The sequence below is a fragment of the Ochlerotatus camptorhynchus genome, unplaced genomic scaffold (assembly GCF_037179485.1).
Source record: "Ochlerotatus camptorhynchus isolate MF236.1 unplaced genomic scaffold, CSIRO-AGI_Acam_v1.1 ptg000361l, whole genome shotgun sequence".
NCBI lineage: Eukaryota > Metazoa > Arthropoda > Insecta > Diptera > Culicidae > Ochlerotatus > Ochlerotatus camptorhynchus.
The window spans coordinates 9,844,113-10,076,457 of NW_027040849.1; the positions used below are offsets into that span (position 1 = coordinate 9,844,113).

Sequence of the window (232,345 nt, forward strand, 5' to 3'; positions counted from 1 at the left end):
GAAGAAGCACTCTACCCTATATAGTGTAGGTTTTCTTGGCAATGTTGCATAAAATATAATTTCAAGCAACTTTGCTGAAGACATCAGTTGCCATGACTTCAGTTTATGGAGATAATGGAGGTAGTTTGACAGTTGCACCCTGAAAACAGATTTTAATCATGTTATATCTTTTATATTTTAAATTTTGAGTTTCCCCTTTAGAGGGATTAATCAACCAAAGGGTACCGTCAAAAGATAGGATTTTGCATACCTAGAATCTTCTCTGAAGACATTATGTACCTAAAGTTAACGGTTTTGGAGTAATCATCACGTTTTTCACCGTTTGGACCCCTGTGCCATGGAATGAAGCGGTTGTCCTTAGGTTGGCTGGAGGATCCTGTAAGACCAACCATTGAAAAAGCCTCAACTCCATTTTGTAAACAAACCTTGTAAGGCTATTTTCTCGTGAACCGAAACCTACATTCGCAAAGCTAAAACACAATCGGGTTGAGGAGAATTTCCTCTTGAGGCCTTTTCAATTGTTGGTCTTGAAACGTTTTCACTTCGTTTTACCTTCGCATTTAAAATGCTTCAATTTTCTACGGTTCGATATCACGAACTTTCATCGCTCTAATTCTTTTTGTTGAGGCCTATTCTGCGCTGCGAGGGAGGTTACGTGACATGCTATCACTAGTTAGTAACATGACAATAGTCACCATGAGTGAGTTGACCCCCCCTTTTTACACGAAGATTCACCTCACTCGCGGTGACTTTTGCCACCTCACTTGTGATACACACTTAGTTTTTTCTACCGAGCTCGGCTGTGCAAATTTCGGCAAAAAAGTTTTACTGAGATTTCAGCAAACATTTCATTTGTTTTCTGAGATTCAACTAAGCATTATCCGAGACTCAGCAATCAAATGTCACTTTTGCTGAGATCTCAGTGAAACTTATTTTGCCGAGATTTGCACAGCCGAACTCGGTAGAAAAAAGTAAGTGTGTAGCGAATCACCTCATCTCACTCGCGGCGCAGAATAAGGGAGATTTTATTTTAAGCGATGTCCTACGTCATTTAAATATATATATACAAAAGGAAAGGGAGGGTCCAACAGGGCACCCGATTGAAGCGATTTGGACGGGGAGGGTGGGAATACCAACTCCCTGTTGATAACATTTCGTGGATAAAGGGCGGGCTCTTCTCCCCATTCATTGTGACATCTTCCTGTTTGTGAACTCGCCTTTTTGACCAATTGTGCGATCATGTTGCTTTTTGTAAAACATGTTCAAACTTGTTCAATAGATTGATTTTTAAGCGGTTGGCCACATTGCCCCATTGGCGAAAGTGCTCCACTTTCCCCGATGTTGATTTTTTTGATTGACTCGTTATTTGTGAGAAATCGACGATTGAAATCGAAAATTACAGCTACGTTATTTTAAGGTACATCTTTTTTAGCACAGACAAACAGACATAACGCATTGGATATTTCTCACTGTAAAACATAGTCACTAAAACACTATCACCATCTGTTGAATACACAGTGATACGCTCAACAGATATGGTGTAAACGTCAAACCAATTTACTATGCGTGCCACAGGTGATGGCACTACCAACTAATAAACATACTAATTGTCCATTTTACTGATGCTTGATTGATGGTCAACTTGCGAGAGTTATGTCTGTTTGTCTGTGTCTTTAGTATAAGTTTTGAACTCACAGACAGATTTTTTTTCAAAGTTTTTTAGCTGAACGGCATCGGTGGTGTAGTGGTAAGCGTGATTACCTCTCACCCCAGCAGGCCTGGGTTCAATCCTAGTCGGCGTTGCCGGGATATTCTGAGGCATAACATCTCTGATCACTATGGAGGCGAACCAGCCCAAGGCTGAAAGCCTCCCTAATAAAGTTAAATAATAATAATCTCTGATCAGGGAAGTAAAGCCGTTGGTCACCGGTTCATGAGTTGATGGGTCGATACGAGAGTCGATAGGTAGGGTCCAGGTATAGGATCTGCCTCCCTGGCGGGGTCGGTAGCATTGGTGCTCAGCACGGAAAAAAGAATCGACGGAAAACAAACCAAGGGCAAAAAAAAAATTAAAGGGTTGTGTCCTAGACACGACCGCAGTATGACGTAGAACCTATCTATCTATCTCTATCTATGATACATGATATATGCATTTAGGTTACAACCAAGCAACACGGGGTGTTGTTGAAAATACATCTTCAATACAAACTATAGGTATTATTTCCAAAAGGAATAACTTCAATACAAACTATAGGTATTATTTCCAAAAGGAATAACTTAAATACTTACATCTACACAACCAAAAAAGCGCAAGGGATTAAGTCATATAAAACAAGTTTTGGTAATATAAGATGTTATTTCAAAATATCTATAGCACCACTGGATAAGTTCTGTAAACATTATTAGCTACATCGTTAAGACTAATGAGCTTCAACTATCTCCATTTATTACTTATTAAAGGTTTAAAAACCTGTCAGAAACACATTTATAAAACTGAATGTATGTTGGCTATAGCTGAAAAATCATACCCTCAATATTTTTAACAGCAAAACAAAAAATCTGTTTTCTTGTTTTTTTTTCAACTGATCATAAATTAGTGCTGATAAGTTCTTAAATTTCTGGATCGTTAAGAACTGTTTTCTACGTGATAATTACATTTTAAATAATTAAATGGTTTTTATCTTGTCATTTATGCCCGAATCTTAGGTGCACTTTGAAATTCATCGTGAAATGTGTTGTTTTGCTTCCTAAACTAAAGTGGGCCTGCTGAATTTTACAATATTTGAGAAATTATCTATGTGATTCATCTGGAAATAACGCTCAATATGAAAAATGACACATGGCGTCATGAAAATAAAAAAAAAAAACTGCCAATTGAAAATATTGATCATACCCCAAACACGACAGTCTTTCACATTAAAAAGTTTTAATTTAAATGACAAACTTGTCGAAGACAATATATTATTGTTTTACCGTTCATTATTGAGCTATTCACATGATTTACTGAGGAATTTATACACACAATTTGATAATTTGAAGCTGATGAAGTTTGTTTTCAATAGAATAGGATCAAATTTCTTAGTATACATTCAAAGACTATGAATAGCTAATTGAGTTATTTCCCTTTAATTTCGATATAATTAATTATATTTGACAGATAGGCGTATTTCGTCTACTACTTGCAGACTTCCTCAGTTCCAAGTATTCAAATAGTACAATGAGCAATGCTTGAGTACTTGGCACTGAGGAAGTGGACGAAATACGCGTATCTGACAAAAAATAAACAATTATAACGGAATTAAAAGAAAACAACTCAACCCACTCAAAAGCTCCTCATCGTTTCATTAATCATGTTACGCATCATACGAAAGATTGATTAAGACTCTTTGACATCTTTTTGGGGCACCCAAATACTGAGACAAAGCGTCTACTACAGGGTGCGTGACGAATTTTTGCAGTAAATGGCATATTTGAGAAAAAATACACCAGTTAGTTATTCTAGCAATGAATTTTGTGCGATTTATTTTCTTTCGCAACATATGGAAGTTGTAAGTAAATTTATTAAAAAAAAATTGCCTTCCCTTTCGACGACTGTAGTTAGACGCTTCCGGAAACTGCAGTATGCACGTTTTAAAATGTTTCGATCCATAGATGTCATCACTGCCTTGATTTTAGCTTTTAGCGACTTATGTGTGGTGTGAGGGGTTCTATTGGTATCCCGTTGGACGACGCCCTATACAAAATAATCCAACGGATTGATATCGGGACTGCTTGGGGGCCAAATTTCTTCCTCCCAAATTTACGAAATATTTTCCGTAAGCCATTATCACTTTCCCAAGCCTTTTTTTAATATTATACACTGTTCTTTCAGACACATTTAACGACCGAATTATTTCTTTCATGCATACTCCGGCGCGCAACAAAGCGACAACGGCTGACAGATTGCTCTCTTGTTTCAACATCTTTACGTTTACTCAACATTGTTTGTTTAAATCTTACACCTAACAGTATAAGCTATCCAGTGCTGCCAAATATATCTAAATCATGATGCACAAGCATGAGAAATTACTATTTGAAATTTACTGTAAAAATTCGTCACGCACCCTGTATTTCTTTGACCGAAGCAGAAAGAAACAATGACTAATCCAATAAATTGTTCACCTTCCCTTGGAATTGTTTAGTGCGATACAATTTTACATTAATCAGAACGGTACATTGTAGAGCGTGAAAACACTTAAATAAATCCCGCTCTCTACTGTATAATCATACGGCATGATAGCGTATACATCGCTCCATTTTATGTTAAAAAAATTATGAATACGTTGGATTTCTTAAAAGTATTAAAAATTGTTTAGCCAGCAATGTGAATGGCTGTTCTGACATCCTTCAAGCGAAACTTTTCAATCCGACGTAACTGCTTGTAAACAATGGCTTCGCATATCGATTTTTAGTAACTCGTAACACACCCATGCAAACTAACATCACGATCTTTTAGGGGAAATTTTTATAGAACTGTTGGTGGTGTTAGTTGGGCGTTTGCGTGAGAAGTAACGACAAATAGACGTTCGAAACCAATGTTAGCAAAAGCAGTTGCGTCTATTTGAAATGTTGCACTTGAAATACTGTATGAGTAGGAAGTTCTGATTTGGTACTATGCCATTGAAAAAACATTTGGATTGGACAACACCGAATGGAAAAACAAAATCCACTAATAGGAACAGTTCTGTCAGCATGAAGTATTAAGGGTGTGAAATAAACATGTATAATACTTCCATACAACTTACAATAGAAAACATCTATGAGTAGTTATGGTGTGGTATTTACGACATCATTATAACCTTTAAAGAACGTTCGAATCAGACAGTACTAAATCATAAATGAACAATTTGACCAAACAAGGAAAACAAAAAAAATCGTATCCTATTCTCACAATTGCCCCGTCAAGATGGGTAAAAGATGGCCATGTTCTGTGGCCACCAAACAATTTTATTTCCCTTTCAACGGATGCGAATAGTGCTCGAAATGTGGTTACGTGGAAAAATCAGAACTGTAAAGTTGTCGGTCGAGCCGGAAGCTATCGTAGAGCAGAAGACGTGGTATCCAGACTCGAAACAATAACGGATTCCAAAGATTCTGTTCACCTACAACTAGGAACTCGCGGACGGCCTTAAAAAAGAAAGCGAAATTTGAAGTAAAGACGTACAGTTTAAAATCTCCTCAAAAACAGTTAATCGTGGTAAGTTGAGTAAACAAAAACTTCAATCGCCTATTTCTTGCGAATAAAGGCCCTACACTGAGGAAATATTACGAATGAGCTCCATAAGATATGCTTATGAAATTTCGACAAAAGAATAAACTTTGAAATTCATAAGAAGTTCTTATGAAATGACGTCAGTGGCGTTGATGTTCTTTTTCATACTATGGTCTTGAATTTTTCATAAGATAATCTTATGAGCGGACCTCTACTCTATTTTATGGATTTCATAAGACACTCTAATGGAATTTAGTGTATGTATTATGGAGCATGTTTAACATTCATAATACCGAACCTGCAATACATTTTGCTGGCTCGGTGTAATAAATGTTAATTTATTATTAAAGTTCATATAAAAGCCAACATATTCTATTTAAAAATACATTTATTTCTATATAAGAACTTATTACTTATCTCGTGTACTCTGAAAGGGGGCCCATCTATGGTTTCAATATTTATAACACTCAGTTCATTTAATCTTTCTATTGCTTCTGTGGCAAGATAATGCTCATCGAATGATCCTACAGTCCAGTGCCTAACAATGGCTAGAAAATATTCTAGGTGTTTTATAAATTCTTCGATTTCAAATAAATTCGTTTGAGCTTCAGTACTTTGAGTTACGAACTGCCCTGAAGAAAATTGGTAACCATTAAAAGATAATACTGAGGTAAACTCAACGGATTCATGTTTATCGAAAGGCAAATCTGTTACCAGTTTATAATATGGCCTAGAGGAAATATTACTTCTTTTGAAATTACCTTGGGGAGGTGTTGCTTGGAAGCTGTTATTATATATATCGTAACTAAATTGTAAGCATGATTTCATGCATAATGTGTATGCTACGTTTGTACGAGAAGTTATAATATGAGCATATTCTTTGATAGCTTGATGTTTCGCTTCATTTCTGAAGCACATCATCCGTGAAATAGGACCACAGTCTAAAACAACCTTAGGATAGTGTAATAGAAAGTGATGTTTTGGCTTGAGAGACGCTTTAAATAGTGTTTGATACAATGAATGATGCTTACTAATCATTTTTTCTAGATTTTCTACATCTTGCAGAGTAAATTTTTTGGAGAGAATTTGATCAACCATTCTCAACAAACTCTTACAATACTCCCAAACGAGATCGTCAGATGGTACATAAGGTCCAACAATAAAAGTAAAATTATGGCAGAAGGCCCTCATCTCATCAGCACTCATCCGCATTTTAATAGTTTTATTTTTAGTTTTGCTATCGTAACTGTAATCAAGATCTGGCATTCTTCGAAGACCGGCATCTAATGATACTTGGCTGACTATATTTTTACGAGTATTAACATTAGCAAGAGCTAGAAATTTCTTATCATAAAGAAAATAATTCAAAGCTTCTATGAGTCCATATTTACAAACACCATTGCTGAAAATGTCATGCATGGCATCAACACTTGGGTTTTGAATGACGTGGAATGAAGGAAGCTGGTTGAATATTGATGGTCCTGCTAAGCCTGTTAGTGAATGATCTTCTATTAATATATCTTCATTATAATTCTCTATGGTTCGAAGATCAGTTGTGCATACAGCACAATCCGTTTGAAGTTGTTTTTTGTGTCTTCGACAAAAACGGCAGTAAAAGGTAGCATTAAATCCTTTCGATAGTGACAAAAGGGAATGAACCCCTAGGTTGTCACCTTGAAACAAACTCAAAATAAATCTCACTTTTACATTTTCCCCTTCGAGCTGAACTATAAGACCTTCTTCTTCTAATTTCTGGAACGGTACGACTAACTTTTTGACCAAGGCTTCGACACCTGCTTGTTGAATAACAACCTTCCTTACAGTTCCTGCTACTAATATATTACTCAGCTTAGATATCATATTGTCTGGAAGACAAGGACAGTGGAAATAAATTCCGCACACTGAGTCCACTTTATTGTGTGATCCTTGGGCATCATTAACCTCAAATTCGTCCGCGTATATCCATAAAGGGATAATGTATCTGGTAGATTCATCTGACTTGTATTTGTTTTTTATATCTTTGCACACCCTGCCATTGACAAAATTATTAATACTTTCAGAGTTTTCAAGCCTTTCAATCCGATCTAAGACCTTCCTCAAATTGTTTCCTGTTTCAAAGTACTTTTTTAATTGGAATTGTATTGGGTTTAGTACCAGACAACTTTTTCTACATCCTTTGGCAACAATATCATTGTCAACTGTTGGTTTATCATTTTCCAGGGTATAAATTACAGGTGGTTCGAAAATTCCAGTGTCTTTCAAATGGTTGAGAAACTTATGCTCTGTGTTAATTTGTTCGAATGCAGTTTTGCTAGTTTTTAATAATGTTTCAAACCGGTATTGTAAGTCCTGATCGTTATTTTTTAGGTTTAGAGCTTCGATGTTGTTTAATATTCCTACACAAAATTTTTCGGTGGCTTGTTGAACTTCCTGCACGTCATTTCTACTGAAATTATTTTTCTTATGCAAACTTAAAGTGAATTCCAATGCCAATTTTTGTTGCATGTTGCATGTATCAAATGTCTCTGGACCTCGCTCTGGATATTCGTTGCTTATTTGATATTCTAACTTCTGCAACTTGTTTGGTATTACATTCTCATTGCTATAACTTTTCTTTTCTTGTTCTGACTCATTGGATTTTTCATTGAAACGGTGATTCAACATATGCTTCTTAAAATTATTAAAAGTACTAAAAATTTGGGGACATACAGGAAATGTGCACTTCAGATCGAAACTGGATGGAGTCTTGTGATAATCGGAAATATGACTTACTAAGCTAACAGCAGTTGAAAACTGCTCCCTGCAATCTTTTATGGGACAGTTGATGAGCGTTGTTCAAAAATTCGTGTAGCTTTTCAATGTTCCTATATGTATTTTTGCTGTAGATACCGTAAAGATGGTGACGGATGAAAATCCAGACCAGTTTTGAAATTTTGGAAACAGGTATTCTCAGTACAGTTGTTAGCTTGAGGAATACATCAACTCCTCTTGATATGTTGGTTAACTTGTATTCAAGATTTTTGTAAATAACCAGGCATCCGTTGTTCGGCGACGAAAAGCTATAGCAAACAAACTATACCAACAGGTAGATGCAAGTCAATAAGGAATGAAATCAAACATTTATACTACATTTATAGAACATGATCTGTCCAGTAATTTCAGAAAATTAGATGCAGAAATATTGTTTTTTAAAAAACATCGTTATAGCTTTTAAAATACCAAAGAAGTTTTTTGTTAATTCTATATAACTTTTATACAACAATAGTTTTTTTTCGAAAACATGTTTTCTGTGTTACTTGGGTAACAACCGACGTCCCTCCTTTTTTACATATTTTGCTAAACACATACTTTCTAGGCCCCGCAACTGAAGCAGAATGATGTGCAACCAAGTGGTATTCGTTTATGATGACTGGATTTGGGAAAATGGCTTATTTCATGAAAACAGTGATACAATTCTAGATAGAGCTGGAATTAGGGCGTAACAGCTTTTGTAAACAATGACTTCTCTCGTTGATTTATGAGAATTCAAGGCACGCCTACACTGCCGCTCTTCGCATGTCGGTCCCATAGCAGTTTTTGTCAAAACTGAGTTTTACAATGCAAATGGTAGCTGACCACTCATATTTTCTTAATACTGGATGAACTCAATAACTTTGTTCTGAAAAAGTTTGGAAAGACAGCCAAATTGGTTGTCTCATCACATAAGAAGCAATGGTACGAATCAAGCTAAAAATGCGATTTTCTCGGCTTGCTGATTTTTGCCATGGGACCGACATGCGAAGAGCGGCAGTACACAAACCAACATATCCATCGGGTAGGGGAAGTCTTCCTCTACTCAATGGTGATATCGATTTGCCACGGCGAGTCATGACTTTCGAGAAATTATCGAGAGAAGTCATTGTTTACAAATGCTGTTACGCCCTAATTCCAGCTCTATCTAGAATTATCATTTGTACATTTTCAAAAGTTCAATTACAGAAAAATTGGAAAAGTATTTATTTCAGCAGGTTCGTAATGTAATATCCTATCGATTGGCGTATTTGGATTTAAATTTCATCTATAAATGACAAAGTTACAAGCGTTCAAAACCTAACACTCTTTCACCACACATATTTTTTGATTTGCACCCCAGTATAGTCGACAAAGACGTAGTTCTACGTCAAAATATTTTTAGTTCATTGGCGAGTTCATCTCGTAAACTCACTGACAGAAGCTTTACAAGTAACGACGGTCAGAGATGAAATTTAGTTACAGCGATACCTGGTAGCTGTAACGACGGATTTCTCAACCATTTCTATACAACAAGAACACCCCTCTGCACAACGATGATTATTTTTGAAGATTTTCACATTTATTCTTAAATGACAACTTGAATCGCAAATAGCGGTACAACGTGCATTTAGCTTCTTACAGGTTATCGCTCACTTGTTTTACTGCGGTGCTCATTGTTGACAATTTGTCGATTTTCCTTCCGATTCTTGCGCGTTTCAACTTTTCCGATTTCAGGATAAACTTTTTCAACAAAACATATAATAAAATAGAACTCTTTTCACGTTTCCCACGCTAATCTATTGCCAGGTTCGTCTCTGGAACAGACTCCTCTCATCGTTCTAAACTAACAGCAATATGTAACGCAAAATATAAAACAATCAATGATCAACAGTACCATAGTTGCAGTTTTCCAGTTCCGATCTACGTACTTTTTTCAACTTTTGTATGTCATCTGTCTTCGCTTCACGGCAGCACTTCCTCTAACACTTAAGGCTTTTCCAGGTGGCGGGGGGCCTCCCTTTGTTTTGTATTCATTTTGTTCTACGCATACATGTATGCATGTTTGTTTGTATGTTATTAAAAAGAGATTTTTTTTGGCACAAATTCCATCACAAACGAATCACATTTTTTCTATAATAGGTTTGTTTTCATCGATTCACTCGTCTTCTTCGTCTACTTCTCTAGAAACGACATTTTTCTTAAGATCTTCATATTTTCATCATTTTTTTTTGTCGATATTTGATTGTGTATAAAAGCTTATCAGTATTTATAGTATGTGTGTATCTGTGTACCTTATAATGTCCGGCGTTAGTTTGACTAAAAAGTATCACCGAAAATTGATAAGAACATTGTTAGAAAAAGAAAAACCTTGTCCGATCGAATTCGATTCGGAGTAATCTAAATCTTTCCAAAAGATTCCAAAATTACGATTTCATGGACAAATTTATCGCTTTTTGTATGGTTGAACACATTCATTTTCCTAGAAAAAATGTCTTGTAATACAGGTTTTTCCATTTTTTTTTTGATGTTTTTCGCGAAACAATATAAAACTGTTTGGCGGTCGCATTTAATAAAAACATGGACTAGGTTCGACAGGATCGATATAATATCAATCGTTGTTATATGCTTTCGCGTCAAAGAAGTGTATTGATAGAATGTTGGGATTGGATGTTTAGTTGAAATTATACAGTAATGTGTTATCAAATTATGACTTTCCAAATGGCATTATCCGGTGGTATTCAATGAACGTTCACGCGATAGTTAAAAATATGAAGAAAAAACTAGGGGGTATCAGCAAATCTTGAATAATCTAGACTTCGTACCGGAGTTGAGATCAATTCGGAACGTGAAGCACCACCAAATAATCCATCCGGCTATCCCATTTTTTGTCTTCTACGCTACAGGGAATCGATTTGTGCGACTTTCGTGTGGGTTAATCATCGACCGATATTTCATATTCTTTGTTTCCTAGCTACAAATTAAAACAAACAACTAATTATCTCATCCTGTTACGGGACGTGTTAAAATTACTTCAATGCCCTGATCGTATTCCGTCCTTGCTGGACTCCCTCCTACAAGTTGGTTAGTTACATCATTTGCTTTTTTGCTTGCTCTACAAGTATATCACCAGATGAATATTCCTTCTCTTATCAGCTTTCAGCTTCTTTTGCGTATTGTTTCCCAACTGAAAAGCAATACCCTACAAATTATTAGAACATATACCTACGATTAGACTTGTTTGTGTGTATAAATTCTCTGTTACCTGACAACAGTTTAAAAAAAAAAACTACATAATTATTCACTTACAAAAACTACACATTACAAAAAAGGGGGGCTGCTAGCAACAACAATCTCGTCTCGGCTGGGCGTTGGTCCGCACAAATGTTCTTCCTTACTCCAATCATGTCATGTAACGCATAATTTCACGGAGGGCGTAGAGCAGTTCTGCTTGGTTGCGTGCTTCCAAGATCATCAGATTCACGTGAACCTATTTATCCAGACGAAAAAAAAAACGGAAAATTTCAATAAACTTCTCCTAGGCTTCTGCCACATCCAAAGTGAGGACTTACCTTCTCGCTGTGCTGCAGCTCGACTAGCACGCTATCGTAGTCGGTTTTGGTGATCCGCTCCGGGAAGCAGCAGGCCGTCTTGATGAACATCTTCAGGGCCCGATCGAGCAGCTGGTTCACTTCGCCGTAGTCGTAATCGTCGTACCGGATGCCATACATGCACTGGATGTAGTTCCAGATGGCTCGGCGAAACTTGGACGTGTCCACGTTGGTCCGACCCGCAATGGTGTAGTACGTCAGGTTGTACGCCAACCGAAACTTGTCGTCCAGATAGAACCCAACGTCGTTGTAGAGTCTGGAATTGGATACAAAACGAAAACGTTGCAGAAATAAAACAGAAGCCACACTACTAGATTACACCCAATTCACACGGAACCAATTCTTAACTAGCCAAAGCGTAAGTGAAGCTGCTTACCGATTAACGAGCGAGTACCCATGGTCATCCCACGAGTAGTCCTGTATCCGGAAGGTCTGCGGAATGTTCTCCGCACCGCGCCGGGCAAAGTCCTGATATGTGAAGTTGGGATCGTCCACGTAGTGCCCGATCTGCTGCGGCTGTTCCAGCGAAGGTTCCCGCTGGACCACGGCCGGCAGTTCGGCCGCCTGCATTTCAACGTGCTTGAACCGATTGCTCAGCTCCATCTCGGTGCACTCCGTGTTGTTCTCCGATAGCTTCTTCATGCGTTGCATCAGTGCGTCGACGGACACCTCGACGATGGTTTGCGGCGGTGGTTTGATTGCTGCAATTCAATGCGAAATACGTCTACGTTGAACAATATTTCCACCAGCGGAATCGCGGCAAAGAGACAGAATATAATTACCTTCCTGCCCGTTTTGGTAGAGATGATGATGATGATGATGATTATGTTCGGTTTCAGTCTTTTGAGGTACAACATTGTTGTTTTCGATCCGTTGACTAGATGTGTCCAGTTCCTGCGTGAGGCCACAGGAGAATACGAAAGACGACAGGGAATGGAAGTGGGCAAGCAGGACGATCGCGTGCACCACTTCGGAAAGTGACCAACTGTTTTGACCCTTGGTCAAGCGCTGCAAATGGACGGATGAAATTGAGTCAGTCACGATTGTTAACGGTGGGAGGTAAGGAAGGATTCCCACTTACCTCTATATGCTCCTTATTGAGGAGCCACGGACGGTGGGCTAGGATTTTGTTGATATCCGATATGGCACGTAGTTTGGCGGGAATGTAATCCAGCCCGTTTAGCCAGTTGCGGTCGCCGCCGTGCATGAGGAACTCCTTCTCGTACAAGTTGACCAGGTAGGTGCACTTATGCCTGGCGGCAGCCTGGAAAAGGGGAAATTAGTTATTTATACAATGCAGTAGTTTTTTTTTTAATTTATGTAAAGCTACCAAACAGTAGTTACGACTCCGCAAAACGGCTCCGCGATGGAGCCTTACAATCAAATGAATTGAAAAATAGTTTTCTTTTTGAAAAAAAGTGCTCCCCGGCCAATGAATATAACTCAACGAGAGAGTCGCTTCTACTCAGATGTATGGAGAAATTTCTAAAAACTGTACTGCCGTTCTACGCATAACTGTCCCATGTTCTATGCAATCCTTATGCACCGTGGGACTCTTATGCGTATAACGGCAGTGTAGGATCGCGCAGTTTTTAGAAATTTCTCATACAACTGACTAGAAGTGAGTTTTTCTAATTGGCCGTGTAGAACAAAAGATGTGCCATATAAAAGGTACATTCGATAAAATTCTACCATATCCATTGGACCTCCGTCACATAATCGCAGTACTCGTCTAAATATTTTAAATGTGACTTTTACCGATTTGCACGCAATTTGAAAATGATTCTTTGCTCGACTGTCGAGCTGTTCAGTCCGTATTTTCACTCGAGTTCTCGATTCGATTTTGTTTCGTTTTGTGCTGTCGCGTTGCGCCGTGTAAGTGTCGCCACCTTCTCGCGTTCTGGCAAGTTTAATTGAACTTGCAAACACGAAACAAATGGTGCGTAAACGTGCCAATGAGCCAGCAGCGGGCCCTTCAAAGAAGGTGCTAATCAAGCCCAGCGCGTCGCAGGATGACGCCGGAAAACGAGTACTGCAAGCCAACCAGTATGCAGTACTCCCGGAAGAAAATGGCGATGGTGACGCCGTTCCCATTGCAAGACGAGAGCGGATTCCCCCGCTTTTCACGCCGGTGAAGGATGTTGCCAAGCTGGGTGCCGAACTGGCAAAACACAAGCTGCTGCCTCGCTTCAAGCTTTGCAGCATCGGTACCAAAATCATGTGCTCCAGCCTGGAGGAGTACAAACAAATAGGAAGTTTCCTGAAGAACAACAACGTGGACTTCTTCACGCATGATCTGCCATCGAGCAAGCCACTGAAGGTGGTTTTGCGTGGATTACCGTCGTTCGAGGCTACTGCGGTGAAGTCCGAGCTGGAGCGGCTTGGGCTCCAACCTGAGGCCGTGTTCCAGATTAACCGGCGTCCCAACCAAAACACCAGCTTCCGTGATCAGTTGTTCCTTATGCATTTCTTGCAGTCTTGCGGCTCTGAGATCCAAAATCCGGGACCTGTTTCAGGTCATCATCAGTTGGGTGCATTACAAACCCCAACATCGTGATGTTACGCAGTGTATGAACTGCCTCTCATATGGCCATGGCACCAAAAACTGCCACATGAAGACAAACTGCGGCAAGTGTGCTGTAACTCACTCAACTGCGTCCTGTGAGCAAGTCGATGACATCGAGCCAACGTGTGTCAACTGCGGTGGAAACCACCAAGCCTCCAATCGCGGATGTCCCAAGCGAGTGGAGTTCATTAATATCCGTCGGAAGGCCACAATCAACAACCAGGTCGGTCGCCTTCGTAATCATCGTTCGCCTCCTGTACTAACGGAAGTCCAGTACCCAGCTCTCCAGCCCCGTCGACATGTTCCGAACCTAGCCCCGCTTCCGCTCAACAACCAACAAGCCAATCCCGCGAGTATCCAAATGGTTCCCAACATTCGAACAGTTCAGCATCGTCTCGCTGTTGCTGCGGCCCAGCCAATTCCAGGTTCATCCACCGCCCCTGGTTTATCATACGCTGGTGAATCTGTCTCAGGTGAATCTGTCGACGATTCTCCGTTCACCTCGGAGGAACTTGTGACGCTCGTGGCCGAGGTCATCATCATCATGCGTACCTGCAAGACTCGATCTGAACAGCTTCATGCTGCATTGTCACTCGTCACCAAGTGTGGACCGTGAAGCTATAAAAATTGCAAATTGGAACGCTTGCTCACTGACGAACAAGCATAGAGAGCTACTCGATTTCCTCAACACCAAGGAGGTCGACATTGCTATCATCACCGAGATGCATCTGAAGCCCGAACTGAACGTATTCCTTCCCGACTTCCGGCTCGTCAGACTTGATCGCACCTGCTCTGGAGGTGGAGGAGTGGCCATCGCTGCAAGACGGAACATCAGTTGCCGGCTGCTACAAAACTTCCAGCTGAAAACAATTGAAACTATCGGAGTGGAGGTGAGCACATCACTTGGCCCATTCACCATCATCGCGGCCTACTGCCCCAAGCAAACCAACATCAGGGACGGGTCGTCAGTGGCCTTCCGAAAAGACATCATCAAACTCACCCGGAGGAGCGGGAACTTTATCATCGCTGGCGATCTGAACGCAAAACATCAAGCTTGGGGCAACGGTCGGAGCATTAGAAACGGCATCATCCTCAATGAAGACCTGCAAGAGGGCCACTATACCATCTTGGCCCCGGACTCTCCCACCCGGTTGAGTCGGTCTGGGGTTAATGCGACCATCGACATCTTCGTAAGCAACATGGGACACAACGTCTCGCAACCTGTGGCATTCCAGGAGCTGAGCTCGGACCACTACCCAGTGGTGGCCGAAGTTGGATCCTCGGTAAACCGATTCGAAGCTTCCCGGCGCAACTACCATCGAGTCAACTGGGCGCAATATCAACACTGCGTCGACACAACAATCGACTACGATGTCTAACCGGAGACGTCGGAAGATGTTGACCGGTGTCTACAAACTATCGAGGAGGCGATTTCCCGGGCCAGGGAACAACACGTGCCAGTATCCAGACAGGTGAGTAACACTCTGAACCTTGACAGCCCTACCAAAGATCTTATTAGACTCCGTAACACCATTCGTAGGCAGTACCAGCGTACTGGCCTGCCTAACTTGAAGACCAATTGTAATCGATTAACAAAGATCATTCAGGCCAGGTTGGTGGATCTCAGGAATAACGATTTTGCTAGTAAGATCCGCTCTCTCCCAGATTGTGCTAAGCCCTTCTGGAAACTTACAAAAATTCTTAAAAACAAGCCTAGGCCTATTCCCCCACTGACCCCACTGGATCGTCCCGGCGACCCAGTGGTTCATCTGATAACTCCTGAAGAGAAGGCTGTGGCGATAGGTCAACACTTCGTCAGCTCCCATAATCTCGGACAAAACATCGTCAGCCCTTATGAATCTGAGGTTGCTGAAAATGCAACCAATCTTCTTCAGATTCCTAACATTTTTCCAGAGGAATCCGAGATTACGACTGACGAACTGTTGGCCTATATCAAATCATCTAAAAACATGAAGGCCCCAGGTTTCGACAACATCCTGAATCTGGAACTCAAACACTTGAGTTCCAGATTCTACAACCATCTGGCACTGATTTTAAATCAGTGCCTCAGACTTGGCTATTTCCTCTCGTGTTGGAAGTCAGCTAAAGTCATACCCATCCGGAAACCAATCAGCCTTCTCTCAGGGTTATCAAAACTGTTCGAAAGAGCACTGTACCACCGGCTCCTAACATCTGCCGATGAAAACAACTTGTTACTCGAGGAACAGTTTGGTTTTCGGAAAGGTCGTTCGACTGTCCACCAGCTGACTCGAGTAACAAACATTCTCAGACGGAACAAGTCTGTTTCGAAAACATCTGCCATGGCGTTGTTGGACGTTGAAAAAGCATTCGACAATGTCTGGCATGATGGCCTGGTGTTCAAATTGCAGCAGTACGGTCTTCCAATCTTCCTAGTGAAGATCATAAACAACTATCTATCAGACAGGACGTTCCGAGTCTCTCTGAATGGCATCTCATCGGATGCTTTCAACATCGGTGCCGGGGTTCCACAAGGAAGCATTCTTGGCCCCATCCTATTCAACCTGTTCACCTCCGATATGCCGGCTCTCCCTGATGGTGGATCATTGTCGCTGGGCGTCACAGTTGAGTTTAAACTCAGCATGTTCGGCACCAAGGTGATGCTCCGTACGAAAGCGGAGTATGCGGTGGCCGTGAACTACTTGAAGGATTCCAAGGCGAAATCTTCACGCATGACATCCCCGGTGAGAAGCCCTTCAAAGTAGTCATCAGGGGTCTACCAAACTTTGGCCCCAAGACGATCGGCCTTCCGGAGACGGAAATGTGAAGACGTACCCGGTTTGTCTTTTCCTGGTACACTTCCAGAAAGGGATGGTGACGCTCAATGCGCTGCAAGCCATCCACTTGATCCCTTCCATCATCGTACGGTGGGATCCATACCGTGGCGGCCATCGTGACGTGACGCAGTGGCTCAATTTTAGACACGGTACCCGCAACTGCAGCAACTGCACTCAAGAACACGCCACTTGTTACTGCCCTGCGGATGGAGCCGTGGCGTTAAAATGCGCCAACTGTGGTGCTCATCAAGGTTCCGACCGACAGTGCTCAAAACGCGAGGACTTCAAACGCACACCCGAAAGCAGGCGGCAACCAACAGTCAACCAGGACGAAAGAAGGACAAAACCCCGGCATTCAGGACGGAGGATCTCCCGTCTCTTCGTGCTCATCAGCAAATAAAATCGAATTCGCGGGTGCATAACGTGGGCCTTCTAACCGAGACCCACCTGAAGTCTGGCGACAGCTTCTGGTTGCCTGACCACAACATTATGCGGCTTGATCGTATCAGTTTCAGGGGGGTGCTGCGGTTGTCATCAAGAAAGGAATCAAGTTCTGCACTCTGCCTCACATCCACACACAGTCTCCGATCGCTCCTGCCCCAGTTACGCCAAGGAATCCGAAATTCAAAGAATCAAGATCGACCAAGTTCGTGACAAGGACAGAACGATTTTGCAACTACAAGCCGCCTTACAACTCAAAAACGATAATCCCAGCCCTGTACTGATCGACACACCCCATGTTGAACCTGTCATGGCCAACCTTGTTGCCATGATCTAGCAACAAATTGAACAAACCAGTCTACAAATGGAGCGCATGAGCAGCAATTTCCAATCAGCCATCGAAGCCCTGACAGCCACCCAAATCGAGACCCAACGCAAACTGCAGCTGATCGAAAGTATCATCCAGACACCCGGCAGATCATCCTCGAGTCCAATCCTAGTGCAACCCATAACGATACCACCACCGCCTAAACTAAACACCATTGTTAACTCGCCGATCATTATCCCAGCATCGTCTCAAGGAACCCCCATCGTGCCTTGCAGTGACTTATCGTTCACCACAGAAGAGAACTCGGATGCATCCATCACCCCAGTAAACCGTCCGAACGCCGCTACCTGCCAAACGTCAACACGCCGAAAACTGCCAAACGTCCTATCAGCGACCTCGACCCACCAAATTGCCCACCACGTATAGCTCAAGCTCCCAAAATTCCACGACCGCATCGCATTTCACCAGAGCCGCCCGACAAAGTCAAACCTTCCAAAAGAAAATGGAAGTAATTGTTTCGCAATCACCTCCAACCACCGGTTATCAGACCCTTGCCATCCTCTCTGAAATCTGAAATCTCCAATGTCCAACTCACCACCACCAAGTACTTCGAACACACGCAATAACCATCGCCAAGCATACCTGTGTATGGCCTCGGGTAGCCGGGGCCCTGTTGAACCGGAAGCTATATCCCACCGGGAATCCTCGGACACCCCCCGACACTCGAACCAACCAAGCGAAGATATTTGTGCCTTGGGCACGCAGGGCACCAGCAGTGCGGACGCCACTCCCACACCGGTACTGCAGGACCACCTCTGCGGTCCTCGGACGGAGAATAAACAGAAGAGCCCAGCGGTAGCCCCTGGTAGCCGGGGCCCCGTCAGTGCGGACGCCACTCCCACACCGGAACTGACGGCAACCCCCCGGCGTCGGGGGAAGTCTGGAAGAGGGACGCACAAGGGCGGAAACGCTCATCCCCCTACGGACAACGAGGGAGTCAAGTCTGCTCGTGATATCGGAACGGATAAGGGCTCATCAACCCATTCCCCGAAGGACTCCGAGGGAATCGAAACCGCCGCCACAACAACCGAAGTCACTAGAACGTCACCGGGTAACACATCCTCCGCCTTTGGTGGGGCTCTGTCTCATTCGGCATACGAAATCGACCTTTCGTCCGTTTCGCAGCACTACGATGCATCGAGTATGTTCGATATTAGCCTACCCGACGACCAGAGTAGCAGCCATCACCGTGATGAAACTGGGTCCCCTGGTTCGTACAGCTCGTACCCCCTACCGGCCTTGCCAAATCCGATAAAGTTCCTGTTGCATCATCTAGCGCATTTGGAGCTGCTATGTCAAGTCAATTCTCCCTGGGTGATAGCGCTCCAGGAAGTCAACAAGGTAACAGTTGAGCAGATGAACCGTTCGTTGGGCGGTAGATACTGCTGGACAGTTAAACGTGGGAACAATTTCCGACACTCCGTCGCCATCGGGGTTCTGAAACACGTCCCGTTTCGGTTTATCGACCTTGGCTCAGAGCTTCCCATTTTGGAAGTTTGCTTGAAGGAACCAGCCAACATCGCAATAGCATGCGCATACCTGCCTTGTGGGAGATTATCAAACCTCAACGGTCAAATAGACAGCATCTTCGATAACCTACCTGAACCGCGTATATTTTTGGGTGACTTGAACGCGCACCACTCTAGCTGGGGCTGCCCCCGGTTCGACTCGAGGGGTTCCACACTGGTAGACAAGTTCGAAAGGGAGGATATGATCATCCTTAATGACGGATCGCCGACCTTTTTCAATGGACGGCACACCACGGCGATCGATGTCACTGCTGTTAGTCGTTCCCTCGCTGGAAGAATGCAGTGGAGCGTCAATCCGGACCTCTACGGTAGCGATCATTACCCGGTTCAGGTGCAACTCTTTGCCGTCGCTATACCGGCAGAAACGCGGAGACCTCGGTGGCGCTATGACGAAGCCAATTGGGAGAGTTACGGTGAAACCTTCCAGTCGCTCCTTCTACAACGTTACACTGACAGCATCGAGAGTCTCACTGAAGCAATAAACGCAGCTGCGTCAGCAACCATCCCGAAAACCAGCAGCATTCCGGGCGTAAAGCGCTTAGATGGTGGAACGAGGAAACGAAGAAGGCAGTTAAGGCTCGGCGAAAAGCCCTTCGACGAGTCAAACGGCTTCCCATAGATGATCCGGATAGGGAAAACACGCTCTGTATCTATCGAGAACGGCATAACCAGTGTCGCCAATTGGTCAGAGATGCCAAACGATCCAGCTGGACGGACTTCCTCGAAAGCATAAATGCCTCACTGGGGTAAGGTCAACGCCCTCAGTGGCAAGCGGCGTACAGCCACACTGCATATACAGGTAGACGGCGCTGCAGTCTCCGACCCCGGAATCGTTGCAGATAAGCTTGGCGACTATTTCGCTGACCTCTCTGCGATTTCCAAGTACGAGGCGACCTTTCAACGGCTAGCAAACCCATCGACATCGTCCGTAAGCAAATTTCGAGTTTCTCCGGACACGAACAACCACGTTACAACCTGGCAGGAGCTGCAGTTCGCGCTTAGTAGAAGCAACGGGAAATCAGCCGGCCCAGACGAGATCGGCTACCCGCTGCTCAAGAACCTGCCTATCCCGGGTAAAGTAAAAATGCTGGAACTCTTCAACCAGCTTTGGCAGACAGACTCGTATCCAGAGCATTGGAGGGAGAGCTTGGTTGTCCCCATCCCCAAAGAAAACGAGCCGACACGGGATGTGGCGAAGTTCCAACCCATTGCGCTCACCTGTTGCATGGCAAAGGTGTTCGAGCGGATGGTCAACCGACGACTGAAGCAGTTTCTCGAGTCTGGCGGCTTTCTAGACCATCGCCAACACGCATTCCGGCAAGGCCACGGTACATCCACGTATTTTGCGACGCTAGGAGAGCTCCTCGAGGATGCCAAGGATTATGGTCTCCATACGGAGTTGGTTTTCCTGGACATTGCGAAAGCCTTCAACCGTACATGAACGCCCGCGGTACTGAAGCAACTCGTCAGCTGGGGCCTTAGCGGCCATATCATCCATTTCGTCCAAAATTTCCTGACTGGCAGATCCTTCCGAGTCTCGGTAGGTAATACCAAATCCCGCACTTTCTGCCGGAAACCAGGAAACCGGCGTTCTCCAAGGTTTAGTGATCGCTGTCACTTTGTTCCTGGTAGCCATGAACAGCGGTTACCAGCGAACATCTACATTTTCGTGTACGCAGACGACGTGCCAATCGTAGCCACAGGTCAAACTCCGGGACGAACGAGGATTAGAGCCCAAGCAGGGGTTTCCGCCGTAGCCAGATGGGCCGCTTCGAAAGGTTTTCAACTGTCTGCTGGAAAGAGCGCTAGGTGCCACGTTTGCCAGTACCGACATCGGGTATGCGGACCTTCCATAAAGATCGGTAATCAAGCTATCCCATTGAAGAAAACTGTGAAACTGCTGGGGGTTGTCATTGACCGGTCGCTGAGTATTGGCCAGCACCTTCAAGGGGTCAAGGCCAGCTGTCGCAGCAGGACAACAACAGAGAAGTACGTTTTCGTGTTGCCCGGGCCATCGTAGACAGCCGGCTGATGTATGGACTGGAGCTGACCTGCATCGCTACCGAAAAGGCAATACAAATACTCGCTCCGGTGTACAATAGCTACACGCGCATCATCTCCGGTCTCCTACCCTTGACGCCAGCCGATGCCAGCTGTGTCGAAGCCGGCACTCTCTCTTTCCGATACCGCATCTACGCAGCCATTGCCAACAAAGCCGCTGCATTTTCAGCAAATACCGCCGAAAACGACAGAATCTGCCTCCTCAGCGAGGGGGACATAGTTCTCCGTACAATCGCCAACGCAGAGCTCGCCCCAGTGGCCAAGATTCACTGATACGGAGATAAGAGTTGGCAATCTCCCGCACCAAACATCGACAGCCGGATAAAGGAGAAGTTCAGAGCCGTATGCTGTTTACTGTGTTATTGTACTAGCTATTTATATGTTTAGCTAAGTAGACTATAAAAGGTTGAAGTAGCATGATACTCAAGCAATGTGGCTGGGGGACCTCTCTCTAAGGCTTCCCACCCTTTACGGAGATGAACTACACGCTAACTTCAGCTTACTCACCGGGTGAGTCGAACGTAATCACTTTCGTCCGATGTATCGAGTTGTCAAAAACTGAGTAAACGAGAAATGTCAAACTGAGTTGAAGTCACTCAGTCAGCAAAATCCTGGACTTAGAAACAATGTCAACCATGTTGGAGGAAACTTCATAGGAAAAGTTACTCAAAACCGGCTGAAATGCCTTCAGGTAAGAAGGAATTGCTTAGGGAAACGGTGTTGAACATTTACTGCTCCGGTAGAATGAATCCGGAGCAGGAAATTTCCATTTCCTTAAATAAAAATCAAAACAAAAACACTCCCCGCAACTGAAAATATCGCTGAGTGGATTTGACTCTGTCTACGTGAGAACGTAGTTTACTCAAAAGTGAGTCAACATAAGGCTACTCAATTTTGAGTAGCCCTACTTGCCGCTGAGAAAATCCACACTTCTATCACCGAGGCTCTTAGTGTGGACGTGGAATCGCCAACTAGAAATGTCCGGTTCATCGCTGTTTACTGCCCTCGGCAGTGTGCCGCCAACAACGGATTAGCAAGCAAATTCAAGAACGACCTGACCGCCACTGTGGTGTAGTGGTAAGCGTGATTACCTCTCACCCCAGCAGGCCTGGGTTCAATCCCAGTCGGCGCCGCCGGGATGTTCTGAGCAGGGGTTGAAACAGTTGACGTTTTTTACTACACTCGCTCCGTTGTCGTGCGCGACAGTCTGTTTGTATTCGAACACTCATGCTCTACCGTCGTCTCTCTCACACAACACGAGCGGTAGAATAACATACGAGCTAAAAGAAAATTATCAAAATATCTATCATATGACATGTGTGATTTCGTTGTAATTCCTCAATTTGGTGTAAATCAAACCATTTCTGATCAGAAATATTATTACTAGGACATCATTGCTTGCTATTTTCAGAATCACACAAGCACACCATCAGCAGCTCTTATTATGAGAAAAACTAAAATACATACATTCGTGACGGTCTTCGGCGACGGTGTCGTATGACAGAGCCTTTCATACGACATTTTAGTTTGGTACACGGCGAATGACAACGACCCAAATTTGAGTTTAGTTCACTCATAATCGCCAAAAGTGCAGGAACTCAGCGATGAGTTAATTTGTCTCATGTTTTCCCAGGATTTTCCAGGGAAAAATTCCCGAATTTGAGAAAAGTAAAGATTGGATTCTCTCAGTCTATTGGTACTACTCCGAGACTGAATAAAATTTTCGTCAATTTCCTCATTTTCCGGCAGATTTTTTAGGTTTTCCACAGGAAACCATGAGACAAATTTTGCTCATCGCTGAGTTCCTGCACTTTTGGCGATTATGAGTGAACTAAACTCAAATTTGAGTCGTTCTCATTCGCCGTGTACTGTACTATGATAGCTTGTTTTGCAAGTGTCGGAGGCAAAGGCAGTCAATTATCACAGAAAATGTGTCGACTACCGTGACCGCTTACAAGACTGGTTCTGAGGCATAACATCCCTGATCACGCCTTCCTTCGGAAGGGAAGTAAACCCGAGTTGGAGGGTCGATAGGGGTAGGGTCCAGGTGTGGGAACTGCCTCCCTGGCGTCGGTAGCATTGGTGCTCAGCACGGAAAACAAGATCGACGGAAAACAAATTTAGGAAAAAAGTATCAAACATTTCAGGAAAATTTGCGTAGCTCCAAGAACATCATTAGAAAAATAGCCCCAGAGAATTACTAGAGAAACTATGGAACTATGCAAACCTCAATTAAATTACTGTTAATAAATCGGTGACTCATTCGTGCTGGGCTGTTGAACCTCTGGTCAGCCTCGTGCATGAGATCAACAAAAACCCCAGCACCGGTGCAAGTGCCACACCAATAATGACAAAACCGACTGCTATTTTCATACAAAAGCCGGCGAATAAACAAGATAAAAAAATACGTTGTTTACCAATTGTCTGCTTCACAAGAAGAGGAGAATCGCCTCGCAACAAGTAGAAAAGATAGGATACACTTGTTCATGGTAAATAATAACGATGATAATAACGAAATCTCAGTTATGGGGGGTGGGCGGTCGGTAGAGAAAGGCATTTACTGGGTTGGGTGATTAGACTTTCCCGTCGCCGTATCGGTGTAATATGCAACGTCTGGTTCGGGCAGCCAGACGTCGAAACATCATTACACATTTCCAAGTACCTACTCCTCATTTTGCATTGTTTTCTAATTTGAGCAAACTCACCATAATGGCTATGTAGGATCGATACTCGAACGGCAGCGGTCCATCGCAGTGCATCACAAAGTTCTGCGTGTTGAGATAGTGCTCCAAGTAGCGCGGATGATACGCTATCACCTTTGTGACATGGTCCAGTTCGGTGTTGTCCATCAGTGAGTTTTTTGACCCGTACTGCAAATGGAAAGAAACAAGAAAAGAGTGGGATTGTTACTGATTTGTGTGTTTATTATTATCAGCCCGTTCGCAAGTCGTCCGTGTGTGTCGGTTTCGGTGTCGATGGGTGATAATTCTAGAACAATAAAACTGCACAAGAAACGTGAACCGGGCACTGAGCCCGAGAGTACAAGAATGATTAGCCGCACTGACCGTCGTCGCCAGAGCGGTGATTAGCGATTGTGGCGGTAGAATGGCCAATTTGTGCTATAATTTCATACAATAAAGATTCTTATTGACCTCATTCATATGCCTTGCGGAATCGACAGATTGGTTCATTTGATTCTGACATATTACAAATATTGCAGTAAGGGTCCATCTTGATAACAAACTTGTAGGCAATATTTGACTAAAATGACTGGTGTGTGAGGTGATTCCAATCACATTATCCGTTTCAAGCTATAGGTAATCGAATGACATACTTTAAAAAAATCACAATTTTTTGTGTAAATACAGAAATTTTTAAAATATGTCTATATGGACCATAGCATGTTATAATTACAAATGGCATCAGGAGTCCACATCGTGCTCTCTTGCCGTGCGGATCTATTTGCTTTTTGCTGAAGGAAGTGTTACTACTACCTAAAGCTACAACAAATTTAAACAGCACTTTTCAGTGCTCAACCTGAAAAAACTTCTACCTTGTTCAACTTTTATTCCTCATCGATCTTTGTTTGGACCCTACCCGAGGTAATCCTTCTTGGATATGGATTTGGAAAATTCCTCTTCGATCCTTCAGATTCTTATAGTAATCTGCTTGGAAGTCGATTTGGATAAAAATTTCTGCCGCCATGGCGACAAATCGCAAAAGAAAAGGGCAAGCTCTTGATCCCTCTTCTGATGGAATTAATTTGAGCAATCAATTTGATTGATTCACGGATGATGAGAATGATCCATCATCCAAGAAAAATTCTAGTAAACTTTCCCGGCTTAATGCCAAGAAGGAAAAGATTCCCCCTATTGTGATAACCACTTCCGATTTCCATGCTCTTCGCATGGAACTTTTGAACTTCGTGAAAGTTATGTTTTCACTACAAATTGGACGTCGGGGTGAATGCCGTGTATTGGCTGAAACCTTGGACGGATTTAAATGTCTTCTCAAGTATCTTACTGAGAAGCAGCACAATTTTTTTACTTACGACACCAAAACTGAACGTGTGTTCAAGGTTGTCATGAAAGGACTGCCCAGTGGTGAATTCCTGGATCAGATCAAAGATGAACTGGCAAAATTAGTTGGAGTTGTGCCCAGCGTTGCCAGATATACCGATTTATCGGTATTTATACCGATTTCCGAACTAGATACCGATATACAGATAAGGTTCCTCAGAATACCGATTTTTGAGGTTTTATACCGCTTTATACCGATTTATTTAAATAATCAAAATGATTATTGCCTGCCTGCTCTCGAATTTCGGAGAAAATTATTGAGAAAGACTTGTATGTTTTCAAGTATCTCAAATTTTTTGAACCTTTAAAATAAAAAAAAAATCATTTTCAAAAATGTATTATGGATACTCTTTCGATTAATGTTTCAATTTCCTCACCGCTGTTGGCTACCCATGAATCGATAAACAGTCGATGGATCTTTCTGGTAATTCCTGGGGAGTCGGGAAATACTTTTTAAACATTACGTCTTGGATTTTCTTCCAAATTTCCTTACATCGTAAATTATTTTACGATTCCTCTTGAAAACTTATTTTGACTTCCCTTGGAAGCTTCTTCAGCCTTCGCTCGAATGATTCTTCCATCTTCTCCCGCCAGTTTTTCAACTTTCCCGGAACTTCAGAGATGCTTCCAGATTTTGATTGCGGATCCACACTAGCTGAAGGAACTTTTAAAAAGTTCTGAAACTCCGGAAAAGTCCAGACTTTTGAGTAAGTTTCGATAAATTGAAGAATGTTTCAATAACTTCTGTTAAAATTCTAAATCCCGGTCCAGCGAACTCCAGGAAACATCATAAATATTTTGGATACTGCACAAGTCCATAGAAATTCTGGAAAATTTAAGGTTTTCAGGACAGTTCCATTAGTTTCAAGAGAATTGAGAGAACTTTAGGAAGCTCCGAGAACATCAGGACAGATCAATAAATTTAAATGAAATCGCTGAAATTTTAAAGGAGTTCAGAGAAACTCAGGCAATTTCCGAAAACTTCAGCAATGTTCCGAGGGGTTCATGCAAATTTAAGAAACGTTAGGGAAGTAACATGAACATTAGTGCATTGTGAGAACATTTTATGGGAAGTTCAGTGCTTATTAATGACAGTGTCGATAACTTTTAAAAATTAGGAAAATCGGGAAGATCAGAGAACTTCAATGCTGATGTCAAAATAAATTCAAGAAAATTTTGCGCTTTAGAAATTTCGTAATCTTCAAGAAAGTCTAGAGACCTTCAAAGTTGATTAGATACATTCCGGTAGTCTCATTATAATTAGGGAAGTTCCAAGTATTTCAAAAATGATCAGAGTACTCCAAAACAGCCTAAAATCCCTAAGTACATTTCAGGAATGTTCCAATAACTTCGGGGTCTTCAGGGATGTTTATGACCATTTGGAACACTTTCTGGATCATTAGAACAGGAGCTATTTCTTCCGGAATTATCTCCTTGTTTCTTTCGACTGCTCCGTAAGCGCTCTGGCTTCCGACTTCTCCAGATTTTTTTTCCAATCTACCTTAGGAAGTTTCTGCCAGCGTCTCCAGGAAGTTTGTTCCATCTTCCCCTGGAAGTTCAATTAAATTCTCCCAGAAATTTCTTTCGTCTAGTTCTGGAATTTTGTCCAGTTGGTTTTTTTGACCTCTATTCGAAGGTTTTTCCAAGCTTCTTCTGGCTTCCCCTGGAAATGACTACTTCTGGAATTTACTTCCGATTTCCGAAACTTTTCTGCCTTCCTGTAAATCACATCTGATTTTTTTCTGAAAGTTTCTTTAAATTTTCGACAGAAGTTTCTCAATTTATGTCTTGGAAGTTCCGCGGATGTTTTTTCCGACTTCTCTCAGAACTTTCCTCAAATTTCTTCCAGGAGAGCTTCTTTCTTCTTTCGCTGGATGTTGTTTTCAGCTTCCTCTAATTCAAACATTCCCCGGAGTTTTCTTCCGAAATTTTCCGATCATAGTCCAAAAGTTAAAATTTTCACTTTCAAAAACGGCGAAAATATAAAATTAATTGAAATAGTAAATACCGATAAATACCGATTTTTTAAAACCTTTGATACCGATAAGCTTGAAAACATTCTGGCAACGCTGGTTGTGCCACTCCAAGTAATCAAAATTAAAATGAAATCCCGTCCTGGCGATTCGCGCAACGGGATTTCTAATGATTTTTATTTAGTTCACTTCAAATCTAGTGAACTAAACAACCTTAAGGCCTTAGAAAAAGCTAGCCTTATGCTCCATGTCCGAGTGAAGTGGGAACACTTCAGGAAGACTGGAGGAAATTTCCAAAACCTCACTCAGTGCCGGAAGTGCCAGGGATGGGGTCACGGAACTAAAAATTGCTACATGCCAGCTAAATGCATGAATTGTGGTGATTCCTCTCACGCAAAGGACGACTGTCCTGTGAAGGAACATCCTAAGAAATTTAAATGTTCAAATTGTGGTGAAAACCACAAATCCAATTTTTGGGAATGTAAGACTCGCAAAGCGATCCTACAATCTCGTTCTAAGCGACAGGTAGGAAACGCTCCACGTTTCCGACCAGGTACAAATTCCTCTGCTGTTAACAACAGTCAGCGAGGAACAAATTCTAAATTCGTACCCGTAGGTACATATATCATACCTGCTTCAAATTTTTCATCTATACCTACTCCCCTCGCTGCTAACAATGTTCAGCGAGTAGATGGAGCTACCTTTGCTGCTATTGCAGCGGGTATAAATCAAAATACTAACCAACGCAATTCTAACGGAAATTTTGACAATTTTGACTAAGGAAGCATTACTGCCCCTAAAATGGAATTTTTACAAAAATCATTATTTGACATGATTTCTGATATGCTTAAATCTAACTCCATGTTTGATGCTATTCAAACTGGAGTAAAATTTGCAAACAACATTGTCATGACTTTAAAATTCAGTAATGGATTTTAAAGCATTAAATATTGTAAATTGGAATGCTCGATCTCTTAAAGATAATGAAGACGACCTATTTAACTTTTTGAGAGTTCTTAACGTGCATATTGCCGTTATAACTGAAACGTTCCTTAAACCTGACCATAAGGTTAAGAAGGACGCAAATTATTTCATTTATAGAAATGATCGTCTTGATGGACTCTGTGGTGGCGTTGCCATCATTGTTCATAGACGAATCAAACATAAAATTCTTTCTTCATTTGAAACCAAAGTTTTTGAAACTTTGGGAGTTTCTGTTGAAACAAAATTTGGACAACTTACGTTTATAGCTGCCTATTTGCCATTCCAATGCGTAGGCCAGAAAAAGAATTTTCTCAAGGGTGACCTTCAGAAACTTACCCGTCATAGGTTTAAATTCTTCATTATTGGTGATTTTAATGCAAAACACCGCTCATGGAATAATGCTCAAAGCAATTCCAATGGTAATATTCTGTTTGATGATTGTTCTGCAGGTTATTACACTATTCAATATCCAAACAGCCCAACATGCTTTTCTTCAGCAAGAAATCCCTCAACTATTGATTTGGTCTTAACTGATTTATGTCAACTTTGTAGCCAATTGGTTACCCATGCTGACTTCGGTTCTGATCACCTTCCAGTAACTTTTGAAATATCCCAAGAAATAATTTGTAATCCCAACAGCTCTACTTTCAATTATCATAGAGCTGATTGGGAGCAGTATCGAACATTTATGGAATATAACTTCGATCCAAACATTCCTTTGCAAACCAAAGATGAAATTAATTATGCTCTTGAATCTCTGACTACTTCTATAGTTGAAGCAAGAGCTGCCTCAGTACCAAAATGCGAGGTTAAATTCGATTCAATTCTAATAGATGACGATCTTCAGCTCTTGATCCGCCTGAAAAATGTCCGTAGGAGACAATATCAAAGAACACGCGATCCTGCCATGAAAGTTATCTGGCGGGATTTGCAAACACAAATTAAAAAGCGATTCTCTGCCCGGAGGAACAAAACTTTTGAAAATAATGTTTCTAAACTAGACCCGAGTTCCAAACCCTTTTGGCAACTCACAAAAATTTTGAAAAAACCTCAAAAGCCTATTCCAGCGCTTAAGGAAGGTGGTAAAATTTAAACCACAAATTTGGAAAAAAGCTTGCTAAGCAATTCGAGAGTTCCCATAATTTCAGTTTAGGTCTTACTAGTCCTATTGAGAATCAGGTAGCTGGGGATTATCTCAATATTTTCTCTCGGGAAAATATTTTTGATTATTCCTGAGGGACTGTTTTGGACGAAATAAGGTCTATAACTAAAAAGTTTCATAATATGAAAGCTCCAGGTGATGATGGAATTTTCTATATCCTCATCAAAAAACTCCCAGAGAGTACCTTGTCTTTCTTGGTAGAATTATTTAACAGATGTTTCCATTTGGCATACTTTCCTGATAAGTGGAAAAATGCAAAAGTTTTTCCAATTTTGAAGCCGGATAAATATCCAGCTGAAGCTTCTAGCTACCGTCCAATAAGTTTGCTTTCTTCAATAAGTAAACTTTTTGAAGAGATAATTTTAAATAGAATGGTGCTTCACATCAATACGAACTCAATTTTTGCAGATGAGCAGTTTGGATTTCGCCATGGGCATTCAACTACGCGTCAACTCTTAAGAGTTACCAATTTAATTCGTTCAAACAAATCAGAAGGCCACTCAACTGGAATTGCTCTTCTAGACATAGAAAAAGTGTTTGGCATGAAGGTTTGATTGCTAAATTGAAAAAGTTTAATTTTCCACTTTACATTATGAAATTAGTTCAAAATTATTTAACTGACAGAACTCTGCAGGTAAATTATCAAAATTCCAAATCTAATCGACTACCTGTTAGAGCAGGAGTTCCTAAGGGTAGCATTCTTGCGCCTATATTGTATAACATTTTCACTTCGGACCACCCTGATTTGCCTCAGGGTCGCCACATATCTTTGTTCGCCGATGACACAGGCATTTTCGCTAAAGGAAGAAGTCTTCGTGTTATTTGCAGCAGGCTGCAGAAAAGTTTAGATATTTTTTCTTCTTATTTACAAAAATAGAAGATTTCTCCAAACGCTTCCAAAACTCAACTTATAATATTTCCACATAAGCCTAGAGCTTCGTTTTTGAAACCTAGTAGTAGTCACATAGTCACTATGAACGGAGTTCCAATTTCCTGGTCAAACCAAGTGAAATATCTTGGATTAATACTTGAACAAAAATTAACTTTTAAAGATCACATTGAGGGAATTCAAGCCAAATGTAACAAATATATAAAATGTTTGTATCCTCGTATAAACAGGAAATTCAAACTTTGCCTGACGAATAAACTTCTAATATTTAAACAAGTTTTTAGATCGGCCATGCTTTACGCTGTGCCAATATGGTCTAGTTGTTGCACTACCAGGAAAAAAGCACTTCAAAGGATTCAGAACAAAGATCTGAAGATAATTTTGAAGGTGCCTCCCTGGTACAGTACTACCGAAGTACATAGAATTTCGAATGTTGATACTTTAGAACAAATGTCCAACAAAATAATTAGTAATTTCAGGCAAAAATCGTTGCAATCCTCAATTGCCAAAAACCTGATATACTGAATTGCCAAGGCAGGAACAATGTAAAAACACTTAGATATATATCATAACAATTAAGGCTGGTAAGTTACTGTAGTAACTGGAGCACCTAGGTTAAAATGAAATGTAATTTATTTTGAATTTGAAACAAATAAAGAGTTAAAAAAAAAATTACAAATGGCATCAAAATCCGATTTTTTAATAACATGTGAAAAATCAAAATCTTGTAGGTTTTTTTACACGGTTTTTTTTACACAGTACATATCCCCCGTGTAAAAAACTGTACTTTGAATTCCGGTATGTTATATGAAATGCATTTTAATTAGTGAATTGTCACTCCGGTTACTAAAAGTAAACATTATTCAATGAGTACACAGAAACAAAATCTATTGGCAAAATTTCTATATTGATGGTTTAAATTAAATACTCCCACCAATAGATTTGTGCAGAAACGAAATTCATTTAATTTTACTATTTTTTCTATCAAAACTACTATGCCGTTTGAGTAAGCATAGTAGTTTTGACAGAATGGTATTAACTTTGTTTATATTTATAGTCAACTATACTGAAATCATGGTAGATTTAACGGTTTTAAGCGTAGTTATACTGAAAATAAGTGTTTTCTGCAAAATAGTATTTCTAACTATGGTCTTTGTTTCAGTGTACCTGAAAATTGGATTGTACATGTTTGGAACTTAATTTTTAATGAAATAGAAACTGAATTTTGAAATATGTAAAATGAATTCAATTGAATGTCGCCTAGTTTCGAAACTTTGAATTGAATAATTGTTTTTTTTTTTTAATAAAATTTATATAGGGGAAAAGTTGGCTTCGGCAATACCTTAACCTATTATCGTCAGGAGGGTAAACAACGTCCTTGAGAGCTCAATTTTGGCATGTGGATACATTGTGTTTCAGAGCAACTATTGGCCAAATTTGAGTGCTCTAGGACTTTGTTTACCCCCTGACGATAATAGGTTAAGGTATTACCGAAGCCAACATTTCCCCTATCAATAATTTTGTAAGTGTTATTAAATAAGCAAAAAAAAAACCAATCTCGTAGTTCTACGTCAGCACAAACGCATTGCTTGGGACAAAATCCTTAACTTTTTTTTCATGCGAAATTAATGGAAGTAACTCTAAATTGATTATAAAAATATTATTTGGATTGAACGCAGCAAGTGTCAATTTCTCCAATTTTATCGACTTTCTCCTACGTAAAATCTGGTTTCATTCATCGCATCTAAATCCATCTAAGATGGACCACGATGCGGGTCCATCTTTTTGCAGGAAATTTCCAAAATTGTTATAAATCATATTTCTATTTACTCAGGGACTCCCAAGTATGCGACAAGACAAATTTGCTATATTGGGGTTAATATATGCTAGTTGATTACTGCGATCGTTCAGCTGAAATTGAGCCCTCAGGAGCATACTTTACCCTCTGAAGATAAAAGGAAAAGGCACAGACGAAGGCGCACAACACCCTACTTAGATTACACAATAGCAAGGTGCTCATTGTCAGTAATCACCACTTAAAGTTGGCACCTTCATGATAACACCATTGCCAAAAATACGTAAACCACGAGCAATTTACTCATCACACCCTTCGGTGCACAGATCACCCCGTAGTCGGTCGGTCGGTCGTATCGTAACTCACATCAGTCAGCATGGCGAGCAAGGCAACAACAACAACACCAACATTTCCCAACCAACATTAGCCGCTACTTCTCGTTTCCTTTCCTTCCGACAGATATAGCCTATGTAGTCCACGCGATAGGTAGATAGATGCTTACATTCATACGTAAGATGTTGACGTTTCGCCTTCTTGACCTAGGCTCAGTTGGTTTGGTCGTTCGTTCGTTGATGAAATGTGTTGGCATGACAATCTATATGTGTAAGAATACTCCACATGCGAGCTAGCGAGGTGAGAATGGTGACTTTCAACATATGTACCCCCCCCCCCCCCCCCATACACTGCCTAGCACACCTAGCTCTCCTACCTACCTATGTGAGAAATAATAAGTGAGAGGGCTTAGTTTAGTTTACACACTCGAAATCAGTCTAATTTTAAACTGTCACTTGCTTGTTTTTGAGATTCTTGCACAATACCAATCGTTCCGTTAGATGTGATTGAGGAAGTTACCCGAAATGGATACCTGAACTCCACCAAATCCGAATGAGAGCTGGTACACCTAATTATAATCTACGAGCCAATTATGCTAATCGTGATTATCATAATAAATTCATTACCGTACGTTACGTCAACATGACAGAGTCTAATCAACCTGATAAACATCCGATACATTGTAACAGCATCATTGATCACATCCACCCGAATCGTTTGTATGTGCAATAGGGTGGGTCCAGTTTGTATGGCGGCTATCAACAACCGTGCACCCCACTGCTATATCGATCTGTATTAAGGTTATCAACAACTTTACCAACAATTTGAACGAATTTGGTCATGATCTGGACTTATATAAGAACTTTAAAGCTTGCATGAGAAACGGAACCAAACTATTCAGACGCTTGAAAAAAATCAAAAAATGCTCAATTTTTACCAAATTTGGAACTTAGATTGGGAAAACTATGCAAACAACTTTGACCGCAAATTTATTCAACGTCTGTACAAAAAGTTATGATTTTTTACTTTAGGCCTAGTGTTCCGTGCATACCTATAAGCTTATATGTATGCGTGGAGCACTTGGCCCAAAATAAAAAGATAGCATTTTTACATAGAAGTTGAATCAATTTGCGATCTTCTACAAAGTTGTTCTGCATATTTTTCCAATCAATATCTCAGGTTTGGTAAAAAATGAGCAATTTTTGAATTTTTGACAAGCAACTGCATAGTTTAGGTTCCCATACAAGGCCGTTCAATCTTACCCAGAGGTAAGGACTCTGTGTAACGCCAGTTTTTATGATAATTGAGTAATGCTTTAATGAGATAAAAGAGATAGCAATACAATTTTACTCAGTCTCTGATTAAGATCGAACGACCGTGTACAAATTTTAAAGTTCTCCCGCAAATACACATCCTAACCAAATTCGTTCAAATTTGGTACAGTTGTTGAGGACCCTAATACATATCGATATAGCAGTCGGGGTTGTTAGCCGCCATACAAACTTGACGCACCCTATTGTACATATAATTGCTTCGGGTGGATGTTTATCAGGTTGATTAGACTTGCATGTTGACGTAACGTACGGTAATGAATTTAACAGTTGTTGGGCGGACCTCAATACAGATCGGGGTAGTGGGAAATAGGGGGTTGTAAAGGTGACCCACCTTAAAATACATAGTCAGATTCCGGTTGCGCTTTCTACTCTTGCAAACGCGACACGATTAAATTATATCTAACACAAGTGTGTCAGTTTATTTTATCAACACTCCAGCAACCGGTCTAAACGATTTTGGTTAGCTCCAAGCCAGCATGACTGCCGCATTGGACGAGACCTAAATATAACGTGTTATCATGAGCCAGCAACATATGCGATAACGATTATCGTTCCCGTCCAAGAGCTCTTTAAATAAATTGTTGTTTGTTTTCCTGCAAAAAAAAAAGAAAAGAAAAAACAAGCAAGCCGGCTGATATCTTATGTCAACAGGTTTTGCGTAGGGCGGTTGTTAGTTTAGGTAGTTGGTTCATGTGCATAGGTGGCTTCAGGAAAATATTGAAGGAGGGATCAATGTCCATATTTAACTAAATCAATGTTTAAAACCCGATTTGATCAGTTGGTTGGATTTGATAATTGCAATATTTTAACTTGATTTTATTGATAATGCAATGGTTTGAGACAAATTTTTATTTTATGAATTCCAGTTTAGATTAATAGAAAATCATGTTTTTTAAGAATCATTTTTACGTTCACATTCTTTAAGGAACTTACAACCAATTTTTTTGATTACACAGAACATTTCTCTTAGACAATTTCTTATTTCGGGAATTCGTGCAGATTTCCAAGGATTTGTCAAGTCAAAAAAGATTTTAGAATTTTCTTCTTGGTTCAGATGTTTTTTTCATGGACCATTCGACATCGCACAGTAAATCTTATTATTTTATAATCCAACTGATCTCCAGAAGATTGTGAGGAGATTTTATGTTCAGATCCTATAATTTTCAGAATAACGATTAATCGTTAAAGAAAAGTCTTTGAAATGCATTGGCGTATCATTCACATTCAGATCGGTAGCCCATTTAATGTACCAATAAAAATAATGTAAAATGTACCATAACAAAACGAAAATACTGCCATTAAATGAGCCAATGTACCAATAAGAAAAAGCACTTTTGCCCCTAGAATATAGAAAATGTACCCATAACATTTAAAAATTGCTCCAGTAAACGAAAATATAATCCCTTAAAAAATGACTATTGTACCATAAGTAAAGGAAGATGTGCCCATAAATAAAGGATAATGTACCCATAAACCTTGGAAAAAAGCTCCTTTACTGCGTAGCTACTGAGCAGTTCCACGCCAAATGACGTATCGACCAGACTCAACCTTCTCCGATTTGGCTGAAACTTTGCATAGTTGTTTGTTATGAGAAATTATTCACATTTTTGCAAAAATACAGCCATTTTGAGTTTGATTTTTTTTTGTGGCGACTGACATTTTTCAATATATTGTAGCACGGAAATGTCCCTTCTGATAGAAAAGTCGTCTAAGGCAAAGTTGTAGAGAAAAATGAAACTATGCACGATACATTTTTAGTAATGTTGAGAACGAATTTTAAAAAAAGTGTAAAAACTAAATATCTCAAAAAACATACACTCAGGCCTTGTGTACCGTATAAAAAAAATCGTTTAAAAATCTAGCAAGATATGGATTTTTAGCACACTAAAATATTTGTTTTTGAAGAGTTCGGATGTCACACTTTCGGCGCGTAGTTCTATTGAGAGATTCGTCACCGTGGACGAGTTTTAATCCGGTCCGTTTGGTGAATTAGCCCGGGAAAGTGCTGATAATGTGTCCGTCGCGAGTTTTGGTGGTGATTTGGTGGCAGACGTTGCCGTGAATCAGCAAGTTTTCCGTTTGCAAAAGTGTTCGGCTGCTGGTCACTTGACGGTGTCGGAGATTGCGACTAATCTGAAAAATGCCTCGCTCAAGACTTGACGGGTGCTAGTACGATTTTTTATATGATTTCTACACAGGAAACAATATTTGAGAAAGTTGATGTTCTACGTCAATTTTCAAGTGTCCATGGTTTTAAATACTCCAAAGGTTTACATTTTTCAGGAGCTTACATATCAATATTTAAGATACACTTTTTTAAATATTTAAATTTTTCACATTTTTTTGATTTTTTACTCAAAATTACAAAACAAAAAAATATCGTGTATATTTGTCATTTCGATCAGAAGTGACGGTTCTCGTGCTATAATAAGGGCTGGTAGCGATCAATGCTGTCAAAAATAGTGATTTTAGTGACCACGTTGAAGAAATAAGTGACCAAATAGTGACTTATAGTTGTAAAAAAGTGACTAAAAAGTGACTTAAGGGAAGAAAATTAGTCGTTCTGATGGCGAAATAAATGTTTGATGTTTTAGACTTATTTAATTAGATTCTCATCAACACTTAAATGTGTACGATAGGGACCTTTAAAACGAAAGATCAAATAAAAAGTTTATGACTAAACATCCAAGCTTCTACTACCTGAAAAAAACATGAAAAACCAGGAATTCACAGGGAATTTTATTTTTACTGGAAATACCTGCATGTATAAGGGAATCTTATCATTTCTCAGGAAATTTAATAATTTTCTTACTAACAATGCATTTTAAAATAAAAACATTTAATATTCCTAGTTATTTTCATTCTTACATTGAACTTTATAGATCCAGAATGGATTAACCTTCAGTAACAAATACATAAATTTATGAACTGAACAGTTATATTACTTCAAGAAATTTTCAAGAATCTGGAGTCAAATTCCTTACACGGTTTTAAGGCTCATGGAATTTTATTATAATTTCTAAGGACCTCATTCTACGGGAGTTCTGGGGAAAAAAATCTGTGAGCAAAACATCAACTGCAATCTGCTTTCATGGTACTTCTGAGGAATTTTAGACTTCTTATAAAGCCTAAGCTTAAGATAGTAAACTCCATCCGAATTTTGATGAGAAATTTTCCGTTGAATATGGAATGGACTAATCTGAGGTCTTCATACTTATTTGAAAGTTCTCAAAATATTCCTGAATTTGATTAAACTGTCTTGAAGTTCTTTTGTAGTTTGAGAAACTAGTTTGATGCTAGCAATACTTCTCATCATTTTATTAACTTCTTTAAACTTTTTCGGACTTCCTAAAGTTTCCACAATTTTCCTAACGATCCCCTAGTAGCACGCTTGTCACAAATTGGTTGTGGCAACTTCTATACAACTAATATTAGTCATAAACAAGTTGCTGCAACTTATTGTGACGGAAATGTGCTACTCGGGTCATGAAACTTCTCTAAAGTGTTAAAAATTCACTGAATTTCTCGAAACTTTTTTTTAGATTTATGTAATTCCCCTGCTCTGGAATATCTCTGCGCTGAGGATATCCGTTCTTTCTTGAAGTTTTGTTGTTGTTTAGAGCTATATTAGTGAGATCAATATCTTTCTCGAAGTTCTCGAAACTGCTCTAAAGTGTTCGCAGTTCTCATGAAGCTTGTTGTACTACCATGAATTTGATTGAACTGTTCTAAAAATGTTTAAGCTTGCGTGAACGTTTTTACACATGTGAAAACCTCAATAATTTTCTTAAAATCTCTAAAGTTCTCTGAAAATCTGGGAACTTCTTGAAATTTCCCGCTTATTTAGTGAAACTAATTAAGCAGAACTCCCTGAAATTCCCTTTGTTTTTGGAGCTTTACTAAGCTTATTTGAGATGCTCCCGAAATGTCCATAAAAGTTCCTGAAGTTCTCGGATCTTCCCTTAAGTTCCATAGACTTTTATGAAGTTCTCGAAATGTTTTTGAAGATCTCTGTACTTCTGTGAAATAATTAATATATGATATTCACTGAAGTTCTCAAGATTTGTCTGAAGTTTAAATTATCTAAACTAATTCATAACTTTTTCAATAATCTAGAGTTTCCTGATGCCTTTAAAACTACCCAAAATATTTCTCTATTTCCTTAAAATTCTCTAGACTGCCCTGCCTTAGTATTTTTTTTAAAAGAACCTACCATTTTACTGGAATTGATTTAATTGCCTCTGGAATTTCTTGAAAATATCGGTGCTTGCTAAAAGTTCTCGCTTTTTTTTTAATTAATAGAACTTCGTTGATGTTCTCTTATCAACTTAGGCTAAATTTTGAAAAATTTCTATAGATCTTGAGATTTCCATGATATAACACCCTTGAAATACTCTCACAAACCTGGAAAACTCAGGGCACTTTTTTTAGCCAAATGAGTGGACACCCTGTAGATAGAGAAGAACGATTAAACGTAAAAAAAAACACTATACCAGGTCGTCAACTTCAAATTGTTCAAAAATAGAACAAAATATAGGCCTATCCAGAAGAATGATCAATCTTGAAATAAATTCACGTTTAAAAAAGTTTGAAATAGTGACTTATTACAAGAAAAAGTGACTTTAGTGACTTGACCTTAAAAAAAGAGACTTTTTAGTGAATGGCTTGAAAAAAGTGACCAAGTCACTAAAAAGTGACTCGCTACCAGCCCTGTATAATTTATTGAAAAATGTCAAATATTCCATTTTGAGAAAAAGTATGAGGTTGTATCCAAGACACGACCGTAGATTTGACGTACACGCAAACCAAAAATTTATTGCAATGAATGTCAGTTCCATTTCCTATCATCCTCTGTTTATGAACATTGCAGCGAATGTTAGATGTTGACCTTGCAGACGATGCAATGATTTTTATTCTTTTTTTTTATTCAGTGTTCTGGATATGCTTTCACCTACACAAGTAAGCATTTCCCTTGATTTTTATGTATAACATGGTACAACGATGCACACACTTGCCTCGATTGTCTCCAGCAAAAAAAAGCAAACGAAGTCGAGGAAATGAGCGCTTCTTGTTTGCTTTTAGCCTATCTATATCCCGAAGCATGGAAAGAACATTGGAGAAAGCACAGATTTGAAAATCGCAACGTTCGTGGTTCGAGTCCCCCCAGTCGGCACTTTCTTTCGACATGACTAAATTTCACTCACTAATACACTCCACCTTTTCTTTCTCCATTTTCTTGCATTGGACTGTAGCTCGGTGCATCGCATCCTCGGTTCATGCGGTCTCCACTAACATCCTCTGATGATGAATCCCACATAATTGTAAGCGAATCTTACATCCCCCGGTGTAGGATTACGAAAGGTAGTTTTGATAAAGGGTGTCCACGATGAAATTGCCACACACAAAATTGATTCGCAAAATTCGAGTTTTCATCCGATTGCCATCAAATTTTCAGGGATTGAGAAATAACTATTAAACTTCATTTTACCATTTTACTCGTATTTTATTTACAGTCCATACGCAAATGCCCGCACCTTGGCCTTAACCCCGGCCATAAGATTCTGCACAACCTGTGAATCAACCGTTTTTTGCATGTAAACCCATACTTTCTTCAGTTCCTCGACTGTCTTCACTACCTTAGGTCGTTTAAGAAGGTGCTGCTTCATAATCGCCCAGTACTTCTCGATGGGGCGGAGCTCCGGAGTGTTGGGAGGGTTGAACATTTTCGGCACGAAATTGACCTTATTGTCCGCATACCACTTCAGCACGTCCTTGGAGTAGTGGCATGAGGCCAAATCCGGCCAGAAGATTGTTGAGACGTTGTGGGCCTTCAGGAGAGGAAGCAGCCGCTTCTGGAGGCACTCTTTTATGTACACCTGTCCGTTCATCGTGTCCTGGGTCACGAAAGGTGCACTCCGCTTCCCGCACGTGCAGATGGCTTGCCAAACCAGGAATTTCTTCGCAAATTTGGACATCTTCTGAGTGCGGACATGCTCCGGAACGCTGAACTTATCCTTGGCCGTAAAAAACAGGTTGCCGGGGATCTGTTTGAAGTCGGCCTTCACATATGTTTCGTCGTCCATGATGCAGCATTCAACTTTCGTCAGCATGTTGAGGTACAACTTCCTGGCACGGGTTTTGGCGGACTTGTTCTGCTTCTCGTCGCGATTAGGGGCCTTTTGTACCTTGAACGTTCGAAGCCCAGCCTTAGTTTTGGCCTTCTGGACAAAACTTCGGCTTAGGTGCAGCTTCTTAGCCACATCCCTAACGGAGGCGTTTGGATTTCGGTTGAAGGCCCCAACTACGCGGTTGTGATTTTTGGTGTTGTACGGAATACTTTTTCCTTCACTTCTGGGCTTCCGATCGGTGGTCAACCGTTCCTCGAACCGCTTAATCACTCGCGACACCGTGGAATTCGCGATTCCCAACGTTTTAGCGATGGAACGATGCGAGAGATCCTTGTTCTCGTGATGAATGCGCAAGATTTTATCACGCACGAGCTGTTCTTTCGACTCCATTTCCGCGAGTTTTGATCACAGGACTTTAAAACTTGCAGGATGTAAATAATGCACTATGAACTAAATCCACCCAAATTTTCATTAAATTCTACCCAACGGTTAAAATGTTAGAGCAATTTCATAATGTGGCAATTTCATCGTGGACACCCTTTATCACAGCAAAAGTACAGAAAATATTAAATTGATTTCTTAACTCATCATCAGTGAAAAAGTTCGACAGGTTGAAATTCGGAAGCAATTTGAGTGTTCTTGTTTTGAGCTTCTCTGTGGATGTCCATGTAGTACACGCCAATCCTGGAATATTTGTCTTGCAAACAAGCTCTTACTCTTCAGTTAACTCTTTTATCTATCATTTGTGGTCCTGAAAAGGACCGTTGGGTTGGAAGCTTGGAAGTCAGTTTAGAACAATGCTGTGGAAATTTTTCCTCGATGTTCTAGGAGATTATAGATCGCTATGAAAAATGAAATAGGGGAAAAGTTGGCTTCGGCAATACTTTAACCTATTATCGTCAGGGGGGTAAACAACGTCCTTGAGAGCTCAATTTTGGCAAGTGGATACATTGTGTTTCAGAGCAATTATTGACCAAATTTGAATGCTCTAGGACTTTGTTTACCCCCCTGACGATAATAGGTTAACGTATTGCCGAAGCCAACTTTTCCCCTATGTATTAGAAAAAAAACATCAATCACAGAATCTGAGCATACTGGACGGTACCTACGTTTATGATTTTAAGCCCCTTCTATTAAGAGAATTTTACAAGATTTTTTTGCCGTAATTCTCTTAATAGGAGCGACTTTAAATTTGCATCTTATGGCATAAAGATAGGTACCATCTGGCATGCTCAGTGCTTAGTATCAATATTCGGCGACTGTGTTAGGGAAACCACTTTTCCAATCATGGAAACGCTTCGTTTTCTGATGTCAAAATTACGCATTTTCGTAAACAAAACACGGAATTTCTGGCTTATTCAATTCAATAGATAATAAAAAAGCGAAAATTGATTGGAGGAATTTCTTGCTAATTTTTTTCCAATCGAAAGATATTCGCGATCAATCATATAAATTCGAGATTTTTTTTTTAAATTTCTTTGCTAAATGTTTACAATTGCTTGGCATAGATGGCTCACGACGACGAGTAACTGCAATCCGATCAGTAGCGGTGCAACTTCTTCCCCCTTCTTCGGTGAATGGACCGCTCAGTGGGCTGCAGCTCGCGCTTCCGGGCAGCCTTTCGTCGTGTACTGGAGAACAATCTACAGCCACGCGCCGAAAGCACTGCTACTGCTGCTGATAATGACCACTGGACACCACCACTCACCACACGCGGTGATTGAATAAACACCGTTCGGTGAACCCGAAGTATATTCGATTTTGAAATCTGTGCTAGGAAAAGCGCTTTTCTCAGTCAATCGGTGATAATTTTCATTATTCCAGCAACAGTTGCACATTCGTGCAATTTTTAATAGTGACCTTTTGAAAATTGATAAATTGATTGCAGATTCGTAGATGACATTCCAATCAATAGGCTTGTTTATAATCAATATCCATCCGCTATTGACAGGGGCTATAAGTGGTCAAATCCTGACGTAATCCTACGTCAAAAAAATTACAAGATTCAAAATGACCGAGTTTTCACAAAACCGTGAATGATTGCCCATAACACACAATTATGCAAAGTTTCATGTAAATCGGGAAAGGTCGAGCCAAATTTTTATTTTATTGTATCCGATTGACCTGGAACTGGTCTATTCAAATTCACTGTCCTATCCGTGTTTTTTTTTAGTAAGAGGAGTGGACCGACGGGCGAGAGTCTAGGATAAGCTCATAAAAGAAGATTATACAGAAAAAAGTTCTAAAAGAAGCTACCAAAGAAGCTCATTCTTGACGCTTGCTTGCTCAGGACAGAAAATCTGAGAAGCTACGCAGTAAAGGAGAATTTTTCCAAGACTTATGAGTACACGTTCCTTTATTTACGGGTTCAAATTCCTGTATTTATGGGTACTTTTTCCACCGATAGGTAAACCATGAACCTTTAAAATGTTCAAACACTAAATAAAATGAATACAGTATTTCGAAAGTCGACTGTCGAGAGGTTAAATGAGCAATACACAAACAACTTACGCTTTTGGTCATATCGTTAGCCCTACCTAATTCTCCAACTCCGTAGCACTTATGAGGGTGTCTTCTTTTTCTTCTTCTTTATTTATTAAAGAGACTTTTAGTCATATACCGAAGTAGTTCCCTACTGTTGAAATAACGAAATCAGTAAAATATTAGATATACTTGATCCTATTTACAAAGCTTCACGAACGATCATCATAATTGTTTTGTTTTTTTTTTTTCAGTTGAACGGAGCTCGACGGCCTAGTAACGACTGAATTTGCTTACTGAATAGAACATCATGGATTTGATTCCCGAGCAAAGTCGGTTAACAAATTGAAAGCAAATCGATATTAAAGTTTGCAGTAACTATCATAATGAAAACTCATTTTGATTTCAATTGTGGCGACATAAGTCTGATATCATATTGTGCTTTCGTTATGCAGTCAAAACTTTTTAAATGAAAGCAACTTAACTTGAAGTTTTGTCGTTGAACTAATGATTATTGTTTATTTGTTTTGTTTAACACATTTTAGGTCCTTCATGACTTGCCCGGGGTGAGATTTGAGCTCAACTCTTTCAGTGTGAGAAGCATGGATACTAACCATTTACGCCATGCCCGTATTCAGTTAAACATTATGAATGCAAAATCAGTAATCAAATTGATTTCATTGAAAGCAAGATTAGTTTTCCGTTTGATTCAACAGTGTAAAATTTTGCTCTCATTTTTGTTGTGTTAACCGTTAAGTCAACCAAAATGAGATCAAGTGGAGTATTCAAAATAATTTACATCATAACAGCAAATTTTGATTTCAATTTGATCTCCAGCTTTGCTCGGGTTCCAGGTTCCTCCGTTTTGCGGAAGTCTGAGCATCGTGTCGATAGTTCTAATTATTTTTGGAAGGAAATTTTTCGCACAGGTTGTATGAACGAAATTTTCCGGGAAAATTTTAGTTGATGATTATGATAAAAATCATTAGAACAATATTAATTACTCTGACAGTGGTTTTTCCTGATTTTCCTTGAAATTTTCCTCCACCGTGAAAATGTTTGAGGAAATATTTTTTCAGATTATATTCTTTATGGATAATTTTCTTATCATTTAACTAAACTACATTCATTCTACGATGCTTGGTTTATGAATTATGAATTTTCAATGTAATGTCCGGGAAAATAAAAAAAAAATTAAAACTAAAATTTTCCGGGAAATTAATCACTTTGAATTGTTTGAATTTTTTTCTTCGTTCAAATAACCATAAGCCAGGGTGACCAGAAAATTTTCATTTTGTAATTCCTGATTTTTCTCTCGGTTCAAATCTAAAAGAAAAATGTCGGTTTATAAAATGTGTTCAGTAAAAAACGAAGGTATTCAATGGTTTTTTGCAACGTGACCAAATTCAAATTTGGGTGAATTCAAAAGCAGATCTACAGGAATCATTTTCCGAAGTTGAAAGTATAATTCAACAAAATAGCTCGCTCAATATATTAAAAAATAAACCGTAGATCTTTAAGACGTTTTTATCCATTAAACATTCGTTTTACAGGCATCCCACAATTATGAGTCAGCTAGTAATAATTAAGAATCTGTCAGTTCAGCGTGTAAGACAACTGGAAGTGATACTCAAATTTGGAGTGTTAGTATGAAATATTTCGAGCGCTGTTGAGGTGAATGGGTCATTAGACCGAATTGTGAAGCGTCAGATTTTGAATTAAGAAATTGTTTAAGTAATCTTCAACTTGATATAAATGAGATCTAGGCAAAATTGTTGGAGATCTCGAAGTAAGAAAATATTTGAAAACAATCCGTAGTCTGTACGAACAGAAATAAAAAAAAAATGTATTAAACATATGTTATAAAATGATTCTAAAGCTGTGAGATTTGTTAAGAACATTAGATTAAGATTTATTTTTTAAATTTGTTGTGATACATTGGGATATAAGCATGCTTTACATTAAAAGATCGCATCACTTTTGCAGCAGAGGTGTGAGAAAACAGACAATTTAATGTTTTCATAACAATTATGTAGGTTATTTTGAATCTTAGATTGAAGTTAGATCTTCTTTTTACTATAGGCTTTTACGGTTCTGTAGCGAGCGTTTTGCCTGCTCGCAACTTAGTGTTCCAGATGCACTTTTACAAAAATGTACATCGAGCATTGAACAAAATCAGACACCATAAACTTGTTTACACGCATCTAAACTGATGGAGATGGCACGCGCCCTTCCGATTTCCCCTGGAAGCTGCCCATGTGCTGGCGATACATCTACTAACGATCCCAGCAGCGGCGTTGTGTCTATATAATAAACGCTTCTGTTTGCGTGTGTTCCCGTCGCGATCGAAGAACAGCTGGTTTTCCACTTGGAAACATATGATTCTCCTGCTGTTCTTCGCTTGGAACGACGACGATTGCGAGATAACCCCACCCTCTCCCGGCAGATAATGATATCAGCCTACTGAACTTTTCCCGCCCGCTGCCATACGGACGATGAGATCGACTCAAAATTGAGTTGAATTCGAGTCAATTTTGCAAACATTTTCTCAACTTTTCCAGGAAAATTTTACTCAGTCTAGGAGTATAATCCAATACTGAGTGAAAAACTTCTCGGTTTTCCTCATATTCGAGAAAAAAAATCCTGGAAAAGCGTGGAAAATTTTACTGCCATTGTGAGCAAATCCAATTTTTGCAAAATTGAAACAAATTCATCACAAATTTTGAGTTGATCTCAACGTCCGTATACGACTACATAGCGAAAACGACGATGATGATGATAATGATGACTGATTGCTTGTCTAACTCGTACCAACGTAGATAAGTACACAAACACAATTCGTGGGAAGCCGTTATTAATGAGATTGAATCGAATTTACGGCGGTGGGTTGAAATTTGCAACTGTTGATCTACGGGTTGACGTAAACAATTCCTCATCAATGTACATACTACACTTTCGGAAAGATCTGAAATTCCAACCGTCAACATTTAAATCAATATGAAATATGTTTTCCCTTCTTCCAGGTTTGCAGCAGGCCGGTTGGTAAATCAATCTTAATATCAATCAGCTGCAGAAACCGGCGGCTGCGGCCGCGATAAATCATACACCCTCTAGCGAGAACATTTCATAACATGCTCTCCATACATTGTAAGGTTGTGTTTACAGCACTGCCACAGTTGGGTTGGGCCGACAAATCACTTTTTTCGAGGAGGTAAACATCGAACGGCTCGGAAATTCGGTTGAAAATTTTGCCCGTGGAGTGCGATTCAGGAATAGCTATATATCTCTCTCTTTCTGTCTGTTTACCTATGGATGGCACCAGTCAAAAAATGTTGAATACTCAATTACTTACCCAGTGCACGACGGTAATTAGTGAACCAAGCAAGTTTAATTAACATGCCGTCACCTCACCTCAGACCTCAGCAGAGGGAGGCACAGTTCACAGTTTGGAGCTTGCGGAGTTTTCATCTCGATATGTGATGAACTGCCGGTGCCAGTTTGGATTGCGATTTGTTGCTGCCTGCCACAAGCGGTTGTTGTTGTTATTTGGACAGTGAGTAGATTGAAGCAACAATGTTGCGACATGCAGTGAAATTGTTTTTCGTTGGCACTGAGTAAAGTAGATCCTTCACTTTGGAGATAAACAAATAGATTGAAATAGAATTGGATTGTCAACCCATGCTTGGGTCATTGAAACATTTGTTTTCCCTTCTGAAATTACTTTTACATTTCCTACGTACTTGGATGCGATTTGACTTGCTGCCCAATCTAGGCAATGCCAATTAACTCAGTTCGTAGCTGCTTATCTCACATTATTCTTCTTGGTTCCTTTATTTAACGTCGGGCTCTGTTCCGCAATCGAGAACCAATTATTGACGGCAATCGAATGCCTGGTTTCCACACATGGTAGGAACCGCACCTATCAACGCATGGGCCGGGGACCAACGGCTTACTTCCGGAGAAAGACGTGACCAGAGATGTTTTTGCCTAGGAAAAATCCCAACGACCTCGGCTGGAATTGAACACAGACCCACTGGGATGGGAAAGCACGCAAACCACTGGAAGATTATTCCAAATTTCCCTAGATGATAAATTTAGAGGGAATTCTGAAACTCATTCTTAGAATGGAAAAGAAAAAAAGTTCTAATGATAATTCCAAGAAATTCCTGGCAAAACAAAAACCCTGGGCATCATGAAAAGAGTTCCAAAAGAATTCTGATATGAAATCCAAGCAAATCTCAACCTGATAATAATTTCAATGGAATTCTAATGAGAATTCTAATTCGGAGGATAGTTTCTTGTGAATCACGAAGAACATTGCAAAAGACTTTAAAGGAAAATATCAAAGAGCGTCTGGAAACATAGCAAGGATACTTTTGAAAAAGAGGCTCATTGAAATTATTAAAAAAAAAACTACAAGGGACAGCCCAATGATGACGTAGGACTACGTAGTATGATATAATAAATATTTTTGTTAACTGCAGCAGGAGCTTGTGTTTTGTGTAGGAATAGGAATTTTAGCGGGGTTCTCTTTGTTTATACTCTTTAGTATAACTATGATTGCCCTGAAAAGAACCTTTTGATATGAATTTTAGTTGGGACATGTTCAGAAAATTAAATCTTTTGGAAAATGTTGGTGACCCTGAAAAGGGCCGATGGTAGTACAGGCTTAAAGCCTTTGGAAGATGATGATGACGTGTAGGCAGCTGCGTATTCAGTGACGGCATCACGGATCACATTTTCTCGGCACACCTTCAGCACACCTTCAGCACACCTCGGGTTTCCTCTTACATCAGACCGGAGATGAGCTTGACACCACCACGTCGAGCCAGACGACGAATGGCAGGCTCTGGATGTTATCACACGCCGACACCGATGTTTACCGTTGAACGGTTGAATCGCAACTAATGCGAAGGCGTGTGTGTGTGTGTGTCTTTGTTTTAACGGGACTTTAACCGTAAACGGTCATTCGTCCCTATAATGCGAAGGCGCAGTTAGCTACCTGTTATATAGACAACCAGCTTTGTCGGTACCATAATTTCTTGCTTCCTATTAGCTATACACAGTAACCAATGAAAAAATCATACATGTAAACCACACAAACACAAGAAATAAAGATCATTTAAAGTCAAAGTCGCGTTCGCATTAGTTGCGATGCACCCGTTCAACGGCAAACAACGAGGAAACCCGAGGTGTGCTGAAGGTGTGCCGAGAAAATGTGACTGATCCGTGATGCCAAGTAACAAAACGGCCCTTTTCAGGGCCACCAAGTTCATTTAAGAAAAGAGTTAGAGTAGAATTTTTAAAGAACTACAAAAATAGTTTTCACTATTAAATCAAGGCATTTTTTTCTCATTGATTGCGCTGTTCCATTGATAGTAAGTTAGATATTTGGAAAAGTGGATGGAACGCTTTGGATACATATTATGGTCAAAATAATCTTTTTGACTTAATCATTCATTATCGTTCAGTTTTTTCCTAGAAATTTTTGATAAATAGTATTTTCTTGCAGGCTTTCTTGTTAAAAGGGAGGGAATTTTTATGTATTTTTTTTTATGCAGAATATGTTAAATGGGAGAGACTTCAAATGTTAATCCTCCCTCCCCACCAAATGTTACAGAGTGTCATCAAAATACATGGAATGTTGAGATATTGAGATCGTGAGAGTGAATTTTCTCTTTCAAATTTGAATGTTTTGGCTCTCTGGTGATAGTAAAGCGGTTAAAAATGTATGGGGAAAAACCTTTTTTATTTAATTCTAGCTTATTTAACAAAAAATCCAGGAAAAACTGAATGACGAAGTCCATAAACGATTTATTTAGGTTGTCGTCAACTTTTTTTGGAAAGCTATGGGAAATTCACATGGATTTCATGCATTACATATGTGATATATTTTTTGAGTGTATCCCCTGTTTCTAAGTTTGGTTACAAGATTACAACTCTGGAGAGCATTTTGTGTGGTCGTTGGGAGCGTGTGGTTCTAAATATGGCGATGAGTGTGCAAAATATTACGCAATTCCATCCTCCCTATTCGCACGCGCCCGAGGATCGAAGGCGAATGCCACTTCGACTTGTTTCGTCTACTTACTACTCTCTGACGACTGTGCTGGGAAGCAGCATATGCATGTATGTAATCGGTGGATTTGTTAGTTAATTCGACGCTTTTGGACAATGCTAGACATTTACCAGTTTTTCAATAGTTTCTTGTTGAAAATCAACATTCGGAAGCATTGTTATCGATGCGTAACCATATTTCTGATCGATTGGTGATAAAATTATTGAAATTAGACCAGGGGCAGCTGAGTTATTAACGTTCAAAATCTTTCTTAATTTGTTACATGTTCCATTTTCGGTTTTTACAAAGTGTACCCCCATATAGAAATCAAAGACGTAGTGTTACGTCAAAAAATTGGTGGGAGAATTTAATGGAGGGATTTCAAGCTAAATGTTCTGATCGCGAGATATTACGATCAATACCGAAATTTCGCATAAATGTCCAACCCGTTTTGTGTGTGTGCTGCTGATTTTCACTGTTGCCCAATGCTTAAGGAACTTTCATAAATAGCGTAGTAATTGAGGGGGGAGAGCGGTTTCAGAAGTTGTGACCGGCCATGTATTAGGCATTGCAAAACACGCTACTAGGGCGAAGGGGGATTAATTGGTCAAACATAATTCTACGTCATTTATGGATGGTCCCTAATTTTACTTCCAAGGCTGTGTCCCATTGGGTGAGTTAAATTTAACTCGTGGTTAAAAGTGACAGATGAGCTATCGAATAACCCTGCTATCCGATATTGGCTACCGTGGGTGAGTTCGGTTTGAAAACCGTTCAATTTACAGATTTGGCGTAACTGGTAGCTCACCCACGCATGCTAACGCTACCATCAGATAGGGGAAATTTTCCTCTACCTGTTATACTGGTGTTAGTATGTGTGGGCGAGCTATCAGTTACGCCAAACCGACGATAAAATGCGTTGTTTACAAAAGCTGATATGTCCTTTCGAAAAAGTAATCGAGATTTGTAGAACGCGGGATCGTTATCATTCAGGCAAGGAGGTTGATCACTTCGGAGCGCTTGCGCCAGCGAGGCGACGGCGCAACCAGCAGCCAGCTGCCTTCATAGTGCTGCTGCTCCTACTGCTCCTACTGCTGCTGCTACCTACTCACCCGCCGTCCGAAGCGAAAATGAGTTAAGTTTACTACTAACTACTAAAATGTTTGTTTATTTACTTATTGTCTTGTGGTTTACAATTATTGTACATTTTAATTGATTTAGCCCGAAAGCTATTATCTTTAGTGATTATGTCTGTAACAAGTTACTGTTTGATTTTAGTTTTACATTGTAATAGTTTACATTTTGCTTTTAAGGAAAGCATATTTTTTGATTTTAATTAGAAAATTTGATATTCTACCTACTTAACCTAGTTGCCTAATCTAACGTGCCAGATCCCTAATGATCTGTTGATCGGTTCGCATGCAGCAATCTATGAACCTTTTGATGGTAGCAGTTCTCCGTAACGCCAAGGTCTGAAGACCAGCCAGGCGGTGGACCTCAGAATTTCTAGTACGCGGTGAACTGTTGAGGATCATCCTCAGGATCTTGTTCTGGATCCTTTGTAGTTTGAGGTGATGAGAATGTGCGCAACTCTCCCAGATTGGCAACCCGTACTCTATGACGGGAAGGATTATTTGCTTGTAGACAGTAAGCTGGTTTTTCAGGGATAGGTTGAATAGCGGGTACAACGACCTCATCAAGATGTTGCATTTTGTTTATGTTTTGTCAACTCAGTTTGTTGTCGAGTGTTAGTCCGAGGTAGACTACCTCTTTGGACCACTTCACCACTGTGCCGTTTAGGCAGATTTTGTTATTCTCAGAAGGAACAAGTCTGGGAGATTTTAAGTGTGGAAAAATTATGTCATGGGTCTTCGCCACGTTGATACGGATCTTCCAGCTTCTGAAATACTCAGACAGGACATCCAAGCCTCTCTGGAGTTTGGTAGTCAGAGCTCCGATGACCCTACCCTTGTAGACGATGGAAGTGTCGTCTACGAACAAAGACAACGATCCACCATCAGGGAGAGCCGGAATATCGAAGGTGAATAGATTGAAAAGGATGGGCCCAAGGATACTTCCTTGGGGCACACCTGCACCGATGTTAAAGGCATCCGAAGTTATGCCATTCAGAGAGACCTGGAAAGTCCTGTCCGATAGATAATTTTGTATGATCTTCATGAGGAAGATCGGAAGACCGTATCGATGTAGCTTGTACACCAGGCCTTCATGCCAGACATTGTCAAACGCTTTTTCAACGTCTAACAATGCCATAGCAGATGTTTTTGAAACAGCCTTGTTCCGTCTAAGAATGTTTGTTACTCGGGTCAGTTGGTGGACGGTTGATCGACATTTTCGAAAACTAAACTGCTCCTCGAGTAAGATGTTGTTTTCTTCGGCAGATGTTAGAAACCGGCTGTAAACTGCCCTTTCGAAAAGCTTGGATATCCCTGAGAGAAGTCTGATGGTTCGGTAACTTGAAGGAGAGGAAGGATTCTTCCCAGGTTTCAGAATGGGGATGACTTTAGCTAACTTCCAGCACGAGAGGAAATAGCCAAGTCGGAGGCACTGATTGAAAGTGCTTGAGCGCCAGATTCAGGATGTTGTCGAAACCTGGGGCCTTCATGTTTTTGGAAGTTCGTCAGCCGTGATCTCGGATTCCTCGGGAAAGATGTTAGGAACCTGGTGGAGATTGGTTACATTTTCAGCAACCTCAGCTTCGTGAGGGCTGGTGATGTTTTGTCCGAGATTGTGGGAGCTGACGAAATGTTGACCTATTGCGGCAGCCTTCTCTTCAGGCGTTATCAGGTGAACCACTGAACCGACGGGACAATTCAGTGAAACCAGCGGTGGAATAGGCCTCGGTTTAGTTTTGAGGACTGTTGTTAGTTTCCAAAAGGGTTTTGCACAATCTGGGAGGGAACGGATGTTATTGGCAAAATTCTCATTTCTGAGTTCCACCATTTTGGCTTTGAGTTAAGTTTCAAAAGCAGCGCTTTTGACGTAGGACTACGTCTTTGTTTTCTATATAGGAGTACACTTTGAGAGTACGAAAAATGAACATGTAACGAAAGGGTCAGGTTTTGAACGCATATATCTCCAAAGGATTATAGTGTGATATATGTCATGCAATATGCCATTCGACGGAGGCTTACTCCAGCGATTTTGTGGCATATAGTACAAATAGTGCAAATAGTTAAACAACTAAGAAATTTAACTAAAATTTGAAGCATCAAAATTTCCCATACATTTGCTTACACCATAAGGTGATTTTCCTAACAAAGACATCACATAGGTGGTCTCAAACGAATCAAGCCGTTGCCGCATTTCCTTTCGAACTTCAGACGTGTTCGAAAGGCTCCACAAGCAGCTTGCTGCCAAGGCTGCCTGCCCTAGACAGAGTAGCAGTGATGAAGCCACACTGTCACTGTTTGGGTACAGTTGCTCATCGTGAGCAAGCATTGTGGGCCACCGTCATCAAGCACGTTATCGTCATGTCGAAGCTCACTCAAGCTCAAACTAGCTCACCGTATCCGTGGAGGTCTCAGAATGTTATTACTTACTACCAATGGAACAGCGCCATCTATGTGAAAAATAGCCTTGACTTAATGGTTAATTTTGTCAACATCCTAGCGAAGCACAACTCGCATGAACAAATCTAGAAGTTACCACCACGTGTTGCAACCTGATTGGATAATGCAACTAACCAATCACGTGTCAGCAGCCACTATATAAGCCGTCGAGCCGATCCTCATTCTTGTGCTTTTGTGATTACTTAGCGTTGGATAGTCCTTACTTCGTTTGAGGGCCATGCAACATTAAAACGGCTCTTTTCAGGGCCACCACAATTTTCAAAGAAAGAGTTAGTTTGGAATATTTTCTAACACAGGAATAATTACACATGAACTGAAAGCCGGGTAAAGCAGGTGCATAAGAACGCCTATCAATGGTTGTTGGGTTCTGCCCTGACCGGCGATTTGCGACCTCTGTGCACCTGAACTCCGATTCTTACCTCCACGCGGTGCCTGGTGGGGTTGCTGGCGGTGATATTTGCCGTCAGTAATGCGAACAAGAACGGGGGATCATCGTTGTCTCTAATGCACTATTGTTAATAAATCGGTAGTGTCAGTGATGACGATGACAGAGCAAAGAGGTTATAGCCAACTCTAAATAAGCCTGTGATTATCGCTACCTGTGGATGCTAACCGGCTGGGTGCTGGTTACGACTTGGCCGTCCTGAATGAACTTTTTCCACCTCTTCAAGGTGGTTCGTTTAAAAGGACGTTAATAAAAGAAAAAGAATCTTATTAGTATTAAACGGAAAATGAACACTGACCAATTATTACACTTCGGAAGAAATTCACGGATGCCATAATAACATCGGGAATTATAAATATCGTTCGTTCAAAATAGTTAACATATGTGAGGGTAGTCCTACGTCAACTGTTCGTACAACCCCATTGGGCTGTCCCTTTTAGTTTTTTATAAGTTTTCAGATTCAAGCAGCACGATGTGCAACCAAATGGTACTCGATTATGACCACTGGTTTTGAGGAGAACGTTTATTTCATGAAAATAGTGAGAAAATTATCACATTCTATTTGTATATTTTCCAGCTGTTTTTTTTTATGGAAAATAGGAAAAGGAAAAGCATTTATTGAAACAGACTTTGAGAGTTATTTCGAGTTATGTCGATTTGGATTTAAATTTCATCTATAATTGACAAAGCTATAAGCGTTCAAAACCTTACACCTTTTCGTGACGGTCGCGATTTTAGATTTTCGATTTACCCCCTGTACCTTCCCGTAAGACGTAGTCTACGTCAAATCCATGACGGGTTAGTGGCAATCAACTAGGAAAATTGAAACTTAATTCTGGGCATAATAACTATTATGAATTTACAAAACACATTAAGCATCTTTGAAATGTTTGGTCAGTCTGCGGGCATACATTCCACAGGCTGAAAGCATTCCGCGGAACGCACTCACTCGGTGCGTTGCATGTGACCCGCGGGCCTTTAGATGGGCACCACTGTCTAGCATGTCCTCTGCTCGCAATTCCCCGGGAACAATACAGTAGGTCGCTTAAGGTTCATGGTGACTGGAAACGATTGGACCGGAAAATAATTCTTAATTCGTAGATTCATCCAAGTGGATTGCAGTCCAACAAGTGAGGAAGTTTTGCTTAATAATTCATTCGTAATCAGACTTGAGCTGTCCATTTCTGAAACCCTTTAGCCCTTGAATATTTCCGATTGATCTGACACGTTGGTGAAAATAAATCGAGCAAATTATAGGATTTTATCAACATTTAGGTTGTTTACTTTAAACGATCACAGAAACAGATGCATCAATTAAACCCAACCAGAGCTGTGAGTCAAAGGGTGGGTTCCATCCATCCGACCGGCCAACCGACCAGTGTTAATTGGCATAAGCTGTTGAATTTTACGACCGCCATGCGCGTTCACCGTCGTCCGTCGTCGTGTCAGGGATTTTCTGAGTAAACATGGTTGAAATTTATGACTGCTTCCTCATTCCTATTGGCAGGCAGTGATTCCTATTCCACGAGTCAATTCTAAAATTCTCGACCAACAATAGAAAAGGACTTATCAGTTTTTGTAAATAAAACTAGTGTTGCCCATTTTTCGCAATCCGAAACTGAACCTACTCAAAAATGGGTAAACTATAGTATAGGTGCAGATTTGCCTCATTGCCTTGAACAATATTGAAAACGATTCAAAAATTTTATATCGAGAACCCAAAACTAGTTCAATTGATGTACCTCTGGCAGTACAGTAGATTACATGTTTTGTTTAGGGCCCTTTTCTACTGTTGGTCGAGGATTCCCTTTCCGAACGCTACTTCAAAGGTAGGTGGGTGGGTGTGGAATGATGATGGAAGGATTTAGGAAGCGGGCGGACGTGTCTATGAAAAGGCGTGCTCAATGTTCTCTCATAACAATGTGAAACGCGATTTACTTTTGCACACAACACATTATACAGTCTGCTGGCATCAGGTGGGATTGAGTTGGGGGATGTGATTGTAATTTCTAGACGTGACGAAGAGCCATAAATGTGTCTAATTGCATAGGCAAATGTTGTCTGCAGTTAGTGGCACGTGCGTGCTGTTCCCATTAGTTTAGCAGGGAAATGAAGGAAATCATGACTGCAGTGTCAATCGAGGGTGATACAATGTTGCGGGATGCATTTTGATGGGGTCGCACTGTATGTAGACACATGTACCTACATACCTACCAACAATCTATCCCAGTATTTATGATCCATGTGCGGCGGTGGTGTGCAAAGACCGTCTCGTGCTAATTTATTGCCCAGCTCGAGAGGCAGCAAAACAACTTAGGAAATTATTATTTATCGTTTTGTTTTGATTCCATTCGGGCACTGTTTACAACTGGAAGCTTTGGGTCCTTCAAAGTGGCCACTCTCGGTCAGTCGTTCGTTCATCCGGCGATGTGTGATATTTCGGTCTAGCATAAAACCGTTTGTAAGCCGCATGAAAAATGTACCCTATTTTCATCGGCATCTGCTGGCGAACGCTCGGTATGCGGCATGTTTCTTGCAGAGAAATCTATCGACAGATGGAAGATATTAAACTGACAAAAACAAAAACGCCAAAAAAACAGCACAGAAATGAGGTCACTTGGTAATCATCGGAAAACGAAGCACGGCTCGAAAGTCAACAACTCCGGGCAGTCGGCAGACACAGGCGATAAATTTTGTTTTTGATAATTTTTTTCACACATATTCTAGCCGAGACGTATCTAGTGACTGATGCGCCTCTCCGTTGAACAGCACCCCGCCATGAGTGTCTAATCCAGTCATCAACAATATCGTCATTGTGTATAGCGACGACTGCTGCTGCTGCTAGAGGCTAACCGGCTTTTCGCACATCAGAAATTCAATAACGTTTCTGTTTACACGGAACTGTAGAAGACCTTCACGATGTTTGTGTGTGAAAAAAGGAGTGTGTTTGCATTTGACCTACTTTAATTGTGTATGTAATATATCGTCGGTTGCATCTCTAATCGGTATATAATTAGAAAAATATCACAAGTGAAGGACATTCATAAGTAAATTATCAATTTTGAATGGCGTTAATGTTTTATATTATGATGGTATCTAATATAAATGCTTTTTGTGCTATTTACCTCAAAACGGGGAAGTAGTTAGCGAATCGAAGACTGCGCGTGACCAATTACATCTAACTAACTATTAACGCAAACCGTGCCTAAAAAAACCGTCGTGAACCGTACTGGTTCACGGAAACCACGCGAAATTCACCACGCTTTTTCAAATCACGGTTTGGGTTAAATGTTCTAATTTGTTTGTCACGTTAGATCTTGAGCATTTATCAGTCGAATAAACATCGGATTCACACATTTAAGTAACAGCAGAAATAAAAACTGTTCGGTGCAGCCTCGGTTCACTACCCAAGTGTGGGTTGCTGCAGAAATAATTCAAATCGCGATTTAATTTAAGGTCAAAACAACACACCTCTACGATTTAATTTGAAATCATTTTGATTTAGGAGCTGTGTATAAACTATAGTTAAACTACTCGCTACCGCTTCTTGTTTGGAATGCGCTTTCCTCACGGAATCTGAATACTACCGATGATGTAAACATCCATACATGTAAACTTGTATTTCTTTTCACGCAAACTATGGAAAATGGATGATTCTATGCAATATTTGACACATTTCATCAAGTGTACCATATAAAGCTATAATATATAATGTAAAGTTGTATGATAGATGGAAGGCCGCTTTCATATTTGGCTTAGTGTTTACAAAATTCCAGAACTGTTTAGGATTTCTTCGCAGATTGTCATGAACACGTCTTACGTATCTGCCGTACAAGTAACGGTTATAGTTCCGATAGTTGCGAGTAGCTCGTGCAAACGCCAGTTTGGTGATGCCATTTTTGCGTACCGAGCGTTTAAGCATCTTAGATCGAATACGTCGAAGGTACTGTAAGCGAGAATTGGACCAAGCAGGTTTTCTCCGAGGTCTTGACAACGGAACACAGAATGTGAAGCAAAGTGCAGGAACTCAGCTATGACCTCATGATTTTCCAGGTTTGTCCAGGAAAAAAAATCCCGAATATGAGAAAAGTAAAGATTGAATTCACTTAGTCTATTGGTACTACTCATAGCCTGAGTAAAATTTTCGTAAATTTTGCTCATTTTCCGGCAGATTTTTTAGTATAATGAGAGAGAGAAGGATTAGTATTTTCCATTTAATTCCACTACTTTATTTGCTTATCCTTGACAGATACGCGTATTTCGTCTACAATGTGCAGACTTCTTCAGTGTCTTGTACTAATACTCGACTACAAGACACTGAAGAAGTCTGCACATTGTAGACGAAATACGCGTATCTGTCAAGGATAAGCAAATAAAGTAGTGGAATTAAATGGAAAATATTAATCCTTCTCTCTCTCATTATACAGGTATTCCACTAAGACGCCCACATTCATCAGGAGATTTTTTAGATTTTCCACTGTAAAACATAAGGCAAATTTACTCATCGCTGAGGCGATTATGAGTGAACTAAACTTAAAGTTGGGTCATTCTTATTCGCCGTGTACGCACTCGCTCCGTATGTCAGCCAGTGTTGCCACATATACAGATTTTTCTGGAATAGTACAGATTTTTAAACAATTTGTGATACAGAAATTGCACAATACAAAATGTTTATTGGCCCGGGAAAAATTACCCTATGGAAAATTTGGGCTCAATCGGACATGGATTTAGGGGTGGAGAATTGAAATAAGCCGCACTGCGAAAATGACGTGTTTTTGATAAGCTGCGTCATTTTCGCTCTTGCTAAATTTAAAATAATTACAATTTTGATCTAGAAAAATTTAAATTTAAATCACAGAAGTGGTAAGAGTTTCAAGTGATAATTATCAAATCCCACGTGTCCCTAGTGTTTGTCGCAGTGATAAGTAATATAAGTTGAATGTAGAATGAAATCCTTCCTGTTCGGTATTATGCACGCTATTTTGAGGCTACTCATTTTTGAGTCGAAAATCACTCAGTCCAGCCCAAAGGGAAGATACCCAAAAATGGGTAAACATATTTTTACTCAAATTTGAGTAAACGTGCCTATGGAGGAAACAGAATAAGTTTTACTCAGATAGAGACATTTGTACACTGAGTAATCCTTACCCATTTCAATAGAAACGATTTATCGAACGATCGAATTATTTCGAAGAATATTATCAAAACAATATGAAAATGATAATTCTGTATTTGGCTGCTGATAGCTTTCGCTATCCAGGCTATTACGTAGCTGTTCCATTTTTACTGCTTCACTTCTAAAAACTGATTTTTGACTCGCTGCGCAAAAATTGTCTGTTCACAACTTCAAACTGCGCCATTTTGAGCTTAGGAAAAATTGATAACAGAATAATTTACCCAGAATCTGGATGGATTCCACCCATCGCTTTACTCATTTTTTGACATCTCCATAAAGCATGGAAGTTTGAATACACTTGATATGTGAATATGTTCATGTGGGGCTTATTGTAAATGAAGATGACCTCAGACTGTAGGTGTATGAATAGGCAGTCTTGGAATGGGTCATTGTATTTACAGTAGAGCTATCACCTTTCATCTCCAGGGCTAAACATGTTTGCATCTATCGGTAAAAACAGGAAATATATATACCATTTGGGTCCAACATAGAATATCTCCTGATTGTTGTTCAGGTGTCCAAGTCGTTTCGAAAGGTGGTCATACTAGTTCAGCACATGAACTGTATCTCGAGATCCTGCAGGATGGCCATTAGAGTGATGCAAAATTTGAAATTTTCGCTCCACAATACTTAAACGATTCCAAATTGGATCCTGACTAACCTCTTAAAATTTGCCATTTGGTGAGAAACTGAGATGGCACAAACCATTTGAAGTTTGTATGGGAATTACTATGGTAAAACCAAGATTTTTGTTCATGTCTATCTTATAATTCACCATATCGGTCTGCTTCAAAATCTTTCAAATTTTTCCAGCTACAACTTTGCTGAAGACCACTTTTTGATTAAATGCAAGGCTCGAAAGTTATCAATGGTTCAATGCGCTGATGTCTTATGATCATGCTCAATCAACTGCTCAGCAGGCAACATTGGTGTTTCTGGGGCGTTGAATAGGACACAAAAATCATGGCTACTATGTCACACTGCAAAATACAGTGTTGCCTATAGAGCAGCTGCTTGATCATGTCATAAGTTTACCAATCTCTTAAATAATTAATAACTTTTTCCTGTCTCGTTTTACATAGAAACGATGGTCATATCTTCAGCTAAGTAGATTAGATGACCAAGTCTTTTCGGATGGTGGTCATATTAGCTCAGAACTCTCTCACTAGATGTGCTAGCGTGCATACGAACTTCCTGAATATGCTATGTCTCGAAGCTTACCCTGGAACAGGGATGACGTGTAGAGGCCGAAAATCGATGCTGGACTCCAGAGAAAAACTGTCCAATACCCTTCAATATGGGCGGAGACGACGTGTAGAAGTCTAAAATCGATGTTGGATGCCATTGTGGAATCCAAGATGGCGGCAATTGGTTTTAAATATACTGTTAAATACCCAACAATATGGGCATTTTCGGAATGGGAACAAAATTCAAATCCACCATTATTTTGACATCCAAGATCGTGACCATCGGTTTAAAAAAAACTGTCAAATCCTACAATCGTATGTTCAGAACGGGAATGACGTGTAGAGGTAGACAATATTGCTGATTGCATCTGAAACTAGACTGTTCTAAGAATGCGCTTATTTGCCCAGTTTGGTGTGCAATGCGCAATATTTGTCCGTAGCGAAATTGGAACCCATCGGGATTAGAAAAAAACTGTCAAATTCCCTACATTATGGGTATTATCCGAACGGGGAAAACCTATAGAAGTCGAATATAAATGTCTGCCACCATTTTGGAATCCAAGGTGGAGGCCATCGATGTTAGAAAAAATGAAAAATACCCTGTAATATGAGTATTTTCAGAACGGACTTTATTAGTTAGTAGGGATTTTTTTATTCCAATATGACGGTGAAAACACCCATATTGTAGGGTATTGGACAGATTTTTTTTTCTAAAACCGATGGCTGCCATATTTGGTTCCTAATTGGCGGTGGACATAGATTGTTTACCTCTACACGTTATCCCCAATAAGCTGAATATATTATAGGATGTGACAGTTTTTTTTTTCAAAAACCGAAGGTAACGATCTTGGACTGCAAAATGGCGGTGGACATAGAATTTTTGCGATCTACACGTCGTCCTCGTTTCGAAAGTACCCATACTGTTGGATATTTGACAGTATTTCTGAAACCAATGGCCATCATCTTGAATTCCAAAACGGCATCCAGCACAGATTTTGCGATCTCTATACGTCGTCCCCCTTATTGTCGGGTGTTTGACAGTATTTATAAAACCGGTGGCCACCATCTTGGATTAAAAAATGACTTCCAACATCGATTTTGATCACTATACGTCGTCGTCGTTCCGGAAATACCCATATTAGGGTAAAATATAGTTTAAAGTACTATAACATTGTAATGTTGTCTTCAGCAAAAACATGTAGTTTAACGTTTTTCACATTTGTCTAAAACATTATTTGCATTACAAATTATTAAAAAAAAAAAAAAAAAAAATAAAAACTAAATTTAAAAGGATAACTAATGCAAACGGTTCATATCTCCAGTAAATATCTGCGATATGTAGCGCATGTTTTAAACGCTAGATTTAGCATAAATTTACAAGAAATTTCATGGAAATTTAAGCATGATTTCGCATAACCAGCAATGTTTATAGCATAACATTAAACAAAGGGAGATTTTACGCGATGGTTAAAATTCAGATTTTTTTCTGTGTAATGACTTTGACACAGTCGTGGGTGAACTAGCAGGGAGAATGATCAAAGCTCCAGGACGATTTGGAGAACCTAGAACATCTTTTATTCAAAGGCATTGGATCGAAATTAAGTCTATGAATTTGTCTGGAAGGGAATCTAGAGCATCGTGCAAGTGCTGGTTGATCTAGTAGATCATATAATCTGTATTCTTGGAAGATTTGGAGAACTTAAAGAAAACTAATCCATAACTTATTATGAATTCAGGTTTTTCGAACATGACTGCCGTACAGGTTGATCTAGTAGATGACTGTTATGAACTCCAGGACGATTTGTATTTGTATAATCGTTATGATTGTGGGCCAATTTGATGAATCGCTGGTAATGCCGAGCCTGCTTGAAAAAAGGGTATACAAAAAAAATATCGATTTTCTTTTTTAAATCCATTTATTTTTACAGGCTCAATTGTGTTAGCTTTACGGAGCCGTTCTATCGATCAACTTGTATTCATGGAAATCGATCAAAATTCCCAATCAGGGCTCTATATTTTCGAGGCTCCAAAATGAACTCGATTTTTATTTCTTTCATACAACGTGTTTAACGCATCATTTTTTATAAAGCCTAGCTAGCCTATCAGCACGATACAAAAATGAAAAAGTAGCACTCTTAGAACGAAAGACTGGCTGTGGATTATCTCTTCGTTCTTATGCTCACCCCTTTCAATGAAAGTACATATCGTCGATTTTCGAGTGTAACAAAACCATATTAAAGCTTTCAATTCCTTTCACCGACACTCTGTCACCGCTCTTTTAATTTGTTTAATATGCGTTATGTCTCGTTTTCTTTACTTTTTTGTAGATTAATATGGATAGAAGATAAATTAAACATATTACGTGCAATCTTCAAGTGTTTTCATGTGAAAAATGCGTTAAATATATATTTACATTTTCTGTCATGGATAACGTCAACCTCGGTTGATGTGTTTCTTGAAAGACGAAACTAGCGCTCTTTCACTCGTCCGCTTCACCGAAACTTAAAAGACTGACGAATGCAGTGACGGGAGAAAAAGAGACAAACGATTAAAAATTTGTTTGCAGACGATGACTGAGCTGCTACGAAGTTGATCGATTTCAAGAGAAAAAGAAAGCTAGCAGTCTCTTCGTCGCATCGATTTTGTCGATTGATGCTGATATTGTGACGCCTTGGTCCCAATCTTGGTTGATCTAGGTAAATAACAGATTTGAAATTTAAAACAAAAATGGGAGATGTCTGAATAATTCTTGGAGGGGAGGTCTGGCCCACTCTGGCAACGCTACTATGAATTACAAAAAAAGAGTGCAAATTCACCGAAACAAAACGTCACGCGCTTTACCTGAGGTATTAATATTTACGTCTCCATATCGGCTTTCATACGCCGTAACCTTTCCTGACTCGAATTCGCAACAATCTATCTACTTTCTAAAGTAGTTGTTAGAACCAAAAAAAAAACAACATCTATTTCCGAACATAACATCTCCCGCACCTCGTGAACGTGGATAAACCCGTCCAATTTTACACTATCAAACGACACAGCTCGGCGTGATTAATCGGTACATGCACCGCCACGAATAACTGACTGACGGATGCAATTCACAAGGACAGTTTCGTTCGCCCCTTCGCGAGGTAAGAAATAGGAAAGAGCATCGAACCTGACACAGCTGGGCAACTGCGCTCTGGTAGTAGGCAAGATACCTATACCGAGATGAATCACGGCAACATTCTGCGTGTCATCGGCATCATTTGCTTCTCTATACTATTTACACAGAGTGACGCGAGGTTCGGTAGTGGCGTGATTACGTTCAAGTAGTGAAACGGTGATATTTTTAGCAACCGCGATGACAATGAACGAAATTGCAGTCATTACATGCAGCTCAGATAATTTCATTGTTCAAATAAGGAGGCTGTTGGCCCCGATCGCGGACGATCCTCACGAGAGTAAACAACTTTCTACGATGGAGAATTGCTTTTATTTTCGGAATTTGTGAAATGTTTGGAATGGCAAGATGGACCAACCATGTTCTTAGTCGTCATCATTGAGATCTCTTATCTTGATGCTATTCTAATGATGGCAAACAACACCGTAGGGCACCGATGATGATGACGACAGCTGATATTATTTAGTACCGGCCGGCGATCTATCATAAGCTAGAGAGATCCTACCGGGATTATACACCTTACTAGCCTAGCTAGATAGAGAAAGAGAAAGGGGAAGCGTTAGAATGTTGTTTACTCGTCGGCCACAAAGATGAGAAAAGTAGTTAAAGTTTTAAATATAGCTTCTGTTACTCTCGGTTACGTATATATGCACTGTCATCGATGATCGTCACCGTGGTTCACCTTTTTCCCGCGATGTGTTCTTATTTTCTCGTGGTTGATCCTACATCACACCTATCTACTACATACAGCTCTCTAGTCAAATGACGTTAAACGCAAATAGTAGAATGTAGCAGATCAGTGGCCTTTCGCTGACGAAAGAAAATAAACTTATCGTAAATAAAAGTGATTCGCGCGTGTATCATTTAAGTATTTTCGTTCGTTTTTTTTTCAATTTTTGCATTCTTCAAAATAAAAACCCAAATTTATCCACCTATGAGGAGATCTGACCCATCTTATGAATAAAAGTTCCGGCAAAAGTGCTCATATGATGTGCGGTGATACATGAATTCTCATGTGATTTGAGGTGGATTTTGACCCTAGTAAAAATCTAAATTCACTGGCCAGTGAATTTTAATTTTAAAATTCCCGGTTTTCCCGGTTCAAATTTCAAATATTTAGGTTCTAAATATTCAGCAAGAAAATGAAGAACTTTTTTTTTAAACATGACAAAAATGCTAATTTTTGAAGTAATTTGTGGAACATTTATCTTCAGTAGCAACACAAACGAAGCATTTTTTTTTAAACAGAAAGTATAATTCAACTACATTATGTAATTTTGTTGAAATAACTATTTGATTATTTATAGTTTATGGTTTATGGAATTGACCTGAATTTATTGGAACTTACAAATCTTCAAATTTCCCTTAAAGTCTGGACTTTCTTAAATTTCCCGAAGATATGAAGTTATTTGAAGTGTCATTAATATCTCTGTAATTCCCTAAAGCTCTCTAGTCTAACTTCTTTGAGATACTTGGAAGTTCTTTAAAATGTCCATTTTGCTCAAGTCATCTCCACATCTCTCTGAAATTCTTTTGACTTCTCTAAAGTTCTCTGGACATCCCTGATCCTGCAGTTCCCTGAAGCTATTGGAAGAACGACTTTGAAATTCCCTTTTGTTCCCGCAGTTTGCTTATGAAACTTTCCTGAAATTCTCAGTATTTCTGTTCATTTCTCAGACTCTCCTGAAGATCTCTAATGTTTCCCGGTCTTCACAGAACTTTCCTAATGTTCTCGTTATTCTCCTGATTACGTCCCTAGAATTGTCCAGAAATTCATGGAACTGCCCAGAAGATCTTTAAACTTCCCTTTAAACTTGGAACTTCTGTGTAGCTTTTTTAATTTGTTTAAGTTGGACTATTCTTAAGTTTTCGAAGCTTCGTGATAGTTCCCTCTATTTGACTGAAATAAATGGAACAGTCATAAAGTTCTCGAAACTAACCGAAGTTCTAGGAACGTCCCTTAAATTCTCACAATTTTTCTGATATTCATGGAACAGCCCTAACATTTTTAGAACTTACCAATTTCACGTAACTTAACGTAACTTTAAGCTTAACTGAAGTTTTGGCCACTTCAGTAAATTTATTGTAATTTTCCTGAATTTAATGGATGAGCATTCACAAGCTAAAATATGTAATCTAATAATCCAGATGGGCATCCAAAAATGCCTTTTGCATTTTGGTGCGCAACTTTTATAAAATGAGCATATGAAGATCGATATTTCGATCATTTTTTACGAATTTTAACCACTTTTATGGATGTTTCGGATCTCCCAAAGGACAATCCCGGGACCACCAGTGTGCGTATGCTGGTCCCAGATTCAAATTCATTCATGTAGTATCACAACAAGTAATTTTAAAACAAATCGCTGAGCTATGAATCTGTTTTACGAATTGACAACCTTTACAGATGTTGCGGATCTTCCGGAGGACCGTTTTTTGAGTGCCTGGGTCTGTAGATGGCTCTTAACCTTCAATCTTCAGTCTTCATGGTTAGGTATATCAATATTGTCGAAAAAACAATCACGAAACTCTGTGATCAATTTCAGCTCGAAGATCGACGATAAGTTGAGCAACTATCGGTGCGAAAGTCGAAAACATAAATTTACAATCGTGATGGTGCGTAAACAAGTTGCTAACTAAAATAGCAATGACTAAAGTTGTCAAACTAGCAGCCCGAATAGCAACGCACCGGTGCGGGTGCTCTTAAGGTCACTAGGAACACTATCAGACTGAATGGATCACTAAACCAAATTAAAAAAAAGAAATTGTTTTAGAAATCTTTAATATAATATCAATGAGATCTAGGGAAAATTTATGGAGGTTTGTGAGCAAGAACTCCGTAGTCTGTATCAAGAAAGATCATCATTTTTTGGAATTTCTGTGAAAAAAAAATTACATGATTCTATAGCTTTAACGTTTATTTAACTGACATTTTTCAACTTAGATTTTTGATTTATAAAAAAAAAATCTTCATTTTGGATACAGAAGAGTAAAAAACTGGATCGATTTATTTCAAAAATCAAAAAAATGAGATAAAGACATAAAATAAGGGATTTAAAAAAAAAAGTTCCAAGATCCCAGATTTGTACAAAGCAAATGTAATTTTTAAAGGCCTTGGAAAATTTTCAAGGCTCTGGGAATTGAAAGAATTTTCAGGATTCATACGATTTAAAGAATATCATATATAATTATGACGAGAAAAGCTGTGAAACTATGAGGGCAAATTAAAAAAAAAATTAAAGTGATAATTTCAAAGAAAAACTGACGAGGATTCTTAAAAAATTCTGGGTAAAATCTAAAGAGTTCTGAAATTCTAAGATAATTTAGATGAAGTCATAAACAATGTTGAGGTGCATTCCAAGGGATTTCTTTAGAGATGAAAGTAAGCTCTGATTTGAATTACTAGACTATTCTCGAAAGAATTCTAAGGGAGTTGTGTTACAGGTGAACTTCAAAGTTAATTCCTTGACGATTTTGATGAGAATTGAATGGAGATCTTGAGGAGAATAGCAGGTTAATTTTAATGAGAATCCCAAGAGAAATTTGATAAGAGAGAGAATTAGGAAAGAATTATGAACCGAATTTAATGGGTTAAACAATGATTTCTAAGGAAAACTAGGTAAGATTCATAAGAGAATATCAGGAGAGTAAGTAAAACGTACGGAATGGTATTCTGAGGTTAATTCCAATGAAATTTGGAAGAACAGTGAAATAAAATTCTTCAAACATGTTTCAACTTTAAGTTTCAGAAGAAAATTTCATTTTTTTAGGAGGATTAAAAAAAAAGTTATAAGAAGAATTTATGGTAAGAATAACTCCATTGTATTTTTGAGCAAAATTCCAAGTTAAACCTGGGATTATTATAATATTCTGACAAGAATTGCATGGTAATTTTGATTTAAAATCATATAAAAAATCCCGATAATGATTTAGTTCTGTTTCATCTTTTACAAATGTTTATTCCAAAGTCCAGCATATTAAATATTGTTCTCTAAGTTCCAAGCACCAGACGAAAAATCAATTTCCGATATTTGTGAGTATCTAATTAAATCCTAAAAGAACACGAATATCTGCATTGTATGTATGTATGTATGTAAGGTAGCCACCATCCCTTCAAAGATCTTGTCTTGTATGCAGCTCCACTTAATAGCAAGATCAATTTGAGTTACCGATCTGAATTCACAATATCGCTGTATGAAGGGCCAAAACGGAGGTGCGGACCCGTAAGCAGAGACACTTACACGAAATCCACGGGAATTTAAGAATCTCCTTCCAACGTACGATCCAACAAATCGAATAACACAAGTCGCAATACTTATTAAGCTTCCTACAGGATGGTTTGTAAAGAAGGGCGCGTCAATCTCACTGAAACTGTTGGAGTAGAATTCACACCACCACAATCGAATCGGTAGGATAAAGAAAATGATAGTGTTTATTCCCTCCTAGACTCCGGTTGTCATACCACTCCATCGTCCAGTCCCAGGTCAAATGATACCCTGATGCTCCCTTACAACCCAGTATTTGTTTATATAATGAAAATATATGTAATGGAGAAATGAAATATATAAAAACATTAAATATGAAATAATGAATATAAATTTATATAGATAAAATAGTTGATATTCTGCAATGAACATAATAATTATTTTACATATAATAAGATGCAGCTCTAGGTTTCCTCAGCTCACAATATCAAGTGGATGTAGCACTGAAATTTCAAGGTTATATTAAGCAAATATATATTTTTATCTCTAATTACTAATAATGTAAGGATGTAAATGTAAAGTGTAAAGTGTGATGTATAACTAACATGACTAACAATAAAATGGGATTACGAGAAAAATAAAGGAAAGATCTCACCCGATATGTTGCAAAGGAATCCATGACATCACGATGATTTCGAAGAGCTCCAATAGATATGCTGCCGCTACTTCTTCAACCGGTGTTAAAAACAGCACTCTCGCCTTTCGGTTCTCACATATCAGAGCAAACCCCATCAACCACGAAATACACTCTAGATGGATTCAGCAGAGAAAAAATAGGGCTGCATCCGGATGGTCGGATGTGGCCAGCATGATTCTGGGAACTTCAAATGACTTCAATAGAACTTTTTTTTAATTCACATGTCATTTGATGCGTCACATGATGGGTTTTATTCATTTCAGGTCGGATTAAGTCACATGGCCCATACAAACCGGAACATATTTCGGTTATATCTTCGGATCCAGTTGACCGGTTCCAAAAATATTCAATAGCGTTATATTGAACCATAATACCTTTCATTAGGCCGTTGTTATACACTTAGATTTTTCTACCGAGATCTGCTGTGCAAATCTCGGCAAAAAAAAGTTTTACTGAGATATCAGCAAAAGTGACATTTGATTGCTCAGTCTCGGATAATGCTTAGCTGAATCTCAGCAAACAAACTTAGTGTGTACGATCAATTCGGTTGAGTGGTTGCCGAAAAACACAACTTAGTTCCAAAAGTCCGGTTTTTTTTTAGATCTCGTTCCATCCATATCTCCGGAATCAGTCATATGAGACCATTAAACCTTTCATTTGGTGGTTGTTGCGAACGGTTTGACACTGAGTCGATTGGTATAAGAAACTCGGCCCTCCGGACCTGGAATGGAAAATCGGTTTTCCAACCGATATGTATACCCTTCTTTGTAAGAAGTGTAAAAACATTAAAAAATACGAAAAACAGAAGAGTGGAGTGAGTGGCAGGCATTCAGGGTCACCGTGAGCGTCGTCGTTGCCGACGTCGACCGTCGGAATGCGCTCACTTCGCTTTGGTATAAATATTCTGGGCAAAACACGCGTAAACAACAGCTATCTCGGTTGCAAATGCAAGACAACGGAGGGTTGTTGATGTTTTGATGGGGTTTCATCTTTGTTGCAACGTTGTTGCCCGGAAGTTGGAAGAAGTGCGTTGTAAAACTCAGATTGGAATGTTCAAGATCGAAAAAATATGTTTCTGTAGAACTGTAAGCTACTTGTTCTTGAACAAATCAAATTTGCTAGGTTTATGTGCCTACAAAGTAAAATCCTAACAAGTATTTTAAAAACGATTTAAGATGTTTTCTAAAATTTGCTAGATGTTTTCTTCAGGGTAGACACATTTCACTGAATAAAATTCCCGGAGTTTTCTAGGTTTTTCCAGGCCTTTACCCAAAAATTTCCAGCATTTTATCGAAACTTTTTAATAAGAGGATTGGGTACAGGGAGAGAGAATTTTCATTGTAAAATTTTTTGATCTTTCGGAAAAAATATTTTTTTAAATGGCCAAAAACTACCAACATTTAAAAAAAAAATCTACTTTCAAACCGTAACATCTCAAAAACGGAGCGACAGAGCAAAATTTTACTTAAGTGCTTTTTTATTGTAATTTTGGTGTACTTGCATTACAAGTAAGTCGAAACAGTAATTGGGCCTAGTTTTTGATATTTTTCCAAAAACTTGAGTTTTTTTTTTAAATCATAACCTTTTTGTCCATAATTTCTCCATCTTGACCTTTAGTGAAATAAATGGCATTTTTTTTTCCCCTAAAACATATCAACAAATAAAAAAAAAATTGAGAAAAAAAATGTTAAGACTTTATTTGAAATTAAAAAAAAAAAAGTTGGGTAAATTTTTTTGCAGTGCATATTTTTTTTTTCAAATAGTCTCATCTATTACCTGCAATATTGCTCAAGACACCAAACCGATCGGACAGACAGTTTTCGAGTAAAAATTTTCAGGAGATTTGCTTGATATTTTTCTATATGCCCTTTTAAAAAATAAGGCTGCATTCAAAATGGCGATATGAAGGCATTGGCATTGTCGGTCATAAGGAGCCAAATCAAAAAATACAAAAATTAACCGATTTGCGAATTTGTAGGGAATTGCTCTATAGTGGCTTATCGAGTCTTCATAAGCTACTATAGAAACACATTGCACTAACGTACCTCCATTATTGGTGCGTTTACCCTATCATGATTTTACTTCTGTGATCTCGAAAAAAAATTCTACACACTTAGGTTTTTTATGCCGAATCAATCAATTCCACAGAGATCATAGCAAACAGGACGTAGTTTACTGAGATTCAGCAAAGCATTTTCCGATAATCAGCAACCACACGACACTTTTGCTGAGATCTCAATAAAACAGATTGCCGAGAACTCGGCTGTGCAAATCTAGGCAAAAATTTCCGAGATTCGGCAAAATAATTAAGTGCATCATCTTGATACCCTTGGAACTATTCACAGGATTTCTATTTTTTTTTTAATTTTTCTTTAGGATGCGTCTTAGAACTCTTTCTGGTATTCCCTTACAATTTGCTCACACCCTACAAATTCTCTATAGAAGGCTCTTTGATTTACTCTGAAATTCTCTTAACATTCTTAATTGGTAAAGCTGTATTACCTGCGAGTTCCTCAAAGAATTCTCCTGAAATAAACTTTCCCAAGCATTCACTAATTATTCTTCTAAAATCCACATGGAGTTATCATCGGAATCCCCTCTAAATACCTAAGATATCCCGTAAATTACTTGAAATACTCCTCAGAATTCTCTATAAACTCTTCTTTGAGTTCTCTAAAAACTATAATAGGAATAACCTTGAAACTGTTCCTTTCTAATTTACCTCAAAATATGGAATTCCTTTGGAATATTCCTTAAAATTTCTTTGGAATTAACCTCAGAATTTTGATTGGATTCGTTATAGATTCCCCTTTGATTCTCCTTATTCTTCAAGCATTCTACTCACAAGTACCTTGGAATTCTTATAAATTCATTAGAATTCTCATAAGCAAAACGATTTAGTGATCAGTGTTGGAAAATACCAAAATACAAATCTCACCAAAGCCCAAGATCACGCTTGATTTTCGTTGAGGTGTAACGGAATCATTTATATGTCAATTCAACTCTCAGCTTCAATCGAAGTTTCAACTTTACACATTGTGAATAGTCTCGCAATATCAAAGGAGCTTGAAAATCAATATCAATCATTTTATTTTGCTCCAATATCACGCGTGATATTGAGAGCTTATGAGAGTGGAAAAATATCAATTTGCTTATGACCATGCAATTACTGATAGTAGTTATCAGTAGTTAGCAAACTACCATATGTGTTTTGTTCCTTATCGCAAAATATTAGACCAGTATTTTTATATTTTGTCATTGGAGTGACCGTTTCCATGTTAAGGTGGTCCAAAAAATCGATTTTTTTTTTTCAAAAATGGCTTTTTCAAAAATCATAACTTTTGAACCACTGGGCCGATTTCAAAGATCAAAATATCGGATGAAAGTTTATTTATTATGTTATATTTTTTGGAAATGATTAAGTTTTGGGTTTTTTTTTTCAATACTCTTATGCGACTAGACTACCATGCGTCTCCATTGATACATAACATAGTCACCAGTCTTGTAAGCGGTCACGGTAGTCGACACATTTTCTGTGATAATTGACTGCCTTTGCCTCCGACACTTGCAAAACAAGCTTTCATAGTACAGTACCAAACTAAAATGTCATATGAAAGGGTCTGTCATACGAAACTGTCGCCGAAGACCGTCACGAATGTATGTATTTTAGTTTTTATCATAACAAGAGCTGCTGATGGTGTGCTTGTGTGAATTCTGAAAATAGCAAGCAATGATGTCCTAGTAATTATATTTCTGATCAGAAATGGTTTGATTTACACCAAATTGAGGAATTACAACGAAATCACACATGTCATATGATAGCTATTTTGATAATTTTCTTTTAGCTCGAATGTTATTTTACCGCTCGTGTTGTGTGAGAGAGACGACGGTAGAGCATGAGTGTTCGAATACAAACAGACTGTCGCGCACGACAACGAAGCGAGTGTAGTAAAAAACGTCGACTGTTTCAACCCCTGATAGTCACATAATATATACCAATATGATTTGATCAATATTTATTTAAGTGAAAACACAAAACTTGATAAAAATATATAAATATACAAATTTTTAAGGAAACATATAAAAAAGCATATTGTGCTCTCTGTCTACAAACCATGAAAATCATAAAAGACAAATACAATCAATATTTTTCAATACAAATTCCCAAATTTTTAATATTAAATTTCCTAAAAAATAATTTTTAATTACCTTTCATTTGATATTTTGATCTTTAAAATCTGCCCATTTTTGAAAGAAATCAATTTTTTCGACCACTTTAACAACTCTTAACAGGTCTTTTCTCGGTTTCCCGGTTCATTAATCTCACAGCTAATAGCAAAACAAGGTTTTATACCACAAGCATGCCAAAAGTATCATACCAAAATAAGATATTCATATGATATTTGAAATTTGTATATTGTGTGGAAAAGACAATGATCTATGATGATCTATGATCAGGGTGGTGGAGGCAATTTACAACCCGAAAGATTTTATAGACCGGATGGAAAATAAAACCGTTTCTTCAGGGTTGTTAACGCGATAACTTCATCGTTAACAAAATATAAAAGGCATGAGAAGGGCCATATATCCATGGATATGGTGGACTATTAGCTTCAGGAACTGAATGACATCCGCAAAGTGTACACTTTTTAATCCAGCAAATAGAGCAAGTCTTCAAAAATGGCAGACCGGAATCCAAAATGGCAAATTTCGGTATGCGAAAATGCCTCGAAGACCCTACAATATGAGTATGTACGGAACGAGCTTAATGAGTAAAAGTCAAAAATCGATATAAGGTGCAGTTTTGAGATCCAATATGGCACCTTCCGGTATGCAAAAATGCCTAAAAACAGCAACTTCCGGTTTGCAAAAATACCCTACACTATGAGTATCTGCGCAATGAGCTCGACGAGTAGAAGTCAATATCCGATGCAGATCTGAGATCCTATATGGTGGACCGAAATCCTATATGGCAAAAAATATAAATAGCGGAAATGGATGTAATGTCAGCCTAACGTTTTATTTGGGCCCATACATAAATTCAGCAATCGGCTAAATTTTCAATATCGACCAAAAATATCCATTAGTACGGTCCCAATGACGCGTTCATCTACGTAAAATTGATAAATAGCAGATTTTTAGCGATGGGCCCAATCTTAGATACATAGGCCAACATTAGAGCCATTTCCCCAATATATTATAAAAAAAAATCCAATATCGAAACTTCCGGTTTGTGATGTTATTGTTTACAAGAGGCCCGTAAATTCCGCGATTCAGGATTAGTTTAAACTCAGTGACAAGTAGTTTGAGGAGTCGAATCGCATCTGATTCGGCATTGGTAACAATTGAATTTGATTCTTTCCATGTCTATTCGACTCCTAAAACTATTTGTCGGTCTATAAACTCTTTCGCGCTGGAAATTATCTCAACTCGGACTCCGAACTCGTAACCATCACCACAAAAAAAAGAAGCATTAAAAAACATTTAAGAACCACACCCCACGTGACTGCACTTCGATCAGCTGCTCCCACCACAATTTGCAACTTTTATGCAACTTGATATGTGTCGCACGAAAACGAACACCCCATTCACGGAGCGCAACCAACTCGATTTGCATTAGAATCCCATTCAGTAGCTCACTGTTCGTAATAGCGACAATACATTTTCAAAGCAGATTTCCTCTACCGAACGAACCGAAATGAGACATAACTGCACCGAACGCGGCCTCTCGTAAACTCCAACTTTAATGCTCATGGAAAATTTCTGGGGTCTTCAAATCCATTGCTCAATCGGTTCAATAAACATCATCTACATACGAAAACAAACGACTCGGTACTCTTTGCACTTGACGGCAGACACTCACTCATTATGTGCATAATGTACATGGCACCCTTAATTGATTTTACACTCTATAAACCGGTGACTGTTCCCCTGGTTAAAGTTTTCAGTGCAGGCTATACAGTGCATCGACATAAGTGGTCTTTGCTGTTTTCTCACCGCAGCCACTCACCCGCGGAAAGTGAAAGTTAATGCTTCCATAATCGACAGGATTATTTTTGTTTTCATTATTATTATAATCACTTCGGTCATTCGTGATTCGTCCGGGGATGAGATTTGATCTCGAGACAGGATTCTCACTCACCAAAGGATACTGCATGCGGGCGAAAGGGTGTGATGTATATTCGCTGGAATGTTGACCTCTTAAATCCGATTTGCGCAATTCCAATAATCGTTCGCGAATCGTTCTGGAAAGTTGATATTCGGTTCGCTGGACTGGAATGAATGGAATTAATCGAAAACACTTCAGACGTCAGAGCGCAGATAGCGTTGGCTCGTCGAAGTTTGTTCAATTTGCATTCGTTCGCCCCACAATAGATAAGCAAGGAGGGGGGAGGTACTCGTGGATTGCGGATGGTGTGCTGAGTTGTTTGCCAACAAGAGAAGTAAAACATCCGAGCAGGAATGTTATCTGCTCCCGGCATGCGAGCAGCTGTATTGTGAATCGTGATGCTTTAATTGTTACGTACATGCGTAAAGAGAGAACAGTGATGAAGATTGTGATGATTTATAGTACATTGTATGCTGATAGTTTGCATAAGTTTAAACCGATCGATTTCATTAATTTAATACTGAATTGAACGCTTCCACAGTTGGTAATTGAGAGCTTTCTAAGCTACCAAGCTCTAAAATTTCTAGCTGTGACTTTACTGACAATTTAGGTCAGAAATTGTAGGCAACAGTACTTTGGATAGCAGTTTATCGCAATCAAACAAGGCAATAGTCATTCCCTCGTGCGGTTTGTTCTCAACCAGTTCCCAAACTTATTTTATAGATTCGTGCCCAATTCACCATTCTAGTACTACAAGTGAGTGCTATACTTACGTAGTAGTACTGCAAATCAGTAGGATAAAAATGAATTACGTTAGCAGTAGTAGTAGCAAATTAGGTTTAAAGTCAACTGAATTAGTAGTGATAAGTCATTCTAAATTGAGCAATCGAAAAATCCAGATCATACTTGTATCCCAACCCAAGTTAAAAGTGAATCCAAATTCCAGTTGCAAAGTGTTTCCTTTGAATAGAACAGGTGTGTTAAGCGAAAACCATACCAAGTTCTGTACAAGAAATCAACTGGAGTATTAGCCGATGCTCACACCCCCGTTCAACATAGCACATTGAATTTCCCACCGGTTAAAATTTGAACGGAAATAACGACCGGCTCCAACACGCGCCGCAGACACAAAACAGCGATCCTCATTAGCTAATACATTGCTGGACCAATAATGTAAGTAAGTGACCGGTGTATGCAGACTCGTAACCAAAGCAAGCAATAAGCTGATAAAAGTGAACAACTTTCTCTTCTTCTTCTAAGTATTTACGCTTCTATAGCGAGCGTTTTGGCGGCTCTCAACTTAGTGTTCTAGATCGAGGGGGGTCGACTATATCTAATATACAGGAAATAATATGCTTTACTGTTGTAAGATGCGCGCACGCCTAGTAGATATACATAAGATTGATGAATATTTTGATTCGCTAGCGTGAGATTGTGCGGCCATCTAAAATTGAGATTTAGGATGTGTCGCACTCATAGCTCTAGATGCTCTTCCACAGCTTTCTATGCCAACCAATGCATGAATTTGTATATTGTATGGCACAATGGAAGTCGAGAAAATGTCCAACCCGAAATATTTTCTCCACCGGACCGGGAACCGAACCCGCCTGCCTCCGGCTTGGTAATACCGAGTCTATGCTGACTAGGTTATCTTATCTGTGGCTTCTTTCTCTACCGAGTGCAAATGTGGGTGAGTGCGCAAAACTGAATAGTAACAATCTAGAATCAGCGAGAGGGTCGATTTTGGCTCAGTGATGGAATCAGAAAACGGCCGTTCAATCCAAATGATTGGAAGATTGGATTGAAGAAAATCGACAAACATTTTAATCAGTCTATGAATATAGTCGTAAACTGAGTAAGATTTTTTTTTCGATTTTACTAATAAGGGCACAGATTTTTCAGGAAAATCGAAGAAAATTATACTCACTCTATGAGTGACCAGCGTTTTGGCAAATTTGTGTATAAGAACTGAAATTTGAGTTGGTTGCAACGGCAGTGTAGGATTAAATTTTGCAGCCTTAGTTTATTAGTGGGTTGCAAATGAATTCACTCGAAAACGGCTGAGAACAGGCATTGAAAATCATTTGCATTCATTTCATACATTCATTTACATTCATTTGCCTCTAACTTTTTTCATCAACAGCATTCCGCAAAATGATGTATAGAGCTTTTGTAGTTTTTATTATTAGCTACATATTTTGCTCACAACTCAAATCTGTATCTCTTATGCATCACGAACTAGAGCGGGCAGAACTTGTTACTTTTTTCAGTGAATGTAAAATACATTCACTGAAAAACACTGGTGGTTTCTGTTCGCTCTGCTTCGTCATGCATAAGAGATACGGATTTGACTTTTTAACAAAAGTTGTAGTTAATAACAAAACCTACAAAAGCTCTATACATCATTTTGCGGAATGCTGTTGAAGAAAAAAGTTAGAGGCAAATGAATGTAAATGAATGCACGAAATGAATGCAAATGATTTTCCATGCCTGGCTGAGAATACAAAAAATTATAAAAATTATGAATCAGTCACCTCAGGCACTCAGGTGTTCTTTTTCGTTCGGCTAATTAGCTTTTATCATGTATTAAAATGCATGCCCTTTTAGCATAGAATGAAATGGGCGGCAATTGATTCCTTTGATATTTTTACAGAGTGTCTATTATTTAGCTAAATAAAATTCACTGATTTTTCCAGGATTTTTCACAACTTTTATAAACAGTTTCCATGTTTTTAAGAATGCGTTAAAAATCTGTAATTTGTGGTAAATCAACAACATAAGGGCAACGAATGATTTTAATACATTAAAATAGGTTTAAAGAGAACAGCTTTACAATCAAACCTATTAAAAGTCGGAATGTAGCATATACTACTTTAAGTCTAAGACCTAAAAAAATAAGGTCCTAATGCCTCAAATTTCAAGTCCAACCTTCAAGATATTTAAAATTTGCAAACCACCAAAATAAAAATAATAAAAACTTAGACAAATGTATGATTTCAAGTTCGCAATCTTAAAAAGTAAAAACATTTCAAAGTTAAACATTTCGAATATTTCAGTTAGTTTAAAGTCTTGAAAATTTCTAATGTTCCAGAATCCAGGAAATTTCTCTCCGGAGTGTTGAATTTAAAATAAAACTCTCCGAATCTTGAAGATTTTACTCCAGTCAGGATCATTAAATTTTTTATTCATGAAATCTAATAAAAACATGGAGTCGCAGAATTTTAGTTTTGTTTTTTCGATACCCTGGATGTTGATAGTTTTTGTAGGCCCAGGATCTTGAAATAAAAAGGGCTATATTTAAATTATCTTGCTAACTCTTGACAGGATTTCTTAGGTATTATATGATTATGTTCCTTAGAATCGTCTCAGAAAATCCTCAGAGTTCATCTTAGACCTCTCGCTGGTATTCCCCTATAATTTGCTCCATAATACTCTTGAAAATTTTCTGAAGAATACTCTTTCAATTATCTCTACAATTATCTTCAAATTAATAATCCTCAGCCTTCACGTAGTATTCTCCCGAAATTCTCATGGAAATATACTCGGAATTCTATTTAAGTTCTGCTCAGAATTCTCGTGGAGTGGTCCCACAAGTTGTTTGGAATGCTCCTATGAATTACAAAAATATCACCGAAATTTTCATGGAATACACCAAGGAATTCCATTGAAAATTTTAGTATTCCCTTGAAATTTTCCTCAAAAATTAGATGAACCTGTCTTAGGAATTCAATTTCCTAGGAATTTTCTTCTGAATTACATTAAAATTCACGTTCTTCTGAATTACATTCGCCCCAGAATTCTCGTAGAATTGTTCACTGAATTTTCATTGAGTTAATTTCCGAATTCCATACTAATTTTGATCCTTCCCTAAACTCACACCTTTGAAATTCTCTTAGGTTTTCAGAAAAATCCATCCGAATGGTCCTCAAAATGAGTTTGGCATTCAAGTCCAAATTTGGATTGCTTCTCCGATTTATATTGAGCCTCCTTTAATTATTCGTACATTTTAACGGGTGGCAACTAACATTTTGGAATTTTTTCGAGGCCTCTATGCTCAACAACAAACGAGCTCAGAGAGAAATAAGAGTGTGTATGTGTTAGCTCTCTCTCCTCTTTCTGCTAGTATTGTCTGTTTTGTTTATGTTTGTTCAGTTTTGCTCAAAATGCCGTCAAAACAAGAAGTATTTCGCAAGCTCGTTCTACAGTTCTACGAACTGCACAGAAATCTCGGCAAAAAGTATACGGTACAACATTTTAAAAGCGAAAATGTTGCGGCTTCGACTGTTTACCATATCCTAAGATCCCCAACAACTGCTCGCAAGTAAGGTAGTGGAAGACCCGCCAAAATTATGGACGCAAAAGGACAGAGAAAGGCATTTCTAAGCCATGGTTCAAGCCCTCTGGTTTGGCAATCAATCAATATGTGTACCAGAACGAATGTTTGAAGAAAATTTTGATCCCGTTTCTTCAAAAACATCATGCTGATGGACAATACGTGTTTTGGCTGGATAAAGCGTCATCGCATTACGCCAAAAAAACCAAAATCGTTCCTGAATACCCATTCGATCCCATTTGTACCCAAAAACCACAACCCGACAAATCTGCCTCAGTGTCGCCCAATCGAAGATTTCTTCGGGGTTTTGAGCTCCTTGGTGTACAAAAATAACTGGAGAGCCACGAATTGCAAACAGTTGATTGGTAGAATCAAGAGATGCATTCGCAAAGTTGACATGAAGGCCGTACAACGCTCCTGTTGACATCAAACGGAAGCTTCACCGAACATCCGATTACGGACCGTTTTCAAATGTTCACTAATTTTTTTTCAACAATGGACAATGTATCTTTAATTTCAATAAATCAGATCTTCTTCAAGTATGTTTGTCTTTTTTTGACAGCTTGAGAAAGAAATTCCAAAATTTTAGTTGCCACCCGTTATTGTGATCTTCCTTAGCATTACCCCTAAGTATTCCATGAAAACTCCCAGAGTCATATAGTCCCAGAGTTCTTTAAATTGTTCTCATAATTCCTCTGTATTTTCTTTTTGCTTTGCCTTGGAGTTCTCCTGGGAATTATCATGAAGTAATCCTCAGAAGTTTCTTCTAAAATTTCCTCAGAATCCTTTAGATGAGTTTACTTCAGAAATTCCTTTGAACTTTCATCAAAGTTTTCTTTGAATCCTTTGAATTTATTTGAATTGTACTCGGAACTAAAAAAAGTAGATTTCATTTGCTATTTTCCTTCAAATCTTCCCCAGAACTCCCATGGAATAAGTTCCTTAAAATTACCCAACATTTACTTTATTAAATTTATTAATTAAATTCCATGAGCCAAGGTTTTTAATCTTGATTTTTTTTTACAAATCTATGATTTTGGAAAAGATCAATGACCGACACCTTCAATATTTGTCTTCGTCTCAGGTTCTTGCAAATTTTCGCACGTATGATTATTTTTAAGACTAGAAGATACAAAAAAATTGAAGCCTAACAACTGTGAAAAATATCCAACCTGAAAGCACTGAATTTTTAAAATTTGTGTTGCTACTGAAGTGAAATATGCTCCGGCTCTATTATGAAAATAACAAGGAAAATATAATGATAGCATTAACAAAAGATTTTTTTTTTCTTATAAAAGTCCTGAGTAAGAGAATTTTAAAAGTCCAGATTCATCAAGGAAAAATAAAATTCCCTGAGGATTCTGGGTTTCCCTGGTTTTTCAGGTAGTAGACACCCTGTTTTACAATAGATAGGTGCTACTTGAGTTCATTTCCCGGATGCCAAATAAATAATATCTTATCATTCCATATTTCTAGATAGAACTGGAATAAGGGCGTAACAGTTTTTGTAAACAAAAACTTCTTTCGATGATTTCTAGAAAGTCAAGACTCGCCAACGTAAATCATCATCAGCATCGGGTAAGGGAAAACTTCCTCTACCCGACGATTATGTTGGTTTGGAAATCATCGAGAGAAGTCATTGTTTATAAAAGCTGTTACGCCCTAATTCCAGCTCTATCTAGATTTTTTTTAAATTGAAACCAGCATATCCTACGTGATTCGTCATATTTTTTACGTAGAATATACTGCTTTTCAATCAAACAATGCAGTGCCGATTGTTGCTCTATGAGTAAAATCATAAAAATAATAGATTTAGGGTGAAATAAGGCAAAATAGAACATCTTCCGGTCCCGGCACTGAATGAAACCAGCACCATTCGATTGACTTTAATTTTTCACGTAGGACATGCTGGTTTTAAATCCAAAAATACAGCGGCGATTGTAGTTATGTGAGCAGAATCATAAAAATCACAGATTTATGGTGGAATGAGGCAAAGTAGACTGCTTGCCGGGCCCGGCATTGAATGAAACCAGCACCATTCGTTTCCCTATTATTTTCGTAGGATATGCTAATTTTCAGTTAAAAAAATCAGCGGCGATTGTAGCTATATTAATACCAACTCTAGGAGTACACATACATATCGCCCACAAAATGCACGAAGATTGTGATTCAATCGTTTTTCTGAGGTATGGCCAAAATAGGAACCTATGGCCAATACTGGTGCACTTACCCTACAGGTAATACAAAATAGGAGCCCAAAGACTATATTTGAATAACCTCCTCTGCATCCCATTATCGCTCTGTATAAACAAGCTAAGGATTTTGTCCTTTCGGTCCTCTGCCAACTTCAGATCCTAACCTTAGTCCGAATGATCCTAACTGATGATGCCGCACACCACAACATTTCGCTTACGAGAACTCTACGCAGCCGAGCAGCAAGACAGGAAGTGCATTTAGCATTATCGAGGCCATACACAGAATACGGGAAGAAAAAAATCGCCTATATTGGTAGCAAATTGTAGCACAAATATGAAAGGCCCATTCAAGTTCAAAATCGTCCTGAGGAAACATTTACATGTAAAGGACCATCCCAAGTAACATTGAAGGTTTTATCGCGGTTTTATAGCATTCTACAAGTCTAAATCATGGTCTACAGAACCCTCATAAAACCAAAATTGTTACTTGGGATCTCTCCAGATATCTACCCTGAAGCTCTAATACTAAAGATACTCAAATGTCAGTGTATTCCCGGAAAATGATGTCTAACATTCCTTGCGCCTGTACCTTCGGTAACTGTCTATTCCTACGCTTCTGGGATCCTCATCTGTTCTTCGGTCTGGTGGAACACCAGCTCTTCATCAGGTAAGATGCTGGTATATGTCTGGTCGAAGCCGCCAGTGATACTGCGCCCCTAATAGATGTACAACAAACTGATCCAGTTCCAGTGGCTTCGTCAACAGTCAACTATAGCTTCGGCAACAGTCAAGTTCGATGCTTCTGGGATACTCATCTGTTATTTGGTTTGGCGGAAGACCAGCTCTTCCTCAACTTCGAAATGATTCTTCACAATCCCCGCTGTCTAACATTCGTTGCGCCTGTACTTTCGGTAACTGTCTATTCCGATGCTTCTGGGATCCTCATCTGATCTTCGGTCTGGTGGAACACTAGCTCTTCATCAGGTAAGATGCTGGTACCTGTCTGGCCGAAGCCGCCAGTGATACTGCGCCCCTAATAGATGAACAACAAACTGTTCCAGTTCCGACATGAACCCTCACAATCTCCGATGTCCGACCATCTTTGCGCTTGTGGCTTCAGCAACTGTCAATTGCGATGCTTCAGGGATCTTCATCTGTTCTTCGGTCTAGCGTAACACCAGATCTTCACCAGGTAGGATGCTGGTATATGTCTGGCCGAAGCTCCAGTGATACTGCGCCACTAATAGATGTACAACAAACAGTTCTAGTTCCGACATGAACCTTCGCAATCTTCGATGTCCGACTATCTTTGCGCCTATAGCTTCAGCAACTGTCAATTGTGATGCTTCCGGGATCTTCATCTGTTCTTCGGTCTCACGGAACACCAGATCTTCCGACAAGAATCTTCGCAATCTCCGATGTCCAACCATCTATGCGCCTGTAGCTTCGGCAACTGTCAAGTCATCTGTTATTTGGTCTGGCAGAACACCAACTCATCTGTTCTTCAGTCAAGCGGAACACTAGCTCTTCATCAGGTAAGATGCTGGTATATGTCTGGTCGAAACCCGCAGTGATACTGCGCCCCTAAAAGGAGTATAACATCTGTTTCAGTTTCGACATGAACCCTCACAGTATCCGATGTTCGACCATCTCTGCGCCTGCAGCTTCAGCAACTGTCTATTCCGAAGCTTCTGGGATCCTCATATGTTTATCGGTCTGGTGGAACACCAGCTCTTGCAGCCTGCTTCTATGAAACCTAATCTCTCCGATCCTTCTGGAATCCATACCTGATCAACAGACTGTCAATCTTCAGCCAAAATTCAACACGTTTTATAAAAATTAAACATTTATGTTGTCGGTTTAGCTTTAAGTTGTAAATATAAGTCAGCAAACGTATTCCCTTAAAAGAGTTCAACGCACTGGGAGTGCAATTATTTTGTATTGTTTATTTATGATAGGGATTCTGCACTCGTTTGAATTTCAGTGGAGTCTCAACTGTGGGAAGTCGGGTTCGTTTTTCCCACTGTGCACTGGCTTTAAAACCCAAAAAGGCTGTAAAATGCACAATGGTTTGAAGCCCTTAAAATATCGAAAAAGCTTAAAACAACAAAAAAACCGAAAGGTCTACAAAACGACAAAAATGGCCTTAAAAGCGCGAAAAGGAAAGTCTAAAAACACAAAGGAGCTATCAAAACGCATAGAACGATAAAACAGCTTTAAAAATTTCACTCAACTTGTTTTCCATTTTTTTTTAGTTCGAGAATATATTGGACAAACTGTTAAATATTTGATTAAAAATATTCGTTGTCGGAATTGATAACCGATTAATCGAATTAAAGTTGAACAGCACTATGAACAACTAACATTGTCTAGTTAATGAAAATCTGGACGCTCATGTCTTGAAAAGACGGATCTTGTGTTTGCATTTGAAGAATGATGACCCGTTAAATCATTCCCAGCTATAAGATTCGCAATTTCTAGAAACATGTTGTTTATTTTCTGTTGTCTTGACAGAAACCTTCCATCGCTCAAAACTGTCCATCATCAGACTATATGTATATCTACATTACCGTTGCTCGCGACCTTCGTCAAACTAGATTACAAAATAGCTGATAATCGAGTTTTTCGGTCTCGATTATTATTGTTTGCTGATTGCAAACGACGGCCCCTGGTCCGACGGATGAGTTTTGTCGTTGAAGAACTTACCTAAAGCGCCAACTGTGAGAACGCGACCGGGGGCCACACCTCAGCACGTGCTTGTTTACACTTCAATCCATCCGGCAATCAGGGAGACAACAACAACATCACGAATCAAAAACGGCCAGAGTAAACACACATGTTGCCGAGTCCCCATACACAAAGAGTTGAACTGTGTGCTGTTCTCTCAAACCAAGCCCGCCGTGTGGAAGGTCACTCCACACTGCTGGTTGATATGCTGTTCGCTTAGTTTATCGTGTGATTTGATGATCACTCGGCTTGTTGCAGGGAGCTTCCACCGAGTCCGGTCCGGTGTGGCATTAATTCTGCTTGAAATGCTCGTTTATTTGACGCTTTCCAAGGAAGATCCCATCCATTTTAAATCAAAACAAACATTGGGCAACACACTACATCAAAGCATTTGAACGATTTGAACACTCACAGCACGCACAGACAGTGTGCTGGAGGTCGTTAAAAAGGGCTTACAAATATTTAACTAGCCAATTAGGAGCTTGAGCTCACTTCCCTTACTTCCTCCAGCGACTTCCAACTTCCAATCATGACTGATCATTATTAATGCGTTGGAAAACGACCGCACTTCCTAATACCTACCAATGGGTGTTTATTCCATAATCGTTCATGCTAGTGGTCCACTTTCGAATTTCAATGGAGACACATGGTGTGGTGCTTTAGAGGCGAAGGCGTGCGTGAGTTGGAGGGAAGTTCTCGGGAAGATTGTGAGATGACCGTGAAATTTTGGCGCCAAAAACGAGATCTCTGTCGTCCGGAATCGCTTCTGGTAATATTTGCCTCTTCCTTCTTGCCCACGTTCAAGGCTACGAGCGTCGTCGAGTGGGTGCTTGTATGCAGGGGAAAATAGGGCAAGATGACCACCCTTACGAACCTCGAATGAAATTCCACAATTTCGACCAGCAAACCAGCATTCTTTCTATAATCTTACAGAAGCTTCAAGGTTGCTTGAAGATCAATCATACAAACTTGTTAAAATTAGATTATAATTCAATATAAAATTTAAATTTTCTGGAATTTATGGGGTAAAAAGAGCACCAGTATAGTCATAGCCATACATAGCCTTTTTGTAGAAAATAAGGTAGCTCCTGTAAAGTCCCTATTAGTAAAATTATTTTTTCACGGTTCGTTAAAATTACACAATCTTTCAATAAGTTTAATGAAATTTTACTTGAAGCTAGATTTTATCCTGCATAATTAAACTTTTATCACAAATAAGGCTTAATTATGCTTTATGCTAATCTATTATGACCAGCTTGATCAATTTCGTTTTATTCTTGTGTATTGAATAAATTTAAGACATTGTTACCGGGGGGCGACCCCGGCGTAGTGGTTAACATCCATACCTCTCACGCCAAAGTCACGAGTTCAAATCTCACCTCCGGACAAGTCACGAATGACCCAAGAGTGTTAAAGTGACTATAATAAAAAAAAAAAAAAAAAACATTGTTACCGTTTTAAATTGATGGTGATCATACCTTGCCCGATTAAATATTAGATTTTTTAATCTTCATATTATAATTTATTAAAAGCAAATTTGAATATGGCACCTACACACAATATTGAACAAGAGTAACATTATAGTATGCTATTGTATAATGCAAGAATCAGACAAAATGTCATTATATCTTATTTTTATCATCAATATGTTTGCTAGTTTTGCCGATACTACCAGTAACCACTGTATTACCCGCCATATATTTGTTCCAGGTGTATTGCAAAATGGTTTACACACATTTCCACCACATTAACTGTCAAAAGTTGTGGTTTGGAGACCATGGTCGTCTTGACCCATATGGCCATCTAACCTCGCTTTCCTCTACGTATGTTTACTTCTTTCATGCTCCACTTTGCAATCTATGCAAAACAAAATCGCACGTTTCGAAAACGAACAACAGCAGCTGGATTGTGTAATACGTACATTTCGCTGTCGAGTTCATTCCTGTCCAAATTGATTGCCTGTCATCGGCATTGCGGACATTTGCAAACGAATCTTTTTAGGCGCACTTTGCAACGCAGTGATCAATGCGTTGTTGCGAATCTCACCGTCAGAATGCCGTACAGCTAATCAAATGAAATAACACGGGCGGTTGATTCTGAGTCTGTCTGCATAGACGTCTTTTGTTTTGCTAACTAAGTCATACGAATGGCTAACGAGTTTGTTTCCGTTCTCGGGTCGGCGCATTATCATCTCAAGACGGTATTCGTCGCTGACAAGGAATCGTCACATGTCGCAGCAGATCAGCGTGAATGTTGCAACAGTGACACCGAATTACATCAGCAATTGTTGCTATTTTTAGATTACCATGCGAGTTCCGAACATGATATTGTCGAAAAAAAAAAAACGCACTGCATAACTGGTTTTCACTTTTCATGATCAAGCAAAATAAATTTTCAATTGTTTTTTTTTTTACTTACGCCATAAAAACAACAATGAATGGAATCATTACGGGCCATAGCTAGGAAAGGTACGAGATTTTTTGAAGTATTGTGACACATATGTATTCCAACAAAAACAAAATCATAGGGGAAATGGCTCTAATGTTAGCCTATGAATCTAAGATTGGGCCCATCGCTAAAAATCTGTTATTTATCAATTGTATCTAGATGAACGCGTCATTGAGACGGTACTAATGAATGTATTTGGTCGCTATTTAAAAATTTAGTCGATTGCTGAATTTATGTATGGGTCCAAATTAGGGGCATTTAAGCCGATATTACATCAATTTCCTCTATATTTCTAAAAGAAAGGACATTATTTTGAATTGAATTTTAGTTTTTTGGATCTAAAACGCGCTTTTGAAACAATTTCTGGGAACTTATTGTTACGATCAATCAAGCGCTTTGGAATTACGAGTAGTGCATATACATGGTTTGAAAGCTATCTGTGTTAGAGAACTCATCGGACTGTTTTTAATGATTCTGTTTCAAGTCCCGTGGGGAATAACCTTGAAGTGCCCCAGGTATGTGTATTAGGGCCCCTTTTATTTATTATACATATTAATGATTTGCGACGTGTTTTAAGATTTTGCGACATTAATCTCTTTGCAGATGATACTGTGTTATTCATTGCAGCTTAAGATTTAAATCTCCTGATATATTTCTGAAGTTTTCAAAAATTCTTTACTCACCCTTACAGGTATTTAAAGGGAAGTTTCAGCCCCGGATTTTTTTATCTCATCATGAAAAAAATTGGACCCTCAGCAAAACAAAAATTTCGATATTAATGATGGTATCCATGACAGATACGTATTTCGACTACAATGTGCAGTCTTCATCAGTGTCATTTCCACTAAAGATAACCTTTTTTTGCTGTTTTATTTAAGCATTCCGCTAACAACCCAATTTCATTACTTCATTATGATGGCTACCAAGCCTTTGGGATTTTCCTTATTAAAGAGTTGTATAGATTTTTCTCCTTTAGTTTACTTAAATCTTTGGTTTTTATTAGTTAGGTAGGTTCCGATTCAACATATTGTAGTTTCATTTTTATACCTTGATCTTGACTTTTTTACCTATGGGATGAGTACTTAAGGGGGTTAGATTTTGATAAGTTCTTTAGTGGGATTGATACTGATGAAGACTGCACATTGTAATACGTATCTGTCATGGATACCAAAATTAATTAGGTGGAATTAAATGGAAGATACCCTTTTTTTTTGCTGTTTTATTTAAGCATTCCGCTAACAACCCAATTTCATTACTTCAGAAAGTTCGATGTTTTTAGGCTTTTTGAGTCCGACTTTATGTCATGATGACTTACGAAAAATGTTTTTGCACGCGGATTTTCTTAAAAAAAAAATAAGAAAAAATGCGTTTTTTTATCTCGTTTCCCAATTGTTTCTAGAAAAATCAAAAAAGTAATTTTTGTTTTCGGACCGGTGAACTTCCCCTCAAACAACACCAAAAGTCTGGACTTTCCTTAAGTTTCCTTGAATTTATCGGAACTACCATAAGCATCTGTTAGTTTCCTAAAAGCTCATCTCACAAAGGTTCCAAAAATTTTCCTCAAGTTATCTGGACTTCCTTTAAATTCTCTAGATATCTCTTAAATTCTTATTAGAACTTCTTCAGAGGTTTTGCATCTTCTCTGAAGTTAATGAAACCACCTTGAATTTTCCGAAACTTCTCTGAAGTTCCTGAATTATTGCAGAGGTTTTATGAATTTCCCAATTGTTCCAGTAGTCTGTTGATGAAACTTCTCTGAATTTACTAAGGTTCTTACAATTTTCGTAAACTGCTTTGAAGTTATACAGGCTTTCCTGAAGATTTTGGAAACTCTCATAAGTTTTCATAATTTTCCTGATGATGTTCTTGGAACTGCCCTGAAATTAATGGAATTGTTATAAAGAGCCCTGAAGTTCTCTGGACTTCCGTAATCGTGTTTGGCAATTTATCAAAGTTCGAAGTGGGCGGGACCTGAGATTGAACTCATAGCCTTTTGCTCGCTGTATGAGCGTTTATGAATAAAATTAAACTGTTTGTAGGTACCTATCTGATGGAAGCAACATACTTTTTTCTTAGCAGGTTTAATTAAGATCACTAAAAGCGGAGCGAAATTTTTTTAACTTCCAAAAAACCGATTAAAATTTTTAGTTGTACATGAGATAAAATCAAATTGTATAATAGAACATTTTCAGACGAATATTAAGTTTGTTTTTGAATTAGTTTTACTTTCATTCCACAATTGAGGGTGAAGATTGATTCTGGATGAAGAACATTTTCGATGCTGTATGTTTGCAACGATATTTTGCTCATATGAGCGCCTAGTTAGCTAGATGAGCGTTCAAAAATTCCCTTATGTAATCCATGCTGCAGATTAGAGGAACGCATGTAGATCGAAATGTGTGCGCGAAATATGATAACGTGAAATTACATGATTTAACATGATATAGTGTATATAAATTGTCGTTTTTTTTTCAAAATTTTGTGCTAAGAAATGTTTTGAAATATTATCGGGCACATATGAATTGTTAATCGCACTTCAACTCGAAAGAAAAAACTTACGGTTCAGCTTTGGATTAAGATTGGAACATACCTGAAATGAAAAAAAGAAGATGTTTATTAGTATTTATTGATTTGATCGATTCAATATGACTATTTCATATACTCATAAACCAAGAGGAAAAATACACAGTATTTCCCAAGTAACATTTTAAGTTTTATGAAATTCTACAAAGCAACTATAAAACAAAATTCATAAAATCCTGGTCAAGGCTATTTTGTCATTAATGCATCCACAAAAACCTCATTAAGACTAGAATTTGTCTAGTTGGCCCACCCTGGAGAAGGTTCTGAAGGGTGTATTCACGAAGCTCTTCAAGATTGATTTACTGCAAAAGGTTGTATGACGAACGCATTGAGAAACACTTGAAAGCTACAATAAAAGCTATCTAGCAACAATAAAAACCCTTTCTGGGCAATTTCCCCTAGCCGCTTGCTAAATCCACTAGGAAAGCATCAATCAAGATAGAAAAGGATTTATGAATCCGAGCTTTTCAAAATAATTAAAATAGAAACTGATGGTATAAAAATCTTGTTGAATATCCAAATTTATTACAATAGTTCTCATTAAGTTGCCTAGTTTTCAGTGCCTTATTAAATGTTATGTGAAATGTACGTGAAAACATCGAAAAAAATAAGTCCGCCCTCGTAAAACGTCGATTTGACTAATTATTTTACATTGAAAAAAATATATATTCTTCAGATCGATTTTCGCAGATTATAATTTTCGCATTTAAATGTTTGCTCATTGCTAAATTTACCAAAATATAGTTATATCCAAGGAAATATAGATTGAAAATCGAAGATTGTAAAAAACAAGCAAACTAATTGTAACATTGCGGTGGCATAAAAGTTGATTTTCTTTGGTCATTTGTGAAAAAGTTGTTTCGCTTTCAAGAAATCCTTAACAAATTCATAAGGTTTTAAAATGACTTTTATGAAAAAAAAACTTTCAGGCTGAATTGCATTTATCTAAAGCCATTTTGCTTGATCATAACCCGTTCAGATTTATGGCAGCATTTATGGAGGCAAAGTTGCCTGCAAAAAGTTAAACGTCAAAGTTTGTTTATCTTTCGATAGTTGCACTGTGGGATCCAGGGTTCTTCCAGGCAGTCGGTTGTTATTCGATTGTCATCTATTCGCAAGATCTGGAGAAGGCAGTTTAAAATGTCGACAATGTTTTATGAATTCGAGGGCCACGCTAACTTTACTCTTTTCCGCCAGATGGTCAGTCGTTGATGGTGTGCTGGTTCTTCTAAAGAAGTAAATTTTGCTGTAATCGACTTTTTCATCCTACTTCGTCTATTCTTCGAGATTTCCTTGTCATAAATTTGGCTTTTATTAACTATGAGGAACCATCCTTTAAGGGGGAGTACACTTTGATTTTTCAAAAAAAAAATGCATTTTTTTTTGGCTTAAAATGTTCCTTGAGATGTATACTTTAATTTAGAAAAGACTTCAAGTCCGCCAGAATATTCCTTACCGCTTTACGAAACGATTTCCTAAAACATGTACTGAGAGAGCATTTTTATCTTAAAAAGGGGTTTATCTCGAAACGGGGTTTTTCAAACTGGCGTGGGAAATAACTCTAACCAGTTATCATCAAACTTGGATATCGCCTTGGTTTTCTTGTTCAGAATTAAATTCTGCTTAGAAATACGTATCCACATTTTCGATTTTGTCAAAAATGGATTTTTAATCCACGATTTTGTAAGCATTTTTAGGGTGAAAAAATGAACTTTTTTTTTTCCTAACGTCACAACTTTTTAAAAATTAATTTAAAAAAAATCGGAATACGTATTTCTAACCCAAATTTCATTACTAATCAGGATTTTTGTTTGATTTATGTTCCAGGATCACATGGAAAGGAGTATTTTTCCCACGCCGCTTTTCCAACTTCCGCGCGAGGACGCCCGCGCGACCTTGTGCACCGGCCACGGGGAGACGCCAATCGAGTTCAAAAAAATACAAATTGTAGTTCGAAGGATGACTAATAAATGGGTTATAACATATTTGCCCTCCATGAGTGTTTTATTGCTTCACAAAATTAACGAAAATGCCTTACTTTTTGGGCGTTCAAAGTGTACTACCCCCTTAAGCTCAATTTGTAAACAGAGTAATTGGGGAGGTTATGATGCACTTTAAAAAGCCTAAAAAGCAACAATAAATGCTTTTAGCCCTAATGCAAAAGCTAATGGTTTTATGGTTGCTATTATAATGATAGAACACGTTTATAAAGTTTTTTATCTACAAATTAATAAACAATTCCTAATGACATTTATGCTTGAATTACAGAACAGTTTTAAGGAGGGATTGAGAACTGTTTTATTTGTTTTTAAAAAAAGACAGTTTTTGATTTTTTTTTGCCAGGCTATAAAAGGTTTTTAAAACAGCAAAAACCTGAATTACTAAGCAGGAATGTTTTACACTTTGAAATGCTGTATTTAAACTAAATGGATTGTTCATTGCCGTTATAAAACCATCATACATCAGTGTGGTTGCCAAATGGTTACTGAATTGTTGCTTGGTTATGTCTATCCTGATGCAATGATTTAAAACAACGTTCTAAGTATAACTCAAAGTTTAAAACTTATCAACGTAGTGAAATTTATCCAAAACATATGCAAAATTGGTTTTGTATAATATTGTATATGCTAAAATTAATCACCGACCATAAAGATTCCATAATAAGAGCGTTGAATTCCTGGTCAACCTACTTTCTTAAAGAATATCTTAGAGGCATGATTTGTCCTATTGAACAATTAGAGATCTTCTGAATAATTACTAGTAAGTGAACATGAAGAATCGTCAAATTACCCAAAGAATATTATGCAGGTATTAAATATCATTTGATCATTTGAGCATCTTTGTAATAATTACTAGTCAACTTACTTTCTTGCAAGAATATCTAAGGGGCATGATTTGATCTATTGCACACATATCTTAGAGAATTGATGGTTTATTGAATAATTTGAAATGTGGATGATTATTTGCTAAAATATCAGAAGAATTGTCAAAATATCAAAAGGACATTATGCAGGTATTTGATCAATTGAAGGTTTTTGGGATAATTCTAGATCATCCGACTTTGTTGCAAGAATTTCTTAGATGATTGATTTGATTTATTGAATAGTTAGAAAACTGTAGATTAATTGCTAATCAATCAGAAGAATTGGCAAAATATCAAGAAGACATTATGCAAATAAAGGTCTTTAGAATAATTCCTGATTAACCGACTTTCTTGCAAGAATATTTTAGAGAACTGATATGATTTTTAGAATAATTTGAAATCTGCAGAATAAGCTCTGTATCCAAATTAATCCGGACACCTTCAAATCACTGTAACTTTTGAAATATTGCACGTAGGAGTGAAAAATTTCACTGAGGTATAACTGGGAGCCATTGATGAAAAAGACTATGATTGGTGTTTACATTCCATGTTAGTGTTAAAGATACGGGAACTTGCAAAAAAATGGTTTCACGTAAATCCACTGTTCACAGTGCGCTCAAATCATTTTCAGAACGTTTGACGGTTGAGAGGAGAAATGATAAAAAAAACATTCAAAGTGCTGATCCTTCCATGGATCGAAAGGATATTGAAGGAAAACCCGAGTTTCTTTGTTCGAACGGTGGCTCGTAAAACAGGAATGTCACCTGGTTTTGTTCAAAAATCAAAACAGCGTTTGGGACTGAAGCCTTATAAAGTAAAAACGGTTCCCAATCGCATCGACAAACAGCTTCTGACAGCAAAATCACGGGCTCAACGTTTGTACTGCGAATATTTGACGAAGTTTGCATGCGTTGCTATGAACGATGAAACTTATACCCTGGAGGATATCAAGCAGGTTCCAGGGCTGGCTTTCTATTCTTCTATGGCCAAACATGTTAAAGCTGAGTATTTCAGGACGAAAAAGGCAAGCAATTTGCAAGCGTGGCCGAAAGAGTAAATCTTTCGTCACTACAGGCACAATCAACAAGGAGATTTACCAGTTATGTCACATCCAATCGAGAGATATTGGGCTCTGAAAAAGCGGAAGCTTTCTGGAAAGAAACGAGGAATTGAAGATATCAAACACTTCCAACAAAAATAGCCACCACGGTATCTAACTATGTTTTGACTTCGTGAATTTTTAAGCAGACGTACCATGAATCTGAAATAAACAACTACAATTGAAATATAATGCGAAAGTTGTGTTTTACTTAAGTTTTTATGTGTCCGGATTATTGTGAAAACAGACCAAATTGCTAGTAAGAATTGCCAAAATACCTAGAGAACATTATGCAGGTATTTGATGAATTGAAGGTGTTTGAAAGAATTCTTGATCAACCGACTTTTTTAAAAGAAAATCTTATGGACATGATTAGTCCAATTGAATAATTAGAGATCTCCAGAATAACTACTAGTCAACCAGAAGAATTGCCAAAAATACCCTTAATAATTCTTGATAATTCGACTTTCGAGAATATCTTAGAGGCCTGATTTGATTTATTGTACAATTAGAAATCTTTAGAATAATGATTAATCAACCAGAAGAATAGTTAAAATATCAAGAGAACAAAACATCTACATTATGCAGGTATTTGATCAATTGAAGGTCTTTGGAATGATTACATTTGTGGACCTCAAAACATACCTGTGAATTTCAGAAAAGTTCAACATGGTTCACTTGAATTCTGTGCAATTCTGTGTTAGGGAGCGACCCCGGCGTAGTGGTTAACATCCATACCTCTCACGCCAAAGTTACGAGTTCAAATCTCACCCCCGGACAAGCCACGAATGACCCAAGAGCGTTAAAGTGACTGTTATAAAAAAAATATGTGCTTCACGTCTTTTGAAAGCTTTTTTTTTTTCAAAAATTCACAAACATCCCAAATATTCAATTATTTTCACAGATGATATGCAAACCTTTGAGAAGCTTATCGAGGAGTTCTAGAAAAATAAAAAAAAAATGGTCTGGCTTTGTGAACTTCTCTGAATGTTATTAAATTTTCCTGAAGAGTCGGAGGCGAACCAGCCTAAGGCTGAAAGCCTCCTAAATAAAGCTAAATTAATTAATTTCCTGAAGATAACGGAAGATCTTCGAAATTTGCAGGGCTTTGCTGAAGTTTGTAGTTTTTCTTAAAGTTCCTAAGGTAGTGTTTTTAAGTTCTTAGAAAGTCTTTTAATTCCGCAAAAAAAAATGTGTTTTTTCTGTGAAGTTTGCCAAAATTTAAAATTCAAAACTACAGATCTTGAATGTTTTACCTAGACCTCGTTCTCCTTGTTTGCCATTTTTAACTAGCCGGCAAAAAAAAATTCATTCAGACCGATCGCATTTGTCCTAGTAGTGTTCGATTTTTCTTGAACCGTAAAACATTTCTGGCACTTTCATGGTTTATGAGATCTCAGACATTATCTGATTTGTGGGACTTGGGATATTTGTAACGACACTGCAAAGCTAATTTTGATTGTAAAATTTTGTCCACAGAAATGATAAAATAAGAGGCGCGGATGCTAGCTTCTTTACAGTAGCATGCAGTAGAAGTTGAACTCCTCCATTTAACTAGCACCACAGCTGACCTCCAACTGGGGAGTTTGGTAAAGAGAGATGATCAACCCGATTCGTACCTTCCTCCAAGTTGTCCTTGCTCGTTTTCTACTTTCTATATGGGTCATTCCAGCTCAAGGGGTACAGAATTTTAAAAAGTTGTGGTCTATGTCACCGATTTGATCCAAATTTGGCCAAAAAGCTTATTTTGGCATTCTGAACAAACGCCTTTTTTGATTTTGCTCTGAAGGCTACAACCCTGGATTTTCGAGATTTTTTAAAACTTCATCTTTCAGAAAAGATTACTCCTCAACCAAATAAGCTATTTGTGATCTTAGAACGTCAATTTGAAGATTTTTTATTAAATTTAGATTCTTATAAGTGTACTCACATTTTATTTTTTGTTATAGTAACTACAGTAAACAGGCAGATTACCGGCAGGTATCCAAATTGTCAAAAAGTGGCCTATTTTCACCATGGGCGAGATTTTTCATTTCCTTATATTTTGGGCTCAAATTTTCACCATACTTTAGAGAACTCGGAAACACAACGTTTTGGATGTATCCCATAGAAGCATATTTTCCAAAATATTATTGTGCCATCGTGAAGGAATTTAAGAAAAAAAAAAAATATATTAAATAGCATTGATCTTTCACCAGAAAAACTCAAAACTACCACTCACATATGGTCATATCTCAAAAACTATTTTTTTTCCAAATCATTTGCTCTTGAAAACACATCTAGCAGAAGAGTTTTCCAAAGTGTGGTGAAAATTTGAGCTCAAAATATTAAGAAATAAAAAATCCCGCCCATGGTGAAAATAGGCCATTTTTTGACAATTGACAAGTCTGTTTACTGTAGTTAGTATAACAAAAACAAAATGTGAGTACAGCTATGTAAATCCACATTAAAGAAAACTTCAAATTGACGTTCTAATATCACGAATAGTTTATTTGGTTGTGGAGTAATCTCTTCTGAAAGATTTTTTTTTAAATCTTGAAAATCCAGGGTTGTAGCCCAGAAGGATCTAGGCACATCAGAGTAAAATCAAAAAAGGCATTTGTTCAGAATATCAAAATAAGTGTTTTGGCCAAGTTTGGCTCAAATCGGTGACATCGACCACAGCTTTTTTAAATTCTCTTTACTGTAACGGAACTATCAACTCTATACTTTCATCTCCTCATCTATAGTAAAAAAATGACCACTTTAAGTCTAGTATATGACGATTAGCATCTTCAACTATCTTTCTATGCTTTTTTAACTGTTTGAAAAATGTGGTTTGTTCAACAAAAATGAAAAGCAATACCAAATTGTCCCACAGCGAAAAGTAACCACAAGTCAGTCCCATTAGGAAAAAAATAAGATTCCATTAAATAAACTATAAAACAACGTCACAGCTATGTTTTTACGCTTGCTTCTATAAAATTCAGAATGCTAGACAACATATTGCATCGTGAGATTTGACTCAAGACAGATTCTGTCCACTTCCCCCTAGAGTATCCAGAACATGTCCGGATGTGGCCAATATAGTTCTTACGACCCTCAATATGACCGCCAATGGATATGGCTTTGAATTCTCATGTGATTTGATGTGTCGCATGATGGATTTTGATTTAAAAGGGTTTTACCACTACCCGGGGATACCCGGAACATGGAACTTGACAACATGGTGCTGGTTACTCATCATGACCCTTATTGATCTTATTTTCGAATTATCATGTGAATTCATTTATCACATGGTGAGTTTGGCACGTTTTTGAAAAGTTCTGGTCTGAAGACCTAAACTCGCCGCAATATGTTCCGCCCATTGCTCTGGAACCAGCGGAACGAATCCAAAACCATTCAATAAGTTTGGTGGTATCTTTGTACTGTAAACGCGCGCTAAAATAATGCTGCATCGTCATGGCATTGTGACTTATATGCGGTTATTTTCCTCATTGACTTTAAATGTAATGAATGGCAAGTCAGCAAAACAGAATATTGTTTAGTAAACATAGATGCATTATATCACATTGCACGTTTGTTTTTAAGACTATCCTTCCAAAATAAGTGTAAAATCAGAAAACTTTGAACGCCGTTTTCTCATGGGACTAACTTGCGATTATAGGCAGTATGTACCCTAATAATATATAAAAGCCGGAACCAGGAATTTTATTAAATTATTATTGCATGAGTTAATTTGATTCCTGCTAGCGCATTAGACATGGAAAAGTCAGCCTGCAAGTGCTTTGTAGTAAAATATTGCTTCCATAAATAAAATAAGTTATGAATTTACATTTGATGAACTCACATCTCGCTAGGTTTGGGTCACACGAGTTTCAATAAAATCCGCGGATTGCAGACCAGTTGACGACTTTTTTTGGGTGGAAAAATTCCTGAGCAACGCTTAAAAATCCATCAGTTCAACATGATTGTTTAATCACGGTTGTTTTAATTGCGCAAACCTCGAAAATAGTTTGCACAACACTCAACAAAAACCAGACTCCACACATGTTGATCGTTATCTTCCGCTCGCTGTTGACGAATTTCATGTTCCAACCAGACCTTCGTCACTCACTAGTATCGCTCGTTTTCAATCAAGCAATAATATGTCTCTTTACGAGTCCGGAGAGTAACACGTGCTGCTACTTTTCAACAGAAAAAAAAAAACGACCCTAGTGCGATAATAAAAGCCACAAAAGATTTCATTACCCCCAGGGATTAACTTTATGGTTGTCTCGCATTATGTGGTAATCCTGCAAGGTCTACTATGGAATCAACATAACACATTATTTAACTGATTTAAATATGAAAATGTATGTATGGTCGACATTCTCCATCAAACGATCTTCCTAGATTTGGTTCTGTGGAGACGCGTGGTCCATTATGCAATGCAAGGCGTTTCTTCTCCGTGAGAAACTGCCGAGCTGTCAATTCCGACAAAACCGACACCACAGAACAGAAGGGGAAGTGCAAACAAATCGGTGAATCAAAAAGTGCTCGTTTCTCTGGTCAACGAGCGATGTGTTGTGGTAGCGTTCCACACGGGCTTTCTATGTGCACTCACACTATCATAGCATGCTGCCTATCTTAACTGCAGGCCGAAGATGCCTTCTACCGCTAGGTGCGCTAGTGTTCGCAAATGACAAGTGGAGCCACTTTCTGATTCGATGTTCCACTCCTGTGCCGACACGCATGCTACTAAACAAACAAAGTCGTGAACGAACTCTTCAAGTGGCTTCAAATGGCTCGACTGCGTGTGTATATCCACTTTCTTTATCGTTCGTTTTCCGATGTAGCCAATTGCAACACACCTCGAGGCAGGCAGTGAAGTGCGTGTATACTTACTCTGTAACGTTGATGCAATGCAATAAACTTTACTCAGCATTTATGTTCGTGTATTCGATTGATTCAGCACCGTTTACCATTTTTGTTTCCAGCGGGAAAGCCATGTGAAAAGCAAATTCGGAACAATGAAATGGCATTTGTTGGCTGAAGCTTACTTATGCTGGAGTTTCTTGAACCATTCAGTGGACTCTGGACGAATGCGACTACGTGGATCGTGAACGATTATGCAGGTATATCTCCGATAAATCGTTTCACCTTATTACATGTAACTGCATCAACTCTGTGTGCCAGTAAGTCAGCTGTCCGTCAAGGCGAATGATTAGGTTATTGATTGAGCCGATTGAGCGAGCCACGATTTGTTTGTGTGAATGTGTTTGGTGAGAAAAAAAATAGAAATTGTGCCGTGCGAGTCTCATCGTCACTCCATCTAGCCGAAAAGTTCATCGAACTTTATATTTTTGTTCGGTCGATTGTGGATGGCTCGGCTCTCTGTCTCTCACATATGGCCTGCGCACAGTGGAGTAAATAAAATAAAAACCTGATCATAAGTCGGAAATACAAATAGAGTTTATTTTGCTTTGCTGTTTGACTTCAGAGTGTTATGTTTATTGCATCATTAGACACCTTATTAGCATTGAAAAGTTGTGTTTACTCTCATTCTCTCATTCTCAGCGGTCAGAATCAACTGCATTTTAGCTTTTTTTGCGTTAACACAACGCTCGCATATAGTGATTTAACGTCAAACGTTCAAAGTGTGATTTTCAAACTAAACCGTTGTGTATTTGCAATGCAAATAAATCGGTTTGTAATTTGCCAAAAAATGCTTGAATATAATTTTTCGATCGCTTCCACTTGTAAAAGGTATGGCATATGAAAGCGTGAAACGTTAAGAGAAAAGTATGATATCACAATGGGGTGTATTACTCTTTATAAAAACATTTTAACATCCATCCAATATTATTGATTATAGATTCATGAGTCATTTCTGATGGAAAAATCCACCGAAACAATTTTGATCAAGTTTGATATACTAAGTGCTCCACTCCACTGTGCTGCGGCGTGTTTTAATAAAAAAAAACTCTAGACAGCTCTAGACCAGGGAGGGAAGGAACCAGCGAGGGGTGTTTCAGTTTTATTGGACCCCCTCTCTGTGTGTGTGGTGCTGCGATGATGGTGATGATACCGAATTTGTTATCATAAACATTCGTTAGTAGGCGGTGGTTGAATAAGAAGCAAGATGATGGGGAAAAAGAAGGTGAATGTTTGAGGTAGAGGTGCTTTTTTTTAGAAAGAAACTAGGTCGTTTAGTAGACCGGCAATATTTCATAAATTCCTAAATGAATGCCTAGTTAAACATTTGATGCTAACTTAAAATGTTTAGTGGTGAATGTAGAAATGCACTAAAAAACAGCAGGCCTTGATTTTATTTAAAGAATTTGATATTTACAGTTTTGAACAACATTGCTGAAGAATACATACCTGCAAGTTATTATTAAGAAATTGAGATTGGGGATGAGATTGCATTCTAGGCAATCAAATTACTATGTATTATGTAGTATGCCAGAACTACCATATTTGACCAATGACGGAATTTTCATACATCTGAACAAAGAGACTTTTTTGTCTCCTTGATTTGTTTTCCGACGATCTTGTTTTCCGTACTGAGTACCAATGCATGCTACCGACGCCAGGGAGGGGCATTGGTACTCAGGGCTGATGAACTTATGGACCGTGAACCAACGGCTTTACTTCCCTTCCGATGGAAGGCGTGAGCAGAGCTGTTATGCCTCAGAACATCCCGGCGGCGCCGACTGGGATTGAATCCAGGCCTGCTGAGGTGAGAGCCCCAAGTAACAATTCTGCAATCATTTGGCATCCACTCTGATTTATGATGGTTTTATTATGGCAATGAATAATCCATTTAGTTTAAATCCAGCATTTTGCAGTGTAACACGTTCCTGCTTAGTAGTTCACCTTTTCGCTGTTTTAAAAACCTTTTACAGTCTGTCGAGAAGTCAAAAACTGTCTTGTTTTAAAATTAAATTTAAAGTTGTTCTCAATCCCACCATAAAACTGTTCTATAAATCAATCATAAACTTCATTAGCAATTTTTTATTAATGTCTTGATAAAATACTCTATAAACCTGTTCTATCATTATAAAAGCAATCATATAACCATTAAGTTTTAAATGAGAGCAAATGGTATATATTGTTGCCTTTTAGGCTTTTAAAAGTGTATCATAAAATCTCCTCTGTTTACAAATTGAATTTTAAGGATGGATCCTCACAGTGAATAAAAACCAAATTTATGACAAGGATATATCGAAGGATAAAGGAAGTTGGAAGAAAAATTCAAGCGATGCTAACGACCGAAGTAAAATTTAGTTCTTTAGAAGAACCAGCACGTCCGGCGGAACGGTTACAATCAACGACTGAGCATCTGGTGGAGAAGAGAGAAGTGAGCGTGGTCCTCAAATTCATAAAACATTGTCAAAACAGCCTGAAAACAAACCAGCCTTCTCCAGACCTTGCGAATAGATGAAGATCAGAATAACTTGTGTCAGTACCGACAGCAAACCACTGAAACTGTCAGTTAGCGGACACTAGTTGGTTTCCGATCCATAGCTGCGATTTTATTCGGTGAAAGGGTTATCACTTGGAAAAAATTAATTCAACTGTACATTTCTGCATCGTTTGATGGTGCACTTCCAGAACCATCCGGAAGAAGGGGATCTTTTCGGGAATTATCGAGGTTACAGTTGTGCGAAATGCGAAATATTGTGAACACTTTCTTAGTAACTGCTTCCAAGCCATCGGGAGATAATCGCCTGGAAGAACGCTGAATCTCACAGCGCAACTATCGAAAGATAAACAAACTTTGACGTTTAACTTTTGCAAGCAACTTTGCCTCCATAAATGCTGCCATAAATCTGAACGGGTTAAGATCAAGCAAAATGGCCTTAGATAAATACAATTCAGCCTGCAAGTTTTCTTCATAAAAGCCATTTTACAACATAAGGATTTTGTTATGGATTTCTTAAAAGCAAAACAACTTTTTCACAAATGACCCATGAAAATCAACTTTTATGCCACCGCCATGTTGCATTTAGTTTGCTTGTTTTTTTACAATCTTCGATTTTCTCTCTATATTTCCTTGGATATAACTATATTTTGGTAAATTTAGCAATGAGCAAACATTTAAATGCGAATATCATAAAAAAATAATCTCAGCCTAGCTCGATCTGAAAAATAATTTATTTTATTCAATGTAAAATAATTAGTCAAATCGACGTTTTACGAGAGCGGACCTATTTTTTTCGATGTTTTCATGTACACTTCACATGAAATTTAATAAGGCACTTAAAACTAGGCCACATAATGAGAACTATTGTAATAAATTTGGATATTCAACACGATTTTTATACCATCAGTTTCTATTATAATTATTTTGATAAGATCGGATTCATAAATCCTTTTCTATCTTGATTGATGCTTTCCTAGTGGATTTAGTAAGCGGCTAGGGGAAACGGCTCGGAAAGGGGTTTGATTGTTGCTAAATAGCTTTTGTTGTAGTTTTCAAATGGTTCTCAATGCGTTCGTCATACAACCCTTTGCAGTAAATCAATCTTGAAGAGCTTCGAGAATACACCCTTCAAAACCTTCTTCAGGGTGGGCCAACTAGACATATTCTAGTCTTAATGAGGTTTTGGTGGATGCATTAATGACAAGATAGCCTTGACCAGGGTTTTATGAATGTTGTTTTATAATTGCTTTGTAGTATTTCATAAAACTTAAAATGTTACTTGGGAGGTAATCACGCTTACCACTATACCGCGCCGGCTTATTTTAAAAAAATACTTTATTTAGGTGATTTTTAGCAACTTCTGGGCTAGTTCATCAGCAAGTTGATGGTTTTAAAGAGAAAACACCATAAAACTCCATAAAACGAGTAAGTATGACTGCTCTCAAAGTTTAGATCATTATCAGTTTAATATGTTTGAATATGTTTAAGAATTTAAATTCTGTTATGCACGCATCTGTTTTGCTAAACAAATCGTGACATTTCAGGATTAATCAAAATTGGGTCGTATTCAACAAAAGTTTGAGAACCGCATCTGTAGAGTATCTAAGGATTTACCCAGTGATACTGACAAATCCTTATCCACATAAACAAATTCCAAGAAAATCATGTTTCCATTCTTATGCATCACTAAAGGGCTGTGAAGACGAAATCGGAGTCGGACGTATTTTTGAATATAATGAGTCGGACTTTGAGTGGAAGAAAATGTAGCGACTCCGGATCCGACCGTTACGAAAAAAATGAAACCAGAACCCAATTTGGTTCATATTGGTATGTGTGTCATCCCCTACCCCTCATTCAGCTGTAGGGCATTGGAAAAATATAACAGGGAATCGAAGCGTCTCGTAGTTTTCAAGCTGCTGGTGACACAGAAGTCGGTCGGTGAGATAACCAAGCTGCTTGGTGTGAATCGAAAGTTTGTCTGGCGATGCAAAAAACGTTTGGAGGATGGAAGTGGAGCTTCAAGAAGACCTGGGTCAGGGAGACCCCGTTCTGTTCAACAACAAAATTCATCGGAATCCGGCAAGGTCTATGAATCAAATCGCCAAGGATTATCAGGTGTCGCGTATGACGAAGCAATCCGTGGTTAAAAGGATCTTGGCCTCTATCCTTCTAAACTGCAACAACGTCAACTTCTCTCAGAAGCAGCAAAGAAGAAGCAGCTGGAAAGAAGCAAAATCCTGAACAAGTGGCTCGCGGATAACCCTGACGTCATGGTGAATTATTCGGATGAGAAGCTATTTGACGTCGGCCGCAAATTTAACCGTCAAAATGCTATGCAAACATCGGAGTTCAGCTGATCCCATCAACAAATTCGTCTACAGAGCGCAAAAACCAGATTCGGTGATGATTTGGGCAGCAGTTGCATCGAATGGGAAGAAATCTCCTGTTTTTCGCATTCCGAATAGGGTAAAAATAAACTAGGAGGTTTGGACTTTTACAACAGAAGGTGTTGCCGTAGGTCCAGTCAGAGTTCACAGGTACATAAATTTGCTTCACCCAAGATTCTGCACCTACCCACGCAACCAAACGCCGTTCATGCGTGGTGTCAACAGAACTCGATCATTTTTGGTCGAAGGAAATGTGGCCTCCTTCTTCTCCGGATATTAATCCACTAGATTTGGGGCATCGTAGAAAGGCGACTAATGCTAAGCCAAGAAGCAATAAGGACGCTCTTATGGACGATGTTTCTGAAGAAATCGTGCGAGCCAGCTGCTCCAGTGTTGCTGATCGTTTGACGAAGATTATTCGAGCAAAAGGCTCCCATTTTGAATAAACTGATGCTGAATAAATCTACACTGATATCATCAATTTTCGTAAAACTTACTTTTGGAATAAATTAAACATTGAGAATTTTAATGGGGACCGTTTTATTCAGCCACCTTGTAATTTGATCAACTCTAATGCTCCCTAATGGTGCCCTTTACGTTGTGAAGATCATGAACATGAGCAAGAGCATGTTGACCGCCCACGGTTGCTGCTCTAGATCAGCTGTTATTACACAGAGAACCACCAGATGATGTATGGGACTAACATACATCCTCAATGTGTAAAACCTTATGTCCCGATACTAAGCAGTACCAGCGCCGGCCGTGCCCGAATGCAGGTCAACTAAGGAGTGGAAAAAAATGTGATAACGTGATACTCGCTTTGAAGGAAGCCGACAACGCCTCTGCACTTCCACGAGAAATCACTGGACTTTTGGATATCTGGGGTAGGGTCTGCAGCAGGGTTCGTTCTGGTAAACTTATCCTGAATGTAGCGACGCGTATTTGTCGAGCTATCGTCGACCGGCGACGACGCTACGCTTGATGGAACTTGGGTCCCATGATTTTCTGCTCAATAAGCAGGGCCATCGAGTTCTTCGCATAACATCACATCATAAGCACCGACGGTTCCTTTGCTATATAAAAAACAGTTTGTACTATTCACGACATAGACCGTCTTATTCGTACTATCTATTCAGGGGTAAAAGGAAAACCTGGGAAATCCACAACACCCGCGGCAACAGCCAGCAAACGATGCCCTGAATAGAGTCGAAGTTGAAGAGTCGGAGTCGAAGAGTCGAAGTCGAAGAGTCGGAGTCGAAGAGTCGGAGTCGAAGAGTCGGAATCGAAGAGTCGGAGTCGAAGAGTCGAAGTCGAAGAGTCGGAGTCGAAGAGTCGGAGTCGAAGAGTCGGAGTCGAAGAATCGGAGTCGAAGAGTCGGAGTCGAAGAGTCGGAGTCGAAGAGTCGGAGTCGAAGAGTCGGAGTCGAAGAGTCGGAGTCGAAGAGTCGGAGTCGAAGAGTCGGAGTCGAAGAGTCGGAGTCGAAGAGTCGGAGTCGAAGAGTCGGAGTCGAAGAGTCGGAGTCGACGAGTCGGAGTCGACGAGTCGGAGTCGACGAGTCGGAGTCGACGAGTCGGAGTCGACGAGTCGGAGTCGACGAGTCGGAGTCGACGAGTCGGAGTCAAAGAGTCGGAGTCGAAGAGTCGTAGTCGAAGAGTCAGAGTCGGAATCGAAGAGTTGGAGTCGAAGAGTCGGAGTCGAAGAGTCGGAGTCGAAGAGTCGGAGTCGAAGAGTCGGAGTCAAAGAGTTGGATTCGAAGAGTTGGAGTCGAAGAGTCGGAGTCGAAGAGTTGGAGTCTAAGAGTCGGAGTCGAATAGTCGGAGTCGAATAGTCGGAGTCGAAGAGTCGGAGTCGAAGAGTCGGAGTCGAATAGTCGGAGTCGAAGAGTCGGAGTCGAAGAGTCGGAGTCGAAGAGTCGGAGTCGAAGAGTCGGAGTCGAAGAGTCGGAGTCGAAGAGTCGGAGTCGAAGAGTCGGAGTCGAAGAGTCGGAGTCGAAGAGTCGGAGTCGAAGAGTCGGAGTCGAAGAGTCGATGTCGAAGAGTCGGAGTCGAAGAGCCGGAGTCGAAGAGTCGGAGTCGAAGAGTCGGAGTCGAAGAGTCGGAGTCGAAGAGTCGGAGTCGAAGAGTCGGAGTCGAAGAGTCGGAGTCGAAGAGTCGGAGTCGAAGAGTCGGAGTCGAAGAGTCGGAGTCGAAGAGTCGGAGTCGAAGAATCGAAGAATTGGAGTCGAAGATCTGGAGTCGAACATTCGGAGTCGAAGAGTCGGAGTCGAAGAGTCGGAGTTGGAGCCGAATATTAACCGCTACGCCGGGTACGTCCCCATTTCAGTATTGAACAGTTCCAAGATCATGTGGGATTAACCCCAATGATCCTACGAAATGAATCTAAAGCATTTGTAGGCTAAATTAAAAGGGCATAGGCAAACGTTAGGGACGATTTTAAAGGACTTGTAGGATAACTTTAGAGGTCTTGTGCAATAAATCTTAAGGATTTAAGAGAGAAGTTGAATGGACTTATGAAAAAAGTTCAGATACCTTTTGGAGTACTTCAAAGGTCTTTATACAGCCATAGCAAATATGTAGTGGTTCTCATAATTTCGTAAAAATTGGTAGTTTTGTTCGTTATCGCAAAATATTATGTCATTAGGGTGACCATTAGGATGAGTCATTATGATCATTTTTCAGAACAATGTTTTTTTTTTTTGGTTCCATTTGGGCTCCCAAACGACTGTGCAAAATTTGGGGACAATTGGTTGTAACCCGGCTTTCCGCATTCGGTTTAATTTTTGTATGGAAATTAGTATGGGAAAACCTACTTTTTTGCATCTTTATTACTGCACAAACCACTCATCTAAATACGTTAAAGTATAGCCCAGAAAGTAAATAACAACTTTGCTAAAGGTTGTATGGTGCTAGAATGTATCTAAAAAAAGTTATAGCTGTTCAAAGGTCAATGGTTCGAATTAAATGCCAAAAATCCTTTTTTTCTGCCAACACTGCCGGTGTACCAATGAAAGTCAACTGAAATAACTTCGAAGTTTCTTATCTTATCGATTTGGTATGTTCAGATGAATTATTCAAAAACAATTGTTCAATCTCATAGGCATATTAAGTAATGAGGGGGGGGCTAACTTTACTCCCTCCCCTCACTCATTTAAGTGGAAGTAAAGCTTCAAACTGCAATAAATCCGGTGTTTCTGATGTTGTCAAGTTGGTATCATATGTATTCAAAAACACGTGCTCAATTTAATAGGCGTAGTTAGATATGGGGGGAGGGCTTACTGTATCCTTTCCGCCCCTCACTTATATCAATGAAAGTAAACATAAAGACTAAAATAACTTCGGAGTTTCGCATCTCTCGAGTTGTTCGGATGGGTTATTCGAAAACATTTGCTCAATCTCATAAGAGAATGCCCGTTTTTTTAAATTTCGAAAAGGAATCAGCACTGCTAGAAATGACGTTTGACTTGGGAGCCCAACTAAAACGTAGCTCACTTAAAGATAGCCCAACAAGCGAAATCCAACTGTACCTGTGTCTGAGAAGAAACTGGTGAAGACAGTTTTCGTTTTCTCCTGCTTTTTTGATTTTTGATGTACGACTACTTCTGTGTTTTCTATATGCGGATGGCCGTAATGGCAGTTTAATATTTCAAATAAAAGCTTTATATAGAAATTTTAAATTTTCCAATTGCTAATAATTCAAACAACATCTCCTCACTAACAAATAAACGGACAAGTGGATATTAAATATTTACACTACAACGTGATGGCGTCTTACAATCAACTGCGAAATCATTAACTTTTCAATGTCTCGGCATAAACTAAAACAATATTTTAACTACATACGGAATCATTGCTCGTAAAAAGTAAAAATAGAATAGCGGACAATTTTTTTTATATATTCTTAAGAAAAAAAAATTTGTATATATATTTGTACTAGTCTACATCGGTTGATCAAAATAAATAAACAACCATTTTTGTTTTAAAAACTGCATATAGTAAGCCCCCCCCCCCCCCTACTCTCTAACTACGCTTATGAGATTGAGCAAATGTTTTTGAATAATTCAACCTGAACATACCAAATCGATAAGATAAGAAACTCCGAAATTATTTCAGTTTGGAATCTGACTTTCATTGGTACACCGGCAGTGTTGGCAGAAAAAGGGATTTTTGGTGTTTAATTCAAACCATAAATATTTGAATTGTTATAACTTTTTTTTTAGATACATTCTAGCACCGTACTTCCTTTTGAAAAGTTGTTAGGTACATTCTCGACTATATTTTTACATACTTAGTTGCACTGTTCATGCTAAATTGTGGTCTCTAGGGATAAAAATGCAAAAAAGTTGGTTTTCCCATACTAATTTTCATACAATATTCAAACGCAATGCGGCAAGCCGAGTTACAACCAATCGTCCCTAAATTTTGCACAGTTGTTTGTGACTCCAAATGGAACCAAAAAAGGGTTGTTCTCGATTGATGAGGTGAAACTTGCGTTTTTCCATATAACGATGACCCACTCTAGTGACCATTTCCATATTAGAGTGGTCAAAAAAATCGATTTTTTTCAATAACTTTTAAACCACTGCGCAGATTTCAAAGATCAAAACATCAAACGAAAGGTAATTAAAAATACTTTTTAGAATAAATATAATGATATTAACAAATTTGGATTTTGTATTGAAAAACATTGATTGTATTTCTTTTTTATGGTTTTCATGGTTTGTAGACTGAGGACGCAACATTTTTTTTATATTCCTTGAACATTTTTGCAAAAATCAAATTTATTTTTGTTTACAAAGCTGTGATATCAAACAAAAATATTCACGTTTATTTTTAAAATAAACGTATACTAATTTTTATTTTAAAAATTGGTGTCAAATGGCTTAAAACATCAAATGCGTTTAAATCAACCTAGTTTATTGTTATGGTCAGAACAAACTAAGTTTACGTTTATATTTAGGTCAAATATTTTAATTTTGATGATAGTTTTTTTCTGTGTGTACCAGAGACATCCCGGGAAATTGACCACGTTTCCTCGTTTCCGGGAATTTGTTTCAGTTTCCAGATTTTTTGGGTGAAAGTTACTAGAAGAGAGGCCCAGAAAATTTTCATGTGAAGTCAGAAGAAATTTCCATGCGAAGCCAAAAAGACGAAACTTACGGGAATGTCGAAAAAACTTCTGGGGGAGTTACAAACGATTGAACAGAAACTTCCAATGAAAGTTTAAAGAAACTTGCTGAAGAGGTTAAATGAACCTTCCAGAGGAAGTCAAAAGAAGCTATAGTGGAAGCCAGAATGATTTCTAGAAGAAGTTTCCGAGGAAATCATATGGAAATTTGCAGGAACACTAGAAGAGACTTCTGGGAGAATTCGGAAATATCTTCTGGGTCAACAGAAACTCTTCAGAGTAGTCGTAAATAAAAATCCGGAAGAAGTCAGCAGAAAATTGGAAGGCAGCGCTAGACAACTGTTCTCTGACAAAAATATTTCCCGATTCCCGGGAGGAGTCATCAGCTGTTTCCCATTTCCCGGGGAGCCAAAAATGGGCGGGAAACGGAAACACTAATTCAAAGGATTTATAAGACAATCTCAAGGGACTTGGAGGCAAGTTGGGACTATTTGTTCCATAACCTGTGATGAATTGTAGTTCAGCAATGTTAATCCAACGAGCTTAGGGATATTATAGGGGCTGTTTTAGAGAGTTTCACTGACACATCGTGTCGGTAAAATTAAGTGAGTATCCCCATCGCCGTAAGAAACCATCTCTTCACAGCTCTAAAAAAACCAAGAAATTTATTGGCCGAATAAAAAAAGCCCCGCTAAGTCTAAGCTATATTTATTTATTTATTGCATATTTTATTGTAGCCACCCGAACGCACAAAACGCTACACGGTTGCCCGATCGCGCACGTTCAACATTTCAGAAGGCAGACACAGCGGTAAACACAATTTTGTAGCCGCTCTGTTTTTCGCCATCACTAACAAATGGTTTTATTTACCAACAACTAGCACTGCGTCCATCACCGACGCCACCGTTGAAAGTACGCATGCATTTGATGTATAGAAGACGTGTGAATTTGCCGGTTCGTTTGGCATATGTTAAATCCGGTGTAATTATGTTGGGCCCTTTTTCAAACCACCTTCTCGTGCAATCGATATGCGTGAAATGGGTTTTTACCCAGTTCAACCTAGTAAGCTGAAAACCCCTCCGATAACCGTCCTTTACCTGGTGCGCTTGCGATTAGTAAATACAAAAAAAAAGTTTCGAAATTCATACTCACACGTCTGCACCGGCGGTTGCGATATAATGAGTTGTCAATTGGAAGCAAATATGGAGTTGCTAATTAAATCTATTCGAACGAACGAGGACACAGGGCAGAGAAATTTGCATTCGCCAGTGAAGAGCCCCCAGTCAGCTGTCCGTCAGTCCTATAGGAAGGCGGTCTTTCGACTTTGGCATACCACTTTGGATCAATTAAGCTGTCTGGTGGTGAAGGCAGAAATTTGCCTACCAAGGTGTTACTACTATATCTACTACTAAAAGGCAAAGTAAACTTTTACCCAACCATTTGAAGCATCCCGTTTTGGCCAAATATTTGCCAACAGAATAACTCAGTAGGTCTCAAGTTATGCAAATGACTTGAATATTTTACCGTTTCAACTTGTTCTGATCGCCGGGAATGGGACGCGAAGAGAAACCCGCTATGTTATCGGCGGTCGCGCTTTATCGCCATAAAAAGACCGTGCCGATTGTGTAGTGAGTTACTGATCAATTTCGGAACACTGCCACCAAGGCAAGCTGAAGCTATACTGTTGTTGCTAAGTGATTCTTGTTTTCGTTCGTTTTCCCGCCCCTACAAACTGCCTATATGGTAGCTGTGTTTGCTGTTGAGCACAAAAAAAAATGCTTCACATGTAGGAAAACAGTTGTTCTGCACTCTGGCAGACAGGCCGGCAGAGAGCTGGTGATTCAATTCGGTCAGCACTTGACAGTGTCACTCACATCGGTACGTTGATTGTGGGGTCAGAGGATACGTTGTTTGTGTTGTCATCAAAAAAGGTTGCTACCACCTAGGTCTCAAAATCTTCCGAAGCAGCCGTTGAAGAGGCCGTTTGTTGAAAGTGATCCTTGAGCACGGGGATTTTTTTTCGAAAACATGTGAAATTTTTTTTTGAGTGCTTTATTTGTACAGGTTCAATCGAATAAACTTTACAGAGCCAAGTTATCATTTTCGTTATACATTATTACTGTCTTATATTTAAAGTTAAAGGATTTGAACCGATTACTCGCGGTCTTCTCGAGGTTAGTGGATGACAATTGTATGGATTGGGAGAGGGAGAAGGAGATTTGGAATATGATCTATGATTAAAAAATTTCACTATTTCTATGAGTCAATAAAATTTCGAGTGTGATCAAGATATGCACTTAGGGAGATCATGATTTTTTTTTTCTGAAGGATCTGGAACTATAAAAGTCCAGATTGCTTCTTAAGCAAGTGAAAGTGGTTAATATACAGACATTATTGGACAACTTTTCAGGTTTCTACAGTACAAAAATATAATGCATCGTCTCAAAAATTTACGTGATCATAAATTTCTGATTTCATTCGTCTAAGTTTAATTTTTAGCGGCGCCGGTGGTCTAGTGGTAAGCGTGATTACCTCTCATCCCAGCAGGCCTGGGTTCAATCCCAGTCGGCACCGCCGGGATGTTCTAAGGCGAAGGGAAGTAAACCCGTTGGTCCCAGGTTCATAAGTTGATGGGTCGATAGGTAGGGCTCAGGTGTGGGAGCTGCCTCCCTGGCGTCGGTAGCATTGCACACTGGGGGCAAAATCGAAACAATGTGTTAAAATTCAATAACTTCGGTGCTCACTGGAACAAGAGACTAAAAAATAGTCATTCTTATAGAAAAAAAAGTCTCAGGAATCGATTAGAGTGGGTTTCATCTTGGGCACGATAGGGTAAGTTTGGGTTTTTCACAGTTTTGCCCTAAAATCTCCTATTTTGCATGATTTGAATGCTGTATCTCAAGATACAGATGATATAGACGGATAATTTCTTCGGCAAAGTTGATCAGGAGGTCAAGGACTGTTGGATGATGGACAGAAAAATTCGGAATTCTTCCGCTAGGCGGCGCTAGTGAGCATTCGAAGTGTATATGTTTGTGCTGCTGTATCTCAAGATCCTGACTATTTAGACGGATGATTTCTTCGGCAAAGTTGATCAGGAGGTCAAGGACTGTTGGATGATGGACAGAACAATTCGGAATTCTTCCGCTAGGCAGCGCTAGTGAGTATTCGAAGTGTATATGATTGTGCTGCTGTACCTCAAGATCCTGACTATTTAGACGGATGATTTCTTCGGCAAAGTTGATCAGGGGGTCAAGGACTGTTGGATGATGGACAGAACAATTCGGAATTCCTCCGCTAGTTAGTGCTATCTATGATCTTCTCTGGCTATTACGTCCCAACTGTAACTTAACGCCTGCTCTCAACTTAGTGCTCTAGATGCACTTCCACAGTTGTTAATTGAAAGCTTTCCAAGCCTGTTCGATTTTTACATGTGTATATTGTGGGACAAGTACAATAATATACTATGCCCAGGGAAGTCGAGGAATTTTTCAATCTGAAATCCTAGACCAACCGGGATTCGAACCCAGCCACCTCCAGCATGGTTTGCTTTATAGTCGCAGGCTCTACCGACCGAGCTTATGGAGGCCCCCTGATCTATGAATGTAATCAAACTAAAATGCGAGGTGGTAGCCTAATTAACAAGTTTTGAGGACAATTTGGTGAACCTAGAACGTCTTAAACATATCGAATTCAAACATAAATAATGTGCATGATATGTTTAACCCTGTTTGGAGATGTTTTGATACAAAAGGCTTTGAATCAGTGAACCTGGATGAGAATTTGATCTGAACTCAAGGACAATTTGGAGAACCGTGAGTATCTTATACACCTCAAAATCAACTATAAACGAACAGCAGAAACTGTATAAACGTGTTTCGGAAAGTTTTGTCGGTGAGATCATCGTGCAGATTTTAGTTGATCCAGTAGATCAAATAATCGGACCTCTAGAACAATTTGAAGAACCTAGAACTTCTAATACACCTTAAATTGATGTTGTTTGGTGCTCAGCACGATAAAGAAGATCGACGGAAAACAAATCAAGACATTTTTTTTAACTTTTTAAAGCTTTTAAAAAATTGATTCCTTCGAAAAAAAAATTAAAGACACTTAAAAATTGACAAAAATAGTAGAACATGAACTTTTAGTAATTTTTTTGAACTTTTTGGTCAAAGCGTTTTCAATTTAATGTATAATCAGAAAACAATGTTTATGTATTATGATATTTAAATTATTTTCTGTTAACACAATACACAAAAAAGCTTTCTCAAAAAAAGTTCAAAGATTTGACCAAAAGTTCTTGTTCTACGATTTGTGTCAGTTTTCAAGTGTCCATGGGTTTGAACATTTCAAAAATTGGCACTTTCTATAAGCCTTTTTCTTAATTTAAAATCGGCAAGAACATGTTGAGGTATTTAGATTTGATTTTTTTTTAATATTATTTTTACTTATCAATTAATTAAAAAAAAAACACGTTAATTTTTCCCAAAATAACCTCATGTTTCTCTGCAACTTTGTCACAGACGTCATTCCGAATAGAAGTGTCGTTTCGGGGCAACATTTTTTTGAATTTTTTTAAAGATGTCATTCTGGGAATATTACATGATCCAAAACGGTCGAATTTTAGCAAAAATGTGAATCATTGCCCAAAACAAATAATCTATGCAAATCGGAAAAGGTCGAGTTTTACCGATTCGTCATTTGGCGTGGAACTGATCCATATACAGGGGTTACTCAAAATAACTAGGATAGGCAAATTTTAGGTCAACTTTGGGGTGTTGTAACTTCGTCAAATATGGTTCGGGTTTTATTCTACCAAAAGCATTCAACTGGAAAACTAATATAGTTTTATGGAGTGGTCTCGAAAATAACCATGGTCACCGGATACCGGAGATATTCCGGGGTTTCGGAGGGCTTGTTTAACTTGCTAAATTTGTGATGTGATTTTATATGATACCGGTTAAAATCGATATTTTTATGAAATACACAGAACTATTTTCAAAGCGAATGATGCACCAAGAACTAAAATCGGCTTATAATCAACGGAGATTTGGCCATTTCCCTGGAATCAGTTCTGGTGGAGGGTTCTGAATATGATCAGACGTTTAATCACTCAAAACATGTCGTGCGATAGTTCTTTCTTCATGGTTTTTAATAAATAGGCTATCGATGAACTTTAAATGTTTCATTGACCACATTAGCTACTCTCGGAACCTCCAAGGTTCCCACCTGTAACAGGGAACAATTGCATTTTTATACCAGCCCATTTTTCGTGGTTTTTCATGAATAGGGTTTCCGTAAACTTCAAATGGATCATTGACCACATTGGCCAATCTTGGATCTCCGGAATGCCCCTCAGGGAACATATAGCAGGGGCAATTGCATTATTGTATGTTTATATGTATGTAAAGGAAACCACTCATTGTTGCAGGCACAACCATTAGACAGTGGACTGTCCACCTCGTACGACTTGATCAAGTACAACACCTGATTGTATTCAATTTACCATTGTATGAAGGGCCAAAAACGGAGGGCGAACCTGTAAGCAGAGACAATTACGCTTAGTCCGCGGGATCAAAGAGAATCTCCTTCCAACAATAAAATCCTACCACCCGGTAATGTGCAAGCCATCGCACGAGGGGATGTCCCAATGAGTGGGAAAGAAGAGCCCGCCTTCAATTCACGATCTGTTAACGGCAGGGAGTTGGCAATTCCACTCTCCCCATCGAAATCGCTTCAATCGGGTGCCCTGGTTGGACCGTCCCATCAGCGTTGCCAGATTGTTTTCAAGCTTATCGGTATCAAAGGTTTTAAAAAATCGGTATATATCGGTATTTACTATTTTAATTAATTTTATTTTTTTGACTTTTCGAAGGCGAAAATTTAAACGTTTGAACTAAGAAGTTAGGGGTATGACTCTAAGATTTTCGAGGCTAAAATCCAGTCCAAACCAATACAAGACGTCACAATCGCTCACAAGTCTTTGCACGATCTTGCAAAAGTTTGTGGATGCTTGTGAAGGATGCATACTAGACTGGATCCTGATTAGCATTCCAAAATTTGAACTCCTTTAGTAAGAAACTGACTCGGCACAAACCATTTCAAGTTTACATGGGAATTATTATGGGAAAGCTTATGTTTTTGTTCATATCTATCTATCAATTCACCACATCACGCTGCTTGTAGCAAATTTTCTCAGCTACAACAGCTATACAAAACCAATTTTCAATTTCACTTAAAAATGTAAGAAACAAAAGTTATGAATGATTCAAGTAACCGATGTCTTATGATTATGGTCATTCAACTGTTCAGCAGGCAACATTGGTGTTTCTGGCGCGTAGAATAGAGCACAAAAATCATGGCTACTATTTCACACAGCAGAATACAGCCCAAGTAACCAACAAACTCGCTAATCGCCCTTTTTTGCAATATAAGGCTGATATACGACTGATATAAAGTTCGGAAACCCTATATTTACCTTATATCGCGAAAGGGGCGATTACCGGGTAGTTAGCGGGCTTGGTGGTTACTTGGGAGTGTTGCCCATACAACAGCTGCTTGATCATGCTATAAGCTTATCAATCTCTTGAACAACTAATAACTATTTAATTTGACATTTGGCTGCAAAACAATTTTCCGAAAAGTTGAAGCTGTACTAATTTCCCATAAGCATAGTTACAGAACTTTCCAACAGTGCAATATGGAAAATGGTTAGAAGACAAAGAACGAAAAGTTTGGTTTTCCCATAGTAATTTTCATACAAACTTCAAATGGTTTGTGCCAAATCAATTTCTTACCAAATGAGATTAAATTTTGAGAAACTACTCAGGACCTGATTTGGAACCATTTAAGCACTTTGGAGCGAAAATTTCAAATTTTGCATTAGTTTGTAAAGGGATATTTCGTATTGGAGTGACTTGAGCTATTTTTTTTAGCTTAGAAAATCTTAGTCATGCCTCTATTTAAGACCGACCTTTCCAGGAAAGTAGGTAGAAATTTTCGGGGAATGTTTGAATTAGTTTCTGAACTAAGCCGAAAAAACATCCAGAGAAAGAAGAACGAAGCTCTTCTGGAGGTATAAAGGAAAGTTCTAAGAATAGTCGGAAAAATATCCGGGGAACTTCCTAGATAAATAAAGAGAAACTTCTAGGGAAAATTCAAAGAAACTTTCGGAAAAAATCGGAGTCGGGGAAAAAACTCCGGAGAAAAGGAAGACGAAATAAACTTTTGGGCGGTAGAAGTTTAAAAGGATTTTCTGGAAAATATGGAAAAAAAAATTCTTAAGGTAGTTTTAATTAAACTTTTGAAGAAAGTCGGATGCTTCTTCCGGTGAATGCTGGAAGGTTTCGGAACAGTCTAAAGAAATTTCTAAGAGAAGATGGGGTAAAAATTCCATAGAAAGAGATTTTTGGGAGATGTCGAAAGAAATTTCCGGTGAAAATCAGTAGAATCTTCAAGGAAAAGTTAGCACAATACTCCGGGGAAAGTCGAAAAAAAAGTAAAATCGAAATAACTTACCGGGAGTAATTGTAAAATAACTTTCGGACTAAGGTGGAATAAAATTTCCGGGGAACATTCTGATGGACTTTTTTGGTGACATAAAAGGCAAAAGTATTTCCCGATTATCAGAAATTACAAGGTCCTTTCATATTAAAAATTTATGGTAAGATCACTTGTTTATCGTGTATTTTGTAAAACTTTTCGTTGTCGTCGGTGCCGGGTTTGAATAGTTATAAAAACTTGAGTAAGGCTATAATGTGATATGAGGGGCTCGGTGGCCTTAGAGCAACCGGTTTTGCTTACTGAGTTTATGTGTTAACATGACTACATGGTAATAACAGCAACTCGATGATTAAAAAGGAGCTCGTCTGCCTAGTGGCAAACGTTTTTGCTTACTGAGCAGAAGACCGTGGGTTCAATCCCAAGCTCCTTCGCGTTATATGATTGTTAGGACATCAATACAGCTTATCGTTTACCAAAACGAACCCTGCTGCAAACCCAACCCTATTACCCAATATCCCAGTGATTCCTCGTGGAAGTGCAGAGGTGTTCTCGGCTTCCATCAAAGCGAGTGTCACGTCAACACATTCCTACCCCTTCCTTTCTTGACCTGTGTTCGGGCGCGGCCGGCGCTGGTATTGCCTAGTTTTAGATCACCAGTATTTACACATTGAGGATGATTGCTAGTCCCAAGCATCGTCTATTGGTGCTCTGTGTAATTACAGCTGGTCTGGCAATAACAGAGTAGCAACCGTGGGCGGTCAATCATGCTCATGCTCAAAATTTCTCGACTTCCCTGGGCATAGAAGTATGATTGGACTTGCCACACAATCATATCAATGCAAAAATGGTACAGGCATCGAAAGACCTCAATTAATAACTGTGGAAGTGCATCTAGAACACTACGTTGAGAGCACGCAATGAGCTTGAAATGCGAAGAAGAAGAAGAAGAAACACGGTGAGGAAATGGAAAGACTAGTCGAAAGAGTACCAAGCATAAGCGAGCATGCAAGTACGTCACGTCATTTTAAGAAAACTCAACTCCTCCCCCTCCCCCCTTTTGTCACGTTTTTCTATACCGAATACATTCCTAACAAACAGTTTGAGCTGATTAAAAGCTGAATAAGCTATTTTTTAGCTGTAGCAGCATATGCTTGCCTGAATAAGTCCTTATTCAGCTATTTTTGTTAATTGGGGTGCTTGTCACACATTTGTAAACCCCCTCCCCCCTTAGAGCGTGACGGACTTAATGGATGCTTTTTAAGATATTTTTACACCAAAACACGCCGTGCGGCAGCTCTTTCTTCATAGTTTTCATGAATAGGCTTTCGATAGGCTTTAAATGGATCATTGGTACACAGCAAAAAATTAATTTTAACATCACATCAAAGTGGTTGCACTTCAATCGTGTCAAAAATATGGTGTAATACTACTGGCCAAAAAGGCGAAATTATCATTAATACAGTACATGAACTTACATTACGCTGATTTTACTGTATTTGTTTATGTTTGTGACCATACAAATTACATCGACATGATTGAAGTGCATCCTCTTGGATGTAATATTAAAATTATTTTTTTGCTGTGTACTCGTAAAAAAGGTCTGGTACTGAAAATCCTAGTCGCAAGATGTAGTGTTGCCCTGAAAGCAGTCGATTAATCATATCAGAAAGTTATAGGGGGCGACCCCGGCGTAGTGGTTAGAATCCATACCTCTCACGCCAAAGTCACGAGTTCAAATCCCACCCCCGGAAAAGTCACGAATGACCCAAGAACGTTAAAGTGACTATAATAATAATAAAAAAAAAACATATCAGAAAGTTATCGCATTCGGAATCAATAAATAACTAATTACCTCGAAGTCTAATCAGCAAAGTAGTAGCTGATAAAATCATTATGACAAAGTGCTAGAAGGTTGAGAACAAAAAGTTCGCATGCAATTAAACTCAAATTTTGGGAGAATGATCTGAACCTGAGTTAGAATCGATTGAGCCTGGTGGAGCAAAATTGATATTTTGAACCACCGTAATAGCGATACCGCGTCGATATACGATACCTAATTACAGGCCCACACTACTCGGTAAAAAACATTTCCTATGACCATTTCTATGAAGATACACCTCGCCATCACGTGCGCCGCATACATCATTATGCTCCACATTACCCATTAGACCATAGTTAGCGTGCACCGTGGATGTGAGGTGTTTGTATATACTTACTTACCACGCGGTAATTATAGACAAAACTTCGACGACCGGCGACGGGGCGGACGCGTAAGTTCTATCACGCCGATAACTACTCGGGTGTACCTAAGATTGTTCCAAGCTATGGCCGAGTGGTAACCCTAGGCCTAAATGGATGGTGGTCAAGAACTCACGGTCCGCTAGTGTTGGTGAGTTATTTGTCGTTAATGCTCATAAAAAGTTTACTTGGACCTGTTTCATAACACCGGAAGGTCATAAATACCTTGCCAAATTGATTTCCTACGCAAGTAATCAATCTTTGATTTGAATTTCGCGAATAAACACGAGTAGGATTGATTATAGCAAAATTTGCCATATTCAATCGTCATAGTTCATTTTAGTAAATAAACTTACACTTCTTTCTTGTGTGGCACCATTCATTAGGGCGCCTAGACCATCCTAGGCGATAAGCACACACACACACTGCGAACGTGCCCCATTGTAACTCAGCATAGTAACTGTAAGGCACGCATCCGAAACTTGCGGAAGTGCTTCCACCTGGGCTCCACGTGATAATTGTTAACTGAATAAGTCATCACGAAACATGAAATGATGACGATCAGGGCAGGGCAGGCTTCAACACCCATAATCAACCCGCTCTTGTCCGGAGATGAATATTCATGACAACTGAATTGCGGTGCTGATACAGCAACTACAATCGCAGTATATGCGTACAAGGGCTTTGATTGTCTCGACGTCGTGGCCGTCGTTCTTGCCACTCTTTGAGTAACGAGCCATTGCCGTTTACTCGCCAAAGCTCCAAACGAACCGCAAGGTTACACTTCTTGATTGGTGCTAATTAGGTGTTTATTTTTAAATAACAAACCGTTTAAATCTGATATTCCACCTACTTTGGCACACTGGTGAGGCTACAGGAGAACTGCAAAGGGGCGATACGCAAGGGGCAAGTGATTTGTGCGTAGGAATTGTTGTAAGTAGCTGACGACCGAAGTCTGTTATGGAGAAGAATGGACCCCAGTAGGTTTAGTGTCGTCTGTTTTAATAAAAGTTTAAGGTCAAACTGCTAGTATTGTTGATTTGGTCAACCAGACAACAACAGCCCCAGTCGATTGAGTAGGTAGGTAAAACCGGTTTTCAACAGCTGTTTCAGATATGATACAAGGTGTCAGAAGCTTCAGTCGGTCAGAAGCTATGTTGATCCAAAATACTTGCTAGTGGTAAAATCTACCAAAGAATCAATATTATAGATTATTTGAAAAAATTTTCGCTGTTCATAAAAACTTAACATTCACCTTTTTTTTTTAGATGGAACCTTGTCACAGTAAGAACTAAACCGGATAGAAATGCACTAGAAAATGGGCCATCGCAGCGTGTCAGACCTGTTGCATTTAGCTTACTATTGCTGTAAACAGACGGCCAGGAGCGACGGCGATAACACATTTCGTTTTCCGATGATAATTACGACGCTGTTCCAGTCTACATCCACCACGTCATCGGTTCAGCTGCAAGGAGTTCTTTGTTGCAGGTGGGCGACGATCGAAGTTCAATTCTATTTAGGGAGCTTGTCGTATCATCGCTTTGCATTGTTCTAGAGTGCTGTTCAGTAACGTGATAAACATAGTCAATTTTTAAACATCGCCGGAGTGATTCGAGATTAGGGCACATCTGCTTTTGTTAACAATTATTTCGCAAACAAAACCAACTTGTAGGGGAATCATTCCCCTATCGCCTAAATGACTGTGTTGCTGGTTTGCGAGCGGGAGCTTTAATTTGCGAAAAATTGGCGATTGAAGTCTACGTTTACAAAAGCAGATACGCCGTCATCTCCAATCACTCCGAAATTTCAAATCTCAGATTGCAGTAGCAATCGATCAATCAATAAGCAAACCTTTGTGACACTTTTCTGCGTCACCGTATGCCAATATGACTGATCAGATGCGCGAAGAACGTGTCCGTGGCGCCGACAACCGCGTTGTCTCGTGTCGTGGTGTTGGGTTTCTAAACTGGAACCGTATGAGAGAGCATTGTTTATAAAATTTGAAATGTATGTTAATTAGTGCTATAAATTGCCATCATATTCAAATGAGACCGTCGTCCGAACGTTCGTTTGCCTCTGTTTCTCACTGTGGCTATAAACAGTATGGTAAATAAACGGCACAAATGGGAACATTTTTCCACTCGTCGAGAGATCCGATTCGATGTCTCTGCGTGCTTTGACAGAGGAACAACATTTGATTGAAAATTTGGTCTAAATTCAGAGTGGTTCAGCAACGAAAAAAAATATAATCAAATGCCCTTTGGAATAGAGGCACATTATATAATACTAACGTTGATCAATGTAATTGAATCTATTTGAGCTCCGTTAACCAACGCAACGGCCAGCAGTCTCTGCCGGCGTGTGCCCCGACGAACGTGTATCGACGCAAATATCTCTTATAATGCAGTCAAGATCCGTAATATACTCACTGAGTCGCTCCTCACCTTCCTCATAACGCTCAGAGCTGAGAACGTTCGCTGAGCGGCACGGGTATCCGAACGTGTATTTTAAATAAAGTGATTTATGATTAATTGTTTTACTGCTTGATTGAACTCCGGCGTCATATTCAACAATTCGCTTCATTTATCGTTTCATCCAAGGGGTAGGTGGTAGTACCTACATAGTTTGCCTATTCTAGCTGTTTCACTCTGCTTATTTATTTTATTACACCACTGAGTTTTAGAGCTCACATTTGAATGCGTGAGATGGATTTTATTATTATTGGACACCAACCACATGCCTAGTATGTATGTACACATATCATAGTAATAACGCAAGATGAGATGGCCGACAAAAATTTACTCTGTGCAGAGAGACACGAGTGCCAGAATTATTCTCTTGAGCTGTCAAACAACTTAATATGAATGGGCGATAGCGCGCTCCACGAGCCAAGCCTTCGTTCATACGACTTGACATGTTTGTGACTATTTTTGTACTGTTTTCCGTTGCTTCTTTTCTAGGTCAATTAAATTTATGGCCTATAATGAAAACTTTTATTACTCTCATTGTACCACTTTATAGAGGTGTTGATGTTGAATCGTGTTTGTGGTTCCGGCTTTATTGATGCATTCATCATTCACTAAGGATTCTAGATCTTCAGTAGCCGTAATGTTCTACGTAACCCATGCGCTTTTTCAGTGGTCTTTATCGTAACAAAGAATACTTTAAACATCCTTCTTGAAGATGAATGAGAAAGATTTGGAATAACGGTTATGTGAAATTATTGAAAGATAAAAGTTTGAGGAGGGTCTGACGAAATCCGGTCTTTACTGTATATCTGATACTGGGACCGAAGCTTACCTGTATTATAGTACACGGAACAAAACTGTCAAGCAAGTAAATTAGGGTAGCTCATATTAAACGCTGATCGCTACCAAATCAGATTCTGACCACCCTTCAAAAATATAATCTAAATAAATAGACACTGGCCTTAAAAAGTATGGATGGAAATCGCTATGAGAAAACTGCAATTTTTGTCCACTGGATTTACATACCAATCAGGCTAATGTCAACTGGATTTATCAATCCAAATTGAGCCCAACATCGTTAAATGGAAACAGCTAAATATGATATAAAATTTGAATTGAAAAAAAAACTGGGCCTCATTTCGCAAGTCGAAATGACAAACTTTTTCATACAAGCGTTCATACAAAAAATGCTTCTTAATCCGCCTACCGGTTACAAGTGCAAGTGTATGAAAGTATAAGATTTGCCTTATGTTAGATGTTGTCCGCTATCCCAAGGGCACCCAGAAAATTTCCATGTATGGCAAATATGATCAAAATAGCTAAAAGATGACCCCAATGCACTAAGAAGATTAAAATCAGATAATAAAAAAAGCAACGCTGGTCTAGTAAGCTTCACAAACCAATGCAATTTATTGAGCCTCGTTAAATTTAGCTGATTTGGTCATTCATACAGATTTCTAAAAAAATAAAAAAGCCTCTAAAATCAAGTTAGATTAAGCAAATTTTGAAGTATTAAAATAGTATAAATTGGAGTTACAATGCCCCTAAGGGCACTTAAGTAGAATCAGAAGGTATTGCGACTTTTACTAGGGGAATGTACGTATTCTCGGCAACCTAAGCAGCGACCTTCTTTCTATAGCCTTTTTCTCTAAGGAACGCACACATATGCAGTATTGGTTTGTTTACAATCTTTTGCTGCCAGCTGCTCTAACAATTTCAGTCGAAAGAATTGTCAAAAACTGTTTTGAAACGCTTTTACAAAGCTCCAATCTTCTCTAGTGAGAGCGAGTATTGTCGGCACCAGTTTTTCTTCGGCAACCGTTCCATTTGAACTGCATGTAAATCTGCTGTTCTATTATCGGCAACTCGAAATCAGCTACAATTTGTAGTGCGTGTGTTGCATTTCAAGAAAACCTTGCTAGATTGCATTTTCTCAGTAATAAAAATATAGCCAAATTGAAGCTGAAAGCATAAAGAATCGTTTGCATGCATTCAGTGAAGTGTTTTCGGAAGAAAATCCAGTGAAAATAGTGTTTCAATTTGTGTTGCCGAAAATAGTCTGTCATGCTGAAGCCGTCATTTCCCCTATTACTTTAAATTGTTATTCTTACTGTTTCTATTAAAGTTATGAAACCAATTGCAAAACTTTGTGCTATCAACCGATTTTGATTAAATAAATTATAGGTAAATTTATTCACTTAAGCGAACAGCAAAATAGCCATGCTTGGATGCTCAAAGATAGCAGAACGAGTATTAATTCTACCAAGTAGATGACTGCACATACACTCAGAACTGACAGCAGCAGAACGAATCAGGCGAGAAACTGAAAGAATATGAAAAACGTTCTGACCGAAAGCAAACTCCAAAATGATAGATTAAGACTGACCGATAAAGATAAAAAAAAACAAGCGGGCCGGTGGTGTAGTGATAAGCGTGATTACCTCTCACCCCAGCAGGCCTGGGTTCAATCCCAGTCGGCGCCGCCGTGATGTTCTGAGGCATAACATCTCTGATCACGGGAAGTAAAGCCGTTGATGAGCCGGTTCATGAGTTGATGGGTTGATAGGTAGGGTCCAGGTGTGGGAGCTGCCTTCCTGGCGTCGGTAGCATTGGTGCTCAGCACGGAAAACAAGATCGACGGAAAACAAATCAAAGAAAAAAAAAGATCTAAAATCAACGAGGAATCGTTGGATTCGAAATGAAGCATCTCCAACTGTACTAGCGGAAAAATAAACAAATTTTATATTTAACCTCTCAGAATTCTATTAAACTTCGCATAATTGTTTGCTAGAGGAAATGAACAAAGTTTGTAATAGAATTCGGTCATTTTGACTCTCGTCTAAGTTTTCAAAATAACGTATTCGATATGTTTCAATAAATCGTAGCACGAAAACGGCTCATTTAATCGAAATGACGTCAGAGACAAAGTTGTAGGAAACTGGTTTGTCTTTTTAGAAAAAAATACATACTGAAAAAAATCATATAATCTTTTAAAAAAATTTAAAAAAAAATTGTTAAAAACTTCAATAAGAAAAAAAAAAGAATGTTTTTTTAAAGAATTTATGTGTTTTTGAAAGCTGAAATGAATACAATGGACACTTCACAATGGGCTCTAATCGTAAAACATCAAGTTTTAGGACAAATTGTTATCTTTTATACCACAAATAAATTTGTTTGTTTTTCATGCAAAAAACATACGGCTCTATGGCCGATTTTTGGCACAAATGTGAATGATTTCCCATAAAAAAACAACACGGCAAAGTTTCATGCAAATTGGAGAAGGTCGATTCGTCATTTGGTGTGGTACAACTCATTTCATCACAATGAAGATATGTCTTCAAATCTGGTGTTGTCGTTGGAAGCAAATAGCCACCACCCGGCCCTTGTAAAAATGGCAGATCTTCCGCAAACTCCGATATAGACTAGCGCACACATAGCACACCCGTCTCTCAACAGCAAATATATTTCTTCCCCCACAGCGTCTGCTAGTGAAGAACTAGTCTAGGCCAAACTGTAAGTAGAGTAACTCCCCATACTGGGCATTATTTATCCAAATTCACGGGATCGATTCTTTGTAAAAAAAAATCACCATACAAAAGCCTTAAATATCATACATATAGCCGAACAACAGATCACACTCGATCGAGGTCATATCGGGTAACTAGCGTACGAAACGGCGTGTGACTGTCAAGAAACGGTATCACTCTCCTCTTCATCGCATTTCAAGCTAATTCCTCATTGCATATTAGCTTACTGTGTGACCTCAACTTAGTGTTCTAGATGCACTTCCACAGTTATTAATTGAGAGCTTTCACTGCCTATATCATTTTTGCATTCGTATAATTGTGTGGCAAGTACAATCATACTCTATGCCCAGGGAAGATGAAACATTTTCCTGGCCGAAAAATTCCTAGACCGAACCAGGAATCGAACCCAGCCACCTTCAGTATGGTCTTGCTTTGTAGCTGCGCCTTTACCGACTGAGCTAAGATAGGCCCCAGAAGGCGTATAATTGTTTTGATTAATCGACTGAAAAGCCAAAAAAAAAACAACTTAAGAAACGTGAAGTCTGGTTAGATGTCGACTCAATGAAGAAAACCAAATTCCTTGATCTTCCATGATATTCCAGTCATTTAAACAAAAATCCGGGTACAGTGTCTACCCGTTTTTGGCAACACAATCAGCTATTACTTTTATCAGACATGTACTAAGACTTGCTAGGCATTTTTTCATGAAATACCTCATGAACCTTTAATCCATAAAGAATGGTCCAGTACAATCTCCAATTAAATAAAGCATTCGATACATTTCATAGAATCTAAAAAAAGACAGAAATCGCGTCCTGTCAAAAATGGGAAAGCAACGCATTCAGAAATTTAAACGTAGTAAGCACCAGATAATCTGTTCAGGCAATTAGCGGGATATTACTATGATTTATAGCGATGTGAGAAGGAAACTTCAACCATCTCGCTTGAAGTTTTCAGCAAGTTCATTATCCGTTTCTCGATTTACTCCATGATACGAGAAGAGGTCCTTGGCATGACAATTTTCTCACCCTTAGTAGTTATCTTCTGACTGTTTCCAAACTCAACGCTAGGGGTACAATTTCACCCAGTTCTCCTACATATGAAACACTTGTCTTTAATTCCGTTATATTGTTTTCCTTTGAGCACATTTTGAGACCCAGCTTCGCAAGAAATTTATTCAGAATAATACACTTAACCAAACGCTAATTCGCGGCTGGATTCCTCCGGTGGTAAATCGTTAAAACAGCACTTTCACCTCTGTATGCTAACCCCATCTCAGTTGCAATAGCAGCAACATCACAATACTATAATTTTACTTGAAGCTAATTTTCCGAGCTAACCAGGTTTACAATGAAGTCCTAGAATACACAATAAAGCTCCTTTTTGCAGTCAATGCAATGCTTATCTACGTATTTCTGAATCATTATTCAATCATAAAAGTGCTACTCTAAGCTATGAAAAAATCCATCCAAGCAAGACCATTATGCTAAATTTTCATTTAGTTGATTCTCTGAGCTAATCAGCCTGTTAAGAACTAGTTGAAGGTTAAATCTTGTAAGACGCAATGAGGTATCATCTATTAAGAGACGCACAACCCCATTTGGAGGTTATATTTTGCAACAAGTAACAACGTCTAGCGTCTACGGAAAATGGAGTTTTGTCAACCTTCAGGATCTCAGTTCAACTTAGGAATTTGCAGTAGGAGCTGAATTTATGTAAATCGAGTCGAGCGCGCACTACCTTTTTGTAGTTCGTAGATCTTGAGAACAGAACTAAATAACTCCAGAAAATTTTACAGAAATTTAGAGAAATTCGTAGAACTTCAGACAAGTCCAAAAATCTACAGTTAAATGTAAATAATTTCACAGAAGTTTGGAGATCTACTGATCAATTATTGAACATCAGAAAAGTTCGTAGATATTCAAAACAAAGCTGCAGAACTTGGAAAAAAATACAGAACTTCTGAAAAAATCACAAGAATGTCTACAGGTCAATTTAAAGGCCTTTAAGAAAGTGTGCAGATTTTCTGATACACTTTTAAAATCTCAGAAATTTTAATGGATCTTCAGTGAAATTTGCAGAACTTCAGGGAAGTTCGGCGATTTTTTATTAATATTTATACGATTTTAGGGAAACTTGTAAATCTTGAGAGAAATATTTTAAACTTCAAGGAACATCATATGTTTTTAGATAAATGTTGAAAACTTTAGGTAATTTCGAAGATCTTCAGAGTAAAAAAAAAGATATTTGCAGAGCTTCAGAAGAGTAGACATTAAATGAAATCTGCAGACCTGCAAGGAATTTTGCAGATCTTCTGAGACATTCAGTGGTTCAGAAAGCTTCACAATTTCAGAAAACAATTGAGATCTTCAGAAAAATTTATAAAATATCAGAAAAACACTCCAATTTCAAAAACAAATCCAAGCCATGTGCAAAAGTCCACGATTTTGCAGAACTCCATGGAAGTTGGGAATAGATAGATCTGAAGAACATTTTAAGAAAAAAACGCAAAACTTCAGCAAAACTCACAGAACTTCGGAAAAGTTCTTCGATCTTTAGAAGTATTTACACAACTTCAGAGAAATTCGTAAATCTTCAGAATTTTTTTTTTAAACTTCAGCGAAGTTGAAATATGTTCAGATAATTTGTAGAGCTTTTGGGAATTTCAAATAATTTCAGATAAATCTGCAGAACTTTATGGAAGTCCAAAAATCCACGAATAAATTTACAGAACTTAAGAGAAGCTCGAAGATCTACTGAGAAATTTATTGAACTTCATGGCAGTTTGTAGATATTCACAGCAGGAATACAGTACAGTCAGAATTTGATTAAGGTTCTCGGATTTTAAGAGAAATGTTCAGAGCTTCAGGGAAGTTCGTTGATCTTTAACGATATTTGCACAACTTCAGAAAAATTAGTAGATCTTCAGAGAACTTTCTTAAACTTCCGGGAAGCTCAAAAATTTCTACATATTTTTTTTATTATTTAGGGAATTGTGTAGATGTTCAGGGATATTTGCAGATATTCATTGAATCATGAAAATCCACAGATAAAATTACAGAACTTTCGAGAATTTATAAGAAATTTAGTGAAAATCAGAGATAATTGTTGATATTTAAGGATCTTAAATCTGCATAGATTCAGGAACTTTGTAAATTTGTAGAGAAATTTGCAGAACTTCTGAAGAACACACAGAACATCGAAGAAATCTGAAGAAATTTGCAGATCTTCAGGAAAGTTAGCTATTTTACCAGAGAACAGAAACAAAACTTCAGGGACCTCCGAAGGTCATCAGAGAAATATGCAGAATTGAGTTCATAACAGGAATGTTCAGAACTCAAGGAATCATGTAGATCTATCGAAAACTTTTCCCACTAGCTTGTGGGAAGTTGGTAAAGTTTTAAAATCCTTTTTCGCCTTCATATCGCAGTTCTTTAAAGACAAGATGGGCCAGATCCCTGCCGGTGTTCCTCCAGAGCAACCATTTCCTACTCCACAAAGCTCACCTTCTCCTTCTCATTTTATTTAAAATATTAAAAGCAAATACGCCTGCCGAAGCTAGAGCAATTTTCCGATAATTCATTATGAAAGTATTCACTTTTGATTCCTGATACAGTTTTGTTTTGATATCTAAATTGACAGTTCTTTCGACATGTGCAAGCAGCAAACAGGGAGGTTTGACAAAGTGTGTCGAAAGTAAAATCGAGCATATTTTTCATTGTGCCGGCGGTCAAAGTCAGACCAAGTAATCAGATAGTCTAAACCGAGCCTAAAGCAGACAGACATCCATAGACATACCTCTAATCCAAATTCAATTACCTGCAATGGACTTATCCGGGAATCCTTCAAGAAATTTCGGGTAAAACCTCGAGTAATGTTTAGAGGACTTATTCTGCAAGTGCAACGGAATTTGCAGACAACGGTTACTGTATTACCTGGAACATACAGAATATAGATTGTATCCGCGGGAGTTAGGTAATATAGGAGAATCAATTGAGCATTCTCTTGGACAAGTACAAACAGAGGGTAGATGCAGAGAACTATGAAATAATCTTGGTATAAGTTCCAATGAGTTGCTTGTATTTAAAACGAATTTGTGTGTGTCATCCTCCACCCCACATCCAACTGGGAGCGTTGGCCAAATAGAACTGCGAATAATTTGATCAAATATAATGCTCCGTAATGGTGCCCTTTATGTTGCGAAGATCAGTACTTTAAAAATAATAACTTTTGAGGCAAGACAAGGCGTCCTGAAGTTTAAGGAAAAGGATGTACTTATGTCCACAACAGGTACAGCAAAACATGACATAGACGCCCTTATTCACACTATCTATTCAGGGTTAGAAGGAGAAGAAGAGCCACCGCAGCCAACTGAAACATGAACCGGGTATCTCGGAAAACCACAATATCCGCGGCAATAGCCAGAAATCGATCCTCTTATACTGTTATGCTGACCGCCCAGTTTCACCACTTCTCTTTCTTGCTTGTATTTAAAACGAATGAAACTAAAATACCTTTATCTAATACACGGCCGTTGAATCTGACTCAAATCAAAAACTCAAGTCACTCATAAACTGAGTGAATTTTCCTCGAAAATCTACTCGAATACCTTTGAGTGACCTGCGATTTTGCGAATTTGAGTAGTCGAATTGATCCGAAAAAACCGTGAGTCTCTGTAAATTGATATTTAACCCATTTCCAATAACTCTCTGAAAGCAATATTGACAGGTTTTATGTGCCAAACACATACTTCACAACCTCTTATTGTAACTTACAAATACTTATTATCTTTACAGCATCTAATGATTTCATAATTTCGAAAAACAAATTTCTACAGCAAGTGATTGCAAGTTCAATTGAAACATACTAACTCCAGCATTGATTCTATTTTTAAACTCGTTTCATTCAAGCCCGGTAGCCGTCTCTTTAAAAACCTTGAGCCATACCTCGTTTCCACTCCTTCCTCCGAAGAACCAAAATAAATAAACAAATATACCAGCAGCCGTATCCTCTCATTGAAATTCTAATCACAAGCCTTGAAGTTGCTAAGCCTGTGTGAAGCACTGCCCCCGCCAGTAACTTGTCCCAAACAAAAAGATCAAGACAACCGAATCAAAAAGTTATGGTCTCGAGTTTCAGTGCGATCTGGACTCGACTCGAAAACAACAACAACAACCGACCCGAACGAATTCCGTGTGCGTGCGAGGGAGCGAGAGGCCATGAGGCTGACCCCCAGCATAAATCGCAAAAAAAAAAAACTCCAAACAACATGAAGCAAACCAGCAATGCGTTATCGAGTTCGAGTTCTTCCTCTTTTTTTTTTGGCGAAGAACACAGTGACTGGTGGTTGTTGTTGTTTTGGATCAGTTTTTTCTCGCGCTGCTCTATAGGAGGATCAAAATTAATACACCGCTAGAGTGCACCGCACCGCGCCGTCGTTGAAAACCGAGCTTGGAATACGAAATGAGGTGAGGGGGGACGGGGAAAGACGACCAACAGACTCATTTACTGCTATATAAATACCAAGGCAGGAAAGTGTCAAACCCCTCCAGATGGTTCGAGTAGGTGGAGAAGGACGGGGCAGTAGTTATTAATCTAATAAATGGAAATAGGTGGTCAAGATCGTCTAGGGGAAAGTAGTCAACACTGAGACAGCAGGAACAGTGAGTCTTAATCTTGATCTTAGAGGTGTTCAAAATTCTTGACATTTTCCAAGAAAGTGGAGTTTGTCAAGTTGCTATGCCTGAAGTTTGTCACGGGATGCAGTTTGATAAAAATGTTGCATAATTAAAAAAAAAATAAAACGCATATTCAACCTAAATTCAATTTAATATAAGGGAGCTTGTAGTCAATAAAGAAAAAAAAATAATATAAGGTTTGATAATCGTGAGTGATCAAAATAAAATTGTTTGTTTAATACTTCTATATTTTACTATTCATTCATAAAACATACCAGGGGAACATTGAGACATGCCATTGATATGTATTCCATTTTTATAAGAGGGGTGAAAAGTATTCCTTGTATAGGGAACGTCTAATAATTACGTCACGCAAAAGACCCATTTTCAAGCCTCCCTTCCCCCTTTTGTTACGTTTTTTTGTATGGACCTTAAATTGTTTTGTATGGATCGTCACGGTTTCCAAAACCTCCCAAACCCCACCTTCCTAGAAGCGTGACGTAATTGATGATCGTTCCCATACTCGACACGACCTCTCAAATATACTTTTAAGGTAAAATATGTACCTAGGAAACTTCCCATCTGGAAGTTTCACCTCTCAACTAGGGAGGCCCTCATCCGGGGCCTCCAGAGATAAACCAGCCGAAGGCTGAAAAAATCTTTAATAAAGCTATAAAAAAAAAACACTTTTAAGGTGTGATCGAATAAAAATTTAATGATTTGAACCATATTAAAACGTGTGTCTCAATCCACAAGACTCTATGTCTCACTGTTCCTGCCTAGAGGAGAACAATGCAAGAAGGCAAAAGAACGTAAGAATTATATAATAACCACTTATGAATTTCAGCCACAAGAAATTGATATGAATTTCATTGATTTGCCTCACGAAAAATAATGTTGGCAAAAAAATAATAAAACGAAGCAGACTGGAACCGAACGATGGACATTGAAATTATGGGGCCCACTCGTCTTTAAACGCTCATAATGATAATGAAATGGTTAAACACGTATAAGAGCTAGGACATGTTAAATGAAAATCATTCATAAGTCACGCTTATGGAATTCATATGTTTCGTTCATAAGTCGAGCCTTATGAAATTCTTAAGTTTATTTGCCTCAGTGTGCGACAAAAATTTACCTTTACATTTCTGGTTGTAACTAAATTATGTTACAACCAATCCGCCTGATTTTTTTTGAATTCAACTAACTAGAAACCCATAGCATTCGAAGCTTTCATCGAAAAAAATGAAAAATTATTGAACGAAAGCTGTCTCACTGTTGACTACCTTCCTTTATGGTTGACAACCAGGCCAAAAGTAGGAGTTCCATCTCCTGTGGAACGAATTTACCCAGATGGTTGGGGATGCGTAGGGGTTGTTGTCAATTGAAGAGGGCGCCGAAACGTGAAAATGAGACGATCCGAAATTTGCATATTTTTACTATTTTCGTAAACAATGCCTATAGTGTATAGAGCCATTGGACAACGCTGCAGAGCTGGAGATGTGTATATATTTGTAGCACCGGCTGTTGCGGACACTATATCGTCGTAAAGGAATTCGACGTTTTATTATTCGTACCACTTTGTGAATGTGGCACACACACTCCCCATTTTCGCATTTCAGTTCAGCCATAATGGATCAAAAACTGTCGGAAGATTAGCATTTTGTGGTACATTATGTTCTATTTTTAGCAGGAGGATTGCACGTTCCTAGAAGTAGACGAATGGTTTTTTTTTTTTAATAGAAGCATGGCTTTGGATGACTTTTCTTTTACCACTTCAAACAGTTATAAAAGGTAATTAAATAAAAATTACTTCACTTAAATTTTCAATGATTATTTGTGGGAAAAATAAAAGCCAAATAACAGAAAGTGTTTTCTAAAGCTATAGGAAAAAATCAACTTCATGTGTCACTTAATGTATTCAAAACAATTTATTGATCTTTCGAGATACTTTGATAAATCGAATTCTACCACATTTTATCTCTCTCTTTTCCTTTATTTAACGTCAGTCTCTGTTCCGCAATCTAGTGCCAATCACCGACGGACATCGATTGCCATCCATTGACGGCAACCGAATGTGCAGGAAGGCAGCTTCCACACCTGCGTAGGACATCGCACCAACTCAACACACATGGGCCGGGACCAACGGCTTTACTTCCCTTCCGAAGAAAGACGTGACCAGAGATTTTTATGCCTCAGAAAAATCCCACCCACCTCGGCTGGGGATTGAACCCAGACCCATTGGGGTGTTAAAAAGCAGTCACGCTTACCACTACACCACCGGCGCCGGCTACTACCTTTTATGCTCGATGCATTTTATGATTTCAAAGCCCTAGAATTTATTGAGTGACAGAGATTAAGGTCACTGGGCCAAATGCTATCTGGATGAATAAGGTTTAAGAAATAATTGTGAAGAATAAGAGATTTAATTTAAAAAAATGAACTTGATACAAATGAGAATTAGAGCAAATTGATAGTATTTTTTTATGAATTGATTTATTTGTACAGGCTCAATCGAATAAACTTTACAGAGCCAAGTTATCATTTTCGTTATACATACTTAATCCTAATTTTATATCTAGAATTACAGGGATTGAACCGAATACTCGCGGTCGTCTCGAGGTAAGAGGAGATTTACAATTTTATGGATGGGGACAAATTGATAGTGTAAAGAAAATGTGTATTCACTCCATTGTCTATACTAACATAAACATTAACCTTTCAGTACTCGTGCTGATGTGCAAAGTTAAACACAAACAAAAAATATATGTGAAACCTACTGACGTTTGAGCTCGCTCAACGTGAAACTAAAAATGATTCATAAAATTTAATACCCACGACCAACACTTGAAAAAAAATTACTGAAAGATTATTTACTAAAAAGATAGATTCCCAAGATTCTAGGGCTTTGAAATTTGTGTAGAGTCTGAAAATAGAAATTTTCTTTAAAATTTGGGATTAATAACAATTGTCATGATGCAAGATTTGGAGAAAAAATAGTTAAAATGTGAGAGTTTAAAAATTTCCCAAGATCACTGATTTGAAAAAAATATATATCATATTTATTAAATAGTCGTGCAGTCATAATTGTCAAGGCTCTGAGACTTGGAAGCATTTTAAGGGTTAAAACAAATTACAGAACAATCGATAGAATCTTGCGGACAAACCCTGGAATTTTCAGTAAAATTTAAAAGTATTCAAAGTGTTGATTTCAAACAACTATTGAGGAGGATTCCTACATAATTTTTGAAGGAGAAGTTCTGAGCAGAATTTCCAGATTTATTCTGACATGAAGTCCTTAGAAATTTTTAGAAGAATTTGGAAGGATTTCTGGGGAGAAGATTGCAAGTTCTAAATTAAATTATTAGGTAATTTTTGAAGAATCCCAAGAGAATTATGATGAGAATTCAACAAGACACAGAGTTCTAAGAGTGTTCTGGCGATAATTTAAACCCTAGTGTGAAAGATTCATCAAAGAGCTCCAACAAAATTTATTGCAAAAAAAAAATGCTAATAATTAGAAAGAAATTCTTTAAAATACTCCAAGTGGTTTCTAAATACTAAAGTAATTCCAAATTTCGAAAGATTTATGCTCTTTTGAATAGAATTAAAAGAAAATTTTGAAAAGGATTTCAATGAAATCAAAGTCTCCGGATAGGTTTAAGGGAATTCAAAGACGGATTTCAAACAATTTCTTAGAAGGGGTTTCAAGAAAATTAAAAAAGAATTCAACGGTAGTTATTACGCAGAGTGTTTTCTGGTTAATTTAAGAAGAGTTCTATAATAATTCAGAGCAGGATTCCAAGTTCATTCTGAAATCCATATCATGAGAATTTTGAATAAAATTAAAACCCGGGAAAAGAAAAGTTCAGTTTAAATTTTTACAAATATTTGTTTCTAAACTCCAGCATCTTCAATATTTTGTTTTAAGACGAATGAAAAGGTAAATAAATTTAGAAGCAATCTTTAGTAGATACATTCAAATTATTGTTCAAATCCGTTTGGAAAAGAGCTGTAAAGCGTAGATTGTGTTTAGTAGGACGGAAATTAGATCAAAAACCTCCCTGGTTTCTGGAGAGACATATAAGATTTTAAAGATTTTGCGATAGACAACATGATTGTTAGGTGGAAATACCGTGGGTAAACATACCAGTGATTTATTTAGCGTATTCTGGAAAATAATACGAAGTCAATACAATAGCATAAATAATCTTTAAAACGCCTCGATGACCTTAATCTCCCTACTGCAAAAGTGACCTCAATGCACTAGAAAGGGTTTTTTCCTTGATTTTTTTTTCCGTCGACCTTGTTTTCCGTGCTAAGCACCAATGCTACCGACGCCAGGCAGGCAGCTCCACACCTGGTCCCTTCCTACCGACCCATCAACTCATGAACCGAGGACTAACGGCTTTGCGTGATCAGAGATGTTATGCCTCAGAACATCCCGGTGACGCCGACTGGGATTGAACCCAGGCCTGCTACTAGAAAGGTCAAAATCGATATAACGGATGCAAACATTTAACCAACTGGTCTAATTTTTCAACGATAATACAGACAACTAGATATTCTATAGCTCGATGGATTCAGCGGTCCCTTCATTTTTCCATACATCGTTCTCTCGATAAATCGATATTTCCACAAGTCGATGCCGCCTTTGGTCGATGTTCTACGTAGTGTTATTTTGATGTTAAAGTTGAAGGAACTTTAAAACATGATAACTGGTGATCATATTGAGTATTGGCTACATTACAACACGGTCCGGAGATGAACCAGCGTTCGGCTGAAAGTCACCTTGATAAAGATATCTAACTAACTTATTACAGCACGGTGTCATGGTATCCTTGAGGAACTTGTCCGTGTCCCGATCCGGTCTAGGAATTTTTCGAGTTGGAGAAATCGTTCCCTGTTGTACTTGCCTCCCTTAGCTCAGTCGGTAAAGGCGCAGCTACAAAGCAAGACCATGCTGGAGGTGGCTGGGTTTAATTCCCGGTCCGGTCTAGGAATTTTTCGGGTTGGAAAATTTCTCGACTTCCCTGGGCATCGAAGTATGATTGGACTTGCTACACAATTATACCAATGCAAAAATGGTACAGGCATCGAAAGCTCTCAATTAATAACTATTTAAATGCATCTAGAACACTAAGTTGAGAGCACGCAATAAGCTAATATGCGATATGCAATAAGCTTGAAATGCGAAGAAAAAGAAGAAGTTGTACTTGCCACACAATTATACTAACGCAAAAATAGTACAGGCATCGAAAGCTCTCAATTAATAACTGTGGAAGTGCATCTAGAACACTAAGTTGAGAGCACACACTAAGCTAATATGCGATAAGGAACAAGTTTGAAATGCGAAGAAGAAGACTCACAGCTTTCGTAAATGGATTTAAAATAAAAATCGAATCCAAATGGGTAAATAAGGCCGGTTATTACAGTCAATGGATTATTTCGAGATTATACTACAAGTCGATAATTCTATTACTCGATGGTTCATTCAATGCCGAGTTATAGAGAGTTGACTGTAATTCGAGATGTCAAGCTACGAATTTTTTTGGAGATTGTGAACTATAAAAAAGTGCCTGAAGATTTGTAAAATTTTTAGGCACATTGCACAATCTTCAAGATCTTGACTTGAACAAATTTACTCCGACTCGAAAACTTAGGTAAAATTTAGTGTCCCAGACGGTTGGTCCTCCGGGCACGTTGAAATCACGTATTTCACTTTTACAAATTGGTTTCATTTTGGCAGAAAGCCGTTTGATTTAAGCAGAAAGCCCGAAAATTTAGTGTTTCCAAAATCGAACCCCGTGGTTCAAATGGTTTTAATTAAATTTTAATTTATGATTTCATTTAGTTTGGACCATTGTGAGTCATATTTATGACATTTATTTATTTATTTATTTCTTCATCAACAGGCTTCTTGGCCCCAATGATGAATAAGTTGTTGCCAATGAACTAAATTAATATACATTAAAACTACACATATGTTTCAAATTATCTAAAAACATTAATAAATCCAGCACGTAGCAAGTCACGCGAAACGTTAAAATCAAATTGACTGGCAACCCGGTTGAAAACTCTCTGTATCCCAGTAATGGCACTGTTCATTCCGTAATTGGTGCTGTGAGGTTGAGGTCGTAGCATCGCATTGTTCCGTAGAGATCTTGGTCGCTCATACAAGCAAGTTGATTCGTTGTAGGATTTCAGGACAATCAACTCGACCCAGCAATACATCAGAAACCAGCATAGCCTTAGCAACGTCTAGTGTACTAAGTGTGTCCAGGCGAATTAGCTGACATCGGTGCTCGTAGTTTGGGAGACGAAATGGATCCCGCCATAGTAGTCGACGAAGTGCGAATCGAACAAACCGCCGTTGCCCTGATTCTATTCTCTCAATTCCATTTTGGTAGTGAGGGCTTCAAACAGTCGAACAGTACTCCAATGTCGACCGAACTAATGCACAGTAAAGCGCCTTTAGACATTGAATGTGCGTGAACCCTTTTGTTAACCGGAAGATAAAGACTAGAGATTTTGAAGCTTTATTCACTACGAACGACACGTGAAGGTCAACTGGGACTCGAGGATAATTCCCAAGTCCTTGATTTCGTTAACTCTTACCAGTTGTACTCCAGAAAATAAATAATCATGGAGTTTTGGATTTTTCAGTCGAGAAAACGTAATAACTGAGCATTTTTCAGGATTTACGGTCATACGATTCATCTGGCACCAATGGCGAATGCATCAACTTTTTGTTGTAGAAACTGAGCGTCAGCCTCAGAACGAATCTTGAAATATAGCTTGAAGTCATCAGCAAACGAAAGCCTTGGTCCATCCAGCACTGCATTGACATCGTTGAAGTATAAAAGGAAGATGAGTGGTCCAAGATGACTTCCCTGCGGAATCCCTGACGTGATTTGAAATGAAGCTGACTATTTGCAAGCGACGACCAAGTAGGACTGGAACCAAGCCAAAAGAGTTCCATGCACCACGCTACAGCAATTTGATGGTTGACCTTATCGAATGCTGCGGATAAGTCCAAATATAGTACATCCGTTTGTGCTCGTTCAAGCATACTGTCGGTTACGTAAGAAGTGAGACATAAAAGGTTTGACGCGGTTGAACGACCGGGAATGAAACCATGCTGGTCTGGGCTTGAAAATTGCTTGCAATGAAAGAATAATTGGTCGATAATTATCAATATTCTTCCTATCGCCGTTTTTGTGTACTGCGAACATGTATGCACGTTTCCAGCAGGACGGAAACACTCCGGATGAAAGCGACAAGCTGAAGATCACTTGAAGTGGCTCGAGCAAGCTGTCAATGCAGTTCTTCAAAAACACAGACGGAATTCCATTGGGACCTAAGCACGTTGACACTTTTAGTTTACGTGCAGCTGCCATAATCGCATCATTGTTGACAGTGACTTCAGGCATAACTAGCCCTGACGGCTGTGTGTTACTAGATACTGATGGTATCTGTCTATCGGATAGCAATTCGTTGGAGAAAATCCTATAAAACTTCGAGGCAAACATGTCACATATGGCTTGTGGTTCAGAGACTACGGTCCCATTCCCCTTCATTGAAGAAGGCAGGTCACACTCGTTACGTTACTGTTTGACATAATCGCAGAAAGATTGTGGGTGGGATTTGAGTCATCGTTGTAAGCCCGTCTGATATCGAATATAACATCTCTTGCTAACGCGTTTATAGATTATGTTCAGCTTCACGTAGTGGTCACGCAGCGATACACTTTTGTTTTTCGAAAATCTTCTTAGGGCGGCTCTCTTTTGTCTTTTCAGCCTTCGGAGTTCGGGAGTGAGCCATGGGGTACGAGACCAATGACTACCGTCTTCTTGGGAACATGTCGGTCGATCGCATAAATATGAAAGAATATGACAGAATGTCTGTGCAGCTATGTTCACATTGGTTCCGTCAAGAATGTTCTCCCAGTCTAGCGTCTCAAGAAGAAGAATGATGCTGTGATAGTCTGCATTCCTGAAATCGTAAATGACAAAAGATGCATTGACAGTGTCTTCCTTTACATTTCTTCTCTCGATATTGAGATGCAACGGACATAGACGCTATTAATGATAAATCTTTTATTAAAAATTGTAATCACAACACATTATTTTTAAAATCCGTTCGATTTTGGCACGAGGCCAAAAAAACGGTTTTGTGGTTTTGTTGCCAAAACCGAACCCCGTGCCAAAAAACAAACGGGTGCTGTACCTATATTTTAAAACATCCGACTAATATAAAACTTCCCTAAACATATCCATTTACATTTCACCAATCCTCCAGTAAACCCCTCAAGGCATAAATGCCACCGAATCCCGATAAATCCCAGCTGTTATTGCACACAATGTCTGCATGGAAACAACCATTCATATGGGTCTGATAACGACAGCCCGATTTATCTGTATTCCTGCCCTGGGTACACATGCATATCATCGCATTATCGCATTATCAAGTCGAAATCCGTTCCCCATTTAGGAAGCCCGAAAGCAGTAACTCTTTTGAAAATATGATTCATCCCCCCAAACCCTTATCCATTAGTTGGCAACAATCGGTGCAAACGCGGGTCAAGAAACTCTTCAGCAAACCATGTACTGTATTTGCCGTGGTGGTTGGAACTGTCAGGAAAGCGAGCTAAAGAAGGCGACTAGCAAGTGAAACCGAGCCGATGGTGTTATCTCCAACCAATGGCTACGGACTAGGTCACAATCTAGCTTGATCACAATAGTCGTCGAGCACTCGCTCACTCTCTCGCCCTCTTGGAGCTGTTATCAGTAAACGTGTTTGTCCAGCGTCTACCGAGTGAACCTTTTTTTTTTTTGTTGTTTTGTCTAAACGGTGCTTTTGTTGTCATGCAAACCGAAGTGACAATAATCTACTCACCTCTGGACCCAGTTGACCCATGCCGTTGTAAGAGTCCACCATTGAGTACATGGAGATGACCCAGGTGCAGGAACTCTCGCTTACTAGCTCCCGCCGGACTCCGGAACAGACGTCGTTGAACAGCCGCAGGCAATGAACCTCCAATCAAAGGAAAAATTTACGCCTCTTATCCACCAGCTTGCAATCCACGATCATCAGTTGATCCTATCGCGACAACTTTGTCAACTATCACGATCACGAGTGCACACTTATCATACCGAACCCACGATCGGCTCTGTTTTCACTGTCGTTTTTTTTTATTTTGCTCGCTCGCGAGCGCACACTTTACGAAAAATTTGATTGTTTTTGTTTTGCACAATTTGCTCGCTGCTCGCTTCTTTATCTTCTTCCTCTTTGGACACTTGAAACACTCAATCACCAACGCGGTTCACACTGACGGACTGACTGTGAGCGAATGGCACTCCGGATGACTTGGGAGAAGGTGAGTGCAGTGTGCGATGCGGTGGGTAAATTGTTTTCGTCAACTTGCAATAACGAGCACGATCCAACTGCAAAACAACCAGAAATTACACGAAAACACGCAAGAGAATAAAAAAATACGACGAAAGGTGACCGCCTACGTTTCCGTTGCTCGATAATGCCTGTGGACAGAAATAGAGATAAAGGGGAAATATTTTAATTAGGTTAGATAAACAATTTATTGCGATAGTAGGCAACAATGGAAGGAAAACTTTTTTTTTGGTTAAATGACCGCATAGATTTCTACGCACGAGAAAAGGAAGCTGTACACCAATAAGAGCACGGTGATCTTCTCGTACCGTGAAGCTATTTATGGATGATCGGTATATTTGTGTTGATACAGTAGAACCAGTAGAAACAAGCACCGTTTGAAATTGCCGGTTGATTCCTTATCGCAATCGCAGAGAAAGGGAATGAGGTGTAAATTTGCTGCAAAGATAAGTACCCTTTGTCTACGATCAGCTTGACTCGGTGTTTGTGATTGACGGCACAGATACGTGCGCGCTCCGAACTTATCTAATCGATATTGCTACTCTAATTTGATGATCAATTATATCAATTATCACCGGTGACCTGCATCTGATTTCGTTCTATTTACGTGTGTTCCGCTGTTAGCTACATTGTTGGTGGATTTATTATCATTTTAAATTAGTTCTACTATGATAATTGAAGCTTGATAAAGGTTATAAGTGGCAGTAGATGTATCGATAAATTTTCCATTTAATCACTTGACGTATTTTCTGATAAAGATTTTGCCGAAGAAGTTGAACACAAGACATTGATCAAAATGGATCAACAGCAAGTTCACAGTATGATCCTCTCTTTTGTTTAGCTGGCGAACCGATTTCACAGTGATAATACAAATAAATCATAAAAAAAACGATTTAAAATGACGAATACAATATAATCTGTGACAATATACAAAATTGTGATTTTTTTTTTAATTATGAAAGTCTTTGTAGACTTCAGGGGGTGGGAGTGGTTTAAAAGTATTGACTACACTAGTTTACAGCATATTTGAACTTTGTACGCTGACGGTCATTTCCCACGTAAAATCGTGCGCTGAATCCAAAAATGTAGTCAGATAGAAAAAATCTCAGAAGGATAGTTTTGTAGATACAGCTAATAAAAAAGTTTGTTTACTAAAATACAAATAACTCCGGCTATAAAAAAGCTATATCAATTATTGTAATGCCAAATTAAAAGTGAGACAACTTGCTTTCGATCAACTAGATACTATTTTCAGTGAGATTAGTGGTGTTGTTGGCACAATCACTGCAAAAAATTGAATTTACCTTGCTTAAAAGTTTTGCTGAAATCAATTTTTCTTGGAAAAATGAAAAACATTTTTAAAAAAATAAACAAACTATTAATTAACAACAATTACACTAATCTCACTGACAAATAATGTTCAGTTGCTCGAACAAAAATTTCTCACCCTTAACATGGCGATCAGATAATTGATATAGCTTCATTACAGCCGGAGATATTTGGATTTTAGTAAACAAGCAAATTTTTAGTTTTTAGCTTTATCTAGAAAACTATTCAACTGAGATTTTTTTGATTCAGCGCATGATATACATAAAATTGAAATTCATTTTTTTACATTTATTTGTAAACTAGTGATATTGGTCTACGTGGATTATGAACGGCCCCTTAGATCGGAAACCCCCATCATGGATTTCAAAATTCTACACGGTTTTACCGTTCCTAAAATATTCGTTATATAGGGTTTGTGCACTGGCGTAGCTAATGAGGGTGCCTTGAGTGCCTGGCCCCTCCAGATTTTTTTGAAGATTTGCATAATTTAAATTGTCGGTATAAGAATCTAAAAAAATCTGGAGGGATGGAGCCTGGATCATTCTGGATGAAGCTAGGAACCCCTATTAGCTACTCCAATGGGCATATGGCATCAATCATTAATTTCCAGCCGCTCATGTAGTTCTCGCTCCGAAAGTAGCCAATTTATAGATTATATAACGGATTTTTTTTTTAATCGCAAACCACCCTCTTGGATTTAAGAATAAAAAAATTGTCATTATACTACATTGTACTACACGTGTACATCAAACAAATTTACACTACAACAGAGACCACTCACTACATTACACTTCATATTTGAGCTAACCATTTATCACTCTCTAAGAAGCAAATGAAGAAGAAGTAGCAATGTTACGGAGAAACTTTCGTGTTTATGGAAGAAGAAGAAGAAGAAGAAGAAGAAGAAGAAGAAGAAGAAGAAGAAGAAGAAGAAGAAGAAGAAGAAGAAGAAGAAGAAGAAGAAGAAGACGAGTATGTAATATTTTATTAGTTGGCAATATCACCATCAGATAGCTTTTTAACGTTTAATTGGCACACACTACACGAGCAGGAGAAAATAGCTTATGAATACCTAATTCTATTCCTGACACCAAAATTTGGTGTTGATCAGCCGACAAAAGAGATCAAATACCAAAGAATAATACCAAAAAAATAGCATGCAAAATACTTCCCAAATAACCAAAAATAGTAGGGAATTTGTAACAGTTATGGCTATACGTTCCTATTATAGTGTGGTCCAATTGTGACCTATAGAATTCTCATAGGCCATAATTAGAACACACCATAATAGGAACGTCATAACTGGTATACCTACCCTATTTGGATACCAAAAGAATACCGGTGTGGTATAGTTTTGGTATTGCATTTAATCAATTTGGTATTGAAATGATATTGTAGGAACATTGTTTTTTTAATATTATTCTTTGGTATTTTACCTTTTATGCCAAGCTAATACATACCAATTTAAGGTATCAACATATTTGTTCTTGCTCGGGTACTGCACCATCTAAATCAGTGCGAGCAATAGGGAAACAGATTACACACTCCCCCCGAAGAACGCGAACTCGGTCTACAAGAAATCCCTTTAAGTTGGTCTCGAATGATTCCGTTTACGCGAGGGAATCGCATAAATGAAGTATACGTAGCATATGGGAGTTGACCTAATAGGGATCAACATGGAATATCTCGCGATCTTGGACATATAGAAGGTTACTGCCTTCGGCAAAGTTGTTCAGTAGATCAAGACCTAAAGGTTGGTGGACAGAAGTTCGAAATTTTCTCGACTTCTTCATTCAGCAATATCATTTCTATCATTCCTTCGTAATTTTCACCCAGCTACTATTTTTAGTTTGCGTGTAGATAGTTGAAATTTATATAACAATCATATTTGGTATAGTTAATTGTAATAATCCACTGAACAACTTTGCCACAGACAACAACTTCCTAGATCGCTAGGATTTCAAGATATCACATAAAAAGAAATCACAAATTCAAGCATACTTGCCCCGCTTAGTGAGAAACTTCCGAACTTCTGTCCATCAACGATAAGGTTTTGGTCCACTGACAAACTTTGCCGAAGACAACAACTTCCTAGATGGCAAGGATTTCAAGATTTCACGTAAAATAGGAAATCATCAATACATTTACACTACCGCCACGTTGTGAGAAAATACCAAAATTCTGTCCACCAACCATTAGGTCATGATCCACTGAACAACTTTGCCCAAGGCAGCGATCTTCTAAATGGAAAGGATTTTAAGATATCGACAAAAACAAGGAAATAACTATTACATGCACACTAGCACCGCGTAGTGAGAAAAGAATTCCAAACTTCTGTCCATCAGCCATGAGGTCTTGATCCACTGAAAAACCTTGCCGGAGACAACAATTTCCTAGATGTAAATTATTTCAGGATATGACATAAACAAGGAAATCACAAATTCAAGCACACTAGCACCGCGTAGTGAGGAAATTTTAAACTTCTGTCCACCAACCATAAGGCCTTGATCCACTGAACAACTTTGCCCAAGACAGCAACTTCCTAGATAGCAAAGATTTCAAGATATCACATGAACAAGGAAATCACGAATACATGCATACTAGCACCGCGTAGTGAGATAATTCCGAACTTCTGTACACCAAACATTAGGTCTTAATCTACTGAACAACTTCGCCCAAGACAGCAACTTCCTAGATGCTAAGGAAATCACAAATTCAAGCACACTAGCACCGCGTAGTGAGAAAACGCCGAACTTCTGTCCACCAACTCTTGATCCACTGAAAAACTTTGCCGAAGAAAGCAACTTCCTAGATGACAAGAATTTCAAGATATCACAAAAACAAGGGCATCATTAATTCATGCACACTAGCACCGCGTAGTGAGAAAATTCCGAACTTCTGTCCAACAACCTTTAGGTCTTAATCCAGTGAACATCTTTACCGAAGACAGTAACCTTCTATATGTCCAGGATCGCGAGATATTCCATGTTGGTCCCTATTAGGTCGAATCCAATTTGCTACATGTACTCTTCGGGGGGAGAGTGTAGTTGGAAAACAGTGAATCCATTCATCCCCGTGTGCTAGATAGCTTCAAAAAGCTCCAATTCTATGGAGTTTGACAATTGAACTGTACCCGCCATCTATATTGTGCTTACTGTGAATTTTCACTGTACATAGTGGTACAATCAGTGGAAACGTGATCGTATTAGATTATTCCAAAACCGTTTGACTTAAGGTGATACTCTAAGGAAGCCTTAGCGTGAAACTTTAAAGGCACAAATGTCAGATTCCACAAAACATACAAATTTGAAATTGCTACTCCTTGTTTGCTGTGCTACTACAGAGTAGCAATTTCAAATTTGTATGTTTTGTGGAAGCTGACATTTGTGCCTTATAAGTTTCACGCTAAGGCTTCCTTAGAGTATCACCTTAAGGTGAAAAATAATGTCTACGAAGAAGTTTCTAAACATGTTAAAAAGCCGCGCACAATGCACAGTGGGCCAGGACTTAAATCTAGCAGGAGAAACAATGAATCCTGATGAATGTGGATACATTAGTGTGCAACTTTAATTTTCAGTCGTGTGATTTTGGTCGTTTGGATGACGTGCTCTCAAACATCGAATGGGATGCTCTACTGCGACGGGAATCATTGTACGAGTCTGTATCAGCTTTCTATGATAAACTTTACGAAGTTCTTAGTGACCAAGTACCTCAAAAGAGACAACTAGCTTCTTCAGTCTACAACAAGCCATGGTGGACTAGACTGATGCAAAATTTGACTTTTTCGCTCCACAATACTTAAACGATTCCAAATCGGATCCTGACTAACCTCTCAAAATTTGAACCCATTTGGTGAGAAACTGAGATGGCACAAACCATTTGAAGTTTGTATGGGAATTACTATGGCAAAACCAAGATTTTTGTTCATGTCTATCTAATAATTCACCATATCGGTCTGCTTCCAAAGCTTTCAACTGTACTTGTAGGAAATTTTCCCAGCTACAACTTTGCTCAAGACCACTTTTTGATTAAATGCAAGGATCGAAAGTTATCAATGGTTCAATGCGCTGATGTCTTATGATCATGCTCAATCAACTGCTCAGCAGGTAACATTGGTGTTTCTGGGGCGTTGAATAGGACACAAAAATCATGGCTACTATGTCACACTGCAAAATACAGTGTTGCCTACAGAGCAGCTGCTTGATCATGTCATAAGTTTATCAATCTCTTAAATAAATAATAACTTTTTCCTGTCTCGTTTTTATAAACGATCTTCAGCAAAGTTGTAGCTGAGAAAATTTTCTTTAAGAATAGCTATCGAACCGTTTCGCAGCTCAATATGGAAAAAGACTAGAAAGCAATGAACAAAAAGTTGAGATTTCCCATAGTAATTAACATGCAAACTTCAAATGGCTTGTGCGAAGTCTGTTTACAACCAAATGAGTTGTAACTTTGGGAGGTTAATCAGGACCCGATTTGAAACCATTTAAGCACTGTGGAGCGAAAAAGTCAAATTTTGCATCAGTCTAATGGTGGACCTCTGAACTACGTCATCTACGAAACGTCCTCAGAAAAGCACGCAGCCGTTTCTTTCTGATGAAGTCCGATAGTGAGCGGAATAACCTTCAGGAAGTGGAAACAACGTACAAGGCACTTCTCTTTTCCACGTATGAAAGTTACATGGCTAAGATTCAATCGGATGTCCAGCAAAATCCTTCATGTTTCTGGAATTTTGTCAGAAGCCAAAAATCGGCTACTCGCATTCCAACTAACGTTAAATACGACGAAACCATCGCTAGCTCTAATTCGGAAGCAGCAAGCCTATTCGCCAAGTTCTTCGAGAGCGTATTTAGCAAATCATCGCCTGTTCCTCGCTTCAACCGCTTTGCTTATTTTGCTTGTTTTCCGTTGTCGAAGTAGTGAAAGCCATTGAAGAACTCGACGTTGATAAAGGACCTGGAATGGACGGTATACCACCCACCGCACTTGCATCTCCCATAACATCTCTATTCAACCGTTCGCTGCATGACAGGATGTTCCCAGTGGCTTGGAAATCAGCTTCTATCATTCCAATCTACAAATCCGGCAACTGTAATCGAGTCACGAACTATCGAGGTGTTTCTGTCTTGTGTTGCTTGAGTAAAATTTTCGAAGAACTGCTGCATAACGTTCTGTATAACGCCGTATCTTCATTAATCTCCGGCGGCCAACATGGTTTCATGAAACAACGCTCCACGACTACAAATCTGATGTGTTACGTCAGCACCTTGTCTCGCGAAGTTGAACATGGACAACAAGTTGATTCGATTTATATAGATTTCGCCAAGGCCTTCGACACTGTACCACATATCTTGGTCATAGACAAAATGGTACACATGGGGTTTCCGGAATGGATAACGCAGTGGTTGTTCTCGTACCTGTCGGACAGAACCGGTTGTGTTGTAGTGAATGCGGCACAATCCTAGCCGTTCAACATCACGTCCGGTGTAGCCCAAGGAAGCGTTCTTCAATATCTTCGTAAATGACGTTTGTATGGTGCTCTCTTCTTTTAACCTTTCTTTTGCCGACGACTTGAAGATTTATCGTGTCATCACTTCTTCAGAAGACTGCATTGCGTTGCAAGAGGACATAAACGTTATGCACGTTTGGTGTAGCGATAATGGAATGCGCGTGGACAGGGACAAATGCAAAGTTATTTCGTTTACGCGACGCACCAGGCCCATTGTCCATCAATTTAAAATGGAATCCGTCATACTGGAGCGAGTTCTATCGATTTGTGATCTGGGCGTTACTATTGACTCAAAATTGAAGTTTAACGAACATGTAGCTATTATAAGCGCCAAAACATTTTCTGCACTCGGATTTATTCGTCGACATGCTTCAGATTTTACTGATGTGTACGCCATCAAAACGTTATATTTTTCGTTAGTGCGAAGTATCCTGGAGTATGCTGCTCCTGTATGGACACCATTCTACGCGACGCAGATCTTAGCAATTGAGCGTGTGCAGAAGAAATTCATACGATTCGCTCTACGCCAGCTTCCCTGGAATGACCCAGTAAATCTTCCTTCTTACCCCGACCGATGCCGATTGATCAACTTAGAAAGTCTATCATCGAGGCGAATTAAAATGCAGCGTATGTTCGTGTTTGATGTCATCACAGGAGGTATTGACTGTCCTGCACTTCTTGAGCAGATACCGATCAACATTCCTCCACGTCGCTTCCGAAGTTCACCTCTACTGGCAATTCCGTACCACAGGACGAACTATGGGCATCACAATCCACTTGATTCGTGTCTCCGGGCTTTTAATGAAGTTGACGACAAATTCGATTTTAACATGTCCAAAACTGTATTTTCATATAGGATTAGGAATTAAGTCTAGAAAATAGTATTAAGTAGTTCAGTCTGTGCGCCTTAGTCGAAGGTGGTGATCGTAAATAAATAAATAAATAAACAATAATAACGCTCTGCGATTGCATCCAATTGAGTTGACGTCCTCAGTGAAGTTTCTTGGATTAACTAACACTACAATTGTGTTCAAGTTTTGGCCGCAAAGATGGCGCAGCGATACAAAAAAATTTATTTCGATAGATAGAGGTTTACTGTCTTAGGCAAAGTAGAACGAAACATTTTATGAAAAATTTCCGAAGACATAAAACCTATACAACTTTCAACAACTGATATATTCTAAGTTTTTTTTTTAATTAGCCTGTGTAAAAACGTGAATTTTTAGTATTATATTTTGAACAATCGTTCAAAAGAATATTTTCATCATTTTTTCTCGATCGGTACTGATCAATCCAATCTTTTCCTGACCAATGCTATTATTTTTAGAGTACTGAAAAATATAATATATCACTTAAAATTTGAAAAAAAATACTTGATTTTTTGAATGAATGTTCTAAAAAATGCGTATGAACGCGTAAACGCAAAATGTCATCAATTATTCAAAATTTACATCAAATAGACACCCCTCACCATCCCTCTCCAAAGGGGGAGTTTGGTAAAGAGAGATGAAAAAACCGATTTGTACCTTCCTTAAAAGTTGTCCTAGCTCGCTATTCTAATAGCTATATGCAATCTTCACACTGCCGTACTCTAACGGAACTATCAACTCTATGCTTTCATCTACTCCATCTATCGTATAAAAATTACCACTACAGTCTGTTATTTGAAATTAGCATCTTCAACTATCAAATACACGTTAATTCCTCGAAATATCTCAGAGGTATATTAAGATGTATTTGACATATTTGAATTTGAATCAAGCAATATATTTTATTAAAATGAATGCAGCCCATCTGAATTGAGGTTACCAACAACTGTGTTAAATTTGATTTAATTTGGCTATGATCTGCATTTGTGGGAGATCTTTAAAATTTGTTTATGGAAAACGAACTACCGTATGCGTGATAATGTTTGCACCATCGTACAAATAAGGTTCCCGTTTCATCTGTGCATACAATGCCTTGGTTTTCTTTGCATGCACGTAACCTATAGCTCATACCGGCTGTGTATAAAAGAAAATGATTTACTTAGTTTGACAGTTGCACCATGACGAAGTGGCAGCGTATTCGTCGCAAAAAGACATTTCAATCGCCGTGGGAGTGTCTCGGTGGACCGTCAAAAGGGTTTTAGACCGAGAAAAGAAAGGACAACTATCCGCGAAGGTGGCCACAGGTCGTCCGAGGTCAGCTCGGGTTCCGAGGGTTATCGCTGCTATCAAAAGAAAGATTCGGGTGAATCCAGTAGGTTCAATAAGGAAAATGACAAAGGAACACAGGATCAGTGACTTTAAGGCACAGAAGGTCGTAAAGGAAGATTGCGGGGCGAAGTCGAGGGCACGGAAAAAAACTCACATGATTACCAACCGCATCCGGGAGCTACGAGTCGAACGATGCAAGAAAATCTTGAACTTCATTAAGCGAAAAAATCCGGTAATCCTGTTCACCGACGAGAGCATGTTTACCGTCGATCCCGTACCAAATTCCAGAACCGACCGGTATATTAGTTCTCTTCCGGTAAAAGACGTGGTCGACGAGCACAAGAACGTGTATCTGACCAAGCATCCTGCTAGCGTTATGGTGTTTGGATTGGTGGCTTCCGATGGCAAAAAAATGGACCGGGTGTTTATTCCAGAAGGCGACAAGGTCAACACGGAGGTCTACATCGGGATTTTAAGTAAGTATGTTCTTCCGTAGATCAAAGAACAGTACGGTCCGAAGCCAAATGTTGTATTTCAACAAGATGGGGATCCGTGCCACACCTCGAACCGCACTCAGAAGTGGTTGCAGGAACATCTTCCGTTCTGGGCGAAGTAAATATGGCCGCCATCCAGCCCCGATCTTAATCCGCTGGATTACTCAATATGGCGCGTCATGAAGGCCAAGGCCTGTTCTAAACGCCACCCGAGTACAGCAAGCCTCAGACAAACATTGACCCGTACCTGGAGAGAAATGGATCCAGACTACATTATTAGAACCTACCGTGCATTCCGGAAGCGTGTGAAGGCCGTAATTGCAGCAAGTGGAAACTCGATCGATGATTAACATAGTTTAAGACTCTGACAAACATCCCCCTTTGAATAAATAAAAAAAAACTATACAGAACATCTTTGTCGAAGATCGCAAATCGATTAGACATTTGTGCAAAATGTTATTAACTTTTGTCAATAACAGTCCAAGTGCGCCGCACATACCTATATGCTAATACACAGGCGTGTAGGTATGCGTGCTGTAGTAGGCCAAAAGTAAATGGTTGATAACTTTTGCACAGAAGTCCAATCAATTTGTGGTCTTGAACAACGTTGTTCTCAACAACTCAATTGGATGCAATCCCAGAGCGTTATTATTTTTGTCCTGCTAGATGTAATTCCTGGCCCTCGGTGCGTAAGTCACCTGTCTTTTGTAGGTGGGAGTTGTTCATAAACTACGCAGACCGATTTTTAAATGTTTTAGAACCTCTCACCCCCTAAAATGTCTACGTAGTTTAGCAACAGCTCCGTGGTCGTTACTTAATGAATGCACCCAAAAGTGAGATTCAATTTTTCTTCTTCTTATAGTCAAAATAGAACGAGATTTAAAAAAGCTATTCAATTTTTTAGAAATCCTGGTGGCCATCGATCTCTCTGGCAGTATATTCACACTGAATAATGTCACCTGAATTGATGGATGTACCTAACCCATCATTCTCTCCGTATAAATGCAACCTCGAATAAAACGTCCTCGTTGCGTCAATTTGATAAAACCCGTCCTATCAAACTCAATCAACTCCAATAGAATTCTTGATTAAACCCAACTAATAACCCCTGCAGCAGTAGGCAACCCACTAGTTTAGGTCCTCCGCAACAGCAACAAGCAGGGAGCGCTAAAATTACAATCACGGTATAGTGGGTACCTATGGCGAAGGCGATCGAACGAGAAAAACAAGTTCACATCAACAACACGACACCCGTCCCGTCCAAGAGAGAGAGTGAGAAAGCAATGGATGATGATTTCGCTAGAGATCACCACCACCACTAACGTCACCGAGCCATTCTACACAGGCAGCCGGTCCAACCATATGAGGAGCACGTCGACTACAGCCACGGGATGGGATTACATCGTTTCTCGCAACTTTCGTCCGCTTCGGCTTGTTGTTTGTGCCAAATTATTTATATTGAAAAAAAACGTCCCCAACAGCACCATGTCCACCATCATCGTTAGCGATCCGTAAGCACTTTCCGCGATGAGATCTTGCCATAGATCGACAAATACCGGCGCGCGAAAAAAGCCGGTTGTTTACCATCTCCACATGTCGACGGGTCGGGACGGACGACCGGCCCCGAACGAGCAACATGTCGTTATCTCCCTTTATATAGCTTTACAATACACATGCAGGAAGGGTTCTCGCGTTCAACAGAACGAACTCGGCTCGGTAAAGTTACAAAACACATATAAAGTTAATTCGGTAACACCAAAGCCACCAACTGATAAACAGCGATGTAAGAAAATATTTTTTGATTACATCAGTTGCGTATTTATACCACAGTTACATACAATTCTGTTTATCATAATAAAAGGGCTCACAAAAATCGGAACAACATCGGTATAAATAGATGCAAAACTAACTAAAGTTAGTCATATCATCCATCACAAACTTTTTTATGAACGCTATAAAACGCTTGTATAGAAACTGTTGACATCTTTAATTTGCCTACCTAATGCCGTGCCGTTCCAGCATTTCAAATTGGAAAATGACACCTCTCGCAAACAAAAAAGGCAATCCGATTCCGTGCAATTAATAATAACAACACAATCGTGATTATTAGTCCTTTTTTCAGTCTGACAGCCCAAAGTGCAGTGGAGAATAAATTTCAACGCTCAAGGATTATTGCTCGCTGACTGAGTGAGATAAGCTATTCTTTATTCTGGTTTCTTCTTCATCCCATCACTGGCTGCTGATGCTGCAAGCAAAAAACTGGTTTCACCAAAAATCAATTCCCCTTTATTCGTATTAATAAATAATAAACAAGAAAAGTTACTCTGAGCCCCGCGAGCGACGTTGTCCTGCCAAATAAATGAATGACTTTAGTAAATCTCGCTGTGTCCATTGAAAGCAATCACGCGAAATGGATTGAGCTTGATGCAATTTGATTGTTTTTTTGTTCAGTTTTTTTTTTTTCAATACGATCGGTGTTCATGTTTTTCAGATTTTTATTCTTTTTTCAATTCGTTTATTAAATCTCTCAATGGAATCGATATTTTAGTATGGATGAAGAATGTTTTTCATTTGATTAATGATCACCTAAAATTGACACTTCCAAAAGATATTTAAATGATCGAAAATACCTCTGTTGTTGATAAACCAAACTTCGACTAAGCTATCGATGTCTGCCAGAAATAAATACACAGGAATAGAAATAGTTGAAAATTTTCCATCTATGGCAGTTATGTGAAAATTCAACAGTTGGAACACAGCCTAGGAAATTTTATCAAACGACAGACTTTCTATTTGCCATGTTTCAATATGCTAAGTAAATATTTTACTATGCTAAGGATTCTCGAACTTTACTTAGAATGCCTTAACTTTTGCCTAAGCCTAAAATTCCTGTAAACACAGCTAAATCCAACAATTCATGGAAAAAAATCTTAGTCCTATTGAAAAATTAATTTAAGTCCAGAATTGTTGAATGTTGGACAAAGGTTTAGTATTTAAAGCTTTACTTAAGACTTGAACATTTGAAAAGTTTACGATTTATAAAATGTCCAAATTGCAAACTCAAGCAATTTTGTTAGATAACATAAAGGCCTATTTTTCATATAACAATAACAGTGCCGAAAACTCTTGTTCGACACCTTTTGCGTGCAAAAAAATGTTGTATGCAACTCGTTGCCAAATTCGATTTTTTCAACGCGGCTTGCCAATCTTTTTTTTGCAACTTGTTGCATAAATAGCTATTTTTTTTTAAATATTGAACCACTGTTTTTTTTTTTCATTTGAGAATTTACCAGTTCTTTTTTTAAACTTTTTGACCAAAATTTGTCCATTATTTAAACCTCGTATATTTTTCTTCCGGAAAGAGTAAAATACCATCTATTTTCCTATAACATTATCGTGGACGTTATTTTCAGTAGAAAATACTGTTTTGATTTATAGAAAAATATCTATCATATAATAATCATTTGAAATTCCCGGTTTTCCCGATGTAAATCTTAAAAATTGCCCGGTTTAACAGGTTCAGTGTTTTATACATTTTGTTTAAATCGTGACTGCGTGCAAGTTACCTAAGTTATTTGATGTTAAATCTTTAGTAGTACCTACCCAACTAACAATTCTAGCTGCGGATTAGCTTATACAGCCAAAAATGTGCTTGTACAACTATCAATTTCTATCACTTTTTTTTTAAGAAATTTTGAACAACTTCTGTTCAATTTTCACACTGCCGTACTCTATTGGAACTATCAACCTATCTTCTTCAGAACTTTCTATAGCTAATAAATTATCGCACTAAAGCTTCATGTTGATATAAGTATAGCATTTCCTCCCAACTCTAGCCTTAAACGTTTCTAAAAAGGATTCCAAGGAAATTCCTATGCTAGTTACAAGCAAATTCCAAGGTTATTACGCATTGAATTTTCTGGAAAGTTTATGAACAATTGAAATCCAAGGTAATTCTGAGTTTAGAAACATGGTAATTCCGAAAAGAATTTCAAGGAAATATTGATTTCGAAACTAAAAAACCCCGGCTATGTTTAAGTTAAATTTCAATTTACAGATTTTTAGGTTCAATGTCTGGTATCATGAATAATGTTCATGCGCATGACGTCAAAATTGGAATAGATACGAAAAATTGGTTGAAAATATCGCTGAATAATGAATCCAAAAAACAAAGGGGGTTGGTGAGGGGTATTCCCTCCTGGGTGCCTTCCTTCAGATAACAACTAAAGTGCGGTAAAAATCCCAAAGTTTATTTATTTATTTCATCAACCGATGTAGACTAGTACAAATACATATACAAATTTGTTTTTCTTAAGAATATTAAAAAATATAATGTCAGCTATTATATTTTTACTTCCTACGAGTTATGATTCCGTATGGAGTTAAAATATTGTTTTAGTTTATGCCGAGACATTGAAAAGTCAATGGTTTCGCAGTATTGATTGTAAGACGCCATCATGCGATTTAATGGCCCAAATTTTGCATAATTTGTGCGATGATGGGTTACGGCAAATAAATTTCGATTTCTGAGTTGTCGAGTAGGTACATAAAAATTTAATTTTGATAAAAGTTCTGCTGAGTTAATGCGCTGCGAAACGATATCATTTACAAACGAAACCATTGCATATTCACGACGCTCTTTTAATGTTTGTATGTTTATAAGCATGCAGCGTGCTTCATATGATGGAAGAGGAAATGATGTCCAACCTAATTTACGAAGGGCATATAATAGAAATTGCTTTTGTACTGATTCTAATCTTTCTTCGTGCGTGATTGAAAATGGAGACCATACAATGCTGCAATATTCCAGTATTGACCTCACATAGGCAATATATAGTGTTTTAATTGTGTATGGGTCCTGAAAGTTATAGCAAAAGCGCTTGATAAAGCCTAGCATGTTATTTGCCCTGTGAATAATTGTATTGTAATGGTCTATGAAAGTTAGTTTGGAGTCTAAGATAATCCCTAAATCCCTGACTCTTTCACATTTTTCTACATTCTGATTTCCTAATGCAATTGAAATGTTTGATGGTGTTCTTTTTCTGCTAAATGATATTAAGTTGCATTTTTTTACATTCAGTTCTAATAGGCTTTTTTTACACCATGTGTAGAATATGTGTATTTCACTCTGGAATATATTGATGTCTTCATCATTTTTTATTTCCAAAAAGAGCTTCATGTCGTCGGCATAGATTAGCAATTTAATTTTTTTGAGAATGAAGGAAATGTCGTTTACGTACAGAATAAAAAGAAGAGGTCCCAGATGAGAGCCTTGCGGGACTCCTGAGGTGACTTGAATTGGGGTCGATTTCTTTCCGTTGAATTTAATTATTTGTTGGCGGTTAGTTAAATATGATTCAAGCCATTTCAGGAGTCCTGGCTCAATTCCAATTTTTTTCAATTTGAAAAGAAGCATTGGTATGTCAATTCGGTCAAATGCCTTGCTAAAGTCTGTATAGAGAGCTTCTACGTGGTTTCCATTATCCATTGCATTTAATGAATAGTCTATAAATTCAAGTAAATTTGTCGAGGTCGAACGTCCTTTAAAGAAGCCGTGTTGCATGTCAGTAATTCTATTTTTGGTTTGAAGAAATAATTTTTCATTTACAATTGCCTCGAAAAGCTTTGGAATGCAAGAGATAATGGCTATTCCACGATAATTACGTACGTCAGATTTTCGGCCAGATTTAAAAATAGGTACTAAAAATGAGCTTTTCCATATTTTTGGGAAGGTTCCGGATTCCAGTGACATATTAAAAAGCCAAAACAATGGAGCAGTGAGTTCCATTGCTAGACTTTTTAAAAATACTGGAGGAATTCCGTCAGGTCCAGGACCTTTTGAGGCGTCTAAATTCTTTAAAGCCTGCAAAATATCCTGCACTTGAAGTTGATTGACGCCAATGTCCCTTGAAAATTCTGGATGAAATGCAAAATAATCGCGGTCGCGATCTTCATCGGAAAATGTCGTATAGATTTCTTGAAAAAAAATTGCAAAAAGCTTACAATTTTTTTCCGAGCTATCCCCGACACGTTCGTCAAGATGCATTATTGATGGAAAATTGTCAGATTTTAATTTGGTTTTTACGTAATTAAAGAAGTTCTTTGGGCAGGACTTTATTTCAAGTTCAGTTTTTGAATTAAATTCTAAATTTAAATCGATAGAACAAAATCAAACACATCGTTGGTACTTGAGCGTGTCGGTGATCATCCCTCTCCAACGGGGGAGTTTGGTAAAGAGAGATGATCAAAACCGATTTGTACCTTCCTAAAGTTGTCCTTACTCGCTTTCTACTCTCTATATGCAATTTTCACACTGCCGTACACTAACGGAACTATCAATTCTATACTTTCATCCCCTCATCTATCGTATAAAATTACCATTTTAGTCTGTTATTTGAAAATAGCATCTTCAACTATTGAATTGATTGGTTAATTGGATGAATTCAATGATAATTGTGACGTCATTAGCAGGAGAATTTTAAGTAGGATTGCAGTCCGCATCGTGCTCTCTTGCCGTGCGGATCTATTTGCTTTTTGCTGAAGTTAGTGTTACTACTACCTAAAGCTACAACAAATTTAAACAGCACTTTTCAGTGCTCAACCTGTAAAATTTCTACCTTGTTCAACTCTTATTCCTCTTCGATCCTTGTTTGGACCCTACCCGAGGTAATCCTTCTTGGATATCGATTTGGAAAATTCCTCTTCGATCCTTCAGATTCTTATAGTAATCTGCTTGGAAGTCGATTTGGATAAAAATTTCTGCCGCCATGGCGCCTAAACGCAAAAGAAAGGGGAAAACTCTTGATCCCCCTTCTGGTGAAATTAATTTGAGCAGTCAATTTTATTGGCTCACGGATGATGAGAATGATCCATCATCCAAGAAAAATTCTAGTAAACTTTCCCGGCTTAAAGGGTGTCCACGATGAAATTGCCACACACAAAATTGATTCGCAAAATTCGAGTTTTCATCCGATTGCCATTTTCAGGGATTGAGAAATAACTATTTAACTTCATTTTACCATTTTACTCGTATTTTATTTACAGTCCATACGCAAATGCCCGCACCTTGGCCTTAACCCCGGCCATAAGATTCTGCACAACCTGTGAATCAACCGTTTTTTGCATGTAAACCCATACTTTCTTCAGTTCCTCGACTGTCTTCACTACCTTAGGTCGTTTAAGAAGGTGCTGCTTCATAATCGCCCAGTACTTCTCGATGGGGCGGAGCTCCGGAGTGTTGGGAGGGTTGAACATTTTCGGCACGAAATTGACCTTATTGTCCGCATACCACTTCAGCACGTCCTTGGATTAGTGGCATGAGGCCAAATCCGGCCAGAAGATTGTTGGGATGTTGTGGGCCTTCAGGAGAGGAAGCAGCCGCTTCTGGAGGCACTCTTTTATGTACACCTGTCCGTTCCACCTCCGCTTCCCGCACGTGCAGATGGCTTGCCAAACCAGGAATTTCTTCGCAAATTTGGACATCTTCTGAGTGCGGACATGCTCCGGAACGCTGAACTTATCCTTGGCCGTGAAAAACAGGTTGCCGGGGATCTGCTTGAAGTCGGCCTTCACATATGTTTCGTCGTCCATGATGCAGCATTCAACTTTCGTCAGCATGTTGAGGTACAACTTCCTGGCACGGGTTTTGGCGGACTTGTTCTGTTTCTCGTCGCGATTAGGGGCCTTTTGTACCTTGAACGTTCGAAGCCCAGCCTTAGTTTTGGCCTTCTGGACAAAACTTCGGCTTAGGTGCAGCTTCTTAGCCACACCCCTAACGGAGGCGTTCGGATTTCGGTTGAAGGCCCCAACTACGCGGTTGTGATTTTTGGTGTTGTACGGAATACTTTTTTCTTCACTTCTGGGCTTCCGATCGGTGGTCAACCGTTCCTCGAACCGCTTAATCACTCGCGACACCGTGGAATTCGCGATTCCCAACGTTTTAGCGATGGAACGATGCGAGAGATCCTTGTTCTCGTGATGAATGCGCAAGATTTTATCACGCACGAACTGTTCTTTCGACTCCATTTCCGCGAGTTTTGATCACAGGACTTTAAAACTTGCAGGATGTAAATAATGCACTATGAACTAAATCCACCCAAATTTTCATTAAATTCTACCCAACGGTTAAAAAAGTTAGAGCAATATCATAGTGTGGCAATTTCATCGTGGACACCCTTTAATGTCAAGAAGGAAAAGATTGCCCCTATTGTGGTAACCACTTCCGATTTCCATGCTCTTCGCATGGAACTTTTATACTTCGTGAAAGTTAAGTTTTCACTACAAATTGGACGTCGGGGTGAATTCCGTGTATTGGTTGAAACCTTGGACGGATTTAAATGTCTTCTCATGTATCTTATTGAGAAACAGCACAAATTTTTTACTTACGACACCAAAACTGAACGTGTGTTCCAGGTTGTCATGAAAGGACTGCCCAGTGGTGAATCCCTGGATCAGATCAAAGATGAACTGGCAAAATTACTTGGAGTTGTGCCACTCCAAGTAATCAAAATGAAAATGAAATCCCGTCCTGGCGATTCGCGCAACGGGATTTCTAATGATATTTATTTAGTTCACTTCAAGTCTAGTGAACTAAACAACCTTAAGGCCTTAGAAAAAGCTAGCCTTATGCTCCATGTCCGAGTGAAGTGGGAACACTTCAGGAAGACTGGAGGAAATTTCCAAAACCTCACTCAGTGCCGTAAGTGCCAGGGATGGGGTCACGGAACTAAAAATTGCTACATGCCAGCTAAATGCATGAATTGTGGTGATTCCTCTCACGCAAAGGACGACTGTCCTGTGAAGGAAGATCCTAAGAAATTTAAATGTTCAAATTGTGGTGAAAACCACAAATCCAATTTTTGGGAATGTAAGACTCGCAAAGTGATCCTACAATCTCGTTCTAACCGACAGGTAAGAAACGCTCCACGTTTCCGACCAGGTACAAATTCCTCTGCTGTTAACAACGGTCAGCGAGGAACAAATTCTACATTCGTACCCGTAGGTACAAATATCACCCCTGCTTCAAATTTTTCATCTGTACCTACTCCTCTCGCTGCTAACAATGTTCAGCGAGTTAATGGAGCTACCTATGCTGCTATTGCAGCGGGTAGAAATCAAAATACTAACCAAAGTAATTCTAACGGAAATTTGGACAATTTTGACTTAGGAAGCATTACTGCCCCTAAAATGGAATTTTTACAGAAATCATTAATTGACATGATTTCTGATATGCTTAACTAACTCCATGTTTGATGCTATTCAAACTGGAGTAAAATTTGCAAATAATATTTTCATGACTTTAAAATTCAGTAATGGATTTTAAAGCATTAAATATTGTAAATTTAAAGGCTCGATCTCTTAAAGATAATGAAGACGAGCTATTTAACTTTTTGAGAGTTCATAACGTGCATATTGCCGTTATAACTGACACGTTCCTTAAACCTGACGATAAGGTTAAGAAGGACGCAAATTACTTGATTTATAGAAATGATCGTCTTGATGGACCCTGTGGTGGCGTTGCCATCATTATTCACAGACGAATCAAACATAAAATTATTTCTTCATTTGAAACCAAAGTTTTTGAAACTTTGGGAGTTTCTGTTGAAACAAAATTTGGACAACTTACGTTTATAGCTGCCTATTTGCCATTCCAATGCGTAGGCCAGAAAAAGAATTTTCTCAAGGGTGACCTCCAGAAACTTACCCGTCATAGGTCTAAATTCTTCATTATTGGCGATTTTAATGCAATACACCGCTCATGGAATAATGCTCAAAGCAACTCCAATGGTAATATTCTGTTTGATCATTGTTCTGCAGGTTATTACACTATTCAATATCCAAACAGTCCAACATGCTTTTCTTCTGCAAGAAATCCCTCCACCATTGATTTGGTCTTAACTGATTCATGTCAACTTTGTAGCCAACTGGTTACCCATGCTGACTTCGGTTCTGATCACCTTCCAGTAACTTTTGAAATATCCCAAGAAATAATTTCTAATCCCAACAGCTCTACTTTCAATTACCATAGAGCTGATTGGGAGCAGTATCGAACATTTATGGAATATAACTTCGATCCAAACATTCCTTTACAAACCAAAGTTAAAATTAATTATGCTCTTGAATCTCTGACTACTTCTATAGTTGCAGCAAGAGCTGCCTCAGTACCAAAATGCGAGGTTAAATTCGATTCAATTATAATAGACGACGATCTTCAGCTCTTGATCCGTCTTAAAAATGTCCGTAGGAGACAATATCAAAGAACACGCGATCCTGCCATGAAGGTTATCTGGCGGGATTTGCAAAAACAAATTAAAAAGCGATTCTCTGCCCTGAGGAACAAAACTTTTGAAAATAATATTTCTAAATTAGACCCGAGTTCCAAACCCTTTTGGAAACTCACAAAAATTTTGAAAAAACCTCAAAAGCCAATTCCAGCGCTTAAAGAAGGTGGTAAAATTTTGATCACAAATTTGGAAAAAGCTCAGAAACTTGTTAAACAATTCGAGAGTTCCCATAATTTCAGTTTGGGTCTTACTAGTCCTATTGAGAATCAGGTTGCTCGGGATTTTCTGAATATTTTCTATCGGGAAAATATTTTTGATGATTCCTGGGGGACTGATTTGGACGAAGTAAGGTCTATAACTAAAAAGTTTCAAAATATGAAAGCTCCAAGTGATGATGGAATTTTCTATATCCTCATCAAAAAACTCCCAGAGAGTACCTTGTCTTTCTTGGTAAAATTATTTAACAGATGTTTCCATTTGGCATACTTTCCTGATAAATGGAAAAATGCAAATTTTGTTCCAATTTTGAAGCCGGATAAAAATCCAGCTGAAGCTTCTAGCTACCGCCCAATAAGTTTTCTTTCTTCAATAAGTAAACTTTTTGAAAAGATAATTTTGAATAGAATGATGCTTCACATCAATACGAACTCAATTTTTGCAGATGAGCAGTTTGGATTTCGCCATGGGCATTCAACTACTCATCAACTCTTAAGAGTTACCAATTTAATTCGTTCAAACATATCGGAAGGCCACTCAACTGGAGTTGCTCTTCTAGACATAGAAAAAGCATTCGACAGTGTTTGGCATGAAGGTTTGATTGCTAAATTGAAAAAGTTTAATTTTCCACTTTACATTATGAAATTAGTTCAAAATTATTTAACTGACAGAACTCTGCAGGTAAATTATCAAAATTCCAAATCTAATCGACTACCTGTTAGAGCAGGAGTTCCTCAGGGTAGCATTCTTGGGCCTATATTGTATAACATTTTCACTTCGGACCTCCCTGATTTGTCTCAGGGTTGCCACAAATCTTTGTTCGCTGATGACACAGGCATTTCCACTAAAGGAAGAAGTCTTCGTTTTATTTGCAGCAGACTGCAGACTTCTTATTTACAAAAATGGAAGATTTCTCCCAACGCTTCCAAAACTCAACTTATAATATTTCCACACAAGCCTAGAGCTTCCTTTTTGAAACCTAGTAGTAGTCACAAAGTCACTATGAACGGAGTTCCAATTTCCTGGTCAAACCAAGTGAAATATCTTGGATTAGTTCTTGACCAAAAATTAACTTTTAAAGATCTCATTGAGGGCATTCAAGCCAAATGTAACAAATATATAAAATGTTTGTGTCCTCTTATAAACAGGAAATCCTAACTTTGCCTGACGAATAAACTTCTAATATATAAACAAGTTTTTAGACCGGCCATGCTTTACGCTGCTGTGCCAATATAGTCTAGTTGTTGCACTACCAGGAAAAAAGCACTTCAAAGGATTCAGAACAAAGTTGTGAAGATGATTTTGAAGTTGCCTCCCTGGTACAGTACTACCGAAGTACATAGAATTTCGAATGTTGAGACTTTAGAACAAATGTCCAATAAAATAATTAATAATTTCAGACAAAAATCGTTGCAATCCTCAATTGCAACGATTAATTCCCTTTATACTTAGATAAGATTTAGTTTTAGTTTTTAGTTTTAAGATATCAATTGTTATACTGACATGCAGGTTAAAAAACCTGTTTAAAATACTGAATTGCCAAGACATGAACAATGTTAAAACACTTAGATATATATCATAACAATTAAGGCTGGTACGTTACTGCAGTAACTGGAGCACCTAGGTTAAAAATGAAATGTAATTTATTTTGAATTTGGAACAAATAAAGAGTTAAAAAAAAAGTAGGATTGCAGGAGAATTCCAATTAGAGTTGGAAAAGAATTTTAAGTATAATTAAAAGGATGTTTTAATGTTAATTTCAAAGGAACACCGATGAAAAGAAATTCATGGAAATTCAGAAAAAAAAATATCAAAGGAATCGTACCTTAAGGAGAATTACGAAAACAAATTGGAGGATAATTTACAATACATATTTACAATAAATTCTTAACGAAAGTTTAAATAAAATTCAGCAGTCGATTCCGAGTGACTTTTGAGAAGAATTCCGAGAGATTTCTTATAAAGGTTTCGAGTTCAAAGAAAATTTTGCGAAGAATGTCAAACGAATCTGACTCTCTTAAGATTTGCAAAGGATTCCAATGAAATGCTTAGAAGAGTTTCAATCGTATTCCAACGAGAATGCTGAGCAACTGTTACTGTTTGAGGAGAATTCTTCAAAAAAAAAAAATTATTGACTTTCTTCAAAATTTATTGCTTTTGAACAACTGAGCCGATTTCAAAAATCAAAATGTCAAATGAAAGGTAATTAAAAATAATTAATAAATAATTAAAAAAAAAAATATGATATTAAAAATTTGGGATTTAGAAATGAAAAGACATTTATTGTATTTGTTTTTTTTTATGGTTTTCATGGTTTGTAGACAGAAGGCGCAATAAGTTGTTATAGTTTTCCTTGAAAATTTAGGCTTTTTTACTCAACATATAAAAAATCAGCTATGTGTTTCTTTTTTTAGTTTTCGAGTTAAATTTTCTAGAAGTTATCAAGTTTTGGGTTTTCGCTCAATACTTTTATGTGCCTAGACTACCATGCGGCTCCATTGATTTATAGCGACTGTAACATGGTCACAACCACACAAACCACAAAAAACAAATACAATAAATGTTTTTCAATACAAAATCCCAATTTTTTTTAATCATTATATTTTTCCTAAAGTTATTTTTAATTATTATTCATTTTATATTTTGATCTTTGAAATCGACTAAGTGGTTATACATTTTTGAAAAAAAGTCAATTTGGAAAAAAAAGTCATTTTTAAAAACAAATTGATTTATTGGACCACCTTAACATATAAATGCATTTCAAGCTTGTTGCTTATCGCATAAGGCTTGTACTCGAAAAAAATACACCATTTTTATCCGTGTGTAACTTTTTTATCCGTGGGTAAAAATGGATGAAAATCTGGGTATAACTAGTTTGGAGTGATTGTTTACATGTGTAAAATTTCACAACAATCGGTTCAGTGGTTATTGAGATGTCATTGAAACAAGAAGAAAATCGCCGGAGAATTTTGCGCGCCGTCATGGAAAATCCTACTGCGACCATGAGATGGATAGGTGTGTTTCGGGTGGTAAAATCGTTTAAGGAGTCCCAGAAAATCGAAGACAGTTGACCCTGTGAATGCCCGGAAGGTGTTGGATTATTTCAAGCGTAATCCGAACCTTTCGATTCGCGACGCGGCTCTGAAGGCAAAGTGTTCCGCCTCATTCGTTCAGCAAACCATGAAACGAGCTGGACTTCGTGTATTCAAGGTCCGGAAGGCACCGAACCGGCGTGATCAACAAAACACGGCGGCCAAATCCCGCGAAAGGAATCTGTATCGAGAGTGGTTAACGAAACCGATGTGTGTGGTCATGGATGACGAAACCTACATCAAGGCAGACGCAAAGCAGATACCGGGGCTGGACTTCTACGTTGCCAAATCACGGTTTGATGTTCCGGAAGACATAAGGAAGAAGAAAGTGGACAAATTCGCCAAAAAATACTTGCTCTGGCAGGCCAATGCGGTAAACTGAGTAAACCGTACATCACAATGGGTACCATCAACAGCGAAATTTACCGTACCGAGTGCCTCCAGAAGCGTCTGTTGCCCTTCCTGCGGTCCCACGGAGGCGAGACATTATTTTGGTTGGACCTGGCATCATGCCATTACGCGCGATCGACGTTGGATTGGTACATAGCCAATAACGTTGTTTTTGTACCAAAAACCGCCAACCCCCCAAATTCCCCAGAGATTCGTCCAGGGGAAAGATTTTGAGCCATAATGAAGGCCAAAGTTCGAAAATCGTCCAAGGTGTTTAAGAACGAGCTGGAGCTGAAGAAATAATGGATGAAAGTGACCAAAAAGGTCGACTCCACTATTGCACAAAATGTAATGAGGGGTCTTAAGGGAAAGGTGCGGGCTTTCAGCGATGGAAAGGAAATTGAATAAAGTAATTATGCCGAAACATAATCCATATGTATTAGTTCATTCCCTGAAAGTTTCAAGAAAATCCGACTTAAAATAAATGTTTGGCGAATACTTTCGTCTGGTGCATTTTTTTCGAGTACAGGCCTTACTAGCTTATTGTGTGCTCCCAACTTAGTGTTCTATATGCATTTTCACAGTTATTAATTGAGAGATGTCTGTACCATTTTTGCATTGGTATAATTGTGTGGCAATTACAATCATACTCTTTGCCCAGGGAAGTCGAGAGATTTTCTAACCTGAAAAATTCCTAGACCGGATCGGGAATCGAACCCAGCCTCCTCCAGCATGGTCTTGCTTTGCAGCTGCACCTTTACCAACTGGCCTATGGGAGGCCCTCATAATATATAAATGGTTACCCTAATGACAAAATAACAGGTCTAATATTTTGCGATAAGGAACCAAACCACTATATCGTTTTGCTATGTAATGGCTGTATTAGTAAATAAAATATACTATAAAAAATGCCACGATCGGTATTTAGAACAAAAAGATCCTGATTTTGGGCCTTGGTAAATTTTCTTGGTTCTGAAATTAGTGCACTTTCAAATCTCATACATAGATAAATTTTGAACATCCCTACATTTTTGAATCCAAGATTGTGAATTTTCAAGACTCTGGAGCATCGAAAATATTTAAAAATCTTCGGCATTTTTGCAATCCCGGTCTTGAATAATAATACTCCACGTATCTCAGACGTTGAAATCCGGGTTTCGTCCATGTTTCACTGCCGTATATCAAATGATAGTGAGTGACTCAATTGACAGTGATGATGAGGTTCGTTTAAGAAAGTTTTGATTAAGAATTGATTGAATGGTTGTATTGGCTCATCTTCAGTCGAATGATATGAAAATTAACAGCACTAATGCTTACTTCTTTTGAGTCGAATTTTAGCAAAGATTATTGACATCCTGGAGTGTTGATCCATTTAGAGTGATATCAATCGCATATGAAAATAACAAAAACCACAGATAGATTTTAAATCGTTCGTACACAATATCCGATAACGAACCGACTGGAACGTGACGAAGAGGTGCGCAGCGGGCAAGGTAGTTTTACCAGGTGGAAAGCGACCTGCGATACCTACGCAGACGTGCACGTATCTCCTTTCGTTAAGGAAGAATAATAATAAGAAGAATATTATTCTTATAGTTCATCAGAAAAAATATTGTGATTCGACCTAATGACCCTTCACTAATAAAATTAGCCCATATCGAAACCGAGGTAAACTCTTGCCTCCCATCTGAAAAAATAAATAAAAACTACGAATGTATTTTGATTCCTTCTTATCGGCAAAGGACATTAAGATTATTTTCAAAGAATACACAGATAACAATATTTTGTAATTTTCAATTACGAACTGGAGCAGGTTTTTAAATATAAATTCACACGATTCATGATCAGTTATTCAATGAATTAAAACTGAAATTTACACGTTCGAGTAAATGTATATCGTCGTTCATTTACACTTCAATTAATTTTAAAACACAGATCCATGTAATATACAATTCAAATGAATGGATTATTAAATACTTTCACGTAAAATTAAGATTGTATTGATGTATTTTTCAACTAGGACCAGAAAATACAACAATGTGCCAAACGAAACTTTACATTTTGTTTTTTTTTTGCTGTGTTTTTTTTTCATTTAATTATGAATTATGCCTACCGTCCATTATGCCTATCGCATTTGATGTATATGAAAAGGGCCTTGTAAACAGAACTTGCAAGGCACTTTTCACGCGAAACGAAGCTCTCCCACGCAAATCAACAACACCATCAGCTAGGGGAAATTCTCTCCTTTCCGTTTTGATTACAAAACGAACGAAGGCCCTTTTCAGATGTTATGCGAGCATTATTATCATAAACCGGAAAAATACAGATGCCGTATGAAGAAAAATGAACAACCAGACCCTATGAGTTTTGTACGGATAAAATTTAAACAGTAGATTCCTACTGCTGTAAATGAACAATCGGTTGTCGGTTTTATTTACAGGTTGATTGCGCCGCATCGCAGTAACTCAATCCATCTCTGGAAGCAGTCAACCTGATTTTGTTTCACTCCTCAGCAATAAGGTTTGCAGGGCAAATCGGGTTGTGTATCACGAACCTTATCTGGACAGTGAGATTGATGAGAAAACTCACGATTCGTCGCTTGCGCTAAAATCCAATAAAATATTCAGCATTTTAAGGAGTTTTGAGCAGTTTTTAGCAGATAATTTAAGAACTCCATAAAAGTTACAATAGCTAAAACAGAGATGCACCATCTGTTCAGTCTGCTACATAGCGCTAGTGTACAGAATTTAATTGATGATTCTTCGATTATTGGTATTGATATGCTCAACTATCTTTTTCTTCTTCAAGGTGTTTATACTTCTGTGTTTTGCCGACTTTCAACTTAGTGTTCTAAATTCACTGTCACAGTTATTATTTGAAGGCTTTCTAACGCATGAATTTGTATATTATGTGGCAAGTGCAATGATATTCTATGCCCAGGAAGTTGCCACTATGCCCACTATGTTAAACTATCTACTAGCTACTACATCAGACTATCAAATTGTAATTCTTATAAAAAACACAGCCACTTGCTCTTTTCTTCATGCTTACCTCCTATCGGGAGCCGGTGTCCGATTGTCTCTCGTTAGTCACTGAAGAATCTACTACCGCTTATGTATCAGTTATATACATAAAAAAGCAACAAACTGCTTCTCTTTATTGCTTTTCACCACCACTTCTTCCAGCGTCGATTCTCAACCGAGGCTACCCACAATCTCATGTACACAACGGACGAACGGACGGAGGACCGAGGACACACTTAATAATATTAATATAATAAAACTTGGCGACGAGAATGGCGACAACGGCGCGCCGACGACGAACAAACTGGCTACTGTTGCCTTGTGCTTCTATCTCTTCGTAGTTCTCCGTGGAAAACAGTACCAACAACAACGACCTAAACGACGATGTTCACACAACGATACACGCTCGAAGGTTGATTTCGATAAAACAAACCAAAACAAACAAACACGTCTGGTTGCTGCCGAGGTTTGGTTTCCACAGCGCACTATAACCGTATGCAACCAGCTCCCAATTGCAGCACACTTCTATTGGTTATTGCTTCTATCTTCTTGCACGCGCAAATTTCCCTTAGCAACAAGCTTTCACTTTCGACCGGCTCCTTTTTCCAGCAGAGAATCACACAAAATGATGCAATCAAATGCGTTTTCGCTTTCCATCTACTCAACGACTGCGGTTTAGGATCGCTCCAATTAAAATCCCTTATATTTTCTGAAAATATTTACAGCGACTAAAACAATAGTACCAACATTCGGTCCTCATCCAAGTGCAGCACTCGGAGATTGTAAATTGCGCGCAAGGATGCCTTCTGCTTCTCTCTGATTCCCGCAATCTCTTTCTATCAACTTCTCATCCGTTCACGGCAACGGGTTCTGGCGAACTGAACTCGACGACGAACTGGCTATCAAGCATTATAGAAAACGAATGGAACGACACGCCGCATCCCGCTGGGGTTGGTAGTAGTGCTACGCTACTAATACGCGCGAATCGTGTTGATTAGTCAGCGAGAGAAGAGCGAGCACCCACGAGGTAGGTTTCTCTCAATATCGCTACCCTCCTAGGTCGCGCGGTGTGGTATGTTTTCAATCTGTGCCGGTTGCAGTGGTAGGCGACTAAACAAGAGTGCATACAAAGTATGTACAGGGGACTCTGTTATTAGTACACTACACATTGGCGTAACAACGTGGGGGCTAAAGCCCCTAGTAAGAATGTAGTCCCCTCTGTAATTACTCATTTCTTTACACATCAAAATTGTTCGCTAATTGCCTAATTTAGCAATTCGAAAAATACATTTAGCTCCCCCTAGGATTTTTCCTTAGTTACGCTTATGACACTACACATACTGGCGTAACTACGGCCAATAGGGTGTGTCAACTTTGCAATCCCCTGTTCCCCTTTGTTCTTTCAATGCTTAGTGAGGTCCTCAACAACTGTGCAACATTTGGACGAATTTGGTTATAATATCGATGTGCGGGAGAACTTTAAATGTTGCTTGGGAAAATGTATGGGAAACGAAATGAACCTTTAACTATATGCTTTGTATTACTTCTGCGTGAAGTGAAAGATTTAGATTAGTTGAAGATGCTAATTTCAAATAACAGACTAAAGTGGTAATTTTAATACGATAGATGAGGAGATGAAAGTATAGAGTTGATAGTTTCGTTAGAGTACGGCAATGTGAAAATTGTATATATAGAGAGTAGAAAGCGAGCAAGGACAACTTTTTAGGAAGGTACAAATCGGTTTGATCATCTCTCTTTGCCATTCCTCTCCAACGGGGGAGTTTGGTTTGCTGTTATTTCACCAAGTCTCGGACTTGAGAATGCTATACAAAACAACTTTGTCGAAGACTTCAAATCGAGTTGATCTTTGTACAAAAAGTTTCTAATTCCACACGTACCTATAAGCTCATATATTACCTGTAGGTAATAACTTTTTTCTCAGAAGTCTAATCGATTTGCAGTCTTCGACAAAGTTGTCCCAGTCTATTTACAAGATTTGGTGAAATTTGAGCAATATTTGATTTTTTTTTGGCAAGCAAATGAATAGGTTTCGTTTCGATTCCCATACATTATCCCGGACAAAATTTAAAATTCTCCCGCAAATCCAGATCATAACCAAATTCGTTCAAATTTTACACCCTTTGTTGGTTGTCTCAATACACGCTGATCCACCAAACAAACTTGACCCACCCTATTGGCCAGCGATGCATGGAAACGTGACCGGTATCATCGGTACATACCTACTAGCCGCAGCCGGTGTTGTTGAAATAAAGCGCGATGTGTTTTTGAGTTCGTTCCTTTATTATGAGTACACGCAGTGATTACTTTTGTTCGAGGGGAAAAGGAATAGAATCATGAGAATTTTAGTAATGTTGTGCAATTGCAATATCATTTCACAAAGCTGCATTGGAATTACTCATAACAGCAGAAACCCCTTGTGCGAGGAATAAATTTATTCTGCACTTGCATTTGCAGGGCATAATTCCAAAATCACGAAATTGAGGAAACTGTGATGTGCTCGGTGGAAGGTTTTTTAAATTACACGGTGTTACACGACAAAAACAAACTTTTCAAACGACTTATTGTAGGTTGTTAGTCTAGTCGAGTACACAATGAAATCATATTTGAAATCACCCCCAAAAATTTAAAGTTGTTCAGGCATTCCATAGCAAAGCGATATAGTGGTTCTCAAAATTTCTAAGACAAAAAAATTGAAGTTTTGTTCCTTATCGCAAAATATTAGACCCATATTTTTTTATTGTGTCATTAGGGTGACCGTTTCCATTAGCGGTCCAAAAAATTGATTTTTTTAATGACTTTTTTTTTAATTCATTGCTTTTTAACCACTGGGTCGATTTCAAAGATCCGAATATCAAATGAAAGGTATTTTAAAATACTTTTTAGGGAAAATATAATGGTATTTGGGATTCTGTATTGAAAAACACTGACTTTTTTGTTTTTTTTTTATAGTTTTCATGGTTTGTAGACAGAGATCGCAATATGTTTTTATATTCTTCCTTGAAAATTTAGGCTTTTTTACATAACACCTAAAAATCAGCAATGTTTTTGAGAATATATTTTTCTATGAAATCAAGTTTTGGGTTTTCGCTCAATACTCCTATGCGACTAGACCGAATGGTCATTAGGCCAAATTCAGGAAAATTATTTCCTAACAATTGCGAAGAAAGTTTGTTGGTTTGAAAAAGCAAATAATAGAAGAATCAATAAGGCTATTCCATATTGGACTCAAATCGCCGAAAAATATTCCGTCTTATGGCAAGAAGAAGAAGCAGAAAAAAACTACTATGCAATTAAGGGTGTCCACTACCTGAGCAACCGAGACTCCTCAGAAAATATTATTTGTCTTGGGAAAACTGGAAATCTCAGGGAGTTTTATCATTACCCAGGCAATTTTCAAATTCTCTTACTAAGGAGTATTTAAAGAATATTATACATTTTGTTATGCCAACATTTATTTTCCTCGTTATTTTCTTTCACTGATTTAACTTAATTGATCCTAGGCGGATTTATCTTCAGTAACAAAATAAATTTAAAAACTTCAGAGGGCTGAATTATTTTTTTCAAGATCTAACATATGGATATTTTTCAAAAAAATTTAAAATTTTGAACTTAAAAATAATTATACGTTGAGATATTTTCAAAAACTTATTTCCTAGTTAATTTCCAAGATCACAGATTAAAAAAAAAAAAACATCAATATTAAGGACCTACATCAGCACCGGTGGTGTAGTAGAAAGCATGACTACCTCTCACTCCAAAGGGCCTAGGTTCAATCCCAGTCATCACCGTCGGGATTTTCAGAGGCATAAAATCTCTGATCACGCCTTCCTGGCTGAAAATCTCCTTAAAAAGTCAACCAATCAACCAACCAAGAAATTTTAAAGAAAATTTCATACGAATTTCTGATATTTATTCCTAAGGAATACTTAAGAGGATTCCAAGGAAATTCAAAGAAGAATTCTGAAGATAATGTCAAGAAGTTTCTGGGAGAAAACGAATCCGGAGCTTTATTCCATAGGAATTTTCGGAGAATACTTCGGGAGTATGCTAAAAGGAGGATTACAATTAAATCTGGAAATAATTCTAGGAAAACCTCAAAGGAATTGCAAGAGAGCTCTGACTTGAATGCCACATCATATTTAATGAGAAATCTATGCAATCTGATACTTCACAGCAAGCGAAATCTAAGGAAACTTTTAAAGTGAGTTGAATTCCAAGGGAAGGAGTGAAATTCAAAGGACATCACGAAATGAATTCATTGAAATTTCTGAGAATGATTCCAAAGCATTACTTACTGGCGAGCATGTCAAGGTAATTCTGAAGAAAATAAAGCAATCATGATCCGGTGATAATTTTAAGATAATTTAAAGGAGAGCTAGAATGTACTTGTGAGAAGCATTTCAAAGAATTTATGGGAGTCCTGAGCAAGAATTCCTAGAAAAATTCCGTAGGAGTTTCTGGAAAATACAAAGTGAATGCTGAGGAAAACTCCAAGTGAACTTTCCGGAGAAACCACCCGGGAAATTATAGGTAATGCTGCATAAATTATTAATAATTTGAATAGCATTGTAGATGGAATTTAAAAAGTGTTCTGCAGATAATTTTCGAGAGCAATAAGGAGCAAATTATAACAAAATTCCAGAAATAGGTCTAAGATGACTTCTGCGATTATTCAAGCAAATTCTTCAGAAAATACTGAAGAAATCGTGTTTAGATTTCCAAGGGTATCAGGAACATAGAACTTTTTTCGAGATATTTTTACAAAAAGAAGAATTAAGATCGAGGATTTAAAAAATACTAATAAATTTTGAGATTTTATGTTCTGGAACGTCCAAGAAATCAATACATACATACATACATACAATATAACTGTGTTCGGAAAGCTCAACTAAAAATTATTTAAGGATGAGCTAATGACCATTCTTACTAATGACCGAACACCCTCAGGGCAATAGTACCACATCCGGAAATGACCAGAAACTTTGATATCTTGACAAATTAAATTTCATGAACTGGTAGCTCTATTGCGTATTTTGTGTATATTGGCTTAAATCAACTACTCATTATTACCATGAATGGATCCTTGAACCATTTTTGATTTTCATTTAAATAAATAAAGCCAAATATTCCGGTCAATGGAGCATTGTATTATTCTTGAAATAATACACGATCATAAATTTATTTGGAGAACTATTGAAGGTCCAAATAGCCGTATCTGCTTTTGTAAAACAATTTATCGAAACTCTTAGTTCGCCAACGCAAACCAACACCCTCACCAGGTAGGGTAAAGTTTCCCCAACCTTATGTTGGTGTTAGTTTGCGTAGGTGAGCCAAGGGTTTCGACAAATTGTCGTTTGAATCTTTATTTAAAAACGCAGATACGGCTATTTGAAAATTCATCTGTAGCTGTGTGGAAATTTCCACGACAATTGTGAAGAGAATTCCAAAATCTGTGAAAACTATAAATCGAATCGAATTTTGAAGGTACAATTCCAAAGGAATCCTGATAATAATTTTAAATGAATTACGAGAATAATTTCAAAAGCATAACGAAGTTAATTTCTAGAGAATTTTAAGAAAATGTCCAAGATAAACTTCAGAAGAATTTAGAAAAGAACTCCTAGAGAATTCTGAACAAAATTTTAAGATAATTCTGATGTCAATTTCTTGGGATTTCTAAAGGAATGCAAGTGATTTGTAAATAGAATTATGGAAGGAAGCTTCAATGAATTTCAAGAAAAAAGGTTCACAATTAGAAGAAAATCTTAGAATGAATGTCATGATTTCTTTGGATTGATATGCAATGATTTTCTGGACTATTATGGGAGTCAAGAATCTCAAACTTATTTTAAAAGAATTCTGAAACAACATCTGTGAAGGGAAATGATTCTAAAGGAAGTGATTGAGAATATTTCAATAAAACCCTGTAGAGTTTTGAGTGAATTTTCAAGGTAGATAAAACACAGACACATTTGTTTTAGACCCAGTAATGATGCTGCTGTCTTAGTAATGACCCATTTAACCTTGTGATTCCGGTTTAGATTTTTTGATTACTTTTAATGTATACCGCACAATCGGAAAAATTTCCAAAATTCTAGGAAAAAAAGGGGAAAAATCAGCCAGGTTTGAGCCAACCAAGGACCAAAACAAGAGAAGACACTGTTTTCTTTCGCAAGCAATATTTAAGACATCACTGAGTACTAGTTGTCTCTCTCATACCGCCGCGAAACCAGTCCCGTACGACACAAGCTCGGTTATGTCTGAAGACAGCTTAAAATCGGGTTCTCGGGAAGAATGAAAAATCATTATCACAGAAAAAAAAAATGCCGGAAAGTAAACGAAATTGTCGGCTGTCAGTCACTACCACCGAGTGAGAAGAAATTATCATGGCTACTTTTCTCGAAAGACTTGCTTTGCTTGAAAAAAGTCCTCTTGCTCTTGTTTTAACTTTTCATTCTCTGTACGGGTGAAAGTACCGTTTCTCTTCTCATTTTTTTTTAATTGCTGATTCTTCTGTCCGCTATGTATGAATGAACTATCTAAAATCTAACATAGGATTTTTCAGATAATCCAACTTTTCGATTTTTTACGTGCATTTGAGTAGCGACTTTTCCAACGAAAAATCAAACGCCGCCATTTCGGTAATTTTGCGAATTTTGAAAAAAATCCTTTGTTATATTTTAGATATTTTAATGAAGAACTCAAAACACTAATTATTTATTTTCTCCGATGCTTAAGTGCATACAACTGAGCATTATATTTTAATCTGTAGTGTGAGGAGCAGAGTTGGTAAATGTCATGAAAATGTTATAAGGAAACATGTCATGACATTAGTGACTTGAATCGTTAATATTTTTTGTTCCTTACATTTGATCGAAAAGTGGTCTGGAACAAAGTTGTAGCTGGGAAAATTTTCAACAAGCTCAGCTATCATTTTCTAAAGTAGAGTGAACTAGTGAATTTTGAGATAGATATGAACCGAAATTATGGTTTCTTCATAGTAATTCCCATATAAACTTCAAATGGTTTGTGTCAAGTCAACTTCTTACTAAAACGAGTTCAAATTTTGGGAGGCTAATCATGGCCCAATTTGAAACCGTTTGAGCACTGTGGAGCGAAAATTTCAAATTTTGCATCAGTCTATTGTACACGCTATGTCTTAAGGCAACTTATTTTGCAAGTTGCATGTCCTAATTATTGGTTACGGTCACTGCTCAGATCATCCATTATTAATTGGTCGGTTCTCGTATGTCATTAACAAATTAGAAATACAAAGCTATTCAGTTGAGTAAGTCCTTTTTCATGAAGGTAACAGTAGTTCAAAATTGGTAAGACTACGAAAAGTTTACGTCTTTGACAAATTTGTTCAGTTAATGATGCATGATAGTGGTTTACTACCCATTATAGCACGGAAACAAAGTCCGATGGCTTCTTCTTCTTCTTATTCGCATTTCAAGCTGCTTAACGCATATTAGCTTATTGCCTGCTCTCAACTTAGTGCTCTAAAATTCATTTCCACAGTTATTAATTGAGAGCTTTCGATGCCAATACCAATACATGAATTTGTATATTGTGTGACAAGCACAATGATGCTCCAATTTCCAACCCGAAATATTCCCTCGACCGGACCGGGAATCGAACCCGCAGTCTTCGGCTTGGTAATACCGTGCCTTTACTGACTAGGCTATGAGGCCCCTAAAAAGTCCGAAAGCAATGGGCTCTTTTCTGTTTGTCTTGATCAAGCTTAATAACCTCTGATTGTAATAACCTCTGATTGTCCGCTGTGTGAAGAGCCATAAGAGCCATATCGATCAACTAGGCTAAGTCGCCTATACGCATCGACGGGACAGTAAAGAATCTCCTTCCAGCAACATAATCGCACAATTGGTCAAAAAGACGAGCCCCCAAATAGGAAGATGCCCCAATGAATGGGGAGAAGAGCCGCCCTTTATCCACAAAATGTTATCAACAGGGAGTTGGAATTCCCACTCTCCCCGTTCAAAACGCTTCAATCGGGTGCCCTGATGGTCCATGCTAGTCTCAGCATTGTTTGTTATTTGGTGCATAATGAAATATGTATGTTGTATGAGCAATGAACTATACAATAAAGGAGTTATGTCTTATTTAAAAATTTAAAATATTATCTTGGGTTGCCATATCATGCTACAGCGGCCAAAGCCTAACATACGACAATTACTTAAGGGAGATGCAGAAGACACTGTGTTCCGACATTCTATTAGTGTTAAAACAATTTGTGGTAGTAAGGAGTTGATAATAATGGATACACACACACGATGTTGCCGATAATATTGAGCTTGTCTGTTGGTCGTTTTGTTTTTGCTGAAATAAAACAATGAAATCAAAAATCTTGCCATGCCATGAAATCATAACAATGATTCATGAATTCGTTATAAAAATTCATGATTTCTTAATGCAGCGGAATCATGACCGCTTCAAGCGTTACCTGGAAAACCGTGTTCACCGCACTAAATATGTATCTCTTATACGCCTTCTGCCTTCCATCTTATACAAGTACAGATAGTCTAGTCAAAGTATGGGTTTAATGATCGTAAGGTTCTTGGTTCGAATCCAGTCTGTTGCTTTATTTTATTTTTTATATGTTTTGGTTTAAAAATTAAAAGTTAAACTCATGCATTTAGTTCATGATTTTAACTCGGATGATTCATGATATCGGGAATCTTGGGTGCGTTACGCAAACATAGCTCATGATATCATGAATATTATTCATGGTGTATTTTCATAACATGAAAATACGCTATGTTCATGAAATCATGAGTCATTTTTCTCATTTCGGATATTTTATTTGTTCCCGTGTGATGGTCGTGACCTTTGAGAAATTTTTTAAACCTAAGTTGTTAGGATGTCGCTGTATGAAGGGCCAAAAATGGGTTGATTGGATGCATAAGTGGGATGCCCTAATAAATAGAAAGAAGATCCCACCTTTTATGATTAGTAAAGACATGTATATATAGGAAAATATAAAATAACCATATAAGACCCTCATGCTCAGGATGAAATGCTTCTGAAACGTAAAATTAATTATATCTAGATCAATTTATCAATTTGTTCAGTTAAGTGATAATTATCTGAAGATATTAAAAACAGTTGAGAACTGTATTATTCGAAGCTGTTTAGTTAAGTAAGATAGTGTGGCTTTCATAAAATTTCATAAAACTGCGTTAATGAAATGCAAAACTGGGTCCATAGTAATTCAAAACTATATCCCAAAGGAGCATAAACATTGATCTATTTCGACAAATATCAACCTAAATTTTCCCCTCTGCTTTCTATAATATGACACCTGCCCCCTCTCCGATCAAAATGCCACTGCGCAACGAGAAGGACACTAGTAATCCAATTCCATACCCTGGGACAACAAAATCATCATCTGCACAAAGAGACTCACTCTACTCCTCTTCCTGGAAGAGGATGCGAAAGGAGAAACGCAAAGAGTAATCCCACTTGATTTAAACCCTACAAACCAAAAGCATAACCATCACGGTGTGTCACCAAGCCAGCGCACCGCAAATCGAGGGGTGCAGGGGGCCCTTACCACCGAATCACAAGGGCAAAAATCCAATAACTCCCCGAACAAAGACAACTCGACCGAAAAACTGACACGCAATTTTACCCAAACACATTAACGAATTGCGTGTTACAATGTTAGATCGTAGCTAGCTAGCAAATGTGTTGTGCAGCCTGAGCCTAAGCAGTCAGTGGCAACATGTTTTGGATTGTCCTTTGTTTGGAGCAATGGCACTGCTCGAACATAAAGACATTCTATGCTAGAACATGATGATTCTTCTCCCCTTCTTATTGTCAAACTTTCTTTAGAGGGGGGAAAATGCCAACACGCACAATCGAATCGGGTAGTAAGTAACATTGTTGTTACAAAGTTGCTGTAGCGCGATTGATGGGTAGAGTGTGAAAATTGTTTCCGGTCATAATGGAACCAGTAGCTAAATGTCAGGACGGGACTGGTTTCGATGATATCACTGGCATAGAAATCGGGAATCGTAAATTAGATGGAAGCGCTAAGTTTCCAACAAAGAGCGGATGGTTCATGAATAAAAGTCGATTGATGCGTTTGATAAGGTTAGTTTTTTTGCTTTGTTTCTTGAAAAGGAAACTGCGAATAAATGGAAAGGATTTAGTGGTAAAGCGAGGTGCGTCACGGAGGGTTTTGTTGACAAAAGATTTTAGGGTTGGATTTTAACAACATAAATCTATCAATGTCGCTTTGTTTGGCAACGCACGAGGCAGCGGGTAATTCAGTGCCAGCGGGAAGTATGTTTAATTTTCACGGTTGAGGTAGTTTCTAAGGATTTTCGGAGGTATAATTTCAACAGGCTAATTAAACATTGTTTGAAAGAATGAACATCGAATGCTTGTTATTTACAGCGTACAACAACGCCCAAGCATTCTGATAGCTGTTACTACACCCAATCGGGAAATGTAAGATTCTATCACAGATTTGCATGAAAAGAAAGCATAATTTGCGATGTTACGCGACATGAATAGGTTCTGTAATATGGTTGCAGGATGATTTTTAAAATAATTTTGTAATTTTTATGTTAGCTTATTTTTCGAGGTTTGTTTCCCCAAATGCAGTGCGTCTAGAAATTCATTTCATGAAGATTTAAAATATGCATTCCAAACTTGCTTGTACAAATTCAGCGCTGGTTACTCACTGATTTTTCAAATGTGCACCCCTGCCATCCTTAAGTCCATGCGCCCCCTATCTGGAGCGCCCGTAATTGTAATAAAAGAATGAATAACTGTATGTACACATAAGTCAACTCCTTCTTATTGCCACTGGGATGTTGGACAAAATTTGTCTGCAATCAGATTTCCATAACACTTCAAATTACTAACTACTGAAATACTAAGATTGCCATTCATAAAATAGGTACTGAGAAGTAAAATCCTTTCACCAACTATTAGCCATACCATCACTTTGATAAGCCATTGTTCTTTATCGTCTTGCTCGTTTCCATAACGTTTCCATAACACATACATATGAAATGGAAAGCGGTGGAGGGCAACCCGAGCAAAGCTGGAGATCAAATTGAAATACAAATTTGCTGTTATGCTTTTACTTATTTTGAATAATCCAGTTGATCGCTTTTTGGTCGACATAGCGGTAAACACATCGAAAATTAGAGCAAAATGTTACAATGTTGAATTAAACGAAAAACTAATCCTGCTTTCAATTAAATCAATGTGATTACTGATTTTGCATTCATAATATTTAACTGGATACGGGCCTGGCGTAAATGGTTAGCATCCATGCTTCTCACGCTGAAATACTTGAGTTCAAATCTCACCCGGAGTAGTCGCGAATGACCAACAAGACGTTAACAGCAGAACATGAAGTTAAGCTGCTTTCATTTAAACAACTGAAAGCACAATATGGCATCAGACTTATTTCGCGACTATTAAAATCAACATGTGTTTTAATTATTATAGGAACTGTAAACATCAATATCGATTTGCTTTCATTTTGTTAACCGACTTTTTTCGGGAAGCGGTTACATTTTTATCAACCAAAGCTCTCAGGTGAAGCTTCAAATAACAAGATAATTCATAAATAATATGGAACCAAGAGGGATTCTGGATAATATTAAGAGAGAAGTTCTTGGAGTTTCCCTGAAGTTCTCTAAATTTTCTGTACGTTCTCAGCATTTCGCTAGACATTCCGCAATTTTCCAGTGAACATACGTAGCCCTTTCGATCCCTTAATTTTTCGGAACTACCTTGTTCTTCACATAACTTTCATAAAGGTCTCTAAATTTTCGTTAATGAATGAAGTAATAAAATATAATGTGCTGTCTTCATCAGTGACATTCCCATTCCCCTGGGTAAAAATGTCAAGATCACAGGTATAAAAAATGAAACTACAACGCGCAGAAGCTGAACCTACCTAAGTAATAATCAAAGATTTAAGTAAAATAAAGAAGAATAATCTATACAACACTTTAATAAGAAAAATCCCCAAACGCTTGGTAGCCATCATATTGAAATAATAAAATTGGGTTGTTAACGGAATGCACTTTGTAGTCGAAATACGTATCTGTCATGGATACCAATACTAATTAAGTGGAATTAAATGGAAGATAACCATTTTGCTGTTTTGTTTTGGTAAATTTTTCAAAACTTTGGAAGTTCTTGAAGATCTCTGGGTTTCGCTGAAGCCTTTAGTACTTCTTAAAAGTTTCCACAATTTTTCCAAAGTTAGTGGAACTGCCTTGATGTTCCATTATGTGCCCGGAACTACCCGAAATTATCCTGATGTTTTCGAAAGTTTGATACTCACAAAACTTTTTTAAATATCTTTGAACTTCTCTAATCATCACTGAACATCCTTGAAGTTTCTTAAATTTTCTTAATAATGTTGGATCTGTCTTGAAGTTCCTGCCATTTTTCTGGAATTCTAAGAACTTTTAATGTATTCTTCGATGAACTTCTGTAAAATATCTTAAATTTCCCTGTAGTTATTTTAATTGCTCTGAGGTCCGCAGCCCTCCAAATTCAGTTTTTCATCAATAATTTACCACAGGGTCATGGGTAAAGATCATACCTATCTCACGATGGTGTTTTTGGTGACTTGACATGGGTGTAATAATAGCCGTTTCTTCGTTTATGTGCAGTATAGACTCCTGTGAAGTTTTCTAAATTTTCCAATCCTTTATTGGAGTTCTTCCTGAAATGTTCAGAACCGTTATTTTCCGAAAGTTAAAACGAAATAACTAATGCAGTTTTAAGGAGCTTCGCTGAAATTTCCTAAATAGTCCAGAAGCTCCTGGAACTTTCTTAATGTTCCGGAAATTTTCCTGATAACAATGGAACTTCCCTGATGTCCGGGATTGTTCATTTACCAAAATTCCTTGAATGTTCTTGATAGTTCATTTTTCCAATTTTCCTGAAGTTAATGGAAGTGCTTTGATCTTGCTCGAAATACACGGAAATCTCTTGAAAATTAATAATCCACCTACAAATCTTTAAACTTCTTTGAAGTTATTTGGACTTCCCTGTAGATCTTGAAACTTCTTGAAAGCTGAAGCTATTTTTTCGAAATTAATGGGACTCCCTTGAAGTTATCTGATCATCATTGAAATTCCTCAAGATTCCGCAATTTTTCTGAAACTCTTGGAACTTTCCTGAGTTTCTCAGAACTTTAGGAAGTCCTGTCATTTCATTGCTATTCTCAGAACTTTCTTGAAGTTTTCGGAATTCTTCTGAAATGCTTCTCGAAAGCTCTGAAATGAATAGAGTTCCCTGAAATTTTCCTGAAATTCTTGGAACTGTACTGAAGTTTTCAGAACTTGCCATTACAGATCATTCAATTTCCCCTTAAAAGTTTGGACTTAATAAATTTCCCGGAATATCCCTGATGTTATTAGAACTGCGCTTAAGATCTCTATACCTAGCTACCCTGAGCTTGTTGGAACTTCTTTAAAGTATTTACAATTTTGTTCATCTCTGAAGTTTTCTTGACTTCCTGGAAGTTCACCGAGTATCCCTGAAGTTCTCAGAACATTTCAAAAGTTGATGCAGTTTTCCTGAAGCTCTGGGAACTTTCCATATGTTCCCGCGGTCTATTCAAGAAACTTCCCTGAAATCTAAGAACTTCCTTTAACTTTTCGGAAACTCTCGGAACATTGCTAAAGCTTTCGAAACTTTGCTTAAACTTTCGGAACTTTTCTGAATTTACCAGAATTTTCAGAAGTCCTGTAAATTAATTGCTGTTCTCGCAACTGTCCTGAAGTTTTTGCAATTCTTCTAAAGTGCTTCTCTGAAGCTCTGAAATTAACGGAAATTTTCGAAAAATCTATAAACATCCCTGAAGCAACACTTCTATGAAGTTTCTGCAATACATCTAAACTTCCTTGTAGTTTTCTGGAGTTCCCTGAAATTTTCCTGAAATTCTTGGAACTGTTCTGAAGTTTTCGAAACTTGCCATTATTCCCCAAAAGTAAAAGCTTTAATAAAATTCTCGGAAAATCCCTGAAGTGATTGGAACTGCACTTAAGATCTCTAAACCTAGCTTCCCTGAGCATCTTGAAACTTTTTTTTTTAAGTTTTAACAACTTCTTAGAGTTTTCTGGACATCTCTTAAGTTTTCTTTACTTCCTGGAAGTTTTCAGAACATTTCAAAAGTTGATGCAATCTTCCTGAAGAGCTCGCCACATTTCCAGAAGTTGTGGGAACTTTCCTTATGTTCTCACAGTATATTGAATAAACTTCCCTGAAATTCTGGGAACTTTCTTTAATTTTACGGAAATTTTTGGAACCTTGCTAAAACTTTCGGAACTTCCTGAGTTTCCCTGAACTTTCCTGGGTTTCTCAGAACTTTCAGAAGTCCTATAATTTTATTGCTGTTCTCGGAACTGTCATGTAGTTTTTGCAATTCTTCCGAAATGCTTCTCTGAAGCACTGAAATGAATGGAAATTTCCAAAAAATCTATAAACATCCTTGAAGCTCTCAACACTTCTATGAAGTATCTGAAATACATCTAAACTTCTTTGTAGTTTTTTGGAGTTCCCTGAAATTTTCCTGAAATTCTTGGAACTGTCCTGAAGTTTTCGAAACATGCCATTACAGATGATTCAAGTTCTCAAAAGTATGGACTTTAATAACTTTTTCGGAATATTCCTGAAGTTATTCGAACTGCGCTCAAGATTTCTCAACCTAGCTTCCCTAAGCTTCTAACACCGAGGTTGCAAATACTCATTTCTGCTAAAACAATGTTTTTTTTTTTATTATGAAATAATTAGATGCTATGATCATATTTTGAATTAGTAAGATACAAGAAGAGCTTGCAAGGAATGTGTTTGACATATTAAACCTGTTTATTTCACTTCATGTGAGTCACAATCAGCGATTTTTCACACACTCAGAAGTCTGCTCATTGTAGACGAAATACGCGATAAGCAAATACGTTAGTGGAATTAAATGGAAATTACTAGTCCTTCTCTCTCTCTCATTATACAGGTATTCCACTAAGATGCCCACATTCATCAGGATTCACTTCTTAAAAGTTTTTTTTCTGAAATGCACGAATTTTTTCAAGAAGTTATGGGAAATTTCCTTATATTCCGCAATCATTTCAAGAAACTTACCTGAAATTCTGGGAACTTACTTTAATTTTTCGAAAATTCTTAAAAGTTCCTTAAATATCCGTGAAGCTATCAAAACTGCCCTAAGGCTGCCTAATCTTTCCTAAAGTTCATGGAACTTTCCTGAAGCTCTCACTATTATCCTCCTGGAATTACCCTGAAATTAATGGAATTATTCTAAATATCTCTGTACTTCCCCGCTGTTTTCCTGGAAATAACTAAACTGTTCTAAGGTACTCGAAATTTACCTGAAATTCTCTGAATTGCCTGAGAGTTCCTGAAGTTGTACTGATATTCGTGGAACTGTACTGAATTTTTCAGAATCATCTTGAAGTTCACGCATTTTTCCTTCTGGAAAGAACATCGCAACTTTCCGAATATATATTAACCTTTTTCACTTAGAAGCCAGGTAAAAATGTACCTAGGTTAATATATATTCGAAAAAATTGCGATGTTTTCTTTAGTCGAGTATGTATTAGTACAATACGCTGAAGAAGTCTGCACATTGTATGTCAACATAACATATAAAAAAAAATCAGTTTTTGAGTTATATTTTTTTGAACTTATCAAGTTTTGGGTTTTCACTCAATACTCCTATGCGACTAGACTAACATGTATTTCCATTGATTTATAGCGACTGAAATTCTGAGAACCACTAGGGTAGAGAACTACTTCGGCCTAATCGCCCATTTTGGGCCTATCGAGCAGAACACTTAAAATAAATCCATGATTTCAGAGTTAACAATGTCAATTATGCGCTTGGTACGATACTTTGGTTCAAAAGCTACCGAACGAAGTCAATGAGAACGCGTGATATGAATGCATTAACCCATTTTTCTCAAAAACAAAAGAAGCGCTCCGACCAAATCAATTTTTATCTTCATCCGATAGGCCGAAGTGAATTCTTTGGCGTTTCAATGCGTTAGGCCGAGTTTGGAATCCGTAGGCCGAGTTTGGCGTCAAGAAGCAGTGTTAGACTTTTGACAATATCTCAACGATTGGTTTCTCTTTATCAAATCTTATGGTACGTACGGAAATCTAAATAAATTTGGAAGCCATCAGTAATAATATCATTCCTTTTGGTGCTAAACTGCGCTAGATTAAGAAAGAATAAGTGCGGGTTGTGCTTAATAGGCCGAAAATGGGGTAGTTAACCCTATATCGTTTTGCTATGAAATAGCTGTATAAATACATTTTAGGGACTCCCAAAGAAAATCTGAAACTCATTTTAGAAAAATTCTGCCGTAAACTCTGAAATAAATCTGAAAAGAATTTTGAGTAAATTTGCAAGGTAGTTAAGATATAGATATGTGTTTTGCATAAATAACTTTTCCGCGTTTCGCGTTTATTGGAATTATTGACCCCCCCCCGTAGTTAATGAACAGCCCCTTAGTTGAACGGGACCCAAGTCAACTTTAACCACTGACTTGCTCCTGCTTACTGCAGGACAAAGCGCCACGCTGTCCGAAGCGGTAATGAGCAGAAGCGCGACAGCAGTGCTGTTTTATATCTTTTCAGAACGATGTGCAACCAAGTGGTACTCGATTATGATGACTGGGTTTGGGAAAAACGCTTGTTTCATGAAAACAGTGATAAAATTATCATTTGAAGATATTTCAAAAGTTTTATAACAGAACAATTGGAAAACATATTTATTTCAGCAGGTTTATAATGTAATATCCTATCGATTGGCGTATTTGGATTTTAATTTCATCTATAAATGACAACGTTACAAGCGTTCAAAACCTAACACTACTTCACCGCACATATTTTTTGATTTGCACAACGGGATAGTCTACAAAGACGTAGTTCTACGTCAAAAATGTCCTTATTCTCGATTTGATTCAGATTTTCAAAACTTATAGTTTAATTAATGAGTAACAACTTTGCTGAAGATTGCATCATGAATCCAGTTAGTTTTATTGAGATATTCGCCTTTGAATGTGTATGAGCATTTTGTATATGAAAATTTCAACCAAATCTCCTATATGAAAATTAAACCAAAAGAGCCAGACCGTGACGTCAAAAAGAGCTGAAACATTCAGAGAGTGGTTATCGCACGAGACACGAGCCTGGATGTTGGCTAGTCGAAAATATGAACTTTTATTTTTCGTGGCAATCTAGTTGATACGTTGCATAAGCTGCCTGTATTTTGTTGCAATACACGAGCAGAATGCACATAATTAATTAATATCTCCATAATACTAACTTGAATCGTGATGCTGTCTTTAATTCAAATTTCAGAGAGTGGTTTTCTCACCTAATGGCACAAATCTAGGGGTTGGCGTTGAAAAAAAAAGATAAAAAAAAAATACTCCATATTAATGTGGGCCAATCTAGTGTGACCACCAAAAATAAGTCCTGAGAGTGCTTCCGAGCTTTTAGTTTTGTCCAACCAGACTGTCTTTCTGGCCCATTATGCCCTATAACGAGGATCGATCTTCTTTCTCATATATCAATCGGATTTCTTCAATGTGTGTAATTTTATTTGAAATTTAAACTCTCAACCTACAGCAATGTACAAATACGGCTGTTCAATTTATTTTTGATAATTCTCCAAAAATAAAAACAGGGCCAGATTATAAATGGAGTTGTTATGTCTTCTGAAAACATTATTTTAATCATGCACAAATCAAACTGCCTTTACTTTCGTCTCATTTCGCTTTTCCCAGCTTGTTTTACGAAATGCATCCAAATGCTTCATGTGCATCGCAGACTGCAAGTCGCGATATCACGATTAACCACCACTACCGTTGTACATTTTAGAGAACTGACTACTATGAGCTCTCTGCTGGCATACATACTGTGTAACTTCACAATCTTATCAGTAAATGTGCTCTCTGTCGCTCACGAGCAACAACAATAGCAGCAAACCAGTGAAATTGAATACGTCTACATGCACACTTAGAAAATGATAAACGAGAGTGAATTAAAGAGCCTCCATCGCGTTGCCGGTCGGTCGGAACTCGGACCGGAATGTGTACTAATATGAAGCTCTGTGTGTTAGTCTGCACATGGTTTGGAAAACGATTGATAAGCACAGTATAGCGGGTACCGGCACTACCGAGACTTTTTAATCCACTTCTACACTGTAGGAAAACTTTCAAGTAGTTCGTAGCTACTAATCAGTGTTACAAAACAAGTTGCTTGATTGTACATTCCGGTTATGTCATATTGTTTTTTATTCAAATAGAATTTCTTTCAGTGCACTAAGATTAGAAAACAAACATTCGAAGTGCCACCGACCCAAAAGTAGGTCATCCAATTTGAGAACTTCACACGATAAGAGTAGGATTCCGACCAACAAACAATGCAATTATGTACGTACGCATTCTCTGCACTTCGAGCGCCCAGTCCCGCATATCAGCCAGTAGCAGCGAGCAGAGATTTGAGAACGTTCACTGATTCGGAACAAACCAACTTCAATGCCAAAACAAATCTACCATAGTCGTGTCCGTTTGTGTAATGGAAGGGACATCAGCGAGCGGAAAAATACCGTAACAACTGATTCAACGACGGATCGCCGCAAAACAACAATCTTACGCATTCGCGCTCGTGTACCTTCCTGCAAGAGATTGGGCAGTATTTTTGGCACCAACATGTTCGACCGACTGCGGAACGCACGGTCGAACGATCGTCGGCTAGTCTATTTGTCACCAGAACAGTCAGCTGTTTTGTATCGTACGACTGTGCGATGGAATGTATCTAAGCAAAGCGTGAATGACTCATCCCAGAGGGGTTACATTGTTCGAACCGCGAGGATGCCCGATGCCCTAAAATAGGTTGAAGATCAAGCGTGATTTGTTTTCTTCACCTGATCGGTCAGTTTACGTAATCTGGGAGGGTTTGAGTAATTGGATGCTATTTAAAATTGTCATGCGTTTGTTACGCTGCTCACAATAGGCGTAGGAAGGGTGGCAACATTGCTTCATTGAGCCGTCGAAATCATTTCGTAGTCGAAATGTTTATCTACACCGATGAATATGATTTGTACCAACAAATTGAACGCACCTGAACATCTCAAAATTGTAAACAAAGTCAAATATCATCAAAAGGTGGCCCAAATAGGTACATAGCCAATACTGGTGCGTTTTCTCTACTGAATTTGTTTTTGATGCAGTTCCAACCTGGATCGAGTATCAAAATTGGGTCTGCATATTTTCTGATAAACGTCAGTTTAATCGTTGTTTTTGAAACCATCCTCTAGTTGAGGTTCGCACTGGATAAAAACAAATTCGCTATAAGATTCTCTCTCAGTACTGGCAATAATAAAGTACACACCGTTATTGTTGTATCTCTCCAAAACAAATTCAAGGAACTGTGACTTTTCAGTATGTGAATCAAAATTTCTGAAATGTTGGTAACTGGTGGATCAAATATTCAAAGTTTTCATGGTAAAGTTTTGTGTACGATTCGCTGGGTTTGTATGAAGTTTGAACAGTTTTAGTTAAATGATTCTTATGTGACTACCATTTATCAAATTGTGAATTGTTTATCTACTGTATGAGTAATGCTGTGATGAATCACCGCATTTACATATTAATGCGCACAACAAGCTGTGAATTTGAATCGTGGCATAAAAATTCTCTCGTGTAATTACTGAATGTCAAACTTCACATGAGAAGCAAATTTCTTTACAAGCTCGAATGCAAGTTTTATACAATATTGACGATTAACGGTGAATTCTGACATGGCAATCAGTAAAAGAATGCCCTGATTTTTTTAAGGTCCAAGTTTTTTTGTTATGATACCTTCTGAATGTCCACTAAGTATTCAGAACGTTTCTGAACTTTCCACAGCGCACTTGAAGCTTTCCAAAACTCCTGAAATCTTTCGACCCCCCACGACCTTTACAGGAGATCACTGGCATAGAACTAGCACTATTTAGCATAAAAATTATAAAACTATTTTAAAAAACCTTCCGACTACCACATTTAAGGGTATTTGCAGGCATTAAAAAACCATTCACATTCATTTCGTGCATTCATTTACATTCATTTGCCTCTAAATTTTATCATCAACAGAATTCCGTAACATGATGTATGAAGCTTTTGTAGATTTTGATATTAGCAACAACTTTTACCACTATTTCAAATCTGCATCTGAAGGAGAACTACAGGTGAATTCTAAGAAAGTTCTGACGAGACTATTAAGGGGATTATACGTTGTGTTCTAGGAAACTCTAAAGAAATTGGGAATGAATTTCGAGGAGCATTCCAAGTGAATTCGGAAGGAGATTTAAAGTTAACAGTCAATATATCAGGGGTCCAAAATGGGGGGCGATGCTGGTACACAGCACGGTTGTCCCGTTGCCGAGAAGCGTGCTTGTTTACAACATCGCCACGCATTTGGCACCCTTGGTAATCTGATTATTAGTTAAATAAGGCAAACTTACCGATGATTTGACTACAATCCACAAACTGCATCTATGGATTACCTTACCTTACCAATCAGGCTAAGGCCTTGTTGTCCTCTGCTGTCTGAAGAAGTCGTCTCCACTCTACTCGATCCATGGCCACAGTTCGCCAGCCTCGTAGTCTGCGAAGGGTCCGCAGGTCACCTTCTACTTGGTCGATCCATCTTGCCCGCTGCGCGCCTCTTCTTCTTGTTCCTGTTGGGTCGCTTTCTAGAACCATTTTCACTGAGTCGTCGTGCGGCATTCTTACGACGTGCCCAGCCCACCGTAGTCGCCCACTCGTTCGTGAGAAGATTACCGTCCAAGTCCTTGCACATATCGGCTTGCGGCACGTAGCCTTTGCGCGAACTATTTAGCTTCTCGTAGAATTTCCGTGTGTCGTTTACGCGGTACAGATTTTCCATCGCCTCGCGATCTCGGTCTTCCTGCTGACGCTTCTTCCTTCGGAAAACCGAGTTTTGTCTGTTCCGCGCTTGTCTGTATCGCTCCACATTCAATCTCGTGCGGTGTTGCAGCATTCTCGCCCGTGCTGCATTCTTCTCCTCTACTAACAGTTTGCATTCGCCGTCAAACCAGTCATTTCTTCGGTCCGGGATTGCAGTACCTAGTGCCACTGCAGCAGTACTACCTATGGCTAAACGGATGTCCCTCCAGCCATCTTCAAGAGAAGCTGCGCCAAGCTGCTCTTCCGTGGGTAGTGCAACTTCCAACTGCTGCGCGTAGTCCTGGGCAATTCCGGCGTCCCGTAGTTGCTCAATGTTGGGTAGCGGCGTTCGACTTCCACGGGTGTTATGCATCGTCGAGAGTTTTGAGCGCATGCATACTGCAACTAGGTAGTGGTCCGAATCTATGTTCGCACTGCGGTACGTGCAGACGTTGATAATGTCGGAGAAGAATTTCCCGTCGATTAGAACGTGATCAATTTGGTTTTCTGTGTGTTGGTCAGGTGGCATTGTGGATATTCTTGCGAGGGAAAAAGGTACTTCGAACTACCATACCCCGAGAGGCTGCAAAGTTCACGCATCGTTGGCCGTTGTCGTTCGATACGGCATGCAGGCTGTTTGGCCCGATTGCCGGTCTATACATTGCCTCCCGTCCTACCTGAGCGTTCATGTCGCCGATGACGATTTTGACGTCCCGTTGCGAACAGCCGTCGTACACCTGCTCCAGCTGCGCATATAACGCTTCTTTCTCGTCGTCGGGTCTCCCTTCGTGTGGGCAGTGTACGTTGATGATGCTGTAGTTGAAGAAACAGCCCTTAATCCTCAACTTGCACATCCTCGCATTGATCGGCTGCCAACCAATCACGCGTTGGCGCATCTTACCCAGCACTACAAAGCCGGTTCCCAGCTCGTTGGTGGTGCCACAGCTCTGGTAGAAAGTAGCCGCTCGATGCCCGCTTTTCCATACCTTTTGTCCCGTCCAACAAAGTTCCTGCAGTGCTACGACTTCGAAGTTGCGTGGTTGAAGTTCGTCATAGATTAACCTATCGCAGCCCGGGAAGCCGAGCGATTTGCAGTTCCATGTTCCGAGTTTCCAATCGTAGTCCTTATTTCGTCGCGTAGGTCTGTGCCGATTGTTCCGATCCGTATTTCTTTCTTCGGTATTTGCAACTTTGTTTTTTTTTTCCAGGGCGGCTTGTTGGGCCTGCCCCAACCCCCTGTCTCGCCGGGGGACCATCGTGCACAGCTTTGTTTAGAGTCCCACGCTGGCACTAGGACGGTGATCAGCCGCTCCTAACATGGAGAACAGACGCCGTTTTGAGCCGCACCTCCATGGTGAACAGACGCTCGGGTTTGGTGAAGCATTTCCTCTATCACCGTACTATGGTTACCGCGCCAGTGTTCGCGTCGCACCTCTTCACTTTGCTATTGCCGGACTGGCAACATTGCCCAGGCTACGCCACCCAGCTGTGTCCATGTTTCAGCTGGTAGTCTTTTGTTATCATATGACTCGAGGAGGCGTGAAGTAGGAACTTGTGAGGACCAGGGCTAGGTATTCCGCTCCTTCCAGGTTGTCAACTCACCATTTTGCATCTATGGCTGTACCTCTTAAATCTTAATCGATCAATTATGGCAGATGCTAATATTATTTTCAGTTTATGTTCAATATTACTCAAATAGGGGAAATGACGGCTTCGGCATGACAGACTATTTTCGGCAACCCCAATCGAAACACTATTTTCACTGGATTTTCTTACGAAAACACTTCGCTGAATGCATGAAAACGATTCTTTATGCTTTCAGCTTCAATTTGACTATACTTTTACCACTGAGAAAAAGCAATCTAGCAAGGTTTTCTTGAAATGAAACACACGCACTACAAATTGTAGCTGATTTCGAGTTGCCGATAATAGAACAGCAGATTTACATGTAGTTCAAATGGAACGGTTGCCGAAGAAAAACTGATTGCCGACAATACTCGCTCTCACTAGAGAAGATTGGAGCTTTGTAATTAAAAGCGTTTCAAAACAGTTTTTGACAATTCTTTCGACTGAAATTGATAGAGCAGCTGGCAGCAAAAGATTGTAAGCAAACCAATACTGCATATGTGTGCGTTCCATAAAGAAAAAGGCTATAGAAATAAGGTCGCTGCTTAGGTTGCCGAGAATACGTAAATTACCCTAGGTGAAGAAGGAGTACGAATACGAAAATTGATTATCTCTTGAAATACTTATCCAATTCTTCAAAAAATAAATATATTATAGCTAATATTCCATAATTATCCATTATCCAGGAAATCATTGTTTAATATTTTCTCGCTTCAATAAGTTTTTTGTGATTATGTTGAAACAATGCGAATGTAAAAGTAAATAAAATTTATATCAGCCTAATCACTGAGAAATTATGAGCAGAGCTGCAAGGAAATATAGATAATCATTCCAATATCATCTAGTTCCTCATATTGCACAAGCATTCCAAGCAGAATGTTAGTTTGAAATATAAGAAATCATAAGAATTTTAAAGATTTATCAAAATGTTTGAGACGGTTTGTTAAGAAATTTCAAACGTATTTCCAAAGAAACTCTGAATACTGTGTTCCAGGACATACTGAAGCAATTTCTAAGGGAATTCTCAAGAGCATTTTGAGACGCATTTCAAGGATATTCTGAGAAAACTTTTCTTTGGAATTCTGTGATGAAATCCAAGGATATTTATAGATAATAGTTATATAAAAGAAAGAATATAATTATGATAAACATGGAGTGAATTTCAAGAACTTTCAGGAGGGAATTCCTAAAGGGTTCTGCACGTAATTAAGATTTTCATAAAGACAATTTCTATGGAATACCGGACAGAGAGATAAGATCATTGAGGGAAATCCTGAAACTAAAAGCAATTTTGTAAGCATTTTTAAATGATCCCAAGGAAATCAATGAGAAATTTGCAGATACCGGAACAATCAGGATACCGGGAAGGTCATTCTTGTGAAACCGCGTTAAACTTAGTGTTAGCTAAATGGAAAGAAAATTTGGAGCATAAAGATACGATTGTTGCTGTGTTTTTGGATCTAAAACGCGCTTTTGAGACAATTTCTAGGCCCTTATTGTTGAGAACAATCAAGCGCTTTGGAATTTCGGGTTCTGCATACAAATGGTTTGAAAGCTATTTATCTGACAGAACACAAAGGACTGTTTTTAATGATTTTTTATCTTGCCCCGTTGACAATGACCTTGGAGTGCCTCAGGGAAGTGTATTAGGGCCCCTGTTATTTATTATGCATATTAATGACATGCGACGAGTTTTACGGTTTTGTGATATTAATCTTTGTGCTAACGATACTGTGTTATTCATTGCAGCTAAAGATTTAGAAGAAGCCGTTTCACGCCTGAATGAAGATTTGCGTTCTCTAAGTAGATGGTTGAAGTATGAACAATTGAAATTTAATATAAGTAAAACTAAATTCATGGTAATTTCGCGGAATCGTGTAGATGATGATGTCTCTGCTGTTATTGATGATGAGACAATTGATCGCGTTCAGGAAATTAAATATCTTGGCGTGATTATTGATGACAAACTCAAGTTCAATTCTCATATTGACAATGTCATCAAGAAAATTGCCAAGAAGTATGGAATTCTATGTCGCTTGAAAAACGATTTAACTATTGGTAGTAAAATACAGTTATACAAATCAATCATCTCCCCTCATCTAGACTTTTGCTCTTCCATTTTATTTTTGGCCAATGAAACACAAATATCGAGATTACAGCGTTTGCAGAACAAAGTAATGCGTTTGATTTTAAGATGTAATAGATTCACTTCCTCAACTTTTATGCTGGACGCTTTGCAATGGCTGTCAGTGAAGCAAAGAATTGTGTTTTTGACTATGGTGTTCATTTTTAATGTAGTTAACGGTTTGCTGCCTCGATATTTGTGTGATCGGATTGAAAGAGGAAGTGATTTTCATAGATATAACACTAGAACCGCGGATGAAGTAAGAACACCACATCTTTTGAATAATGCTTCACAAAATTCATTATTTTTCAAAGGTATAAATGTTTTCAATGCGATGCCTAGACACATCAAGCGTGCAACTACACTTACAGAATTTAAGAGACGCTGCATTTCACATGTAAAAGCTGTTTATCGAGCAGTTAAATTTTTATGAATGGATAAATCATGTATCTTGACAAAGTTATCTCTAACGGATTATTTTGTATGGAGACTGTCATAAAGACATTTTAGTAATTTGTGTAGCATATACAAAAAACTACATTGTTTGCCTCGATGGTGATGATGGATTTTTAGTTTTTTTTTTTTATTTTGTAGTAGGAAAAGTAAAAATAGCTTTGAGTAGTCTACAATGGTTTGAGCCTCGCGCGCTGAATACAGGTATAAATGACTAATACGTGGAAATTGTGGCAAAAGCCTTGCATTAGTAAGGGGTTGGCTGGAAGTCGTTTCCTTGGATATAGTCCTGGCACTGTGGAAGCTTAAACGTGTAAATCCCAGGTCACTTGTAAATGGAAGTATTGTCGAGGACTATACTAGGACTCTTGATAACTAGTCACACCTTTGAATGTTTTTGGTTGATGCCTATAGCATATCTAACAGGACATTTATATCTGTAATTGTAACCAGCTCGATTTTGTTTGCAAACCTGGTAAATTTTTATATTTAATTATCTTAAAGATAACTCCAGCTCAAACCTTTGTAGGGATAAGAAGTGGGACCATCATCATCATCATCAAAAGTATCAAAAACATAATTTAGTTATGTTTTAGATTCCGTACACAAAAATTCAAGATCCAGGAAAAACAGTTGCTTATCTTCGAAAACTGTTCAAGATTATGGGGCTATATTCAAAATTCCAAGAGAAATATTCATGATACCGGACTTTGTATCTTTATTGACACAAATTATATGTTGAAGTCCCAATCAAAATCCTGGTTATTTTCCAGCTCTCTCAGTTTTCCCGTTTCAGTGGCCACCTTATTTCACTTCTGCTTGAGTGCGTCGGGTTGTATAAACATTTTCGTATTCTTTTTTTATTAACAATAAAAGTAGTCTAAAAAATTCCGCGGAATACTACATCAATTTAGATTTAATCCGTGGCCTTCCGCCACGAAAACTACGTTTCACTTTCGTTTCGCATTTTTTCGGAAATTATATATCGTGTATTTCGCGGATTATGTTTGCTGAAAAAAAAAAATTACATTTCGCTTCGTATCGACCTTAAAAAAATCTCATATCCCATACCCTTAACCACATCACAGATTCTGTTCATGCGATGAAACAAGGCAAATTCTGCTTGTTTTGTATATACATCTTTAATAGAATCTTACATGTCCTGGTTGGGTGTATCGCAATCATCCGGTGAGCACAAAACACCACCAAAGTTTTCTAAATAGAGGTTTTCAGATCCTCTCTTAAAGCAGACTTATGATTCCCGACATTTCTACCCAGAAGTTCCCTGATCATCTGAGAACATATTTGAGAAGTTCAAAGTACTTCAGAGCAGGCATGGCAAATCATTTACATTCATTTCGTGCATTTATTTATTTACATTCATTTGCCTCTAACTTTTTTGTAATTGTAATTGTAATTGTTCAGTGTATAGGCTGTGCCAACCGCTAAGTTGGCTTATCTAGGGACTAACCCCCTAGTCTATACCACAACTGTCCTTCCCGTTGCACTCGTCAGCTCGTACGATACTCTAGACACACATGGGTGGTCGAATCCGGGTCCTTCCCTGGGTAGGCTCGTGTCCGTCCAGGTTCTGGTTCATTAACTTATCTATATGCATGGTAATTACAGGGTGGCCACTGAATTTTCATTTTAAAATTCCCGGTTTTTCCATACCATGCCATGCCATGCCTGCTTCAGAGTTGTTTAGATAACTTGAAAGAAGTCTAGCGAATTTGAGCGAAATAGCGAAATTGATAGAAGCGCAATGAGGTTTATAGTAGGCAAGGAAAACTCCAAGATGATTAGCAGAACTTCCGAGAAGTTAAGGGGAGCCTCATAAAGACTGTTCAGAGCTGTCCCACGTCAGCTGAGGAATCGATTTTATTTTTCCCTTTCTGAATTCCATGGAACTTTTCCTAATTGTTCGCTAGGGGGGCAATAAACCAAGTTTTTGCCAGAATTTGGCCATTTTTACTTAAGCCTTATTTTTCAAAATGGCGTGTTCGATATTTTTCAATAAATCATAGCACGAAAACGGCTCACCAAATCTAAATGACGTCTGAGACAAAGTTGTAGGAAACTGGATTGCCTTTTCAGAAACAAAAGATGCACACTGAACGAGATATCACAAATGTCTAATAACAAAAAATGTACATTTTTAAATTTAAAAGATTCTCAAAAATTGCCATTACGTTTGCAAACTTTTGCCCCATTATTGAATCGAACTCCCGGTCGTGTGGCAAAAGTTCGTTTTGAATGAGCTGGAAATTAATCAAAGCTCTGTTGTAAACCTTGGATAAGGAATCGTGTGTATGTTTGATGTAGTTTGATTCAAATTCTAGGAAATTTGAGTAATTTAAATATTGTTTTAGCTAAGGTTAAACTTTTGCCCCACCTTACTCTACATTACATTTTAAAACATTTTTTTGGATAAGTACGCGATTATATATTTTATAAACCCCATTCTTGAAATAGCGTACAGGGTGGTGAAGAAGCCTAACAAATCTTTATGTTGTCTACAATGAGCAAGTTTTTTTTTTTAGAGAAGATGATTTTCTAAAAAAAATATTAAACCAGATTACACACTAAGATAATTAAGCACGAACCTGTACGGATAAATAATGAATATTTTATGAATATTTTATTATGAGATTCCAGAAATCAATCATCATTGTCATCATATTGTCAATCTCCATATATTGATGAAATTAAAGGTCACATTGTCAGAATATTAACACGTGCAACGTCCGCTTGACACGCACCGTCAAACCAGTCGTTTCGTCGATCCCTCACCTCAAACCCAAAGGCACTCTCTGTTGCACTTCTCCTCTAATGCACCCCTGCTAGCCATACAAAAATAACTCTCATCCAAGTTGAGCCAACCTGTCTGCGTTGTCGATGAGCGCGTGATCTGATCTCCCTATAAATGTGCGCGGTTCCCCGACGGACACGACAGCGATCGCATCAATATGTAATCCACAGACGAGCCTGCACTTTTCCATTTTCAACAGTAAATAACAATAAACGGAAGAGTAATAAAAAAAAACAGCAAACGATCCATTTGAAAGTGAAAAAATGCGGGCAAAACGGTCAGACAGCGTGCAAGTTTGCCTCGCCGCACCGAGCCGGTACTAAGTTCTTGAGGTGTTGAATGTGACCTTGACTTTGAAATGAAAAAAAAAAACAAATAATACCGAAAACAATCCGACAACGACAACACCGCAAAGAATACGAATGACTCAGCTTTTGGATTCGCATACCGCATAAGTACCGGTCCGATTATCCGACACTTAGGCCGTTTAACAGACTGAGCCGTAAACAACCGCACACGGCTGATATGTATTATTGCCCCGCCAATGGAGACTTGTAATGCATGGAAACTTGAACAGTCGAATAAAATAAACTTGTGACAAACAACCAAAATAAAAAAAAAATAAATAAAAAATAAGACCTTGCCACACAGCAGCGGGCCAAATGGAAATTTTTCGGAATCGACACCGAAAACATACGCGCAGACAAGTCCAATCAGGATGATATAAGCAGCGGCGAGCGGCCGGCCGGCAGCAGCAGCAAATGTCCGCGACAACGATGCTATGAATATGTATCGACGCTGGCTGTGTACTTTAACTTTACGATGGATTAATATTCATTAGACGAGAAATTTTTGGGAACGATTTAAAGCTCGACAGTAAAGTCGTATCATGGGTCACTACTACACTGCAGTACTTTGGCCGATTTGAAACTCGAAGGTAGAACAAGTGCCTGGACGTGTGAGCTTTGAGCTAAGTTGAACATATGTTAGCAAAGGAGTTCGTCATCGTCCAACCTCGTCGATGTAAGATATGACCAATCACTTACCAATATCAGCTTGAGCCTTTGAACCCAAGTTACCGATAAGCATTGAAACGTAACCCCAATATAGCTCTACATTAACATATCAAACATTCATACTCAGAAAGCACTTTAAGCTAATATAGGGCTGATATAGTACTAAACAAGACAAAATAGTTAGTCATACAAGTGCTAGACCAGCAGCCCGTCATGCAAATTCCAACCTAGAGCCGGTATGAGGAACGTCAAATTTTCGCTCGCATTGAGCTTCAGTAATCTCTCCATTTATGAGGTGGTACCATAGAGGTAACTCTAAGACTAGAAGGTCCCGAAGAAACGTGTTCAACTTTTTGGCTCAGCTCTGGTCCCAAGCTAATCGATTCACCCCTCGAAACATAGGAAAATCCACTAACCCCTCATTTTATCTGTCAAACTTTCATAGCGAATCAAAACAAACATTGTGTAGTACTAGAATTTCGACTAGAATGGGGTACGTTAATCGTTTGCTTGGGACCAATAGGCTAGTCAAGTAGTGAGCCAATTTAAAATCGTTAGTTTCGTATTGATTGTTGGTGGTACCGTCCACCCATCGCTGTTTCTCGGTTGTTTTTCAATCAATTACTCATCTTTACAGGTTTCTGTGAAATTTAACCACAATCTCAACAGCTGAACGTTCGGTAAATAGTTCGGTGATTTTCCGGACAAATTTCACAGAGATCTATTAAATAATCGTAGTGTATTTTTTTGTATATCATTTAATATCAACTATTAACCAATTATCTACAGAAAATCAGCTCAATTGGTTGAAGGACAGCCGATAAATAGCGGAGGGTGGACGCTACCATCCAATTCATGTGAATTTCTGCAAGATATAGCGCACATAAAATTAACGCTAGATTTGGCATAAATTTACGCAATATTTCGTGTAAATTTAAGCGCAATATCGCAAAAATTAGCAATATTGTATGCAAGCTTGTAAATGGTTTCACTGTTTATGCCAAGTATAGCTCAAAATTAAACGAAGGGAGATTTTACGAGATAGTTAAAATTCAGATTTTTTTTTCTGCGTGAGTGAAAATGTCGTCATGAGATCAAAGCCAAAATGGGACAAACAAAATAATTAATGAATTTTATGAAAATTACCTTCGATAAAGCGCGAATCAGAACATTTAGTATCAACAATTAATGTTCCTGTTCTCCCTAGGCTACAGATGATAATGATAATTGGTTTCTCGTTTTCAGGGTCTCTGCAGTCGTGCAGATCTAAAAGTTTTACTCGATGCACACTTCACTGTAGCAAACACTGAGTGATGCGTAGAGTGCAGATGAAAGCCGGAGCGAATTGCACCAGATGCTGGGAAAACCACTCATCGTCCACACTGCAATCATCGACCAACTACGGTGGGCTGGTTGCGTTGTAAACTCCTAAGAATGTCGGACGACAACCAGGTGAAGTTTAGTGGTAAGCGCGATTACCTCTCACACCAGCAGGCCCGGGTTCAATCCCAGTCGGCGCCGCCGGGATGTTCTGAGGCATACCATCTCTGATCACGCCTTCCTTCGGATGGGAAGTAAAGCCGTTGGTCCCCGGTTCATGAGTTGATTGGTCGATAGGTAGGGTCCAGGTGTGGGAGCTGCCTTCCTGGCACGTCGGTAGCATTGGTGCTCAGCACGGAAAACAAGATCGACGGAAAAACAAACCAAAGGAAAAAAAAAAAACCAGGTGAAGTTGGTTTTTGATAACGATCCGACTGGCGCGCAACGGGCAAGCTGGATAGACCAGGTGGAACGCAACCTGCGGAGCCTTCACAGACAGCTTGGGTGGTGACATGCAGCCTTGGATCGAGTGAAATGGAGACTACTTTTAATTTTAAAGGAAATCCTCTCCAAATTCACTCGAATAATGAGCTCAAGTTTAAGGTAAACTTTAGTAATAAGACAATTCTAATAGGGTTTGGAAATGCTGTGATCCATCCTGAGAATATCTTGAATTTTTCTTGAACTTTCTGATCATTCACGAAGCGTCCTATAATTCCGTGTAATTTGTATAAGCTTTCCTGATCTTTTATTAACTTTTTTAATTTATTTAAATAAAGGAATTTCAAGTTCTCAAAAATTATATGAAGAACCCTAAACTACATACTCTATGGTTGATTTAAAATTCTCTACAATTGCCCTAAGCTCCGTCTCCGATGAGCCTTTCTGATGTTCTTAAACTACTCTGAAGTTATCCTAAATTCCACTAAGGTGTTCCCTGAGTATTTCTTATATATACATATATATATTTTTATTGGGTATCAAGCTGGAGCTGCATGACAGCTTAGTATTCAAGACTTGACCCATTTGAATAAATTTTGCTTCTATCTTTGACAATACAGCAGAAGGACTAGCCTATGTTGGCAGCTTGAACACTGGATTCCGTGTGTATTTTTTCAAGATAGTTATGGAAAAAATGCAGTGACGTGTGCGCGTAGATGCATCCGCGTAGTAAACCGATTGAATAAGTAAATCCGATTCGAACGATATATCTAAATTATGTAAGTTACAAAAACCACGCGAATTCCAAAAGCCGTGGAGGAACCCGTAGAGAAAAAACAGCTTATTATCACTTAAATAGTGCCACCAAAATAAATGTGATAGCCTATGTCGGCAAGTTGATTAATTTTGGTTTCCTCCTTAGATAGTCTACTTATTTTACTGTTGACCTTTGTTTCAATTTAGTTATTTTACCGCACGTATCAATCATTTCAAAATTTCGCGACCGTACCAAACAAATTCTAAACTACATAAGCTCAAAACACTAGCTCTACCGAATTGCGAATCACTTCTGCGTAAGCTCCGTAGACATAGGCGCGTTGAATCCGACAGCTGCGAAAAGTTAAACGTGCGTCGATGCGTCAATACCACATAAGAAAATATCGATTTTACAGTCACGTAGGGTTTAGTTCATAGATTGACATTGACTGCTGCTTACAAATGTAAGCAATGTAAGAAATAAGTTAACTCAAATGCTTTAACCGCATATATCAGAGATTTCGCGTATTGAGAGAATGATATAATTATCGAGTACAATAAACTCATGGAAAAACAATACCTACAAAAGATTAAAAGTTATCAATTCTCACATAACCTACTTTTACTTATTTCCTAAGCTATTCCTCTCCTTGTTAAGTTGCTAAATGCTATTGGTTTGCTTGCGTTTTCTTATTGAAGTTCAAGACTAAATAGGAAGATTTATTCTACAACTTTAAAGGTTAGTTGCCTCCCTAAGCGGACCCCCCGCATCCTAATTCTTTTGTGAATCTACCTAATGTTATTAGGCTTTCTGAATTTTCTTATTTTCGTTTGATGATGATATCTCATTAGTCTAATTTAATAAATTATTGAAATCTCTAATTCACCTAATCAATCATAACCCATGTTTTATTAAGTACCTGTACTTGTGCTTGTAATCTAAAGTTAAACGTGTTTCAAGTACTTTTGAATCTGATCTATACCTATTTATTATATCTTAGTTCGACCCAAGTGACACCTTCAAGTGACTAAAATGCTTCACTTTGAAGTTAGTTTCCTAGCTGATTTTTTAAATTATATAGGGTACATGCTCCAACTACGCTCATACGTTTCCACTATGTCGTTCCACAAAATTACGTATGGATGTCACAATAGAAGCACGCCACAGTGGAAATCCCGAGCCATAGTTCAAACACTTATCCCAAATCAAAATGAAGCACATATAAGATTAGTTACAATACCATGTACAAAAATGGTGTTTAACATTGTTCCCTGAGTAATACCTCAATGAAAACAACAAAGAAAGCTTGTCACGCAAGTAGAAGGAGCACTGTTGGGCACTTTCTGAAATACTTCAATAGCATAATTCCCTTGAAAACCCAAATAAATCTATAAAAAATAGGAGTGATTTGCGGCAAAACTCGCCAGCATCTTACCTAACGTCAGTGCCTATACGTAAGCGTACTACGACGCGGCTCTCAAACAAAGGAGTAACAAGTGTGATACTATCACTGCTAGACTAGATCTTTGATTCTCTCATGCAGTGGTTTATCAGAGAGGGGAAGCTTAGTAATCCCCATTGCCTGCCCATTAGACTGATGCAAAATTTGACTTTTTCGCTCCACAGTGCTTAAATGGTTTCAAATCGGGTCCTGATTTGCCTCCCAAAGTTACAACTCATTTGGTTAGAAACAGACTTCGCACAAGCCATTTGAAGTTTACATGTAAATTACTATGGGAAATCTCAACTTTTTGTTCAGTGCCTTCTTGTCTTTTTCCATATTAAGCTGCGAAACAGTTCAATAGCTATTCTTATAGAAAATTTTTTCAGCTACAACTTTACTGAAGATCGTTTCTTTGTAAAACGAGACTGGAAAAAGCTATTAATTATTCAAGAGATTGGTAAACTTATGACATGATCAAGCAGCTAGAGCGTAGGCAACACTGTATTTTGCAGTGTGACATAGTAGCCATGATTTTTGTGTCCTATTCAACGCCCCAGAAACACCAATGTTGCCTGCTGAGCAGTTGATTGAGCATGATCATAAGACATCAGCGCATTGAACCATTGATAACTTTCGATCTTTGCATTTAATCAAAAAGTGGTCTTCAAAAAGTTGTAGCTGGGAAAATTACCTACAAGTACAACTGAAATTTTTTAAGCAGACCGATATGGTGAATTATTAGATAGACATGAACAAAAATCTTGGTTTTACCATACTAATTCCCATACAAACTTCAAATGGTTTGTGCCATCTCAGTTTCTCACCAAATGGGTTCAAATTTTGAGAGGTTAGTCAGGATCCGATTTGGAATCTTTTAAATATTGTGGAGCGAATATTTCAAATTTTGCATCACTCTACTGCCCATGGCGCCATTCTATCGCAGCGTGAGCCAACAACGCCGGCCATAAACCTACCGTCTCCAACACTCCACTATAAAACATGAAATTAAGCCCCCCACCAACAGTAAGGTGCAAAAACTAGCCAAGGGGAGGGAGTATTTCTTATATTCTTTAAAGTTCATTGAGCTTCTCTAATTTTCGAAGACTTTCTCTGAAATCCATTTGTTCGGAATTCCGAAATAAGTTCTCTGGTGTTCTCTACAATCTTTTTTAACTACTGGAGATGGTGTTCCCTGAGTCTTTCTGAAAGAAATCTCTGAAAGAAATCTCTGAAAGAAACTCTGAGATGATCAGGGAAGAATCGGGAAAAGATTGAATAAGTTTTGAGAGATTTGATGGGCTACACATAGGTTCAGTGAATTTTGAAGATCTTAAAAGTGTTTAAGAAAGGATCTAAAATCTTCATAGGTGTTAATAAGACTTTCGAGAGGTTCAGTGACGGGCTCATAACGAGAACATGATGCATGCAGTGTTCTGAAAAACTCAAAAACTCAAATCTCAAGCATAAGTTTATGCGCCTTTGAGTTTTGCCTTACCAAATTCAACGTCACAAAAATCACCAATGAGTTTACAAATGCATTTCTTTACATTTTGCCAACGTTTTTTGTGCATCAGGTGTTGGGAAACCAACACAACATACATAATCATGCTATTAATTGACGGTTTAGTGATTTTTAAGAGTTTAAATCTGGAATGATTTTTCGGTGTTTTGTTTGTCGCATTTGCATGCGAGTTTATTCTCGCAGCGAGGCTCAATAAATGAGATTTGAGAAAGATTTTCCGAACACATGATAGTGGTCGATAACCCATTGCAGCACAGAAACTTTATCGCAAGGATCCGACTCTAATTTCAAGGTCCCACTCTGTATAACCTTTGGAGTGTTGGAATGCATCAGAATCCTACTCTTAGCCAGTTCAAACTAGAGAACAGCGAATAATAGATTTGGAATCACGTAGCTGAAAAATAGCTACCTAACTCATTTTTTCCTTGTTTCTTGATCATCCTCGGTGGACAAAGCCGAGTCTTGTCACTATCAACAATGCATAAAAAGTAAAAAGGACTAAAATGTGTTCCTTTGATTACAAAAACAATCCTGTTCCCCTAGTTTGAAATAGATTAGACTAGGCTTCGGTGGTAGATCTTAATGCCAGTAACGGACCACGAAAAATTTATCTATCAGGCGTTACTGGGCTGATCAAGCTTAATAACCTCTGATCGTCCTTTATCCACGAAATATTAACAACAGGGAGTTAGCATTTCCACACTCCCCATCCAAATCGCTTCAATCGGGATACCCCGCTCTGGTTCGTCATACATAAGAGATACATATTTGAGTTATTGACAAAAGTTGTAGCTGATATTAAAATCTACAAAAGCTATATTCTTACTCGTGACTTATCCCGGTTAGATTTAGGTTCATGATAATGATGATTACCCCTAGGTTTGAGCTGGATGATTTATCTCTAAGATAATCAAGTACATTGACTTCAGCGTGAGAGATATGGATTCAGATCTTTATATTTTACAGGCTAACCAAGGTATTCTACGATATCCTGACTAATCTTGTGTACCTGTTTAGCACAAAGTGCAGAAATTATTTTTAATTTATCTCTGGACCAATCATCTCATGCTTTTTTTTAAGTTCGTTGATTGTGTACGGTGTCGAACATTTGCAGGCCAAGCATGATCGGGTATGCAAGAAGTTTGAGATCGGGCATTTTTTTTAATTGGAATGAATTTGCTTCTCTATCTTCAAGTAGCTTCGTGACAAGATATGTCTCGGTTTAGCTCTATATTAACACTATATTTAAATAATTGAAAAATGTTCATCCAATGACAACCAAAAGAAAAAAAATACCCTGTAAGCAATCTTGGTAGCTCCACATGCTCCAACAAATGAAAGAAAAGAATAGATTTGATTTGTAATTTTGAGCAATTTTGATACTTTACCACAGTGAAAGCATAATATGAAAATTGTAAACAGAAGTATAACAAATGAATATAATTATGCGTATTAAAAAAAATTATTGATTCCATGTAAAAATGCAAGTTTTGTAAGGGTTTAAATGATTCTTTAAGACCAAATTATGGCCTACAAGACTATGATAAAAACAAAATTGTTACTTAGGATGAGCATACATTATCTTTCCCGGTGCAATTTGGGTTTTCCCGATTTGTTCCCGGCAAATCCGAATTCCCGGTTTTTTTTCCCGGATTTCCCGGTTTTCCCGGTTGGATGGACACCCAGGATCGAATGTATTTTTTTTATTATTTCATTAGAGGTACCTACAAAAAAACATTATTTATGTAAATCGTTCTGTAGCTGATTAGTAAAATATAACAATTAAAAGCAGATGGCAAGCAAACATGATAACAAAATTTACATTTCCACCCTCTTCCAGAACAATCAGCAGCTGCTTGTTTACGACGTCTTCTCAAGTGGTTAATAAATGGATAGATGACAATGTAATCCCAAACTTTCAAGTATACAGCCAATAGCGTATGTATACAATCGGGTGATAAACACCTCTACAAGGCATGACTGTTGATAGTAGGCAACACTAACTGCCGGTTGCATCAGACTAGAGGACTGCCAACTGCACCGAGGTTACCTACATAGGGATATCTACAGCATGAGAGACAATAACATCGGATGATATCATATTAAGTAGAAAACAACGACCAAATTGTTGAACAGACGACAAACATCTAGCACGCGGTACCTGGCAACTTGCTGTCTCACATGTCTCTTTCATGTGTTGCTAAATATCTCGATAAACAACCAATTTACATCCATAGCTCCTAGCACGCACCGAATGGATACATTCTAGTAGTTTAAAATAAAAGTTCAGTAGAATTTTCTATTGTGTGTCAAACGACTTTGACGACGTCTTCCAAGTGATCGTTAAGAATATAACATCAAATATTGACACATTCGTCAAGTTCGAAGCAGCAGCAGTGTGTCGACCGTCAGTTGAGGCGCCTCTTAAGGTTGACCGGAACGCAGCTCAAACAATACCCTAATCTGGCTGGCTGGAGGTAAGCATCATGCATTGTCCACTCGCTCGTGTCGTGAGCAACTACTACTCACTAAATGAATGCAGCAGCTTCGGTGCCCACGCAAACCATGAGCTTCAATAAACGCAAATTAACAGCCCCGCGATGAAGCGCTCCCTGCTCCTGTAAAAAAGTGTGTAGGTATATAAGTATATTTTCAAATCAGTTGAAATACTTCGATGTAGATATGACTTAAGGGCGGGATTCTTTTGTTCGCGATGGTTTGCTAGTGTGGGTTAACTTGAGTACGTGACTGCAGAGCTACCAGCAGTTTATCTCCATGGAAGGTTTTGACCAACGTGTAAACATCCGAAATCAAAACTGGACAGAATAACACAAATTAACGGCTATTCTAATTTGACGTCCAGTCTTTAGAGGGGGAGAGATTCCAAGAATTTGTGAAGTACACTCATAAAATAAATCAAATATCCATGTGAATTTCACATCACTTTCTTGTGATCCCATAATTGCACTACTAAATCACATGAACCTTAGGTGTCGATGATGGTTATTCCCATAGAATTTATTGGTTATTCCCATAGAATTTATTAAGTTATGTGATATTCAGATAGAAATCATTAGTTTAGTTATTGGAAAAATACTATGTACTTTCCTAATAGCAACTATGTGGAAACTTTTATCAGTGTATGTATATAAATAGGAGAAAAAGCTTGTGGATGTCATATTTGAATCACCCCTGATGATAAAACTCACTATAAATATATAAGTCTCTAAACTTTGGCAATCTTCGAATTCAACTTTGTGATTCTAAATTATGACATCTACATCTTCCATTTGTTGGCTTATTACGTACATACTGGAGCTTGCAGCAACAGCTTACCCTACATTTAGGTGAAAACGGGAAGATGGCTACTTTCCAGATGTTTGAAACAATCAACTGAGCATGAGCATGAGCGTTGGGATTGGCAATCAATTCACAGTGTGCAAATTTCAGTGAAACAGTACCATCAAGATCAATCGCGAAGTCGACCACGTCCTTACAGTCATCGGGAAAGGAAGGATTGTTAGTATGACAGACATTGCTACTAGATACCGAGAACATCTCTGCATCTCAAATGTTAGTTGAAATCTAGCAGATCATGATTCGCCATAATATATGATGTGATTGTTTGTTTGCATTGCTACCCTAACAAGTCTAGAGAACGAAGGTGCTGGAGATTGAACCCAAGATCTTCTGCTCAGTAATCAAAAATCGTTACCACTATGTCACCGAGTTATCAGTCAATCTCGGCGGTGGCAACAACGACGACGATAATTACTGTCACGCGAAATAGAACATCAGCAGGAAAACAACAGCACAGAAGCCATTTGGACTGGAAGGATTGGCAAATCAATGTTGGCACTCGTGGAGAATAGAAGAACTATGAGAGTGATGATGTTTTCAAAATTTTACACGGTGAGGTATACGAGTGCAATCTTTAAATGCTTGTATTTTGCAAATGGAGTATTTTATTTAAATCTGGTCAATGCTACGCTAGTAGAAAACTTAAGGACTACCAAATAGACATATAACATAGAAAAAATAATTTCTTTTCAGATTTTTATGTGTAGACATAGATTTCAGCTTTTCTACAACTATAGCAGCAACCAGATTTAAATAAAATGCTCCATTTGCAAAATAAAAGCATTTGAAGATTGCACTCGTATAGGGTTAAATACCCCATTTCCGGCCTATTAAGCATAAGACGCACTTAGTCTTTCTTAATCTAGATCAGTTTAGCACTAAACGGAATGTTATTATTACTGATGGCTTCCAAATTTATTTGCCTTTCCGTACGTACCATAAGTTTTGAAAACGAGAAACCAAACGTTGAGATATTGTCAAAAGTCCAACACTGCTTCTTGACGCCAAACTCGGCCTACGGATTTTAAACTCGGCCTAACGCATTGAAACGCAATTGAAACGCCAATGAATTCACTTGGGCCTATCGTATGAAGATAAAAATTGATTCGGTGGGAGCGCTTCTTTTGTTTTTGGGAATAATGGGTGCAAACTTTCATACCACGCGTTCTCATTGACTTCGTTCGGTAGCTTATTAACTAAAGTATCGTACCAAACGCATAATTGACTTGTTAACTCTGAAATCATGGATTTATTTGAAGTTTTCAGCTCGATAGGCCCAAAATGGGCGATTAGGCCGAAGTAGTGCTCTACCCTACCTCCCCGTTGGAAAATTTTGAAGCCATCATCACTTTCATAGTTATTCTATTCTCCACGAGTGCCAACTTGGATTTGCCAATTCAATAATCATTTTCTGCCAGCAGTACCTTCAATAACACTTCTTTGACGTACCGTAAAACGGGGTATCTTTGACAATGCGGGTAACTTTGATAGTATAATGTAAAGTATAAATTTACTCGCTGCACTTTTTCCAAATTAGAAACGTTAGTTCCATATTGTAGCTTAGGGTATTTCCGTTGATATCGTATATAGTTTTTATACAGTATGTGTTGCATATTTTGCAAACATATTGAAAAACAATTTTCGTGTTTTTCGCTTGTTTGAAAAAGCACTCAAACCATCACTTATGAAATGTATTTCCGATATAGCCAGTAAGCAAAATCAGTAAGGAACCCTTCAAACTATACGGTTGTAGGGCAAGTAGTGGAAAAAGTCAAAAGTTTCCAATAATTTGGCAGCCAAATGGCGTTAGATGCCGGGACCAAGAGGTGTACGAAGACTACCAAGAAGGCTAGGGCCTAGGGCTGCCTGCTAGTTGCGAGCTTACGATATATTTGGAGGCCAAATCAGATAAATCTACGCATCTAAATCCGAATTTTTAACTCAAATTTGAAAACATGGTTCCTATCAGTGTAGAACACCCAAAAGCTGCAGATATTTACTAACCGTTGCCTGAGGTATATAATTCGTGCTTGGTGGTCTCACAACTGGATCTCAAAAGCTGAGCTCCATCGTCGATGTCATCAAAAGCCGCACTACAAAATCACACTACGAAGAGACGAATACTAAATCTGCAAGCACAAACTTAATTATTGCAACCCGGCAGGACATTGCATCAGTAGCAGACCCAGGGGTTCATAGCAACGGAAATTAAACAAATTAATACGAATTTGACCTGGTCCAGAGCTTAAGCAAACACGAGCAGCCAGCCAGGATGGAAGTCGTTTACGTTGGCCCTTTGCTTCACTAAAGGTGCCCGGGATATTTAAGTAAGTAAGTAAGTAAGTAAGTAAGCTTAAACCTTCAACAATCATAACCATTTTGTTTAGGCTATGAATTGAAGAAATGGCTGCCATCATAGCAATATTTTTTAACATAGGACTACGTCTTTATGGACTATACTGGGGTGTAAATAAAACAAAAATGTGACGGAATAGTGTTAGGTTTTGAAAGCTTATAACATGGGCATTTATGAATGAATTTAAATTTTAATTCCACCATTTGATTCAGATTGGATGTAAGATTTGTTTGGTATAAATATTATAGTTGTTTATCGATGCCCAAGTAACATTTTAAGTTTCATGAAATACTACAAACTAATTAACTAAAACAACATTCATAAAACCCTGGTCAAGACTGCTTTGCGATTGATGCATCCACCAAAACCTCATTAATGCTAGAATCTGTCTAGTTGGCCCACTCTGGAGAAGGTTCTGAAGGGTATATTTTCCAAGATTGATTCACTGCATTGAGATTCATTTCCGTATTTAAGCTACAATAAAAGCTATTTGGCAACAATTGAAACCATTATCCGAGCCATTTACCTGCCATTTAGCTGCTTGCTGAGTTCACTAGAAAAACAACAATCAAGATAAAAAAGGATTCATAAATACCATCCGATCTTATCAAAATAATTAAAATAAAAACTGATCGTATAAAAATCCTGCCGAATTTCCAAAATTATTAAATAGTTCTCATGAAGTGCCCTAGTTTTAGGTGCCATATAAAATTTGATGTGAAATGTACGTAAAAACATCGAAAAACTTGAGTCCGCCCACGGAAAACATCGATTTTACTAATTATTTAACATTAAGAAAAAAAAAACATATTCTTCAGATCGATCATTAAGCTTAGCCGAGATTTTTATTTCTCATGATTTTTGCATTCTAAATATTTTCTCATTGCTAAATTAACTAAAATAAAATTATATCCAAGGAAATGAAATATAGATTGAAAATCGAAGATTGTAAAAAAACAAACAAAACAATTGTAAAATGGCGGAGGCATAAAAATTGATTTTCATGGGCCATTTGTGAAAAAGTTATTTTGCTTTCAAGAAATCCTTAACAAATTCATAAGATTTTGAAATGACTTTTATGAAGAAAACTTGTAGACTGAATTGTATTTATCTAAAGCCATTTTGCTTGATCCTAACCCGTTCAGATTTATGGTAGCATTTATGGCGGCAATGTTGCCTACAAAATGTTAAACGTCAAAGTTTGTTTATCTTTCGATAGTTGCGCTGTGCGATTCAGCGTTCTTCCAGACGATTCTCTCCCGATGGCTTGGAAGCAGTTACTCAGAAAGTGTTCACAACATTTCGCATTTCGCACAGCTGTAACCTCGATCATTCCCGAAAAGATCCCCTTCTTTCGAATGGTTCTGGAAGTGCACCATCAAACGATGCAGGAATGTACGGTTGAATGATTTTTTTTTTGAAGTGATGACTCTTCCACCGAATAAAATCGCAGCTATGGATCGGAAACCAACTAGTGTCCGCTAACTGACAGTTTCAGTGGTTTGCTGTCGGTACTGACGCAAGTTATTCCGATCTTCATCTATTCGCAAGGCTGGTCTATTTTCAGACTGGTTTGACAATGTTTTATGAATTTGAGGGCCACGCTCACTTCACTCTTCTCCACCAGATACTCAGTCGACTTCCCTTCGGTCGTTAGCATCGCTTGAATTTTTCCTCCAACTTCGTTTATCCTTCGAGATATCCTTGTCATAAATTTGGTTTTTATTCACTATGAGGATCCATCCTTAAAGTTCAATTTGTAAACAGAGGAGATTTTATGAAACACTTTTAAAAGCCTAAAAGCGAAGACAACGAATCAAGAAGACTGGCAACTCTTCCATTTTCTCATACGAACGCTATGAGACAGGTACAATCGCGTCATCTGCCGCTCAAAGGTAAATGCTTCGAACGAATTTGTTAGCAAAGATTACATCCTCAGAAGAAGGGTTTGTGTATTTGCTCATTTTTTCTATGCGTTGCTTCCACCTTCACTCAAGCGCAGCGCTATTGTATCTGTCGCTTGGATTCTGGCAAAGTTGCCAGTCTTCTTGATATGATGTCTTTGCTAAAAGGCAACAATATATGCATTTTACTCTCATTTAAAACCGAATGGTTTTATGATTACTTTTATAATGATAGAACGCCTGTATAGAGTATTTTATCAAGCCATTAATAAAAAAAATTGCTAATGAAGTATATGATTGATTTTTAGAACAGTTTTAAGGTGGGATTGAGAACTACTTTAAATTTAATTTTAAAACAAGACAGTTTTTGACTTCTCGCCAGACTGTAAAAGGTTTTTAAAACAGCGAAAAGGTGAACTAATAGCAGGAACGTTTTACACTGTGAAATTCTGTATTTAAACTAAGTGGATTATTCATTGCCATTATAAAACCATCATAAATCAGAGTGGATGCCAAATAATTGCAGAATTGTTACTTGGGTGGTTAACTATTTAAAATTGATCAAACTTTTTAGCCGTAATCAACCAATCACGTGCTCGCTAGCTATGACTGTCGATATAACAGAGAGTACCAGTATGTTTTGTGTCAGTTTGCTTGTAGATGTGATAGAGGTCACTTAGCACACCGTTATACCATAGAGATAACTCTAAGACCACTGGGTCCCGAAGAAAATCATTATTATTTTTGGCTCACTCAGTACCAGAACAACGGTCCCAAGCAGTCCCAAGCTATTTCACTCACCCCTGCATGTTCTGCATGAATCCACACACCCCTGATGTTATCTGTCAAACTTTCATAGCGAATCAAAACAAACATAGTGTAGTAATAGAATTTCAACTAGAATAGGGTACGTTAATCGTTTGCTTGGGACCAATAGGCTACTAAAGTGGTGAGCCAATTTAAAATCGTTAGTTTCGTATTGATTGTTGGTTATACGCTATTGAAGGTCGACTTGAATGACTCATTCCAATATCGAAACTCCCAGCAAAGGTATTCGGATGGACAAGGTCTATTAAATGGAGGACAGTTCAGTTAAGCAACACAAGAATGCCATTTGGCTACCTATTGTTTGATGTAAATTAATATGTCCATTAGATAAAATATTGTGGTCTTTGGCAAATTGGCTCAGATGGATAATTTGTCGGTTTCATGTAATATTGTCATAGCTTATAATATACAATTTGTCCGTTTAATTGGTTAAAAGCTTACAAAATTTTAACGCCGTACACACTTAGATTGTATTGCTAAGATTGGCACCGCTGACTAGCTAGGTAAACTGAAAACGAATCTTACTCTTACTTTTATTCATTCGTATAGAGAAATTTCTAAATGTGTAGGTTTTATGCTTAAAAATTTCTCCATACGAATGAGTAAAAGTTTCACACAACTGAGTAAAAGCGAAGACAACATACCAAGAAGATTAGCAACTTTGCCTAAATCCGAGCGACAGACACGGTAGCGCTGCGAAGGTGGAAGCAACGCATACAAAAATGAGCGAATACACAAACCTTTCTTCTGAGGATGGAACCTTTGCTATCCAATTCGTTCGATGCATTTACCTTTGAGCGGCAGATGACGCGAATGTGCCTGTCTCATACCGGTCGTTTGAGAAAATGGAAGAGTTGCCAGTCTTCTTGATATGTTGTCTTCGGTAAAAGTGACTCACTCTCTGAGTTAGTTTCGATTTAAGTGTATTTATTTTTACAGAGATCTCAGCAATACTCTCGTTTATTAGCTGAATCTCGGCACGTTTTTTACTGAGACCGAGCAACGTAAAATGCCGAGCTACACTGCACCGAAACACTGCTCTATACAATTGCCATTCAAAATCAGAAATCGGCATTCAATAGATTGTAGTTGCGAATAAGTTGAATTGACAAGAATGATGTCAAATTAGGCCAAAAATATTGGAAATTTATAAGAAGATCATAAAAATAGGTACCGTAAAACGGGGTATCTTTGATAATGCGGGTAACTTTGACAGTATAATATAAAGATTAAATTTACTCGCTGCGCTTTCTCTAAATTAGAGATATATGTTTCCATATTGTAGCTTCGGGTATTTCCGTCGATATCGTGTATAGTTTGTATATAGTATGTGTTACATATTTTACAAACAGATTAAAGACCCATTTTCGTATTTTTCGCCTGTATTAAAAAAGCACTCAAACTATCATTTATGAAATGTATGTCCGATATAGCCATCACAAATTCAATGTTGTATACTTATTGCCTATGATGTTTTCTGATTATATAGTTTCATATTTAAAGAACTGAAAAGTTTGAGTTTCACGATTTTTTTTTCTACATTCATCGAGCATTATCAAAGTAACCCCAAATCAAAATACTGATGTTCGGTAAAACCACTTAACAAAAAATGCACATGATTTAATTGCCGTTAACAAATTACTAAGGAATTAACTCCTGGATCCTCAGTACTTGTTTTAAAAATATAAAATTTAAAAAATATTCATTGCTGTAAAAAATATTTAGAATATACTTTAAAAAATTATCAATGTTACCCCGTTTTACGGTACCTAAAAGAATAGTTTTTTATTTGTTTTTGTGAATTTAACTTCTTAGGAAGGGCATGACACAAATAACACTAGTTTACAAATAAAAGTAAAAAAAATGAACTTCAATGATTGACCTATGATTCTTATGTAAAATCGTGTGCTGAATCCAAAAATGTAGTCAGTAGGATAGCTTTCTAGATACAGCTAAAAAATTAAATTTCACTTAGTAAAAGTTTGTTTACTAAAACGCTAATACCTTCGGCTGTAATGAAGCTATATCAATTATCATCAAGAACAACAAATTAAAGGTGTGAAAATTTTATTTCGATCAGCTGAACATCATTTGTTAGTGAGATTAGTGGTATTGTTGTTAATTCATTGTTTGTTTAACTTTTTTAATGTTTTGCATATTTTCAAGAAAAAATGGATTTCAGCAAAGTTTGTACGCAAGGTGTAAATACAAATGTTTGTAAAGGTTGTGCCAACAATACCACTAATCTCACTGAAAAAAAAATTATTTGATCGAAAGCAAATTGTCACAGCCGTAGATATGTGTATTTAAGTAAACAAACTTCTATTATGTGAAATTTCATTTTTTAGCTGTATTAAGAAAGCTATCCTACTGACAACATTTTTTGATTCAGTGCACGTTTTTACATGGGAAATGACCATCAGCGTTCAAATATGCTGTAAACTAGTGTAATTGAAGAACCTTTTTTCATTTTTAATATTTTTATGGATTTGGAGAGAAAAATTAGCTTAAAACTTATTTTAGATATAGTCTTTACATGTGGTGTGATCCATTCTACTGGGAGTTTACTATAATACATTACAACGATCGTTTTGACATTGTATTTATTCATTTATAGCGTTTGCTATTTTATAGATTTTTTAATGAGCACAAATTTCGACAAAGCAGGCAAGCAAAATATAAAATGAATTTAAGTTAACTTAAATAAGTTGCAGTTGAATGCAACTTGTCTGTCCTAGTTCTGCAACATACAGGTTAGTGATGTCAGGTGCAGTTTGATTTCTAAAGTGGTTTTGCTATGACTAACGTTAGTAGGTTTTTGAAAATCGGGTGAACAGGTTTGGATGCTAATTATGACTAATAAAGTAGCTAATATTCAAATTTAAAAAATTGAATCCTTATTTTTGGATTTATTCAATAATCACCAAATTTCAAAAATTTGAATAATGAATTGTGTATTTTGAAGTTAAATTTCTAAACCATTATTTTTTTTATTAATATATTATTGAACGGAACAGAAAAAATAATCTCGTTGTCCTACGTCAACAATGTGGTCGTGCTTACAACCCTTAACTTTTCTCCAACATCAGCCCAACAGCTCGGTCGCGGGAAAACTGCCTAGCTTTCGTACACCCTTAGAAAAAAATCATGTAAATTTAGGTGCTCTGAAAGTGACATATACGAGCGTCAATTTTGACATAAATTTAAGTCATAACAGACGCGAAGTATAGCTCATTCAAACGTATTTTTCGTCGAGCAACGAACTTTTCAGTCTCGGAGCTATTAATATTACATGGCATGTTTATTTACATCTCACCTTTTATGTCAAAGACAGATTCCATCACGTGTAAAATTAGTTATTTCTAAGTGTGTAGGGTATTTTTTCGGAACTTGAGCAATGTTTCTCAAACATCAGCTTCAATTTCTTTAAAACTTCCAAAAAATGATGCAGCCTTGGGAATCCCTCAATTGGCAACAGTAGAAGAAATCGATTTTTTGATGAGAGCACACAATTGGGACGTAATAATCTTGAAGAAGATGATTTTCGTATATCCCCATAAAGCGCTGCAGCGCTTCCCGCATAAGCGCGAACCATAAATTGACCTTACCTAAAATGGTTATAAATTGTTTATAATCCTTGCTAAACTTCAACTGAAATGGTTATGGAACTTTACATGAACGTTTAATGATAAAGTTTTAACCTTAAGTATTATAGTTTTTTGGAAATGGACCTTACAAATAATGGGTTGTTAAGAACCATTACCATTCAAAATTCTTGTTTTCTCCATACATTTTCGGAAATAAAACTATACTAAAACCTTTTAACTTATGGTTTGAGAACATTAATGGTAATGGTTATGGTAACCAGTAAGGTCCATGAATGGTTTTGTAACATCGATCAACTTTATGTGGAATATATCGCGAATTGGTTGCCTGTAAATTACTGATTACCAATTCACGATATATTTCACGTAAAGTTGAGCGATAATACAAAACCATTAATAGACCTTACTGACTACCATAACCATAACCATTAATGTTCTCAAACCATAAGTAAAAACGTTCTAATATAGTTCTCTTTCCGAAAATGTATGGAGAAAACAAGAATTTGGAATGGTAATGGTTCTTAACAACCCATTATTTGTAAGGTCCGCTTCCAAAAAACCATAATACATAAGGTTAAAACTTTATCACACAAACGTTCATGTAAAGTTCCATAACCATTTCAGTTGAAGTTTAGCAGGGATTATAAACAATTTATAACCATTATCGGTAAGGTCATGTGATGGTTCGCGTTTATGCGGGTTGTTTCTCAAATATTTATTGATTTATTAATTCGTCAATCAAAAATGTAGACTACATAATAACATTATAACTTACAATCTATGATTTCGCAATGCTTGGAAATATTTTTTTAAATTTTAGTGGAGGCATATTCCGGTCCATGTTATCAGTCTTTCAAGCGATTTTTTGCAAATCATCATAACCATAGCTATAAACATAATAAACCTCTATGTGAACTACCTGCTTGCACAACTATGGTGGATGCTGACACTAATTCCCTGATGCCAAATCAATGCAAAGCACGTTCCTATCGTCTAATTCAGGGGTTTTCAAATAAGTGCTCCGCGGGCCACTCTAGCATCTATGGAACGCAATATTTTGTAAAATGAAATGAAGAGTGCAACCAATAACAAAGTCAAGATGAATAATTTACACGATTTAAAAAAATTAGATCAGGAATTAAATGACATGAATGTTATCATAGTAGATTGAATTTCAATTCAATCCAAGCAGCTCTAAGAAGTTCAAACTCCATTATAGAAACTTAATTAAATCGAGAAAAAAAGACATTTAAGCATTCAAAGATCAAGAATACTCAATAATGCCACTCTAGGCACCTCCCGAGCAATGTAGAATAACAACCCGATATCATCTAGATAACAAGTCTTGCTATCCCAGATATAATTTTGTTTTCAGTTGTTAGCGCATAACTTATTTAGTTATCAGACTTGATCAATTTTGTTATCAGTTATTATCATGAAAAATTAACTATGTATTTATTAACGATGCAAGGTTAGTTCAAAACTTTAAATATTATTCGCATTGAAACAATAAAAAATAGTGCTTTTAATCCCTAATCATATTTCAGTTATCAGCGTAAGGCTTTGATATCAAAATGATAACATGATTTGAAATTTATGGAATAAATTTGTATGGCTTACATAATTTGTTATCAAGATATTATCAATGATAACAAAATTAGTTATTTTTGTGATATCCAACGAACAATTTTTTGTTATCATTTTTGTTATGTTGGCTGTTAATTCAACCATAATGATAACATATTCAGTAATCAAAAAGTGATAACCGGGTAATAGAACTTGTCATCAATTTGATATTTTACTTTGCTCGGGCTTAGAGATGAACTAGCCTAAGGCTAAAAATCTCTTTAATAAAGAATTTTAAAAAAAACTCTAGGCACCTTGACTGCATTAAAGACTGGAACGCGCAAAAATTGGTCGACAAAAAAATCGTTTCTTTCAGTCAAAATTCATACCACAAAAAACTTCTTATTTTTCTTTTGGTAGTTCAATTCATATTTTTAAAGGAAAAAATGTTCGTTTATTCTTTTGGTTTGCCAAATCCGAACTGCCGTGCCTTCCGCTTAACCCCTTCCATTAAACTCTGCACAGTGGTCTCATCGACCTTATTCGCCGCCGAACGCCAGTTAGATTTAAACTGCTGCTCGTTTTCCATGGATTTATTAATTTTTTTGAGATTCCGTTTGACCAAGGCCCAATACCGTTCTGGGCTGTTAGAAGGGTTGTGGTCTTTGGGTACCACAACCACATTGTTCACATCGTACCACTCGATTGACTTTTTCCAATAGTGGCAGCTCGTCAAGTCCGGTCAGAACAGCACAGGTCTATTGATGAATCTGCGTTACGGTCGACCAGTAGATGGAAATGATGTGAAAATGATAATGACGTTTTGCTACCTGTCAAATCGGATGGAATATTTTTTAGTACATCATCACTTTTGTGGTTTTGGATTTCAAACCTAGGTGTCGCATGCACTGGTGCAGTTTCGCGTAAAATTCATCAATTATGTTGCTTTAGGAATGGTAGCAGCCGCTTTTCAAGGCATTCCTGGACATAGATCTCTTGATTGATGGTTCCCGTAGTAATGGAAATCTCGCTTTTTAGACCATACGTGCATATGGCCTGCCAGACGAGATATTTTTTCGGGAGCTTCGATAGTTTGATGGTTTGAAAATTTTAGCCACCTTCTCTTTTCCTGATGCGGTATAAAACTTCTGTCCCGGAAGCTGCTTGAAATCCGCCTTCACATAAGTTTCGTCGTCCATGACGACACAGCCGAACTTTGTGAGCAGATTCGTTTACAGCTTTCGGGAACGCTGCTTTGTCGGTCGGGTAAAGCAGGTGCATAAGAACGCCTATCAATGGTTGTTGGGTTCTGCCCTGACCGGCGATTTGCGACCTAAGTGTACCTGAACTCCGATTCTTACCTCCACGCGGTACCCGGTGGGGTTGCTGGCGGTGATATTTGCCGTCAGTAATGCGAACAAGAACGGGGGATCATCGTTGTCACTAATGCACTATTGTTTATAAGTCGCTAGTGTCGGTGATGACGATGACAGAGCAAATAGGTTATAGCCAACTCTAAGTAGCCCGTGATTATTGCTACCTGTCAAGGGGCTGCTAAGCCAGCATTTTTCTGTTGTCTGCTATTTTTCACTTACAACCAACGCAAAACAAACACATGCGATGTAAGCGGCAGCTGTAAAATATTCAATACAGCCGCAAAGTTCGTATGTGTTGTTCAAGTTTGTTATGGGCCATACATTTATAAACCAGTTAAGAGGGTACTGTCAAATTTGTGAAATCCCATAGTGGAAACATTTGATGTCAGTCCTGTGCTACCTGTAGATGCTAATCGGCTGGGTGCTGGTTGCGACTTGGCCGTCCTGAATGAACTATTTCCACCTCTTCAAGGTGGTTTGTTTAAAAGGACGTAAGTACAGCTGCTTTGTCGACGTGTTTTGTTTGTAATCTCGGTTCGCCACGTTGATCTTGTTAAACGTCGACAACCCGGCTCGTTTCTTGGCCCACTGCACAGTAGTATGGGAGATATTGAGCTTGCCAGCGACGTCCCAGATGGAGAGGTTAGGATTCCGCTTATATTTTTTTATATAATCCATTTATTTTTCAAGGCTCAAATGCGTTAGCTTTGCGGAGCCGAATATTTTTTACATGAATATAATTTCTTACAACTAATGTTAGTAGAACGGGGGCCGATTACTCGCGGTCTTACTCGAGATTAGGGATTACATTTATTGATCATTTGGAGGGAAGACAAGGGAAAGCATTTTCAGCTAATTTAAAACTTAAACGTAAAGGATGACTAAAACACAAAACATTAAACACATACATCAACAGCTTTAAGAAAGTCAATAAGCTTCATAAAGTCGATATCATGACAAGCCAAGACGTCTCTAATTGGCTTAAAGGGTTGTTTTCCTCGGACCCTAAGGGAATCACACAGAACGGATCTCGCCTCATGATGCAACGAGCAGGACCAAACAACATGCTCGATGTCGTGATAACCGTTTCCATAGGTACACAAGTTGCTGTCGGCAAGCGTAATACGGAAGAGGTGGGCGTTTAACGAACAGTGATTGGACATGAGCCTGGACATTACACGAATAAAATCACGACTCATATCCAACCCTTTGAACCAGGGTTTGATCGACACCTGTGGGACAATAGAATGCAGCCATCTTCCCAGATCACCATCATCCCAGATCACCATCATCCCACTTTTGTTGCCAGTTGGCGAGGACTTCGGACGAGAAATCGTGAAAAATTCGTGGTAGTCGATTTGTCGCTCGTAAATATCGCATTCCATAGCGCCCACCTTGGCCAGCGAGTCCGCTTTCTCATTGCCCGGGATAGAGCAATGAGAAGGGACCCATACCAAGGTGATGATATGCGAGCTGTTTGATAAAGCACTTAATGACGATCGTATTTCCTGGAGGAAATACGCCGAGTGCTTCATCGGCCTCATTGAACGCATAACCTCCAGTGAGCTTAGGTTATCCGTAAAAATGAAATAATGGTCAGGTGGAAGTGAGGCAATACGCTCTAACGTGTACGATATAGCTGCTAGTTCAGCAATGTATACCGAACACGGCTTTTGAAGCTTGTATGAGGTGCTATGAAGATCGTGGAATACTCCAAAACCAGTGGACGCATTTATCACCGACCCATCTGTGAAAAATCTCTTCTCGCTGGGGACGTGGCGGTATTTGTTCGCAAAAATAGTTGGGACAATCAGGGAACGGTGAGGCTCTGGAATTCCTTGAATCTCCTGCCTCATTGTGACATCGAATCTCACGGAAGAACAACTGAAATGATGGGAGATCCGCTTATATTTCACCGCCACCTTCTTCGTTGTCGCTGCCACGTCCGGATTACGATTGCCGCCGCTTCCTGGCGGTCGACTGACGCTACCCGAATACTTTTAAAACGTTTGTCACGATCGATTTGGCCACATCCAGCAAATTTTGCCAACTTGGCGTGTGAGAACGTCGGATTCTCTTGCTGCGCGAGCAAAATTTGGACACGCTGCTTCTTTTGCTTGGGCGTCATTTTGAAAACTGAAGAGCAAACGGTGAAAACTCATCATAGCAACCATTGTATATACACTCAACTTCCAAATGCAGAATTTCCGGGTTTTTTATGCATTTTTAACAGAAATAAACAGTTGACCAATTTTTGCGCGTTCCTGACTTTACTTGACAACGTATTTACGAATCATTATTCAATCATAACCGTGCAACTCCAATCAATCAAAAATGCATCCATCTAATCAAGACCATTTTCTTTAATTCATATTGCGTAGTTTACACGACAAAGGTTTGATTTTTTTTTTTTTTTTTCTTTATTAAAGAGACTTTCAGCCTTGGGCTGGTTCGTCTCTCAAAGGTTTGATGTTTGTTGGACACAGCTAAATTTAGCGACAGTCAAGAGACGCACCAATCTACTTTGACATGAAATTGACTCAGGGTGTGTCAAAACCCAATGAAAGTTAATTTTTTGCTGATCATAAAAGTAATTTCTGCTCAACTTAGCAACCACAAGTGCTCAACTAGGGGGCGACCCCGGCGTAGTGGTTAACATCCATACCTCTTACGCCAAAGTCACGAGTTCAAATCTCACCCGGACAAGTCACGAATGACCCAAGTCTAGGTAAAGCGGGGATTCGGATCGTATTCGGAGCTGGCAGCACCCTCTCAGATTTCAATGAAACTTTCTGGATGTGTGGACCTTGACTAAATATGCCACTTTGCATACTCAATTTTTCCAAAATTTATCTAGACTAACATTTGAGAAGGGCCAAACTTTTTCTTCCGATTTTTTTTCAAAAAAATATTATGGAAAAATGACAATTCCAACAAAAATGTGATGTATGGATAACTTTTAGAAAATTGTCCAAGTTATCGAAAAAAAATACTGGAAAAAATTTCATTTGAGACCTACACTGAAAAAAATCTATTTTTAAAAATTATAGTCGATTTAAAAAAAATTGCCATCCTTGATTTGGATGAAACTTTGCGTGTCAAGATAGGTAATTATGTTTACTACCAACCGTCCATACATCGCGAGATGGGCACTTTTAAGGAAAAAAAGTTTTTCTTACAAAAACTTTTTCATGTCTGAACTGATTTTTTTTTTTTGATTTGCCATTTTCACACAAAACTAAACCAGTGAAGCTCAAAATCATCACAGAATCCAATGAATCTCAATTTGCGATTCAATTTTTTGTCTAATCAACACTTAAGTTCACTTTGATTAATCGAGAATTTCATGTGAAAAGGGCTCATGATGCATTTCTCGCCAAATCGTATTTGGAATTGGCAGCACCCTCTCAGAGTTCAATAAAACTATTTGGACATGTAGACCTTGTCAAAAAAATATCATTCCCTTATTCTGTTGTCTACTACTGATGGAAAATTTGATAATATGTGAGAGAAAAAAGACAAGATTTTTCATATATCATTTATTTATATATTTTCAATGTTTTAAACCTATTTTCATACATGCTATTTTTTCCTTTTTCCAATCAAGTTAAATATTTTTGGTTCATCTTCTGAATTAGAATACCTTTTTGCCGCTACTTTGTCACCAATTTTAGGCACAAAACTGTGGAATTTCTGTGTGCCAGATATTGTATTTGTGCTGTTATATAGTTCTTCGAGTTCTTCTGACATTTCGATGTACTGTTCAGTGGATATGTACTCGAAACGTAGTTTTGTGATATTTTTATCTGTTTGTTCAACTGCCCAGTTATATAATTCTCGTGGAGTTGTTATGGTGTTTCCATAATCTCGAGCAAGACTAGCTCTCTTTGCCATTCGCTTGAGAGTGCCACCAATGGCATCACAGGGACCTTTTCCATGAGACGTTGCAAAAAAATGCCATTCTGCTTCTAATCCATTGCTTTGACTGAAATCTACACAGACTAGCAAAGTTTTTTTTTTATTTTTGTATTGTGATGCTGCCCCATCTGACATAATAGTAATTTTAGAAAAGTCTATCGATTGTTTAATAAAATCTATCATTTTTGAGATGAACAACTGAACTGCAACTGTATCGTGAGTCATTACTTCTGATATGATAATGAAGCTAACATTTTCAAGTTTATTGTCTTTCTTATAATACACTTCAAATGGATGTATTGTTGCTTGAGAATTATTCCAGTGATATCCTTGAGCAGCGTTTTGGATGAATGAATAATTTTCAGAAAAATCACAAATTGCTAGAATTTCGCCTTCTTTTAATATTTTTTTTTAATTCTTAGAAAAGATGACTGTTGTTTGTAAATAAAGTCATGAGTTATAAGTTTGTTAATTTTATCAATGAGATACGGAACAAATTCATCAACAGGCTTGATAATCGTTTCCAAATTACAACGATCAGTATTCAGCCACTGTTGAAACACAACATCTTGTTTGCCATTTGATTCTCTTCAATATGTTCATTGGAAGCACACTTTTCGAAGCACGGAAAAAGCAATCAGGTGTTCTAGTAGAAATATTACAAAGCATTTTTCTATTACTGCATCTTGTGACATAATTCTTAAACTGTTGATCATTAATTTTACACACAAATTTTCATGAATTGTACAAATACATACATTATGTATACACTATGCTGCTGCCCACTAGTTGACGGTTGGATATTTACTTAATTTCCAACCGATCGGCGTTTTTTCATAACTGGACTTCTATTATGATATCACGCTACGGCATGACTCACAAATGCTCATCGCTTCATCAATTTCGTGGTTATATCCCATAGAATGTATTTTTTCTACCATCGTTGACGATATGGCCCGTAACTTATTTCGGTTGCATCTAGGATTATTTATATTCGCACAACATTTCAATCCTTTAAGCCTTTTTTTTTTTAACTCTTTATTTGTTCCAAATTCAAAATAAATTACATTTCATTTTTAACCTAGGTGCTCCAGTTACTACAGTAACTTACCAGCCTTAATTGTTATGATCTATATCTAAGTGTTTTTACATTGTTCCTGTCTTGGCAATTCAGTATTTTAAACAGGTTTTTTTTAAACCTGCATGTCAGTATAACAATTGATAGCTTAAAACTAAATAACTAAATCTTATCTAAGTATAAAGGGAATTAATCGTTGCAATTGAGGATTGTAACGATTTTTGCCGGAAATTATTAATTATTTTGTTGGACATTTGTGCTAAAGTCTCAACATTCGAAATTCTATGTACTTCGGTAGTACTGTACCAGGGAGGCAACTTCAAAATCATCTTCAGAATTTTGTTCTGAATCCTTTGAAGTGCTTTTTTCCTGGTAGTGCAACAACTAGACCATATTGGCACAGCGTAAAGCATGGCCGGTCTAAAAACTTGTTTAAATATTAGAAGTTTATTTGTCAGGCAAAGTTTGGATTTCCTGTTTATAAGAGGATACAAACATTTTATATATTTGTTACATTTAGCTTGAATGCCCTCAATGTGATCTTTAAAAGTTAATTTATGGTCAAGTATTAATCCAAGATATTTCACTTGGTTTGACCAGGAAATTGGAACTCCGTTCATAGTGACTATGTGACTATTACTAGGTTTCAAAAAGGAAGCTCTAGGCTTATGTAGAAATATTATAAGTTGAGTTTCGGAAGCGTTGGGAGAAATCTTCCATTTTTGTAAATAAGAAGAGAAAATATCTAAACTTTTCTGAAGTCTGCTGCAAATAACACGAAGACTTCTTCCTTTAGCGGAAATGCCTGTGTCATCAGCGAACAAAGATTTGTGGCAACCCTGAGGCAAATCAGGGAGGTCCGAAGTGAAAATGTTATACAATATAGGCCCAAGAATGCTACCCTGAGGAACTCCTGCTCTAACAGGTAGTCGATTAGATTTGGAATTTTGATAATTTACCTGCAGAGTTCTGTCAGTTAAATAATTTTGAACTAATTTCATAATGTAAAGTGGAAAATTAAACTTTTTCAATTTAGCAATCAAACCTTCATGCCAAACACTGTCGAATGCTTTTTCTATGTCTAGAAGAGCAACTCCAGTTGAGTGGCCTTCAGATTTGTTTGAACGAATTAAATTGGTAACTCTCAAGAGTTGATGAGTAGTTGAATGCCCATGGCGAAATCCAAACTGCTCATCTGCAAAAATTGAGTTCGTATTGATGTGAAGCATCATTCTATTCAAAATTATTTTTTCAAAAAGTTTACTTATTGAAGAAAGCAAACTTATTGGACGGTAGCTAGAAGCTTCAGCTGGATTTTTATCCGGCTTCAAAATTGGAACAACTTTTGCATTTTTCCATTTATCAGGAAAGTATGCCAAATGGAAACATCTGTTAAATAATTTTACCAAGAAAGACAAGGTACTCTCTGGGAGTTTTTTGATGAGGATATAGAAAATTCCATCATCACCTGGAGCTTTCATATTTTGAAACTTTTTAGTTATAGACCTTACGTCAGTCCCCCAGGAATCATCAAAAATATTTTCCCGAGAGAAAATATTCAGATAACCTCGAGCAACCTGATTCTCAATAGGACTAGTAAGACCCAAACTGAAATTATGGGAACTCTCGAATTGCTTTTTTAAGACGGATCAGGAGCTGAAGATCATCGTCTATTATAATTGAATCGAATTTAACCTCGCATTTTGGTACTGAGGCAGCTCTTGCTTCAACTATAGAAGTAGTCAGAGATTCAAGAGCATAATTAATTTCATCTTTGGTTTGCAAAGGAATGTTTGTTCGATACTGCTCCCAATCAGCTCTATGGTAATTGAAAGTAGAGCTGTTGGGATTACAAATTATTTCTTGGGATATTTCAAAAGTTACTGGAAGGTGATCAGAACCGAAGTCAGCATGGGTAACCAATTGGCTACAAAGTTGACATGAATCAGTTAAGACCAAATCAATAGTTGAGGGATTTCTTGCAGAAGAAAAGCATGTTGGGCTGTTTGGATATTGAATAGTGTAATAACCTGCAGAACAATCATCAAACAGAATATTACCATTGGAATTGCTTTGAGCATTATTCCATGAGCGGTGTTTTGCATTAAAATCACCAATAATGAAGAATTTAGACCTATGACGGGTAAGTTTCTGGAGGTCACCCTTGAGAAAATTCTTTTGCTGGCCTACGCATTGGAATGGCAAATAGGCAGCTATAAACGTAAGTTGTCCAAATTTTGTTTCAACAGAAACTCCCAAAGTTTCAAAAACTTTGGTTTCAAATGAAGAAAGAATTTTATGCTTGATTCGTCTATGAATAATGATGGCAACGCCACCACAGGGTCCATCAAGACGATCATTTCTATAAATCAAGTAATTTGCGTCCTTCTTAACCTTATGGTCAGGTTTAAGGAACGTTTCAGTTATAACGGCAATATGCACGTTATGAACTCGCAAAAAATTAAATAGCTCGTCTTCATTATCTTTAAGAGATCGAGCATTCCAATTTACAATATTTAATGCTTTAAAATCCATTACTGAATTTTAAAGTCATGACAATATTATTTGCAAATTTTACTCCAGTTTGAATAGCATCAAACATGGAGTTAGATTCAAGCATATCAGAAATCATGTCAATTAATGAATTCTGTAAAAATTCCATTTTAGGGGCAGTAATGCTTCCTAAGTCAAAATTGTCAAAATTTCCGTTAGAACGTTGGTTAGTATTTTGACTTCTACCCGCTGCAATAGCAGCATAGGTAGCTCCATTAACTCGCTGAACATTGTTAGCAGCGAGGGGAGTAGGTACAGATGAAACATTTGAAGCAGGGGTGATATTTGTACCTACGGGTACGAATGTAGAATTTGTTCCTCGCTGACCGTTGTTAACAGCAGAGGAATTTGTACCTGGTCGGAAACGTGGAGCGTTTCCTACCTGTCGGTTAGAACGAGATTGTAGGATCGCTTTGCGAGTCTTACATTCCCAAAAATTGGATTTGTGGTTTTCGCCACAATTTGAACATTTAAATTTCTTAGGATCTTCCTTCACAGGACAGTCGTCCTTTGCGTGAGAGGAATCACCACAATTCATGCATTTAGCTGGCATGTAGCAATTTTTAGTTCCGTGACCCCATCCCTGACACTTACGGCACTGAGTGAGGTTTTGGAAATTTCCTCCAGTCTTCCTGAAGTGTTCCCACTTCACACGGACATGGAGCATAAGGCTAGCTTTTTCTAAGGCCTTAAGGTTGTTTAGTTCACTAGACTTGAAGTGAACTAAATAAAAATCATTAGAAATCCCGTTGCGCGAATCGCCAGGACGGGATTTCATTTTCATTTTGATTACTTGGAGTGGCACAACTCCAAGTAATTTTGCCAGTTCATCTTTGATCTGATCCAGGGATTCACCACTGGGCAGTCCTTTCATGACAACCTTGAACACACGTTCAGTTTTGGTGTCGTAAGTAAAAAATTTGTGCTTCTTCTCAGTAAGATACTTGAGAAGACATTTAAATCCGTCCAAGGTTTCAGCCAATACACGGCATTCACCCCGACGTCCAATTTGTAGTGAAAACTTAACTTTCACGAAATTCAAAAGTTCCATGCGAAGAGCATGGAAATCGGTAGTGGTTATCACAATAGGGGGAATCTTTTCCTTCTTGGCATTAAGCCGGGAAAGTTTACTAGAATTTTTCTTGGATGATGGATCATTCTCATCATCCGTGAGCAAATCAAATTGATTACTCAAATTAATTTCATCAGAAGGGGGGTCAAGAGTTTGCCCCTTTCTTTTGCGTTTAGGCGCCATGGCGGCAGTAAATTTTTATCCAAATCGACTTCCAAGCAGATTACTATAAGAATCTGAAGGATCGAAGAGGAATTTTCCAAATCGATATCCAAGAAGGATTACCTCGGGTAGGGTCCAAACAAGGATCGAAGAGGAATAAGAGGAGTTGAACAAGGTAGAAAATTTTTACAGGTTGAGCACTGAAAAGTGCTGCTTAAATTTGTTGTAGCTTTAGGTAGTAGTAACACTTCCTTAAGCAAAAAGCAAATAGATCCGCACGGCAAGAGAGCACGATGCGGACTGATCCTTTGAGCCTTAATTTACTGCTTTGGTCCATGATAATAATTTTACTTTCAACTTGTCTTCACAACTTTCGTTATCAGATTGACTGCTGCTTGTATGAAATCAATCTTAGTTTTATAGTGCTCATAGGTAGAATGAAGTGGTAGACGGTATATAATGTTAATGGTTTAGGTATAAATAACAGAAGGGCATATATTCCCAAATCGTTGTTGATTCGAAAGAAGATCTCAATTTAAATTTTATTCGTACCTAATTCTTTATGGATAATTTGAGCTAAGAATTCTAAGTTGCTATAGGAGTATCGGATTTTGCCTCAGTAGTTTTTAACGTACCATTTTTACACAAAACTAAACCAGTGAAGCTCAAAATCATCTCAGAACCCAATGAAGCTCCATTTGTGATTCAATTGTGTCTAATCAGCAACTAATCACTTGGATTTATCGAGAATTCCATATGAAAAGGGCTTATATCATTAGAAAATAATATAATTGATTATATTGTCTACTACTGAGGCAAAACCCGATACTCCTATAGCAACTTAGAATTCTTAGCTCAAATTATCCATAAAGAATTAGGTACGAATAAAATTTAAATTGAGATCTTTTGACAATATAATCAATTATATTATTTTCTAATGATATAAGCCCTTTTCATATGGAATTCTCGATAAATCCAAGTGATTAGTTGCTGATTAGACACAATTGAATCACAAATGGAGCTTCATTGGGTTCTGAGATGATTTTGAGCTTCACTGGTTTAGTTTTGTGTAAAAATGGTACGTTATAAAAATCAGTTCAGACATGAAAAAGTTTTTGTAAGAAAAACTTTTTTCCTTACAAGTGCCCATCTCGCGATGTATGGACGGATGGTAGTAAACATAATAACCTTTCTTGAAGCAAAGTTTCATCCAAATCAAACATGGCCATTTTTTTTAAATCGACTTTAAATTTTAAGAACCGATTTGTTTCAGTGTAGGTCTCAAATGAAATTTTTTTCAGTATTTTTTTTCGATAATTTGGTCAATTTCCTAAAAGTCATCCATACAGCATATTTTTGTTGGAGTTGTCATTTTTCCATAATATTTTTTTGAAAAAAATCAGAAGAAAAAGTTTGGCCCTTCTTAAATGTTAGTCTAGATAAATTTTGGAAAAATTGAGTATGTAAAATTGCTTATTTAGTCAAAGTCTACACATCCAGAAAATTTTATTGAAATCTGAGAGGGTACTGCCAGCTTCGATTCGATTTGGCGCGAAATGCGTCCATAGCAATATCATTCGGTTCGTTGATCGCTTGTCATTTTGTCATTTGGAGATATTTTTGATTCCTTGCACAGGTGCAAATAATTAAAAAAAATGCGTTTAGATTTTTATAGATATTATGGCCACATTATAGCTGTACTTCTTTACTCCAGACCACAAGTGACCATGAATACACTATTTTAAAGTGTGACTCAATTAAATCTTCGACCTTGGTTTGCTTCAAAAAGGATTAAATTCAGTTCGGATGGTCTGCCTAATCCCTAATGCATTGTTTTCTAAGCATGTCGATATCACTACCATGACAAAACTCGTTAAATACTGCACCTGAAGCGAGCTTTTCTGGGTGGCGGGAGCAACACGGAAACAGCAGTCTGGTACGCTTTGGACGTGCATCATACTTGCAGACCGGTATACAGTGGGGGAAATTCGTTTAAACGCAATGTCATTTTTGCGTTTATTTTCAACACAAAAGATCGAGACAAAAAATCAAATATAGTTTGTCATAGCCCATCAGAAGTCTCGTATTTGAGAACACAATTTGAACGGAAGTTCATTGTGGTCTCTGAAAAAATCCAATAAAGGTGATTTTAGAGGGGAAATTCGTTTAAACGCACACTAACGTAAAGCCGCATTGAGCGTACCTATGCTCCTGTTATCTTGCGCATCTGTCATATTTACACTGTATAACCCTCGTTCGCCATTAACACGAGTTTAAATTTGCGTTGCGCGGTAGTTGTTGCTTGTTTTCGGCAAAATGGGTAAAGGAAAGTAATTAAGCCAGTCGGAGCAAATACTGGTTCGAGAACTCAAAAGTCGCGGTGAGAGCAATCGCAAAATTGCACGTGTGATCCACAGATCGGAAGCAGCAATCAGGAACCTGCTGAAAAAAGGCAAGACGTATGGCGTAAAAAAGAAAACAAAGGGAAATTCGAAGATCACCAACCGTGTCCGAAACCAAATCATACAAATGGGAGACTCTGGAAACTTCTCTGCTGCGCAAATCAAGCAAGAAATGGGGCTTTCCATTTCTAAGAGGCGTGTACGGCAGATTCTACATGGAAGTGGCCACTTAAAGTACACCAAAAAAGCAAAAAAACCCAATCTTCAACCGGCCCACATTAGCGCCAGATTGAATTTCGCTAAAAAATACATGTCTTGGACTACGGAATGGGACAATGTTATTTTTTCTGACGAGAAGAAATTCAATTTGGACGGCCCAGACTGCACCGCATATTATTGGCACGAGTTGAGGAAATCTCCGCAGGTTAAGTTGAGCAGGAACTTTGGAGGTGGTACTCTAATGTGTTGGGCCGCTTTTTCGATCCATGGAAAGACCCCTATTGCCACCATTTCAACCAGGATGAATTCGGGAAAGTACTTGGAGCTTCTGGAAGATGTTTTGATCCCGTTTACTGAAGACGTTATGCCGGAAAATTTCGTATTTCAACAGGATAATGCAGCAATTCATGTCAGCAAGCAATCTTTGAAATGGTTTTCTGAACGAGACATCAGTCTTTTGGATTGGCCAGCTCGTAGTCCGGATCTAAATCCTATCGAGAACTTGTGGGGCATCCTGGCACGACAGGTTTACAAAGGCGGAAGGCAGTTTAAAACAGTTCGTGAACTTGAGTCAGCCGTAAGAGAAGCCTGGAGCTTGATACCTGATACAACTCTGCAGAAGCTGGTGAAATCAATGCCGAACAGAATTTTCGAAACTATTCAGAAAAACGGAAAGCAAACGAAGTATTAACTATTGTTTATTGTTGATTTTTGAACTGTGAACTCGATTTGATTAATAAAACTAAAAGTGCGTTTAAACGAATTTCCCCCCCAAAATCACCTTTTTTGGGATTTTTTCAAAAGTCATTATGAACTTCCAATCAAATTGTGTTCTCAAATACGAGACTTCTGATGGGCTATGACAAACTATATTTGATTTTTTGTCTCGATCTTTTGTGTTGAAAATAAACGCAAAAATGACATTGCGTTTAAACGAATTTCCCCCACTGTACATGTGTGAGTTTAAATTAGAAGAACATTTGTCATATATGGGTGCCTAAAGCGTGCATTTCTAGCTGTACAGTTGGATATCTGATTGCAGGCAAAGAGAGTAATGTAGTAAGAAAGCGCAAAAGCTCGCTCTCACTCTCTTGTCCGTTGTAAATTTCTCAATTACCAATCTCGCGTCACTTTTCAAATAGACCAATGTAACAAATCCACCATTTTGAGAAACTCGAAGTTGAAGTTCGACAGATTATTATTTTAACTGTTTAAAAATAATATATTTTGCAATACTATTTTTAATGTAGTTAGTGTATAATAACGTTGCAAATTCAGAAGAAACGGTAAAATCACAATTTTACTTTGAATTTCGAGCTACAACATAGAAAAAACCACATATGACGTTTTAACAAGTCGAGTTGTACATCGGACATGTTACATTGGACGATTTTTCTCACTGACATAATCAATCAGTGTTACATTGGACGTTTTGTCTACATGATACTGGATTCCCTTTCACAGATTTCAGAGTATAGTACCTAACTTTAGATTGGCCCCGCCTTTGGAAAATGAGCACCAATCATATTAGGCAGTCCGAATGACCGAAGTAACAATCATGTACCCATCATTTCAAACTGTACATTGGGCAATTTTTGATCAATGATTATCTTAAATAAATGAAAGTAAATTAGGATGGATGTTTTTGTATCACATACAATGATAGAAGAGCAATAGTTTGTATCGCTTAACTCGATTTGTTTACATTTGTTACATTGGTCTATTTGAAAAGTGACACGAGCAATGGTTGCGCCGGTGTGCCTGTCAAAACTTATGAGCTTCCCCTGGTTCATTCTGATAGTGTTGATGATGAATAGAGAGTTGATTAATAATTCAGTAATCAAGTTTGCTATTCAGGGGATTTCATGAATTTTCTCTAGATTTTGACACTGTTTTGAATCAAAAAATGTCGAAAGAGTTAGCCTTGTGATAAAAACGAGAATTAGTTAAGTTTTGCGATTTCTCCTACTTCGGTTAGCGCGAAAAGGACCATAAAGTTTTGTTTACACAAGATGATAGGCCATTCAAATGTTACGTTAGGTAGTGATTAATATAGTAAGTGAGAATATGTCCCTCGAAGGAGCATTGAAAAAAAAAACAAAAACTAGTATGTGTTGGTAAACTATAACAAACAAAGTTTGGTGCACAGGTAAACAAATGAGGCACGCGACGCCTCTGAAAAATAGCCCTTCATGAATGATTTGATACATCTCTTACGGCGGTAAGCTCCAACTCCGATTAACTTTCAATACTGGTACTGCTTGGAGGAACTACCACATGTTTCGTTATGATGGAATTGATTAGCACCGACGTCGACTACGAAGCAGCCTGACATTTGTGATCGGGATTAAATCCGAGGATAATACCCGTTGGATCTTACCACCATTTAAAAGCTCCGTAAATTGAAGAAGCTTGAAAACCCCTGGTCTGCTTCCTGATTTGAAGGTAGGTAGCCCAGGCAAAGCAGCGAACAGAGCTAGTACTGTTGTTTAGACTATTTGCTAAACAGGAAGAACAACAAGCACCCGTTGCTACCGCTCGCTCGCTAGTCTCATTATAGGTAGGTGTGTGCAGAGAGGATGAGAGCCGGTCATCTGGGGGGTTCCGCATCGCTAAGCATGTTGTTTTCGCGATCGCGCGGGGTTGTTTACCAAGCATCCGTATAGAACCGGCTAATGGCAGATGATTTTTGAGGTAGGTTATATTCAGTGTGGGATGATTATTCTGTGTCTGCGATTTTACCTCGATGGTAGGATAATGGGAATCGGCAGATTCTAGACTAATTTAGTGATTGAGCGTTCGTGAATACGTAGTAGTTTAAAACATTTCGATTGAGATCTGTGTGCGCGCTGATTGAATTCCACAATCGAAGGGTCTATATTTGCTTTTGAGATTGTTTGTTCCTCGTCCGACCAGTTATTACTGTTTACGAATGTTACAAAGTCGCTGTTCAGTACGTACCTAATGGAAAATATTTGCCAATTTGCTGTGATATACACATGATTTCGCAAGTGTTGAGTTTGAGCGACTCGCTTCAACGCACCACGTGTCCTCCGGGACTGTAGGCTTGAGATGTTTTTGTGCAACAAGAGTCCTTATCTTAATTACTGCACTTCTCGGATTGTTGTTTGCGTTGGATTGATTAATTGTATGACGCAGCTAAAAAACAAACTTCGACTGTTGTTCTTAAGGGTGTAATGAATTAACGTTGAAACGTTTATCAAACGTCCATAGTCGTCGTTCTTCTCCAGGAAAACAATCACCGACCACACATGTTAATAATTTCCTTCGCTATTAATAGCATTGGTTATCACCCTCCCGACGATTAAATAACATCAAATCTATGTCAATGGATGTGTTTACACCAGTTGGCAAACAATTACATCATCCCTTCCGATCTCAGCCTGACTAACTCGGAATTGTTCACCGTTCTAAAAGACGATCAACGGCAGGCTCAGACTTGGACTTTGTATGAAATCATCCGCGCCGCAAGGATGCTAGTTTTAGCCGACAGTGGCGCTTAGCAGTCGTACTGTAACTTATAACATTATGTAGTGATAATTAGTTCTGTTCTGCAAAACAAAAGCTCCGATGCGTCTGTGTGGTTACAGCGATTGGAGTGCGGAGTGCTGCTCGCCTTATCGCGTTGCTACTGCTGTTGATAACGCAGGGGACTCTCGGTGCCCCCCGGACCCCGGGTGTCCAGTGTTACCCATAGTACTCGGGTGCTACGATGTAATATTTAAATCTAGGCGATGATGTAAACATGTAAACGCATCTTCTACGTGGAATACACGTTCCGTCTTGCCGTTCCTTTGTGCTTGAAGTGCGATGTAGGTTTTAATCAGAGTGTCTAATCTTGAACTGCATACAAACAGTGACTATTTACGGTAGGTGCGTAGAATGGTTTTGATTTATAAGGGAAACATAATTCAAATAAAATTTAATGTTCGTTTGTTCAGTACCGCAGCTGAGAGCATTTATATTTATAAAAAAGCCGTTAAGAAAACTGACTTAGATAGCCACGATTTATGGAACTGAGATTCAAAGGATGCGGTCTGTTTGAACGAACGAATAAAGAAATGCAAGTAAATGCTATTGAACTCATGATGGCAAAGATTTCTAGATCATTCTAGGATTCTTGACCAAATTTTCAAATTTGAATAGATCTATTGACTAATTATATCCGACTTTTCTTTGCATTCTTGCATTTTCAATTTATTTAAAAACAAAAAGTTGTTAGATAAAAAAAAACAAATGTCGGCAATTTTTCATAAATTTGTCACAAATAAAGGGTGTCCACGATGAAATTGCCACACACAAAATTGATTCGCAAAATTCGAGTTTTCATCCGATTGCCATCAAATTTTCAGGGATTGAGAAATAACTATTATACTTCATTTTACCATTTTACTCGTATTTTATTTACAGTCCATACGCAAATGCCCGCACCTTGGCCTTAACCCCGGCCATAAGATTCTGCACAACCTATGAATCAACCGTTTTTTTGCATGTAAACCCATACTTTCTTCAGTTCCTCGACTGTCTTCACTACCTTAGGTCGTTTAAGAAGGTGCTGCTTCATAATCGCCCAGTACTTCTCGATGGGGCGGAGCTCCGGAGTGTTGGGAGGGTTGAACATTTTCGGCACGAAATTGACCTTATTGTCCGCATACCACTTCAGCACGTCCTTGGAGTAGTGGCATGAGGCCAAATCCGGCCAGAAGATTGTTGGGACGTTGTGGGCCTTCAGGAGAGGAAGCAGCCGCTTCTGGAGGCACTCTTTTATGTACACCTGTCCGTTCATCGTGTCCTGGGTCACGAAAGGTGCACTCCGCTTCCCGCACGTGCAGATGGCTTGCCAAACCAGGAATTTCTTCGCAAATTTGGACATCTTCTGAGTGCGGACATGCTCCGGAACGCTGAACTTATCCTTGGCCGTGAAAACAGGTTGCCGGGGATCTGTTTGAAGTCGGCCTTCACATATGTTTCGTCGTCCATGATGCAGCATTCAACTTTCGTCAGCATGTTGAGGTACAACTTCCTGGCACGGGTTTTGGCGGACTTGTTCTGCTTCTCGTCGCGATTAGGGGCCTTTTGTACCTTGAACGTTCGAAGCCCAGCCTTAGTTTTGGCCTTCTGGACAAAACTTCGGCTTAGGTGCAGCTTCTTAGCCACATCCCTAACGGAGGCGTTCGGATTTCGGTTGAAGGCCGATCGGTGGTCAACCGTTCCTCGAACCGCTTAATCACTCGCGACACCGTGGAATTCGCGATTCCCAACGTTTTAGCGATGGAACGATGCGAGAGATCCTTGTTCTCGTGATGAATGCGCAAGATTTTATCACGCACGAGCTGTTCTTTCGACTCCATTTCAGCGAGTTTTGATCACAGGACTTTAAAACTTGCAGGATGTAAATAATGCACTATGAACTAAATCCACCCAAATTTTCATTAAATTCTACCCAACGGTTAAAAAGTTAGAGCAATTTCATAGTGTGGCAATTTCATCGTGGACACCCCTTACATCAAATTCTTTGCTTTGATTTTGAAGAATAGAAAGATTGTTTTAAGGATATATTGTTCATTTATTTATTTGATAAGGCTCAACCGAATTAACTTAACAGAGCCGAGGATTCTTGGTCACTATACAATACATCTTAAAACTATAGTCAAAAGGTACAACACAATAAACACTTTATCTTCCGCTATCCAAAAAGCCTCCTCCATCAGAACTGGAGCCGCTTTCAGTGGTTGCATTATATGGCAGTTACGCCATCGTGGGGCAAAGCGCACCCATTGCAGCAATGGACGCAAAACGTGGTCAACACTCACACACTCATCTCGAAACGGTTGCTTTCCAAAGTCGACGACGCATCGACCGAAAGAACTGCTGATGAAGAACAATGAGGAGGACCACACAATGGTTGCTGCCGAGAAAACAGACGATCGCGTGGCACACATCGAGAGTGGCCTGCTTTTGTCGACAGCCGAGTGAACACTGTTTTAAGGATATATGGTTTGCTAAATCTTATTTGTTTGCTCATCAAATTGCATAATCTTTTTTTTTCTTTGATTTGTTTTCCGTACTGAGCACCAATGCTAACGACGTCAGGGAGGCAGCTCCCACACCTGGACCCTACCTATCGACCGATCAACTCATGAACCAGGGACCAACGGCTTTACTTCCCTTCCTAAGGAAGGCGTGATCAGAGATGTTATGCTTCAGAACATCCCGGCGGCTCCGACTGGGATTGAAACCAGGCCTGCTGGGGTGAGAAGTAATCACGCTTACCACTACACTAATGGCGCCGCTTTTCATTAATAAACATAACTGCATTTGAATTTTTGAAAATTAAAGCAAATAAAGAAAAAGACATAAAGCTACGTTTATTAAAAAAAATACAAATCAACACATTTGGACAGAATAAACCGTTTTATAATTAAGTTTCTTGAATTAACATGCAAAACATTTAAGCACATCAAACGCTACCTAGATCATTGATTTAAAACAACGAGTGAATTCTCGCGGCACTTTTCAAATAGACCAATTTACATATCCACCATTTGGAGAAAATCGAAGTTGAACTTCGACAGATTATTATTTTAACTGTTTAAAAAAATACATTTTGCAATACTATTTTAATGTAGTCAGTGAATAATAACGTTGAAAATTCAGAAGAAACGGTAAAATCACAATTTTACTTTGAATATCATGCTACAACATAGAAAATTTTTGGACGATTTTTCTCAATGACATAATCAATGAGTGTTACATTGGACGTTTTGTCTACATGATACTAGATACCCTTTCACAGATTTCAGAGTATAGTACCTAACTTTAGATTAGCCCCGCCTTTGAAAAATGAGCACCAATCATGTTAGGCAGTCCGAATGAACGAAGTAACAATCATGTACCGTAAAACGGGGTATCTTTGATAATGCGGGTAGCTTTGATAGTATAATATAAAGACTAAATTTGCTCGCTGCGCTTTTTCCAAATTAGAAACATTGGTTCCATATTGTAGCTTAGGGTATTTCCATTGATATCGTATATAGTTTTTATATAGTATGTGTTACAGATATTACAAACATATTTAAAAACAATTTTCGTGTTTTTGGCCTGTTTGAAAAAGCACTCAAACCATCACTTATGAAATGTATTTCCGATATAGAAATCACAAATTCAATGTTGTATTCTTATTGCTTATGATGTTTTCTGATTATATACTCGTTCAAAGTTTCATATTCAAAAAACTAAATTGTTTGAGTTTCACTCATTTTTTTCTACATTCATCGAGCAGTATCAAAGTAACCCCAAATCAAAATACTGAAGTTCGGTCACAAAACTAAAAAAAATGTGCAAATACTTTAATTTCCATTAAACAAAATACTAACGAATCAACTCTTGGATCCTCAGTACTTGTTTTAAAAATATAAAATTTGAAAAACATTCATTGCTGTGAAAAATATTTAGAAAATACTTTAAAAAACTATCAATGTTACCCCGTTGACCAATGATTATCTTAAATAAATGAAAGTAATTTTGGATGGGTGTTTTTGTTTCATTTACAATGATAGAAGAGCAATAGTTTGTATCGCTTAACTCGATTTGTTTACATTTGTGACTTAGGACCTTTTGAAAAGTGACCCGAGAATTACCGATGGTTGCGCCGATGGAAAATTTCGGAACTTCTTGAAGGTTTC

At 38.2% G+C, this 232,345-nt stretch overlaps 1 protein-coding gene across 1 annotated transcript; it reads right to left on the reverse strand.

The window, feature by feature from the left end:
• Nucleotides 1-10,126: 10,126 nt before the first annotated feature.
• Sesn (Sestrin) lies at nucleotides 10,127-164,601 on the reverse strand. Its single transcript, XM_065231860.1, has 8 exons — nucleotides 163,751-164,601; nucleotides 136,679-137,319; nucleotides 24,138-24,302; nucleotides 12,713-12,895; nucleotides 12,414-12,639; nucleotides 12,008-12,332; nucleotides 11,593-11,887; nucleotides 10,127-11,510 (listed from the first exon to the last, which is right to left on the reverse strand). Exons 2-8 carry the CDS (start codon nucleotides 136,727-136,729, stop codon nucleotides 11,424-11,426), a joined length of 1,332 nt encoding a protein of 443 aa, XP_065087932.1. The 5' UTR covers nucleotides 136,730-137,319; nucleotides 163,751-164,601; the 3' UTR covers nucleotides 10,127-11,423.
• Nucleotides 164,602-232,345: the final 67,744 nt, after the last annotated feature.

Excerpts from the sequence above, each read along its gene's own strand:
- Sesn (XM_065231860.1), bottom strand. The coding sequence starts at position 136,729 with ATGTACTCAATGGTGGACTCTTACAACGGCATGGGTCAACTGGGTCCA. Across the intron at positions 12,896-24,137 it reads GATCCTACATAGCCATTATG|GCTGCCGCCAGGCATAAGTG; the intron begins GTGAGTTTGCTC and ends CCCCTTTTCCAG. Across the intron at positions 11,511-11,592 it reads AGCTGCAGCACAGCGAGAAG|GTTCACGTGAATCTGATGAT; the intron begins GTAAGTCCTCAC and ends CTGGATAAATAG.